The sequence below is a fragment of the Acanthochromis polyacanthus genome, chromosome 22 (genome assembly GCF_021347895.1).
Source record: "Acanthochromis polyacanthus isolate Apoly-LR-REF ecotype Palm Island chromosome 22, KAUST_Apoly_ChrSc, whole genome shotgun sequence".
Lineage (NCBI taxonomy): Eukaryota > Metazoa > Chordata > Actinopteri > Pomacentridae > Acanthochromis > Acanthochromis polyacanthus.
The window spans coordinates 21727896-22016253 of record NC_067134.1 but is presented as its reverse complement, the minus strand read 5'-3'; the positions used below and the strand labels follow the sequence as shown (position 1 = coordinate 22016253).

At 40.0% G+C, this 288358-nt stretch overlaps 5 protein-coding genes across 9 annotated transcripts; 3 read left to right on the top strand and 2 right to left on the bottom strand.

The window, feature by feature from the left end:
- The first annotated feature begins 902 nt into the window (after window positions 1-902).
- On the top strand, window positions 903-6022 carry spry2 (sprouty RTK signaling antagonist 2). Its single transcript, XM_022192417.2, has 2 exons — window positions 903-1456; window positions 3934-6022. Exon 2 carries the CDS (start codon window positions 3982-3984, stop codon window positions 5041-5043), a length of 1062 nt encoding a protein of 353 aa, XP_022048109.1. The 5' UTR covers window positions 903-1456; window positions 3934-3981; the 3' UTR covers window positions 5044-6022.
- Window positions 6023-44041: 38019 nt separating this feature from the next.
- Window positions 44042-54940, bottom strand: ndfip2 (Nedd4 family interacting protein 2). The gene is made up of 8 exons (XM_022192415.2): window positions 54686-54940; window positions 50453-50699; window positions 50088-50218; window positions 49498-49585; window positions 49065-49189; window positions 47504-47570; window positions 47288-47393; window positions 44042-47110 (listed from the first exon to the last, which is right to left on the bottom strand). The coding sequence occupies exons 1-7, from the start codon at window positions 54710-54712 to the stop codon at window positions 47290-47292; spliced, it is 789 nt and encodes a 262-aa protein (XP_022048107.1). The 5' UTR covers window positions 54713-54940; the 3' UTR covers window positions 44042-47110; window positions 47288-47289.
- Window positions 54941-72570: 17630 nt separating this feature from the next.
- Window positions 72571-161532, bottom strand: LOC110950031 (gamma-aminobutyric acid receptor subunit beta-3-like). 5 transcript variants are annotated; one of them, XM_051943559.1, is made up of 11 exons: window positions 161381-161532; window positions 134037-134084; window positions 131750-131841; window positions 131561-131628; window positions 113219-113439; window positions 109418-109500; window positions 107299-107436; window positions 100085-100237; window positions 82934-83181; window positions 82735-82803; window positions 72571-76114 (listed from the first exon to the last, which is right to left on the bottom strand). In XM_051943559.1, the coding sequence occupies exons 1-11, from the start codon at window positions 161530-161532 to the stop codon at window positions 75743-75745; spliced, it is 1644 nt and encodes a 547-aa protein (XP_051799519.1). In that variant the 3' UTR covers window positions 72571-75742. The 5 variants fall into 5 exon arrangements, with proteins under 5 accessions (XP_051799519.1, XP_051799518.1, XP_051799520.1 ...); XM_051943558.1 differs by lacking the exon at window positions 161381-161532 and adding an exon at window positions 134269-134297; XM_051943560.1 differs by lacking the exons at window positions 82735-82803; window positions 161381-161532 and adding an exon at window positions 134269-134297.
- LOC110950032 (gamma-aminobutyric acid receptor subunit alpha-5-like) lies at window positions 137120-171260 on the top strand. The gene is made up of 10 exons (XM_022192414.2): window positions 137120-137685; window positions 138237-138318; window positions 139125-139249; window positions 140798-140865; window positions 142133-142353; window positions 148849-148931; window positions 155800-155943; window positions 163181-163333; window positions 163582-163793; window positions 164845-171260. The coding sequence occupies exons 1-10, from the start codon at window positions 137667-137669 to the stop codon at window positions 165142-165144; spliced, it is 1407 nt and encodes a 468-aa protein (XP_022048106.1). The 5' UTR covers window positions 137120-137666; the 3' UTR covers window positions 165145-171260.
- Window positions 171261-173302: 2042 nt separating this feature from the next.
- On the top strand, window positions 173303-286951 carry LOC110950029 (gamma-aminobutyric acid receptor subunit gamma-3-like). The gene is made up of 10 exons (XM_051943561.1): window positions 173303-173540; window positions 173865-174019; window positions 213715-213782; window positions 238423-238514; window positions 238952-239083; window positions 243443-243525; window positions 251597-251734; window positions 262280-262432; window positions 279188-279384; window positions 282423-286951. The coding sequence occupies exons 1-10, from the start codon at window positions 173356-173358 to the stop codon at window positions 282702-282704; spliced, it is 1485 nt and encodes a 494-aa protein (XP_051799521.1). The 5' UTR covers window positions 173303-173355; the 3' UTR covers window positions 282705-286951.
- The last annotated feature ends 1407 nt before the right edge of the window (window positions 286952-288358 follow it).

The following is a 288358-nucleotide window of genomic DNA, read 5'->3' as shown; positions in this document are numbered from 1 at the left end:
GTGAGGGTGGTTTTTTCTTGCAAATGTCCATGAGGTTCCTGAACTTTATAGCTGCTCTGTATTTTGTCTTCACTGCAGACAAGAAGAGAAAGAGAGCAAATTGTGGCAACGTCATTGGTTTAAATAGTTAAAGCACACAGCTGCTCCTTAAATACAATTTTGCGGTTTGCATTAAATCCTGACCACTGTATGAGTTGCCTGATATCATGGATATCTGTCATAGATACATCAGTATTGCTATATATGTTGTCTGCTATATGATGATATGGAAACTGTCTTTTATAGAACATAATGCAGAAAAGATGCTTGGGGTTTTATAGAAACTGTCGCCACATAGTTCATCCGACAGAACAGGTCAGACTCGATGATTTATATCACTCTCACAGATCTCCAAACGGTGACCAAAAGACCAAAATGGTCGCATTTGCAACATTTTTTCAATGTGCGAGCTGAAATTTCAGGTGATTACATTGTGCGAGTGAATGATAATTGTTAGACTGATCTGGTCTTTCTTGATTACCAATAATCATCATTGATAACACTGAAAATGCCGTATCGGTCGATTCCTAATATGAACGGTGCTAGTTACACCTGTATTAGTCTATGCAATTTAGTTTGTATGTGATTTGACAGTTTTCAACTCAACTCTGCCACAACAGCATACTTCTGGAACTCATTTGTGGCTTTTGGTTTTGTTGTAATGCTATTACAGAAAGTTTTTATTTATTTTTATGGGTAGGAAGATGGGGAAAATGCAGAATTAGCCCCTGATATGATGTGAAAGTATCCCAGCTCACTAACAGGGCAGTGCTATGTGAAAGTGCTGCTTTAAGAGGGGAAAAAAGGGGGTCAGCAGCGATAAGAAATAGAAGACTTTGGGAGGGCAGCACTCATATTTCCAGAGCAGTTGAGCAGCAGCAGTGTAATTGATCAGACTGGGTGTGAATGGCTGCTCTCCTGCAGCCAATGGCAGCGCACCGGATGCAAGATATCCGCTGCAACAACAAGCGCTCTGTTCCCCCTTCAGCTTGACGCCATTTACAGCCCAAATCCCGACCTCCTCTGCGGAAAGAGAGAAAGAGAGAGAGAGAGAGAGAGAGAAAACACTCACACACGAGAAAAAGTACTTGCAACCCCTCGAAGCTCTTGCGGCTAAAACCCAACCGAATGAAAACTAGCCCGAGCCGGAGTTTCGTCGCTCTTCTCCTTTTCTTGCTGAGTTTATCTGCACTGATTGAAGTTTTTTTAACCCCTCCTGCTCTTGCGCAAAACATGGGATTTACGTCTTAGCGCTACTTTTCCTGAAAATGCGCTCCGGTTGGAAACTTTCTCAATGGATTTTACCGACGGCTTCCCCGACTAAACTGCTGCCTCCGCTGCTGCTGCTGTGTGGAATAAACTCGCCCTCAACTTGGATTTATTTCACCTAAACGGGAGCGAAAGTGTCGAAAGCACGGTAAGTGGAAGCTTTTGTAACTCACTTTTGCGTATTTCTGGGTTCAAGTTGTGTCGTAAACGCAACTTTTCTGACAGTTTTGCTGAGTTTTTGCAACTTTAACGCCGCGCATAGCGAAGGAGTTGTCTTAATTTTGACAAAGCAAACTTCTTAACCACTGCAAAATTATTTAAAAGTGCATTTCTCAGCTATTAGGACAGGTGTATTTCACTATATCTATAAGTAGCTTCGGCTAATGAGTCATTTAATTGTTAACATTCTTGCTCGTGTCTGTTTTATTCGGAAGTTTGCACGTTTGCTCATATGTGTACTCAAACACACTATATCCACTGACACTTGTGTACATTTGCAATATGTGTCCAGAGTTTCTGTTAAAAACAGCTGAACTTGACTTTTTCTTGTGTTGCTCTTCATCCAAGAGGCTTCTAAAGAAACAAAAAAGAGAAGTTGCTTTTAAGTGATGACTAAAATGACAGACTCTGTGCAGACATGTCGCAAAATAAGTCTAGATGAGTTATCAGCTGTCAGATACAATATGACTCAGTGGATTTCTAAGTTTAACCTTTGAAGAGTTTCCTGCTGCTGCCCAACAACTTGTCAGTTGTTAAATCCCCAACCTGTCATTTTTAAGAGCTGATGCCATCCACTTCTTCTCCCGGCCTCCCACCCACTGTGGCCAACATGGCTTGCACACAGGCCCTCTTAGTAGATGAGGGGCCTACATTCCCCCCTGTAATAGGCTAAAGTCCGAGTGTGCCTGCGAGCCCCTTTATCTGAAGCAAAAGAAGCTCATAAATCTAAAAGAACCCTCATGGATGCTCACAGAGATGCCCACTGCCCCTCCACCCTTCTTACGCATCACTCACACTTTATACAGCCCTCTTTCATGCGCCAAACTTTTATCTTGTCACTCATCTTCTTTTCAGCGGTTCAACAATGTAAAATGTGTTAGAATGGGGAAGGTTGTTGCGGGCCATTTGTCATGCAACAAACAAAAGGCCTTCCTGTATTGTCATTGAAAAGGAGGGGGCTCACGCTCCCCGAAAAGATACCATTTGAAAGCCAATTAGCGCAAAGAATGAGAATTAAGGCCACTACTAAGTTTCTTTGCTGTGGTGTGATATGTTGATGGAAAACAAGGCTGTGCATTTGAATATGTTAGTTTAATTCATAGTGACCGTGCAATATGGTAATTCTTTAACTGTCCGTATGATGAAACAGTGAGATTATAACCGATCTAGAGTATACGAGAAGTCGGAATTGGAGAAGCCGACCCAAAACTACCGTCATTTTGCTCTCTTGCAGTGTGCGAGTTGTCAGTTTTACTAATATCAGTCTTCAGTGAAGTACTCTTCAAAAAGCCCACTCAAAAAAACTTCAGCTTTGATCATGAGCTTGTCCAACTTTTTGAGAGTGGAAATATTGACCCTGCTAAGATATTTGATGTAGAAAATAGCAATTTGATATCTGACACATGTAATTACCTAAGTTTATGAATATGTCTCATGCTGCGGTTACTATTGATTGTATCTGATTTCAGACCACTCCTCGTAATTATTTTTATTATAAATTAATTCGAAGTCAAAATATATACATTTTCCCCAGCACAAAGTGATGTCATGATATCCTCGGTTTTTCTGAGATCTGTAATTGGTTATTATAAAGAATGAAACAGAAAAGCATACAATTCTCACATTGTAGAAGCTACATGCAGTAAATGTTAAACTTTTAGGGTTATGAAATGAATTTTCCAACTACAGATTAGCTGCCAAATAATTACCTGATGATTTGGTTAATATGAATGACAGAGCCCATGCTGACGTAATCAGGTAGCTTTTTTTTGTCCAACAGCAGGCCTAAAACCTGCAATTATTACAGTTCAAAATGACAACGTTTGTTTTAAATTTGATAGTGTCATTTTCAGCCTGAATTGGAGACAGGGGAGAAATGACAGGCAGAGAAGTAGAAGGCAGCAGCAGAGGCCTCTGACAGGACACTATGCTTCACATTCAACAATCCGGTCTTCAACTTTTAACTTTGTAGCCCAAGCAAATTTGCAAATGAATTTTTCTTTTCTGCCTCTTTGGTTATGGTTCGTCATTATGTCATCGGCACAGAGAAATGGGAAATTTTCACAAACAGCCAGCATTACAGTGTCTAAATTTGGTTTTAAAAAAGGAAGTTCTTAAACATAAAGCCTAAGTGTGGAACTTCTTACATATTTGAGCAAACAAACTTTGTGCTTTCTTTCTTTTTTTTTTTTTTTAAAAGCAGACAATGACTTTCTGTAGCTCACTTGTGGCTCAAAATGTTCCATCAGCTGTGTAATCAAACATGTCCATCTGTCTTCCCGACACTGATGTGTTTGTTGAACCTTATTTCCATAGCGGTGCTTGTACAGATATCAGTTATGATTTGCATGCCATCATTTGCATGGCTTGACACATATGGATGTAAACGGTGTGTTTCTTTTCCAGGACTTCAGATGTGTCCCCTGCTAGCCACAGTGGCCCTTCAGTCCCGAGATGGATTCCAGAAGTCAGAACGACAGCGATGGGGGAGGAGGGCGCCATGGGATGTCGCCGTCTTTATCTGGCTCGTCGGGCACGCTGCATGACGAAGGGAGACCACAATCACGGCCTCCACACACCAACGATGGTCCACCAGATCCTGGGCTGAACAACGGGCAGCCGCCCCGTGCTTCACCAGTGCTATCTCTGGATCAGATCAGGACAACTGGGAGTAGCAATGAGTATACAGAAGGGCCCACAGTTGCCCAAAGGTCTCCGGCCGCACAGCAGAGGCAACAGAAGAGTGACCTGGTTGCATCACCAGGCTCAAGGACCAGTGGGCAGCAGGAGACTCGGGAAGAGAGGCCTAATAATCTCCGCAACCTGCATTCATTGACTCACCATGGGAACACAAGTACTTCCATTTCTTTCAGGGAGGTTGTACTGTGGTCCTCCAGTGCAGAGGACTCCCAGAGCAGCATCAGGACCAGCGTGGGCAGCACTTCTTCAGGCCAGAGGCTTCTCAGCAGCCCGGCGAGCGGCGACCAGATAATCAGAACCCAGCCGAAACGCTCGGAGCTGAATTCAGAACAGCTGAAACCCCTGAACGATGAGTCCAGGGCGGTGGTTGCCGTGCCGGGCAGCGGAGCCTATAAAAATCAAGGAAAACATTTCAGCCCATGCGAGGACTGTGGCCGGTGTCAGTGTTCAGAGTGTCGTCGCCCACGGGTGCTGCCCTCCTGCTGGATGTGTGGCCGGCGGTGCGTTTGTTCAGTGCAGAATGCGGTGGAGTACGGGACGTGTGTCTGCTGCATCAAGGGGCTTTTCTACCACTGCTCCAGCGACGACGAGGACACGTGCGCAGACAAGCCCTTCTCGTGCACGCAGTCGCACTGTTGTGTCCGCTGGACCACGGTGTCGCTCCTGTCCTTGCTCTTCCCCTGTCTCCTGTGCTACCTCCCAGCTAAAGGATGTGTGGCGGTGTGCCAGAGCTGCTATGACCGAATCGCACGACCCGGCTGTCGGTGCAAGAACTCAAACCCAATCCACTGTGAGGATGTTGGCAAGTCAACGTAGACAACGCGGTTGTGCGTGTCGAAGTGCAAACTGATGGAGAGACTCCTTACTGACTGAACTGATAGATGTGTAGTTTTGTAGCTGAAAGGTTTGATTAGAGAGATCTAATAATGCTGTTGTGCTTGAGTTTTTGTATTTTCCATCTAAATCTTTATGCCTACAAGATCTGTCAAAAGGAGCCTTGAATTGTCAACTCTTTTAGGCTGGTTGACAAGAAAATGTTACTAGTAAAGGCACTGGAGGTGCATTCACTCACCCTAGCATTATGAGTTTCACTTGAAAGGTAAACCAAAATAAGCACTCCACATTATAAAGTATGAAGACACATTCAACTACTGTTTTCTCCTGAAAAAAAATCCTTCACTCAAGTGCCCTGATATTATAAGAGTCCAAATGGATAGCTTTGTTTTTTTTAACATTTAATACAACTTATATGCTAAGAACAGAGTCCTGTTACTAACTGTATGTAAAGTAGTAAATGCAAAGGGTACATTAGAAAATGAGTTTGACAGATGTTTTATTTTTGTACATATAATAATACTTCAACTGTGAAAGTTTTCTGCCATACCAGAGGCACCTTGTTAAATCCACGTTTATATGAATCAGTAAACTTCATTCATACAATGTTTTTACATTCACTGGAATGTATATCAATCATTTTTATGTAATTTACAAAGGAAAGATCTTATCCCTTTTACTTGTAAATTGTACAGTGACCTTATATGAAAAGTTTATTTTCTAATTCCAACATTGCTTAGTGTAAAGTTAAAAATATATATTTATTTGAAGGTTTATTATTTTATAATGAAAAATATTTATTTTGAGAAAGCATTGTTAATGTGGCACCTCTTTTGGGGCTCTTCTGTCGTCACTGCAGATGTGAGATGACCTGTAGGAGTGTCAAAGCTGGATGAATAGTTCACTATGGAGTAGAAGACAAATATATTAACGTTTGAAATTAAACAACCTTGAAGTCTGACAGTATTTTTTCCTGTTTTCTTCTGCTTTGCTATTGTCTTTCATTGCTTTCTAAGACTTGCTTCTTTCGGCATATACTGGATTTAAATGTTAAAATCAAACTTACAACAAGCTTGTTGTCGGTTTGATTGACTCGTCTAAGATTTTTAACTAGTGCTGCATTTGTAAAAGTATCTTTTGTTGAAGTTTTCACAAATTGGATTTTAGTAGCATTTTCAAGAAACGTTCTCAACATTCTTAATTGAATCTCGCCGTTAAATCTGAAGCTTTGCTCAGGCAGTTTCTCTCTGCATCGCAGTCGCTCCATGTTTACAGAGATCAAAAGAGGAAACAAGGACGTGTCAATGTTCACCTCTGGCACTCTTTAAGAAAAACATCTGGCTCTGGAGAAGCCATGTGTATAGGAATGTTATCATAGCTTCTTTTTCATCATATAAATCAAGCGCTCCACCTGTGTTTTTGCAAACCTGCATTCATGTAAGCCTACTATTACACTCTGGCCTGTCTTCAGGTTCATTTCAAACACAGGATCCTGCTGATACTAGGCCCTTTTTTTCCCATTTTTTTTTTTTTTTTTTTTAATCAAAGGTTTGTTCAGGAATTCCTTGGTTTTGAATGTCCCTGCAGGCGAAACATAAGCCTGAAACATAAAACCCCTGACACTTGTTGACAGCATACGGACGTGTTTGCAGCACGGTATGCATTCAGGGCTGTGATTGACACGCCGAGGCCCAACCTGCACTCACTTGTTTGTTATTCATCCCCGGCCTTTGACTGACGAGGGAGGTTGCTTTACATAATTATCAACTTTCACCTATTTTGCAAAGGTGAGAGAGGCGTTGGAAACCTAACGGGCAGAATCCTATTAGAGACAGAAAAGGGACAGTTGATCTGTTGATTAGTCTTTATCTTTCTAGTCGCAGGCCTCCTCTCCCCCTCCATTGTCTCAGCTGTGAATGAAGAGGGGAAGGATGGGTGAGGAGGGAAGAGGAGGGGTGTTAGGAAGAGGGACCGCAAAGGGTTAAAAGCATCACTTTGAATGACAAAGACCTAACAGTTTACCCCCGTATTCAGCCCGGCATGCATTCATCCTGTTTTCAATAGTCGGGGGGTTATTTTGGCTCCCCAACGCTCCTCTCTGCTACCTGCTCCTACTTGGTATTCCCATAGGGAGATGGTTGTCTTGTTGGGGGGTGGGGGAGGGCAGTCAGTTGGTTGCACTGAAAAAAAAAGTTGTTTCTGTTGGGGTGTGCAATTAAAAAGCAAAAAAGGGGGTATGTTTTTCAGTGCTAATGAGAAATAGGTCATATTTTCAGCTCAAACTCATGCAGCTCCCATTGTTTCTGCTTTTTTAGCTAGAAGTTTGGTTAGAGGAAGTAAAAGTACTTAGTGGCAGAAGTGACACACTTGTAATCCATTTTCAAAAGCATATCTCACTTGAATCTCTTTGCAAGTGAAGTTCTTTGGATCTAAAAAGATTTGTTGATAAAATGCTGCGTGACTTTTTCAGGACGAGCCGATTTTCATGGTGTTCCGAGGGACTTATTTGGCCAATAAACCAAAGAAAAAAAAAGCAGATAAGAACTTGAAATTCTGACACAAGTAAAAGTTGGTGTATAAAAGGATAAACACAAGAGCAAGAGAAAGATTGTTTATCCACCCGGCAGTCGCGGTGATTTGGCAGTTGAGAGTAGCAGGAGGAGGAGGGGATGTGAATGGGAGGAAGAAAAAAAAAGGCCCCAGAACGGCTCTCTTTGTTGGTTTTAGCCGCCGTGGCCCCTGCGGTTCATGGCGGCTGTGGGGCAGAGCAGCCTATTCACCCTGCTCACCAAGGCAGAACGCAGCACAGGAAGACAGGAAGGAAGCGAGGCTATTCTTCATGGATGCATTGTCTGTCTGTCTGACGGCCAGGCTTAAGCAATCAAACAGCACTGTGAGAGAGAGAGAGACAGAGAGACTGCAGGGCGGTGAGGGAGATGTAAAGCACCCTATGAACACTTACGTTTATTTTCATGTATGTTGCTTCTAGTGCAACAATGTAAATCCAAAATTTTAAAGTACACAGAGAGGTTCACAAGCAACAGAAATACTGGCTACAAGGAAGTGCTTCACTTTCATTCCACCTGTTGCTTCATACCTGTTTGAAGGAGAAAGTTGCCACTAGTCTACCGACCTGATGTTCTTTACACAGTGACAATGCAGCAGCATAGGCTGTCAAATGAAAACGCTCATAAATTTGGAAAATATAGTAATGGTTTTGTGCATGCAGTGACTTTAAAGTCAAACGAGAAATAAAAATAATAACAGTAGATTTATTTTTGACTTATGTTGTAATTTGAGTACTGGTTTAATGATTGTGATTAGTATTAGCATAGATTCTGGAGAAATAGTGTCCCATTCATTAGAGCGTTCAAAAGGCCTGAATTTTTAACATTGACGGATGTCAGTGGATACTGTACTTTGACTGGTACGATACTGGTGTGGCCAATCTCAAAAACATGATATGAAATCAAGTTTAAGTTCCTACCTCTAATACCTTTTAATCCCAGTTATTATTTCAGTGTCTCATCCATCACCCATGGTCTCCATCTGTAATGTCAGGGTTCCAGTCGTAACACCAACTGATGTGCAAAATGCTGTAGCTTAAACAAGTATCAGCACTGTTGAGACTGGAAGATTCGAATTAGCGTGGTTTGTTAATTTCCCACTTCAGAAGTGAAAACAGTTAGCTTAGTTGTCCAATTTCTACTTCATGTGTGGAAACAGTGTACCTTGTTACTGTTCACCTTTATAAGAGGAAGCAGTTAGCCTGGCTATTCATTTTTCACTTCATGAGTTGAAGCAGTTAGCTTAGATTGCTAATTTATTCTTTTTGTGTTAAAGAAGTTTGTGAACTTTGTTACTTCCTGCCTTTATGAGTGGAAACACTTAACCTAGCTTGCTAGTTTCCACTTCATGTGTGGAAACAGCTTGTTACTTTCCACCTTTGAGTGGAAGCAATTAGCCTAGCTTCTTAGTTTCTACTTTTTTGAGAGGAAGCAGTTAGCCTAGCTGTTTAGTTTCCACTTTGCAAGTGAAAGCAGTTGACCTGGCATCTTACTTTCCACTTTAGTGAGTCCATGAGTCCTCTAAGAAGTGTAATGTTTTTGCGACGTATGTTTTTTTTTTTTCTACCTGCGGGAGTTGTATTGCAAAATCAGAAAAACATGTAGCAAAGTACAAAAGCTGAGACTAGAAGATAAGAACTGTTATCGGTAATATGTGCAAAAACTGTTGTCGCCAAGTTGATAGTTGCAGAATTGTAGTTCAGATTTCCTTGCACAAAATGTGAAAAGAACTCAAATTTTTTATTTGTTTGAAAATCTGTGTTTTAAACATGGTGGGATTTAGTTGCTGTTTGGGTACAGTTGCATACTGGTATTTTTGAGTTGCAAAAGTAATAAATGCATTAAGAAACAGGGCTGTCTTTTTACTTTGTTACCACAGATCCTGGTGGTAACAAAGGAAGCTGACCATTTTCATTCTTGAAATAAACAGTGACTTAGGTTTTTTTTGGTTGTGTTTTGCATGCCAATGCCAACTTCAACAAATGAAAAGTAAGCTTTGTCTACATCTACAACAGCTGTGATTCACTGGTATTAGTTCTACACATGGCTGAAAGTGAGATCAATACATTCACTGTGGTTGTAGAGCAGGTTGTGGTGCTCAAACCCCTCCAGATCGTAGGTGTAGAGCAGAAAAGTTACCACACCTTTCTCTCTGTGAAAATGTTTTCTCAGAAGCTGAACTTTTCTTTTGTGTTTTCCGATGTGGGCGGCAGTGAGACGCACACATCTCGAGCTCAGAGCTGAAGCGCATCCCCCCACCTGACTGTGGTTTTACTTTCCACTGAGTTTGTCCGCTGCTACTGTCACACTTCACTGTGTAGTCAGATGAGGTACAGAAAGAAACCTGCCGAGTTTTTGGCCTGAATATGGATTAAGTAATGCCTGCTGAGCAAAATTTGTCGTTTTGTTTTTTGTTAGACTGCTAGGTGACTAATCCCAAGTGCTAAAATTTCCAAAATTGCTCCTTCTGCATGACAGCTTTAACTCTTTTTTTTTTTTTAAAGTTCCATATTCACTTTTGACAGAGGAGAAAGGAGACACATTCACCTCTGCAGCTCTGGGAAAGCATTCTGCTTTGCAAGGTGAATTACGGGGCGCGCCTGCAGTTAAAAATCTAAATCTTATGCAACTCAGTTCTATCTCAGTGACAGCTGAACTACTGTTATGCCTTAAGGAGGAAAATTACAGAAGCCAAGAACGCAAATGGAGGGAGCAAGAGAGACACTGGAGTGCATCTGTCATAAAAGTTTAGTGGGTGTGAAGGACATGCAGGGTGTGTGTGCAAAAGAAGACACTCCAAGCTGCAAGCAAGTCTTTGCACATGTTGAAAATGGTAAAATCTGGACCTGCAGGTGTGCGTGTGTGCTGATGTTCATATATGCATGTGTATTCTTGCACACGTGTGCGTGTATCTGTCAGCATAATCAAGTCTTTTGCCCAGACAATGAAGCCCGACTGGAGGCCTAAGTCTAATAGCAGCACTTAACTTCAATCCGCCACAGGAAGTTGGCTCATCTGCACGCGTACACACACACACAGAGTCGGTCCGTTGCTGACAGCCAGTGGATATTTGTTGGCGACACCGTGGCTGCAAGGCTCTTTACAGCTTAGCGGCCAATTGTTGTTCACCCAGATACACACACGCACACACACACTAAGAGCTTAGAGCTTCAGTTGTTATCCTGAAAGGCAATCCTGATCCCTCTGCTACACAGTAGGACAGACACACATAAAAAGAGGAATTAGTGCGGTCTGACAGCTCACTATACCACATCGCATTTAGTGTGTGGATGTGTGTGATGGTGGCAATTATGTGTGTGTTTTGGGAAGGTGCATGCACATGTGGATGCATGTGTGTAATCACTAACAGACTTTGAATTATACTGTAATGGTTTACACTCGATGCAGAGAATAGCAGACATTTAGCATATAGCTTCAGACAAACAGTGTTTGCACACATCCAAGGAGAGAAGTAGGTCAGTCACATCGGTGGGAGACCAATTTGTTATTTCTGTTTCTAGTGATGATGCACAGTGGGGTATTTGGTGAAAGTGCATTTCATAAAAGCTCATTGGAAGACAAAAAACAATTAGAAATGTCCTGTTCAGTCTGTCAGTCATTCATTTCGCAGTTTTTCCCCCTGCTATGTACCTGGAATTTATTTATAACTTTAGATATCGTTGGTATCAAAATACCTTGGAACATGCTAATCTGTTGAAAATTCACTCTGTGAATTTTTTTCTTTTTGTTTTCAAGTTTTACCAGCAAATGCTCCAATGCTACCATTCTATTCCGAAAATGCATGAAATAGAAAAGTCAATTATTTTGACATTTATACTAAATTTTTCCCAAGAAAAGATTGATTGAGAGCATTAAACGTGCACAACAAGCTAACATAGCAATAATATATATTTTTACCTCATTAATGCTGATATGGTAAGTGTTTTTGTCAACATAATCTGTTGACACATTTTTTTTTTTAGCATGCAGCAACATTAGAATGAAGTAGTATTGGCATGAATAGTTGCCATTTTTAGCTCTATTTTGGTCTCCACCTTCTTAAATGGTAAATGGTTGTATTTATATAGCGCTTTTATCCAAAGCGCTTTATACGATACGTCACATTCACCCATTCACACACTGATGCCAGGCACTAACCATGACCCATCAGGAGCAATTAGGGGTTAGGCGTCTTGCTCAGGGACACCTCGACATGAGCTCGACGGGCCGAGGATCAAACCGGCAACCTTCCAGTTACAAGACAGCCACTCTACCCACTGAGCCATGCCGCCCCCCCAATTTAAGTGCTTTGCTAGGGAGTTGCTACTTCTATCTTTCTGCAGTTATAGGTATATCACTGAACGCTGATTAGAGAAAACTGAAATGCCAAAACTAAACAATGAACTAAAGACACAAAAACGTTGGGTGATAATTATGTGTGTCATTATCACTACATACAATGCATTTCACATTCAACAGCGTCATCTCATCCACTGTTTATAAGAAAATATTGATAAGTACAACTTTAAAATTACCATAGGAGGGATCTGAGGGATGCTGTGGGAGGATTTCCAGTGAAGAAGAAAAGGAATATTTCTACAACAGATTGGTTTATCTTTTCTACCTCTTTATGACTCTAAAAGCTCTTCCGATGAAGCAAGCAGTTGAGATTAAATAATCTGCTCTGATGGCTCTGCGGAGTTGTTTTTTCATGCGAGTGAAGGTTCGTTTGATTTTGCAAAGGATACAAAACCGTGTCTTTCTCCAGAAGCACGCCACTGTAACGTACAGTAGGTTTTAGGCGAATATATTTCCATGTTAAGTATTTTTTCAGCTTGTTCTGGTCACAATTTGCAAGCCAACGTCTGCCTTTTCAGGTGCCCCATTCACCTCATGGACATTGTGTAAACTTCTACCTGAATAGTGTCATTGAGACCCGGATCGAATTATTGAAATTGCAGCACGAGGAGGGAATGCAAGGACATTTGCAAGTAAAATCTTCAGACATTACTGTCATTATTAAAATCTTTCTCACACTACAATATACACAATGAATTCCCCTCAGCCCTGAATAAGAGTAGAGATGTAAAAGCTTATGTCCTTCCTCCTAACTGGAACTGACCATCGTGTCAGTGAAGGGTTCAGAGAAATTCCACTGCTATATTACTATATATGTCTTCACTGTCAGCCTTCTGCTGTAAGCTGGAGATTTTTGGTGAGGGGAGAGAGAGAGTGTGAGATCATGTGGAACAAAGCTGTGGAAGGAAAAGATATGATCAAAACGTGCGCCATTCAGCTCCATTAAAAATAGATTTCCACTTTCTATGGCTCAGACTCAATGATGCGATGAGTCTGTCTCCGAGGTTAAAAGACTGTAACTAAAATGGGCTGCACAGAGCTGGAATGTGCCATTATGTGTACAACAATGAAATACACTTGAGACTTTAGGGCATGTGTTTGTATTTAATAGTTGTATTTTTAAATTTTTTTTGTTCAAAATGGAGCTTTTCAAAGTCCCTGCTCTTTGACAGTAAAGTCAAGAGAAAAGCCAGATGCTTCTTTTCGCTTTAGTGAGCAGCTTATATTTTCATTTCCCGCTAATATTACCTGCTACCCACACAAATTAAAGAACACACTTACTGGAAGTGAATGAATTCTGGCCAAAAACAATGTATTTTTTCAAGGAGAAACACCTGTGGGAACCTGAGATTTTTAGCACTGAGGTCAGTTGTATGCATGAAAACAAAGGCCTTTTCCAAACCAGATTAATGCTGCAATGCAACCGTGATAGCTAAGCACAAAGTGAGACTGTAACGACTAAAAAGTTGCAGTCATAAGAAACAAAACACACTCTTCCTTAATTCAGTATATGTAGCCATTTTGTCTCGTACAAGAGTACATTGTCAGGTGTGCCCAGGCTACTTTTAGCTTTAGCTTTGTGCTCACTGATGCCTTAGCATTTCTTTTGTTGTGGTTTTGTGACTAGGAGTCTACGTGGACCATCATGGACAAATGACAAAATTTACATCACATGGACGTGAAAAATAATCCTTAAATTGAATGTTAGTGTTGCCATATGTCAGCATGTGGACATTAGCATTTAGCGTCAAGCAGCACTGCCCTTTGATACAGTTCAGCCGAGTTTCTAGTAAATAAATAAAAAATGCAACTGAGTCAGTTTTCAGTGTAGTTAAACTACCATACATGAAAGAATAACATTAGGTAGTTAGAATAAACACCACTCAATCATTTTTTTGTCAAAATGCCATTTTTTCCAGGAAAAAAAATCTACTTTCAAATTTTGTTGGACTGAAGGATAGATGGTCGGGATGGTGCTCAAACATTGTTTCTGGCCCAGAGTTCTGTTTTATATCCAGAAACCCCCAACTTGCCTCTTAAATTTCCACTTTTCGAGTGCATCAGTGTTAGAAAGAGAATTTAGGTGAACTCCAACCAATTACGGCATTAACGTGTGCTGTGGCTTTGTACTGTTGTTTTCAACCACTTTAAATGACTCATTATTTGGAAGTGTTAACCACAAAGTGCGTGCTTGTACACGTTGCAGAGGAAATGGCGCAATGCTTCACAAAGAGGCAACCTATGTCCTGTTTTAGACGGACTGGGTATCACCTATGAGTGTGTTTATCACTATGTGCACTGATGCCATTTTTTTCACATATCTTAAAGGTGATTGTGGTTGTCATGATAGGGTGTGTTATGGTGTGCTTCTTGGTAAAAATCTGAGGCAAAACCTCCTTCGTTCCTGAGGCTCTCTCTGCTGGAGGAAATTGATCTCTTGAGTCTGTCAGGCAGCTATGAGAGCGCTGCAAGCCACAGGGTCTTGTTACCATTCACAGGTGCGGCACGCTGACAAGCTGATGATGACAGCCGAGCCAAGGTGTGTATGTGTGCGTCCATTATGCGCACTCGAGAGCGGGTATGTATGTGTGCTTCCCCGGCCCGAAGACAGAAATTTGTCAATGGTTGCAGAGATTGTCAGCATACCTGAGATTCCTCCAGATTCCAACCAATCAGTGACAAGACGAGAGAGAGTGAGAGAGAGAGACAGAGAGAGAAAGAGAGAGAGAGAGTGAGAGAGAGAGAGAGAGAGAGAGAGTGAGAGAGAGAGAGACAAAGCTATCCACTCTGCAATGAGCACAGGTGCAATATTTCACAAGATAAAGGCTCCTCTGTTTAGAGAAACATGCAGCTTTACAGCAATGATATATGGAATAGTTTAGAAGCAGCTGGTTTAGAATTCCAATGTGTATAAAGGACAGAATTAGCATGGTACACTGCTCATGATCACATTTGGTTGCAGTGGTGTAAATCATTGCTGGATGTCAGAAATTCATCAGTTCACAGGGTGAATTATGTGGCTCATTTGAGAGGCCACGATCAGAAGAAATCTGGAGAATGTGTAGAAGGAGGCTCATGTAAGATTTAGTACAGTTCTCAGGCTGCATGTATGTCTTCTTTTGTACTTTGATTGGTTTAATGTCTGTGTGGACAGGAAACTAAAACAGTTGTTCATGATATCATTTTGATTTAAACAGCCTGATAAGTTTATAACCAGCTGAGAAACTGGCAACATTAATTGTACACAAAATTATTGCTGCTAATTTCAGCACACATAAACAGACAAACTGACAAACAGTATTTCAACATAAATTCTATTAAAAAAAAAGAAGCAAAAAACAAAAACTTGATGACAACTTCTTTGTTTTGTTAACTTCTGTGGCAGTTAATGGCACTATCCTCATCATATGGAATAATGTCCGCTGTGCTACATTTGCTGTAACCATTATTCAATTGTTGATTGATAACCCTGCCAACTTTACGTTGAAAATGTTGTTAATAATTTGCATCCCTATTTGTTATGTTTAAAGTCTTCTTTTTTAAATGAAGACTAGCTATAAAATTATTCATTTAAATAAAACTACCTGACTTTAAAGGTAACCCAGATTAACCAACGTACCACAAGGTGCATAACGATTGAAAAAGTTTATTGCTGTTGATAGTTTTATTTACAGATATAAAGTACTACGTGTATAATGCTATGTCTATTTTGATTGATGTACACACGTGGACAAAATTGTTGGTACCCCTCAGTTAAAGAAGGAAAAACCCACAATTCTCACTGAAATCACTTGAAACTCACAAAAGTAACAATAAATAAAAATTTATTGAAAATTAAATAATCAAAAACAGCCATTACTTTTGAATTGTTGATTAACATAATTATTTAAAAAAACAAACTAATGAAACAGGCCTGGACAAAAATGATGGTACCTCTATAAAAGATTGAAAACTATTTGACCAGAGTGACATGATTAACTCAGGTGTGTCATTTCATTGACATCACAGGTGTTTCCAAACTCATAATCAGTCAGTCTGCCTATTTAAAGGGAGACAAGTAGTCACCCTGCTGTTTGGTGAAAAGGTGTGTACCACACTGAACATGGACAACAGAAAGCGAAGGAGAGAATTGTCCCAGGACATCCGAAAAAAAGTTATAGACAAACATCTTAAAGGTAAAGGCTATAAGACCATCTCTAAACAGCTTGAAGTTCCTGTGACAACAGTGGCTCATATTATTCAGAAGTTCAAGACCCACGGGACAGTAGCCAACCTCCCTGGACGTGGCCGCAAGAGGAAAATTGATGACAAATTGAAGAGACGGATCGTTGGAATTGTATCCAAAGAGCCCAGAGCAACCTCCAAAGAAATTAAAGGTGAACTCCAAGGCCAAGGTACATCAGTGTCAGATCGCACCATTCGTCGTTGTTTGAGCCAAAGTGGACTTCATGGGAGACGACCAAGGAGGACACCACTGCTGAAAAAAACTCATAAAAAAGCCAGACTGGAATTTGCAAAACTGCATGTTGACAAGCCACAAAGCTTCTGGGAGAATGTCCTTTGGACAGATGAGACCAAACTGGAGCTTTTTGGTAAGGCACATCAACTCTATGTTCATAGACTCAAAAACCAAGCATACGAAGAAAAGAACACTGTCCCTACGGTTAAACATGGAGGAGGCTCAGTAATGTTTTGGGGCTGCTTTGCTGCATCTGGCACAGGGTGTCTTGAAAGTGTGCAAGGTACGATGAAATCTGAAGACTATCAAGGCATTCTGGAGAGAAATGTGCTGCCTAGTGTCAGAAAGCTTGGTCTCAGTCGCAGGTCATGGGTCTTCCAACAGGACAACGATCCAAAACACACAGCCAAAAACACCCAAGAATGGCTGAGAGAAAAGCGTTGGACTATTCTAAAGTGGCCTTCTATGAGCCCAGATCTGAATCCCATTGAACATATGTGGAAGGAGCTGAAACATGCCATTTGGAGAAGACATCCATCAAACCTGAGACAACTGGAGCTGTTTGCTCATGAGGAGTGGGCCAAAATACCTGTTGACAGCTGCAGAACGCTCATTGACAAATACAGAAATCGTTTAATTGCAGTGATTGCCTCAAAAGGTTGTGCAACAAAATATTAAGTTATGGGTACCATCATTTTTGTCCAGCCCTATTTCATTAGTTTGTTTTTTTAAATAATTATGTTAATCAACAATTCAAAAGTGATGGCTGATTTTGATTATTTAATTTTCAATAAATTTTTATTTATTGTTACTTTTGTGAGTTTCAAGTGATTTCAGTGAGAATTGTGGGTTTTTCCTTCTTTAACTGAGGGGTACCAACAATTTTGTCCACGTGTGTAGGTTCCCGTGACATGATCTATTGCTGAGGGCCAATTCATGCTTTCCACATTCTTGGTGCACAGGCTGATAAATGGATGCGTTTTCAGCTCTGTTGTTCCTACAATAGGATCACAAAGGGCTGTTTTTTTTTGTTGTTGTTGTTGTTTTTACAGGATATAGCATCTACTTAAAGAATTAGCTCTAATGTGTCAGTGATTATACCTCGGATGTGCAGCACAGTGGGCAGACATCACACGAGATTACAGGAAAATTTTGAACTTCTCACTGTGTCCGTCTATAGACAAAAACTGTGTATGAAGAAAAGCACCTGCAAACACCTACTATGGCCACTACTGCTCTGTTAATGATGAATTCTAAAGGTGTGGATTGTTGGGCATCTCATACATTTTCTTCTCATTGTTTTAATGTATATATTTTTATTAATACTGTATGTGTAATTTTTTGTAAACTTTTGTAGACTGTATTTTCTGTAGTTTGTATGTGTGAGGGACCAGGTCTGCGAATTAGCTGTCAGCTATTGACCTATGAACATGACATCGGTTAATGTAACAGTGTTTGTTGTTCTGTCCCTATCAAATAAACAAACAAACAAACATACCAAACATTTCTTTTAAGCGCCACTTTTTTTCCTGGCACAGTCACAAATTTTGGGCTGTATGTGGATGTTTTGGGTGCACGACAATTTATGCCACGTACACCCTTGTGGATGCAGAAAAGCATGAACTGGACCTTAGTTCCATCTTGGTCATCCTTGCATGGGCAGGAGCATCAAAACAAAGTAACATCTAGTGGGAATCATGACCAACATCAGCAAATTGGACTAATCAGCTTGGATATTCATATAAATGCTCATTAGCCTAGCTTGCTAGCTTTGAATGTTTGAGTAAAATAAAAACCTAAATTATTATAATTAGATTTTATGTAAAAAGAAAAAAAAATCTGGTACAGGAACATTACAATATACAGTAAGTAGCAGAAGTTGACCCTCACTTATCAGTCAGCTCAGGAAGTGAAGATTCCTGTCCAGATGCTTTTAGCTTCGGCGCTATATGTCCAGTAAAAGGATTCAACAAATCTGAATAACTAGCTATAAATTGACATTGTTATAATTCTGCAATAAATGCATTTAATGAAGCTCCTTATTTATAGATAAGGGTATTTTAAACATGATGTACAATTTGCAAACTCTTTCTAGAATTTACTGTAGATGTTCCGTGTCTGTAGGGCGCTATAGGCCACTAGACAGAGATTGCCTCATTGCTGGGACTCCAAAGTCATAGAAAACAAGACGCATACTTAACATGTCATTTCACAACGAGGCGTCTTAAGAAGTAGCTCTGCTGCTGGCCCAGGGCCAAAAGCAACAGAATTCCTTCGGCTTGGAATGCCTGCTTGATTAATACAGAAAACAGAGTCTTGCTTGAGCTCATTTGGTGCAGAAGTGTGGCACTTTCCTGCTAGTTAAGTTCCCTATCAAAATAACGAGGCATGTATGCCATGGTGGGGGAAGGACTGAGCACTCAACCTAATGAATTACCACCATCAGCCTTAAGGTTTTTCAGTGTCTTAAGAACCAAAACACAGGATGTTGTTTTTCTTAGCATCAACCTCTCATAAAACCCGACAACAAGCGCAATATACTCCCTGTGATGTCTCAGCCGAACACATTAGATTGACTTTGAGGCACATAATAGCCAAAGCAAAAGTCAAAATCAATGCTAAAGTCTCCAAGGTTTCATGAGCGCACTGCCATTAACATTGATTTCCCTCTGTGCATGCTGACACCATCGCTGGATGAAAAACACACGTGGGAGTGCTAGTCCTTCAGGAATTCAGTGTGTATACAGGTGATGCGTGTATGTGGGAATCTTTGTGTTTGTGTGTGTGTGTTTACCCAAAGAGGAAGTTCCTGTGGTGAGACAGTCCTAAGCTGAACACACACACACACCAGTGGAAAAGCTCTGGAAAACAACTTCCTGTGGTTACCTGCGCTCAATGACCCTGAAGAAAGAGCCTCTTACAAACCAAAACTCTCTGTCTGTCTCTCATATTCGCACTGTACTGCTCAGGCTGCCACTATGCTTATAGGCAGGCCTTGGCTGTGACATACAGAGAAACCTGGATGAATGGGAGCTTCAGATAAACCTCAATGTGACCTGCAAAAAAAAAAAAAGATTCAACCTTGCAATCCTTTAAATCTCACTGACATCTTAAAATAAGCGTTTATTTTTCACTTACTTCTTCCTAAAACTACAAGAAAAACATTCATGCAAAAATGGAAGTAATTCATGATACACAACAGTAGCCGTATTCTATTAAGTAAAATCTGCATGACATTACAAACAGTCGATCTCTGAGTCAGATTACATAAGTTTCCCTTTTCGGCACTGGGGACAGCCAATGAAATCATCATGCCTGCTTGAGCTTTGCTTATTTAACACTGTTGGGCGGACTATTAGTTGTCCACGCCTGTGGGCAAGTTGAGTGGCTGCATTCAAGACAGAAAGCCGGAGTGGTTGTGTGATGAATTCAGTATTTTATAAGAGGGAGTCTGGAAATGTTCACATTCACTGAGAAAATATGTGCTTGTAAGCTAAAGACTTTCTGAATTTGCTTTAATCAGCTCAAACTGACGGCCAAGCTTGATTATTCGTGCAGGCGTTTGATTTAAAATGAACGTTATTTAACACTACAAGTCATATTAAATTAAATATTGTTACAATTGATATTGTTTTATGTGTTCATTGCTTTTAGCTGATTGTACAATAAGATGAGGAAAGAAGCAAAACTTTGGCCGTCTACAAGAGAACAATGAAGAGAAGACTTTAGGAATTCAGTCGGGAAAGTTGTCATTATTCTTTCATGCCAGCTGGTATTGGCCAAGAAGCACAAACAACTGATCATTCATTCATTTCCTTTCACTTGTCATTGACTTTCTAGTTCCTCCTGAGGGATCTTGAGGTGTTTCCAGGCCAGATGGGATACATATAATCCATCCAGTAAGTTCTGGTTTTACCCCAGTGTCTCCTTCTAGCTCCTGGAAAACCTCCAAAAGAAGTTGCCAAGCAAGCATCCTAATCAGCTGCGTGATCCACCTCAACTGTTCAGGGTGAGTTAAATTTTCCCTACATTAGAACTTGATCAAAAAATGTATTTTCATTTTGCATTTATGTGTGTATTATTTTTGCAAAAAAGTCCAAACCACCTTGAAGTCAGCTGAAAAGCATTTTTTGAAAATCACTTCCATTAACTTCTTCTCAGATGATGCAAAATGCAAGTTAAAAATGTATGATAAGGCAACTCATTTAAACAGTTTTTCCATCATTTTTAACTGATCATTTCAACAGCCAGCCTATTATGTGTAAAACATTTTAGCAGTGCTCTATAGCTAAATAATTAAATATTTAACCTTATTTTTAGCTAACATTTTCCAACAATTATCCATTCAGTATTCAAAATTTTATTTTCAATTATTTATCCATGGCTTGTTAATCATGTTGCAATTTCAGAGTCAATTGATTTTCAACCCTGTAGTTTTTATATTTACAAAAAATAAAATAAAAAATTAAGTACTTTTTTTGCTTTAGCTAGGGCTGGACCCGAATACACACACACACACACACACACACACACACACACACACACACACACACACACACACCACCCCCTCGGACGTTACCGGGCGGAAAGAATATGCAGCGCTACCGTCTTCCTTCCACCTTCGGCTCACGTCGGCTCATGTCGGCTCATCTCGTCCTGTGAGCATATAAAAATATGCACACATGTCTATGACACATACACGTATGTCTAGGTGAACACCCCTTCCTCCCTCCAGATGAAAATATTCGGAGCTCGTCTCTTCCCTTCGCCTTCGGCCCACTTCGGCTCATCCCGTCGTGTTCGGCTCATCTCGGCTCCTCCGTTCATGTTTGTAAACACCACCCGAATGGCCAGGTTGCTGCCGACTCTGACATCACGCTTCACTTCGTTGCATAAACACAAGACAAGATGCTGAAGACCTCCACTGTTTGGGAATTCTTCAGTTTAACTGAAGACAAAACGAAGGCAAAATTTGGACCCGAGACCAGACGAATATTCCGAATATTCGGGCTGTCTCCGCCACAAGCATCAGCTGCCGCCGCCCCCCCCGGCCCCCCGGGGCCGTCTCTGCTACAAGCAGCTGCCGCCGCCTCTGCCGTGGCCCTCCCAGGCCTGCTCCGCCATGGCCCACGCGGGCCGTCTCCGTTATGGGGCGGAGCGAATATTCGGATATTCGTCCTTAATAGGGCCCGAATACTCGTAGCCCAGAAACCACTATTTGGGCCAGCCCTATTCTCAACTATGTATTTTATGTATTTCAACTATGGATTTCAACTGGTAACAGATACTTGGTATTTCAAGACAGTATTGTGCTGGAAAAGAGTGGCATTTTTACTGCAAATATACATGTCCATTTAACATATCTGTTCTCAGTCCTCTTGACTGCTAATAATCTATAATCTGTATTAGTATAGACATCATCTCATTTGAAGTATCTTGAGCAGTGTTGTAGTTGGTGCTTTTCTTGTTATTGAAGTAACACATTTACTAAATTGCAGCTTTATGTATGCCTTTTTTAAGAACTGTGTGTCAAATTTTTAGACAATATATAAATTTGTGCATTATTTGTGGATATATTCTTAAATAGATCTATGTCTATCTGTGTGCCACCTCAGGTCGAATCACCCCTCAACAGACTGTGATATGTACAGAAATACATCAAGCTACAGTTTGTGTCATTTGACGACAAGCTGATGTTAAAAATAGTTATTGGAGAGTAGTTGAGCAATAAGCAGCTTGGTGGTGGTAGTGTTTTTTTTTGGAAGACTAAAATGTCAGAAAAAAGACTGAATAGTGTGAATTAGATTTTGGCTTGACTGAAAAAGACATTTTTTTTTTTAGTTCTCAGGCACATGTTGGATGAGATATGTCTTTCATTTACTTGATGAAGCATTGATGTACCAAACTGGAGGCTTACTGTTGTTGTCGTGACTGAAATCTTCACATTTCTCCACAATTATCAACCAGATTTGGCCTTGTATATATACAGTGATGCCTCGTTTGAATCTGCTCCACTTGGACGTTCACCTGAGGACACTCGAGAGAGCTGGAGGGTTGACACTAGCTTCCCCTTGTACGTGCTCCTCACACAGCCAGACACTATCCATTCCAATGTTACTTGCCTGTTACAGTACAAGATGCAAAAAAAAAGGGCTTCAAGAGCAACTTGGCCGTTACACACTGTCCACAATGATGAGGCTTGTTTGGGGATGTTCTGCCAAGCGATGTTCCTGCCAAGAGTGGGTCAAGCACTCGCCACTGTGTGGGTGTGTGGGCTTGTCATTGTAACATCTGGAGGTTGTGGTTGTAAAAGGTGACCGGGGCTGGAACATGCTTCAAATAACCCACAAGCAAGTTCATGTAAAAGATCTCCAATTTGAGCATCATCCCCATAACCGCACAAAGCAGGATAAACAATACTATAAGGAGTATTAGAAATAAAGTTCTATAAAGTCATAACCTTGATGTTATCGGAGCAGCAGCAGCTTTTGAAAAAATTTTTTAAATGTTTTTTCTTCGTTGTCTGAAAGTTCAAACACTGCCGCTGACATAAAAGCAGTCGAGCCCTATTTGTTTTCCAGTCCCTCCAGGGAGCAGCAGTGTCATTTTCCAGCCAGAAAGACGAGCGAAGACAACCTTTGCTGTTCTTAAAAACAAACAACAGCCATAAAGACTGCAGGGTGCTGTTATACAAGAAAAGCCATCAGGCCTTTTTGATGTATGACAGACCTGCACTCCTTGGCTAACATGTAGTGTCAGGGTTAGGAACAGGGTTCTGCAAGTTCAGAGAGTGACATCAGTTTTTCATTGCAAGCTGTAGTTGCCATGACAACTGAGTATATCCACCTTGAATTAAACACTTTGATTCACCATCTATCATAAGATTTTTAAGATTTACGTAAACTTATCGCAAACCAGTAGGCTGGACTGTGAAAGATGAGTGCATTTAAGCAGAAGATGATGGGAAATGTATTTTCCAGGTGGCTCATACAAGGGCTAAACCTTAGCATATGATGGGCTCTGCTGCTGACTTTATTGATTAATTGCTGTTAATACTTTAACTGATAAGGGAGAAGATGAAGGTGTGTTGGTTACTTTGTTGCTTTTGCTATTTAATACTGTAAAAGTCACATGGACAACTGTTAGCTCTGTACTGTCCAGCAGAAAGCTTCGTGGAAGTTTGTCCTGTGAAGTGCTCCCATGAAGAAGTCTCCTGTGAGACTTCATGCCTACCTGAGTGCTTTAAGATACCATTACTGTTAGCTAGTGGTTAATTGTCTATGCTTTTAGAATGGCCCACGTCATATAACATGCGCCTTTCGATCAGCTGGTGTCACTGTAGTTAATTTCATGTTGTTGATTAATCATCTATTAATTGATAAGGCTGCTGGTTGTCGGTTAAAAATATTGTGTAGAATTTGCATTTCTAACTTTGACAAATAACCAGCATCTCCCAAACTTCTGAATCTTGCCAGCTGTCCCTTTATTTGAAACACACACTGCTAATTAATCAAAACAGACTGTACACCAGAGGTAGGGCTGAGTTTGTTTACCAGTTTATTCTGTATGAACAACGCTGCTTGAGACGAGGTGGACTCAAACAGACAGACCCTCGATGCGGGCTGAACTGATGTCACTGTTTCACTCTGAATGGAGTGTTTGAGTGACGTGTACACGAATTGCAGATCAAGATATGTAAACATTAGTCATTTGGCGCAGTAATGTGTCTTCTAAATGTTACCTGTAAATAGTGGAAGTTGGCCAAAGAATCGTTTCATGTTTTTTTGTTTTTTTTTTAACTGGAGAAATATTGTCTATAATCATATTTTCATTGGCCTCGCCATAATCCCCTCTGTGCTAAAGAGGAAGTAACTTATCAAGGATCTGGTCTACCTGTGCCAAGCTAAGCTTCATGTTACTGCCTCTTTAACCAACCTAATATCCTCTATGCGTGCATGTGTGTGTGTGTGTGTGTGTGTGTGTGTGTGTGTGTGTGTGTGTGTGTGTGTGTGAATGGGTGTGTATTCCATGTATGTTTCTTGGAAGGGGGCAGCATACGACTCCTTCATGTTTATACTTACATGCTGTCGTAGACACACTCCGGCACATATTTGCACACAGACACACACTTCAGGCTGCCGGTCTTTGAGGCTGAGCAGCAAATGATCGCCGTAAAGTTTGCTGTTGCTATCGACAAAGCAGCCTCTGTTCTTCATTTTGTGCCCCCACCACCTCCTCCTCCATCCTTCCCTGCCTCCCCCTTCTCCTCCCACACATTTCATGCCTCCCCTCTTCTATATCCCACTCTTCGCTTCTCTGTTCCCCCCTGCCTCTCTCTTTTCTGTCTATGTCAACTCCCTCCACCACCCCTCTCTCTCCTTTTCCCTCCACCTCCATCCTCTTCATTCAGCTCACTTCTCTCCTCGCATTTCGGATGTAGGACAGGAAAAAGGAAACAGCGCCAAGCTCTGTTTAACAGGGGGAGAGCAGGGGCTGAAACTGCAGCAAAGGGACTATTTTGAAGGTGTATGTGTGTGTGTTGCTGCATGGTGAGTACAGCGAGGTGTTGAGACAGGAGCAAGAAGAGGAGGGGGGACGGGACATTCACACATATAAATTTCTTCTACACACACGCTCTGTTCCCTTAATCAAACGGCTATTAAATGGGTCGGTTGCATGTGTGAATCTGCAACTCAGTCACTTATCTGTAAAAGTCATGCCAGGAATCTCACTAGGTCGGATCTAGTAGCATTTCCATACACTTTGAACAAGGAACAATTGTCAAAGGAGCTGTCGCATTCACAGATACTTGGGATACACCGATTATTGGCCTGACTGAATATTGTGGCAGATATTTTGCATTTTCCCTGATTATCAGTATCTGTATTTTTGTCGACTGATTATTGCTATACCTCTCTCTGTGTGTGTAGAAATGTTTCCCAAGCTGAGACACATTGGCACAAACCAGGAAATCAACTACTCTCTCAATGGGTAAGGCTATGCAGCTGCTAGCTATGCTAATAGCTAGCAGCTAAGTTAGCTATTGCTCTGAAACAGAATCTGGAAAACAGTACTCAATGCTGCTTTAAGATCTAGACCTTAGTGGGCAATAAAAGTACCAACGTTATTAAGAAAATAGAAAACAGCAGCATACATAGCTGCAGGAGAACTGATCAATACCAGTTGATCCCACATAAACTATTTCTATTTTACATTTTCAGTTGTAGTCATCGGTATTAATGAAGATGTCTTGTTATGAATGACTGGTAAAGCATCTCATTGAATATACACTGGCTAAAAATATCGATCTTTCTCAATTATCAATAATCAGCATATCGGTCAATCTCCAATACATACGCACAAGCAGTGATATTTTGGGTTGTGTGAAGTGGTTTGAAGGGTTTTTCCACATTTTAACATCAACAGAGACACTAAATACACAGTTCTTGCGCCAAAATCACAGCACACCTTTTTCAGCACTTTCCTCTATAATTTCAAATCTTTTAGGAAACCGAGTGAAACGTCCATAATAATAACACCTTACTGGGATGAAAATGGACACAAAAAGATAAATGGTACTCACCAATAATGAATGTAAGCTGAGTGTTTTTCCTCAGAAGATGTTAAGATCGGCTGAAGTACGTTTGGAACTATTGACTGAGTTTGTTTAATACCCGCAGCATCAGACAGCAGGAGAATCCATGTGTGCGTCAAACAGAGACAGTTGTGCACATTTGCACACTGAAAAACAACAGCGGTGGTAATTAATTAGATTCTTATAATCATAAATTATCACAAAGAGCAGATCAGTGTAGACCAGGATCGGATGGCAGGTCACACTGTGTAGATCTACACGTCTTCACATGCAGAATAGTAGTTTAGCTTCCCTCTCTTTCGGGCCATTTCTTCATAGTTTATTCCAAACTTGAAGCATCAGACAGCAGTAGGATCCACAAATGTCTCCAAAGAGAGAGGAAGCTGTGAATTTTTATGCTCGGAGCAAGAGAAGTAACTTCATTAATTAGATTTAACTATAAATTATGTGGACATGCACAGGGATCTAATGGCAGCTGTGAATATTTTTCATCTCAGACAGGTGAGCTGTCATACAGAGTTATAGTTCATCAGCTGCAGTTTAATATTTTGTCACATCACAGCCATCACTGTTTAAGAAATCTGAAGTTGATTGTGCTGTTAATTATTTGGACACTTGATCTGCTGATATCAGTTTAGTTTTAGTCTGTTACTGCAATATTGACTAGTCTCGCATGACTGACAAGTATTACATGCGTGAGCATCAATGGAAAAGTGAGGAGTTTGTGAATGGCTTGAATCACAGAGCGTCCTCACTTTAATGGTTAGAATAACTCAGCAATCCCCTATGTTGCATATCTGAAAGGGACTATACAGACAAAAATGGGGAAGATGTCCTTCACAGAGCCATGTGGGCTTAACAGGTTCCTATAGCTCTGTCAGTTGTAAAGACATTAGGCGAATCTGTTTTAATTGTCGTCTTTACTCAAAACAACAGCAGCCAAATGGAAACCTGCGTGTGCTGTCTCAAGCAGTTTCATCGAAACTGGTATAATGTGACATGTAGCCATTTAATCATGTGGAAAAAATGCTTCATCAGATCAAGATATGCACTGAGTAAAACAGAAAATGCAATTATTAATCACCAAATACTCTTATACGGAACAAACATGCCTTCATTATTTCATGGTGGCATATCCTGTAGCTGTAGGCGATCGATACCTAAAATATGTATACTGGCGATAAAGATCATGTTTTCAGTATGAATACAAGCATCAACCACCTTCACCCTGTCGTATAATAAAAATGTATCCAAAAATAGGTCATTCATCATGTGTTCACCCCATAAATCAGCATACAACAGCAAGCATCTTAGACACTTCTCATAATAACAAGTATCATGTCTGTCCTGATACTGGTGATAGAGGCGTATGTAGGTTTATATCAGATTGCAGTTTTGTGGCAGCACCCAGTGCTGTCTCTCAGTGTAGAAACAACGGAGGGCAGCTAAGATGTCAAGTAGGAGTTTGTATATCATGATTTTGTAGTTTTCAGTCAATGTAGCTGTACCTCTGAGCCCTGTATCGATTTTCTGATAAGTTTCAGAATCTTTACACCTCTAATGTCAGGAAATTAATTTGTGTGGCATATTGGAAACTATAGCCACCAACACACCAAAGATAAATTCCATTGATTATATATAATTTAAGCTACAATTTTGGGTTTTATGAAGAGAGGGTGTCATAGAAGAGGAGGTTTATTTTGCCATATATGTAGAATATAGTCGATTCATGTGCATATGGATGGCAAAGATTTAAAATCTAATTTAGATTTAGACTGAGTTGTTTTTATTCAGCACTGTTTCATTATTTAATATTTTGAGGGAACATTGTTGTAGGTGTAGAGCTTTCAACAAATTCTCTTTCTGTGATCTGCAAAATAAACTGTAAATGTCAGCCTCTGATGGCAGTCTCTCAGAACCAAAGAAGCACAGGCCTTTATTCTAGCTTGCTTTTTTACTCCAGCATTTAAAACTATCAAATAAAAGACAAATCTGTTTTGAAGTAAGAGGGAGGTCGACTGCGTGTTCACCTCTGAACGGAGAATACTGCAATCAAGTCGTGCTTTCAAGGACGAAAAGCGAGAATTTATGTAACTGATTGACATAAATAGTTACATTTTCCAGTAGCCTGCATAAGACTAAAATAACACGCTGCGTCCACCTCCACTTATTACCCACAATTGAGTACAACAGTTTAATTCTCTCAGGGATGATGTCGGAGGAGGAATTCACCTACTGAAGTAGAAAGAAAACGAGGCAGGTTGGTGGATAGTGGGCTGGAACATGTCCTCCAACATACAAGTTTCCTGACTTAAAGCTGCACGATTCAATATTGTCATGTTGGCAGTTTCCGCCGTGACTTTCTGCATTAAGAAAGGGATCAATCCAAATGAATAATCTTCAGAAAATAATCGCCAATTTCATGATTCTGCAGTTACACTTAATGTTTTTGCCTCTTTTGGCTCAGTATTTTTTTCAGGCCTGCAACTTTAAAGTTTCGTTGCTGTCAAAGCACTCATTAGCTTTGTTTCCGGTCATAGGAGACAGCTGTGAAAATCCAGTACACAGTCCTTGTGTTGTATAGGACTAAGATAGCAAATAGAAGGTGAACAACACAACATATTTAGCAGTTTAAAAAGCCACATATTTTTCTCAGGAGGCTGGTGGAGGCCAAAACAGAGTTAAAATTGCACGCATAAATTTACAAATGCATAAATTGTTTCCTCGCACATGCATGTCGGTGATCTTCACAACTTGCTTGTCAGAAAACAAGACTTTCTGTACAGCTTTAGGTGATGTATTCACTTTTAAAGATGTAAAATAAATCTAGAAGATATTTTGCAAAACAGTTTAATTTAGCTCAGCTGTGCGGAGGGAAACTAGCATTTTTTTTTTTACATAAGAGGAAAGTGAAGGAGATAAAAACCCAGGGTGAAGTCATCTGGCTGTATGGATTAATTGATGGATCCGGGGGAAAACTGGATGAGCAGGGGGGGAGATTGTAGGTCAGAATGTAAAGTTGGAATTAATTAGGGCCCATCGCGAGGCAAATGAATGGCTCATTGTTATCATGGACAGACAGCGAGAGGGAACAATCTGGGCTTTGTGCTCCGATTTCACCTCTCCGTCCCCCTCTTTCTCTCATTCGCTCACTTTCTCTCTTAGCGTATAGATGAATGGTAATGTCCCAACACGGAGAACGTTCGAAAACAAGATGATACTACCGGTAATCTGAGAAAGTAGCAGCAGGTGGCCATAATTTATCTAAGTGTGGCATATAAAAAAAAACAAACAAACTGTGTTTATGGAACTTTTTAGTTGAAAACAGGTGAAAGTAACCTCCTTTATAAAAATGACTTGAACAAATTGTATTTATGTAACAATTAATATGCTCACCCCAACAGATTTGTACTGCTGAGACATCTACACATGCTTCATTTGTTTACTAAAGTATACAAGTTGTAGTGAGACTGAGGGCTCTGTTTGAACTCAACAGAGGGAAGAATGGGACAGGCAGGTGGCTCTTATCTCTGGCAGACAACAGCATGGAGACACTCACTGCATTGTATTCTCATTCACACACACACTCTCACTCTCACGAACACACACTCAGGCGCAGGCCGGCTGGCTCGGTACCAACCATCTGCTTTGGACGACAGGAGCCTTCCACTCTTCAGCGGTGATGTATGGTGTCTGGCTGCTACTTGCCACCTCACCCTGCAGTCACAAGTTCAGCACTTCATCATATAGAGGAACATGTGGGTCAGACTCCAGTACTAATTGCTCTGAATGGTTCAAGTGTTGCACAACATAGTCGGCTCGTCGGGATTGAATCTCCGCACATTAAATGCTACATCTTGTGATGTGTTTGTAGGTTGTTTTCTGTTGATTTCTGGTTTCTGATAGCAGTGAGTGTTAATTTGATAGAATGTCTATTGCAGCGTGAGCATAATTCTGTGGGTGGCAGTGATGGCTAAATATATTGGTGTGGTTGTTACAAACCCTCCTGGTCCCCAGAGGACTTAGTTTAGTGAAATGGCTGTAAAAGATTCCCATTAGATATTTTGTTGGCATTCATGGTCCCTAAAAGATGAATCGAACAGACTTGGTAAACCCTTAGCCTTTTTCTCTAGTGATATCATCTGGTGAAATTTGCAGTTTGTCAATTCATTTTGTGTGTGACCAAATACTGGCTAAATTTGACATCAGCTTCAACTGGACAATGCATTTTCTGAGTATTATTAGCTCGATATTGCCTTGTCACATATACATTAGTATCAGCAATCAGATTTTTTAATTATTTGTTTTTTTTTTTTTTATTCAGTGAAGAAATAGATCCTTTGTTTAATTTAGGAATGGTGTCATCACACAGGTCATATCTTCAAGCTGTATTTCCTTGGCTTTCTCCTTGGCCACTAGTCTGTCACTTCAAATTAATGACTAAAATAATTTTAAATTTAAAAACACATCGCATTTACCCCCAGAAAGCACCAGCTACAGGCCTGACAGCAAGCCTTTGTGGTAGCAAGTACTTGATTCTGAAGCTGGTCCAGGTTTATTACAAGACGACCCTGATGTTAGCACCCAGTCATCCCAACGAATCTGCTCTGTTTAAATGACTAAGAGGGCTGCACTTTATCATGCAGGACTCAAGTTGGTCTGAACACGACTTTAATCTTCCTGCACTTCAGCTGCAAAGCAGTCATGTCAGGAGGAAATACTCACCTTAGCACTCCGATCCTGAGAACTCTGAAGATTTACCGCTCTCCTAATTCTGATGCAACTGGCTTTATTTTGTCTTGGCCTTTCAAGATTAGTCTTATTGACTTCAGGCCGGCATTCAATCTCAGCCATCTGCTGGGGAATCAGGGAGCATTTGCCAGTGAGTGCTGTTTATTCCTTCCACCTAATGGGGATCTATGCATCAGAAAGACTGTTAGACAACCTCTCCTCCCCACTGACATCTTGATAAGTGGAAAATTGGGCCTGGAAATGGAGCTGGAGAAGGTTTACGGAGTCTCTCCACCCTGCATAATTGCCGCCTCGAAGCTGGCTGTAATTAATCTTTGAGAAAACTTGTCAAATTATTAATAGGGCCCTTAAGTGATGGCCCTGAAAGGAGGCCACTGTTTGGAGACGGAGGAGAGGGAGCGAGTGCCTTTGGAGGGGCTGTTTACTGTGAAAATATGAAGAGGTCGCTCTCCAGGAGTTCCACGACTCCACGTGTCAAGGCTCTCCACACATGAAGGAGTTAAAGGGAATGTAGGTTTCTCCGGAAACCAGAGAGCTCACACCGAAGACTTGAAATGTCATCAGGTATAAAGTGAGCTGCTCAGTAGACACTAAATGGAAGGTCGAGTTTCGTCAACACACGAAGCCATCTATGGTTTCTTGGAGATGTTAGTACTCAGACGTACATAGGAATTCTTCACATCTGTGTTTTCCAGCGCATAGGCTACACTCTTTACCCTCTGTGCCTCTCACCCCACCCCCTCCTCCTGGTGAACACGACTATTGTGTTCACCAGCTGGCCATCTCTCTCCATCCCATTTTCACTTTTGTATCTTTACAAGCCTTGCTATGTTGCTGCAGCCAGTAGAGATAACTCTATCCATATAATTTTTTTTTTTTTTTTTTTTTTTTGCACAAAGATCTATGTGGACCACATGGTGAACTGACTGACCTGAAATATGACTGTGACACATGCCTTTCTGTTTCATTGACGTCAAACCGTCCATACAGCTTAGAATTAGAATTAGTGACTCCAGCAGAGACAGGAGTTGATCACACTACTGTTGACTAGAGTTAGCTGTTAATATGCTTCTGCAGTCAGTTTCACACTTTATCGTTTGGCAGCATAGAAAGCTAATTACATGCATGAGCACAGTTGACTACTTCTTCTGTTTTCATAAAGAAGCTAAACAGAAGCTGCACGCTGAAAATAATAAACACAATTACATTTTATGTAATGCAGAAGGCCCTAATGATAATTCCTAATCCTCAGGGCAAAATGGGTTTTATTTTTTCCCATTTGTATAAAGTGAAGTAGCAATTTGAGCTTCTAGGCTACAATTGGTGGGTGTTTGTGGATTCTTGGTGATGGTCTTTGTCTTTTTCAGTCAATCTGCTAAGGAGACATAAAATGGGCATTTATTGATTTGATGATGATGATTTTAGATTAGTGGCTGAAATCTTCCTCCTCCTGCCTGTTTAATGTGAGTCCTGCAAAGCAATGATCAGTTGTGTTGCTGGTATATTATTCCTCAACTGGCAGACCAGGTGGCATCCGCAGTACAATGTCAATATTTGCTGACGTTGAGCTTGTGCCGGTGCATGCACGTGTGTTCAAGTGGTGTTCTAGAAACAACGGTGCTGCTTGTGGGAACAGCGGATAAATGATGCAGAAGTCAAACAAGGTTTTTTGACAAAATATTCTGGGGCTAACTGCTGTCTTGAAGCAGTGAGATGTGACATTGGGTGAGGTTAGCTGGGTTAGCATTATTAGCTGCTGAAGAGGGATTTTGTTGCACTTAGATCTCAACCATATGTGAACTTAAGGACCCAAACACACATCACCTACTGTGCTAATGCTCTGCTAGCTACCAGGACCCACAAGCAAGTGATCAAATATGATTAAGAGCAGGGTTAGCAAGTAGCTTAAGATTGTGTTTAATTGGATTAATGCTCAACTTTAAAGGTCCCATGTGTTTGTTGGGATTTTATCTTTTCTTTTAGTGTTTTATAGATGTTTTTTGTGCATGTAAAAGGTCTGCAAACTTACAAAGTCCTTGCCAAGAGAGTTATCCCCTCCTACAGAACCTGCTGCTCCTTACCTACCTGAAATGCTGCATTTGTAGTCCAGGCTTCTCCTCTGTTACTAATCGACGACATTTAGCAAAGAAAGTCAACCAAATTCATTTTCATTTTAGAGCTGCTTCTGTTAACTCTAAAATGTCTCAGCCATTAGCAAAGCACACCAAATGTTCTGTTGTTGGATGCAGGAGACTTCATGCACTCGCAGCATCTGAGGAATCAGCCCGATCTCACGAGGATTCGTGAAACTGTCACGTAAATTTTTGTTTCGGCTTCGTGCGCACCAACACGATTTCGTCATGTTTTTCGTGCCGCTCACCACGAAATGCGCACCAATGTATTTTAAACGGCGGACTTTTCGTGCCACTCAGAACGTATTTCAAAAGAATGTGTATATTATATTTTTAATGTAAAACCGCGGCGAATCCAACGCTATATTTTGCATGACATCGTCCCTAAACATAACCCTAACCATAATCCTAACCATAACCTAACCATAACCTAACCATAAGCCGGTGGTACACTTACCAATTTGCATAGGAATTTCAAGAATGTCCGGCGGCCGGCGGCCGCAAACGCGATCACACAAGCAGTATACGCCGATGGACAGCTTAGATCGTCATGAATCCGCCGGTATAAACCACTTTCAGATGTGATTACCACAGCGAAAAACATTTCGTGGTGAGCGGCACGAAAAACATGACGAAATCGTGTTGGTGCGCACGAAACCGAAACTAAAACTTACGTGACAGTTTCACGAATCCCCGTGAGACCGAATCGAAGATTCAGTGGATTTCGTTTATTTTTCATGTTAATGTCCTTTCTATGACATTGTGCAGATAAAGTGGGTAATCTTACCATTAGCTTTGATCATGTGGTCATAGGTCAGAAAGTTGTGACACTGAGGGACATTCAAATGTGGAAAGTTTCGGAATGATGTAAAGCGAGTAAACAAGGACTGTATGGGTGACTGTTTTGGTGTCACCTGTTGTGCTTCAGTGCGAGCTCAACGCAGTCGCTGTTGACAAATTTGCCTCTCTCCTGCTTTCTGGGCTACATTTTAATATAGCCAAATTCCCAACATAGCTGTTCTCATTAACATATTTCCTTGTTTCTGTTGTGAGACAATGGAACAAATATGAAACAGTGATTGAAACACAGCCCATTAAGACTGCATGTTTACCACCAGTCACTGCAGAGCCTTTTTCAGGCTGTCACCCTGCACTGCTATACTATAGATTTTGTAACTGAAACGGTGTCTGACAAATTCACCACACAGTTGAATTATAATCAACATCTGTGCTGTGAATTCAACCATGTAAAATGATCACTCAGAGACAGTCTGAAGCTATAGAAATCCTGTATTAGCTGGTCAACTGTTCTTCATGCTGTCATTCACAGTCACAGAGAGAATTTTCTTCCTGAAGGGGGCAGGAACAGCAGCAGCTCATCAGAGGACATTTAATATTTAAATTCATTTGAGAATATGAGACATTTAAAGCATGTATACAGTTTAGTACAGCCCAAAAATGAAATCATTAACCTGTAAATATGCATAATATCGGTATAAATGTACTTTACTGACATGTATTCCCCATGTAAGTAGAGGTAACATGACTCAGCATTTGAGCTTTCACTGTGTCGAAAGACATATTTGTCACATGCTTTTTTAGTCACTTTTCAAACCTATTTTGAGCATGAGTCGCCACACAGAACAATACAAAAAGTTTACACAATTCCAGGAAAGGATTCAAGTAAACTTTCTTTTTCCTGCCTCTGCAGTACTCCCACCCATAAAGAACTACCCCACACTTTGATTATACAATGTCTGCTCAAAAACTTAGAAAGGATCTTCATATGCCATTGATACATTCTTTGGGTTAACCTGTAGGCCACATTGAAAGTGGTGCATAATTCCTCCCAGGTTTCACGTTTGTGTGAAAACAAATCCCTGAGTGTGTGCATGTGGCGTGTACATGCAGCCTTGTGAAATGTCACAGATCCACGTTTGACATTCGACAACAGACAGGTATGTGTCCTGGAAGCCGTCCCAAACCCATTCTTCCTGTGCGTACGAAAGACGCCTCAAGGCCCTGCTGTTTGCAAGCAACTCCTCAATGAAGGAGGCGTGTGCGTACATGTGAACACCGAAAGCAGAATACACAGCTATTCTGTTCTTCCGCAACACCGTGTTTCATGCCCACTTGAAAGCCGCAGTGCCTTGTGCCAAAGAGATTACATATTTCCTCACCTACTGCCACAGGGTTAAGAAGCTTTGCTCTTGTGGGGGTGACTGCTGTTGTGAGTCAACGCAGGGTTAAGTACTGTAAATGTAACACACACACAAAAGAACTGGCTGTTTAAGTAGGTATGCTCACCATAAACCCTCTGAGTCTTTAAAACAAATAAATAACGATTAGGATCATGCTTTAAAAGATTATTTAGTTGTTTAAGTTCAATACTTGCTCAGTAAAAACACTCCACCTGCCAAGGAAATCTGTCAGAAGTAACTGAAAGCTACCATATGCACCTCTCGTCATATTAACTTTACTATTCACTAGTGAGAAGATTTTGCTATTTGGTGTCAGCTCTATTCAAATTGGATAACTAGATAAATTCAAGAGTTAACATCTGTGAAGTTTCTAATTAAGACAAATTATTGTTATGTTTTGTGTGGATTAGACACAAACTGAAAAATGAGCCTCTAACGATGAATAGAATAGAGAAAAGCTGTCAATTCCATTGCATTTTCTCCCCCCGAAACTCTCAGACATGTCTTGGTGCATAGTTATATTTATTGCATGTTTGACGAGTTAAAGCTCAATCACAAAGCCATCTCTATATGGAAAGTTAATATTGGAAAGTGAAAAGTTTGTGGTCTGATAGCGCTGATGCACTCACCCTTGTTAAACTTCTCTAATCAGATCACTGATTCAGTGGTTATCTGTGTTTAGATGCCGTTTATTTCCATCATAAGTGTGACAGAACAGCTATCAGGCCACAAACATTTTCTTTCCACTACGTCACGATTACCAGCAAAACTTTCCACTGTGTATCTCCACATAACAAAGACAGTTGATAGAATAAACAAGCAAGAAATCAAGACAGGTTAGTGAGTCTGCTTTCTATTTCCTTGTTTGCCATCTTTATGCGCTAAGCTAAGCAAATGATGGTACTACCACCATGCTTATGTCAATAATGGGATTAATCACATAAAACTATTCAATGTAGCTCCATGTAAGGACAAAGTATTGCAAATTTTGGCTAAGGTAAGCTTTTGGCGATCAGCAGAGCACCCACACACCGGAAAGCAGCTGGGTGAACTAGATACACACTTTACCACACGCCCTCGCACACACTCTGCAGTAGCCAGGCAGCCGAGGCCTTCAGATATGCTGCTGACAGAGATTGTCAGCACAGTTCTCCGGCCGCCTTTCTCTCTCTGCATGTGACAGAGTTTACTTTGGGATCAGGCTGGACCCTGACGAGGCTCCACCTGGTTAGAACGAGGGCGAGAGGCATTCAGATGGAGCGGCAGAGAGCAAGAAAGGATGAAGAGAATGAGTTCAGAGGGAGGAGAGGGCCTCATAAAGGGAAACATTTGCAAACCGGAAGGGAGTTATGTAAATGGGTTAGTCATTAAGGCCTTCCAAAAGAGAGGAGGCCAGATTGGGGCCAGGGGCAGGCGAGTAGGGAACATAAACCCATTATGTGAATAGGCTTCTCTGTTCAACGTAAGCTCCTCTTTCTTTTTCTTTTTTTAGTAAGATCAAATTTTGTTTTCAGCATACAGTTTTCACTCTGTAAGTCTGATATCAGAATACCCAAAATATCTTTGAAAGGGTTCAATCTGTCATTATTTCCTGCAGCAGTGAGATTTTTACTTGACTCATCTTTTCAGAGTAGCTTCCCTCGGTGGACGCTGATTATTATTCAAAGTGTAATTCTGTGTTACTGTGGTTTCTGGCTGCATCGATGCTGCAGGTCTTCAGTTAATTCAGAAAAACCTATGCAGAAGAGCTGTTTAAAAATCATCATTTACATCTCTAAGGGAAGTAAATGAACAGAACTTGCCTATTTCTGTGAAAATAACTAAATTGAAGCATCTTTTTAGCACAGGATTTTGGATTCTTTCTCTATGTTTACACTGTTCTAGGTGTATTATACAGGATTAAGGATTTATTATTCTTTCATACCAAATTCATAATTGGTATTGAACATTATAGCATCATTTGTGACTGAGCAAAAGAAATTCAGTCTAACTTGTTTGAGAAAGCATTTGGGCTATAGGGAGAGTTATCATCTGAAAAGAAACATTTTGTTTTCTATGAATAATTACATATTGGTCTGGTGTTTTTGTCTTTCGATGGAAAGAGGAAATCTCTTTCTCTTGAAATGACATGAACAAAATGTAAAAGTTTGCCAGAATCACCGCTAATGTTGACAAGCAGCTAGCTACCATCCAACAATATTTGTAACTTTATAAACAGTGAACAATCACGCTGACTTTTATGTATTTTAGCTTTACAAAACAGCCAGCAATCACACCTCCTGAAAGTATTTGTAACTTTGTGAAAGCTTCGGCAATCACGCCTACTTAACACATTATAACTTTCTGAAACAATCAACAATCACACCTACTTACTATATTCATAATTTTATGGAACATTCAACAATCATGCCAACTTGTTGTATTTGTAAGTTCACAAAACACTCATTTCGCCCATTAAATAAATGTGTAACTTTCAGAAACAGTCAGCAATCAGGCCTCCTTAATGTATTTTTAACTTTGTGAAACCTCCGGCAATCACTCCTACTTAATTTTTGAGCAATTTTCCGAAACAGTCTTCAGCCACACTGCAACATGTTTCTTAAATTACTGAAACAGTTAGGAATAATACTTACTTAATGTCTTTCATTTCTTTGCAATTGCTTTGTCTGTACAGTTATAAACACACACAAAATCATCACTGATTGCTTCTTTATGATTCAAAGTAAAGCTTAAGCAGCGCAGCCCTAGAAAAGACAAACATGTCTATCGTACATGTGGTTTTGTAGAATTGCAAGCTACTGTCATAGAGTAAGGTCTGGCAGCTGTAGCTCACATAGCTGTTGTCAGCGACATGAAAAAGACAGAGGAAGAGAGACACTGAGGGGGAACAACATCCTGTGTCTAATGTGACACCTATCAAAACCCGTGTATAATTTACACAGGAAGTGAAGAGCAACACCTGAGCCCCGTCTGTCAGGAGGCAGGAGACAGCTTGTAGCTTCAAGGACTTCACAGCTCAGAGAAAAATGTGCTCTGGCTTACACTTCTCACAGCAAGGACAGCACTCATGTCTAGTCTTGGTTTTGAGTAAGGTCATTTTTTTGAAACTCATTTTCTACCCAAAATGAATGAATGTTTACTGGTGAAAAATGATATACATTTTAGTAAGTCTGCCACAAGATGTCACTGTTTTCAGTGACTCTTAAGTTCAGAGGGCAATGATGGGAATCTCGTTCCTTGAATATTTTCCCTATCAATATAGCATGCACCAGGAGCTTACAAAAACCTACTGCAAGGCTCTTACTTGCTGGCTTCCATAGGTGGTGGGAATGTGTGTAGATGGTGCCTCCTTGTGGTGAAAGAGGAAATGACAAACCCCCACATTAGTCAGCATCTCTTCTGCTGTTTCTTAGGCTTTTTTATATTAGGTTTTTTTGGCCTTTTCAAGGCTTTATTTGATAGGAGAGATAGAGAGATAGGAAAAGGGGAGAAGAGTTGGGGGAAGACATGCAGCAAAGGGCCACAAGCGGGAATCAAATCCGGACCGCTGCATCGGAGACCAGCCCCTATACATGGTTCGTCTGCTTAACCCCTTGAGCTATACAGGCGCCCCTGTTTCTTAGGCTTTAGCGAACATAACAGTGCTTTATAGTGACATCTAGCTCAGAATTTGTTCATTTAACATAGTATTTAAATTAACAATTGATGTCTATAGAAAATATAATGGATGAATTAAGAGAATACTCTTAAGAGAGTGTTTTATTCCTTTAAAAGCAACATGTTGGTATTGTGTGGCTCTCGAGGTCTGTCAGTCAATGCAGCACTTTGATAAACACTTAAACACTTCAATAACTTTTAAATGGACTGACATTGAAGGACCCATGTAATGCTTGATGGGTTTTCCATTTCTTTCAGTGTGTTGTATAGCTGAGGTTTTTTGAGCATGTAAAAGGTCTGCAAACTTACAACACTCAAAATCTAAAGCTAAGGAAATAGTTTTCTTCCGTAGAAAACACTGCTCCTTACCAGCACGAAATACCTAGTTTCAAATCCAGGCTTTTCTTTTGATGTTAATCTATGCCACTATGTAACATATTTGCATAATGCCGAACTACTACCTAGACTGACACACTCAAACAATAACCAAGCAACTGTTTTGCCATTATTTCCATGCTAGAGTCATTTTTGCTAGGGGTACGGTCTTAAGCTGAAAGATACGGCATTGTTGCCAGGCAAGCTGGCCAGTCAGATCAGACTCTTCTGAAAAGGGGCTAAAATGACGAGGAAAAACATGCTGCAGCAATGTACATTATGAGAAGAAAAAATATGTTTTTTTGTACAATAAACATCATGAACATTATGTAGTAGAACCGGCAATCATAAATGTTGATTTGCCAAATATGGGTTTTTAAAATTATGTCCAGATTCTGATGTTCCCCAGAGGATGAACCCTGATGATATTGGTGACTGAGTGACAGTCAGCAGGTCAAAGTTGTGACTTATGAAGAAAAATATCTATAAAATGGATTGGTCCCAGCTTTGGTGGTTCCAAATGATATATCATAATATAACTCAGTCATCAAGTGACTCTTTCTCTGGTTTTCTACCAAAATGTCTCAACTACTGTGTGAATGCCACAAAAGTTGGTACTGATGTTCATGTTGACGAAGATGAACTTTTGAAAAACTTTATCAGACATTCTTTTTCAGAGTTTTTTCACCTAGTAGCATTCACAGGGCAAACTTGCAGTACTTTGATGTGTGATCAAAGTGTCTAGTGCTAATTAGTAACTGTTAGCAAGCTTGCATGCTAAAATCAGTTGATGAGCGTGGTAACCGTTCTTACCTAACAGCATGATAATGTGGGAACTTAAGAATTTCGCTCATTTTGCTTAGTGCAGCCTCACAGAGCTCCCACACTTGTAGATTTGTATTTACACATATAACGAGCTATTGTCCTTTAAATATTAGCAAATACTGACACTATTTTGACCAGAAATGGAGAATATTGCCTCAGGGCTTGAGGTATGGTGAAGACAAATGGATGATACCTGTGTCATACTCTACTAAAACTCCACATTTGACAAAGATTACATCTGAAGAAAGGCCCGAAACCTGCTGCTGCTTAGTTTCAGAGCAGATCAGATCATCAGTTTGGGCTCCAACCTAAATGTTACAGTGAGCACAGTTTATCTAGCTTGGTGTGATCTCAAGCTGACAGTGAACCACTTAATGATCTACAGATTTTTCTGCCTCCTGACCAGTGGTGTCTTCTCACATAAAACCAAGCTTTTAGATGTTAACACGGGCAGCAGTGTAAGGAGAAAGGGCCTAGTTAATAGCCCGAGGCACTGGGGTGTGAGAACACATTGATCTCACAGAGAGTGAAAAGCACTCCCAGAGCAGTCCTAAAGAGCCTCTGGCTTATATTTATCAAGCCTCTTCAAGTGGGACCGCTGAACTCGGATCAGTGGTTGGGTCACACCGCCATTTTAACTTCAATAAAACTACAACAGTAAAATGGGTCACAAATCATATATAGCATAGTTGACTTTTTGAGAAAGTAGACCATAAAAATAAAATATCTGAACATCAATGAAACAGAAGCTATTTCATAAAATGGAAAATCAATACTGTAGAATATTTTAGATTTTATAGATAATAAAGATGTTGCTCATCAATGACACAACTTAAATGGCCCTGCACCCCCATACTTTACCAATAATAGTGGTGCATTGAGGAGACCTTAGCCTCCAACTCAGGGAGTTTCAAATTAAATAATATATCTAATGAAAAGAGAAAACTCACCTTTTATCTCAGCTGAAAAGATGGTCTCTTTTTCCTGGTAAGAGAGAGGCCAGACATGACCCGTGAGTGTCCCTCACAGATATGCAATGATGTTAACAGAAACTCATAAAGGAGGATGTTTGAATTGGAATGAGTTTTTCAAGATATGTGACACTAATAAGAACTTTGAACCAAATAAGAGAAGTGTTTGAACTGCTAAATTAAGCACGACATTATTAGAAGAAATCTTTGGCTCCATCTAGTGGATATTCTGAAAACAAACCCTTACTGCTCGTTTTGCTCCCAATAGAAATGCAATTGAAGGCACTGAGTCTCACAATGACTAAAAAGCTCCATATTAAAGGATGACTGTTCCGAGATTAAAGCTACTTCAATGTACATTTTTAAATCACTGACGGATGAATTTTAATTTTTCAAAGTCATGAACCCAAGATAATTAACAAGTCTGCAGTTTCAGCCTCTTTAAATTCATTGTTTTGGTTTTCTGGCCTGCAAATTCACTCTTTTGGTTGACCCCTTACATGCAGTTTCCAGCAGCTGTTTTCAGCAACAAAATCTCTGGCAAATCCACCTTAATGTATGCTACCAAACAGTATTGAAATAATTAATAGTGAAACATGCACTGTATGTATCATTCTTTTTAATATTCAGGGCAGTTTATACAGTTAAACCAGGAGATGGACTTAAAATATACAACATAATTAAACAGTAAGTCAAATTTGCATTAGATTGAGTAATATCAGGAAATGTAGCCACCACATGGTGAAGTTCAATGACTCGGAGGTGTTTGGTAATCCAAAAAGGATGTTGCAATATGGCCAAACTTGCATAAAAACATTGTAAATGTTGTGTGTAACTTTGTAAGATAGAAGTGACCCTTACTGTATGTCGTTTCCAATATTTTGGAGATCTGTTTTTGGGCTCTACACACAGTAGTAATAATAGATTATTATACAACTTTGGAGACAATTTGACATCAGAGTCTGCAACTATGCTAGCAGCTCAGTTAGCAGTTTGAGTTAAATTCTGTTCAGTTTGCTAACATGCTAACAATGCTAAAATGCTAATGTTAGCAGATTTATCTTCACCACTGTAATTTTGCACATCAGCATGCAACAGCTAAAAGTATAAGAGGGACTGATAGAAAGACACTACTTCTGTAGGTATTAAAAGAGAAAACATTAGAGAGTCACCAGGAACATCTGTATCACATTTCATGGCAAATTATTCAAGAGTTGTTGAGATACTTCAGTCTGGACAAAACCAGATGATGGCCAACACGCTGACACTGCCAGGCCTGAATCTATAACACCTGTGTATGCATTTTCTCCATTACAAATCTATAAATAATTATATGAATAAGACAATTATTCCATGCTCTCTAAATTATAGTGACGCGTTACTGACAGAAGATATTTGCAGTTGCAGTTCTCCACCTACAGTCTCGTGAAACAAATCAGCACATTTTATTGAAATTGTTTTTGACCTATCTGGACAAGCAAACAATCAGTTCTCTCTGAAATGGTTCCAACACACAACGGTGATATTCTTGAATTCTGCAAGGAAAGTTGTTGTTCTTCTGTGGCCCTACAAGCTAGGTTTTCCCCCCTTTAGCTTAACTTCTTGTACATGTTTTGCATAATTGTCTGTTGCACAACCCTCCATTTCTCCTAGCCATTCTTTGGTGGATCTGCAACTATGTTTAAGATAATTATGCTGTTGAAAGGTCCTACTCTTAGAAAGATGACCTCACATTATCTACAAGTACTCAGATATAAAGTAGAATTCAAAGTTGAATCAGCATTGTATGCAGCAGCCCAGTCTGTAAAGCTGTGAAACAGGCCCAAGCTATAGGATTTCCACCATCATGCTTCACATTTGGTGTGAGGTTCTTCTCCTGAAAAGCCGTCTTTGATCCTTGTAAACAAGATTACAATTTCTGTGGTTTCTTTACATCATCTGTCTGAAGTATAGTATTCCAAAATGCCCTTTTTTTTGTGAAAATGTGAATGTACTCTCATGTTCTTTTGGAGCATCCTCCTTGTCAGCCTCCCATGCAGGTTAATTGTACGTAATCTCTATGCGATTGTGGACACGGTACTTCGATGAAACTCCAGGGTTCTTGAGCAATTCTTTTTGCGTCATCATTCTGTTGTTGAACTCACTTTGTTGGGTCCTGAAAATATATGCCACGTTGAGACGACATTCCTAGTGCACATGCTCAGCATTAGTGCTCATGCATGCAATATGTAGATATGATTATCTGCACAACTATAGAACAGAGTCCCCCCATGAAAACTCCAAACAGACTATAAAGTCCTTCATTACCGACAGCTCTGTGCTTGCAGTGTTTGCAACTGTTGGAAAAAAATAAACCAATTTGTAAATGTGCTCATTTGGCTCTGATACAGCCACCTCTCCATCCTTAGTCAGCACTTTGCAAACAGATTGCTTACAAGTAATAGCCTATCAGCACTGCAGGATAAATGTGGATAAGTTCTCTTGCAATCACTAGAGTTTGTGTTTTTAAATTTGACGTGAGGAATTTCATTTTTAGGTATACAAATGTAAATCAGTTTTAAATATTGGTATCGACCCTGACAAAAAACCCGTATATGTTAACTTCTAGCTCAGATGTGTTGAAAAGGTCAGCTGTTACCGTAGGATGCACTTCCCATTCTTTCATTCCAGGTAAACTTTCTTTGCCCTTTGTGGCAAATGTGTGCTTATATGCTATAAAAATGAAAAAAAGGCTTACTTCAAATAGAAACTGTTGGAACACTACATTTTCAGGTAATTTCTTCTTCATTAAATTGAAAAGTGAAGGCCCGGGGAGATAATGCAACACAGAATTGCAAATGAAAGGTGGTTGAAGGACAGTTTGGCTCTGAGGGTATAACAGTAACAGCAGGGAAGGAGCCCGATGATTGACTGGACGATGTGGGCACCGATGATTAAACCCACGATGCTCCATCATAAATACTAGCTGAATTGAGAGTATAAAACAAGTCAACTCTTTTTCATACATCTTTATTTATATCCCTACTCAAGTAATTTATTTTAACGCAACAGTCTTAAATGTGTGCAAACAGAATCCAACGTGAAGTGTAAGTGGCAGGCTTTTGAACTTTATTGGCATTTTTTGCAAGACATCATCTGTCATTTGAATTCCAGTTACAATAAATGCATAACAACTGCCTTAGAGGATGTTACAAGGAGTATTGTGGACAAAAAATAGTCTGGCTGCCGTCTTGGTTTTTTTTTTTTTCTCTTCTCCTTACGTATTTACAAAGAAAGAAAAATGTATTGGTACTAGATTAATCCTAACATTACCCCACTCGTTCAGGTGGATAAATCATGCAGCAGAGCTTTAATTCACTAAAAGATCTTGATATTGCTGAAAGAGGCTGTAGTTGGATATGACCAGTCAAAAAGATTTTTAAAAAGAATTTTGGCAATACTCAAACTGTCACAGTTTAGGCTAAAAGCGATGAAACAAGACACACAATAACAATATTATCATTTTGAAAAATAAAAAGTGCAAAAGGCAAATTATCCATTTGGGATGATTTAAGAATTCCAGTTGAAAAACTTGGATGGCTAAGATAACTTTTGTCTTTTTCTACCCCCACATCAAGTTTAGCAGATTCACAAATCATACTGTACAAGTTCTTCAAAGTGCAAATATCATGAATTGGCATAAGCTGGTATATACATTTCATTTTCTGGATGACAAAAATAATCAAAAAAAGCACATTGTTTGTTTGTTTGTTTTTTTATGCTTTTTTTGTTTTGTTTACTTTGTCCAGTCAGGCTCCATTTTCATGACGCACAAGCTCGTAGGCTTCTCATGCTCCATTCACACTGGACTGTAACCCCTGACTTCATCACCGTCACACTCACCAGAAACCACAACATCTGCTCATATTATTCTTATAATAATAATAATAATAATTAATCAAAATAATAGGATCTATGTCACATCACCGAAACTCCATTTCACTCCATGAAAAGAAAAGGAAAGAAGTTTTTTTTGTAAATTAATCTAATCATAAAAGCTGAAATCCCAGAGAGAGATCCATGTGTTTGGGTTTGTCTAAGTCATGCAGAACATGCGGAACCAGTCACCATTTACTTGGTTTTATTGCGCTTTCCTCCGATTTTCTGGTAGCTCAAATCATTTTGTTGGCAAATGTGTATAATCAGCACCTTGGCTTCTGTTTTAACAGCCGCCTCACGTCACGACTGGATCTCAATCTGTGATTGACAAACTGTTCAACTACGTCTATTTCATTATCACAGGACATTACATCCACAATAATTGCAGGTCATTACAATTAAGTAAATTGCATAAGACTCTTGTACTCTGAGGAGTTTTTACTCAAGCCTGGCATGTTACTGCACCGAGTGTAAAATGCTTATGATGGATTCAAACTTCCACAGCACCGAAGCAGGAGATGCATATGAGGCCTGCTGTTGGGCCACTTTGTAGTGATCTAGCTCATGTGGCCTAAAAACACTGTTATATCTACAGGGCTTTCTCAAGTGAGCTCCTCGCTAGCTTACAGATACTGTTTTGCCAGACGTATGTGGCAGTCGGTGTTTTAGAGCTGAGTAAGTTGAGATGAACTTAGTGTACATTGTGAAATATGGTTGGAACGAATGATAAAGTTTTGGTTAAATGCAAAAAAAAAAACATTTTTTGTTTTGTTTTTTAGCAGGTGTGTTGGAAACATTTTTTCTTCTTCATTTTTCTTTGATTCAAACTGTGAAAATGGCAACAAGTATAGTCATTAATGTAGTCCTCCCCTTATAAAAATGTCAGGATGGATAAAAATCCTTTCTGCATAGCATGACAATTAGTATTAAAGGGCAGAGGAAGAAAAAGAAAGGCAAAAAGTGTTGGTGCACATATGTCCATCTCAGACAAGCTGTTTCCTTTCCCTGATTATTATAAAAGCTTCTAGTTTGGCATTTTAAACACTTGTTCAAATGCTAAGAGATGATGTTTCAGTTGGTGCATAAAAGGCCGATGATTAGGGCTTAGGTTAACTGATTGACTGTCGCAAAAAAAAAAAAAAAATCATACGAAGCTGGTGTCTGTCCTTTGACATATTCTGAGCCACATCTTGTGACTGCAAACAAAAGATAGAGGCAAAATGAAAATGTGTTTGATTTTAAAACAATGAAAGCATCAGGGTATGTGATATGTAAACTTATCGATCTTAAGTGCATTTATGTGCTCTTAAGATGAAAATCCATCCACCAATCTCAGCTCTCTGCTGCTAATTTTCAGATTTCTTTGTAGAAGAGAGGCTGAGATGCAAATAAGGATTCATGCAGTAAAACTGTAAAAATGCTACATCACAGATAATGTAAGACTTATTCAAAACAACCTGAACTTAAAGAGGTGGAATGGCAAAACTAGTACTTGAAACTGCTTAAGATATAGTGTAAAATGTGCAATAGGTCAAACTGAAATGTATGAAATTATGAACGAACTTGGTTTGAATCCTTACTTCTACTTTGTCACTAATGTTGGAGACAAATGAGAAAAAGTTGGAGGGGAAATTTGAAGGTTCAGAATAGGTCTCCACCTCCTACGCAGTTTCTATTTTAAAATTCCAAATGTTAGGGTTTTTTTTCATTTCGTTGTAATACTGCTGTCACTGTTGACAGAGGACACGCAATGTGTTAAAACAAGGTAACTTAGAACGACCAAAATATATATTTTTTGTCATATATCGCCTACCTTGTGTGAGCGACATGGTTTTATTGTGCTTGTGTAACTCCTAAATTAATTTTCCTCCGTTCATGTATCTCAACAGCCTTCCTGCTCTTGAGACACATGACACGCAAGCTGGACTAGTGTTTGTTTCACACGATCCAGGAGACCGTGTGGAGCTTTGAATCAAAGGAAAATGAAAAACAACCACAAGAAAAAAAAGCCAGGGTAAAGATCTGATCATCAAAGACGCGTTTTTCAGCTCGGCTCAGAAGTGGAGACTTCAGAGTGAGTCGCGTTATGCTTTTAATGAGACTGGTAACACTTTCTCCCTACTTCTTTCCTTCAGTCCTTCCCCGTCTCCTCTTTTCGCTGCAAGGCTCCTCGGTCAGGTCATTCGAGGGGGAGGGAAGGAACTTCACATTGAAAAGGAATGGCGATGGTGTGGGAACCTGAGGGAAATGACACCCATTTCTTAGGGCAAGCAGCAATTAGCAGGCTGTCACTTCTTATTTGAAACTTGAAGGCGAAGAAAAACAAAATCTTAAAAGTGTACTAACGTGCTCAATTTCAAATTTTAATAATTCTATGAGTGTATCTGAGAGTTGGATGTAAGTTGTCAGCTATACCTTTAGTAGAGGAAGAAGAGGCGTGTTCTATGGGAGGTGGCCATGTTCTCTGACATGTTGCGGACTTTAAGGTAGTTCACGAAACCCCTGAAGAACAGCAGGAGGCCTGTGGAGGGAGGATTATTTACTGACTTAACAACAAACACCTCGTTATTTGGGCTAAAGTGAACTGAGTCAGCAAAAACAGTTAAAGATTAACAACTGCAATGTACTCACCGAGCAACAGGAAGATCCACCAGAGCCAGTATTGGCCATTGAAGTAGCCTGTAAAGTAGTCGGAGAACTGGACATGGAGGAAAAGATATTTCAGTGTTATCAGAGAGAAGCTTTGACTTATACAGCCATGAAACTCTATTATAAGATAACCCTGATTATAAGATGAGCCCACAGTTTTCCTCCTGTATGTGGATATAAGTGAAGTGATAGATTAGAGAAGTCTTCATCGTTGAAGCTTTCTCATTAAGCAGAAAGAAAATCACAAATTGTACATATATACATAGCATCTCTCACTCTGCCCTGTCAAACTGCTGGAACACCCTTGAGTGATGTTCTCAGATTGTCTTTCTATCTTTCAGTGCTTATGATTATGACACTCTGTGACACCGAGGACTGTTAAATGTAGAGCTGCACGTTTAATCGAATATTAATCAAAAATGTGTTTTGGCAAATTAAATTAACATGATGGAGTGAGAAAACTAACGTTTAAAATACGTGCTCTGCTCGTACATGACTCTGCTAGTAGAAGACAGTCAGTGCAGATAATATGAACTGGTGACAACTGGAGTAAATCTGACATTAAAACACCTTATTCACTATTTTTTAAATTAGTATTTGTTATTCTTGTGTCTGAATTGCATGCACAGTAATAACTGAGTGGGGAGACTAGAGGCTCAAGACAACGAGAGGTGTGAGGGACCACTGGTAAAATGTAGTGTACTGATGAGCAGATGTTCAGCTCATGAGGAGTTTTGCGTGCAGTTTGATTCATTTTTGGCCTCTAGGAGATGCACTGAATTCGAGAGAGGAAGAACCTTTTTTAAGGCTTCTTTTGATGACAAGTTTTGTACATTAGCAGGAATGTAGAAGTGAAAGCAGTGCCAATATTACTTAAAAGTTAAAATGTTTTTGTCCCTCAAATTTATCATTAACTGTGATCTCAATATTGATAAGAAGAATAAAGATTAGGACTTTAGCCATAATTGTGCTGCCCTAGTAAGATGGTTTAGTTCTGGGTCTGACCTCAAGAGATGCTTTCAATGTGCTTTCACTCGTCAGAAGTTTATTTCGGCCTCAAAAGAAAAAAAAAAAACTCTTCACATAATGAGTCAAAAATTGTTCTGCACACAAAATACAGTTGCATGATCAAGCTTTGAGTTTGATACCAGTAAGAACAATATGGCTGCCAATTATTTATCATTATATAATTTCTTTTATACCCAAATAAGTGGCAGAAAGTGGGTGGAAGGATTAGCTAATGGAAAAAAAAATACTAATTTGAGTTCATGCATGTTGTTGCTAATACTATGAAGAAATTCTTAGCTACTGCAGTTTGTTGTTGCCTGTGTTTGCAGTGCTACATCCCTATGGTGCTGACTGACTGCTTTTGTTTTGAGGTGGTTGAGTATCTGCAGTAAATGTTTGACAGAAATTTAAAACTTTGAATGCCTTTTAGCATTTTATGACTCCTAGTGCGGACATTTTGTTCAGTCTAGCTTAACCCCTGCTCTCAAATATAATACTAACCTCACCCATTAACACATATGATGAAAATACATACCCTCACAATCAGAATCCACTTGATCAGAGAAAGGCCAAAGCCACAGATTGCTCCGTAGCGTCCTGCAATAGTATTGGTCAGACAGAAGGACAGGCAGAACCCGATCCAGTTGAAGAGGAAGGCCACTAAAGTGACAAACATAAAGACAAATTGTCATCATTTACTCAGGAATACATCTGTCATCTTTTATGTATCACAGAATTTTTTTTAATACTCAAAATTAGCCAAGATATTATAACTTGAATTGCAGTCTTGTCAAATACGATCTCTCGGATTCTTGGTTAGAGTTTATTCAACTCTGTCATCAAAGACTCACATGTAGTGGAAGAGTGTGTCACAATCTTGTCAAAGCAAACTGTGCCTCTGACCCTGTTGTGTTTGCAGTTGAGGGCTTTTTTTTTGGTTAAAATAATAAAACATGAGACAGACTTACTGAAAAAGGCCAACATGAATATTCCATCATTTCCAACTCGCAGCTGATCAGCATCACTGAAATCATCTCTTGGAGGGAATTCATCATCCTTATGTAGACACAAGAAATAAAAGTAAATACAGCGATGACACAAAATCAACAGATGAGTTGCACAACATGTTCGCCTTCAGTCACTCCTTGATTGCCATTCACGAAAAATGCCAGGTCATGTCTGTATGCTGCCGCTAAGATTTTGAAACAGTACAATAGCTGTTGTAAAGTAGTTGGTAGCTGCTTGACTTTTATGTCCTTTAGCATGTAGGAGAGGTTTAATATGAGAAATACCAAAGCTGGTAAAACAAAGGGACCAGAACGAACAGCCAGCTAAAGCCTGAAAGCATTTGTTGTGGTCTGACGTCAGAGAAGGGTGGAGTATTTTACGTGTAAACATTTTCTGGCACGCTTTGAAGTGAACCTTACCCAACTGACACACAATCGAACAATGCAAACCAGACAATTAGCTTGCAAATGTATCAACTGCAGAATATTTCAAATATGCCCACAAGAGAGATTCAGGAAGCTATCTGTTATTACTGAGTGTGTCTTCTTACCCTTGGCATCACCTCCACCGTGGATGCAGCCATGGCGGCCGCTTTGGCCTTCTCAGCTTCGTCATATGTGGGCAGTGAGGTGGCAACACTGTAGGGCGGAGGCACTGGGAAGTCACCTTGGAAACTAGTCTCTGTGGAAACAACCGAGAAGGATATAAAGAGGACTGGACGGCGTATCAAAGTAGAGCTAAGATAGTTGCCAATAATGCGGCGATGCCGTTATGGAAATCAGTATGACTCATGGATACAGACACTCCCAATAGCTGCTACAGACTTCCATGAGATGATGTCTTGTTGCTGTTTCTGGAAGCAGGCAGCCACAAGAAGAGGAATTAGGAATTAGAAGGCAAAATTAAAAGTAATACCAGGCGCAGCAGCGGTTGCTCCCAGGTCAATGGATGCGTAGGGAGGTGGTGGTGCGTCCAACTCCCCCTGAGTCCTTGAGCCCGATGCTTCGCCTGCTGTGGGCTCAGGGGTCAGGCTGGCCTGGGCCTGGGCTTGGGTTTGGGTTTGGCTCTGGTTCTGGCCGGATGCACTGGCCTGGGCTGTGGCAGAAGTGCACGGCTGCTGCTCGCTGGTGGAGGCCTCCGAAGAGTCGTCCTCATTGTGCAACTAGAGGAGAGGACGAGAGGAGGGGGGTTTAGTGGAGTCGGCTCAAGCAGATCAGCTGATCAGGCAGCCAAAAAGTGTGGCTGCTCGAGGGGAAAGCTCACACTGTCCCACATTTCGGACACTGGCACCAATCTTGTACTTTCTTTAAGGCAGAATTAGCAGCTTTCTCAAGTCTGAAGGGAACTAAGATTGTGCCAGAGTAGCCGCCATATGAACAGATATTAACAAGCGGGAAGCTAAACAGGAAAGTCTGTAATTAAGTTATTAGCATTTGCATTTTCTGGATGTCAGTGTTGTATTGTCAGACATTTGCTGAATGCAGCAGCATCATCCAGTTTTTATTATGTAACAAGATAAACAGTTTTTTTTTGTCAGTAACTTCAGTTTTATATTTTAAAGCTGAATGAGTGGGTTGACGTGGGCACATCTACAGAATATTATACTTTTTTCCTCAGTATGTTACATATTGTTTATAACTTTGTTTTAATTTTACTTTCTCTGAACGGAAAACATTCAGTCACTATTTTTAACTTTTAAGTTGCCAAATATTGTGTTCCCTCTTCCCTGAACTCTGGCCTGAGCCTTGAGTTGGTAGTCTTGTTTTCTCATGTATCCTTGGAATTGTCTTCAGAACTTGTGCTTAATTAAACAGCCATTTGTCATACTTGTGTATTTATGACAACCTAAAACACTGGAAAATCACTTTAATAACAATCTACTACTCTTTAATTCATCTTATATATACACATTTTTTAAAGTTAGTGTCATGAAATCAAACCTTATTTTCAATTCCATTTTTAATACGTGATTTTTTTTTAACAATATATTTATCGTGCCTTTATCTTCAGTAATTACCCCTCGATAGCAGTTTTTATTAGTGACAGGGTTCACCATTCCCGCCTTGGATTTACATGACTTACATAAGCGATTCACAAGCAGTGACACATGCATTTGATGCAGCGCAATTTTATCTCAATGATAGCAGCTTCGTCTTAGAGTCGTGTTACATTACTGCCAATGCACACAGAACAATTCCTCAAGCATCTAACTGTCAAAACACGAGGGGGCTTTTATTGTTGAGCTGCCACTGGAGATGGAGGGTTACAGTGTTATCTCAGCCAGTACGCAGTATGTGCAGGAGTAAAATTACTGGTGGTGTTTGTCTGCAGTGGAGGGTAGGAGCATTTGCCCTCAATAGAATGTTTGACACTGTACGCGCAGACATGGGAGGCTACATCGGTATGTCAACACAGGAAGGTCTTTGGAAAAGCGATCTACATGTAAACAGTTAACGATGATCCCTGATACATCTGAGAGAGTCATGTACGCTCTGAAGTGGAATGATTTTTGTCAGAGCCAAGAGCCAAACACCTTCTGTAATTACAGAGGAGCGATGGGGACACGGCGGCTACAAAATGGCTTGCAGGGAATCTAGAAGGGCAAAGTGAGGAAGTGATTCCTTCTCACCACCTCTGTGACTAACATCAAAGTGCCCTTGAGAAAGTTAACTTCACCCAGACAGCTCCAGGTCAATTTTCTATCAAGAAAGCTACACTGACCTTGATAAAAAAAATAAAAAACAAACCAACAAAAAAACAACATTTTTGTTTTTTAATCCTGTAACAGGTGTAAGATTATGGCTTTATTTATCAACTTGCATCTCACTGTATCAACACTATGTCACTCAGTGTTAGCAGAAAAAAAAAAAAACACAGACTAACCATTTGTCCCACTGCAGATGTAAACTAAAAATCAACATAAGCTGCTGTCTCAAGGTGGTTAAGCAAGTTAAGCTTGTCCGCAGCCTTAAAGCAAATTCCTCAGCAGCACAGAAAAGGATAAGTGTCTGAGAGTTGTTAGCACACAGGCACAAAAATGGAAAACAAGATATCAGATGAATCAGTGTACTGTTCTGCTGGCTTGTGTTGATACAGAAAACATCAAAACCATTCTACCTCTAACTTTCTCCTGCCTTCACTGAGCTGCAAGATACAGACAGGGTCTTAAAACAAATATTTATTAGCATGAAATACTGAAACCAATTATAGTTTTATTTTTAAACTTGCGGTTGTGGGAGCTCCCTGGATTGTTTGTCAAATCTGATGAACTGCAATAACGTTCTGTTGGAAAGGTTAAATCTTTCTTTGAAAGAAACAGATATTTTCCAGTACGTAACATCAATTATCTGGCTGTGGTCAAACATAACAACCAGGGGAATCACCTTTTATGATAGCATCTTCATGACACTAAAAATTAAGTCACAGGTGACGTGTATCAGAGGAGTCAGAATTATAGCGAAATTTGCTTGTCGACACGCAGATAAACCTCTCCAGAAATCACCCTTTAAACCTCCACCAGCCCAGGGTCGACGCACAAGGCACTGAATGAGGCTGACGACTGGCTCAGAATCAAGGACAAAGCATAACACACCCCCGCGCACAGGGGATTACATAAGATCTTAACAACATAGCCACAAGCCTCCTCGTGTGTCCAAATATACCCAAAACTCATGCAGGCCTGCTCAGAAGCAGCAGTGCCTTGTATGTGCAGAAATCAGAGATTTATTAAGGAAAAAAACAATCACAGGGAATGCAAAGCGTAGGCATAATGAAATGTAGATTGGCCTGACTGCAAACCACAGCACCAGATAACTCCTCGGTTTGGGCTGAATGTGTTGTCCTGGGCAGCCAGTATCTACATAATCCTTGAGAATCCACTATACATAATACAGATCAACCTGTACTGTGCTGTTCTTAAAAAACAAACAAACAAAAAAAAAAAACTGCTGTGTTCTGCTTCTTTGTTCAGGGTTGAAAAGTGAGACACTGATTTGCTTTGGCTCATGCTGAACCCTGCGGGATTATCAGTAATAAAACCAGAATCACAAGTGTCTGAGCACAAAGCGGACTTTATCTTGCGAGCCACTATTGTTACTTTACAAGCCTGTTATTTGTACCTGTCATAATACATTCATAACAGAAAAGAATGCACATTTTAAGCAAGTTAACAAAAACAGTAAGCACATTCAGATGCTGGCAATGCGTTTAATATCCAATTTGTTTATAGCAACTCAGGATAGCACAAGTTTTGTCCTGATTAACTCATGAAAGAAGTGTATAATTTCTGCCAAAACAAATATGATACTGTAATTAAGTCAAGTAGTTACTGTGTTATTATTAACTTATTATTACCCTTATTGCCTTTTTAGACTTCATTTTAAGTTACAATTTGTTCTATATATCTGTTATACATACGTCTGTTATGTATATGTGTTACAATATATTCATAACAGAACTAAACTGCACATTTTAAGCAGGTTAACACAAACAGTCACCACATTCAGAGGCTGACATTGTGTTTAACATATTAGCACAAGTTTTGTCCTGATTAACTCACTAAAGAATTGTCGAATTTTTGCCAAGACTAATTCAAGTCTTATTTTATTTTAGTAAAGTGTGTCATTATCAAATTATTATTACTGTTGTTGCTTTTAGGTCGCCATTTTAACCAGGATGAAGTTAGAATTTGACTTTTAAGATCTCCCTTACAACGCATTAGTTATTAGCTAGTTAATTAATTTCCCTGCTAACACCAGCTAACAGCTAAGCCAGTCAACACTTTTGTTAACAGCCGTGTTATTTAACCTACTTTTACTGTAAGGATGTAAATACAGCTAAGAAAGAGTGTTTTACGCTTGAAACTATGTTTAAAGGATGTTAACCTGAAAGGCCTACGTGACTAATGTTGGCTAACAGGCTAAAGTTAGCTGGTTGGCTAAAGGCTAGCTGCCAAAACAAACCGATTGGAGGGGAAATCTAAAGAATTACAACAGAGGAACGCATTCACGGGTGATTTATCAGGCTTTGCTTTGCCATTTACAATTTTTAATGAAGAAGTGAAACATTTAGTGTTGTATTTTTTGTCAGCCAGGCCTTGTTTCCTGATACTGGCAGGCCGAGCTAGCAGACGCTGTTTTGGTCACTCACCACTTGGTATCGGCTTGCTGGGTCCATCCCGACGACGTTCAGCTGGCAGGGAAGCCAGCCGAGGAGACAAAGGGGCGAATCTGAGTTGTGTTTAGTCCGATGTTTGTGTCCCGGACTGGAGACGGTTCTGTCAAACCAGGCTGAAAACACGTAGTCGGAGAAATGGCTGCAGTGTTCAGTCGCTGAGAAAGCTTCAGTTTGTGGAGAGAAACGGAGAACAGCGGAACCAAAGTGCTGTTCACAGGCCGCACCTCCTACCAGACTCTTCAAAATCAAACTAATGCGGCACTTTAGTTTCTTTATTCATTTATTAAAAAAAAAAAAAAAAAAAAAAAAAAAATCCAAGATAAGAAACCATGAATTAGTCGTTGGTAATAACTATACTAATTTGGTAATAACTAATTAATAGCGCCTTTGTAGTAGTAATACTAGGAAGAAGAAGAGCAAGAACAACTGCAATAACAATAATAATAAAAAAATGAAACAAACAAAACACCCGAACTGAAGTTACAAGAAAGTATACAAAAATCACAATAAATAAATTTTAAAAATACTACAATAATACTAAAGACAAGAACGTTTAAAAGGACACTCGTACGACATTTTAAAAATTGTCATTGTTGTTTGTTTTATCATTCAGGAACAATGAAATATTACAGAAATACCAAACAATACCGTGATTCCTGCTGTCCTTACTGCTGTCATGGTTCTTCCCTCTCTTCAAACAACAATTTAAAGAGACTAAAATATTGTAAAAATCAATAAAACATCAACATATTTATATAGAAATTATAAAATATTGTACAAATATGAAGCAATATAATACTGTTGTTGAGGACTAATTACTGATTACCTAGGAAAAAACCTTTTTTGTTGTCCATCCATCCATTCTCTATACACCGCTTTATCCTCACTAGGGTCGCAGGGGGTGTTGGAGCCTATCCCAGCTGACCTGGGTGAAGACAGGGGACACCCTGGACAGGTCGCCAGTCTGTCACAGGGCTACAAATACAGACAATCATACTCACATTCACATCTACGGACAATTTAGAGTTATCAATTAACCTCAGCATATTTTTGGACTGTGGGAGGAAGCTGGAGTGCCCGGAGAAAACCCACGCATGCACAGGGAGAACATGTAAACTCCATGCAGAAAGATCCCAGTCCCAGGCCGGGATTTGAACCTGGGATCTTCTTGCTGCAAGGTGAAAGTGCTAACCACTACGACACTGTGCAGCCCACATTTTTTATTGTTGTTGTTTAAAATAAGAGATATACAAAAATACTTAAATATTGAAAGTATGCAGCATTATAAAGGGCAGGCATTAGAAAAGACACGGTACATTGATAAGAGACTGAAAAGAAATATTTTTAAAATGAGAACATTTAAAAGAGGGCAGTAATAAAGCATAAGAGAAAACATTATTAAATATCCTACACTTGTCAAACAATATCATTGTCATTATTTAACATCTTACTGTTATTATTATGGAGTAATCAGTGAGTCTATATCAATGTACTATCACAATGTTTGCTGCTTTAGAATACAATAATAAAAATGAACTCCATTTCTGTAGCTTCTTTCAAAACTGGAATATCAACATGCTTTACGACAAACGGCAAGGATATAATGTTAAAAAGAGACTAAAAGATTAGAAAAGACAACAATACATTTAAAAGTGGCAACAATGAAACATTAGAAAAGACTTGATTAATAAGTTATAGTAGGAGGAAAGAGGAGACAATTATTTCCCATCTAAAATCATCAACTACCTTAACCATTTCAGTTTTCCTGCTCATGAATTATCAATAAAATCTTCTTTGAACATCAGAAGCAATGTACCATATGACACTGAATCTGGTTTCCTAAGATAATCCTCAGGTTTTATTCAATGTTCCAATAAATAGAACAAGGATATTTACTTTGAAGGCAGCGTCTCCTTGTTTCTAAATGCAGTCTGACTCTAGCTGACTTGATGATCACGGATTTCCACAGATTGAGAAAGCCCGATGACGCAAATACACACAGAAAACAATGAATTACTGAAACCACTAGGCGGCGCCAACACCTTCTTTTGTCAGCTCCTCCGGGTCTACATGAGGCTTCAAGTCTGAAATACTGCTGCAGAAATATACAGCATTTCAAAATCCCCTGAAGTGGTTTAATTTTCCGAGCTTTCATTTTCTTCTTTAAATGTAAATTATTAAAGGAATCGACCAAGGTGAAGAGATTCATCTCGAGCAAAACTCCCAACTCAGAGCCATAATTCATGTTGTGAAACGTGGACCTTGAGTAGAGCACGAGTGCACTCTGTATACATAGACTATACAGACAAGAAAATTCCACACATGACAAAACAACCTCAGCTCAAGGTCCACTCATGAGCTTTTAAGCACCCTTGAGGTTTGAAGCCAACAGCGGCATCCACAGTGCACATTTTCAACTCACACTCTGTGAAGTAGCCTTTGGCGATCCAAGTTATTATTCATAGATTTCCATTGAAAACCTTGTGAACTTTATCACTGTAGCTTATAAGAGGTGAGGTCTCTCCCACAAAAAAACATGCAGGGCCCCGGGGCTCTTAAAAAACACCCCACTCCTGCAGAGAATAACCTCAGATAGATTTCATGGTCTCTGCTTTTGGCTGAGAGTGTTTTTGGGGGATTTTACACTCTGCAATATCTGGCCAACATTAACAGCTCAGTGTAAAAAAAAAAACCAAACAGAAATAACACCAAGATGTTTCACAATCAGTTGTTTGGAAAAAGCAGTTGTGTTCTTGGGCAACAGCAGGCTGAGCCAAAAGTCAAAATAAAATTAGAAAAATGTATTTCTTTGTGTATACACAAAAGGGAGGCAGGTCTGTGTCTTTACCTCATTGTGAAGTTTACCTTGTCATGTGTTCTTGCCTCCGGGCTAATCCTGGATCAGCATTGCAGTGGATCAGAGCATAATAGGCTCTTGGTACCTTTATGAATGCGAGCACTGGGGTTTCAAGGATAAAGTACAAAGCGATTCAGAAACCATTACAGGTTAAAGAGAAATGTTGGGAGTTTTTAGAAGCTAGTCTGTGTATACATAAAAACAGAAGAAGCAAGGGACTATTTGAAGGCTAATGCTCCTTTTGATGCATTGCTAATCAATTTTTTTGGGGAAACTGCAAAGCGTTAGATGCATTTATAAACAGATTGAGTTGTTCTGATGCGTTGCTGATAAATTCTCCCTCTGAAAAACTTTTCTACACTCCTGTCTGCCCCATCTATCACATTAATACACTTACCCTTTGTGCTGTTTGCCAAGAGCCGACTAAGGCCAGCCTAAACAGAGTGAACAATGAATGCATGAGGTATTGATAAAAGGCTCTTCTTGAATTAAATATTAATCCCATTCGCTAAGAAGGGGATTACTGCAGTACATGTATCAGTTAAGCAGTTCATGCTTAGAGGGAAGTGGATGGAGTGAGTGGAAGAGGTTAGAAAAAGATGTGCAAAAAAAAAAAGGGAGGTTAGGTGAAAAACAAAACAGTAACAGTATCCTTCATTGTAAAGTCTTTTGCCCTGTGCCAGGCAGCAGGCATTAGCAGCATTAAGGATTAATGTGCAGTAGTGATAGATGAGTTCCTGCCTGCACCTCTCTAAAGCAGCAGACCTGCATGAGAGTAAAAAGGAGTTGAAGTCATTTGCCCAGCTGCTGTGAGAACCCCACTTTTACAGCCAATAATGGCACTTTAGAACATCCATCACTGACACACACACACACCCACTCACGCACACGCTTGCCTACACACACCACACAATTGGAATGTTGTTACTTGGCAACATCATTTCAAGGTAAATAGGTGCTATAAAAAGGTGTTATATAAAGAAACAGTGGGTGTCTCTGTCAGATGCCGCAGCTTTTCAGCGAGGCAGACTCATTCTTATGCGGTGAAAGCTTTGCTATTTGACTGGAGGTGAGTGTTTTGTTAGAGGCTGATGGAATCGTGTATTACAGGAGAAGACATCTGTTAGTTTTGCAAGGATACAAGCTGCAATTTAATTGCCTAGCTGCAGTCCATTTTGGGCGGATTTATATTTTATGTGCGGAGAAATGGCATTCGGCTGTGTGGAAGACTTCCATATATTTACCAAATGCTACACATCCACTGTGACGGGAGTGATGATAATTCAGTCTCTACAGCATCACCAGTGAAACACTATGTAAGGGACGATGTGGAGATTCATTTAGGGTGTAGATGGGGAGCTACAGTGGATCTTTATGCATATCAGTGATTATAAAACTCAATCAGCCAGCTTAGCAAGAATGAAAATGTGTCATATACGGCTGCAAGGTAGAAGGAAGAGCTGTTGCATTTTTCTCATAGATGATGTTAAAAGATCAAAAGCTGTGTCAGAAAATATCTGGGAACTTAGTCAAGAGTCAGAGGTAAAAACTTGTGTGCACAAAAAAACATCAGGAGATGAGACAACTTCAACTCCCAAGATGCACTTTTGTAACTCTACACTGTTGTTTCGTTTAGAATTCACGCTCCCCTCCTCATATGCTGCAGCCTGAGCACACCGGCTCGCCTACAAATCTGCTCAAACACTGTAAAACTGAACAGAAGTAGTGCATTAAAAATGCAGATACAGTAATCTGAAAAATTCTAACTATCGGCCACGTTAATTGCCCAGGCTGATAATCGGTCTGTCCCTAATTATGAGACTTTGGTTTGTATACTGGATTTTAAAAACACTCTGTCATGGTGCTGAGTGTTTTATTTCACCCATGCTGTGTTTTCTAGCACATAAACACACATCATATGTTAACAAAGTAAAGAATTTTCAACCTAGTAGGTCTTTAACTTCTACAATGTCCAACGCTAACACTGGCTTAAATTAAAGATTGCAGCGTTGAGAAAATTGACAATACATAATGCAATTTATTTACTTGTTTACTTTCAATTTAAAGAGTCTTCTGAGTTTCAACCCCCCAAAGGTCCATGGGTCTTGCAGTATTTAAACCTCTCAAGATGTAAAACTGATTTGTAAAGCATACGGTCTGAGAAACAAATGAAAAAATTGATAACTGATAGCTATAACATGAACCTGAATGATGGTTGCATTAACTGGCAAGTTGTTTCCTATGTACTAGCGTTAAGGTCATTGTTTAAAGAGCATACATTATGCTTTTTGGGGTTCTCCCTCTTCTTTAATGTGTTATACAGCTGCTATTTTGATAAATTTGAAAAATATGAGAAATAACATTTCAGTTCTTAGGCTTTTTAATTAATGATGAAAAGACCCTTCCCTATTCCTTACAACTATAGCTTTCTTAAAGTGTCTAAGTGAAAGGTCATTTGTCCACATAACTGACTTTTTAGCACAGACGGTTTGCACCTTATCATATTGATTTGTTATATGTTTTAACAGTAACTAAAGAGCTGATTTTTTTTGGAAACATGGCACAAATAAAGCAACGGTAACAAAAAACTTGCACACAGTTGCTGCCGTTATAGACTGGAATGTATAAAACTTCCCTTTATCAACAGGAAATTATGACACCACTGGGTGAAGTAAGCCAAGTGCTTCGTGCTGATGAAAAAACAAGTTTAAAAACCACATGAGCACGGTTGCAGTTTAGCAAAATTCTCCCCTAAATGACCCGCCTGTTCTTCCCTTTATAATTACAACTGCTGCATGCAGCTGAGGGTCAGAACCATTATCATTATTGTTAGCTTTTGAGCGAACTTTCTGAACTCATTTAATTCACTTGCCAAAACACATGGCTCGTATTCGACTCATATACAGTCAGCGAAAATCGTTTGACCACTCTTGTTTTCTTCAATTTCTTGTTCATTTTATTGCCAAGTACAACTGAAGGTACATTTGTTTGGACAAACATAATGACAACAACAAAAATAGCTCGGAAGAATTCAATTTATGAGCTGACATCTAGCCATTTTACATGATTTTCGTGATAACTAAAATCACTAAAGTTCTTCCATCAATAGCTATGGCATTGTACTGCCAAAAACAGTGCTTCCATGTTTTCTTTTCTGTCTGTTTTAGTCACATGAGCCACACAGGAGTTCGTACTTAATTGCATAAACATTGTTTTTGGTAAATGCAGCCATGCGTCTTGGCATGCTCTCCACCAGCTTCTGACATTGTTCTGCTGTCACAGCAGCCCATTCCTGTTGCACAAATTCAAACACATTTGTTTTGTTTTTGTACTTGTGGTTCTCCATTTTGCGTTTGATGGTTTTCCGTACATTTTCTATTGGATTTAGATCTGGTGATTGAGCAGGCCAAGGTTCTCCATCCAGGCTTTAACTGATCTTGCCATCTGCCAAGGGGCATTGTCTTGTTGGAAAATCATTGGAGGCAGGAAAGAGTTTTCCAGCTGATGGAAGAAGACTGTTTTCAAGAGCAGCCCTGTACATGACCTGGTTCACTGGCCCTGTTCCACCCAATATGAAACAGCCCCATATTGTCACCGATCTACCCCCATGTTTTACTTTAAGGGGAAAGTCTGGTTTGTAGCTTCTCCAGGCTTCCTCCTAAACAGCAAGTTGGCTGGAGTGGGCATCAACTGACAATTGGATTCATCACCGAAGAGAACCTTAGCCCAATCATCAACAGTCCAATCCTTGTGGTCCTCAGCAAAGAGTAACCAGGCTTTCTTTGGGTTTCCAACTGTCCTTGCCAAACAAGTCACATTTCTCCACAGTGCCCACTCATTTTTAAGGTCTCTGGAGGTCTGACGAAGATTCCTGACACAGGAACAGATGAGTGACGGTCATCTCGTGGGGTAGAAAGATTGTTTCCTGCCGCGACCAGCTAGCAATTTGGTAGAACCATGTTGACCTTATTTTTCTTGGTGTAACGAACGGCTGTCTTGGAAATCTTCCATTTTTTCGCTACCTGTCTCTCACTGATGCCAGTTTCCAGCAGTGTTAAAGATGGCTGCTTTTGTGGCTTCACATAATTCTTTTATTTTAGGCATTATGTGAGAGCTGGTAACTTCTGAGTTGTGCTACGGCTTGAATGTCAGCAGGAAACCACTCTTGGCCTTTGCAAGTGCAGTGCTGCTTATGACATGAAATGACCTCTTATCAAGAGTCAAATAGGACATAAAGTATGATGTAATCAGCTACATTTTTTTTTCATGTTCATCGTGTTTTTCAGGTAATATACCTTTAGTTGTACCAGGCATTAAAATGAACAAGAAATAGACAAAAACGAGGGTGGTCTAATAATTTTTTTTCCATGACTATATGTTAAATTGTCTACTTGGCTGCATGCTCAGTTCGGCTGCAGTAAAAGACTCCTTCAGTAATACTATCCATTCACTTCAAATACTATTGAGCACTACTCATTTCCCCTGTAAATAATAGCAAATTACATTTTCTTTCCAGGAAACTTTCAGGAAATTATGAGGAAAAACTGATTCTCACAACAACAGGATATTAAATGTTTAGCTTCACAAAAGGTTTTTGAGCTGTCATGACTTGATTCCCTTTTGAGGTCAAGACATGTCGCTGATATCTACTAATGTGAGCTATTTATCCAATGATATACACAATGCAATATTGAGATTAGAAAGGATTTGAACCCAGCTGCCATCCAGCCGACCTTTCCAACTCAGACTGTGTGTGAGGCATCAAGCTGTAATAGAAAAGTGTGAACAGGTAGAAAGTCTGTCCATGAAATTGGCCCCTGTGCAGTTTAAACTGCAAACATGGAGTAATTAAACGTGTAATGATGGTGTCTATGGCTCTATCGACACCGTCTCAATAAAATGCCTTTTAAAAAAACCATCAGTACGAACTACAAGCAGCTGCTAATTAGCAAGAAATGTGAAAACGGAGAGCATTAATCACATGTACACGCCTCTCTCTGTGTCTGCAGATGAGTGTGTGGGCGTGTGAATGTGTGTTTGGCAAATGGGGGTGTAAATGAGTACAGGTTGCAGCTCATGCTTGGATATCGTATGTACTGCAAGTGTCCAGCAGAGTGCACAAAAGACAAGGTTATTCTTTGAGGCACCAGGTTTTACCACACCATCCTGTGAAAAGACACTGTGTGGTGAAATATCACCAATTTCATGTTTAAAAGCTGATCAGTCCGAGTCAAAAATGTGCCTTAAATTTGTCAGAAAACCCTAACATTCTGCCAAAGGTTTTGCTGCTTTGGTCTCAGCTTTACTGTGCCGTTTTCTCTGTTTGAATATTGTTCTCCGTAAAATGCAGAGCAAAGCATGCTGACAGTCGCTGTGTGAAAGAGGCTTATATAAGTTTGATCAGCTGTCTGTTTCTCATTCAGAGAGACTCCAACTAAACCAGGGTGATAAAACAGACTTGTAAAGCTTTTAGGAGATGTATGGTGACATTTAAAATAAACATTGTCAGTCTGTGTCAGTTCAGATAGAATTCAGGAAGTATGTTGTTGCACCAGCTCTGATTTTGTTCTTACTTGGGATGTGGGACCTAAAACCAAGTTCTGTAGAGTTGATGTTCAGTATCTCCGCAAATATTTCTTGGTAAGGACAGAGAGAAAATAATTTCTTGGCTCCAGCAGAGACAACTTTGCACATATAAAAACAATATAGACATCAATGTACACAATTTTTTATGGCATACCACCATTATGATCACCAAAAAGTGGATATCTGGCTTGACATACTTGATGTTAGAGGCCTCAAAAATAGATGAAATGACAACCAAGCACTGTATTTTAAGCAGGAAAATATATATCTATCTTAAAGGGCCAATAATTAAAAGTTTGGCCCCATTCAACCATTTGGATTTCTTGAAAACTATTTCGTCTGTGTCCTGACCCATTTTCACAACAGTGGGAGTTATATTTCTTAAGATATCGAACCCTTAAAATGGCCTCCCAGCTAGCATGTTTTTTTTTTTTTTGAGGGTGAAAACAGAAATCTGAACGTTGCAGAAACACAACTGAAATAACACAAACTGACCCAACATGCACTTTACCCTCAGCTACTGCTCTCTTTGGCAAAAAAAAAACAAAACAAAAACAAACCTGTCCACATAACAGGTAGTTTTGTGTGGTACTCTGCCTTAAAATCAAGAAGAAATTTTTCATGAAACGTGTCAAATAATTTTGAAGCAGGATGTACCACTGGACACTGATGAATGGAGGGAAAGTGTAGTGAGAAGCCTTAAATTATTCCACTGCATCTGGTAGGACTGAATAAGCTTTTTAGAAGTGTGAGAAGTTTGTCTAATGAGTGAAACTTGTGCGTTGGACTGCACTAATTACATTTAGTGTGAGGGAACTTCACTTGGACTTGAATATTTGGACTAAATGAAGCTTTCAGAATCACAGCGAATCAAGTGGTTTTCTGGCAGAAAGTATCCAAACTGAAGGACTGCAGCATCTGAATTTTTAAGTTTCTTAAAGTCCTGCTGCACAATGTTCTCATATAAAATTTATTTTCTTGACTTTCCTGATGTTTTTTCTTTTTGCTTGTTTATTTTGGCTTCAACCTGCCCTTTTCAGCCTTAGTTACGTTTTGACAAATTTTGGCATTTTTTGCCCCAAACTACTCCATTAGTTTTCATTTTGAAACTGCAACTTTGTAATTTTTTGTAAATAAATAACCAGGCCAAACCATAGTTGAATTAAAAAGCAGCTTTGAATGTCATGTAATACAGGTTAACTTAAGAACAATATTTTTCTTTAAGCTATATTATAATATATACGCTACTGTTCAAATATTTGGGGTCACACAGCAATTTGAGTTAAACTCACATTTTTATTCATGTACTAACATAAATTGTAGAAGGGTTTTCTATTCATCAATGAGCCTTTCAACACCATTAGCTAACACAATGTAGCATTAGAACACAGGTGTGATGGTTCTGGAAATGGGCCTCTGTTCCCCATGGAGATATTCCATTAAAAATTTCCAGCTAGAATAGTTATTTACCACATTAACAATGTCTAGACTGGATTTCTGATTGATTTAATGTAATCTTCATTGAAAAAAAAAACTGATTTTCTTTCAAAATTATAAGTGACGTAGTGCTTATTGAGTAGAAAATGGAATTGTGTTTTTGTCAGTGCTTTACCATATCAAACAGAAAACTCTCAATCCTGCACTATGCAAACAAAAATACAACCAGGAAAAATGCACTTCCTTGTGACAACAGTTTTCAGCTTATCACATCCATTTAGATCATTGCTAAAAGACAGCAGCCGTAGTGCTGCAATGTATTATTGTGCAAGATATGTTTAATTCAATTAGCCGAACAATTAGCCGAACAACTCCTGATGCAGAGATGCAGTCATGTTCAATTAAACCTCACATTAATCTGGCTTACTTCATTGCCACTAATGTGTTGTCTGCGCAGAAACCTTCCTCTGCATTTTGACAAAGCAAAACAGCAGCGTGATCAGAACACGTCGGTATTCTCTTTAATCTGCCTCCAAAGAGCCTGTTTTTTCTCTTAATAATTATTGCAATGAGCAGATGTGACTCAAGATATGAGTGAGTTGTTTCTGGGTCATGTATAATAGGACGTGTTATTCTCTGTGGTATTGAACACTTGGGGAATAGCCCTTTAAATGTTTAATGACTTGGCGATGTGCATTAGTGTCTTCGAGAAAAGTTTAGCGTCGGAAAGATTCACTGTCGGAAGGATGAGCCATCACAATATTGTCTTGTACAGTTGCCTGCCAGCTGATGCCAGCGAGTATGTTTTACCAAATAAAAGACAGGTTATAATGAGAGACAAGAGAGATGGTAAGATGCATGCGAGAGAGGAAATAATGAGCAACAGTGTGTATTAAGATGAGCTAAAGCGAGACAGAGGGCGAGAACAGTAAAGAGAGAAGTAGGCTAATACAGTGCTGCTGCTGTTGTGTATCATTGAGTTCATAAAACAGAAAGGCATCATCAAAAAGCACACTGAAGAGTCAATGTATTCCCCCAAGTCTCTGAGACAGTCTTTTGATGCTGAAACAGACTTTCTTTCTCTCTCCATCCATCCCTTCTCCCTCCTGCTTTCTCCCACGCTCCCTCCATCGCTCGCCATGCTGCTGATGAATTAAAAGAAAGTATGTCAGTTGGCAGGCAGGGAGGGGAGAAAAGAAAGAAGGAAGACATAAGAAAGAATTCATTCAGCGAGTTACTTTCTCAACAAGAAGCACGAGGCCCGATCTTCACCGCCTCATGAGTTTTCAGGGCTCCAAGGCGCCTATTTGGGTCAGGGTTGAGAATCCACCTGGATCTGTACACTCAGCACTTTCAGCGCGGAGAAACAAAAACAAAACACTACATTGGGACAAATATATCGAAAGCGGCGTAGCATTCAGTTAGAACGAGTCGGCCTCTGTGTCGGGGGGGGGGGGGGGGGGGTCATCTTTAACAAGCAGCTCTAAACACATCTGCTGTATGCAGGCTGGGGAAAGCTGCTGTTGCTATGCGACTGTTGAGGGTCTGTATGGAGTACAGTACAACAGCACTGTGCTAAAAGTTGAAATGTTTTTTTATGAGTGCAGCAACACAGCAGTCTCTCCATGCCGTGTGGTGTCAGCGAGCCTGCTAAAATCCCATTCTGAAAGATGTGAACTATTTTAATGTTCCCAGCATAAATGCAGCCAGTGGAGGGTTTCTAAAGCAGATTCTGGTCCTGAAAGTTCAGTCTTTGTAAAACGTCTGCTAAACTCGTTTAGAACTTCTGCTGAGCTGTAAAACAAGTTACAGTTATGTCATGATAAATGTAACATACAGGTTGTATGTTTGTTTTCTGTGAACTCACAGTGGATACCATGTATGGGAAGCCTATAAATATTGATTAGATAAATATTAAGATGATTGAATTTGATTCCAGATATCTATGAAACTATTTTTATAGTATGTTTATTTTTTTTAGGGGGAAACAACAGCATACAAAAACTGTAAAACTACCTCTTCTGTGTTCTGACTAGTTAAAACTAGCCTGCGAGAGAACTTTAAGCTAATATATCTTCATTAGCAGATTCAACCTGAAATGTTTCAGTTTAATTTATCTTTTGACATTAATTCTGTTACAGACACTCATGTTTCCAAAGTGTTGCAAAACAGCCACATTTTTATTGACCTTTCGTGTTGTAAGTAGCATTTAGTGCTAGTTAATCAATGTTGCATACTAATACGGTAATTTAAGACGGTAAATGTTATATATTGTCATTTACTGAAATGGTTTGTAACTGTCTTTTTTTTAAACAATTTACTAACAACTAGTAAAATCACAGGAAATAAAAAGCACATAATATGTTAACCTTTAAAAAAGCAATAAAACAAGACTAATCTGTAAATATTGCCCATACCAAATACATTTTTTTTACATGAGACTTTTTTTTCAGCTCAGCAAAAAATAAAAATAAAAAAATAAATTGTAGAAGTATTTGACTTTTCTTGAATTATATTTTCACCAGATCCCCCCTATTTTATTTTCCTAATTACAGATAGTATCTCCAAAAATTACTGGAAATGCATTAATAAAAAATTGGACTGGTAAAAAAGGTGAATACTGTCCACATCAAAAATCTGTATTTTTATTGTTTTATATTGTGTAACATTTGTTTCAGCATTATTTAAATCCACAAAAAATATGAAGGCACTTACAATCTTTTGATAAATATAAATATTTTGTAGATATTTGCAGTTATTTTCTCCAGCATTTTTTTTTTTAGCATTCTGCTATTTCACCGTTATTTAACATATTGTTTCTGTGGCTCTTTTAGCCAGGTAGTATTTTTACTGCTTGCTGGAAGAATATCCCGACAACTGTGTCCTGCAAGTTCTTTTTGTGCGCTTTTTCTTGACTTATTCGCTGCTGTTGTGGCCCCATTTCCCCACCGGAGTGATTAAAATTGTATCTAATCGCTAATTGTAGTTCCATTCTTGGCAAGAAATAAAATAATAATCATCATAATAATTAAATATTCATCTTCTTTTCACTGCTCCTTTATTAAAGTAATGCCTCATCCTCAGAGCCCCACTCTGCTTCAGGTTAGAACCCTCTTCAAAATCTGCACACCTTCAGAGGCTTGTTGCCTAAATAAAGGATTCTAGTTTCTGTAGAGTTTTGACAATGTTCTCCTCAACATCTGAGCCTCGTCATGTTTCTTTGAGCAGGTCTACGCTTCCACATCCTTTGTGTTTGATGCCTGATGATGCTTCGGGCCATTTTTATTTCACAGATGAACAGCTTGTTCATTTATAAAGCATCGGGATACAGACCAATCAAAGTGATTGATGGCAAGGCAGAGGGAGAAGATGCTGCTTGTAATGGTGAAAACAGTTTCCTTTTCTTCCAGTAACCTTTGGTTGACTTTTTGCTTCATGGTCCTCTTGAGTGCTTTTTATTAGCGACTTGGCATCTTGTTTGCCAGAGGTCATCAGTCTCTGTCAGCCTCTCAACCACCACCTCGCTCCAGAGAAACGCCAACTCGAGACTGTAAGCTCTGATATGAACTGAAATCCTTTATTTATCTGTTTGGATGTCTTAAGATAAGAACTTGGGAACCGTTGTTTCCAACGCAGCAAAAGAAACTGACAAAGTTGAGGAGTATGAGTGGTTTTTATGGGTGTTTTTTTTTTCAGCTAAAAAGTGAGAGCAGCGATGATCAGGGGACCTGATGTGCTAGAAACAGTTTGACAGCAGCAGAAGTCTCTTTGCAAATTTGTGCTTTTCTTTCTTTGAGGTAATAACTGCATGTACTGTGAGTAGGAAGTTAGTCAGGTAGGTGCAGCGGAATAAACAAACATATTGACTAAATTTTCTATATTAAACCTTCCAGAAGTTTGCTGCAATCCACTTTTTTCCTGGCAAGAATGTCTGAACCATCATTGTGATTTCACCTGATTATCCTCTTTGGCCTCATGTTCCCCTTGAACCGTCGTATTTTTATTATAGCATATAAAAGAGCCGCTTCTCTATGAGGCTAAATATGTGCCTTGCTATCAACAACAGCCCCCTTCTAAACTGCTGAACAATGATATTCTTTAATGATTAGTTTAATGATAAACTGTGCAATATACCTTGGGGTTAGAACCCTTATATACATTATAAAGGAAAAAGATTTTAAAATCTATCACGCCTACCCCAAGGGACTCATATACTGTAGAGAGACAAGGGGGAACTGGAAGGCCATGCTCAGCATTTTCTTAAGTCAGTATGCATAAATAGTGTGCAATAGAGCCGACATGTACTTTCTCCACCTGAGATGGAGGAGAGATGATCACAATTCACTAAAGACTTCTTGTTTTCAGGCTCAAAGTGTGATTGAACTGCATTCATTTCTGTTACAAAACAGAATACTTTACATAAGCCATTGTATGGCGCGTTAATGGAGCTAACGTCCCATAGGTGTATGGAAGTGCATTTGTTTTTGCCAGGAATGTGTTTTTTAGGTGATTCATCCAGACGGAATTACTTGGGGAATGGTTTAAATTAAATGCAGCAGAGGCCAAAACAGAGAGAAAAGACTCTGTTCCTGTAACGATGGCGTTCATTTAATCATATTGTTCAATGATGAGCATCTTAGAGGTAAAATGTGACCGTAAGAACCACGTCTGAAATTGATACAGACGTTATCTGCACATTAATTGACCTGTTGTCGGTGCACATCATTCCAATACGTAGAGACCTCCCCCTCTGCATGGCTCAGTAGGCTGTTATCATCCGTTCAGGTCAAAGTTACTCTGATAGTGTCGGTGACCTCTTGTGATCATGTGAATTAAATGGAACTTCCATAAACATAGCAGTAGATTGTATTTTAACCTAACCAAGTAGTTTTGGGGCCTAAAATTCACCAAACAGACTTCTGCAAGTAAAAAAAAATAAGACTATATTGTTTCTATTTTTGTATAATCACTCAAAATTGGACTGAAACTCAAGTCTTCTGAGTGAAAGTGAAAGACGTAGGCCTCATTTGTAAGCTGCACCGCCATTTAATGTATTGACTGCATTGGCAAAGGTTTTCTAGTATTCTACTGATTTTTGTGACAACATACAAATCATCGAACCAGTACCACTCTGACCTTCCAGGCATATGCTTAAACACAATACTATGACCTTGGAAATAGGAGTAAAATGTACCTGTGTGGCTTTGAAAACAAAATGTGGCCGGTTCTCAGTGAGACTTTCCTGTTTACTTTTGGATTCCTCCTGTTCAGTTACTGTTGATTTGCTTAAAAATTTCAGATATGCTTTGCTGCAAATTTGAAGGCAGAACCTGCCACTGCTGCTCCCAGTTGCGTCTCTTTACAACGCGTTCCGTAGAGACACTATGATGAGAAATGAACTCTTCTGTGATGACTTGCATTGCTTGGATTACCTACATATACCCAGCTGGTACATAAAAGTTAATTAAATGCAATGAATTAATTATAGATTGTATCTCAGCCAGGTTTGGGTCTGGGTAGACACTCTGTATCAGCAGGTCTGTCTGAGCTGTGATATATGATGTTTACATTTGATCTTTCTTGGATATTTATTTGGCAAAACTTCCTTTGGAATTTGGAAGCAAGACAAGCTGATGCTGAAGAACTATCACCCCAAATTGTATGAGAACACCTTGTTTTGTTCCACATTCTCCAAAAATGTGCTGTTGTGTGTTCGTGAAGTCAAAAATAGCTGTGTGTGGGTCCCTTTGGTGGCCCTGACCTCCTTCTAATGGCCTAATTATAATCATTAGCTTTAAAGCAGGAGACGGCCTTTTGTAAATACACATTACCCTCTGCAGTGTTTGGCTGCCAGCGGATCTTCAACTCATCCTCCCTCTCAGCATCGAGGCCAAACAGGCTCTCAGCAGTCACTGGTTTAAACAACTTTTACCAGGGAGAAGAAGGTTTCAGTAAAATGAAGATACCTGCTTCTCCCTGAATGTACTCGACTCAGAGATTCATCATCTGGAGGGAACTTAAAGAAGATATGTGATTTTTTTTTTTAGCACATTTCAAACCAGACGAGCACAGTACTCCCCCATTGTCAGAAATGCAGCTTTTTATTTATTTATTTATTTTGTTTAGAAATGTGGCATTTGTTTATTGATTTTTGATGATCAGATGTAACAGCAACATTGAATGTGGCCATTTAATATAGATGTACCCACAAACAGAACGATCTTGCGCTGAACACAGGCGTGTGCTATGCACGTGCACGTTATGTACGGACACGGGCGGGAATTGATGGGTCAGAAACACCCCCCAACTTTAATCAATTTTTCCTTGTATCATATCCAATGGATAAGTCCCGATGAGTCTGCAGCGGTTGATTTGTAGGAGGATCACAAGCATGTGATCATCAGCAGGCTCCTGACATAGTGTTCACTTACTGTCATAGTCACAGTGATGCTGTGCTGCTGTCTCACAATACAGAAATCTTTAACAAATCTGTGGATCCAGACTAGGAGGTGCATCATTGCAAAATCTACGCACTTGGTCTTTGTGTTATTTTTGACCTTCCCTGAAAATGTCATCCAAAACCATTAATCTGTTTTTGATCAAGATGATGTTAATGTCCACTTTCTCAATCTTCCCATGGCTGTTTCATCAATAAGGTATTGCATGGCGATGTTAATAGTTCATAACTATTAGGAAGCAGGGCGTTTTGAACCCAGGTAGCAGGCAACAGGCAGGCGGGTGAATTGGTAATGAATTTATTATGCAGAAATTAAACAGAAAGGCACTCCATACGGGAGGCACGGGGGAATAAACAGAACAGGGAACTGAACTGGAACTAAAAGGGGATTAACGGAACAGAGGACGACGGTCCAGACTGGCCGTGGTGAGGGATAAACTAACTGCGCAGGGGGTGACTCACGATAAGCAGTCCGGGGGGGATGGGGAGACGAGGCAGGGGCTGAGCAGATGAAGCCGGTGGCTGGGCTGTGGCAGGCAGAATCCGGGCAGACGTGGGGAGTGCAGAGCGGAGGAGGGGAGACGAGCAGACGAGGGATCCAGGATGAGGGGAGGAAAGACGAAGCCGGCGAGGGAGTTCAAAGGCCGTGGGGGTGGGGGAGACAGAGCTTGGACAGAGGTATGCACACGACGTGGAACCGTAGGTAATGACCCAGCAAGGAGCAGTTGGCAGAGCCAGGCTTTATACGCAGCTGATTGCATATTGAAGCCAGCTGCGCTCCACCGCAGCCGTTCTTGAATACCCAGAGCGCAGAGCAGGAGAGGGAGGGGCCATGACAATAACAAACCAGATCCAAACACTTAGCATCATTTTACTGAGTAAGGTGATATGATTTTTCTACAAATGCTCTGATAATGATTTAACACTTGCAGCCAAACCAGAGATAAAATATCTGACAAAATTAGTTTAATATTTTACTGTTAAAGCTAGACTGAAATGTCAGTTTTACCTGTGAAGAACTGCTGGACTAAAGGGTTTTGGAGAAAGATAGAACTCTTGATTTAAAGTGGAAAACTTAGCGTGAACAAAAACAAAAGCTTCTGCACTTTTTTGCCAAAGGGGGTTTGTGAACTTAACTGCAATTATGTAGGACTGAACAGTGACAGCTTCTAATACCCAGTAATAACCTCTACTGACTTTGTGTTTTTCTCAGCCTTTATTTGTCAAGGGAGCTACTGTTCTCAGATACACCATCACTCAGGCACACATTCATAAAGTCCACCTCGTACACAGAAGATACTTATTCAGGTGGGAGGAGGCAAGAACAATATCGAGTCTTAAACTGTTACTGAGTAGCTGGATAGGATCAGACAGGGATTTAGCACCATGCTCATATTTATTTATTAACATGTGTCCTGTGATAATTTCTTAAGCGTTAGATGTCTTTTCATTGTATTATGTTGCTGTATAGTGAATGCAGATCCTTAAGTGTCATGCATGCTAGCAATACCAATACACAGGTACAATGTATATCATTTATTCGATGGTTTAACATGGTAATCTATTGAAAAAGGAAGAGAAACATACAGATATACAGTATAAATCTAAGCCTAAATACATTTTGTGGCAGCACAGAACATTTCACATTCCATTATGGGACCAAGGCCATACAACACCTGAAGTCTTTGATGACTTTTTTTTTCTTTTAGTCTTTTTAACGTAGGCTCACATGGCATAGTTTCATCTCTAAAATGAGCAGTTGGCTGCTCTCATAAATGAGTTTTCAAAACATCTTTATTAAACAAAAAACAAAAAATCCTCCCAAATTATGAATTGTAGTTGCATGCATGATAAACAAGTATCTAGAGTTTATAACAGTTGCCGTCTCTTCCACTTTTCAACCATGCTTTGTAGTTTGGTAGCTGGAAAAAAACTCACTCATACAATAATCAACTGTTTTTAAATCTCACCACATGACCCATAAGTGGAAATCGGTAAGCCAGGAAGATTTTTTTTCTTTGACTTGCACTGTAAAACAGTTATTATATATATATATAAATATATATATATATATATATATATATATATTTAGTTTCAAAGTTCAGCCTTATTTACACCACACTGAAGCTTCATCAACATTTCATATTGTCCTCTGAACTACACAAACATCTTTGGACGGACTGGTTTCATGACTTCATTGCACGAGATCAATAAACATTGCTTTGTGCCCAAGACCAAAGTCAAAACATCTTCTGATTGTGTGTTCAGACGGAAGGGCATTGGAGAGGCAGTGTGATTGCATACAAAGTGATTGGAAAGATCTTTTGCAGGCCAGTGTGATTCGACAAGCTAAAAGTTTTGCAGATCTCAGAGATTTAGCATCTATTTAATAACTATGGGCTGTAAGAGGGAGAACACACATCTGTTGGGTGGTCAATAATGACCTTCACATCTGGACACACTGTCAGCAAAATGTCTTGACTTTATATTTAAAGGTATTGTTTCATCTGTAGCTTTCTTCTGTCTTGGACCCTTGTCCTGGCCTTGGGGTGACTGAACGTGGAATCAAGCCCTATATAAATCAGGGTAGAGTTAAATCCTGTTTCCAGAAATCAATTTGTGCAGCAACAATCCAAGTACAATACATTCAGTTCTTAGTCACTGCACATCTTTACAAGTTACCGTCAATCACGACTCTGACCTATCAAGTAGCAAATCATTTTCTCTACATGTGTTCTTGTACATGCACAGATAGTGGACTGCGTGTCCACGGTTGAACAAGAATGCTTCAAATGTACATCATCGAGTTGGAACTAGTTGTCTGCGACCTTCGGTGGAGCGGCACACAGTTTGTCAGAAAAGTCAGAGGGGGAGAGCTATTTTTATCCACAAAACTATTATATGTTGACATGTGTCCGTAGTGTAGCGAGCAGCACAGAAAATAAATGGTCTAGCGATGCCTTTCCTTCCTCTCTCGAAGGCTTCTTTATCCATTTCCCATCACACACATGCACATGCACACACTGGTAAAACGCCATCCCGTCTCTCTCTGTGTGTTTCTGTTTGGCGTAGGAATGAGTGCGTTACATTCTGATGGAGAAATGATGATGACCATGGCTCATTATCCTCTCCCTGAAGAATGGATCTGATACATTCAATGCTAGTGTGTGCTTATAATTACTCGACAGACGGGTTTATCGCGGTCCATCTGCAGGAATCTATGAAATCCATTTGCATCACTTTGCCTCTGTACGGCGGCGCTGTTAAAATGCAGAGCTGAACACACATGCAGTGCTCAGAGTGGACATGGTCGGCTGTTTGCGAAGGAATGTATTCAGAGTGCCCCACAAATGCTCAAAAACTAAACGGATGCTTTACCTGTTGGTTTAATCCTTGTCTTGTTTTTGTATTTTTTCCACTAAGTAATCTGACAGTTTATAGCCAGCATGACAATCACAAAATGATCATTTTTGGGTTGTACACACAGTATATATATATATACATTTATGTATATACACACCTATGTACTTATGTACAAAACAATGGGTTTCATTTCTCCATTCTATCACCACAACGGAGTTGGTGTTGAACAAAAGAAAAAAAAAAAAAGAACAGGATAGGAAATCAAATGAATACCTGAAGACACTGAGTACAAAAATATCAGAATATTTCATGGGTTAAGTAGTAACTGTGTCGCCCAAAAGGCCCTTGGCAGTTGTTCTAAATGAAAGTAAAGAGTTTTTTTCGAGGAGGTTTGTTAAATTTGAGTGCAATTCTGTCATGCTATCACTTGAAGCGTTGTTGCTTGAAGGAAGAAGTGAAAAAATGGCAGCTTTGTTTATAGTTGTGCTTATTTTATATATTTTTTTTCTCTTCTCCGATATCAAATGAGCAGAACTGATATTTCAGTGACACTTTTACTTTGTTAAGAAAAAGATGCCGAAAAAAAATTCAGAACCTGAGTCACAATCATCCTGAATGGAGGACAGAATCCTCGGCGTTAAATTCTTGTGTATGGGTAAAGGTTTACCAGATTGATGCATCATTTTCTGTATCAGTAGCAAGTATATTATCAACGCTATAAACAAATACACATCAGTCTGCAAAGTTGTGCCGTAAACCAAGGCAAAAAGTAGTCATTATTTGTCCACTACAGCTGATCATTACATGCATTAATAGTGCATAGGGTACCAGAGTTGAATGGATTTTTAGGAATTGCCTGCACTTATCTGATCATCTGTGTAGTATAAAGTTTTCTTTATTATTATTATTATTATTATTTGATTACAAAAATCTTTGTGTTAACTGCTATTATGTTTCCTTTTTTTTTTTTTTTTGCAAACACTGTATCATTTATTCAATTGCTGGCTTTGTATCTCGCTATTTACATATTACTGAGAGGGCAAACGTTGGGAAATGACCGACACAAGTCCCAATTACAGTACATACTCTCAAAAATAAAAAGAGCTAGGTACTAAGGATTCAAAGACTGCAAATACAAAAACTATTTTGATGAGAACTTGGTCCAAAACTCAGAAGTCTTTTCTCAGTCTATGTGTTTCTCTTTTGTCTCGTATTGTTGCAGTCTTCACCTGGACAGATTCCATCATGTATAAAAGCAACAGAAAAAAGGAAGAAAAACAAGTGAGATGAAAAAAAAAACAGTCAAACAAACAACAACAAAACAGTCCAATCAGACATAGTAGAGCCAGTAGATGAGGTTGAACAGTGAGAAAACGGAGGGGAAGATGATCCGTGACCAGCGGTCAATGGCGTTCACATCCGTCAGGTCAGGGATTTTGATTTTGAGCTGCGAGGACCGCCTCCGCAGGCGGCTGCGTTTCATCTGGGCAGAACGGTCCAGGGAGTGGCGGCTGACGGATCGCGGCCCGATCCCGCCGCTCTGCTTGCGGTACTGGATGTGCTGTGAGGCCGTGCTGTCCAACTGAACCATGGACTGAGAGTTCCTAATGTCCGCCACGCTGGTGGTGATCTCGCCTCCCGCCACTTCATTATGGATCTCCAGGGTGGTCAGCAGGATGTTCCCGTGGCCGTGCGGTTCCGCCTGAATACAGAAAAAACATGGACATTATGATCACATCAATGGATCAGAGAACTTTAATCTTTCAAACATTATACCTCGATGTACAGTGCAGTCGACAACATGAAACATGCAGGTCATTGAAGCTTTATTGTAGCCTGTTTCCTCCGAGTTGCCAGGAGAGGTGTTGTTACGATTCTGAAGTCTTTGCATTTTAAGCCGATAGCTGCACCATTTTAAAGTTAAAAAAAAGTGAGAAAGTATCCCAGGTTTCATATAAATAATGTGTGCAGGTTTTTCTCTAACTTTACCTTTGAATTGTCACGTTCATGGCGGTTTGTATGCCTTGTGACAAACACGCTACATCAAAGTTGCCAGTATTACCATCCAGAAGGATCAGCAATCTTCACTTTCATTCATAATAATAAGTTTGGTTTATATTATTTTGGGTAAGGGATGCTTTAAATAGTCCAGGAGGGGAGATGCACCCAGAAAGCCCCATAATACAAGAACTAAAAAAAAGTATTAATGGTCTGACAGTCCAGACAACTCAACTTTGTCCATGTTTGGCTTATTGAAAAGCTGAGGACCCAAAACTTGCATTTTGATCAGTGACATCTGCTGTTTTTCCTTCATTGATCCTATGTTTTAGATCCTATTGATACGATGTATGGGGATATTATTTGTAAAAAAAAATGTATTTGTTGACTGAACGTTTTTTTTTCCCTACAAAACCCATGAACAGATGTCTCACTGTACAGAGTAAATAGAGCATCAGTAAGTTGACGTCCTCTTCCGTCCATCAGGTGGCAGAAAGTCATCACCAACTTCCGCTGAACCTCCTGAGACGCTTCAGAATACGCATGTGCAACATCACTCCGATTCCTCCGTTGATGCGTCGAACGTCTGTCGGAAAAGTTGCTGTAGTTCGTTGTAGGAGTGACAGACGGTGAGTATGTAAATACACGCGTTGTTTTGGTGGATTTTAAGTTAGCGACAGGTGACGTGTTGTGTTTTGTCATGTTTGAGTAATTTTGGAGACGCGGCTGAGTTAGCTTGTTGGCTACATTAGCCGCCGAACACCTGTGTTAATTCGCGCCGCAGCTGTGAGGGTTCATGAGCGGCTCAGCCTGTGTCTCTGTTGTTTGGCGTTGTAGCTTTACTCCCATGTTTTTGCTTGTTCTTTCAAAAAGAGATTTGACTTAACGGTTAATTGGAAAGCAGTCTCGACTGTTTTTTAACTGTCTGAAATTCCATAATTTGCTCACATCCCTCCTCTCTTCACCTGCTTTAGTACGGTATATGAAGTGACATAAACTAACAGCCAGCCATTGCATTTGTGTATTTATAGTACAACATGTTGATATTTAATGACGTGTTCAAGTCGTTTTAAGAAAATATGTTTAACTGCCCCGATTCACATTTTAACATTTAACATAGAATTAAACGTCTAACTCATCAAAATTTAATAGTGTTTCCTCAAGTATAAACTTTCAACAAGTCCTGCTTTAATAATGTTGGTCCTAACATTTTTGCGGTCTATTGTTCAATTCTGATTTCTATTTATTATCTTGTTTTTGATCAGTTATAGCTGTTTTTTTGTCAACATTTCTTTAATTTGAGCTGATATGTGAAAGGCTAATTTTTTAGATTTTCTCGTGTTTTAAAACTACATATTAGGGTCCTGCAATGTTGTGCTTTTACTGTATCATGACTTTCATTGTTGCCAGAGTTAATTTATAAAAATAGTTTTACTGAGACACGAAGTAACTAACAAGAAAAAAAAATGGATTTTTTTTTTTTTTTTTTTTTAGATAATGTCTCTCACAGTGGACATGCACCTACGATGAAACGTGAATCCAATAGAACACCTTTGGAACATTATGTTTTGTTCCATCCGACCCGATGGGGTTACTCCTCAGACTGTCCAGGAGCTCAGCGATGCCCTGGTCCAGTTCTGGGAGGAGATACCCCAGGACACCATCTGTCGTCTCATTCCAGCCCGGTCTCACGGGGATTCGCGAAACTGTCACGTCAGTTTTTGTTTCGGTTTCGTGCGCACCAACACGATGTCGTCATGTTTTTCGTGCCGCTCACCACGAACGAAACCCGCTGTGGTAATCACATCTGAAAGTGGTTTATACCGGCGGATTCATGACGATCTAAGCTGTCCATCGGCGTTTGCGGCCGCCGGACATTCTTTAAATTCCTATGCAAATTCGGCGGATTCGTGACGATTTAAGCTGTCCATCGGCGTTTGCGGCCGCCAGACATCCAGCCGCAGCGGCCGCAAACGCCGATGGACAGCTTAGATCGTCATGAATCCGCCGGTATAAACCACTTTCAGATGTGATTACCACAGCGGGTTTCGCTCGTGGTGAGCGGCACGAAAAACATGACGACATCGTGTTGGTGCGCACGAAACCGAAACAAAAACTGATGTGACAGTTTCACGAATCCCCGTGAGACCGTGTTGCTCATTCAGAGCTTGTCCCGGCATCGTCAGTCATGCGTACAAGCACACGGAGGCCATACAAACTACTGAATACCATTTTGAGTTGCTGCCAAGGAATTTCAGCAAGATGGACCAGCCTGCTACATCAGTTTTTTCACTTTGATTTTGGGGTGTCTTGAATTTAGCCCTCCTGGGGGTTTATGATTTTCATTCCCATCAATCAATGTGGCACTTTTAATTCCCAACACATTATCCAGTCCGTATCAATGCTAATATCCAGTTTGTTTTTTTTCCCGTATTGAAACATGATGTATTTTCAAAGTGTTCCTATAATTTTTTTGAGCAGTGTATTTGTCTTTACTTTTTTTTCCACAGAATCAGAATTGGTTTTATTGCCAAGTAGGTTTGTACGCTTACAAGGAGTTTTCTCTGGTGCTCTTGGTGCAAGTACAGATGAAATAAAATAAAATAATAAGTAAAGAGATGTAGGAAATATGGATAAAATAGACAAGGTATATACAGTTACTATGCAGTAGTAATTAATATAGTCAACAGAGCTGATTTGCAGTGGCACGGGCAGTGTTTATCAGCGATGCAGCAGAGGGGAAGAAGCTGTTCTTGTGACGAGAGGTTTTAGTCCTGACGGACCGCAGCCTCCTCCCTGAGGGGAGGGGTTCAAAAAGTTTGTGTCCAGGGTGAGAGGGGTCGGCCAAGATCTCGGTTGCACGCCTTAAAAGCCTAGAGGAGTGCAGAACCCGGAGAGACGGCAGGTTACATCGGATCACCTTCTCAGCAGAGCGGATGATGAGCGGCGGCTGCAGGGTAACCAGACGGTGACGGAGGAGGAGAGGATGGACTCTACGATGGCCGTGTAAAAGTGCACCATTATAGTGTTTGGCAGGTTGAACTTGTTCAGCTGCCTCAGGAAGTACATCCTCTACTGTGCCTCTTTGGTTATGGAGGTGATGTTCATCTCCCACTTCAGGTCCCTTTAACTGCCTTTTAGTGACAAAATGTGTTGAAATGGGAAATTGAGTGAATAACAGTTTTAATATGATATCTATGCTTTTTTGGATCCCAAAAAAGCGGAAAGACTCCACGGTGAGCACTGTGGAGTGAGAGAGCTTGACGGGAGCGGGGGGGGGGCCGTGTTCCTCCTTAAGTCCACCACCATCTCCACTGTCTTCTGGGCGTTGAGATAGAGGTTGTTCCTGCTGCACCAGGTCACCAGGTTGTCTACCTCCAGTCTGTAAGCAGACTCATCCCCATCAGAGATGAGTCCGACGAGGGCGGCGTCATCCGCAAACTTGAGGAGTTTGACGGACCGGTGCCTGGACGTGCAGCTGTTGGTGTACAGGGAGAACAGCAGCGGGGAAAGAACACAGCCTCGGGGGGAGCCAGCGCTTACGGTCCTGGTCTCGGAGACTTGCTTCACATGCTGCTTCCTGTCAGACAGAAAGTCTGCGATCCATCTGCAGGCGGAGGCAGGCACACTCAGCTGGAGGAGCTTGTCCTGGAGCAGGGCAGGGGTGACCGTGTTAAAAGCAGAACTGAAATCTACAAACAGGATCCTGGCGTAGGTTCCTGCTGAGTCCAGGTGCCACAGAATGAAGTGGAGAGCCAGGTCGACGGCGTCGTCTACAGACCTGTCGGCTCCGTAGGTGAACCGTAGGGGGTCCAGAAGAGGGTCTGCGATGGCTTTTAGATGGGGAAGCACAAGGCGCTCAAAAGACTCCATCACCGCAGAGGTCAGAGCGACAAGTCTGTAATCATGAAGTCCAGTGGGTCTTGACTTGTTTGGGACAGGGATGATGGTGGAGGTCTTGAAACAGGCTGGAATGTGGCATGTCTCCAGTGATTCAGTGAAGACTGGAGACAGTTGATCAGCACAGTGTTTCAGGGTGGAGGGGGAGACAGAGTCAGGTTGTGCTGCTTTGCGGGGGCTCTGCCTCTTGAATAGCCTATTAATGTGTCTCTCCTGTATAGTGAGCTGGGTCTCTGGGCAGGGGGGGTCTTGAGTGTTGAACTGTGTGGGGCTCTGAGCCCCTGCAGGGGTGTGGGGTATGGGGCCAGCTGACCATTGCCTTTCAAAGCGACAGTAGAACTCGTTCAACCGGTTTGCTCGGTAGAGTGGGGGGGGGGACAATGGCTTGTAGTTGGTTATTTTTTGCAAGCCTTTCCAGACGGAAGCGGAGTCGTTAGTAGAGAACTATTGTTGGAGTGTCTCTGCATACTGCATCTGCAAACAATCATTACCTCTCCAACCGGACAGTCCTTGTTCAAAGATGGAGTTGCAAGAATAACATATTCCCAGTGTTGTTTGGAAGTCAATATTATTTTTAGGAAGTAAAGCTGTTACATTTAAACACAATGCAGGAAATGGCTACAGTTTGTCATTTATTCTGTGTTCTGTCAGCAATGTAAATGAGCAGCAAATCAGGGCCAAACATAAAAATCCTATTTATGGGGGTTCTTCATCACCAACCGATACAAGTTGGGTTCCCCTAGAAATGCGATACGTACAGCGTGCGATATTGTAACTACACGGCTCCATTCAGTGGTTTTAGTAAGGTACAGCTCAGCTTGTTTGCAGATCAAACATATTTCTGCATCTGACAGAATTGTGTGGAAACAAAGGCTGTGGTTTAACCCGACTACATGTCCACGGTAATTCATGCTGTGGAGCTAACCAATCAGTAGCAACAAACTCTGCCTTTGACCAAAATATGTTTGATCTGTAATCATGTTGAGGTGTATAATACGAAAACCACCGAACGAAGCATTCCCCAGTTTCTAAATGAAGACATTTGTCCTCCTTATTAATGTGGACATTGTAACTGACTGATACTGTAGCTTATATCTGTATGACAAGTGACAGGTCAATGCATATATGTGTACCTGTACTTTGTGCAATGCCATCCATAAACTGCCAATAAACTACACCAAAGTGTAGTATATCTAAGAAGTAGTTTACTGTATGTTGATTAACCCAAAAAAAGGACACCATCTGTTGTTGGTAGTGTTGATAATTACTATGTCTAATTGTACTAGTCATTTTCATCATTTGCAGAGTTTTATTAATTGTAGGGCTGGTGAAGTAAAGATTATGATGATGAGTACAGCAGCTTCGGTCCAGACTCTTTTCAGATTGTTGTTCCCTTCCTCTCTCATATTTCATTCATATTCCTCAAGGATTAATTGTCATAAGAACTGACATGACTGAAGAGAAATTTTTGTGACTTTTGTCTTTTCTTCTGTCCTTTTAGATGACCAATTTTTAAACAAACAGGTGGGCAGAAAAATGTAGAAGCTGGAGAGTTTAGTCGTGTTGAACTGTGGCCAGCTTGTTATATTTAGTCTTCCCAGTCGGTTCATTATGACATGAAACAATTCACACAGCAGATACAGTTTATCATAATCCATGCTTATGGTGTGCCACAAAACAAATCAACAGGAATGACAAGTGGCCATCATTCATGCAGATGTAGCAACTGTCGAAGTCCCACATGTCCTCGTTTACGTTGCCGATTTGTTCAAATCGAGCGAACTTACCAACATAGTTGTCAAATTAGGGAAGTATGCGGTTTAAGGTAACCAACCAGTCATCGCTATTCTCGAGGGGATGATGGTGTCTGGTGAATTTTTGTAAGAAGCAGAAATGATAGTTACCATGGATACATGAATGCCAATGTATTTGCTGACAACTACCATTCAACGAACTGGAATCATCTTTGTGTTAGTACATGCAGACAGTGGCTTACAGTGTACACTGCATGATTTGTATCCAAACTTCAGCAGGACAGAAGCTGTCATTTTCAGTTGTTGAAACAAACAGTCGTAGTAATCCACTGTAACACAATGCACTTGTTCCCTGTATTGTCTAGATGGGGGGACCTCTGCAGTGACCACCAACTGAGAAAGTGTCTCGTCACATCCTGACATGCGCTATGAGAGAAATGGCTTTATTGATGACTTCAATGAGAATACATATACAGACAGCATGCATTCAAGGTGAGCTATAAACATTTTATGTGACAAGCAAAAAGTGTAATGTCGTGAAGATGTCTGTAGCTACTGAAGTCATGGATGAATTGTCTTGCACTAGGGAAGAAGACCATTAAAGACATCCATGGTGGCTGATGGCGATGGCAGAGTTGGTTTGAAGAGTCTCACGGAACAAACAACCTACCGAGCGGGAGTGGCGAAGACCTCTAACCTGATTGGACCGCTTTAGGGATGCGGTCCTACTACCTGCCTCCTGAGGAGATGAAAACATTCAGGCAAATGTATGCAAAGGCCTAAAAATATGTGTCCACCTGTGCCCGTGTGTTAACAGTGTCTTGACCGTTACGCAAACAATTGGAGACGTAACAAAGGAACTGACTTACCCTTGCAGCGTCATACTTGGCTGCCCTCTCATTGTTGGCCTTCTCCGCCTTCTCTGCCAGCTTCTTTTGCATCTGAGGGCCCCTTCCAAAGAAGATGTAGTTGACAAAGGCATATTCCAGCAGGGCCAGGAAGACCATGACGAAGCAGCCCATGAGATACATGTCAATAGCCTTGACATATGGGATTTTGGGCAATGTCTCTCGCAGGTGGGTGTTGATGGTGGTCATAGTTAGCACCGTGGTGATCCCTGACAATAAAAAGAAGACATTCAAACAACAACAACAGTAATTGTTGAACCTGAGCAGTAAACGAGCTAGTACTTGAGACAAGGACTTTTCTGTTCATCCTGATGTGCTGCATGTGTGTATCAAATTTGGCAGTTGTAGCTGAAACATGCTGCCTGTGGGAAAGTGTAGGGGGCGCTATGGATCCATTTTGGAGTCTGATAAGGCTGGCAAAAATGTGCGTCCAAAGTGTGGAAGAGAACAATAATAGTAGTATGTAGTAGTGTTTCAATAGGGTCCAAGGCCCACAAGATTGTATGATTGAGGGGGATGAGAGGAGAGGTTTCAGTGTGTCTGTGCACCAATAGGTGAGGGCAGCTGACGCGGGTCACGCCCTCTGTTGATTGATTGGCAAAGTGAAAGCAGACGGGGATGTTGTAGTGAAGTTGGAAACAGCTGTGTGTGTGGGCGGGCGGGCGGGCTACTTAATGGCGCAGAGTGCGCTGGAGCGTCAGCGGAAGCGTCAGCCCCCACGTGGGGAAGACCACACGGGGTAAAGACCTGCGAGTCGACCTGCGCGAGTCCACCTAGCGGGGACACCTCACAAGGTCAGTCAGCTCTTTTGCTCACGTCACCCCACTGCTCAAGAAGCCTCATCTCAGACCGCACTCAATATTTAACCAAGTCTCTGAACATCTGCGGAACTACAACAACCAACTTGACTCGTCTGCTAGCTTTGACAGCCAGATCCTTCACAGTGTCATGCTGAGGGAGGGAAGGGGTTAAGGTTACACGGCCTATCAACAGGGGTCCCTCAGGAACTTCAACTTGATGGCAACACTGTTGACCGACCAATCACACTTTTTGCACTTTTTGCACTTACTACACGTTGGTTATGATGTCTGAATTCTTGCTTGTGTTGTACATCACTTTGGACAAAAGCGTCTGCTACATGAAATTGTACCATAGTAAGGCATTTTATTTTCACTGCAATTCATGATGATGATTTCTTTTGTGCAAACACATCCTTACCATACTGTTTTTCACAGCCTAACTAAGGTCTGAGCACCAAGGGTGCCGAGGACAGGCGGTGCAAGGGCACCGACTCTCCAAGGCACCAGAGGTGCCTAGGACCCTACCCTCCTCGGGGGTAACTCCACGAGACTTTACATTTTGTCAGTCCACACAGTAGGACTTGGTGATGAAACATCAGCTGCTGTATAATTATCCTCTGCATGCTTCAATCTGCCTCAGACTTCCCCTGTGTGATCACAGTCACGGACAAGAAACACTGTATAACTAGCCTGTACATGTTTAAATCAGCCTGAAACTTTACATGACTTATCACATTCATTCACTGTTTGAAATACACTCTGAGTCACCTGGTGAATGGCCAAGAATTGCTGTATAACTAGTCTGATCAGACGCCAGCCCTCGTCACAGCGCCACCTGGTAGACACACTACATATATATTGTCATCCTTCCTGATGCGATCCAATTATCGATATGCTGGCGCCACATATCAATACTTAAATTCATATAAGGCCTGCCACATTCCCCTAACGTTAGTACTTAATGTCTCCACAGGGTGGCATTAATCACATGAATGGGGGAGACTTGAGCGAGAAGAACAATTCATACAGGTATAATGGCTGAAAGCAATGTCAACATAAGCAACGCTCCATCTTGCAATTTGCAACAACTGCCTCGCAAAAGTAAAATACACAGTAGGCTTGGGCAGTATTCCGGTAATACTATATATTTCCAGTGTTTACAAATAACAGCAGCATCACTTCCAATACCGTCATGAAAACAATGCAATGCTTTTATATAAGAGAGAAGTGTTATGAGAGAGAGCAGCGTGTGTGTGACATGTCCAAGCGACCCTGAATGCAGCACGCGCGAACAAGGAGGACAACACGACAGTCGGTTCAGGGAGGAAAACAGAAGAGGTGTGTAGCTGCTGAGTTAGCGCAACTGTATGGTTCAGCCGCAGCATACTTCAATAAGGCCAGGCTCCTGTGTCTTTGCCTTCTACGACTGCTGAGGAAGTGAAGGGGGTTAACCCCAAAGTAACAACACTAACTTCAGCCCTGGAGAACTGTCCTCCCCTGGGCTTCCTGACCACGGTCAGGAGCTGAGCAGGAAAGGTTAACATAAGGATTAAATATTAAATAAAAGTCATTTCATGCCGGAAATTGATTCTCTGTCCAGTAGCACTTAAACAGTCATGTTTTAGCCTACTTTTGGACACTTTCCATAAAGTCTATGAACGTGACGTTGTCACATGACAGCACGGAGGGGAGGGAGGGAGGGAGGGAGAGAGTGGGGTGGGGTGGGGGGGGATGGCAGATCCCGCACAGAGTGACTTGGTATCAAAAAATAACACAGCTTCTGCAGTTTGGGAGTATTTTGGGTTCCAGGCAAACAAGACAGGAGAGCTGGTAAATACTGATAAAGCAATTTGTACATTCTGCAATCAAAAGGTGATCGCAACAGCTAGAAACACCTCTCCTAATCAACCAACCACTCACTCACTCACTCACTCACTGCTGCGAGTATTCCATTTCCAAACATGAAGGCACAAGCCAGTAACGGTAATCCGTTTCACTGCATTCAGTGTTTTGTGAACCAAACAGCGTTGCAACATGTCAATTCACACTGAACACGGGAAAAGGAATTTAGTTTAACATCACAACTGGTCATAAGCTGAGCGCTGAGGAAGTACCGAGCTGTGACAGCCAACCGGCCAGCTGGCAGCCTTTGCTCCAATGCATGTTGAGATGGAACCCAACCTCCTACAACCCTGACCAGGTACCCAAATGTAAACTGCCATCGGACTATTGAACGAGGTGAGTGTTACTGGCTTTCACCGCTACAAGCCCTGTGATGTTTACCGAGCCGCCCGACTACGCGGCACCCAGGTGTTAGCAGCTACCAGTGCCCGAGGCTGTCACCTCATTGCGGTAACACCTCGCTGAGAGCTGGGCACTGACAACGCGGAGAGTAAACTGAACAGTGACTCGCTCCGAGCTAACACAGTAGTAGCGTCAGTGCTAACCATTCAGTTAGCAAGCAGTCTGTGGATGTAAGGTCATCTGGAGCATAATGCCTCCAAAAAAGTCTATGCTTACGGGAGGAGGAGGTGGTGGTGGAAAACATAAAGCAGTCACTAAACTCCATGTCTGAAGACACTTCCAACATTGCCAAAGACCAAAAACTGCTGTTGGACATGATGATACAGATCAAAGACCTACAAATACTAAATGCTGAAAAAGATAAAAACACAGCAATATTGGAGTCCCGGGTGGCAGATCTCAAACAGCACACTGAGGCTGACTTGGACTCAACTGAGCAACAGGTCATCACCTTCCTTGACAGTAAAGGAATAACTGTAAACAGTTGTGACATCGAACCCGTCATCCTCTCCCTAGGAAAACCACAAGTGATAAACCGCCTCTAGTAATTTGCTTTGTCAACAGGAAACAGACAATGGCATTGCTCCGTCAGGGGAGAAAGTTGAGGGGAACCAATGTGTACATCTGACAAAGAAATAATCAGATATCGCAAGACAGGCCCGCTTGCTGAGGAAACTACACAAAATCCAATCAACATGGACAGCTAACTGTAAGATTTTTTGAAAACTCAAATGAACACCAGAGGAGGCAAAAGTGCTAGTTATTAGACACCTCGCTGAACTGGACAAATACCACCGATGACACTGTCTTGGGAGTGCAGACATTTTAAGTCCATCACTCTCTGTAAACAGTTGAATATTGTGTTAAGTCATATCATTCATCGTGATGTTTAACATGTTTGCAAAGGGCCTCGTGATGTCCCATCTAAATGTCTGTCGTGTAAAAAATAAGGTACGCGAGCTTAACAATCTGACTCGAAAACACACCGTTCGCATCTTGGCTGTGTCAGAGACCCGCCTGGATGCTACTGTCCGTGATGCTGAGGTATCCATTGACGGCAACAATATTTTTAGGAGAGACACAAATATACATGGAGGGGGCATAGCAATATACACTCTGTGCTGAGTTCATGCCAAATTATCTGGAACTGCTATGGGTCAGATTACATCTTCCTCACCTAAAGCCAATTTTAATAGGTTGCTGTTATAGGCCTCCTGGAACCAACAGTCAGTATTTGGATGACATTTTGATTTATTTATTAAATGGTTTAACCTTTGTTATAATAACTTACTATTGTGGTCTATTCATCTTGGGAAGGATGTTATTTTCATTTTGAGTGATGTCACTCGATCAAACCTTTTCTTTTACATTACACTACAAAATCAGTACAAAAAAAGTGAACCTAATGGTCAAAACAGAGAGACAAACATATGCGCTGGTATCGGATCGGAATTAAAATAGTAGGATCGCAGCATCCCTAATTACAACGTCCATCGCTGGCTTCGTTTGCAAGGAAGGGGATTCGCGCTACATGTCCCTATCCAGCGCGGCTCAGAATGACTACAGATTCAGGAGACAAGGTGTTTGAAACTTTTGGAATTAATGTCCAGGCATGTCATTGGGAAATTACAAAATAAGTGAATCCTTGGAAGCGAGGGAGCGGAGCGACCGAGCTGGGGGGGCCTCCCAAACACATATTTCCACATATAGAAATATGTGTTCATTAGTCAGTATTTTCTTTATATATGTATTTATAGCGTAATCATATTGACTTTACTGTCATTATCTGCTTCTCTAACATATATTAGTGTGTGTGTGTTTACAGTGTTTGCAAAATACCTGTCTACAGTCGAGCTGAATATCAGAATATTCTATTACTGTTAATCCCGCTATGAATATTAAAATACGCCAAACCATTTGTCCTGTATCATAGCTACATGTATGACATTTGCAGCAAAAAATAAAAATAAAAACGCGTGAAAATCAGTTTTATTCAGAGTTAAGATGGTCTGGTCACCCACTCCACTCAGCGCTGTCAAACGGCGCTGAGTGGAGCGGGTGACCGGACCGAGAGGGCGGCCGTATTTCTCGCTGCGCAGCAGCCCGAGCGGTGTCTACTCTTTATTATGTCTATGGTTGCAAGTACACACTACTGATCCCGTATGTTTGGTCCTGTTGTCGCGTCTCTTCCCTCCGCCGGGTGAAAAAAATTGCTGGGCATTTGGTGGTTAGAGCGCTTTTCGTACAATTTCCTGGCATGATTTTTCGTTTTCATGTGGTCTATCAGCGCTTGGCATCCTCTGTCGCTGTATTTTGTCTCATCGTCGCACACCGTGCGCCTCGTTTTCCCAGCTACATCTAACTTTCGATAATGCTCTCCAATCGTTGTTGACAACTACGTGCGATCCAACCCTATACCCTTTACACCCTATATTTTTTTTTTCTCGTCGAATTTGGGCGATTCACGTTGGGTGTCAAAACTGATACCTCGATACGCAAATTTTCGCGGGTCCGCGACCAAATAACATGCCTGAATGTCCAAATCGACGAGACAGAGACTACAGAGGGAGCTGACAAGAGACCGATGGCAAGTGCAAGGAAATGGCCGTGACCGGCAAAGAAAACAAAACATGATGTCGCTATCCAGCGCCCACATTAAAACACTCATGAATGAAGATGATGTGTAAACCACACAGGTACTGGACATGAGAAATGGCTGCTAAGCTGCTGAATGTATATTATATTATTTTATTTGAAGAAATATATTGACTTGTTGGTAAATCGATATGTTCTGATTCTTATTTTATAATAAAGGGGTTTAGTGAGAGGAGGTCAGGACATACGTGCATCACACATAGCCTGTTATAAGGCAAAGGCTTACCACCAGGGTGTTCACACTTTTGTGGTTAGCTCTACTAGCACTCGGTGCAATCCTCCCAGAGAGTGACAGCTGCACCTCTCTGCCCTTAAAACACCGGGAGCAGGCTGCAATGGCTATTCTCTTTAGACAGCCTGCTGGAGAATTGGAAGTCTTATGTTCTCCCTTACAAATGAATAGGGAACTGTTCAAGTTTGTTTTGTTAGGCTTTGTATATTCATGTTTTGTGTAATTTTAGGACAAACGATGCCCACAAGGTACCAAAAGGACACCGTGAGAAGTATATCAGTTACAATATAGATGGACTCAATAACCCAATTAAGAGAAAACAAAACTTCTTAGTCAATTAAAGAAAATGCAAGTCTCCATAGCATTCGTTCAGGAAACCCATCTATCAATAACTGAACATAGGAAACTGAAAAGGGAATGGGTGGATCAGGTGTACAGTGCTTCTTGTCAAAAAGGGAAGGAAGAGAGGAGTGGCCATACTATTGAACAAATCTGTTTATTTTGCTAAAGAAAAAGACATTGCAGATATGTCATGGTTGTGGGGTCAATTACGGGAATAGATTTCACTTTTCTAAATATATATGCACCAAATGAGGATTGTCCAAACTTTTTGAATGATATAGCCTCACTTCTGGCCGGTAATGCTAAAGGAACTGTTATTTTGGGTGGAGATTTTAACTGTGTACTAAATTCGAAAATAGATAGTCTTTCCCCAGACAGTGGACACACTACTAAAAAAATCTACATCGCTGATTGCGATGATAAAAGAATTTGGACTTACTTATAGATGCGTGGCGTCACCATCACCCGAGACAGAGGGACTTTACCTTTAGGTCAGGGGTCCACGGTAGTTATTCTCGGATAGATTTCTCTTGTATATCCAAGCAAGATATTGGAAAGGTGGAATCCTGTAATATTGAACCAGCCTACCATATCAGATCATGGACCCGTAACCCTTCAATTCAACCTGGTGACTAATATTACTTTTAAATATTGGCAACTTAATGTATCCTTGCTGTTAGATCCTCTCATGAGGAAGAGGATAAGTCAACAATTTAAGATCTATTTTGAAATAAATAATAATGCAAGTGTTCCGGCTTCACTTTTATGGGACGCAGCAAAGGCTGTAATTAGAGGAAAAATTATTTCAATGTCGACTGCCCTTAAGAAACAGCGTTTGGAAAAACAGGTTAATCTTGAAAAGGAGATAAAAATATTAGAAAGAAAACATAAACAGTTTAGAGATGAGAAGGATCTAAAGGCTCTGCAAAATTGTAAACAGAAATCAGATGAACTCTTGACATACAAAGCGGAAGGGGCACTCCGATTTACCGGTCGAACTTATGAGATGGGAAACAGGGCAAGCAAGCTGCTGGCATTCCAGCTTTGCAAAGTGCAATCAAGTCGGATAGTCTCAAAGATTAAGCGCCCAATCGCAAGAAATTATAAATGCCTTTGCCACATATTATAAAGACCTCTATAATAAAACAAGGAAGAAAAGATTGAAACATTTCGGAATAATCCTCAACTTTCCAAAGTAACAACTAATGAAGCAGAGGAACTAACCTCTCCGATCACTGAGAAAGACATTTCGGAAGCTATTCGGCTGCTTAAAAATAATAAATCACCGGGTACAGATGGGTTTCCGGGTGAATTTTAGAAGTGTTTCACTGACCAGATAACCCCAGTACTATGCGAGGTTTACAACCACGCCCTGTCTGAAAATGACCCACCAGGAAGTTGGTCACAAAGAGGGCAAAGACCCCACTCGATGTTGTTCTTATAGACCTATAAGTCTACTGTGCAATGATTTGAAAATATCGACATCTGTACTTAATAAACGATTACAGAACTACTGTATATTGCAACACTTATTAACCCAGATCAGACAGGATTTATTCCCGGACGCCAGGGTACAAACAACATTAGAAGGACTTTAAATCTACAGACACTGGCTGGATCCAGAGAAGCATCTTCAAAGCTCCTCGGCCTAGATGCCGAGAAAGCATTTGATAGAGTTGACTGGCAGTTTCTGGAATTCACATTGAAATACACGGGATTTAACAATACATTTATTAATTGGATAAAAACTTTACACAAAAACCCCAAATCTAGAGTTAGGGTCAATGGCCAATGCTCACAGTCTTTTGAGCTACAGAGAGGAACACGTCAAGGGGATGTTTTATCTCCTCTTTTATTTGCAATTAGTATAGAGCCACTCGCAGAAATGATTAGATCAAACCCAGGAATACAAGGAATAGTTGAGTTGACCAAAAGGGTACTACGCATAAAATTGTGTTATTTGCAGATGATATTTTACTTTACATCACAAACCATGAAAACTCAATGAACAGTTTAAAAAGGTATGGAGAGTTGTCAGGCCACAAGATAAATGAGACCAAATCAGAAGCTATGATGATAACGGGAAGCTGGCCATCTCATTTGAACGGTATAGCACCCTTCCACTGGGCTAGTGAAGGACTTAGATATCTAGGAATCATTTTAACCCCAAAGACCAATCAGCTATATAAGGCTAATTATGGGGAACTAATCTCACGGGTCAAACCAGTAATTGCTAGATGGGAAATTTTGCCTCTCTCTGTCTTGGGACGAGTAGAATCGGTTCGAATAAATGTTCTACCGAGATTTCTCTGTCTTTTTCAATCTCTACCCATACAAGTACCTGCAACTACGTACTTTCAAGATGCTAGATAAACTTCGATCCAAATTCATTTGGCAGAAGAAAAGACCCAGAGTTAGGCTAAAAACACTCCTTTTCCCAAAGCTCAAGGGTGGTCTGGGAATGCCAAATCTTAAAAACTATTACTGGGCAGCCCAACTACGGACAGTAGTGAATTGGATCAATAAAGACTGGGACAAAATTCAACCCAAGAGACTCCTCTTCGAACAATAATATTTTTGGGGAAATCACACTGGAGAAAAAAAAAAAAAAAAAAAAAAAAAGATTAAAAACATCTGGGTACAAAATACACTTAATGTGTGGGAGAATGTAAGGAAAAGGATGAGAGGACCAAATACAATATCAAGGGCTATGCCTATAGCGGGTAATATGGATTTTTGCCCATCTCTGTTTGATGGGAGCTTTAGAAGATGGGCTGACTTAGGTCTGATCACAATTAATCAATTAATGGAAGGTGATAAGTTGAAATCATTTGCACAGCTACAGCAAAGATTTGGATTGCCTGCGAAGGACCTGTTTCGTTACTTTCGAATAAGGCATTATCTAACGACTCACAGTGAGTGGGAAGCAATAAAGGGACAACCAACAGGTATTGAACAGTATTTCATTGACATGATTGATAACAAAAAAGTGTATATCAAGTATTTATAAAATTTTGCAATTGGAGGAGTCAGGAGATACTTCATATATTAAGGAAAAGTGAGAGTTGGAAGCCAACATAATAATTAATGTTGAAGAATGGGAGGAAAGTAACTTAACAAGTCATAAGATCACAAACAGTCCTATGTGGAGGGAGTTTGACTGGAAAGTTAAGGTTAGGTACTTTAGTACCCCTAAAGTATTCTCTGAGTTTATTAAAGGAACTTCACCACTATGTTGGAGAGGATGTGGAATGGTTGGTGATCATACATGTCTTTTGGGACTGTCCGAAATTACAGAGGTTTTGGAAGAGTATTCAAAATGAGATTACAGTTATTCTAAATGTTTTTTGTTTTTTTTTTTTACCCTTGAACCCTTTGTACTATGTTCTGGGATGTATACCAAAAGGCCTACTCTATAGAGACAATTTGTATATTTTAAGGGTGTTATTGTTAATTGCAAGAAAAATGAAAACTGTTTCATGGCAGCGAATTCAACTCCCTACAGTGGAACAATGGGCCGGGAGACTGAGACAGGTATACATAATGGAAGAACTTACTGCACAACTGCAAATGAAAAAAGACAATTTTGCACGAAAATGGACACTTGTAACTCGGTATCTGGATGAACAGTTTATCATAATGATGATAGTTGTCCCTTTACAGATAATTTTTTTATTGATTGATTTTTTTCTTTCCTCACTTACAGTGATACCCCTTAAGTTCTTTATGCCCTTCTGAAGAACTGTAAGTGTTAACCAGAAATGTTAAGGAGCTTTGTTGTCAAGGCGTGTTCTAGATTACGTGTGATCAATGTACTATCTTCATACTCAATAAAATGAGTTAAAAAAAGAAAAAGAAAAGAAAATGAGTTGATGTGAACATGTTTTTAGATAAATATGCAAATGCGTGCTACTGTTTTCTACAGGAGGATGCAGATTTGGAAGTTGAGAATAATGCTCAAGGGGGAACTTCTGTAGATGAGAGAAGACACAATGAGCAGAGGGCGGCTGAATTGCCTGGCACCAGTGAGAATAGGGACCGTCCTTCCGCTTTCCAGTGCCACACAAAAAAGAAGATGAAATCGGCACTTGTTGACCTTCTGGGGCAGACATTCAAGATCACCAGGGCCCCCTTGGTGTCAGCTACTTCCATAGTTGAAAAGGAGATCAAACTGTACCAAGACACTCCATCGCTACCACTGACAGATGATCCACTGGTATGGTGAAAATCTAAGGGATCGTCCTTCCCACTCCTTTCTGAGCTAGCACAAAGGTATTCGAGTGTTCCAGGGACTAGTGTAGCTGCAGAAAAGAATCTTTTCCACTGCTGGTGACCTAATCACCCCTGAGAGAAGTGTGCTGACCTCTGAGCATGCTGATCAGTTGCTGTTCCTGAAGAAGAACATGCTTATTTAACAAATTATTGAAATGTGCTCAGGTTGCTATAGTAGTTGCTGCAAAGCACTGAAATGTTCCCAGGTGTATGTAAAACAACACCATGTGTATAGGTTTACATACACATATTGGTTTTGCACTAGGCCACTTTTTTTTGTTTACATTTTATACAGAAATATGAACAGTAGTCAGAGTGTGTTTATAAAAGAAGCCTATGCCAAGACCATAGGCAGTTTTTGTTAAGTGATTTATCCAAATTTGTGTCAAATCTAAATGCATTTTTTTTTTTTTTTGCAGCAAATAAAAAAGTACTCTACTTAATCTTTCTACATGCATTTTGTATTTTCACTTGCAGGTCTTGTTATGTGATTGTCCTGCAATATATCGATGTATCGTATCGTGAGGTACCCTGTGATTCCCACCCCTAGTGGATATGCGTGGATTCGCCGACAAGCAAGGATGCGAGGACCCGTCCATTGCTGCTTGCAGCTTGAATTTTACTTGCATCAACACACACACGTGGTGGCAGGGGGTGTGCTTCATTGAAATTCAAAGGTCTGCCACCAAACATCCAACTGCCCCTTGGTCATCAAGTAGAAATAACTCATTAGAATAGTGCTGCACGTATTTTGCCCCCAGCGCTTGGTAACCTTAACCGCTGAGAGTAAAGAACAGCGTGGTTATTTGCTCTCCCACCAAATTCACCTTCACATACTGTGTGTTTCAGCACGACAGAAAGAGCTGCCAAGAGACTTGAAATTCCATTCAAATACTGAATTAGCAAAGGGGTAATATGTATCTACAGTGCCCAAAGAACTCAACTCATTACAACATAAGAAAACACAAGAGATTCCTCAAACTGACAACACATGGGATGCAGTAAGGCAAGAAAACAAGTGCTTTGCCACCATCTATAAATACAGCAGACATATCTCAACTACTTTATCCACCTGCGTTGGAAATAAATGGAGCCTATCGATAGCCGGGCCGCTCATATAACACACACGGACAACGCTTTTGGTGTGAAGAGACAAGGAGCAGTCAGGACGCAGCAGGATTGCTAAGGTCAATGTAGAGCTGGGCGATATATCAAATTAATACGATTAATTTTTAATTTTATTTTTTCAATCGATGTGTAAAAAATTAAATCTCAACATCGAGTTTAATGTTAATGTCCCTCCGCTATTTTTACCCGACACGTGTAATACACACAGTTGCCATACCAGGAGGACTGGCACTGTAGCACAGTCTACAGTCAACATTCTCTTACAATTGAGCAATAGACGAAGAACACACAAACAGATACGACAGGGATACGCATGAGAGATGGAGGTGGAAAAAGGAGAAGAAAATGAGGACGATATTGTGCAAAAAAAGGGTACAGTGACTTCAGTAGTATGAACTTGGTTTGGATATGCGAGGTCGGACACGGAACAGACCGAGGTGTTGTGCAGAGTTTGTAAAAAGACGGTGAAAACGAAGGGAAGTAGCACAACAAATCTCTTTCAGCACCTGGCAGAGTGGGAGCAATGTGTCAGGCGTATAATAACTATATTGCCTATACAGTTAAATGCTGACATTTTGGCATTCAATAAAAGAGCCTATTTTTGAATAATGTTTAATTGTCTTTCTTCACACAGAAAAAAAAAATCGATTAAAATCGTTTATCGGATTTCAAGGTCAATGTAGTAGGCTTGGGCGGTATTACGGTAATACCGTATACTGCCGGTGTTTAAAAATAGCGGCGGCATCAGTTCCAATACCGTCATCAAAAAAAATGCAATGCTCTTTTACAGGAGATAAGGATTAAATATTAACTAAAAGTCATTTAATGCCTAAAATTGATTCTATGTCCAGTAGCACTTTTGTGTGGTTGAATTTTCAGTTTTACTTAAACAGTTATGTTTTAGCCTACTTTTGGAGACTTTCCATAAAGTTTGTGAACGTGACGTCGTCATGTGACAGCGCGGAAGAGAGAGAGAGGGGGGAAGATGGCAGATCCCGCACGGAGTGACTTGGTGTCAAAAAAGAACACAACTTCTGCAGTTTGGGAGTATTTCGGGTTCCAGACAAACGAGAAAGGAGAGCCGGTAAATACCAAGGAAGCAATTTGTAAATTGTGCAATCAAAAGGTGATCGCGAGAGGTGGAAACACCTCTAACCTAAGGACGCATCTCCGAATCAACCACCCACTTACTGCTGCGAGGATGAATTTGGCTCCGAGTTCACTCAGTGCAACAGTTTCAAAGCCTCCCACTGACACCGATGCAGGACCGGCAACAACAAAGTCGACCGCCAGTTACACGCAGTCGACAATAATGGGGGCCTTCGCCAAGGCAACAAAGTACAAGACGGACAGTCTCCGTTGGAAAACCTGCACTGATTGCTGTGACAAAATACCTGGCGAAGGAAATGGTCTCTTTCCACACGGTGGAAAAAAAGTCCTTTAAGGACATGGTAAAGGTCCGAGATGCGCAGTACGAGCTGCCTGGACGGAAACATTTCTCACAAACGGCAATGCCAAGTTTGTATATAAGTTAGAGATGAGGTTCAGGCGTTGCTGTCAGGGGCAGATACAGTAGTTATTCCCCAACAACTGGCATGCGGTCGTCAGTTAACATGACACCATATATGTCCCTAACTGTCCACATAATTACACCTGAGTGGAAACTTGAATCCAAATGCCTCCAAACAACGCATTTCCTGAGAGTCACACGGCGAAGAATCTTGCTGCTGCGCTCTTCTTCTCCATCACTTACTGAAACCGGCTGGACATCTCCTGAATATGCTCAGTAGCAACTGCTAGTGACAGCTTATTATAACTACAAAACACAACAGTATTCAATTTCCGAACGTGCAGGCACAAGCCAGTCACGGTAATACCGTATACCCCGGTAAAATGTGAAGGAAGTTTGACGGTATCAAAATTTGGATACCGCCCAAGCCTACAATGTAGCCCTTAGTGTGATTTATAGGCACATTACGAGGCTTACACCACTCGTGTGTGCACGCCATATGTGCAGCTCCGTGTCTTTGTCCCTACTGGATGCTGCAATCTATGTTTCTTTATAGGTGTTCTCTCAGCTGTACCATTACTCTCTGTCCTTCACTGTGTCCCTCTATTCCTCTTCTTCTCTTTTGCTCCCTCCCTCTCTCCTTGTTCAGACAATTTAATCAAGGGGCCGTGGACCTCCCTCCTGTTTCATCACGCCGTTACACTCTCTGGGGAGAAATATAGTTTCTCTCGCTCTCTGTCTTTTCCCGTCTCCCTCACGCCCACTCTCTGTCTTGTTCCATTGTTCTCTGCTTCTTCCTCTTACCTTTCCCTTTGCCTCAGTCTGTCTCCCTCTCCCTCTTCATTTATCCACCTGATCTGACCATCATTTAGCGGCGGTTTCCCTCCTTGCTCACACTGCACCTCTCGTCTGTCCCCTCCCCCTACTTTCTCTTGTTATGTGTCCCTGAGTCGCTTTTGCACCTTCACAGCCGGAACAAAGGCTCACAGCAATCAAATGTCCTCTAATCAAGAGCGAGTGGGCCATTAGCTGCACAGCTCAACATGATAAAAAGGAAAGGTATCATGTAGATGTAATAAAATAAGGTGAAATGGCTGCGAATGTTAACTGCAAGACCAGAGGCATCGGAGGTAAATCCAAGCAATGTTAATTGACCATTTCAATCCATCACCTACAGACTGCAAAAAACCCCTGTCACATATCGAGTTAGCATTCAGTGTTTCAAGACTTGCTATTTTAGGAGTCTGGGTTAGTCTGCCATGACACTAAAAGTATTCCAGTACTGGCTCATGCCCACACCTCGACTGTTCATATAATATGATTATGAACGAAGGGCATGACTGTGGGAAACGGCTTGCAACCAGAATAGGGTGCGAGCAGGTAATTTGTAACTTTGCAATCCTTTGAAATTGCTTAGGAAAATTAGATTCTCCTTCAAACAATTCAATTGTTTGCCTGCTGCCTCCTTGAATTGATTTCCCCCTGATCATTACACTGCTCTTACTGGCAGGTTTGCGCACACACACGCACACACACACACACACACACACCCGCACACACACACTTCCACCACAATCAAGGTACCTGCTGAAAGCTAAAAATGGTCCATCAGGAAAAGTGAATGGACCTCTGGCTGCCGGATATTGCAGCTCACAAAGACACACAAAAGCAGACGTGCACACTGAAGCACACAGTAATGACCGGATATCGCATGCATGTCTTAACGAAAGAGACCAAGTGGTAAAACAGATAAATGCATGTGCTCAGGCATGCAACACACACACACACACACACACACACACACACACACACACACACACACACACACACACACACACAGACACCACTCTCCAGCATAACACAGGAAGAGATGGATGCTACAGTAATATAATGGATCAAAGCATGTTTTCCAAAAAGCATCATGATGTGTTAAGGTCAATACTGCTCCATTATCTATCCATATAAAGACGACTGAAGCACCAAAGCAGCAATCAATTGACATAGCTAGATTGAACTGTTTGGCCTTAGGGTTCAGATTTACTGCTGGGCCACGACTGGCCACCTATCTGCAGACCTGAAAGATTCCCTCAAGTACATCCCACACATCAGACTATACATATTAGGTAGTTTATCGACTGATAACTGCTGATGTCAAGCTTCTCAAATGTGGCTTGCATAACGATCAATCAAACAAGATAATGGGTCGACATCTTCCAATCAAAGTTATAATTCAATAAATCTTTAAAAAGATAAAGATTGATTTTTGGTCATTTGTTTGCTCTGCGTGCTACAGATGTTTCACTTTTACAGTTTTACCAGCTCTGCAAACTATCTGGTTCTTACACTGCTCTACACATCAGCTCCAGGAAGATATTTTATCATGATGAATGTATTTTCTAAAAACTTGCTGACATCTTTCTCCTCTGTATATAGTTTTTGAGCCATGCTACATTTATTTTATTTGTGTTTTATTTTCCTCTCAGTCTCTCTTACTGTGTGCTTTCTGCTCTGTGTCTGCCGTTCAGCTGAGTCAGAATTTTTGTCGTGACTGTAGGTCAAACATAGCTACTTTTCTGTTCTGACTAGTGCACAAATTTGGTTAGATTTTTTTTGAATGAGACACATAGAAAAATGTGGTTTTGATGAAATATCAAACATGGTAGTCCACGGATAGACTTTTACAGGCCTGGATTAAAAATGTCAGTTTGGCAATTTTACAAAAATCGGAGGGAAAGGTTGTTACGACCGGCTCTGGATGGCGCAACAAAAGATCATTTATTTATAAAGAAACATAACAGTGGGATGTGGTAGTTAGAATCAGTAGTGGGTGAGGGTGTGTGGTGGTAGTGGAGAATGCGTAGTGTGTGTTGTCAGTATAAAACAAAACCAAATTCTACCAAAGACCCATAGCTGGCTAGAGATGAGGAGTAGATAGGGGAGGCAGCAAACAGTGGCAAGGCAGAGCAGAGCCAGAGAATGGCAGAGCAGCAGTGCAGCAGAGCCACCTCTGGCTCAGTCAGCTGGCTTATATAGCCCGATGCATTCCCCAGGTGTGGCTGGTTAATTGATGAAAGCTCCGCCCAGCTGGAGACCTGCAAGCAGAGCAGCAAAAGACCAAGGCCCTGGGGCCGTAACAGAGGTTTACGCTTACTCTAGTTTTTGCAAAGACACTCCTTCACCTCAGCTCAGGGGAACTTAGCAAATGCTTAATGTCCAATTTAGGATACAGTTACGACTGCTTGCTGTATTGTGTGTAATTGTATTTTTAGTTACGACACTAACAGCCTTGATATTACTACTGCTACTCCTGTCTGCGATATCACTGATTCAACATTCCACCAAGACAAACTCGTGACTGCCGCCTCCTGCGAGGAGTCAATGATTACTAACCGGTGACCTGTTACTTCAATCTCTTGTTTACTGCTCACAGGGCCTCGTGGCGAGTGGGCCTTTGCACCCACACATGCACTCCTCAATAAGAAGTGAAATTATGCTCATTAGAGATGTGATGTATTTTTAGCGCCCGAAGGCCTCTCAGTGACCACGGCAAATACAGATGCAAGGTATGACCTAGTTTGTTCCTGTTATCACACTTTTGCCCCACAGAAAAGAACAATGGACAAAAAAACATTCCAACAGCAGTGTTCTTCAACCCTAATTCCACTTAACCTACCACTTTACAAGCCATTCCCCAAGCTCACACAGGACAGCAGACAGGTTTAGTCTCTTACAGTGTTCATGGAAACACATCGCTTTTGGGAATACACTGGGGAGGAAGGAAGCCTGTGGTTTCTATTGGTCCCTGACCTCATCTGAGAAAGCCAAATACCTGCTTTTGTGCCTGCGTTGTAACAGCTACTGCTTCTTACCTAAAGCCACTCTGGCTGCCGACGCGTCATAGTTTATCCAGAAGGAGACCCAGGAGAGGATGGTAATCAGGATCGATGGCATGTACGTCTGCAAGATGAAGTAGCCGATGTTCCTCTTCAATCTGAAGCTCAGAGACAGTCGAGGGTAGGCACCTAAGGAAAGAGGTGACGGAAAAAGGGCATTTGAAAAAAAAACACATAAGATACAGTCTGAGGTGCACAAAATATAACTACTGAAATGCATTGTGTTGAACTCAGAAACAAACTGTAAAAACTACATTCAACTTTGTTATTCTGAGGAGCACACAGGGACACCTTGTGTTTTTGTTTCAGTTTCCATGACAACCCCGACAGCATGGGTTGGATTTATCACCATGGTAACAAGTATTCCCTTCATGAGCACAAACACACACCAACTCTCTCTCAAACAAAAAAAAAACTGTAGCCCTCTTTCCTGATGACGTGACACAACACTCTCAATTTTACCACATCTCATTCACCTACATAATCACAATCTAAAGCATCCGGCATTACATCAACAGCACCAGCTTTAGAACTGCATGCAGAAGGGGGAAATTAAAAATTATATTCTCCCATGATCTGCTATGAGAAACCATTTTTCTCCATTTGTCCATGAAGTGGAATATAAACGGCATCTGAGTGTGCCTGTGCATAAACCTGATTGAAAGGCAAAGTATGATTTCTCATCAATCTCCCAGCGTTACGTCTTTATATGGACTGTATCTATGGCTCATTACTCCCACTATTTTTAGCCGTTTTCTTCCATTTTCGTTTCATATTGGAGGAGAAGTGGGGCCCATTATGTTGTAATTTCCAATCTGTGGGTTTCAGCCAAAGCCACTTGTGGCGAGCGTGGGTCCAATCAACTCCAAACTCGTGTGCAGAGTTGGATAGAGAGTCACTCCAGAAAAACACCCAATCTCATTCGGATGCAACGACTGCTGCATGTTAGGATGCCATAAAAAATGGTAGCGTATTATTTAAAAACAGGCCCTCCATCAAATGCCATTATCCACTGTAATTGTTGTTGACTGATATGACATTAAAAGCACTCAAGTCGCAGGTTTTAACATGATGTGACTGCTGTTTGTCAGTTAGTGTGTCATACCCATACACATGAATTTACTAGACCCTCAAACCCCCCCTAAAATCTTTTAGCCATATTAGTTAGTGTAGTTGTCAATGTAATATTGGTTCATGGTACCCAAATGGTGAATCGTCTGTCGCTTAGCAAATATTACCATCACATTTGTCATTAACATTATGGCTGTCAAACGTCAATGTCCCACACAACATGTCATTGATGAGACAAAAATGGAGGTAGTCTTTAACCCTTTGATTTGCAACATGGGTCAAAAGCGACTCAAATCCAATAGAAAATGGGTATCGCCTGACCCACACTGTGCATCAAAGGGTTACAAGGGATGAAAACCATTCCTTGAGAAACTAAATTACTAAAAATCATTAATAATAAATATTTGCATCAAAGCCTTATTACAACTTATGCATGAATGCTTCACTGTCGTTGGCGTGAATTGCAAAATGGATAGAGGAAACTGTGGCAGGTTAAGAGAAGAGAGACGCTAGATAAAAACAACACACAGTGTCCAAAGATTGGATCATTTCATGGTGAAAAAGAAAACATTTAGTATGAATCTCCATGGCTGCCAGCTCAGATGAAGGCTAGAGCAGAGTTAAGTACAGGAGCCTTCAGATTCTCTCCACAACATATTAGAAACTCAAGGCAAATACAAAGTAGATTTGTCCGACACTGCTTAATAAGATTGCCTTGAATCTCATTCTCTCCGGTTAAGCGCTGTCAACTCGCTGTTTAATGAGTTAACTGCTAACATCTGATATTTTGATACAAGTGTAATGTGATTTTTTTGTATCCCCCACAGACTCTGATGGAGGCCCTCAAACTAACTGTGAAGAATATTTTGTCAGTCTGTCAGTCAGAATATGCTTCTCCAATTCCTCTGACTTTGTCCAGACAGCTGATATCTTATGTGAACTCTGTATATTAAATTGGTTTAAGTAAGGAGGTATGCAGTTAAAAGAATTTGTCCTATTTTCTCTTTTGACAGACTGATAGCTGCAGCCCTAGTCTCTTGTAGAAGAGACTCTTCTTTGTTTTTTCTATAGTCACCACTAATGTACCTCAAGGTGACAGCTGCTTTACATAAAGCGCTAGTCCGTAGTCAGTTTATAAGAATCCAACATGAATATTTATGAAAATATATGCATAACAAGAGTCTACACCAATCATCAACAGACCATCGTTCCTTATGCACAAAAAAATGTTTGCACTGTTTACCATCCATATCCCAGTCATATTTGTATAATGTATGATAAATGTATGTTGGTGCCATTTCCATAAATATTCTGTCTGTAGCTGGCCCAGCTATTTCATGTTCATACACCCAGTGGCGGCAAGGTCTAGAAAAATCTGCAAGCACCCGCCAATGTAAACACACAACAATGTGTTCTACATTTCCAGCAGGAGCACAATCGACATGTGGTTGAACAAAATCAAGGTTAAATAACAAAAACGTATTAAAGATTGGTGGTAAAACTCCTTGAGATGTACAAAGAGATTAAAAACAATGGAATGTCAAAGAGATGAGGCTCTTTTTCTGGGATATGGGAAGGTTTTAGTGGATAACATCACTACGGTAATTACAGTGATGTTAAAATAACAGCAAATCATCACACAGCTGGAAGGAGGGTTTACCATTTTTGCTGAATATCTTACTCTGATTAGTTGATCAGGTTTTTATCAAGCCAGGTAATTCATCAAGTTTCCATGTTTGATTTCATTAAAAATCAAGAGATGAGGACAGCTTGTAAAACTTCAAAGATCAACTCAGTGTCAGGCATAACGTGAAGCTCCTATAAATTCACAATCTGTGCCTTATCACATTACACGATCCTCCTATATTTGGCGTCAGATTAACAGTTCTTCTACTTGTGAACAAACTCGACACCCGCTGCACATACACTTCATTACAGTGTGAATACGGGAACAGACTGTGGCACGTCTTAAAATAGCCCATTCACTCCTTTCCGATGCATCCTTAATGGCAGCTCCTCCAGCCTAAAATCGGAACGGAGTATCTGCGCGGTAACAGATGCAGAAGTGGCTTAAAAAAAGAGGAGGCTGAGGTTCACTCGTGTGTGGGTGTCGAACTGTACTGGCTGTAACTGCTACACCAAACAACATCGATGAGTGGGAGGAACACCATGTGTGAGGCCGAGGAGGAGAAGGACGACGATCAGGAGCAAAAAACGAAAAAGGAGAAAAGTTGAGCCGATGATGACAGTGCAACAATGGAGTCTGGGAGGGCAGCCGGGTAAGTAGGAGCGCCGAAGAGTAGGAGGTCTGGTGTCTCTCTGTGCTCGTCTCTTTTGTCACACTGACAGCAGGGATGTTGCAGTTGAGGCATACAAGAAACCAGAGACTGTGCTGTAACCACTGGCAGTCTGGATGGGGCAGCAAAACAAACTATGACAGATCCACTGACCTCAAACATGCTAATTCCAGGCTGTGCCTTTTCAGTTAGTTTGATTTTTTCTTCTTAGCCTTTCCAAACAACAAAAAGCAAACAAACAAGGAAAAGCAAGAGGAACGGATTAAAAAGTGTGTCTGCACCAACAAAAGCTGCCACTGCCAGGACTCCAACTAACAAGTTCACTATCTGCAGTGGCAACCTAAGCTGCTGTTACAGAATAAGGATAGATCATCGGTAATTAGCCATATCTTGAGGAGTTAAAGGTTTAAAAGCCTCCTCTCACTGTAGTTGCTCCTGGATGCCACTGGGTCAAACTTTAGGCTAAGGTTAGCACTCGGTACTGCTTTTTTTTTTTTTTTTTTTTTTTTTTATTTGCATCTGAGAAGGTTCAAACCCCAGGAGTCCCAGTTGAAGTCATTATCTCATCAGACGTAATTGTGTAAAATGCATTTTTTGGCATGATAGCATGCATAGGGATTTTTCATGAAACAAGTAAGTAAGTAAGTAAGTAAAGTTTATTTCTTAAGTGCTTTTCACAGATAAAATCACAAAGTGCTTTACAATAAAATACTAGGAAACAATTTTAAATACATAAATAAAACAATAAAATACATATCCCAAATGTAATTTTTTTTTTTGCCGTTTTAAAATAAAGAGGACAATTTGAATGTAGCCTGAGAGAAAGCTACCAAAATGACCTACAGGAGCAATGGAGCTATGTTGCTTGTCTGTCAATGTGCTGCTAATGCTTCACTTTGTCTGTAGACACGTCTGTCAGTATCTTACCCCCAGTATCTTTGTCAAGTGCAAGAAACACAGCTGACAATTTGGACTCAGCAAATTGTCAGTTTGCATTTATTAAAGCCAAAAACACAAGTTACCTCATTACCTTTTAAATAAATATGACATTTTAACTAAAAAAAAACATTCCTTCAGAGTAAACAACTTCTTCAGTACAATATTGAACTTGGACGCATGAACGAAGAAGCTCAAGATGAAGACACTAGACCAAGTGTCCACCCATTTCATATTACTTACATTGATAACCACGCATTGATAATTCTAAATGATTAATTATTTAAAAAAATTCAAGATGTCTTGCTTAAATCATTCTTTTCATCATTTCTTGCTAAATGTGAGTGGTATCCCCTTTAGAAAGTATTTCTCTTTGTGTGTAATGCAGACAACAAGCTGTAGGCTTATTAATGAATCTCAGGGCTACATCAATTAAAAATCAGGACTTTCAGAGCCATTTTCAAAAACAGTTAACGAAGCATTTCATGTTTTTTTAAAAACACACAAACCTAAAGGAATACTAAAAGAATCTACCCTGTCAAATTACAGCTACATGATCAAATATAGATTTTGCTGAATATTTAAAGCTATTATTGCAGCTATCCTAATAGAATGAAAATAACAGTCAGCATGAAGACAATAAACCTGATTATTGTTGTGACACTGAGTAATGCACAAACACACACTTAAATGTCACCTAACTCACAAATGTCTGGTCACACGTGCATTAGCATATGGGCACGCAGACTGTATGTACACACAAACAGGCAGTGTTTATATGTGTGCCTAGAAGAGAATAATTGATGTTGTGGGCTTCATTCCACATGAATATATGATGCCCTGAATCCTGGGCTGTTTTTCTGTCAGAGAGCAGGATAATTGGCATCCAACCTCACCTTTAACAAGTGAGAGGAAAAGTTACACTGAAGGAGGTTTGAAAAGAAAAGAGGAGGAAGAACAAGAGCTGACAGTGGATGAGAGAGAGACAGCGATGAGACAGAAAAGCGGGAAAGGAAGATAGAAAGAGGGGAGGTAAATAAAGGCTGACTTGTGGCACATGTAACGGAGGAAACCTGGTCATTAGCCAGCCTCGTGGGGAGCCTTTGATGTGCTTCACACATCCTCCCAAGAGCACGGGAGCAGACCACTGGACACTAAACTTTAATAGTTACCACCCGCAGGGGACATGATGCTTCTCGCAAACAAGTGCACTCTGGAGAATTTGCGTCAACACATTGACATGAGATACACATGTAAAGGTAGAGGACGCCAGCGTACCGCACACAACTACGAAGGCAATGCGGCACATGGTAACATTGGCAGATAAAGGCACGCATATACAGCAGAAATGAGGGCAAAAGCAAAGGATGCGGAAGCTTAAACAGAGTGAGACACTTGTGGAAAGACTGACGGGAGAAAACACAGCGCTACCACAAAAGAAATGGTAAAAAAAATACCCAAAAAAGAAACAAAAGAGTGATTTAGTGTCCTTTTCAGACCAGTTTGGGCTTTTTCTCATGAGCATAACTTCCATCAGAAATAATGTTGTTACTAAATGTCACACAGCTTTTATTTCCCCACAACAGCTCTGGAGAAGCTGCTACTCTGAATGTGTCTCTGTAGACCAGATTATATAGTAGCTGGTTAGGGAGCGTCAATAAAGTTATGTATCTTGGCATAAATGTACACATAAAAATCTGATTAATTTAGATCCTTGGTGTACAACACATAAAAATCAAAGTTCACGGCATATATCAGAACACCCCCATGGGACATGAAGACTGCTGAATTACTCATCTGCACTGCGACATTACAAATTCATTACAACATGAAATGTGATACGGTAAATGTTTTTCACATACAGTAGGCTGACAAATTGCCTCGATGTGTCACCCTGTCTTCTAATTACTTGCCCTGTGTTTCACGACACCACTTAATGACGATGCAAATGTCAAAAGATTTACAGGCCGTGAACACCCCTTCCTTGTCTTTCTGATGGCCAGAAAAACAAGGAGAGGTTTGGGTAACTCGAATATCAAGTGCTTTATAACAACTGACTGTTTTTCTGTTCACTGTCACATGTATCATTAAAGTCTTTTAAACAAGGACGAAAAGCTTAGAAAATAAAAAGAAAAAAAGCTTACAAATATAATATTTTGACTTCTTTCTCTGCACCAGTCAGAATGGAGCAATGTTCAGCCTAAATCTGAGGACAGTTGTGTAGTTATTTATGCAGTAAATGCTTTGGTCAAATTGATTACACAGTCCTGATGGAGCAAATATGCAGAGTTGTTGTTTGCATTTTTATAAATAATAACTAACTGCTTTCTTGGATAACTGTTCAATTAATTCCGACTAACATCACAGATGAATGCCTCAGTTTTAAACTAAATTTTGAGATCAAGATTGTTGCTGTCACACTGTATTGACTGACTGAACTGATCGGTATCTTCAGCTGTATTTTGTTCCCGTCAGCACAATAACCAAACCAATACTTAAACGTCACCTCTTGAGGTCAACAACCACCTGAGTTGGACACCACTTGCTCCCTGATTGACTACATGTTTTGGTTAAGTACCATTCTAGCGTGCTTGCATCAGCCGCCGCTACTTGAGGGATACTTCAAAGGCAGTGCATTTCCTCATTTCAACCCAATTAGAAGCACTGAAAAACACAACTCTGGCTCGGAGGATTTAAGATCAACAGATCAAGCTTTGGCACAGATACATTTGCTACAGAAATTGATGAAATAATCAAGCTTAGAAAATAGGCCAACGCTTGATATGAACAATATCATATGAAGTGTAACATTCACTTGTCGACCTGTCAGAAAATTCAGCTTAAAGCCTAGAAACCACACAGAGCATGTCACGGCTCGGCATTTACCTGTGGAAAACACTACGTTCCTGGACACCAGCTTGTAATCGACAATGGAGAACTGAGGCAGCTCGATCCGTGTCACCCCCGTTACAGCCGACTCGCCTCCCTTCCAGTAGAACTCAATGTCATCTGTGGTGTAGCCATCTGTACAAGAGGAAACACATGAACATGCACCAAGGTGTAACCATCTGTCTAACCATCACTGGAGACCAAGATATGCAGCATTGCTGATCATCCAACTGGGCTGTCATTTGGGAGGCAAAAAAAGAAATAAATGTTTGAAGTCGTTTCCAAGAACCAGACGTTGCTTTGAAAAGCAAGTCATTTCATAGGAATATTTGGGTTCAGAAAAATGTCAGAATAATTTTTAAAAAACAGCTGACATTTCTATTTTATTATTCTAATGCAATAACACATTGGATATATCTCAGACAATCGTTGCAGCTCAACTTAAACTGCACATTTTTCATCCTATCCTATAGTTGGTGTATCCAGGCGTAAATGACAGTCGGATAAGAAGGCTGTAGTGCTCAAATTCATCGAAAAATGCTGGCTCATATTAAGACATTAAAGTAAATATGTAAAACCTTAAAGCCTCTCTAGTCAACAGGTTTTATTCCAATATTTTTTTTATCAACAATGGATCAAAGATCTGTGTGTAATAGGTGTGAGATCACTCAATGACAAATCCACAGAGAATTATTACTCAACAATGCAGTTTTTCTCAGCTCAACGTGGCCGCTTTCAAATCTTTGTTTCGGTTTTACAGCCCACACCTTTTCTGTTTGGGTTCACTCTTACTCATCAACCCTGCTTACAGCAACAGTAGGCAGCTATATTTCATGAAAATGCTCAGATAAAGAAACTGGCACCAACTTTCCAGCACCAAACAGCAGACAGTCAAAGGGAGAGGCTAGCTAGGTAACACTGTGGAGCATTTAGCAGCTAAAAAGCCACATATTTATTTCCATCTGTCGATAGTGGCGACCCAATAGAGACAGAGTGAATATTATACCAATCAGGTTAGAGCTGAACAAATACGCTTTTTCAAATGAAGACCGCAACATCAAACAACGAAAATAGCAAATCACAAAAGCTGCAATTTGGGACATACAAGGTGTGGATATTACCCAGACTAATGTTGTTATTCAGTTTTATTTAATTTCAAGCAGATCAAGATTTTAAGGGTTTTTTATGCTGTTGGAATGTTCCATTGCATCGTGCCTTAAATTTATTAGAACTGAATATTGAACTGAGGCTTGACTTCAAATAATAATAACAAAACATTGCAAATAAAAATATAATAGGTAAAAAAGAACATATTGTTCAGCCCTAAATCAGGTGGTCACTAACTCATTAACACAAGTCTAAATGAATACTCCTGTTGGTCAGTCCCTGCTGACTGTGTGAACCATTTGCCAACAAATTTGTCACACCAGTGATGAGTTTACTGTTTCTTTTTGGACAAAAATAAATTCATATCATATTAACATTTCTGGTGCATCCACAGTTTACTATTGGAACTGGAATGCAACTTTTACCCACACAAAATCTTTGGATGTAGGCCAGTACTATTTTTGCTTTCGCGCTGCTGCTGCGGCTGCTACACACTTACAAGAGACTGTTCTCCTCCTTAAGATTGTAGCTGCAACACTCTCAGCAAAGAGAACCAGATCCAGTGAGCAATGAGGGACACATGGAAGACTGATGTTGAATTTATGAATGAGCCAATCCATCATAAACTTGCACAGAGGGCAGTTGTATGAGGTCTTCTGTGGTTATAAAGTCTGACAAAAACAATCCTTGTGGTGCCACCACGGTTATCTCAACTTGCAGTTCAGGTTGACACATTTATAGCAGAGAACTTGAGTTAAAAAGCGAATAAATGTAACCCTTTTGGTCAATCTTTATAGATGCATGATATTAAAGGAATGAAATGAGCTGTGGATTTGTCATTGGTGAACACATCCTTTCTGGTACAGATTTTAAACAACTGCTATAAAACCAAAATGAAAAATGAAGAACCAAGTCTGACGCTGCTTCATTCAAACACTTCACAGGAGATGCTCAGCATGCGTGCCGCGTTGAATGGTCAGCCCTAAAGGCATTAGGCCTCTCTACTCACAGCTCTCTATCTCCAGAGTGCAGTTCTGTTCATCCAGGGGATACCTCCTGAGATCCATCATGCACGCTGCCGTGGTAGTAATCCTGAAAAAGATGACAAAGACAGAGAGGAGGCAGGAATGAGTAATAATGTATTGTAGATACTGCATATGATTTACACAAACTGTACTGAAAGAAAGAGAGGAAGGAAGAAAGAAATAGCCCTTTGAAAATGTTATAAAAACAGTAATGCAGGTAAACAGCTGCAGCATAAGGAGCTGTGGAGATACAATTAGATTAAAGCATTAAGGTGATAGCACTTGACTTCATCTTTCATCTTTTCAGGAAACTAAACGTCCATTTGTCTTTTCACCAAGTTCCTCGGTTGGCTTCAAGTTACCGGAGACTACTGGCATTGTCATCTTAAAATAAGATTATTGCGCCGCCTCCAAGTTAAAATGCTGACTGTAACTGTATACATAATGATGCTATAGATCACAGGCAGACAAGCAGTCCACACTCCTGTTTTCTTTAGTCAGTGAGTGTCCTCTTCACCAAAACGGGCTGCCCCCCATTCTGTGATGAAGGGAAAAATTTGTGAAAATAAAACCATATTCAGGCAACACAGAGTTTAGTGCCTGAACTGGGTCATGAGGAGGTATCCCTTTGTTTATCAGATGTGCAAGCTCAAACGGTTGATAATCAAGACAGTTAGAATAAGCAGCAAAGTGAAATGCAAATTCAAAATGATTTAGGCTAAGTCTGGCCTGATTAAAAGCCGGCTGCCTGGCAGTTAGCCACTGGATGTCTTCATTCAGTTAAGACTCAGATGAGGCTGTGGAAATCTATTAAGGGATATCATACAGCTAAAATTACAGCAACGTAACATGGAACACATCAACATACAGAAAACAGTGACACACTGTGCATTAAAGATTATGTAGATTATGTAGGTACATTTCTAATATTTGACAATCCTTTGAAATTGATAAAGTAGCTATGAACCTGGATGCCAATAATAAAACATCTGAAAACTGAGATTATCAGTCATTCATCAAAAACAAGACTGATAAAATCTTTGGGATAAGAGTTATGAAGTTAAGAAGTGTTCAGTATTACATCAATACATGATATGAAATAAAACTCAAGTCAATATTAAAGAGGTTGTTTCATAATTATAATCAAGTATAAAGTATAAATTAGAATGACATTAGATGACATTTTCCGTAATAAAACCTCTTGTAAATTTTAATAATCACTTTTCACAATGTGACGCTTACATCATAATCTCATGTTTTAACATTTGCTCACAAATTTAGCCAGTTTTCTCCCATTAGCTGTTGAAGTCATTCTGAACCAACCAAATGCTGCTCAAGCTATTTGTTTATTATTACACTGTGTGTGTTTAAAGGCTGCTGCTTCAAACCAAAAAGGAACTTTCAGAGGTTGTACATGTTAACAACTTGACTGGCTAACTGGCAAGGCTGAGCTGTGAAGCAGAACTGTTACTCAGAGACTGCATTAATGGCAGCAGTTAATGGAAGCTATTAATTCATTGCCTCATTCTTGAAAGGAGAACACACAACCCTGTGGTGAGTGAAATGACAGAATGTCTGTCTCTAATTCCTCTGGCCAACTGCAGCGAGCAGTTGGTGAGCTAACTAGCTGTTTATGTGCAGCTTTCAACTAGCCTAAAATTCCACAGCAAAAAAATAAACAAAAATGAAAAATGTCAAATCGAAAGTGATATGATGAAATAAAAAACAGACTTTTTAAAAGGGCCATTTTGTCACATAGATTTCTGGAGCAAAATAAAACCCATTACTGCATATATGAACAGTTTTAAGAGCTCATGTTGGGTATTTTTCCCTAATAAACAGCACACACACAAAAAGCATTCCATAATACCACGATAGAAATCTGTATTCAGCGCGATACTCCAGTTTACCTGACATTCATTTATGTAACGGCTCATATCACAAACACCACGTCACACATCTCCCTCTGCCTTTGATCTCCTGCAAGCATTGAGAGGTCTATAAGTAGCCCACAAGGCTAAATGCTATGAACTCCACTTGCATAATCAAGCATGACTGTTTGACTATAAAGTATGAACACTGACAGATGCAAACACAAGTATTCAAGTACACATCCTAACACACACATGCACACACACACATGCACACACACACACACATTTTCTGCTTTGCACTCTAATAATTCAAAGCTTGCATCCATATTCATGTGTCACATTAACTCCTCTGAACCTGCCTGTTGAAAAGATCAATGGAAATTCAAAACAAGGGCTTTATGAAACAAATATCAAACAACAGCTGGAAGGTGAACTTTGCATTCTGTATCATGTCTAACCTGTTCATATTTCTTGTCATGGATGATCTGACTGTAAACTTCCTCACTTTAAAATCAAATGCCAGCGTGCCCTTGAGCCTGACACATAATCCTCTGGCTGCTCAGCGGCCGGCAGCAGAGAGCTGCCAAGTTCTTAGCTTGGACGACTGTGGTGCCATAATAGGGCTTTAAACACATAGAATTAACTTGATACTGGGAAACATTTCGACCCTGACAATCACTTTGTTGCCTGTTGTGGGAATGGTTGCTTATTTGTATGCAATACAAATTACGCATACAAATTACACATTGCTGCTCTGACAATATAAATTCACATCTAGACTCAATTTAAAGGGCAGATATCTTATAGGATAATGCAGTAGTGTGTCCTTTATACTCTTACACTACCGTTTTACCCTAGCTTGTTGGTGAAATTCTGCCCCATCCATTTTCCATCCATTCTCTATACACCGCTTTATCCTCACTAGGGTCGCGGGGGGTGCTGGAGCCTATCCCAGCTGACTCGGGCGAAGGCAGGGGACACCCTGGACAGGTCACCAGTCTGTCGCAGGGCTACATATACAGACAGACAATCACACTCACATTCACACCTACGGGCAATTTAGCGTTATCAATTAACTTCAGCATATTTTTGGACTGTGGGAGGAAGCCGGAGTGCCTGGAGAAAACCCATGCATGCACAGGGAGAACATGCAAACACCATGCAGAAAGATCCCAGGCCCAGGCCGGGATTTGAACTGGGGATTTTCTTGCTGTAACGCGAAAGTGCTAACCACTACGCAACTGTGCAGCCGCCCTAATCTCCCAGGTGATGAAAAGTTGTCACGAAAGGATAATGAAGTTTGTCAAAATTAAAAGAAACTCTGATCTCATTCAAAAAGTGGAGCACTGCAAACATGGATGCATTTGTTGGGGACTATTTTTTTTGTGGTGGATAAAGGCACATTTGTTGTTCTTGTAAGTGCTGACAGCAGCAGTATGTGGCACACAATAAATCGCAACATCCATTTTGTGAGCAATGGAGGACGTCATGCAGTGCAACAGTGTGGCTCATTGAAGCATTTTTATATCATATTTGGGCAAGTTACATCAAGCTGAATCTAGATGGGATAGCTTGAATTCTTTGTAGGTTTGGTTTTTGCATGGGTTTAGATATTGTTGACAATTACAAAAGTTAGTCTGTTGTTCACTCATATTATGTTGCAGGAGGTAAAGACTAGATCTGGCCAAATGGGGGATGTGTGGGTGGTGCAGGAATCAAGTATGAAACAAAAGAAGGAATACAAGTTGCATTGCTTCTATGTTCTGTTGAGGAAAAATTTCCTCTTTTTTCCTGTGAATTCAGTAGCAAAAGGGAAGCTGCAGGACACAAAGACTCTGTCCTTGCCTCTTGGCTTATTAATGACAGTAAATTTGCCATAAGATCTTGGCTGCAGTATTAGAAATAACACACCTCAGTCCGTAGAGAACCGTTCCATCTGGATGCAGTCGGATCATGCGGTTTTTGACTGTGACTCCGTGGACGAATGACTTCTTGTCGTTGAGGAAGTAGGTGTCGGGGACCCAGAGCTGGTCGGCAACTCTGTTGTCCAGGGTCAAGTTGAGGGGGATTCCTACGTAGGCAAGACGCTTGTCCCTCCAGTACTGTTGGAAATACATGGTCAGTGTGTAGTCCTATGGATTCACAGAGAGAAAAAAAAGCAATGATGCATTTTTTATTCCTAAATTTTATGCAGGCAGTCACTTTGAGCTTTACTTCACCAAACAGGCTGCGGCAGACGTTTAAAAAATAACATTAACAGCTTTGAAATATTCCCTGCTGTTACTTCCACTAATATTTCTGTGACATGACACAGCATCTTACAAGCTGGGGAGAGTGTGGGCCAACTGGTTCACACACCGCAGCCAAATTCTCTGAAGTGCCTTTGCCCTACCTTTTGGAAAACAGTAACCCATACAGTTTGGTGCTATTGTACAATGAGTGGGAAGGCTGACTCATATAGTAGAAGCTTTAGTGAAACATTCTCATAGAAAATTTCACCTGATATTCTGCAAACTTCTCTCTCTGAAGACCATTCCCTGTATGGGCACATTGATTCACAAAACCTAAAAGCTGAACTGTAATTATGCTCAAAAGCTTTTTAAACAGACGTTGCCTTTCATTTAATTCAAATTGGCTGACACTTGGGCTTTTTTGTCAGCTCTGTTTCTCAGGCTGCTTTTAGTGTTTTTGGTTTTTTGCTTGTTTTGTTGTTTCTTTGTTGGTTTTGTTCAATGCCAAGCTTTCATTATTTGCTCTACACAGGGGATTGAGTTAGAAATTTGTGCTTTAAGTAACACTTTATTGTGCTATCCTCTGAGGTCATAGCTAATTTGTAAGTCTAATAGGTATTTTCCCATTACCCAAATGCAAAAATCAAAAGGACTCAATTTCAAAAAACTCTGCTGCAGAATGCAAGAGCCTTGGAGTTCTTTCACCTCTTCTTGTCAAGGCAGTCTTAGCTATATTAGTCAGTTAATCGTGTGGTTGAAGCAGGATTTTGTAACTTTTAAGAGAAGATATTTCATATTCTTCATCTAACACATGAAATGTTCAATCAAATACAGTCAAAGTTTGGTTGTTACAGCCTTACTTTATCTGGTATGGCGCTTATGGTACCTTGGGCATGGAAACTGTATAAAGATTTTATGGAGAAGCTGATGTTACTAAGTCAGTGCACTGAGTTTGTGGCTCTTTACTTGCATTTAAGTGGTTTTAATTGATGAAATATTTGCTATATAAGCCCTCCTGATTTTCTTTTCAGTCCAATTGCTGATTTACGGTACAAAGCACAAATAAACAAGTGTGTTCTGGGTTGTTAGAAATGAATACTTTTTAGTATGAAACCCCTAAAACACTAATGACATGCCTGAAGTGTATTTTGTGTCAATTTTTAAAAGTTACCATACAAACTAACTAAACTAAGACAATCGGTCCTGTCAGGATTTTTACCACTGTTAACATGTTAGCACACTGAAACCACAAGCTACCACAAGAAATGCTAACATGGGTGTAGATTATCTTGTCTGTTTATTCTATAAAAACAAATCAAAGTTAAATAATAACATTTTTTTTGTATCAAAGACTGCAAAATATCTGTACACAAGATAGTGACTTAAGATTATGACTCGAATCACTTCTATTGTCGAAACAATGAGAAATCCCAAAAGGAACTCAATGTAAACTGACAGAACATAGAAGAAACAGAATAAGAATCGACAATCAGATCTTAAAACTGTCTGCTGAACAATTATTCTTTTCATCATTGCCAATGATAGCCTGTATCAGAATAAAAAATGTGGCCATGTGAGTCACCTCAAAAAGCTCATAGCTGCCAGCTTAAACTATGTAGATTTTACAGATGGGCTTCATAACTGAGTGAATTGTTGGTTTTCTGTCAAATCATTGTGCTCATGTAAGATTCTAATTTTTCTTGTCCCTCTCTATGTAACAAGCCCTTGCCATCTGGCACCTAAGCCAAACAAATATTACCAAGAAGTGCTTATGGGCCAGCCACGAGGACACTTTAGGGCGGTTGTGTAATAAATGTTTTTGTTTTCCCTTAATGCGAGTAGTATTTGACCAGAGCAGAAGCAGCAGCGCCGATAGAGCAAAGAGCCCCTCCCTCCTTCCTTCCACATCACATAATCCACTTACCCAAGCTAACAGTCTCTCTCCTCTATTTCTGCTTTCCTCTGTCTGTCTGCACCTCTCTCTCCCTCCCTCTCTCTCTCTCTCTCTCTCTCTCTCTCGGGGCAATGCCATGATCTCCCCTCTGCCTGCTGTGGTGCTGAAATGAAACCAGCCTGCACCAAGCTGGCACTGGTAAAGGCACACATGTCCGTTTTCAGGTTCGTACCAAATGGTAACAAAACAAGATTTAAAAAATGCCATCGCAGTGAGCGTGTCTTCCCAAAATGTTCATGTGTGACAGAAGTGTTACATAACTAAAGTAGTTATTTGTCTCTATGCGAAGCCTGAAACACTGTGTTACTAAAGCTTACAAAACACTTGAGGTTTTGCATTTTCATGAGAAAAAAACACAAACAGAACTACATAAAATTATGCAAATTCTAGCCATTGACAGAATGTTAAATTATTCCTTTCTCTTTACTAATACTTCACATTCAGTGACTGTGTTTTCCAGGTTTAGTTAGCACACAGAGATGTGAAAGGGAAGATCTTAGTCAGCACAGGATACAGATTGGTCACACAGCATGACAAGGAAAGCTCACTGGCACTGAGCCATAAACATATAGTGGTGGAACCATGGCTTATTTGGTCGCCTGCAGCCCCCAAACACTGGCAAATTGTGGTAATTACAAATTATGTGGGAAGAAATGTCTGCTATTAAGGAGCAATTACCTTTTATGGTACAATTATCATGTGCCAGCACAAATCATCTTTTTTTTGCCCTCTTTAGAGCAAACCCTATTCAACCGCATTATTCAGTGATTCTGTTTGAAGCTAATACCTCTTCTGAGCAGCATGTATATCTTTAAAAATTGGAGCAATTAGTCTATAAGCAGTTCAATTAATCTGCAACAATTTGATTATTGTTTTAACTTAAATATCAGACAGAAATATCTGAATATTTGTGCCTATTAATCCTTATTATTCCATTCATAATGGGCATTATCACATCTTAACTCTCATATCGACAGACATCTCTACCCCAAACTAAATGTCAGCTCTTGTGGAGCTCTTTTGTGCATAAAGTTACAATGATGAGCTGTAAAAGAGACATTTAGCAAGTAAGTGTCCATTTACTCTTGACCATCTGGAATTTGGGCACCATGTTTTAAAAGTGCTACATTCTCCTCACACAGTTTTTTTTTTTTTTTTTTTTTTTAATTCAATATCGGTGTAAACTTGCTAAACAGAGAGCCTGAGCACCAAAGTGTGTAGGTTGCCAATTTTAAGATGAAATCTGGAACTTACGATTAGTGGTGGGGGAGAAAATCGATTCTTAGATGCATCTCGATTCAGGCATGGACGATTCTGAATCGATTCACAAACGTCCAAATTCCGATTATTTAAATGTTAAATAACGTGACATAGGCGGAACTCAGTAGTGCTGCGCGTTGTCACCCGGCGTACACTTTACGGGAGCACATAACAAAGATGGCTGAACGCGAGATCCACCCTGCGCCTTCCGGATTAAAAGCGAATGTATGGAAGAATTTTGGCTTCTACAAAGTTGAGGGTGGACTTGAACTGGACATATGTAAACTGTATCACATCAAGATAAAATACTTTGGTAACACCACTAACATGAGGAGCCACATCAGTCGTTTTCACCCGAACAAGGAGGGAAGATGCCCGGCTGCTGTTGAGGCTACCTCTGCCTCCACCAAACAGAGAACAATCGAACAAGTAATTACAAAGCTTCCCCCCTCATCGGAAAAGGCGAAACGAATCACAAAGTCCATCGCAACGTTTATTGCCAAGGATTTACGTCCGTATTCAGTAGTGGAGAACCAGGGCTTCCGAACACTACTGCACACGTTGGAGCCGAGAGACAACATTTCATCCCGACGGTACTTCACTGACACGGCCATCCCGACACTCTACAAAGAGACATTTTCACATTTCACAAATTGTGATTCAAGATATGTTAAAAGCCAAGGATGCTGCTACCTTTTGTTCTTTACAACAAAGTTGTAACTTTTCAGTTTACACATTTCCATTAGTTTAATAAAAGACAATGGAAATTAATTCATTTAATTGTTTCTCATTATTACTATTTTAAAAACACAAAGTGGTGACTGGTCACACACTGAGACAAAAAGAAATGTGTAATAGCTGGGAGGGAAAAAAGATAATCGTTTCAGAATCGAATCGTAGCACCTGAATCGTAATCGTAATCGAATCGTGATGGGCCTGAAGATTCCCACCCCTACTTATGATGCCCTTTGTTCACAAACCTCTGTTGTTTTTCTGCGGCCAATAGATCAAAAAAAATCTATACCCTGATCAATAATAGATAAATACTTTATACATATAAATACTTTGGGAAAATCACAAGTACTTCAAAATTAAAAAGGTAGGTAAAAGACATTAAATGGGTTTTGGAAAAATTCTCCCTGGTTTTACTTCTGTCGGTAATTGGAAAGGAAATCTGGTCTAAGATCTTGGTCTGAATCAGTCCACATTATGTAGTAATGGGAGCTGTCAACAGATCAAGCCCCAATAGTGCCAAACATCTTTGATATTTCCGAGTTAATATCAGGATGGCTATGATTATCGCCCTTAGCAGCGAACACTGTTATCAAGCAATATTAAACATGCTAGCTCTGAGCGCTAACGTTAGCACCACATATTAATACTGATAATTAAAATCTCATCACCAGTTCCCTCTGAAGACCAGACAAACCACAGTGACCACATGTCCTCAAACATTTTCTCATCCACACTCATTTATCCTTCTGCTTTTGTTTTTTTTTCCCTCATTGCAAAGTACTGTTAGTGTTAGAGCAAGTCGTTGGACCAGAACCTCTATTGTCTTTTTCATCTGCTTCGTACGAGATGGTGCACTGCTCGCTGAATGTTCTCTCTGGCACAAAAATCTTAATAGTATCCTGCAGTTTGTCATGTGCCACTATTCTCCAATAGAGGTTGAATGTCAACACCTATGTTAAGTTGTTTATATTTTAGCTAATATTGTACACATACAATAAAGGTGAATTTGTTCTAAAGCAAATTTAACTGCACTTCATTTGTTCTTGAATGTGACGCTGTAAATAGAGGAGGAGCAGATTAACCTCACCATGACATCTGGTAGCAGGGACAGCTTTCTTATATGCTGCAGTTAAACAGTCCTAGCCATATATATATATATATATATATATATATACACACTGTTAGTATCATGCTACTAGCAATAGAGTGGAGTTAAATCATCTTCATTTGCTTTAAGTGACTGGAAAATAAATCCTTGTCATCTTTCACAAATTTGTGACATTAAGAACAATAACGGTTATCAGTCATTGACCCATTAAAGTAGCCAATGTGGACTGATCCCAGCATGTGGTGGAAATTAAATTTGCTGTATGAATCCATTCCGTGGACTCGCCTTCCCCCTCTCTTCCATTACCACTGTAACTTTACCCTCCATCATTCCCTACAAATGACTAATGTCTTTCACACTGCCTTGTTTTGACCCATCTCCTCCTCCTCCTCCTCCTCCCTCTCCCCTAAAGCCCTACCTCCTGCCTGCCTCTCCTGAGCGCTATCATGCTCAAGGTTTCCATCTCCCGCCACAGTATCAGCAGGTGGGCAGCCCTGCGAGCGCCTCGTAAGACATAAATGATTCAAATCAACCATGCAGCCTGTGCAAACACGCGGCCAAGGATACCTCATCAATCTTGCATACAGACAATCAAAATGAATTTCAGATGAAAACAGCTTTGCATTACCTGCTCTGGAAGGAGGTGGGCTCTGATTTTCTATGAACTAGGACTATGGGTTATGAATTATTGAAAACTCTCTCATTCCCCACAACACATGAATTCCCACTAGACCTAGCTTAACCGCTGTTGTTCGGTTATTCACACGTTTTTCAGCAGAGGTAATGACAGTGACCAGTGGAAATGTTTTCCGACAAGCCTCAATTATTCAATTAACTCGACCGGATGATCACTTCCATTCAGGGTGTGTGACAATTCAGATAAGCAGAGTTTTGGCTGCGAACTGACCCATATTCAATTTAATCTCTCTCTCCCTCTGCAGTGCTAGCATACAGACTGCTATGTCGTGATACCGCCACCAGAATCTAGGAAATATCCCGTGTGTCACATGTCATATGTTCTCTGCCATTTGCATTTGCTCCAACTAATGCAGCACAATAGAAACAGAAGACAAAACGTGTTAATAAACTAAAAAAGAAAGATGAATCATTATTACATCCGACACCTATCAACAGCGCTCTGCATGAAAAATAGATGGACGCAGCGCTGCAAGTTTTCTCTGGCTTAACTTCACATTTTGGGACAACGATGAGATGATATGTAATCACCGTGTACTCCATATGAACCCAAGTTCAGTAAAGCAATTTGAGTCACTTCAATGTAATTTTCGGAGTTCTCCCTCGGGATGGCCCTGAAGCGGTATATCACCGCAGTGCGGGGGAATCCCTCAGCGAGTTCCTACCCTCCTCCTCCTGCCGCTATAGAATGGTAATAAAAATAGCACTGTCCCTTATTGAGCGCAAACATGGGGATGTGATTGAATTAGGCTTTTCCCTCTGAATGACAGTGCTGGCCTCCAATATACAGGATAACTTCCTCACTGTCTAATATTTTATGATGTATTGCCCCATAACAAGGAAGCGGGACAAACAAGGAATGAGAAAGGAAGACACGAGACACAGGAAAAATAATGTACAAAAGTTTTTCTCTTAAAAAAACAGCTATTCTGACTTTGCAGCACAAGTAATTATATTCAATCTGCACTTGCTGTATCAAATTCTTTCTCTTGAAATTCAAATTCTTTCTCTTAAATTGATGGATTCTTTCATGCCACCTGCTATTTTAGGTATTGTTTGAACCATTTTTGGGTTGGCCACGACTGTGAGGTTTGATCAAGATGGTTTTTTTTTTTTGCTTTTTTTTTAATGAAATGAGGTCCCAAAACTGTGTCATATGCTTAGGTAACAGATGCAGTGAGAGAAGACAGAACTTGAACACAAATAAGATTTTCATCAGCCAAAGATGAGGTATCACATAACCCAGGCCTGACAAGACAAAACATTAAGTGTGGATGATCACTTGCTGCTTTCGTCTTACCCATAAAAAGAAAGCGACAAAAAGGGCCACGTGGGAATCACTCATACGAACACGTGTTAGCACAATTCATTAGCTTCAATAGCACATATGAATAATGCAAGACAACTTTCACATTTTCTCATATTTTTGCAGAGGTGATCTAGATCATCACAAGATCCCTGCACAGGTTGTCAAGTCGAAATTTGAAATATGAACCACCAAAATGAAAATACATGTCATGATTTCCCAATTTTCTGAGATGTGCCTGACATATACTGTAATGGGAAATAATATAATTCAGAACACCCTCTGCCAATGACTGTCACCCATACAATATCTACATAAAATTCTGTAGCAAGACATTTTTAGCCTACAACTTCTCCAGTACACTAAACACAACCAGCTCACAAGCACAACATATTTAGATCCTGTGATCAGATCACATCAAACTGGGGATGCAAATTTAACACTATTTCCTGACTAACTGATAGTCAGCCATCAAAATCAATGACTAATTAATAACAATGCATCAAATACAAATGAAACGCGCTACAGCACCCAGTCCATGTTAGCAACGTTAGATGCCAGTGCAACCTTGATATGAAACTCAGATAGCTAATTAAACCACAGAGCTGCCAGACAACTCAGGAATTTTCACAACTTCATCATCAACTGCCCATGCAAGCAGAGGCAGGGAAGGAGAGACTTTTCCATCACTGAATGGACAAGAAATTGCACTAGTTTTACATTTTGTCTGCAGCCCATATGGCGGTCAGTCAACACACCGATAACTAATATCATTAAACTGCAGAAAGCTCCACCTGAGGAAAAGTCAGATAAAGTTTTCAAGTAAATCTCACACAATGACAAAGGTAAGGAAACCTCTTTAAAAACGAATTTGTGATGCAGAAATGTGAGGAGTTGTTTTTTTGTTTTTTATTTCTGGTATGTGGGCTGGAGTTTAACTGGCATGATCTATTATCATATGCAAAGCATATATGGGATGCTCTGAATATGATTACATATATACTTATTGCTTCTTTGATTAAGAGGGCATTGATGGTCAAGAAATTTTACATTTTGATGGATTTTCAATCACTTCACCTCAGACAGACAATGACATTTTTTGTATTCAAATCAATTAAAAAACCAAAGGTGCAGTGTTCTCCCATCTCGTTTCTGCTTTAACATCATATATGTTGTATCGACTACAGTCAGGAGAATCAGACTGTTGACTGATGGCCTTTGCAGTAAGCTTCATCATAAATCCAGTTTACAGTTGACCTGTCTCGTTTTATTCGCTGCAGCATAACTGCTGCTTGAGTGGCACAGAGAAAGGAAATGAGGCCGGCGCCTGTCAGTTTTACATTACCCCGGCCAATACATGTTAAAGATGTATGCAACTCTGAGTGAAGCTATTATCACGAAAGGACTGCAGCACTGGAACAGCAGGACAGGCAATCCCCACCTCAAATCATGCGTCCCTTCTGTGGGCTGGCACCGAAAAACCAGGAAGTGCCCCTCTGCTCGTTCTAAATCTTAGTGATCATCACTTCATCCTACAGCGTACTCTCTCCTGAGGCCAATTACATTCCATCAGGCAGGAAGCCGGATGCCGGATAAAAGACATGGGGGTATATTAAGCCACACTCCAAGCACAGAGAAAAGAAATGCTCTTTTTGCATAGCTGAAGACCTATATAAGATAATTAGGGTGACATAGTTAGTGCATTGGCAACATATGCTGCCAGAGATGTATTTTATGCACGAGGAAATAAAGCATATGCACTATATATATATATATATATTTATATATATAATATGTACTATTGGAAAATCAGCCTCAGACCAAACTGTGTATTTAACTTAATTAACCTTTTCACCTAACAGAATCCTCCTGATGCCCTTCAGAGGAAATTTAAACTCTATATGTATGCACACATTTAAACTACCTGGAAAATAAGAGAGCACTGGTCACGGCAAACAAATCAAAACAGGCTTTTTGTGTACTGGTGCTTTCTTTTGGAAGCTGCTGCAAAAATCTAAAAAACAAACGAGGCAGCGGGAACATTTGGAGAAACAGAGATGGAGATCTTTTCACCTCTCCATAATGACAGTTTTTTTTCTTTTCTTTTTGACGCCCACACACAGCCGTGGGTGTATGGATGACTAGCTTGTTCAGCCTGCAACTGCATCTACATTCACAGTGCAAACTCTGACCATTTCCCTGTGCGAGGGGTTCTACCTTTATTGTGCCATCATTTATTTACTTGAAATTATGCACAGATAATGGGATGGGATCGAGGCCCTGATAGCTCTTGCTGCAACCGAGAGTCACGCCTGTTTGTCCACTGCTGCTGGAGAAGGTCTTGATAATGAAAACACCCCGACACGCAGTGCTCTTATTTTGCAGATTTCTTACCAACGGTGTTTCAGATCATTTTAATGCAAAGCAAACACTATGCTTCTTTCATGTCCACCTCCAAATCTCACATTAAACCAGCTGTTCATTAGCAACATAAAAGGTAAAAACTCCCAAAGTAGCACTGACAAATGGTACATTTTCAAGTGATCTGTTTTTAAGCGTACAACTAGTTTCAAAGTAAGCACTGTCTCAGCACACACATAATCTATCTCGCCTTGCTCTGATCTTGTCCTAGTATGTGTTTCTCATCAGCCGAGGCCCTCGGCACACTACAAACAAACCTCAGAGGTAATTAGTGCGCCTTTCTTAGACGCTTTAGCATCTGCTAGTGCAGGAGCTCGAGCTCTGCAAAGGCGTCAGAGTAGCAGAGGCTGACTTAGTCGACCTGCCCTGCCAGGTGGATTTTGGGACAAGCCAGATGCTGTATTCACACTGGCTGTCTCGCAAGTTTGCAGGGTATTTCAATCAGCTACTACCTCTCTCTTCCTCACTCCTTTCTCTGTTTTTCTCACATCTTTGATCTCTCACTTCCTCTGCTCTTTTCTCTTTCACTCAGTCACTCAATAAATCTTTAGCTCTTCCAGCTCTCCAGTCTCCTTTATTTCTCTGGTCTCTTGATGTGCAGACTGCTTGTGTGTAGAATACGGCAAAATTCCCAGGCGAATAGCACTGCACAGACCGCCTTCGACCCTGGCATTGGTTGATGAAACGAACTCCCACTGCACATCAAATAAAACTAGAGTGGAGGTACATATACAAGTTAGGAGAATAAACAGTGTTTGGCAGCAAACACAGGTCCACTGTGGACGAAATTGGCAGTATTAATATTAAGATCCATTACACAAATCATTTGGAGCGAGAGGAGGGTTTAATCCTAAATTTCACTTTTTATAAAGCAGACACGCAAAGATCAATCAATTAATCTCTAGTCTGGGCTTTGGGAAATACTGACCCACATGTTGTAACATTTTAGAGACTAAACAACTCATCAGTTAATCAAGAAAATAATCAATAGATCAGTTAGTAATGAAGACAATCATTAGTTGCAGCCCTGTTAAGAAGCAAGCACCCCCCAGCATTATTAATGTTTTCTTTTGACCTTCTCTCTAAAATGTCAAAATACAGTACTAAGATGGTGCAGCTGGTTTCACCATAATTAAAAAAGAGGCAAAGCACTCAGAGATTAAAATGCTGTAATCTTGAATTGAATGTACTACCCCTTAATGTATCTTAAAATCAATGAATTAACCCTCAGAACCTCGAGCAATTTCTGGATGCTTGTTCTCCTGCCACATTTTAACTCACTGTAAGCTCAATTTTACCTGCATATAAAGTGCTGCACTTCTATGAGAACAGCGAAACCATAGTTAGAAGTACAGAGAACTCAAAACAGTCTTTTGTGCTGTATAATCAAACTTATAATGCCTTAAGTCATTGTAAAAAGTTTCTCTGATAATTTTTTTAACAAACAATGAAACAAATTCAACAAGTGTTCAAAATTGTTACCAATAATGTAAAAAGGTTTTAATATTTATCTACTTGCAATTTTGCTTTCAAGCCTGCCTCCAATCTACTCTGTTTTTAACCAAAAAGTCCCGGAGTTTTGGTTGTGGCTGAGTCACTAATAGCATCAGAGTTTCAGAGAGGAGTGAATATCCTATTTTATTTACAAAATCTGATTAGAGCAAACTGTCTATTTTGCTCAAATATTTAGATGAGACAAACACAATAAATGGACTTTGACAAAGAACATTTAAGTTTCCCAATGAAACGGCACAGTTAAGAATTCAAAGACTACTGGAAAATTGGAAAATTCTTTGTTTTTACAGTTTCTTGCTCTAATAAATGGTGTCACTACCAAATAAGTCTGCAGGCTTTGGGGTTCTGAGGATTAAAGGGAAATTCAAATTGTATACAGCACTCAGTGACTCTGGAAGGAGCTGTGCGAAATCCAATGAATTTGGCTCAGGTGAGTGAATGTCGGTTTGTTACTGTGAGTTTAAAATTTCAAAAAGGCTTTCTGGCTAGGTGCACAAGATAAAGTTACAAGAAAAATCATTGGTTTGCATTCTAGGTAACGTAGGCTGCACATTTTGACGAGGAGGGGAAGAAGAATGCTTCAAATCAGGAAGGAAATTGCTGTTTTCTGGAACAGGAGTACAGTTAGAGTAAATCAGTGAGGTTGTCTTTTAATGCAGTCATAATTTTCACAATAGTCACACATTAAAAGTGTAATTAGCCACTGTCAAACTTAAACATATAGCAAATTGATGAATTTCGCAGCTACTAATGTGTATTTTGAGTTCCTCTAAGCTGATAGCCAGTTGATAGCGATTGGAAAAATACAGCCCCAAAACAGAGACAGGATGGTTATGAAATATTAGAAACTTGATACTTAAATTTTCGTGTGGGATGGCTTAAATATTAAATTAGTATCACTCAACAGTTTTTGAACTCCTAGAAATAAAAAAAAAATAAATCTGACTGCATTACCTCATTTAAAAGAACATGGGTAGACCAATTATCATGAGATGCTAATTTATTTTTTCCAGCTCAATAAAAGGATCGGCTTTATCTCTTATTCAGATTTACACAATCACAACATTTGTGACAACTTTCTATTGACGCACACCCATTTGCTCTTCCTTCACTTCACCTAAATTTAACACTTTGCACTGATATATCTGCAACTTTGTTGACCTCTAACGCTCTTCGACTTTAACATTAACCCTTTGAAAATGATCCTTTTCTTAACAGGGCCTTAAGGAGATTCAATTTTGTTCTCATTTTGAGTAAGAGTGAAAAGATTCTGTGTCACAAACGCCCACATTCAGGCAGCATGCAGAGGACCTTTACTGTCAAGCTACAAAAACCTTGGGCACTTTTCATGTTTGAGTTGTATTTCACAGCATTCCCTTTTTATCTCTGCATGGGAGAGAACATGACACGTCTGAAATTCAGCAGTATTGTTTTTCTTGTTCATCTGCAACTCTGTGCTCTTTGCAGAACAAGCCGAGCAGAATCTAAGCCTCATTTCAGCATAGCAAGCAGTACTTGTCTCAATAAACCCTAAACTTTCAAGACTAGTTTCCCCAATTATGCCTGCGGGTCGTTCCACAAGCCTGCTGAAGTGGAATTAGTTGCTGAAATGTTATTGAAATTAATGCAGAATGGAGCTTTTAAAAACTTGGAATTTGTCTTTCCCCCCCCCTCACATAACAAAAGAGAAAGAACAGCATTTATCTGGGATGTGCTGTTTAGTGTTGATCAATGGCGAGGACAAAAGCGCTCATTATCCAGTTCTCTGCAGAGCAACCATCTCCATGCTGAAACAACAGACAGCCCCAGCATTGGATGAATATCATACACCAAATGTCAATTTCTGAAAATAACAAACAGCTTGACCAGACTTGTTTTTGTTTCAACACTGGATAACAGCCAGGGATTGTCCATTTAACAAGCGCAGATGCACAGATGCACATGTGCAGTCCCTCAGTGAGTTAGTGGCAATGAAACATGGACCTAATTAATTATCAGTTTAAGTGTGATCTCAGCTGTCTGACTCCCTGGTTGATCAGCCGCCTTGATCTGCTCCATGGAGGATAGCCTGCTTGGCTGACAAGGCCAATGCCAGAAGCTAAACCATTAGCAAACAAAGCTTTTACCATGGATCATCACGGCTTGGCTAAAATAACAGAGTTCTTGTAAAATAGGTCTTGTTATTTCCAACTCGCATAGAATTCTGCTTCACTTTTCATCTATTATCACTGCATGACATTAAAACCAAAAGCAATCTTTATCTGATACATTGAACTAAGGCTTCTAGTCACACAATATTACAACCCTTACGCTTGAAATTACGTTTATTATACTATTTATGTTCAACAACACACGCATGTATTATGTTTTGAACCAATACTATGTCTATTAGAAGTAACTAAAGCATAATTAATGTTTTTTTTTTCCTTGTTGAAGCTTTCAAAGCACTCAGTTATGGTTTATGCAAGGAAGCACAGAAGATACTATTCAGAAGATAATGATAAAGGATAAGTGCATCTTAAAGAGCAACTTGCAAGTTGAATTATAACTAAAGGTGAAGAGTCTTCACGGTGTCATCTATGAAGAAAAACACAGTCGTATGCAGCCCTCATTTTAGACAGGAGGATTAAGTTTCCAGGGATATGATGGAGTTTTGGATGGGATGTCTAAATCTGGACTGTGTGAGAGCGATAGCTGGTTCCTTTGGTGCACATAGGCGCCTCAGTTTCACTATCAGCAGCAGCTTCTGGTTCTCACAGAGGCAGCAGTAAAGGTTACGGATCTGTCAGAGATTCACCTCTCTCTTTATCACATGACACTGGAAAATGCAGTGTTGATTCAAGTTTAGACAAGCAAGATGTCCTATTTCTGTTATAGTCTTATATGTGATAACAAACGTTATGGTACTGAGATATAACACAACTTTAGCTATGGTTATTAAGTGTCAATTACTCACCAAGACACTGTTCCTCTTCTGGTTCTCATCAAACACATTCATTTCTCATGGAGACTGTAATATTTTTTACAATTTTTTTGTCTGTCTCTGGTCTCTTTGACCCCTAGTCTCTAAAAAAAAAAAAAAAAGAAGCTCTGGACCATCGTATGCATACAAATCTGCATTTATAGCCTCTTCAGTATCACAAAAACTGTTTTAAATGTTATTATAGTTCATAGCTCGATCCACATTTCTTAATGTTGACTGATCTTGTCCACTTAATCTCACTTTCCACTTAATCTCACTTTCTTTCTTGTGTTTTTTGTGGCAGGTTTAAAGGTTAGTGTAGCTCACATTTGTTAAAAATCTAGCCTCTGATTAATTTTTCTAAAAATTCATTTACTGGGGTCTCCAGCCTGCAAGTTGCTCTTAAAGTATTACAGAAATGTTACTGTTCCTATCAAGAGAAGGGACGTTTTTCTTCATTAAACTGAGTTCCCTGAACATTTGATACATATCTGGCAACTGTAATAAACATTTTAAAAAATGCTTTAATAAAATTTTAGCAAGTAGTCGTTATTCATGGACGGTCGTGATGTACATATCGGCACAAAATGGTGGCGGCGTCGATTAATTAATACAATTAATAGCCATATATGATGAAAAAAGTAGCACCAAAAATACGCAATATTGTGAAACATAATTCAGTGGATCAGTAGCTTTACGTACAGTAAACAGCAGAGTGAAACATTACCCAGAGAGTTACAGTAATCTGCACTGCTGCTGTTACTCACCTGTTTGGGGGATGCTCATCAGCTCGGACCACCACCTGGTCAACTCTGAACCCCTCTGTCCGTTCATTCGCACTGACAAATAGTTTGTGGCAGTCCTATAACCTTACAAACACAGAGCTAAATGAGAAATAAGTTGCGGTACGGCTCGTTAACGCTAGAAATTAGTCTAGAAAACAGCGCGCACCTGGCGGCTCAAGTCGCGCCGCATTTAAGCATTTAAACCTGTAAATACTTAACTCCGAATGAACTTCTTCTCTTTTAAAAACCTACAGCAATGTATCATGAAACATACTTATTACTGTTTAGTGAAGCAATATATAATTTTACAGTATTTTTCTGTTTCGCTTACAAACTGCTCAGTGTCTTGCAGGCGCCCCTCTGACGTAGGCGAAATGACCATTCGTCTTACGTCATGACGTTGCGACGTTCCCATCAACTGTACATAGCATCGAAATAATAAGGATTTATTCATAGCAACCGAGAAATAATCAATGAATACAATAAAACTGAATAAAAAAATTAAATGTATAAAACTATTTCTTTCAAGTTTCTTGAAGGCTAAAAAGTACAGGTTTAAGTCGATATAAGTTGGCTATGTTGTCATATGATGAGCATAGGCAATTCTTTTTAAAAACTATTATTTCCAGAAATGTATATTCATGAAATCAAGTTTATATTGTACATCTATATGTTATTTATTTATATACTGTTTTGGAAATAATTCTAAGAAGTCTAATAATTACAGTGTCTTTTGAAGGACAGGTAACAAAGTCTTAATAATAATAAATTAATATATACAATTGATTGTATTTTAAAATATGATGTATTTAAACTGTACAAAACATCAGAATTAACACTGGAACAGGAGCTCTGTGCTGTTGTAGTTACAGACAGCTTCTTCTCTGCTTCTTTGGTTGCTTTGTTATGTCCCTTTTCAATGTATTTATCACAGTTTTATCATGTAACTTATGTTTTTACTTCATACTCAAACCTACTTATCGGATCAAAAAATCGCAGAAAATTAGATTTGTTATTTTTTTCAGTAAAATTGACCACCACATTGAAAGTATTGCCTATTTTTTGATGTATTATATGAAAGCAAACTGCATATCTTGGGCATTAGGATTGCTGATGGACAAAACTAGCAAGCCCGGGGATGTAACTTTACATCGGTTGGTACGTTTTAATATTTTTGGACATGTAATAGTCAGATTAATAATCTAGTAATTGTCACAAATGGGAAACTGGAACTGGGTCAGATTTGGTATTTTTGCTTGACGAATGTCTGATGAATCAATTATGACAACAGCTGCACAGTTATTTATAAATGGCTTAATGAGCACTAATCAATAAAGATTTGTAGAATGAGACATTAAACTTCTAACCAAAACCAGGGATGCGGTTGAAAAGTCTGAGGAATGTCCCTAACGGAGTGAAATGACCCGTGACAGCCACAGTTAAAGCTGACGGACTTCTCTAAAAGTGCTTCAGTGCTTCCTTTCTTATCTCCTTTAGCACGGGATACACTGAAAAATGCCATCCCACAATTCCTCGCAGCAGCAACATTCAAACCGCTGCACCATCCATGTTAGACCCATGTCCACAACATACACAGTCACATGATTACATAGCCTGTAGTGTCAGTGCAGTCAGAGCATCTTAGAAACCGCAGCTGTCTTTTCCTGTCTCCTTATGAACTCCACTTCACAGATTTCTTTGACTGTTTTCCATCGAGGTCAAGGAAAAGTGTTTCAGAAAAGACATAATTTTTGTGACTACTCAGCCACAACCTAGATCCTCAGTTGTCTGAATCTAACCACTCACAGTGCTCAGGATTTTACCCATGTCATACACCCTCAACAGGAAGACTTCTGTGATAGGAAATGGTAGCACGACTGTCACGCTTAAAAATAAACAGATTGCACAGAAATTACATTTTTTGAATTATGTATTTACTATTCATATATGAAGAAGTGGTTCATTTTGAATTATAAAAGTGCATAGAGTATCAGAACACTGTCTGGAAAGTCGATTGTCAGGAATTAACTGGTAAAGTAATCATTGAGTCATTAGTATTGATCAACAACCACCCACACACAGAGAGAGAGAGAGAGAGAGAGAGAGAGAGAGAGAGTCTAATAATGCATGGTGCATTGTAAATCTAGCTTTTCTTCTTTGTAACAGACCAAGTCAGGATCATCTTTGTGTGTGGGAAATGATGTCCTGTGCACTTTCATGTCATCTGAGTTGATTGCGTTCACATATAGAGGGTCGAGGTGTGATCTACTGTATTTCTCTCTGACCTGGCCTTGACTGCAGAAATCATCTGTATTGTTGTGAAATCACGTGGGGCTCGGCAGTCACCATTTCTCATAAAAGTCATAGTAGTTGCACCCGCCCAGGCAGTGGCCCGTGAAACGTGTAGAGGTGCTAATCTGGACTCAGCGAGAAGGTAAACGTCACAAATCCAAACCAATTACAAGAGAGGTCCGGTATTCAGTCTGGTGCCAGAGTTTTAAATGAGATTTTTTTTTTTTTGTCTACAAATGATAAGAAAACATAGCCAGTGGCAGTCGACACTTTGCCACCCGATTCCCAGTGCAATTTGGGTCATCGTCAGCTGATATTTTAAGATACAATAGCCTGAAGTTAGTTTCCTGCATGTGGGTACACGTGTCAACAAAAAGAGCAGAAAAAAAATGTCATACAGCTCACAAATTAGCAAATCCAATCAGAGCTCTCTGATAGCTGTCTGCTCAGAGGGCCTCCCAGGAGGACACAGTTAACTGTGGCACCGGAGGTTAACAAGCAGAGCAAAGGGAGAGCAGTGATTTCTTCTAGCTGTCAATTTCAAAAAGATTTAAATGCAGAGCTCCAAGCATTACGCTTTCCTTTAGCGTGCGCTACACAATCATTGTATGTGGACTGTATTGATTGTAAAGTCATGGCTGCAGCTTTAATCTGTTCTCTAAGTGAGTCAATGCTGCTGGCTGAGCATCAGCATTGTTGGAAACAGAAGCAGGGAGCTGTATTGTGCGTTTTTGGTTTTGTTTTTACACCCAGGCTTCTGTGTATGTAAGGTGCTGGCAGAGTGTGAGATAAAGCAGTTTTATTGCTTACAGGAAACCCAGCCCATCCATCTGACCATCACATAATGGCCTGAGCAGCAGGGAAAAAGGCTTCCTACTACAAGTAAGCAAGGAAATCATGTTGCAGGAGTAAGACAGGGGCAGGACTGCATGCATTACATGGTCGAGTAAACATAGAAACAGGGCTTGTGTGATGTAAATCCACTCACCATGTTGACTTCTGACACCATGTCTATGCTGGCCACGTCTATGCTCATGCCCACCGCAACAGGGGCCCCTGGAAGAGGTTAAATAGCTGATTATGCATGCAGGCCTACACCTCTACACCTGACCACAACACTGTGAATGGCGCCAAAAATAAAGCTGAGGATTAATGGGGGGGTGAATGCGGCGCATACCTCCAAAGTCCGGCCTCAGTCGGATGTCATATCCCTTCAGTAGTTTATCCACCGTCTCCTTCACGAAAGACATGTTGCCAGGTTCATTGACGCTGAAATGACAGCAGAGAAAACACGAGAGAAAACGTCACCTTGACTCCTGTACCAATCAGTCAGGACGATAACCTTGACTCCTCAATCATGACAAGAGCACTCACCTTTTTGCGCAACACACAATCGAACCGACAACCAGTGCCGACAAGACGCGAAATTGACGAACCCTCTGCAAAGCAAACATCACCCCTTTCCTGTTTTTTTTTTTTTGTTAAGATGTTTTTTTTTCTCGCTGTTTACAACCACAACAACAACAGCGAAGAGCCCCCAATCAACAGACGGTTCCGGACGCTCCTCAAATCAAGAGTAAATCCATTGATTGAACCGAAAAGGAGAAAGTCGACTGAGGCGCGGAAAAGTCAGCAGCTCGCTGTGGATGGAGTCAGATGTGAAATACGGGCTGACATCGCCTCCCTGGAATGAATATTGGCTCCGCTTTTCTTTGCCGTCTCTGACTGTGCGAGAGACTCTTACATTCAGGAGCTGAAGCGCATATTGATGAGGAGGGAACATGCAGGGGATGCTGCTGCTGCTGGTGGTGGCGGTGAAGGCACTCGGCTCGTTCAAATGAGAGACGAAGCCCAACACTTAACACACTGTAAAAAATACCCACCAGTAGCTGCACCCTCCTCTGAGGTTTCAATCTTTTTATTTTCATTCTTTAATCAAGACATAGGGGGAAACTTCTGCTCCTTTTGAATACTTATTAACTTAATTTCCAAAATTTGAAATGTCATTAGATTATTTTAATTCCTCTTGAAAAGTCTGATGTGAGTGTTTAAAGGACCACTGATATAATCTCAGCAATACCTTTTGATAAAGTAGCAGGACTCACAAAGACATATTAAAACAGGCAAGGTCACAATTGGAGCAGCAGAGACAGAGATATATTGACTTTATGTCATAAACGCCTGATCCTACACTGTAAAAGAATCGTGCATCAAAAGTGCCAGAAAAAAAATGTGGCAAAATATGTCATGTAAAAAAGAGGTGGAATTCTGTAACACTCAAAAACTTCTGTTAAGGAACTTTGAAAAACACAACAAATATATATAAAACTGTGACATTCGAATTACTACAATATTTATTCTTAAATTACTATTTGTTAAAAAAAATGTTTTTTCATGTGGACATTATTTAGTGTTTGTTTTTTTTACATTTAATGTGTAATTTATTACTTTTCTCTTTGCTTTTGTTAGATAATATCTGTAATTTAACAAAAACAGAAAAAATATGTTAAAATAGTTAAAATAAATATTTTCCAAGTATTTCCAATCCTTAATTTATTTTTTTTATTTTTAAAAAAATGCATTTATTTATACAAATAAGGTAAAATATATGTAAATAAATAGATTTTTTGCTTATTTAAACTAAAAATGGTGCAATGTTAGTGAAACATGTAAAAGAACAAATTATAATTTCTAAAAATAGCCTACTAAATTTTGATGTGAGTGGTATTTAGAGTTTTGTCATGTGTTTGATAGCGAACATGGATTTTTTTCCCCCCTGTGATTTTACTCATTATTCAGTCATATTAATTTAACAATACACAGAATACAAAGTATGTAAATCAACAGTAAATTGTTAAAAATGAAAGTTATGAAGTATTACAATGCATGTTTCTCATAATCAAAAGCTTCTCTGATTGGTAAATGTCTTTCTAAACAAACAAACATGACTCTCAATGTGAACTCTGTTTAAAAATAAGCAAAGTGCACCTTTAAGCTTTGTTTCATTTAGGTAAGATCATTTTAATATCAGGAATCTATTTCATTCTTTACTTCATTTTAAACATCAAGTTACTGCCTCCTACCTTAGCAACACTCCTAAATTGACATTTTTTACAGTGCTCCCCACACCATCTGCGCCAATCCCCTTCCCCAGTGCTTCCTATAAAAATGGCGGGACCCGAACAGTACAGAGTGTGGACAGTCTGCATTCATCAACCTATTAATCGATGCTCGTGATTGATTAGTCTGTTAATCGTCTAAAATTGCCTCTTTTCCTGATCTCAAATGTGGAGCTACACCGTAAATTATTTAGTTCGGATAAAAATTGAAGCCCAGGCCAGAAATCCCGCGGATAATTGGGGGGAGCGAGCGTGTATGTGCGTGTGTATGCGCGGGCACAGCCGGGAAGCCTCATTAAGGGACAATGCGCGCCCCCGTGTGTGTGCTGCTGTGACATTTCATACCTGGTGTCATAGATGGCGAATAACTTCTTGTTTCCGTCAACAGCGTTCCTGAAAGAAAAGAAGACAAAAAAGGTGATTATATCATTAATTCTAAAATAGCTGGCAGCCAATGAAAATGCTTCTGTCACAACTGTGGAGACAAACATACGCCATATGGAGAGATTTAATTTAATCGTGATTTCTTGACTTTATTGTGCTTATTATGTATTATTATTATTGAAGTTTTGGAGACCTGCTGCATTTCATGTTGCAGTTAATTGACCTGTGCAGTCTCTGTTTCGGCACCGTGGTAAAGCTGGAACGTAAAACAGTAGGATGGAGGGGGGATACAGTTTTGAAAGGCAGTCGATTTCCTCCAGGAGCAGCCCCCTTTCTCCCCCTCTTCAACCCCCGTCCTCCCCTCCATCCATCCATCCATTCCCACACACACGCCTCTGGATCTTTTCCCTCCTTCCCTCACACACACACACACACACACACACACACACACACACACACACACTCCAAACAGTCATCACTCTGCAGGAGCTGTAAGCACCACGGTGGTGCTGCAAACCGGGGCTCCCGAGGGCTCACACGCTGCTGTCGCTTCCCTACTCCTCTCTGCCGGCTGCAGCTCCCCGTCACACGCCGCATCTCCACACGGATTAAAGAGCGTGGAGGGAGGTTCAACATCGCACACTAATTACTGTCTTCGAAACGTGGAGCTCGGCTACCCTCTTATGGCAACCGTCAGGATGATAACGACTTTGAGGACGACTTGTTTATTGGGTGATGACGGCACATTTATCCTCTATTCGCCGCTTTATCCTCACCCTGGACAGGTCGCCAGTCTGTTGCAGGGCTATATATACAGACACACAATCACTCTCGCTTTCACACCTGCGGTCAAGAGTAAGCATATTTTTGAACTGTGAGAGGAGAAAACCCACGCATGCACAGGGAGAACACGCAAACTCCATGCAGAACCGGGAAGCGAACCAGGGACCTTCTCGCTGCAAGGCGGAAGTGCTAACCACTATGCCTCTGATGATGGCACAGTGTTTGAAAAAGTAATGAGTTGACTGATGCAAATAAATGCAGTTTCTTGGCGATGGTGCTGTCTTGTCTTACTCACTTACTCGTTAGTATTCTCTCTTCAACATCTTGCAGACTCTCTACACCCCCCAAAATATGTCACATTCAATTTTGTCAACAACTCTAGCAAAAGAAGCAGAAGACTTTTATTTTGAAAAAGGGGCTGCAATGTTACTCAAAGATCACAATGCCACCAACATGGATTTGTTTTTACATTTTGTTTATTTTCATTAAAAAAAAGCAAACACATTCCAAAACACAAATGTGTGATTTGTTGTAAATGTGCAGGACGTTTTGGACATCTTGCAAAAACATATAGTAGTCCTTAAAAAATTATATGAACTGAATTCATTTATCATTGATGAGAAAAGGTGCCATACGCTAATTTAAAGAGGTTACACTCCCACACAAAAGACACAAAAGTGGAAAGAAAGCTGAATCATGCTTTTATGTGTGTTAGTGCAGCACAGATATCATTATGTGATCAACAGAACACATATTTAAAGGAACACAGACTATCAGACAGCCTTACTGCATTATATTTCATCATATTTCCACTGTTAAAAAAAAGACTAATGGCCTTGCTGCAGAGTAGCTCAGCTAATTCAAATAAAATATATTAACCTGACAGTTGGGAGTGTCTCGAGATAAAGAATTAAAAATATACTAAACAGGCGAGTTATCTAAAAGGTAGTTAATTCAAATAGTTTAGATCGTCAGCTAACAGTGTAAGCAGCTAACTGCTGAACAGTTGTTACTGTTTTAGTGACTCCATAGATAAAAAAGCTGACATAGTTTGTTCAAAGTAAATGGTTGAAACTGGTCAAATAGTTATGAGTAAAGGATACCTGGTTGAAACAATTAGTCTAAATGTGAGCTAGCTTATACATAACAACTGCTACGAAGCTAAATCGATTAGATAAATGATTGTTAAAGACAATTAGGTAAAGAGTTGAAAGAAGTTATTAGGTCAAAGCAATGGATAAATGATTGAAAATAGCTCTAGACAGCTAAATTAGTTAACAGTAAACAATAAGCAGTGACTTCATGGATACAAATTCTTAATTGTTTGATGAATGTTAAAAATAGTGAGCTAAAGTTAAAACTAATGAAGCAGTTCAAACAGTTGCAAGGCAAAAATAAACAGCTGAAAGAAATGACTGACAGATAGGTGAAGGAAAGAGTTAATAGAGACATTTAGCTTTGAAGAAATGGATAAATAATTGTAATAGCACTAGAGAGACAGAATAATCAACGTAAAAATAAACAATAAAAAGCTTAAGTAACTACAAATAACAGCGAGCATTTTTTTTCAGTTTTAGTGACTTTGTAGCTGAAGTGTTTAAATAGTAGGAATAACTAGCCTAACTATTGGCTAACCTTAAAGAAGGGAACAACTGGTTCAAAATTAGCTAAAACAAACCAATACAAACAAACAAACAAACAAAAACAGAAACAAAAAAACTGCTTTAATAGCTCATTGCATGTAACATTTAACATAATACTTCACCGTTTTAGTGACTTAATTGACTAAAAGTTGGTGACTAACAGTTCAGTGAAATAAATAGTTGAAACAGTTAACTAGCATTAAAAACAATGTCAGTGTTTAAATAGTTATGAGTTGAAATAATTAGCTTGTTAACTAACTTGAAAGGAACAACTGCTTGAAAGGCAACAGGTAGGTAGGTAGGTAGGTAGATAGAAACAGATAGCTGGATTAGCTAGAAGCAATGGGTTTAAGATTTATTTATTAGCCAATACATATTTCTGGAAGTCATGGTGGGAGAGATGCTAAAAGAAAAGGTTAATGCATGAAAACATTTGTGTTTCTGTCAGACTACTTTGTCCGTCAGAGTAGTTTGAATTCATCTGACAAAAGTTTAGCAAGCTCTGGTGGTTCATCAGCTTCTTTAATGGCTTCACTTGAGGATAAGGTGTCGTTGTAGCTGGAGTTCAATTGAGGAGCAGGGTTTGAAGCCCGCACCTGATTTTGTTCCCATCAGCTGCACCGTCGGCGCGCCTCCTCCTCCTCGCAGCCCACCAATGGGGAGCACCTATTTTAAAATTATTAGCCTCTGTTGCGGCACTTCATTCTCTCGCACCGGCAGTAGGCGGTGTAGCAAAAGACACGGGAAAAATGTGGAGCGAATCCAGTCTTGTGTCGGGAGGCTGGCGGACGACAGCGAGCAGGCAGCCCGTGTGATCTTGCTGCTGCTGCTGCTGCTGCAACACCTCTGGAGGCGATGCGGGAGACGCGGTGCAGCAGGCAGTAAAAGAAGCAAAGGAGGCGAAGCCGATAGGAGGAGAGCAGCAGGCAGACTACTACAACAGATGGGGAGCCGCTGACTGAGAGAGAGAGACATAGAGAAAGAGAGAGAGAGAGAGAAGGGGAAACAGCCCATGGTGAAGAAGCTACAGAGGAGGGGAGACAACCGAGAAGCCCGGAGATAAGGTGACTGAACCACTGATCGTCCAGTTCCAGCACCGCCGACGGAGACCCCCACATCCTCCTGTCGCTCTTGGAGGAGGGAGAAAACAAAACAAACCCCGGTGATGATAGATCTGCATTCAGGTAGCACCCCCCTTTTCTCCCTTTAGCTTTTATGATTAGACAGCGTGACAAATAGGAATAAGATTCATGTTTTTTTGTGTGTGTGATAGAGAGAGTGGGAAAAGGTGATGGTGAAGGAGAGGAGGGGGGTGGCCCGTATGAATTGTAATGCGCTGCTTTCAAACGCAGTGGAAGCTTTACACAATGGGAATCACACTGCAGAAAATAATTTGCCTATTTCCCCCCCCTTTTGTATTCATTTGTTTGCCTTCGTGATCTCCCAGCCTCTGTGGTGTTTCTGAAGCTTGTGAGGCAGATGTTTTGGAAGAGTTGCAGATTGCAGCCTCATTGAGCAAGAGATTGTCCCGTTGCTTGATTTAGTGATTCCTGTAATGGTCTGCCTGTGTATGCAGAGAGATAAAGAGTTTCCTCATGTTGGTCCTTTTTGGGAGTCAGTTTAAAAAAACAAAAACAAAACATTGTCTTGTGTTGTGGTGAAGGTATCTAGAGATTCTGTGATGCAGTATTCTTCTTTCTTTGTGTGTCTTTCTTCATGTGGATGTGTGTTACAGCTTCAAACAACAAAGTGAGCAGAATTCCAGCGATGGCACGGCTCATCCTTTCCCTCCTGCTTCTGTGCGGATGCCAAAATAGGTAAACTAATGGATAAAACACATGTAAAACTGTTGCTGAAATGTTTGAATGCTATTTTGTGGTGTTAATATGAAAGTATGCAGTCTTGAAGTGGGGAACACAGTCACAAAGTTTAATTTTCAGTGGTATTATCACAGATTTTGACCTACCGCCCACAATTTAGCAAATGAAACTCTTGGAATTTCATGCATCTTTTTGCTGAGGATTCCTGCCAGCTTTGCCCTCGCCTCTGTGATTGATTGCATATCCGAGCTGCACTCTGCTACAGTGCTGCTTAAGTGGCGGTCCTGCACTCAAGAAAAGCAAAAGAGATCTTTGGCAAAGCTGTCAGTAAATCACTGGGATAGTCCACTCTCATGTGAGTAGATCGATGGCTTTTAGATCACATGTTCAAATCCGGTGTATAACCTTTGTTCGTCTCTTCAATGCCTCTCCCTGGCTAATCTTTTTTGTGTGTATGAGCACATTGTTCTCTGCAAAAAAAAAGAATGTAATTTCCTCATTTTCCAGCCACAAAGAACCTGCTCCTACTGCAGACATAATGCCTCTCTTCTTGCCATATTTAGAGGGGGAACTCATTTGTTTGTATTTGGATCACATGTCAAAGCCTTAATTATCTGTGCTAGTAGTTGTAAGCAGCACTTATGTTCAATAATTAATCACAACAAGCCTGTCCTTAATGCGGCAAGCTAATTAATCATAGTAACCATGTCATGTTCGACATCCTGCAGTTTAAAGAATACCAGGATGATGTTTCTGAGTTTCCTTCTCGTTTCCTTCCTTCCTTCACATCTCTCCTTTCCTAGTCTCTGCCAGACATCCTCGGAGGCTCAGAAGGAGACGGGCGCCAACGACAACAGTACAGTTTTCACCAGGATCCTGGATGGGCTCCTCGATGGTTATGACAACAGGCTCCGGCCGGGTCTTGGAGGTGTGCTAAGGGCCACTTTTTGTCAGTTGTGTTCTGCTAATGCAACATTTAGAGCGCTCCAATTTGAAAAGAAGACAGTAATCTTACTAAAAAAAAAAAAAAAAAAGCCACATAAGACCCGCCTGCTAACCCAAACTTCTCAGTTTTCATGATCCGGGTAGGGGTCAAATGCTTGGGTGGAAACGGTGCAAGTTGATGTGAAATTTGCTTCCACGTCAGCTAAAGTGAAGGCACACGTGTGCTGTTGTCAGATGCCGTGTTCCTTCTGAGGATCATGAATGCTTGCGGCTTGAGTAAATCAATCAAGCCATCTTCAACACAGCCTGAATTCAGTGTGCTGTGGTGTTTTATTCACGCTCCTCACCCTGGCAACAGGAGGTAACCTTGAGAGCCAACAAATTGCCATTCAGAGAGGGAGATTTTTTTCTTTTTTTTTTTTGCAAGCAGACTTTTGAAATGAAAGCTTTTTATTTCCTCCTCCTTTAATAATGTGGCACTTACTGGAATGTTCCATTAAATTCCTACGAGCTCTTTATTTCGTTGTCATGACACAGGTCTGCGTACACGTTTTTTTGTTGTTGTTTTTTTTTGCAACGTACATACAGTACTTGCCATGTAATGGATGGGGAAACAAGGGCTTTTTCATGCTGATGTGTCATGGCAAAAGCCTGCTCTCACATCCTGGTAACGGTTGCTACCCTTGACAAGAGGGCCTATAAATATATACCAGAAAAAAAAACAAAAAAAAACATTTGGACCTTCATTCAGCATTCAACAAGCTGCTCTCCACACAGCGACCAATCCCGGCTTTCTAGGACCACATTTATATTCATAGAGATTTTGTGATTTCGCTGGTGCAAATGATAGAAATGAGGTGCTACCTTTTCACATCATGATCGGGAAATCATGAAGCTGAGTAGATTTGTAAAAGCACTGGTCTGCTGCGCTTTAGCTGATGGGGGTTCTCCAACTGCTCCTAATATTGATGCTACAAACTGATTTTATTGATCAATATCTTGACCATTTGCATGCACCAATATCAGAAGCAACTCATTTTTATGTTGTCAAAATGGGAACTAGAGCCGCAGTAGTAGTCCGTTTAGTGATTTGTGGATCAGCCGTGGATTGATTAAATATTTAGTTCCTTTTTTAAGCAGAGCATCGACCGTTTTGAAGATGCAAACCTGAGCTGTGGAAAACTGTGACCGACTCATTAATTCATTAGCTGATCTTCAGATTAATCGGATTTTTATTTTTTTTCTATTTACGCTCTAAAAGTCAGTGTCTTCACTCGTTATTTAAGATCGGACACCAGCGCATAAACTGTCTGTTTATGGCATTCGCTGCAAATATTGATCAGCCTTGAACAGTTAAAAGGCAATGGATTCATTACAAATGTCATTTTCAGTTTTATTACACAGCTTATGCCACTGTGCCCAAGGTCCAAAATACCAGAGGAAGGCACTGAAACTAAAATTATATTGCTTTTCATTGCTTTTCTTTGACCCTCTCACACCTCATACATTTTCAACTGTACTTTCTCCACAGAAAATGTCACAGAGATCAAGACAAACATTTTTGTCACCAGCTTCGGCCCCGTGTCTGACACTGAGATGGTGAGTTCATCGACAGCAAACACTACAGACACACAGAGAGAGATTGGCTGAGCTGGACAAACACACGCAGACATCCGAAGCCCATCTAGAAAACTCTGTTTCCAGATCGAAACCTATATTTACATTTCATGAGGCTGGTACCGCTGCTCCTGCTGTTCCCTGGAAGTACACCCATGTCCTAGTTGTGTCTTTGAAGATTGGCTCTTTTTTGGCTACTTGCAAATGAGACGAAATTAATGTGGATGACTTAAACTTTTAAGATTTAATGCAATGTGGCTGGCCCATTCCAACTTGTTCCAAATGATTCATCTCTTTATTAATCCGCTCTCTTATGAACTATAAAGTTCTACCTGGATGGCAAAATGCATTAAATCTCCTCTTTCATTAAACCTTCCATTACACCCTGCCATATCCCTGGCACACTCTGACACAGCAGTGATCAAACTTGCCACTTTGCTATAATCGACTCGAGAAAGGTATTGTCAGAGGAGCATGATTGATTAATGGAATGTGGCAAGAGATGTGAGCGTTTCTGTGCTCCATGAAAGCTTATATGTCAGTCCGCTAACAGCGTCATTATTCTGTGGGGTGGTGTATTGTATTTGTTTCTTGGTCATTTGTTTTTCTGAGCTTCAAGTGAGTCGATATTTCACACATGAGCAAATTCATGATGGATTCATATGCCACGATGTTTAATCACTATATCTGTAAAATCTAAGGTGATTCATGAGGACATAAAGGAGCTACTGGTTTGCCATTTTGCTCAATTAAAATAGCTTTTCTTTCTGTACAAATACATTTTCGATGTCACTCTAGATACATTTTGAAATGTGACAAAAAAAAACCCATTTATTTATTGAGGAATTCTTTGGAGGAAATACCCCAATCATATGAGTCTACATCAGTAGATGATGCTGTAACACTAAATAAAAACCACGCAAAGTGCTTTTCAGAAGCTTAAGAGTAAAACAGACAACCATCTCTGCAGTGAACATTCCAGCCAGAGGAAGCTCTTTCGCCCTTGGCATCCCTTCAGCATCTTTTGGGATCAAATGATCCCAGAGCAGACACAGCAGCATGCACTTTTCTGGCATCACATTTAAAAGGTTTCGCGGTCCAGAAAGTTCACATCTCACCAGTATTTTGAGCTAAATGTGCAAAGCTATTGCTCATTTTTGCATCTTTTTCTATTTATTTAACACAAACTGTGACTGTTCACAGAAAAAGAACCCATTTCACTTCCTTAAAACCTCTTCTTCTGTCTCAGGAATACACCATTGACGTGTTCTTCCGTCAGAGCTGGAAGGATGAGCGCCTGTGCTTCAAAGGGCCCATGGAGATGCTGCCGTTAAACAACCTGCTGGCCAGCAACATATGGACTCCCGATACTTTCTTCCTTAATGGCAAGAAGTCTATTGCTCATAACATGACCACGCCCAACAAGCTGCTGAGGCTGAAGGATGACGGCACTTTGCTTTACACTATGAGGTAGGGCAACCGTGAGCAGGAACTTTGCGCCACAACGAGCCTTATTATAAACCACTCGGTGTCCAAGGTCACATTTTTGCACTTGTTGCATTTTGAAATCCATTTCACATATCTAGCTCATCAGAGAAGTACAAAGGTTCAAGGTCCAGTGTTTCTGTAAGCCTCAGAATGCTTCAGTGAACTGAGGACGCTTCCGAATTATTTGTGCTTCGGCATTTATCGGAGGGCGGTGAAGAAAAGGCTTTTAAGAATACAGAAAAATGAGGAGAAGAGGCAGCTGAGTCAATGTGGAACAATACAGCTTTGAGTAAACAGAGAAATTGTCAGATTGTGACTCAGACTGCAGGAGAACAGTGACACCCAGTGGCCATCAGAGACATTTCATTAATCAGGGAAAAGTCCATATTAATGTAAGAGTGAGGGAGATACCCCACATAAGTTTTTTCTTTCAAGTCTTGAGTTCCTTCTGTTTATTTTTTTGTTGTTTATTTGTTTTTTAAATTAATATTAGCAAATTATTTCACATAAAAAAAGAATGAAGTGTCTCTTTAAAAAAAAAAAAAGCTACAGAGGGAGATCATTTATTATGAAAAGCAACCTCATTGTGAACTATAGCTTTTGGCAGCAACTTAGTGGTAAATTAAAGCCAAAAAACAAAAGAAATAGGCCAACAAAAACTCCAGATGGTGATCACTTTAAACTAAACCACCATGTTTTACACACACAAGTATAGCACATTATTACACAGAATTACTTTAAAAAAAAAGCAAAATATAAAATGAGTCGTTCCAGTACTCCTCTGATTGTGAAATTATTGTACAGTTAGTATATCTGAAGTGTAACCACCAGGTTTCCAAGTGACCTTTTGACCAGAGAATTAGAATAATTCTGTCCTTATCCTCAGGAGTTACAGTAGCTGTAGGACTTAAGAGTGACTGCATCACGGATGAGAGCACTATCTGATAGCAGTGCCACCCGCAGGGAGAATAATACTGGATGGAGGGCAGATTATCCATATGCAAGCACCCTGACATATATACATATCCAAACAAGGGCGTATTTATAGGCACCTCTTGTCACATGCATCAGACATGAACACAAAAATCACACACACGTTGTGGGTGTCAAGCATGTTTCCAGCAATAATCAGTCATAGTGACACTAACCTTTGACCTGGAGGCTTAACCAGTGGGGGATTGTGTGTGTGTGTGTGTGTGCGTGTGTGCGTGTGTGTGCGTGCGTGTGTGTGTGCATGCGTGCGTGCGTGCGTGCGTGTGTGCATGTGTGCATGTGTGCGTGCGTGCGTGCGTGCGTGCGTGCGTGCGTGCGTGCATGTGTTCATTTCCATCTGAGTAATCTCATGGAAATCTATGCGTACATGTACTAATGTATGTCAGAATGAAAAAAACACATATAGTGTTCATTTGTGTGTGTGTGAGTGAGAGAGTGAGAAAGAACGAGAGAGAGGCAGTGCTTCCACAATCTAAAAATGGCATCAGATTCCCTGCCACAGTAGAAATGAAGCAGCAGTAGGTTGCCTTTAATCGTTTGATTGTTACAGTACTGTGCTTGTCATTACCAGCAGAGCTTAACCACAGGCAGCAGCACTGATGTTGTTTCTTGCACACACACACGCACACACGTACACAGTCTATCTGGGTACTTTTAGGTTACAGCTAACATCAGTGGTCTTCTCTTTGTCCACTTGCGCTATACATTTGTATAGTTTACTGTCATGAAAATAAGGCAAATATGTACACTCGAGATGATTTTTTTTGTTTGTTTCTTTTTAGCCTTCTTCGCAATGATGCTGTTAGATTTAACTCTGTTTGGGGGTATTTTTTGCCTTTATTTCATAGTAGAGGAGAAGAAAGGAATTGTGGGGATCGACATGCAGAAAATGGCCTCTAGCTGTGAATCGAACCAGACACTCGCTGCTCTTCTGACCTTTTTAAAAGCCAGCATGTAAATAAGGAGTAACCTTTACATATATACACAAACACAGTGAAATCCCTTAACACTTAACACATAATAGAATTCCAAATAGCCTCATTTAGTGCTGCTTCGGAAACATTTCACAATTTGAACATCCTGCTTAGAAGAAATTCTGATAAAATTGGGTTGATTGTAAAGGGTTAGGGTTGACACTATTTTCAGCATGTTAGCTCTGTACACCACCACAGTGAATCTGGAATGAAACAATCAAGATGTGCTTTAAGTGTAGAATTTCAGCTTTAATTTGAAGGTATTTACATCCAAATCAGATGAGCGGTGTAGGAATTACAGCACATTTTCTATGTGTCTTTCACCTTTTTAAGGGACCAAAAGTAATTGGAAAATTACTGTCACTACCAGTTAAGCAAGCCATCATTTGGCTGAAAAATCAAAACAAAGCCATCAGAGAGAAAGAAAAAACATTAGGTGTGGCCAAATCAACTGTTTGGTACATTTTTAAAAAGAAAGGATGCACTGGTGAGTTCAACAATGCCAAAAGACTCAGAAGATCACGGAAATGACAAAAGCAACCGAAGAGTTTTTTGAAGGCAAAGAAGTGGAATGTTCTGCATTGGTCAAGTCAGTTGCCTGACCTGTATCCCAGTGAGCATGCATATTTCTTGCTGAAGACAAAACTGAGGGGAAAATGCGCCAAAAACAAGCAGGAAGTGAGGACAGCAGCAGTGAAGGCCTGGCAGGGCATCACTGGGGACGAAGCCCAGTGTCTGGTGATGTCTGTTAGCTCCAGACTTCAGGCTGTCACTGACTGCAAAGGATTTGCAACCAAATATTCAAAGTGACATTTGATTTATGGTTATGTTAAGTTTGTCCAATTACTTTTGGTCCATTAAAGGGTGGAGGGGACATATAAAATGTGTAATTCCTCCACTGTTCACCTGATTTGGATGTAAATACCTTCAAATTAAAGCTGCACTTGAAGCATATCTTGATTGTTGTGGTTGTGCTCAGAGCCGACATGCTGAAAATGGTGTCAATGTCCAAATGTTTATGGACATGAAAGTATGTGTATGAGCAGTTAAAGAGGATTGTGAGTCTCCAGCAATCCAAAGAACACTGACAAAAAATGAACAAAAAGCTGATTATATGAAAGTGTTATGTACGAAATTCACAACCACTGGGTATCTGCAGAGCACCAACATCTCAGACTAAAACAAACAGTAATGTCAGCTATGCTTCACCTTTCCATTTACTTTCAATTACAACCAGAAAGGTTGTGAAAATAAGTGCAACAAAATCACAGACGTTAGCCCCGCTATCACTGTAAAATACACTGAATGGCTGTAATGAATTAGCATAAACTAAGAGTAGCGTTATCTTCAGCTGACGTGTCTCTCTTTTGCTCTGCTCCAGTTTGGTGTGTCTGTGTCTGTTTCACCATAAGTCCACTGTTCAGGTAAAACAGAAAACATGGAGTGGAGCAGAGCATGAAGTGGAGTGAAGGAAAAGCAGAAGTAAATCGCAAAATAGCAGCAAAAAGAGGCTCATGCGGAGCTGAAAATAAAACTCTTAACCTAAATTTGGCAAATAACAAAAATAAAATACTTGTTTTTAAATTATTTGGCTATTAGGGGCATCACTGAATTTTCCTCACTTTTGATTTTGCAGTCCGCATCCGTTATGTAAATAAATCCTGGGAGGGCTTACAGTTTCAAAGGGAGGGACTTACGTGCATCTAAAACATAGAACAAAGAAGCTCAGATTAAGTTCGACGTCATTCTCTGCTTTAGGACACAATTACTTTACCATACCTTTATACATACAATGGTCATTTGCTGCTATATTCATTTTCAAAATCTTGTATACGGAACATTTGAAGAAAAAAATCCTTATTGCTTAATATAACTGTAGCTTATATCGGCTTCACATGATTTACAGTGATGTACAAGAAAGATTTATTTTAGCCTATACAGGCAAAAAAATGACCTGACATAAAGGCGGTGGGTTCATGCACACGGTCAACAGAAAACTCACTGAGGTGGACGTATTTTATAGCACACTATTTGGCATCTATTGGCCGGCTATTCATATCTCCATGTACCCTCGATGTTCTAGAGATGTTCATGTACAAACAGCACATGAACACACCCAGGAAACAGAAGCACATACATACTGTCATATAAGTGCACATTACAGTCATTACAGTCTCTCTTTCATACATGCATTTCTACACCGTGTATGGGTGTCAATGAAAGCTCATCCCTTTTTTCCCCTAAATGCAACTGCGGCGCCGCCTCATTTGAAAACCATTACTCAGAGGAGAAGCAGCTGGTTTTATGGAGCAAATTTCTATGCATTTGTTTCCATGGATAATTCATAAAATGCCACTTTTCACAACACACCGCAAGCTTAATGTATACAGGCTTGATGGCAGCCATAATAGCCGGATACCAGATAGGCTGCAACATATGCAGCTTCATCAGCTGGTGGAAACCGCTATATTACTCACTCAGTGAGTGCCTTGCACACCATTATCATTGGGTACAGCTGAGTTCTCATTCATGCTCCCACTGTTGCCTGTAGACTTATAGCTTCCATTTGAAAATGTCACCTTATTTTTTTATCAATTTTCGCACTTCTAACACTTCTTCTTTTTGTTATTTTTCACACATTAGATACATTATATAACCCCATGAAACCAACTGTATATAATACAAAGTGGGAGATTGAAAAAAAAAAGTGTTCTAGTGTGAAAAGTCAGATGCAGCATGGTGGGTCAGTGGATAATACAGCATGAAGCACCTCGACTCAGACTGTTTTGTCATGTTGTCCAAGTTCTCAACTTTTCTGCAAGGTCAGACGTATTAGAAACTTTAGATTTCCCACCGGTGTGAAGGCCTGTTCGCTGGTGTGTTTCTGGGGTTTTAGCACTGTGATGTATGGCTTTCCGCTCTGTCCATACCAGCTATAGGCTGACAGAATTGCAGGACTAAATCTAATCTGCTAGTTTGCTCTAATATTTAAATTATACCTGCAATGAGATGCACAGATTTTGACTTTAAAGGGATTATTTTAGGTTTCTGTTCTCTTCACAACCATCCCTGCTAATGGGGCAAGGCAACGGGAATAATTAGAACATGGTATAATAGCCGACAGCCATGTTCTCATTTATTTATCCCAAAGACACTCTTGCCTCTCCTTCACAGAAAATCCTTGAGCTGTTTCGACACAGTAAGGCAATTGGATAATACTGCGCTGATGTGGAAAGCAAGCTGAGCCCCAAAACAGTCGTCTCTGTAGGGACGAGAAATGGCCTCTTATCCCACTTTGTTATGCTTCACGCACCTTTATGATAATTGGGAAACCTCCTGCAGTAGATATGTACAGTACACACAGGAGGTACTGGAGCATAAAAGCATGTCTCAAGTGGATTGGACGACATCCCCGGCGACACATTTGTCATTAAGATTACAGTACAGTTCAGTAAAGGAGGAAACATCGGCTAATCTGTAACTAATGTTGAGGGATGCCTGAATAGTTCAAGCAGAAAACAAAACCAAGCAAACCTTTGATATCATGAGAATGTACTTTTTGTGCTCTGGTATCAACACTGCTTAATTTTCCTTCATCCAGCCCATTAACTTCAGTGAATCTACATCATAATATCACTGTATTACTATTTATCATCATGCAAACAGCAAAAATACCCGGAGGGATTTGATTCAATCTAGGGCAGATAGTGAGAAAAAAAGAGCAATTATGATGTGTGTGCGGTTGATTTGTATGCTTGATTTTGTTCATCTATGTGGTAGCGTCATGGCAGCAAAAATGATAATGCCTCGCTTTGAACAACAAACAGCAAACAAGATTTATCAAGCTATTATTGTGTTTTGTGAGTGAATTAAACATGTCCACATAAAGTCCTTAGCAATTCAGACTCTGTCTACTATAAGACAGAGTGTTAGATATGCTTAATATGACATGAAAAATAGCTTGCATGAGAGAGTGTTAAAGTTCATTATCAAAATGATTTATGGTGACTGAATGTACCGCACAGAAACTTTCTGGCCACCAGGTGGTAGTGTTGTCACTTCAGTACTGATAGAGTGAAGTACAGCGCTTGTGAGTAACCCTGCATGAAACTAAAGCATTATTTCCTAGTTACAAGAGGAAAAATGTCATGAATCATCTGGCAAATTTACCTACTGATGCTGGCACTAATTAAAATGTACATCAAATCATTTCCCCTCCTAAATATCTCTGTCCTTTATAAGCTGACGTCTTAAAGGTGAATATAAGGATGGTAAAACGACCACCTTCCTTGTAATTGTGCTTTTCACCCTGTAATTACTGTGATTTAGCACTTGTAGTTGTTCCTGTAGTTGTACGGCGCACTGTTCAAGCTCACTAGAGCGGCAGAGATTCAAATTAAGACACTAAGTAACTAATTTCGATGCTGCTCATCGATGTCACAATGTGTTAAATAATACATGCATGCTACACGGTTAATAAACACACTGTTCTGCATGTGTTTCGCCTTAGACTGACCATATCAGCAGAGTGCCCCATGCAGCTGGAGGATTTCCCCATGGACGCACACGCCTGCCCTCTCAAGTTTGGCAGCTGTGAGTAAATTCCCTGTCCACTTCTATATTCATATATTTGCCTCGACTACAACAGTATATACTAATCCCAGCTGTTATTCTGTATTAAGCTATATTGGTGTGCTTTAATCCAAACTTTTTATCTAAATTCAGAGAACAATAAGATATTATTTTGGGTAATTAATGCATCACTACTTTGGAAGGGAGTCAGTTGAAAAGTCATTATCAAGATTGCTGAGTTGGCTTTCATATTTAAAGCAAGACTGTACGTTTTACTGAACAGCAGCAACTACAGCTACAGCAAGAAGTATTGTAAAATGGACATGCAACAACTGTATTCACATTTAGCTAAAAAGGTTAACAGCAGCAAGCAGGGAAGAATCATATAGTCAGCAAAGTGACACAGCAATATGCAGTGCCTTTAAAAAGTTTTCACCTAATTGCAAGTTTTCCCCTTTTATTACTTTTCAATATATATATTTACACACACATATATTGCTAATATAATTTGACCTTTAGGAAAATAATTTACAAAAGTGTCCAAGTGAAAACAAATTTGTATTGCAGAAGTTATGATTGATTATCATTGCATAAATATTCACCCCCTTCACGTCAATATTTATTACATAGATCTTTGGCTGTATTTACAGCATTGAGCCTATGTGTCCACTACAGGTCTTAATCAGAGTTGCACATCTGGACACTCCAATTTTATCCCATTTTTCTGTGCAAAATGGCTCAACCTCTGTCAAGTTGCACAGGAATCAGGGGTGACAGGAGTCTTTTCAGGTCCAGCCACAAATTCTCAATTGGATTGAGGTCTGGGCTCTGACTTTTAAGCATTCCAAAACATTCGGCTTTTTGTCTTTAAACATTTCTGCAGGGCTTTGGCTCTATATTTTGGACCATTGTCTTGCTAGAGAACAACATTTCAAATCTCAAAGTCACAGCTCTCTGGCAGACTGCCACTGAGAAGCATCCTCACATCATAATGCTGCCACCACCGTGCTGCACAGTGGGGATGATGTGTTTGTGATGATGAGCAGTGGTTGCCAAACACAGTGTCTAGACTGATGGCCAAAAAGCTACATTTTGCCTTCATTAGACCAAAGAACCTTCTTCCAGTTGATTTAAGAATATTTTATATGCCATCTGGCAAACTCTATGTGGGATTTAAAATCAGTGGCTTTCTCCTTCCCACTCGCCTGTAAAGCTTTGACTACTGAAGAACCCAGGTTACAGCAGTTCAGGTGTTGAAGCTTGTAATTTCTTCAGAGGATTCATAGATGGTTTTTAAGGCATTTGTTGCACATTAAAGAAAGTTTTGACAATGTCCTGCTACAGGTAGATTTACTTGCGTGTCATATTGCTTCCATTGATGGAATTAACTGGAATCCCAAGGATATTCAGTGATGTGGAAATTTTCTTGTATTCTTTCTCTGACATATGTGTTTAATAACCTTTTCACTAAGTTGCTTAGAGTTTTCTTTTGCCTTTATGGTGTAGATAGAACAAGAAGTACAGATTCATCAGTAACTGGACCCTCTAGATTCTGGTGTCTTTATACTGGAAGCACTTGAGCCACATTCACTGCAGAGATACTAACACTAGTTTTACATTTTGCATTTTTAATCAATTGACATTACTTTTGTGTAAATTCCGATCAAAAAAAGTTACATTGACCATGGTTTGGTGTTGAAAAGTGGGAAATCGCCCAAGGTGAGTGAATGCTTTTTATTGAAACTGTATATAACCACTATGAGCTCAGCATTTACAGTACATTCTCATTGGAAAGGTTCATGAACAGACTTTGTTTAAATAATTGGCATATTTTACAGTATCGGTTGAAGTGACGTTATTCAAACTTGTTGCAAATCGTATCATGTAATACCACCAGTATGAGCAACTTCCTTAATGAATATTTATGGTCCTTCCTCACAATAACTACTAAAAACCTGAGAAGAGATTACAGCAGGTTCTCCCACGCATAATTAGGCTAATGATCGGAAGGGCTTCCCCCGATGCCTCCGTCACGTAGCTGGCCTGGGTGTCCTACCAATGACGACATGTTTAGAAACTTGAGTGACCCAGGGGATATTTAAAGACAGAGCTGGCCAAATGCCACACCTAGGGAGTCTGTCGGGCTAACAGGATGAGCCTCTTATCCTCAGATTTTAGCGAGACAGGGTCCGCACACACTCACTCTGTAAGAGAATCGCATTTGACTGCAATCCAATTACAGTGTAAGGAGCTGCTGGGCCTTCCCACTCTAACCTAATCACTGGGCTGTTATGCCCTGCATGTGAAAGGTGAAAGAATGTAACAGGAGTGATGTGTTGATGGAAACACTAAATGACAGCTATTATTGAGGAAAGTGTAGAAGATTGTCTGTGGCCGCTGTGTTTGACTTGATCACCTCCCAGAGATCTCCACAATCATCACTACAACATGAAGCTGGATTGCATTTCCACTGCAAAAAGAAATCAAAAAGAATCCAACCTCCTCGTCTGGAGCAACCATGCAGATACGTTATTTTAGTCTAGCAATCTGTGACAAAACCAGACAGCATTTTGACTGTGGCCACTGTTTATTATTGTCGTCAGAGGGGATGAAAGGAGACGACGCCCTGTGTAAGGAAAAATCTGCAAATTTAATCCCCCATGCAAAAAAAAGAGAAGCACTAAATCTGTCCACACATTTTCAGAATGTCATGATAGAGTTCAGTAACTACAAGCAGTGAAGACACATTACTTTATTTATGATCTCCCTTCCTTTGTTTCTCTCTCCAATATAATACGTGAATTTAGACTTTAATAGAACTGAGATGGCAGTTCTGTTAGCCGAACACTGGTTGCCTCACCAGGATAGGTTTTACTACATACAAGTTTTGCAGAATAAGAAACTGAGGGAATATGATTCATACCCATCTCTCAGAAATCCCTGTATCCACTCCTCTGTGACAGAGTGCTGATTTATTGTGCAATTAAAGCATGAAGGTCTGCCCCAGGTAAAGGGCAACTAATCTCGTCTTCTGGTTTGCTAATTTAGCTGCTGGCCTCCAGCCCTACATTTCTCAAATGTACACTGAAATCATACACTAAGGAGATTAGTACTACTGTACATGATAATCAGTGAGTCAAATCTAATGTGAAAATAGTTACTGCACACATGCAACATCTGTAATATTGTAAGACTTCAAAACAATGTGCAGCCAACCACTAACAAATCTGCAGAGGCACAACAGTAAAAGTTAGAATTGTTGGTGCACCAGCCACAAAAACAAAAACTCTGCAAACTGTGTAATGAACTGTGTGAAAAAGCCCTGACAGACCCAGCAGTCACATAACATCTGCATCAGTAAAAGGCCACAGGTTGCAAGCAGCTCACAGAGACAGAAGAACAGTTGCCAAAGAAAACTACTTCCGTGGAAATTGCCATATGATTACCATAATTGACGGCTCTGTGACAAGAAAAGACTAGTCATTTGGAACTTTGCGAAGCTGGTGTTTATGGCGAGGCGGCTGTTTAGAAATTGCTTGTTCCCTGAATAAGTGCATACAGATGCAGATGATGGTGTGAGGTGCACAAAACCTGGCAGGAGAGAAACAATCAAGCATCAGTCCAATGAGTCATCTTTCAGCCTATCTTGCCTTGAGCCCACAGTAATCCTGCTGAACATACGTAGCACTGAATTGTTTTGTGATTGTTCTCATTCCTGCAGCGTTTTAAATTTTGAAGTACGAATGTTTAAATAACTTATTTGATCCCAGTAACCAACACGAACATCAATGAACCTCCAGAATAAAGACGTTTCCTCTTTAATGACAGTCTAACAAATATAACGGATGTACTGATTTGTCTCTGACTTGTGAACGACCGTCTCAAGAAACAATAAATTTTATCATCAAAATTCTTCATAATTTTTGAAACAGTGGCTACTTCATTTCAGACAGACATAGACAAAAGCTTCTAATCATTTCTAGTTGGTAAGTGACAACTTTAAAGGCACAGACAATTGTTGCTAGCTGATAGCTAGCTTGGCAGCTTAGCTAACATAGCCCCATGAGTTGTTTGGAAACAGTGTCTGATTTACTTCTTCATGTTTCAACAATAAAAATAGATTTTTAGCATTGCCCTGGTGGCTCCATGCAGGATGTATCATCAAGACAGAGCTGCTAATATCAGCCTAAACCCTGATAGTATAAACCCTATGCCTTCTGCCTCAAGCTTCCATGCACTGGTTGCTTGATAAATACAAAATTGATGTTAAAGTTCTTTTATTCTGTTATGAAGAAAAGGGTAAATGTTTCTGAATCGGGGCTCGTGCGTACCAGAGATTGTGCCTTAGCAGTGGCAGCTCCAAAGCTTTTGAATAGCGTTCCTCCTTCAATCTAATGTTCCTCCTTCACTGACAGGAAGGGTTCAAATATTTTAGCATTCTATTTTTGTTTATTTTTAGAAACTGATCTAACAAGTAATAATCCTGTTCATCTTGTATTTGGAGTATTAATTGATTTTACACTGAGACTGACTCTTGAAACTGGACATGACGAGGGTGGGGTTGATCTCTGAGGTAGTGACTTGTCAATCACAAGGTAGCCCTACCCTAAAACAAGCCCTGCTTTGTCATGCAATGTCTTGTAAAGTGGATGATAATTTATAAAATAAATATCATGCTGCATTGAAGTAGACTTGATACTAGTGACTGAGACCATGAACTCATTCAGGATATGTTTACTGAGGTAGCAGATCAATGAGAAGTCGTGTTATTTTCTCATGAACTTAAAAACAGACTTATCTCCAAAGGAGTCGCCCGCTGCTGGCTGTTAGAAAGAATGCAGGTTCACTTCCACATTAGCTTCACTGGTCAGATATGGAGTATATGTCCGTCTTTTAATATAGTTTATGGAAAAGGAAGCTACTACAGAAAAGATGCACTGGTTGGAGTGTTGGCGTTGGAACCTCGCTCTTTAATGTGCTAACTGACCTTAGACTACTCAATTACAAGGGAGTAAGCTTGTTAGCCTGACATGCTGGCATTCGTGACTTGTTTAATTCAGGTAATTAATTGATTTTGTCATATGTGACAGTTCAGTCTCTCCATGTAGAGAAAACCAGAGTTGACCCCTGTGGTACTGTTGGCATGTGCAACACACTGGATATTAATTTGTGTCAAACTTGTTTTTTGTGAAATCTTCTGCATTTACTTCCTTTAATACTTCACAGAGCTGTAGCCAGAGTGTGCTAAGCTATAGTAAGTGATGAGTTTGGCTGTCGCTCCCATTGCCTCACACACAAGGCAGGAGCAGCAAAGCATTAAGCGTGAAGTGTTGGAAAGTTGGCACTGGTGCACTGCCTCGCCTGCCAAAGTCTTTAGCTCCTTCGTCTGCATAATGAAATTCACCAATAATCCCTTATTGCAATCTTACTACTCTACAATTAAGGTCCTGAACTTTGGCCTGACAGTGCCTAAATTTAAACACTACATAGTGTATACGAGGATCCAGCTGCCAAGTGAGCACCCAGAATGGAAATATTGAGGTCAAGATGCTATCTGCTAGCTAGAAATAAACAATGCCAGCCCTGTTATACAAGAACAAGTCAAGCTTTAAGTAGTGTTTGTCCCAGTCAGCAAAATTACTTGCAAATGCTTTAATGCAATTTCAGCTTGTCTCGTATTGTATTCATAGATTTTAATATGCATAATTGTCTATTTCACGCCTCCAGAAATCACCAGATGAGGAAACAACACTTGGCTGCACAAATCTTTATTGCGCACGTACTCTTAAAAGTTTGTCATTCCAAAAAAAAGTTCTCACTACTTTCTATCCCCAGTATTAAATCTGTTGCCTTTAGAGAGTATCCAAAATAAAAAATAAATGCTGAATGAAATTGAGCAGCTACTGTAAGTGGGCTGACGCAGCTCATTATATTTCTTCTCAGCACATAATTTATTTTACCAATTCCCCCCTGAGCTTGTCTGTTTTTCAAATATGGCTTTACAATATCAATCAGTAGTTTTCCAGATCTTGCAACGTAATTTGACATTGTCACAAACAGTGTTTTTTAAGTGGCAGTTTTTGCCATGTTCTCATCCTTCTTTTTATTCCCTGGGCCTGTTCTTGGAAACAGGTGGCAATATGTACAATCAGGAGTAAATTGCATCAATAATCCTCTTTTCCAATAAATAGTGCAGCTGAATTGAATCCAGAGATGACAAACACGCAATCGGAGATCTAAAACAAATTCAGAGATGAATCCGTCACCCTCGTGCCAGTTACAATTTTTGTCTTTCAATATTTTTGCACTCACAAGAGAGCGGATGATAGATCAATGTCCAGTGTCTGTGCAATAGTCGGCATGAATAAATGAAGCAGCAGGCGAGGCTTCAGAGTTTGCTTGGTGTTTTTTATCACAAGTGTGATGCAACGCATTTTGGTTAATCTGACTCAGTCTGGTTGCTGCTGACAGGGGAGCTCACCTCTGACCTAGAGGTGTGGTTTAAACAAAAATGCACTCAAATATCCACCCACTCCCCCTCCACACACACACACACACACACACACACACACACACGCACGCACGCACACGCACACGCACACGCACACACACACATTCAGGCCTGCAAGCAAAATTCTGTTTTTGGCCTTAAGCCTGCAGTCTAATCAAAATGTGCTACAAAGACTCGCATCAGCACTCAGTCAGATACAAGCAGACAGGCAACTGCACATAATATGAGTGATGGCAGGGCTGCGACTTCCGCTGATGTGTTAATCAACTGTGGCAAAAACAAAAGCACGTTTTGGAACATTTTACTGACATTTTGAACATCTGTGTATTAAAATATAAAATTCAAAGTCTGATTAATCTGTCTTTTTCTGTTTCTCAGATGCCTATCCGGTGTCAGAGGTGGTCTACACTTGGACTCAGGGAGCTGCTAAGTCCGTGGTGGTGGCAGAGGACGGCTCCAGGCTAAACCAGTACCATCTTATTGGACAAACTGCTGGCACAGAGGACATACACACAAGCAGAGGTGCGTGCATTTGCGTTTTACCTATTTTAATAACGGCATTGTAATAGAAATGTCATACTTGTTGTGCTACTAGCAGTAAAATACGCAGAAATTTGGTGCTGGAATTAAAGCAGCAGAAGCAGTACAACCTAATCCCAAAGGACGCAATCTGTCGATGAATGCAAAAGCAATGATGCAAGAAAAATAAAGAAAAGGTAACATGTTGCAGTGAAAGAATCTCAGCCTGAGCAGACAGCTATTGTTTAACAAGAAGTGTAGCATACACAGTAGAGTAGAATGAGACAGAATTACTAAGATTATAGCATGTAAAATGCTAAAAAGGTACATAGTGTGAAAGCAAGTTTTTGGTAGTGTAATCAGGAATATCAGTGTATGGATAACTGCAATGTATAGTTACATTTGAGGAAGGGAACAAGTTGTGGACAGAATGCCCGCAACAACAGCCGTTATTATTGATGGAAACGTTGAATATTTGTCTAATTCTAATCCAAATTTCAAACACACCCTCAACTCAACACCAATTAAAACTCTGTGTGGCTGATTTGTTTGTTTGAAGCAAATACTTTCAAATTACTATTATAATTAACTGCTGCCTTTCACATATATCAGTTGCTACACTGAGTAGCAGTAGTGAGTGCTTTCTTTAAGCATCCAGCAGGGGGCGACTCATCTGGAGTCAGGTTGTATAGAGGTCTGTGGTTTTATTTTCCAAAGTAAACTATTTCCTAATAAGTATAAGGTCTCAGAATTTAGATTCAAGACTTTCTGACTGCGTTTTGCAAATTGTGGTCCCATTCAGAGGAAGTTATACGATACACAGAGCTTATTTTAAGGCATGGCTATCTTGTTATTGACCGATTGCTACGGGTCCTCAGGTTCTCCAGTGAGCTTTCAAGGCCAAATTACAAACTCAAAGCTTCAAAACAGTCATCAGCTACCCTATAGATAATGCCACAGTCGCAATGTCAGTCTTTTATATATCGGCATACAACTCAACTGACAACTTCACTTACATTTGCATACAAGAATTTACACTTGTAAAGATCATGAGCAAATGTTTGCGTACACCTGTAAAGAGCGTACGCAGTTTGATGACATCAGAAAGATATAAAGTAATGCCTTGCCATTTAAGCTTCTTTTGTTTATATATATACAAAAAGAAACACAATGATATAGCATGATGTAAAATTAACATTTAATTTAAAGTAAATATATTTCTAAAGCACTGGGATTACATCATTTCATTTCATCCCCGAGCCATCTCAATAACATCCCCAACAACATTTTCTATCAAATTCTTCCCAGCAAGCAAAGTTTTTACAAGGTAAAGATGGAACCGTGGGAGTTTCTTGTTAACTGAAAAAAGGCTGACTCAGCTGCTGCTCAACCGGGCCCTATCTGTCATTTAAAAATCTTTTATGACCAATCAATTTATAATTAACTGAAGAAAGAATCAGCAGGAAGACCCAGACTCTGCCAAAAGGATAAAACCTACACTGTGCAATTTCACCGTCATTTTACTCTTTTTCTTCACTTTTCTTGTGCACCTTTTTTTTATTAGTGAAATCAGACTGGATGTGGGTGCATGTAAAGTGTAATACCAAATAACGTGATGTAACTAATTCTAGATTAGAAAAGATAAATGCTGCGATGAGAGATGGGCGTGGAAGGCGGAGAGTAAATGTGGGAAACATTATCAGGAGATCAGAGTCAATGAGTGGAGGCTCGTGGAGGAGAGTAGCCTATCCCTCACACAACCAGCTGTCTACAGGGCCGGACAGCCCTGTCAAACAACACTTATCCCCGCATGAGCCCATGCGCACGCGCACACACAGACACACACATCATAGAGCTGCAGAGAGACCTGAGACCTCGGGTTAATCCTCCATTCCAACCACCCATCAGCTTTTGCATAAGAAGATGACATCACAGATCAGCGAGGGATTGGTTGGGTGGCTGTCGCTGAGTGTATCTGTGTGTTTGCGGGCACTTGCACATTTATCTTAGCACTAAATGTCCTCACAATTACAAACATACACAGTGAGGTCATTTGTAAGGTAAGCACATCGATGTGTACTTATTTCTGGGATGCGGGTTCGGTGTAGGGATTGTATCACGGTGAAACAGTAGATCATACAGATTTAAATGGGCATGATGGTAAACTCAGTTCTTAGGTTTCACATAGAGGAAGGAGTTTGATTTGAAATTAAGTTCGGTCCCCACAAAGCTAGAGCAAGAAATGTGTTTGTGTCTGCATGTTGCGATTGGACAGCCTCATCTGACACGTGGGGGTTGGGGGGGCTGAAAGGCATCTGCTTAATACTCTTATGTAAAACGGATCTGTAATACACGTCCCTCTAGTTTCTAGTAGAATCATTATTAAAAGTGTGGATTTCCCCTGTTTTTTTTTTTCCTTTTTTGTGTACCACAGTTGAATCCCTGTGTTTACTGGCTGACTCAGTAGTTCAGCCGAGTGACTGCATGGCTGCCCTGCTGGAGGGCTGATTGTGTGATTGATTGGTTTGTCACGTTGACTGCTGATCAAAGAATGACTAAATGTTTAATAGCTGGGTGACAAATGTTTTCTTCCCTGGTGACGGTGAATAAAATGAACGGTGAGGCAATCAAACTGGAGATACCAAATGTCTATCTGATTATTTGCACGTGCAACACATCTATCATCCAAAAAGTCACAAGTGAAAGGGAAAGTCAAAAGAAGCCCTAAAACTATTTAATAATAAAGACTTGTTTGGTTAGTTGAAGAGTATGACCCAGCGACAGTGATAAAATGTAAAATATTAAACAAAAATGTGGTCTTTGTTAATCCTGACTGAAAACACAAAACTGTAAAAAAGCACTTTTAATGAGGTAATACTAAGTAAGGGGAGCTTTAAGTATATTAAAGGTTCTATATAGTTAAAAAAAAACATTGTTATTGTGCTTTGTGATTAAAATAAACGCTCTTAAGATTTGAACTTTTCCACCCCTAAGATGTCAGTCCTTAAACTCCCCACATCTAGTTAGCCTCTTTACCATCCAACCAAGAATTTGACCCAGGTGTGACCTCACACCTCACTAACCAATAATCATTCAGCTCAAACAACCACAGCGGTCAATCAAAGATGCAGAGGGTGTATTCTTTCTGAAGAGGGCGGGGACAGCCCTAGAACTCGGGGTTAAACGGTCATGGTGAATTTAACCACGTTTGCAGTATTTCAAGATGAAAAACTAAAAGACACATTCTGGAGACGTGAGATTTTGATTAATTCATCAGCAGGGGCGCAATATGGGATCTTTGTGAACAAAGTTATGCTAGCATTTGGTGGGCAAGTACCAACACCTGACACGCGAGCTGAATAGATTTCCTCCACATATGACATCTGAGAGCTGGTTTTAGTATTATATCAGTCATGTATTGTTTACATCGATGTTTACCAGCTAGCACTCTTGTTCTCTGACATCTTTGTATATTACAGTCACCAACTGTCTATCTGAAGAATAACAGACACATGCATTGTGCATTGTTGTGCACAATGCAAACAAATCAAGTTCCCATTTGTAAAAACATTACTCCATAGCACCATTAGTTCCCACAGGGTACCTTGAAATGTGCTCAGGGTATTCCCATCATTTTTCATTAGCATTAGCATCTTTCCCAAATACCGAAAAACTTTTCCAGCCATATTCCGTTCATCAAATCAGCTTGCAAATCATAACTTGCAAATCCAAATAACACTGCCGTAGTGTGACAAGCTAAAAATCAGCAATTTATTTTTAATTTATACTGTCAAACTGGACAACATCATTCCACCAGGTCTAGACTTCACTGACGTTGTTTAATGACACCAACTTCTCCTTATTTCACATATGGGTAAACAAACAAAGACCAGACATAAACACTATGTTATCCCCTGTGGATTATTCCTGCATATTTATGTGTATAAATAAATAATGCTGTTTGATTGAATGCTTTATCAGTTTTCAAGGTCAGCGTGTATGTACTTCTGTGTTTACTGGACATTGCCCTGTTTGCCCTAAATCATCGAACCATCTGCTGTCGTGACTGTTTGGACAAAAAGCGAAACATTATCTGAGAACTCCATTTAGCCGTAGGCCTACGGGCAGTAAATCATCATTCATGCAGCTCAAAGCTTCTGTCTGGAAAGCATCCAAATCAGTGGTGGAGATTGCTGATGAGTTTGCGCTCTGGGGTCACAGTCAGTCCAGTAGGCTAATTTACTGGGTGTATGTCTTTGACTCTCTTGCTGATAACTTTCTCAGACCAAATATGACATTTTTAGTTGTGTCAGAACAGTTTTTCCACAATAACAAGCTTTAAATGGAATATTACTCTCCTTGGATGCTATCGACAAATGTTACTCCACTTGAGTGTTTTCCTAGTTGCATATCATCACAACCTGGAAGTCTTTTTTTTACAGTTTTTAGCAGTCCCTTGTGTTGGCTGGTGCAACGTGGCAATATTTGAATCTTTAATATGTACAAGTTTGCCGAGCAAGCGATCTAACTAGAAAATCTTTTGGGCAATTGTTGGACTACTTTGGTCCAACATGGCAGCACATAATCAAAAACAAAGTTGTATATGAAGGGTAATAAATGACCCCATAAAAGTGTATTTGCAGTGAAGACCAGTCGATGGTCTTTGCTCTGGTAAAAGGTTGGACTTAACTGTGGTTTCTCTGCTTGATTCAAAGACGCCTGCTGTTTTATTGGGTCTAGACAAAGCAATGAAGCACTTGCAAAGCTGAAACAGTCAAAACAACAGTCAGTTAATAGTCGTCTGGCCTTCTTCTGCTCTTACTCTTTGCAGTAGCCATTTGTCTCCTGGCCCTAACTGCAAGGCCTCAAGGAAAACAGTGGAGCACTTTGCCTCAATGGGCAACTCTTTAACTGTCTTTGTTATCTGTCTTAACACTTTTAACTTTATGTTTTCCTCTGATTCAAATTCCTTAAATTCCAAAAGACCAAGTTTTAAGCTTTAATGTTATTTGTTTGATTTGTTACAGGTTGTCAATGAACATAGATCTTGAAACCTCAGTCCAAACCTTAAAATACTCTGTGGTTGTCGGTGTTAGTCTTTAATTAGCACATCTAATCTTAGACCACACTCCCAACTGGGTACATGAAAGAGAAGCTAAGTCCATGAGTTTTTCAGGACAGCTTTAAGGATCTCAGACAGCAATATCTTTCCTTAAATAACTCCCCGACTCTAAAAGCAGATAAGACTTAATATAGCAACAGTTCCATCTACACTTTGCAGGAATTTGTAGGGCCATATCCTTTGGAATACTATTATGCCAAAACGTGATCCTAAATAATCTTAAGAGATTCTTAAATTTCCAGAGGATAATCACTAGCTTGAACCTCTTTGTGGACCCTTCAGGCCAAGCAAAGCAAAAACTTTTCCTCCTTTACTCACCAGTTGACCAGCATGGCAGCATTGTTCCCCGAAATGAAAGGAAGTTCCCCTCGGACGTGGCGAAATACAAATCCTTGGGAGAAAAGTAGTAAGATCCACCAGAGGAACATGTTCCTCTTCATTCCTCTGCCCCCAGTCCTGTCGGGATCCATGCATTAAAGGCCAAGGTGAGCCTGGGGTGTCCCAGGGTGGCAGTGCCTGGATGTGCCTGGATGTTTCAGACAGCGGTAGAAGTCAACGGGGTAGATGTGAGCCGGGCGGCCTGGAGTCATGAGGGCGTCAGAGGGCCCAGGTGATGGGGTCGCAGTGAGAACTAACAGTGCTGGGGGTCTCCTAATCGAGACATGGCAGTGGTGGAGATGAATGTTGGACATACAAATTTCCCTCACTTTGAGCCTGCTGTCACTTACGCCCGCAGTTTACCTCCTGATTTTCTTCTTCTTTCCTTCGCACGCCTGCCAGTCCCATCAAGAACGTTTGATCATTACTCCACAAACAGCTGCCAAATAACAAAAAAAGAAAAATCCAACATGAAAAAAGAAAAAGGTAGGAGATGTCCACTCGGCTAGCCCCCCTCCATCCCACCAGTGATCAGCAGCAGTGAATGTCTCTCTCCGTGGCTTAGACTGTGTGCTGAGGTGTGTGTCAACAGTTAGAAATCATGCTTCATGTGTGTTTCACTGTGTGTGTCGGAGCCTCGACTGGCAGCCTGCGATGGGCGGGGCTTCGAGATCTGTGAGGATCCTAGGACAGGAAGCTTCAACACCCCCTCCCTTTCACTCCCTCTTTCTCTCACTGATGGCAGGATGCAGATTGTAACCAGGGATTAGGGACGTTCAAAAATCCGATTTTGCCTGGAGAAAGCCTTGTGTATTACTCTGCCTGTGTGTGTGTGTGTGTGTGTGTGTGTGTGTGTGTGTGTGTGTGTGTGTGTGTGTGTGTGCGTGCGTGCGTGCGTGCGTGCGTGTGTGTGTGCGTGCGTGTGCGTGTGTGTGTGCGTGCGTGTGTGTGCGTGTGTGTGCGAGGGGAAGAGAGAGAGCTGCTTGCGTACATGTGCCTTAGTGTGTGGAATATAGTCATTGGATTTCATAGTATACCAGCGCCTGCAGTCGTAAACTGCTGCTGGGAGAGGATTTTTTTAAAGCCTCAAATGCAATCTTTGCTTGTTTAACTGGATAGTATCCCCTCTCTATCTGTCTGTCGCTCTCTCTCTGTCCACGTTCTCTATCTCTGGATTTACCTCCCACTTTCGTCGGCCATTGTTGAATCCCAGACATTAACTGCATAATAATCTATTGTTGTATTCGGCAGTAATTAACGCTGCTTGCGCTCGTTTTTCAATTTAATAATGGATTTGAAGTCAGGTTCATTTTGCTGTTATGTTCGGCTGAATATGAAATGTTCTCTTTATCCTGGCTTCATTTTTAACTGTTCCACTTCTGTCACTTTCTATTCTTCAGTTGCAACACCTCTGATTATTTCATTACTGCAAACAGGTGGAAGGTGTAGAGATACATTAGCCAGGGGAAGAGTTTATGACCTGTTTTATCCAGTGACTGAGCATCATCTGAGCAGTTTTAGGTATTTTGCTTCCACTACTGACTGTTTACAGTCATAAAAAGTCTTCTCCTATGTGGCAATCTAAATATCTTTTGCACCACTTTAATATTTTCCTCTGTGGACAAACAATATTCACCCCAGTGTGCTTCAACTTAAAGTGGATATCGCTGTCATTAGGATATTGTTGTTTACTGTCCCTGTCTAACTTTATGCCCTTTTTATTCCCGTCTTGTCCCTCAGGACAGTATACAGTGATGATGGCCCACTTCTACCTGAAAAGGAAGATTGGATATTTTGTCATCCAGACGTATATGCCGTGTTTCATGACTGTAATCCTGTCCCAGGTGTCATTTTGGCTAAACAGAGAGTCAGTCCCTGCTAGGACTGTCTTTGGTGAGTGAAGCTGCTTATTTACTCTATTTTTATTTTTTTATTTATCTGGGTAATATTCCTGTCATGTACATTCACACAGGGGAGAATAATAACAGTTGCCCACTGAGCAGCAGCACTGCAGTAGCTGGCAGTTAGAAGTTATTAAAGTGCCCACCTTTGAGTTGAGTGAGCACAGACTGTTGCTTGTTTCCAGCCAACTTGTTAAAACTCAATTTAAACTTGTCACGTTTAACTTTGCTTGCACTCAGGGGTGACCACCGTACTGACCATGACCACCCTCAGCATCAGCGCCAGGAACTCGCTCCCCAAAGTGGCCTATGCTACAGCCATGGACTGGTTCATTGCTGTCTGCTACGCTTTCGTCTTCTCTGCCCTCATTGAGTTTGCTACAGTGAACTATTTCACCAAGAGGAGCTGGGCCTGGGATGGCAAGAAAGCTCTGGAAGCGCAGCACCCAAAGGTACAGGTTGTGTACACCACACTACAAATTTAGGAACAAAACACCTTAAAATACCACACATGTAAACGTGGCAGTGTCTGTGCTGTCTACTTTAAAGAATCATATTCAGTTTCACACAGCTTACATCACTGTTAATCATCTTCTAAAACACACTTTTAAACAGGTTTGCTCCCACGTGTGGAAATGAACTTGCAAAGAAATTAAACTGCTTAAAATAGGTCATCATTTACAGTAATGATTTCATCACCTTTGCAGTCTCATTGCAGGGTAGTGCAGGTGTCTGTTGGGACCATTTTTTGACTGCAATAGTGTGTTTGAGACATACTGTACATGATTTATGAATGAGCCAATGTCAAAAAGCACTACTTTAATGAGCAGTTCCACTAGAATATTTAACCTACAAGAAAACCAAAGTGTGGAAGATGAAGGATGTGTGAATTCAGTCATTTCTTGAAATTTATTCAAGAATAATATGTCAGGTGATGTACACCCATGGACACAACAAGGTGAGGAGGTTGAGTAAATCATGCAAAACCAACACATTAGACAAATAATTTGTCATTACTTCAAATATGGCTATTTGCTTTCTCAAACAAATACCAGTCCAATAAGAGCCAGGAAGCAGCTAGCATACATTAGCATAGAGACTTGAGGACAAGAGAAAATAACTAGCCTGGTCCTATTTAAAACTTAAAAGCAAAAACATGTACCACTTCAGAGCACAGCTTAGCATAAGGACTAGAGGAGGGAGAAAACAGCTAGCTTGGCTATGCTAAAAGGTTAAAAACAAAACAACAAATTCCTACCAACACCTAGCTTACCTTAACATAAAGACACAGAGAAACACAGATTTGCTTTCGCAATCAGATGAGTCACCCCCATATGACTATCAAAAAGAATGCAGGTTCAAGGCATGTTTTGCCTCTGTAAAATCTGTAACCATTCCAGACAGAACGAAACACATTGATTATCTCAGACAAAAAAAACAACACTGGTAATAGCAGAGCAAATGGCTAATTCACTGCTCACTGATCTGTCCCTTCCACCGCAGAAACGAGACCCCATGGTGCTGTCGAAGAAGCCCAACAATGTTTGCTCAGCAGGCGTCAACTACACCCCCAACCTCACTAAGGATGTGTCCATTTCCACGATCTCCAACACCACGTCGGTGCAGCTGCGAGCCTCCGAGACCAAGATGGCAGATCCCAAGAAAACCTACAACAGCGTCAGCAAGATCGACAAGATGTCTCGGATAGTGTTCCCCGTCCTGTTTGGAACCTTCAACCTCGTCTACTGGGCAACGTACCTTAACAGAGAACCGGTGGTGAAAGGAGTTGTCACTTCAACGTAATTACTCTTTTTTTTTTTTTTCCTTTTTTTTGAGACAGAGTTCGTGCAAGAGAGGAGGGAGGTTTGAGCCTAATTGGAGAGTGGGTGGACTAAAAAGAAGACGGGTCAGTGCCCTGGACTAAAAAATAAAATAATAATTAAAAAGTAAAAACAAATATCTGCGCTTGAAGAGGAAAACAGAACTATACTCAGCTATCTAATTCAAGCACTTTGAATGGATGCAAGCCTGCAACAGAATCCCTTTCCTGTTTTTCATGGCCTAAAAAAACTGCTTGATCATGAAGAAACTGCTTCTAAGACTATGTCGACGGGAGAGCAGGTGCTTTGCTTCTTTCTCATCTATCCTGCTGCAGTTTGCATGACGCTCTCCTCAAAAGGAAACAACAGACTCCTCTTTGTCTTGAATACCGACCATGTATATGTCAATCATCGCTTAAAGGATGGGAGCACACTTCATCACTACTACTCGAGGAATTGTTTTAAACTTAAACGCTTCATTTTCGTACCGGGAAGGCTTGAAATGCACTGAGCTCATGCTACAAAAAACAAACTCTGCAATCTAAAATGCATTTGAATTTGAAAGAAATGGATTTAAAAATGTAATTCCACACCATGTGGATGAAACATCACTTGAGATTAGTGCTGCAACTGCATTGATATTTTAGTTTTATGTCTCTGTTTTGAACAACTTTGCTATTTTTTCCCCTCTCTTATTGCAGCGGGTGCTTGTGTCTCTAGTTGGACATCTTTACTTGAAGATTCAAAGCCTACTGCTGCAGGCCTGGTTTCCCAAAATTTCTGACAGTCAGAGTCTCAAAGACAAATGATGAGAAAAAAAAGAAAAAAAACCACAGAATGCTACTTGAAAGCGGCCAAAAAAGTGAGATTATCATTGCAGGGGCTTATGAATTTTAAATTAAGAAATTAAAAAGTCGCCATTTCAGACAGCATGCCAACAGGAATATTCTAAAATCCTCTTTGGCCCACTTACGTAGGGTGACTGGACGGCTGTGACTGATGTGTTAGCACAAATATGGCATTGGATGTATGTGGTTTAACTGAATTTTGAGCCCTGATCGCTCATCTGAGAAACTAATATACACAGTTGAGGGACCAGTGCTTGAAATGCAGAGTGTGTCACATACAAATCAGCAGAGTGAAGTGGAGAGTTTAGAGACTGTCATTCAGCGAAGTGACCACTCTATTTAGGCAAAAGTTTACTCCACTCATGTGTCCTCAGGCAAGGTGGTGATTTCATAATGACAAACCTCTGTTTTAACCAAACTTAAGCTAGACTACTTAGTTTGTCCAATGCACAAGGACGGCAAAGCCTTGACTACCTTAAAAGGATTAATTTGCCCTAAATTGTGGAGAAATTATGCCTGGCTGTTTACAAATGTTTACAAATGTTTAGTCTCACACGTGTTTCTGAAACTGGCTGCCAGTCTGCTAGGACAAAGGAAAAGAAAACTAAACTAATCATTATCTTATCGTCATTCTACTGCTCTACTGGAAAACCTGTTCAGCTATGTGTCAGAAAAAAACAGGAAAATTTCCCCCAAAAGAGAGAGAGAGAGAGAGAGAGAGAGACCACTACAAACTATACTATAAATGCCTGACTAACTTGTAACACGCTAATGCCAGTCAGACACCTTGAAAGAGAATAACCATGTATTTCTCCATGGTGTATTTCTCATTAATGTGTCACGCTAACACCTCAGTTGTAGAGATTCAGGAAAACAGCATTTAGTCAGCACAATTAGCCGGTGATTTTTACATGAAACATTTTAATGTTTTTTCTCGTGTTTGACTTAAAGTGAACATGTCTTTAATTTGGCACTTCAGACAGCATTATTCCCAGATATAGATCCCTAATGCAGTCAGTACAATGCCTGTTGCAGGTGGCTTTAAAATGATTCATGTAAAAATTGTCTTTCTCTTGAGCTAATTCTAATTTCCCTTGCTAATTCCTGGGATTAAAACTTGCTAGCTCACTGGCATATAAGTAAATAAAATCACAGTGTCTTTAACGGGGTTCTTCGAAACATCAGCTCCTGTCCATGGCCTTTTTTTCTATACTCTGACAGAGGAGGGTAAAAGTGGGGAACGAATAATACGCTACGATAGCTTCCCCCAGCTTGGACTCACTGGGGTGCTTTTCATTAAGCTATCTTGTGTTTTCTTGCACCCTCTCTCTCTCTACCGGTAACTGTCCCCCCTCCACCATCATGGAGGATGATCCAATTATTGAAATGCATGTTGAGGAGATGAGGAAGCTTGAGGAGGAGCTTGAGCCTGAGGGGGAGACAGGTGTGACCAAAGTGGAAGTCTTTTATCAAGTGGTACAATCCAGCTGTGCAGCACCCTATAAGTATCTCAACTTAAGACAGACACTATGGAGCGAAGAGGTTTTTACATTTTGCAGCTTCAGCTCGTCTGTCCTTACATCTCTTCCTCACATATGTCGCCGAACATCTTTGCTGAGAGGAGATAAAATGTAAGGAGACACATTTGTATAATGAAAAGCAACTATGGTTTTCTGGAGCTTTAGAACTCAAGTCTTCTCAAGGTGGCTTGCAAATGAGCATTCAGCGCAAATTTGTTTGGTACCAAAATTGACCTCATGCACTCAATTTGCATGAATGTACTTTCACTTTCGCTGATTTTTTCCAGAAATTTCCCCCCTTTTGAATGCTGATGGGACGAGGCCTTTAAACTGCAAAGAATTTGGGAAATTAGGCCGAGGGTCATAAGGGAATCATGTAAATAGCCGTTTTATTTTTAACTTAACTCTTTGCTTTGACACAAAAAAGATAGCGTTGAGATTCTCATGTTTGTGTTTTTCAGCCCTTAGAAGTGAAAAAAAAGCTAAAGTCTAATTCTGACTTTTAACTTATTAAGAGTATGTTACTGTCTCTGATGTCTTTTTCTTAATGTTTATGTGTACATGTGTTTTGTTCTTGTTGCTTGTAGAGGAGCTTACGTCCGATCAAACTTTAATCTTTGGACTGGATCTGATTCCTATGTGTTTTCTTTCTACACTGACTTAATTAAACTGGAAGCAATGAGCACATGTTGAGGCATTATGGCTCGAGCCCACCATAGCACAGCATGCGGGACTTTGTTGGTCTATGATGAGACATACTCAGGAACCAAAGGACTCATGCTCCCAGCAGAAGACTTGCCTCTGAGTCACTGCTTCTTTAATCACATGGATTGTGAACGGTGTAGTTCCCTCTCACCTGCTGCTGGGAGCATTGTCCTAGATAACTTTAGAGCGCTGAACAGATGCTGAAACCACTGGCTTGGTGGAAAACCATGTAAATAAAGATGACATGAGCTGCTGCTGTATCTTTGCTTTGTGAACTTAAAGTGGACCTAGAGGAAATCACTTTAAGATATCTGCTTTTATTTTCACTGCTTCTGCCATGATATTCTGTAGTATTTTTGTGCCGGTTTGATTGATGTTGAAGGTGCCATGTATGGAAATGTAAGGTACTGCTGTCTGTCGGCTAAGACAATGTTTCAGTGCTTGTTAAAATGTGGCAGCGGCGTAAAAGTAAGTCCAATGAAGCGCAGGAGAAAGACGATCTATAGATCCGTCTGTCTGGGGTCGGCAAGGCAGCCGAGTGCAGATTACCAGACCAGACATCCCTTCCCCTGGTAACAACCTCCAACCTCTCTGTCTGTTCCTCTACTCCCTGTTTGTTTCTGACTCTGCTGCTTATATACATTATCAAGCAAAAGGGCACACGTTCCCTCTTGTTTCTGATTGGGTCTGCAGTAGTTGAGTCTTTCAGCAAAATTGAGATCACGTGTTTGTTGAGCTGAAGTGTACCAGTGCTGCTTTAATAGCGCTTTATTGTTTTGTGTTATGTTACCAAAGGAAACGATACTGTAATAAGGATTTTGCTCCCTGCTCATGTAAGTGCATACTCTGTAGCCTTCATTATTTATCTCTGTGAATGACAGCGTCAGTCATGCTGAACTACCTTCAGGATGGATTGAAGAGAAATTTGGTCTAGACATTCAATTTCCCACTCATGGGTGCAATATAGTAACTTTGGTTATCCTCTGACTTCTCTTCAATCCTCCTGTTGTCCTCATTTACAGGCACCAAAAAATATTGCTTCCTTGTCTGGAAAAAATCCAAAAATTCAGCAAAAAAATTCCCCAAATTTCTGAAAATTTGCAAAAATCTTCCAAAAATAATCCTAAAAATATCTAAAGTGATTACATATATATCAGTAAAACTTCTATTTTCTTTAAGAACATTCACCCAAAAAAAAATCAATGTTCATGTTTATGTGAATGTTCTTAAAGAAACATTTTTATCATTTCTCATTTCTACCAAAAAAATGTTCAAAGATTCCACAAAAATGTTGAAAATGTGGACATCAGAAGTTCCACTGTTAAAATATGTTTAACACAGGTCAATTTTGACCCGCAGGATGACACGAGGGTTAAGCACTGTCATGACTTGAAGTTCTGACTAAGAACCTGTACAGCTAATTAAGATGAATTGAGTTAAACTGTGAGGCTGAAGCAAGCAGCAAGCTAGAATGCGAAGACAAAAATTAAAACTAAATTTGCAAATTTGGCCATGTTATACCACTCAATGCCCAACAATATCTCAAACCATCAGGACATCCATTAGTATGGTAAATGAAGTAAATACAGTTAGCAGGATAAACATTATCCTCACTTGATTTGGATGTTCTAAGCCCCAGAAATGGACTTTATCAGTTGCTTTCATGACATTTTCAGCTACCATCATGACATCATAAGTTGGTATTATGACGATATTAGTTATTGTGACTTTCTCAGTTGTTTTCACAAAATTATTGGTTGTTATCACAATGCTATTGGTAACTATCAGTTGTTATCACGGCATTAGCATTTACCTGTTAGCATTACTGTAGAACAGTGGTAGGCAAATTGTGAAATCCTCTAAAAACAACAACAAACCAAAATTCCCTCAATTACAGCTCCAGTTTAGTTTACATCAAAAGTTTTGAAGTTTACTCATAAATCCTCTCAAGAAAACAATGCAAGTAAATGGCTCCTGTAACTTTTACCAACTATAACATCATGGCATCTGATAATAGTCAGTGTCTCCACATGTTTTAACAGCTGGAGTGAAATGTAATTCTGTCACCTCCAAGCCGTTTCATAAATCAGCTTTATTCCTAAATGAATCACTCCTCTGCAGTCTTGGCCCTCAAACTTTCTTTGTTAAAGACAAAAAAAAAGACTATGTTTATATGCTAGAACAGCCACGGAAAAGACATGAAGGCATGTTGTGAAAGCTGGAGTACATCACTTCATTCACAACAGCTGTCACTTCCCCACAGGTCAGAGGATCTCCGTACTGCTAGAAGTTGATAGACTACATCCAGTCCACATATATCTTTTCTTGACATCCAAGAAATAAGCATCCCTATCTATCCATCCATCCATTTAACGATCTCTCTCTATTGCCAGTCAAGAAACGACTGCCCACGCCTCCCTCGTTCCTTCAGCCACTGTGACAGACTCATCTGCCATACATCTGTTAGAAAAGGGATTTAGTTCCGCTTAAGTTGCTTTCACCCGTTCAGGGGGGCCCTTACAGCACGGCGCTTCTGTCCAATTTAAGCCCCGACTGGCGTAGCCCAATGACAAGCACTTGTTTTTCTCAGTGTGTTGTCTGGACAGCTGTGGCTGGTGCGTGTGAGGGACGAATTTAGGATTGATTATATGTTCTTTATCCACAGCTAGCTCATGGGCAGTGAAGCTGACTAAAGTTTTGAACTCGGGCCTCTCAGCTGTGAATGTAATGCACATCCAGCGGTCGGCTTAAAGAGACTTGTGAGGCAACACTTGTCCGTCCCAGCGAGGCGACAGACAAATGCATGAGGCTTCTCTTGTTTTTCACCGAAGAACTTTTTTTTTTTTTTTTTGGAGGAAACATTAAACTGAGACTTTTGTTTCAATCTTGCAAAAATGCTGCGAAGCCATTGTAGCTATAGCTGGGCTTACCAATGTACTTGTGTCACTCATTCTTTGTTTTATGTACTGTATTTGTTTTGTGTATTATACTTCAAATGATGAAATAAAAAGGAGCAACAAAGATAATATGGGCCACACTGTGTATGTTATAGTTTCAGTACAGCTGGAGCTTCATTAAAGCAGAGCAAAATCTAACACTGGCACTCCTTAGTCAGACCAGTTTGATTCCCAGATGATATTAAGTGCTTCAGACACACATCTGCCATTGCTTTCACCAGAGAAGACTCATTCAATGCTGGGCTGCCTATCCTAATTCCTTGTGTCATTCAGAGGGGAATTTTCCAAAGCTATGATTAGCTTCATCACTGCATTTGATGAAAGTACTTCCACTTAAGAACATGTAACATTTTGTCATTCATAAAAGAGGAAAGTGCTTCATTCTGTTCGACTTCACAGCATTTCAGAGAGAAATAATGGACTTTTTACTGCACTCCACTTATCTGGGGGCTTCGCTTTTCAAGTTAAAGGCCTCTCTGGTAAAAATGAAGGTTTTGCCTTGCCCATATGGTATCCTATAACTTATCATGAGCAAAATAAGCAGTCGAGACTCAACATTCCCACCTTGAAACTGAAGTGCACCAATGGCAGTTTCTCAAATATAGATTTAGACTTTCAGAGTTTCATGTAACAAACATAAGGAACCAATCAAGCTTGCAGGGTGAGACTTCCTGTCTCACTACTCTTCTTTTTAAAGCAGTCATTTTATGGCAGGAATAGATTATTTTCATAGGGAAACAACCTCTAAATATGTAAATCTGATACACAGAGATGAGACTTTGGAGTTAAATCAATGTACATGTAGTTCACAAACTCTCTAAACTTGTATTTTTAAGGTCTAACATAGTCCAATATGTCAATTTTTTTCTTGTAAAAATACAAAAAAAATATTCAGAAATGGACACAGATTTGTTGATCTCAGTTTTTTCCTGCCATATACATAATCTCACAACTCTTTAAAGACCGTGCAACAGAATATGTAGTACAGAAAAAAGTGCCGATCACTAATAACAATCCTATAACAGAATATATAAGACGTCATAAAAAGAGGACTTTTTCTGCAAAACTTGCACTCTAACATTTTAGACATTAAGTATATTTGACTGACTTTAAAAAAAAAAAAGTCACCACAGCTGGTGTTTTCTTTTTCTTTTTCTAGTTAAATGTCAGCATTACTAATCAGTTATTCCCGCAGATCAGCGCTGGTCAAGAGGAGGTTAATCCTCTGGCTGCAGCAGCATCCTGAAAAAACAGAAAATCTTCCCTTTTCTGCTTGTTTTTTTTGTTGTTTTCACATCCCTCCACCATCCACCAGGGGGCAGCGAAGCCTCTCCGCTCTGCTTCTGCTGCTGGATCTAAAAGCTGGCAGGTTTTGGAGGCTAAGCGCCGAGCTGCCCTACTGAGCTTATTCAGAAATGACTTATTCTGAGTGCGGAGGAGAGGCTTGCTGCGACTCTGTGGTACGTAAACGGGTGTGTAAAGCCTGAATGCGGCTTCCAGCGGCGATCATCATCAGGAGAATATCAATATGTACAAAAACCCAGTCAACTCACACTGTTTATTTGTGAGTTTAAGCTTGAAACTTGGCACTTTTTTTAATACGGTGCAGCACAGTGGGGACTTTCGGGACTGTTCAGCCCAAAAAAGACAAATAAATTAGTTTGTGCATATTTCGTTCAGTTAATGTCATGCAGTTTTGATCCAGGTAGTCTGCTCGGTGCATGAGTCACGAAAGATGCTCATCTCCTCAGGTTCGGCACCTCCGGCAGCAGCAGACGGCGTCACCCAGCAGCCACTCTGGTGCCCACACAGGCGTTAGAGAGTAAGGGAGGGAGGGAGAAAGAGAGGGAGGGGAGGCGCCGCTGGATCCCGTCGATTCGACTCCCCCACCTCTTCCTCCTCCTCCTCTTCTCCCACCCCTCATCCCGCTGGACTGATCACACTGATTGATCGTCGGGTGCCTTCCCGGAGGAAAGCCCTCCTGCGAGGAGCGAGGAAGGACCAGAGGTGGTGGTTGGTGGTTGGTGGTGGTGGTGGCTGGAGGTTGGAGAGGAGGGGGTGAGTAAAAGGGGGGAAAAAAAGAGGGGGAGAGGAGAGGGGGGGGGAAAGCAGCCACTGTTGTGTTGGTCGCACATGACGCGCGGCACAAAGTGTGTGTGGGCGGATGAGGAAGTTCAGAGCTCGGATTGATGGTTACACACCTACTGTACTGGCACTTGATCGCAGCAGCGGCAGCAGCACGCGCCGGGGTCTCCATCCAGCAGCTCCTGTCCTCAGATCGCATGGGAAAATGACAATCAAGTTTGTGGTCATCCTCTTCATACTTGCGCTCGCTGAAGAAGGTGCTCGGTGAGTGTCAATGGGCGCCCGTTTTTTTTTATTGTTATTTGCATGATCAACAGCTGGGAAAGTTGCACATACGGTGACAGTTTTACATGAATGAGGCTGCTTCATAATGCATGCAGTGTTTTTTTTTTTTTTTCTGAGGGTTTTCCCCACACAAATACACACACTCGCACACACACTCATACAGACACACGCAAATGACAGCAACCTTTTTCTGCTGCGCCCAAATCCGCACAAACAGGGGCATGTTTTGCTGCTGCGACAAAGTTTTTTTTTTCTAAAAAATAGGGGTTTATTAAAACATCCTCCTCTTGTTTCCTCCTCCAGTTCTGATCTACTGGAATATGGCGACGACGAGGAAGATCACCACGATACCACTGTCAATCAAATGCTGGTCCCCAGGTCGCACCAGGAGGATGCCACACTGATCCTGAACAATCTGCTGAAAGAATACGACAAGACGCTGCGGCCAGACATCGGAGGTAAGACGATCCGGATTGGAGGCTCAGAGTTGGTGAACAGCAGACAAACTTAGCGGCGCTGTCCAGGTTGCTGATTGGCGCCGGAGCTGTTCGCGGTTCTGAAACTGGTGACGCCGCAACATTTGGATGCTGTAACGAGGAGGAAGAAAACCCCTCCTCCTCCTCCTCCCTCACACACACACGCGCGCGCGCGCACACACACACACACACACACACACACACACACACACACACACACACACACACACACACACACACACACACACTGCATGTTCTTCATTGAAGCTTTCATGCTTTTTTAGATTCTAACCACACAGTCTTGGGCATATTCGGTGCTTTTGGATTGAAGTTCTGCACGTTTGAGCAATTTGTTCAGGGTTAATTGTCTGGAATCTACAGCAGGATCTAGCTGCTCATGTTTTTACCATTAATTGATTGTTTCATCTGTAAAGAAGACTAGCTTCTTTGTTTGATCCTCTAAACCGAACAGAAATATAAATGTGGCATGCAAGTGGTGCTCTTCTCTGGAACCCTTGTTGCACAAATGGTTTCCAGACGACAGAAGCAAAGTCAAAATGCAGAGCACAGTTGAACGACATGTCAGTGAATTATATGAGTCAAGGACATGGTTGCATAACAAAGTGACACCAGAGAAGCTCATTTTTTGGCACAACTTGCAGTCAGAAATGTTCGTTTCCCATCTGTAGCTCCTGATTTTGAAGCTGGATTCAATATTTTAATCCCAACACAGCATGCAAAAGAGAAAAAGTTAAACATCTCATTTCTATTGTTCTGGATAGAAAAAGGTGAGATTTAGTCAATTGTGCACAAAAAGTTTTTTGAGCTGTTAATCCGCAGCCTCATCAGGTACGGCTTTAAAGAACAATGATCGGATGGTGTGAGCAGACACTCCTCTGACTATACAACCAGCTTCAAATGCAGCTTTATCCAAATGACACGATGCCACAGATGACAAGAGAAAGAACAGAACAGGCTGTTGGCGTGTTGGATGCTGGAACGTCAGCTTAAAAAAATCCTTTTAGACAGCACGGTGTGACATACAATCTGCCACATGATGCTCTTGATTAACACGTCTGACAATGTGACTCTGTCGCCCACAATGTCCTTCAACTTCACCGACACAACATTCTGCAGGCGGCATTGACAACTTCTTTAACTCTCTGTACAACTCCACTCTAGATCTGACCTTTAACATCTCCAATGCAATACACGGTATGCTAAGAAACAATGGATAGAATTTTATGAAATAGGACATGCTACGTTTACATTTTTGTTTAATTTAGAGGTAAAAATGGGATTCATTTGATACAGATTCTGCAGTTGAATCTGTGTAGTTTGTATTGAATCTAACAGCAAAAGCAGCCCAATCACTAACAAAAAATACACATTTGGTTAAAGTAATTATCACTCAAATGAGAAAATGCCACATAGCACTCTATAATGTGTTCCAAAACTGCAGTATTATTAATGCAAAAAAAATTAAACTCCTTCTATGGCCAAAAAATTCAAATTTTTTTTAGTTATTTTATATTTTCACATCTCCGAGGCTATTTTTTACTTTTGCTTTGACAGCTTTAGTTACTAGTTACTTGTTAATGATACAGAAAGCTCCATCCTGCAGGCTGACAGAACTGGTTCCTTAGTGTGAAAGAACCTTGGAAGTTTGAATCCATTCTAAAAAACTGTCACTGGCACACAAGATGTAATTGCTTCTTTCGCTCATAATATGTCTTCCAGCAAAAAATAAACACCGATATGGATGCATTAACAGGCAAAAACAAATAGATTTTCTCCAGAGCAACGTTTTAAAAGCTAAACAAGACTGTGGTCTTCTTTTTACTGCAGACTTTTAAAGTATATGCCATAAACATATTTAGCTATTTTCACTTAAAAAAAAAAAACAAACAGGCGGGTTTACAGTATTTATATTGCTCTAATTAGTGCCTACAAGTGTTCATCCATGGCTATGCTTAAAATCACCATTGAGAGGGTAGAACAGTAGGTGCTATTTAGACTAGCAAAAAGTCTGTACCAAAGAAAAGCCACAATGGACATGTAGAAATGTAAATAACAAAGGCTGAGTTACCTACAGCTGGACTGAATTGGAAGTGCTGCGTGAGACAGATTCAGATTGAGTCCAAATCCTTTCCTGATTGCACCCTGCACATTTTCTTTTTCTTTTCTTTCATTTTTTTGCTATGCTTATGGTGCAATCAAAGCTTCCAGAGCTTCTCGGAGGAAAATATTCCTTTTCAGTGAGGCCTCTAATCAAATGGTTACTGGTTTGATCCCCAGAGTGTTCTCAGTGGTGGGCTGCTGACTGGAAAAGTTTCCTGTGATGAGTGAACAGTAATTACACAAGTCCCAGTTATTGTTACTGTTGCGTTTCAAGAGTCATTTGGAGAAATCAAGGCGGTGTCTCTTTGTAGACATCTGACTGTGGAGTGTGCAGTGTGGTAACTAGTGAGGCTGGTGGCAGCTAGATGGATGTATTATGGCTCCATCTGCACACTGACTGCCTTTCCCCTCATAGTGAACATGAGGGCATACATGCCTTCACTTGTTCCTGTCTATTTTTACTTCTCTTACTTTCCAATTTACCTCTGTGCTGGTAACATTTCTGCTGTATCCCCCCCCCCCGATTCAGATTTTGCATTTGCAATCAGCAATACAATCTAATACATGGAAACCATTTGGGAACTGCTCTGCTCTATTTTTTATGTTGTTTTGTTTCCTGCAGTTCGCTGTGATATTTTCTTTCCCCTTTCCTACACTTAAATATTGAAGCTTGTGCAAGGCTAATTTCCCCCGAAAATAGTCCATGTTTCCTTAAAAGTTTGGGATACAGGAGGGAAAAAGATATTTTATAGCAACAGGAGTGGAAGAAATATGGAGATCCTGGATTTAAAATGCAACTTGAGTAAAACTAGAGGAGTATTATCAACAAAATGCACTGAAAAGATCAAACATAAAGAACTCAGTCACATTAAAATGTTGCTTGTTGTTGAGCCATTATTGCATCAGCAATTTGGCAACAATTACATTTGACAATGTAATAATGTGTAGCTGCATTTTACCTATGAAGCTGGCTGAGGTGGAGATTCTGAATTGTGACTTAAAGCAAAGCTGTAGTTTCGATGCTGACTGTTGACTGATTGATCAAAATGCTGTCATCACTGGTCAGACAGTCTCTGGTGTTACTTTCATAAGAAGAAAAGCTTCACATCTATAGCATTCCTGGGTGAACACCCCCACGTTTTTACAACTTTAAGCTCACCCACCGCACAGGAACGTTACGTCTGGATTATTTAACGTGCTGAATGTTTACTGAGACTCGACTCAAACCTAATTAGCACAGTGTCAAAGAAGTGGTGTGTGTGGCTGCATTTTGTTCAAACAGATGGCCAAAAACCTCAGTGTAAACAGCACTTAGTATATCACAGCTCAACAGCCAACATGACAGATCATCTAAAAACAGCAGCTAACTTGTCTGTGCTTTATTCCTCAACACTTCTTGTGCTGCAGTCACCAGCTGATCTATTCTCATAAATCACATGAATATGAGCAGAAGCATGCTGGTCTGCTCCGAGTCTGTTTTCATTTCGGTACAAACTACAAGGTTCGAGTGATTTAATAAGCTGCAGAAATAGGTCTTTATGCTGATTTATAATTCATTTAGGCATATAGGGCTAGCAGTGCATTCAGTTCATGCTGGAACATTTAGTTAATTTAGAGATAATGTGCAGATGTTTTTGTTTTGCTTGTTTTTTCCTGCACCCAATCAACAGCTTGAAGATTTCCAAGATTTTCTTTTTTTTTTTTTTTTTTTGCAATTCAAAGTTTGGTCATTTACTAAAGGATACATCTTAGGAAGGGTCAAGAGATGATAAATGGCAGTGAAAAGGAAAAACAAGAGGAATAGGTTTGATTTCATGTTAGTCTTTCGGGACTTTTTCCTAATCTGTTGTTAACTTATCAGAATGGTTGGAAACTACTGACTTAATCTGTGGCAATGCATTGGGTTTTGTGATCTTTTTTATGAGAAATCTTACAAAATCTCAGTCTTAACAGTCAAATAATGTAGTGGAGTAAAAAAGTGCATCGTTTCCCTTTGAAATATAGCGAGGGGTAAAATAATATGACATGGAAATTCTGAAGTCAAGTCCAGAATTTGAGTGTACCTCCACTGAACAAAACCATAAAAGCATGAATTAATAATTGTTCAGAAGATGGATGATGCAGCAATGCTTCCTCTGAATGGACAATGACCCAAATACCTTGTTGATATCTGGGTAAAAAGTATTAGTAAGTAGCCAGCTATATACAGCTACTTTCATCTCCTAGATCGCTTGTGCTCTCAGCTTCCTGGTTAGAGTTTTAATCATTAAATTGACTCAGTGAAAAACTCCAAAATGGGGCTGAATTTGAAGCCAAAAAACAAACAAGTCTTATTACAATCATTCTGATAGATATTCAAAAGGTATTTTCCCTTTTCCTCGGAACAAAAATCTAAAATGATGATGGGATTTTTGCTGCAGTCTGAACCAAACAAATGGGTTCTGTTACATCTAGAGGAAGTGATTTGTAAGCCGAGGCCTCTCTGCAGCACTGCAATGCTTCATTTACAATGCTATGTTGTGACACATTTTACTTTTATCAGAAAATTGCAGCTCAGAATAGTTTACAGCAACTCATTTGGAGGTGTGAAACAGGCAAAATATCTCACAGTTAAGGACGAGAACTGTGTGACTACTTCCTTCACAGCAGCTGTCAGTCAGGATGATTGACATTCTTGTTATTGAACCAAACAACTGATCAAAAACCAAAAAAAAAAAGACACTTGAACAAGCCTCAGCGTTCAGTACTTAATATGACAGAAGCCATATTTTAGAAAATGAATTTGATGTGTGTAGTTGATGTTTTTTGTCTCATCTGCTAAGATGGAGGCAGTCGTGTGAATGACATGTACTGCAACCAGCCACTAGGGGGCGATCAAGACGTTTTGGCTTCAATTTTAATTGGGTGTCATGACATCCATGTTTATAAACAGTCGATGAAAAAAGCCCTTTCATGAATTTCTATATTGTGTGTCAGTGGGGTTTTGCTAGTGCAGCTGCTCATATAAATACTGTTAGGAAGTTTATTGCAGTGAATTGGTTCCCAACCGAGGGGTCAGGATCAAATGGAGGGGTCATGAGAGTTCTGCTGATATGTATTCACTTCTGGAAGTGTTCTGTAATCTTCGCAGTTACGTGAGTTGTTTCACGGGGAAATGTGTGTTTGTTAGAACTGCTAGCAACATATGTCCTCAGCTGTTACCTGGATGTGTTTAGCTCTGGGTAAAAAGCCAAAAAGGTTGGTGACTAGATCTTTAATTGTAATCAATGTATTGTTTTTATAAGCGATTTAAATGCCTTTTGTTGTGAAATCTTAGCCTCAAAATGGATATCAATATCACTTTTCAGACAATTCCTGCAGCTACATAGTTACAATATTTCCATGTTGACCGGTAAAGATAATAAAATAAAACTCTTCTAATTAGGAATGCATTTCTAAACGGTGTGTTTGCTGCTGCTGTACAGTATTATCCGTCTCTCAGATGCAGGACTCCTGGGTTTTTAGTAATTTTAAGGTTTGTTAAGACTCAGTCAGACTCTGGACTCGGTAACCTTGAAGTTTCCACCACCAATCCTGGAATGAATTTTCAGACTTTGTGGTCGGACTCTGGTGGGGACCCTTATCTCCAGGTCATTAATAGTGAATTTTTGTGTTTGCTGGGATAGTTAAAATGACCAAGCACCCAGCTTTCACAAGTAATAACCTGGAGGGAATTTGATTTTCCTTTTCTTCTTGTCTCTGCTGGCGGCTCGATTCTGTCTGGCGGTTCACCTCACACAGAGTGGGGAATCTCCCTCCAGTTCTGCTTCCGTAATTAAGGATGAAATTTTGATAAGATCCAGTTGACAAACCTCAGTGTCGTCCATGAAATGTTAATGCTGTGGCAGCGGAAACACACGGCCATGTGTGTGTGTATGGGGGAAACGCACACAGACGAACACACTCGGAGATGACGCTGAGTCAAAGACAGATCTGGGACATTTAAGTCGTTGTAAGAAAGAGTGGGTTCAGTCGAGAACTGCTGCAATGAATCTCAAAGAAACACACACTCACACTATCACCATAACAAGTACACTCGCATCGGCAGCCAGCTACTGAAGTCTGAACAACGTGGCTCATTTCCCAGCTACACCTGGATTTTGTCTAAATCAAAGTCATCCTCTTTCCATGCACACACAAACGCACACATACAGCACCAAACAATGCTTTCCATTTGGATATTTTTTAAATGTGAGCAACTTCTCTTCTGTAGTTCTGTCTGTTTTTACACTTATGGCTCTGGAACCAAAGTACAAGCTGCTGTTTTAAGCAGATTTGAGTTTTCTGTATTAATTGGCCATTAATTCAGAATTTGTGCTTTTGTATCACCCAGTGAAGCACACTTCTTTAGTACAAACAATCTCTTTAGGCTAAAATCAAGTAGGGGAGGTGGGGGATGGCTGTGCCACTGAATTAAACAATGAATGTCGCATTTAAACCAACACAGCTTAGGAGCGCTCAATAGTTTGGAGAAATAATCTTATTTGCTTTCTTGTCCACAGTTAAATGAGAGGATCCATAATACTCTCACATCTGTATGTCTATATCCTCGGGTCTTCGCTGTTGCCTGGCAACCTCATGAAGACAACAAGACTCTGGAAGCTCCAACAAAGCAGCAACATATTTTTAATTTTGCTTTTTATACATATAAAGCAAATGAGCTTTAGAGGTGCTTTAGTTGGAGCTTGGCTTACTGGTTCCCTCTTTTCCAGTCTTCACGCTAAGCTAACAACATGCTGGCTTTAGCTTCTAATAGTGAGAGCGGTTTTAACACAAAATTTTGACACAAATAATTCCTGTATAAGCTACAAACAAAAAGCATAGAGATGCTTCTGTTCTTTTGTAATTAATCAAAATGTATTTCATGCCTCCTCAGTAGTATTTTACTTTGAAGGCCAAACAAACCTATTTGGGGCTTTGAAACATTCTCTTTCTTAGAGTATCAATTGCAAAACTAATAAATAATTGAAAATATATCCTCTAGGTAGAGGTTTGTAAAACGACTTATAACTATTAAAACCCAAAACAGTTCGACAGAAAAGACTTAAAAATAGATGCTAAAGAGGGAAGTGTTTACCTCCACTGATCCTCCATGTTTGTGTACAAAACCCAATTATTTCAAATTTAATTGATCTATGAGAATTGTGACAGTAAAACAAACTCATGAGTTGCTTGAGATGTTTCAACTTTTTTAAAGACATAAACATTGCCAGTTTAGCTGTGAAATTCTCTCTGTTTCTACATTGTCAGACATCCAACTAATGAAGGTTGCATTTTTGTTGGCTCTTATCATTCATTGTTGCCTCACACTTTTTAGATTTACTGTGATCTATTGTTTGTACATTCACTCTGCCAACAGAAAGCATCAGTGCGACCTTGCTGTCTAAATTTAATCTGTGTCTTTCTAATTACTGAGTGATTTTAATTAGGACTCCATACAATGGGTATAAAGTCCAGTTCAGTTCTACAGCAGTGAAGCAAATTCCAACATACTACAGCATAACAGGGTTATTATCTTCGTGGCCCTGTTTGTTTTCCTCCTGTCCCTTCCAGTCTTGTGAAGTCAGCAGCGAGCCTAATCTTTATATAAAGTGGGTGACTAGTCCACTTGCAAGGAAAAGCGACCCGCATTTCCCCTGAGCAGAACAAGTGTTGAGCCTCACCTTCCCCGATACCAAGCAGTTCGCCTCAGATGAAGATGAGATGCTTTTGTGTCCCTATTGTGTCACCTTCCTTTTGGATTCAGAGGGTGATCACTGTGCGAGATCTGGGTGATCCTTGTGTACTGTGCGAGGACGTACATGGGTGTAAGTGTCAGTGTTTATGTACGTGCTCACCAGGGAATCGAGGACAAAGCATGCTGGAGTGGAAGGCTTTGTACGCTGCGAGTGCGCCGCAGCCACGCACATTTCGAGTTTGTGAGCCTGGATGATTCAAAGAGTTCAATTAAAGTTGGGTCTAAGCTGCTCTCTAAAAATACGCCCGTCCTCAGACAAATCAAAAGATGCATTTAAGGCTGATTCAAGTCTTTTGTGCTGATGAGAACTGAGCCCACAGAGAAGCATCTAAAGGAGGTTTTGAAAGCCTATGGTCGAAAACTATTCAACACACAGTTTATTTTAACTTCTACATACACCGTCCTGCTACCATTAATACTCACTAGAGCACCGTACATGTAGTCCCCATCTGAAGATCCCTCCAAATGTAAGCTGTCTCACAGGTCTTGTAAATATGAATATGTGTTGAAGTAAATGCAGCATTATCTATCAATAATTGATTATCTGTCCTGCTTAGTTAATAATTGATTACCTGAGCAGACTGGTAACGTGTCCAATGTTGATACCACTATTGCAAGCCGCAGACATCATACATGGCTATTACATATGTCACAGAGATTCTGAAGCACAAACCAAGTCAGTCCTATTATGATATAATGCATGTGTGTTGACTAGAGGTCATTACATGTCACAGGAGTCTCGGTCATGGTCAGCGAAATTTGCTGGATTTTGGTTGCTTTTTTTGCGAATGTTCTTAAAGAAAATATTTAAAGTTTTATTGATATATACATACTCACGATAGATATTTTTAGGATTTTTTTGGAAGATTTTTGGAAGATTTTTCTTGCCACATTTGGGGGATTTTTTTTTTTTAAATAAAAATTTTAAGGTAAACTTTTAGGGAATTATTGTAATTTTCTTCCAAAAGATTTTGTACATTTTCAGAAATTTGGGGGAATTTTTTGCTGAATTTTTTTTATTTTTTCAGACAAGGAAACAATATTTTTGGTGCCCGTAAATGAGGACAACAGGAGGGTTAAAGGTTGTTGGCTTCAGCTGCAGACAATGGATTTAGAAGTGTCACTGACGGAACAGGGAACAATGAATACTTGCAATCTTTTTTAAGAGTTGTCTGAACATGTTGATGGATCTGATATGATTTGAATAAGGGTATAAATAATGATTTCATTTTTTCCTTAGGTTGTATAAAATATCACATCATCCAAACAGGCAGCCTTAGCCTCACTGATGAAACTTACTGCTTGAATGGAAACTCCATCCTAAACTAAATAAGCCCAGTTGCTTCTGAGTACAGCCACATTATGCTTCCATCTTATAAATATTTCTCCTAGTTTTCATGCACTTCTGTTGAGACTGGACAAATTTATGCACGCCGTTGCTGTTGCAGTGTGATTGCAGTTCTTCGGTGTGCAATGTTCACTGGAAATGGACAAAAAACTTTTCTAGCGTGTTTAATTATTATGTTAATACAATATCTCACCTCCACCATCATCAGACTTCAAAGAACATCAGCCTCTTCATTACGTTGCGTAATTCATGAGAGAGTTATGCCGTGGAGTACAGCATTATCTAAGTTTTAGCCCTTAGTTTTTCATGTGGAAAATGGCACCAATGAAAATATTATTATCTATCAGTGTTTCCTGTTTGTCATGTATCCATGGACAATTATGACTAGATTGCTTTGATACTGAAGGAAACTTAGAACATAATAATTGTTGATGAAGTTTTGGAGCTACAGTGAATGACAGATTCATCAGCATTTATTCACAAATAGTACATTCAAGCACGTTTACATTTGTAGGTATGACATATTTTTTGGTGCAAATCGCAGCAGTCCGGTTTCAAAGTACATGAACTGCCTCTCAGTGAGTCACTGCTGACTATAACTGGATCAAAAAAGTGATCGAACTGCAATAACTTACTTTCTTTTGTCTGATCAGAACCATAGTCATTGCATGCAGCTGATGGTGGAAACAAGTGTGGGGAAATTTCAAAGACTTTCAGGAAACAGGATTCTTGGAGATCCATTTCCAGTGTAGGTCCCATTTTTCAGACAATATAATAGGAAATTACAACATTTGTTAAATTTTAAGTGTAAAAAACAACTGCCTGAAATATGCTAAATATATGTATAGCAACTGAAATACTTAACTCCTTTGCACAAAACCTTTATGTCCTCCCATATTGATGGAGTCAGCAGTGGACGGGCACTGATTCATAACTCAGTTACAACTGAGGCACACAATGATGCATTTACTAAAAAGATGCTTTATGAACAAGTGACAGAATGTTCTGGAGATTCAACAAGCGGCTCGCAGTGACTCCACACAGAAAGGCTTCAGCTGACCTGGAGATTCAAACTCTGGACCTTTCAGTTGTGAGGCAACAGTGCTAATCACTTCATCACTGAGACAACCTTTAAAATGCATCCCTACGCTAAGTGCTGGCAGAGATGGCAGCATATCAAAGATTCATGATAAGTGAGAGCTTTCAAGAAAAAGAAAGATGGCAGAGAATGTCCAATACTTGGTGCCACAACACCCTAAAATAATTCAGGCTGGAAACCTGCAGGTTTATACATTTTTTTCTGCTTGTTGCATTTTGTTTTGTTGAATTATGACCAATGTGAGATGAGATGAGATGAGATTAACTTTATTATCCCCGAGGGGAAATTAAGACGTTCCAGCAGCACAATGCAATAGTATAAATAGCAATAAAGACATAAAACATAAAAAAAAAAACATAAAAACTGAGCTAAAACCAACAAGGACACAAGAGACACAGCGGACATCACACAGAAGACCAGGGCCAAAAAACAAAGACAACATTGCATTCCGGGAGAGAGTTCTTACAAGTTGTACAGTTTTATGGCGGTGGGTAAAAAGGCAAGTCTGTAGCGCTCCGTTTTAATGATCGGAAGGGTGAGCCTCTGGCTAAAGGTGCTCACTCTATCCCGCTGGTCATCATAGAGTGGATGAGAGGAGTTGGCAAGAATAGAGTCAATCTTGACCCTCATCCTCCATGACCGACTGCAGCTCTTCCATTTCTAAACCCACCACTGAACTAGCCTTATCGATGGTCTTATTGAGCCTGCTGCGCTCCCTGGCTTTAATATCCCCACCCCAGCAAACCACTGCATAAAACAGGATGCTGGCTACCACCGACTGATAAAACATCTGTAACAGCCTAGTGCAGACATTAAATGACCTGAGTCTCCGCAGAAGGTACAGTCTACTTTGAGCCCGCTTATGGACTGCCGCCGTGTTGTCTCTCCAGTCCAAGTCCTTGTTTAAGTGGACACCTAGAAATTTGTAGCTGTCCACTACCTCCACTGCTTCCCCACGGATGGCGATGGGTACTGGGGTCCTCTTTCTGCCCCGCCTGGGATCAATCACAAGTTCTTTGGACTTTTTTGGGTTCAGGAGCAGATAGCTCTGCTCAGCCCAGCCGACGAATCTCTCCACTGCACCCCTGTATTCCTCGTCCCTGTCCCCGGTGATGCACCCCACAATGGAGGAGTCATCCGAGAACTTCTGGAGATGACAAGATCCGGATCTGAGGCTAAAGTCAGAGGTGTAGATGGTGAATAGGAACGGAGACAGCACGGTTCCCTGGGGTACTCCAGTACTTCCCAACAGTACATCAGCGTTACAGCCCTGCAGCCACACGTACTGCGGACTCAGGGTGAGGTAGTTGGTGATCCAGTCAACTGTGTTGTGATCCACATGCATTGCTGAGAGCTTCTCAGCAAGCCGGGAGGGGCGGATGGTATTAAACGCACTGGAGAAGTCGAAGAACATGATTCTCACCATACTCCCCTTCTTCTCCAAGTGTGAGTAGGCCCTCTCCAACATGTAGATGATGGCATCCTCCACGCCAATTTTGGGTCGGTACGCAAACTGCAGGGGATCCAGGAAATCACTCACCAGGGGCCGCAGGTGCTGAAGGATCAGCCTCTCTGGGGTCTTCATGACGTGGGAGGTTAATACCACTGGTCTGTAGTCATTCAGCGAGGTGGGGTGCGCTCCTTTGGGCACTGGAACGATACATGATGTTTTCCACTCCTCCGGCACCCTCTTTAGTCTCAGTGAGGCATTGAAAAGATGTTTGAGCACATCTGCCAGCTGTTCCGCACACATCTTCAGCAACCTAGGGCTGATGCCATCCGGGCCAGCAGACTTGCCCTGGTTCAGCCTCCGTAATTCCATCTTCACCTGGTTGGAGGTCACAATCAACCCCTCACTGTGGGGTGATGATGATGTGTTTTCCTGTGACAGGGTGCTTGTGCTCCCAGGACAGGAAAGGTCTAATTTTTTGGGAAAAAATATGAACCCCTCGTGTCCATTAGCTTGAGGACTGAGAATCCTCACTGATATATTTCCACATACTTTTCAATTCAAGAGCCACAGTCACAGTGGCTGAAAAGACAACATTAACCCCGGTGACAGAGACGCCCCAGAGAGTCCAATAAGGAAGAAGTCCCTGAATTGATCTCAAAAGAAATTACTGCTTAAAACGCAGACAAAAAATCCGATTAGGTCATCACCACCAAACATTCCTTATTTTAGATCTCTTAGCTTTTTGCAGAAACAACTAAAATTGAAGAGCAACTCAACTATATCCAATTAAACTCATGAAAAATCCTGTTTTCCTATCAAAAAGTTCATCCAGAACAAGTTTTTTTGCTGCCTTTTTTCATACTTGCAATAGGTGCGCTGTTCTGTTTGAGGCTGCATGCAAATTCAGCCAACCTGACAGCTTTTCAATATACCCAGGTAGCTAATCCAGTTGTAGGTTGTGTGCGATCTCAGGCTGTGACTGAGACTGAAGGCTGTAATTGTTCATAGCTAACAAGCTATTGATCTCCACTCATTGACCAGGTCGCTGCAATCATATCCGCCATTATTGCCTCCTCGAATATGTCTGGCACATACAATTAAGTCTGTAGGTGGGAGTGAAAAGAGAAAGACTGTGTGTGCATATAAATAGGAGGTTACTGTGTGTGTGTGTTTGTGTGTGTGACTGCAACCAGCAGCAGCTACTGTCTGTAGTTATACTACACTTTTGTCTGTTTGTATTTGTTCATTTACGGTCATTGATATGGTTTTCTTTATATATAAATTACATGTGCACGAGTTAAATGGATGTGTGTGTTTGTGTGTGTGTCACCAAAGAGGAGGACTTCAGAAGATCTCAGATAAAAGCCAGGTGCATGTCAGAAATAGAATCCAAAGCTGCTTAAACATTGTTGGTTCGCAGCTGTTTCCTGTCTCTCTCTCTCGCGGTTTCCATCTGTTTCTCTCATTCAATCACCTCCCTCTTCTGTTGCCTCCCTTCCTTCGTTCTTCCATCATCATCCCTTCTTCCCGCACTTCAACTCACTATCAATTGCTGTGTGTCGCTCCATAATTTAAGTCATTTTTTGGGGGAGTTTTTGAAATCTGAAAGTTTGATTCACGTTTGATTGCAAATTAAAATGTGATTTCAGAAGTCATGTCAGATTCAATCACTCATGAGCAAAGCATGCAACACTGGATGTAGGCACTGCAACATTTGGTGAATTCTACTCATAGATTGTACATCACTTGTAGACAACTATATATTTCACCTCAGTTTGAATAATATTTTATTCCTTGTCTTAATAAAGCATAAAATCAGTAAAAAATCTGATTCATAGACTGAACATTATTTGCTAAGAAAGTTGAGGTTAATATTCAGCTCAGCACTCCAGAGCCTGAAATAGCAAATAAGTGCTAGTCTTGTTGTCAGCTGCTGTTATTTCACACTGACATGTGACTTTACTGGGGGAAAAAAATAAAGTAGAAGAAAGAAGATGAAGGTGATGTTGCCGTACTCTTCTCTATCTGAGATGAAAAGGGCACAAAGTCAGAAGTGATCAAGTGAGTTAATACCATTCCACTAGTCAGCTAAGTAGTCAAGTAACAAAAAAAACACCTTAAATGTCAAGAAGTCTATAGGAACTCTAAGCTATTATGTGAGATTATTGTCCACTGCCTCTGTTGGGACTAGGGCTGGCCCGAATAGTGGTTTCTGACCTCCGAATATTCGGGCCCTATTAAACCAATTGCACTCATTTTGTACCAGGAGGAGAATGCCGTGTCAAATGTGCAGAAGAAATGACAAACTTGTAGCCGAAGCATACACCCAGTGAGACAGACCACCACTTAGAATTGACCTGAAGTGAAGAGTGTAATTGTGGTGCAGTTGAACAGAGCTGTCATTAGTGACTGCAAAAGCACTGTTACTTTAATAAATGCACACTGGATATAAAAGGAGCTACACTTACATCAAACATGGATTTGTGGACTATTGTTTTGAAAATTGGCTGTTGCTGTATTGCTCTTTTTAACCAAGATGTAACAAGCAAGCAGTGGATCTGACTGAGGACACTACGTACCCCCATATAAACATATCCTACTTTATCGGCCATTTTACTCCAAGTAGGACCATAATTGACAAAATTAGCATCTTGCTGTACTGTAGGAAACTTGAAACTAGCAGTTGAGCCCATAAACACATTAGGGAAATGGCCAGTGAGGTAACAAATCACGTAAGAAGTTGTGTGATTTTTTTTTGAGACTTTTATAGAAGTTGTTAGAAAGAATGCAGACTTGAGGAACTTGACTTAAATCAGATCTCTTTTCAGACCCAGAGGTGTATGAACAAATATAAGTGTCCCTGTAAACCTGACTATGAACACGTGAATGACAGAAAATGCTACGCAGAAAAACATGTAAAGATAAACAGCATTTAAACTAGCCTGACTTGGCCTCAAGACAAAACCCAGGCCTGCTTCTTCACCTCTCATCTTTTGGATATTGTGACCTTCATCAATTTCTATTCGCTCTTTATTCTGCTATTTCCTATCATAAATAATATCTAGCCTTTGGCCAGCACAACAGACATGAATGTGGGTCGCAGTAGAAAGACTGAACCAGTGGTCCTTTACGTGGGAGGCTAAAGCTTTTACCAGCAAGCACTATGCCGTCTCGTTTCGGGCTTTGTGACTAACAGACATTCAAAAATAGTTATTTGCAGCCTATTTGCTCTACCAGTAGATGGCAATGTACACTATGCGACACATTGGCATGATACCAGCAAACACGCATTAAGACACAGACATTTTAGAGTAAAAGTAACAAAATATTCAAAACAAACTGTCACAGCTACCAACTAGTTTTTGGACCTGAGTGCTTATTACAAAGCAGTGAAATTAGCAGTCATGTTTTGTACAAGATTATGAGATTAGGAGCAAGCTAATATCACCCCATCTCAGTCAAAGATTCATCATTTGAATACCAAAGAGTGCCTGCATTCTTGGGTACTGAACACACGTTTTACTAATATGAAGCAGATACCTTGCATGGACCACTAACCAAACAAATCATACCTTTATCCTTTTCCATTGACTGGATAATTAAACTTTTGTGTGTGTGTGTTTTATGTAAATGCTGTGGGATCCCTTTTGTTGACTCCTTATTGAATAACTGACGACATCTAAGGACTGCAAAGGGTGACCCACCACCACTGCCAATGAAAGTAAATTCACATGAATTCACAGACTGGTAATTAAAAATACTTTTTTGGTAGAGGAAAAGCTATCTCTCCAAACTCAGTGCAGTTTGTTGGTTTTACATACTTTCAATATAAGTGACTATAACTAATGAAGTTTGATGCAAACATTTATTTTTTTTTAAGTCCCATTATTTTTCCATAAAATGTGCATGAAAAAACAGAACTGTATCACAAACAGAGGTGGAAAGTTTAGTTCAGTTGTCATGCACTAGCTTCCTCAGAATCCACAACATCGGTGGTCTTATTAAGACAAAATCCAGTATGGATTTTTGAAACAGTGACATTAGCAGCAAACCACAGAGGGCAAATCCAAACAACCACAAGAAGTAGCCAAAAACTCATTAAAAATGTCAAAGCATCCACACTCATTCTGAAAAATGCATGTGGTACTCATCGTTAATTGCCAATTTTCCAACTGAAATGCCTTTCAGCAGGATTACTATCGAATGATTAGACACAGTTAATGAAGTGGTTTAACATTTTTTTAAAAGGGTATCATTTTTATCATTGTGACTACCCAGATGGATCAAAATCAGCCAGAAAATATGGTGAAGAAATTTAAAATAAGCTAATAGCTGTAATGATTAGAATTTAAAAAAAAAAACTGGATGACTTTTGGCTGGAAAGATGGCTGTTAAAAATGTTGCTGATTAACCTTAACCTAAGACATCTAACTAACCATCTTGCCTCCATGCCCACGTAAATAGTAGCATGCTGTAGTTCTGATTGTGCTGCTGCTAGATTTGGTGAAAGAAAAGCTCCCTGAGGCTGTCTTTATATACAATATTGACTGTCGGCATACGGTCACTACCTGTACTCACTTATAAACCACGGCTGGTAATTAAGTGAGAAATGTTTGCATTAATTGTGTGAGAGCATACAGAATATGTTTAAAACAAAACTAATTTCCACTACATATGACAGCATAATTAACTTCTTCTTTTTCTAAACTTCTCTGTTTGGTCCACACTGAAATACCTCAACAACTACCAAATGGATTCACATTCATTGTCTTCAGAGAATGAAATCAGGTGGCAACTATAGTGGTTTGAGAGTGTACCCAAAGCATCTTAAAGCATAGTATTACTAATGGTATCCCACTTAGTAAATTCTTTAGATAAATGTTTACTGAAGGAGCAAAGTGAGAAGTTATATAGGTCAACATCTATTCAATAGTTGTAACAATTAGTCCATGTTAGCAATGTAAGCTAAGACAACATTAATGGTCTGTATACTTACTAAATATCAGCTTCACTGTGAGCTGGTGATATGACGATGTGAGGATTTAGCTCAAAGCACACCCAAGCACAGGGCAGCTAGCATGGCTTAGCGTGCTAGCAGCTAATCAAAAGCCGGTAGAGGTAAAAAAGTACAGTATCTCTAATATCCCCTTTACAACAAATGCAGGAAAAGGGGGAAAGCATGTCATGTAAACGGTCATGAAAGTTGGTAACAGTTTGTAATTCACTCGTCAGTGCTAACTCATGAAAGAAGAGAAGAGTTAGCACTCACACCTTTGGGCACATTGACTGTTAGCCCACTGGACATTCTGTCATCCTGCTTAGTCTGCAACGTGATTTGACGTTACATTCAACAGCTGCATTACGGAATAATTGCAAAATTGCAGCACTTCTGGCAAAGTGAAATAGTTGCTCTTTGCACCTTTTGCTCAGATCTTTGGTCTTTGAGGCCAGCTTGGTGCTGGCAGGCCTCCTCTCCTTGATCTTCACAGAGCTGACATTTGGCACAGCGGTGACACCTCACCAGCTGAAAGGACAATTCTCAGATGAGCCTCCTCAATATTTCAAGTCCAGTGACATTTCATTAGATGAAGAGGAGTTTAGAGTCCTGGCAAATGCTTCTCCTCACATCTTGGGTGGCCAGGTTAGTCGAGCCGACAGACACCTGCGGGAAGGAGATGCGGCGGCTTCACGCACTCCAACGTGCTCACAAGGTGCATGAGAATAGACACAGCAGATGTGAATGGCTGCACTCTTGCAGAGACACACAAGCTGGCAGATGTTGTAACCTTTTACGAGCTCTATGATGCAAATGTCTCTTCCGGGGTGTGTGTGTGTGTGTGTGTGTGTGTGTGTGTGTGTGTGTGTGTGTGTGTGTGTGTGGGTGTGTGTGTGTGTGTGTGTGTGTGTGTGTGTGTGTGTGTGTGTGTGTGTGTGTGTGTGTGTGTGTGCGCGCGCGCGTGCGTGCGTGTTTGTTAGAGGGGCTTAATGTCTCAGAATTAATCACGCTTGTCTTGACTTCTTCTCTCCAGCTTGTTTACTAAAAATCTCAAAAGAGTACTCCACTAATTTAGCATTTTATTTTTGAAATATTGTCAATGGAGGGTGGATAGTTAAAACAAACAAACAAACAAAAAAAAGAGGCCAGAATCAATCTTTTCTGTTTCACACATTTTTCATAAAGCCTATTGACGACATTACCCACAGTGCAACTTGAATGCCGACAGCTCAGTGAGGAAGGTGATGCTAAATCAAAATCTTTGTTTTCTTGTAGGGGAACAGGACAGCAACAGCTGGTCTGCAACCTGGCAAACAGAGATTAATAATGCAGAACATGTGTTTCAATAATCACTGAAGTTAGTTTGAATATACAGGTGACATTAAGATCTGTGCTAGTAGGAGTAGCGACTTAATTTTGTGCTTAAATGGACAGCTTGACAGAAAGTTGGATTTTTACGTAATTAAAGGTCAGACGTTATATTCTCAACTGTCACTTTTTCAGCTTCTGATTGAGGAGAAAAATGAAATATAAAAATGCTCTTTGATTATATGGAAAGGAGGAGGAAGAAAAATGGCAGATGCATAAAAGCTAATGTATTGTGATCACGATATTTAAATATATAAAATAAGCAGAAGCAGCAGCAACACAAGAACTGGTCTCTGCCATGCTGAGGCAGCTTAACGCAAGTCGTAAATATCTGCATCTTTCCCATCATTGTATTTCCTCCGTCAAAACTTGAATGCAACATAAATGCCACAGCTCTGCAGAGGACATGTATGTATATATGTATGAAAACGTAAGTTGTTTTTAGATATTTATAGACTGTAGACCTTGCTACAGAGCACTGGTGAGTTTAATGGATACATATGACACAACTGGGCGTAAAATTATTTCAATCCTGAGTAGCTGCAGTGCCACTAACAAACACCAGGTGGCACATGTGAGCGGGCAATACAAAACCATGTAGGTGTGCAGACAACAGGGAGCTTTCAAAGAAATGCCACTAAACTCTTTGTGCAAAACTCTTTAAATCTCTCATTTCAAAAGCATAGTTGTATATTTGTGTTCTGATTTTATTTTAACAAAAATCGAAAGAAATGACTGGCTGCATGGAGTGATAGAAGCTAGTGAAACAGAGGCCAGCCCAGAACAAGAGTAGAAATCATCAGACATAAACATAAAGTAAAATTCACTTTACAACAGCCTATTAAATGGACAATATTTGGCCCAACACTGCCGTAAAATGTGGCCTTTTTAGTGAAGTCCACATGAAACATTGCGGTTTGTAAAAACACTGGAAATGAAAGTTGAACCGAGATCGTATGCGTTTGACAGTTTAAGTTCCTGTAACTGAAAACAGTGGTTGATTATTTAAAAAAAAATGTTCTCATAAGATGAGACCAAATTTTCTTCCTAGTTTCTGCATTTCAGCCAATCGTACGTATTTTAGCTCTGTCTTCTCCCGCCAATGACTGAGCTTCTTTTTTGTCTTTTTGACTGAGCTGCGAATCAAATGCTGGGTACATTTTTGTCGTTGATACCCATATCATGTCATGCATTGTCATCTGCCACCACAATACACTGCATGTGGGACACTACGTCGCCATGGTGATGCCCGCCTGTGTGTTGACAGGCATTGTGATTATAATATCTTGTACTTACAGATAAGATGATCTCATTATATTTTGGAGAACCTTACTGCATAAATCTGCAAATTAATGAGGTGCTTCTTTTTTTTTCAAACTTCTATACCTCTTTAATGCTTAAAATAGGGAGCTACCTGCCAAGTGAACACAAGTCGACTGACAGAAATATTTGCAAATTAATGCAGCTTCCTGTGCTATTATTAATAAACACACACACAGACACACTGTCTGAGGCAAGCAGTAGGGCTTGACGAGGAATTTGGCTTCTCGTAAAATGTTTAATTCATCTCCAAAGAGAGGTTGAGGAGCTTGGTAAACCCTCGCCTTTCATTCCTTCAGCGTCCCCAAGTTAATGAGAAACCACAAAGGAATGACCAGGCAATCACGTAGCGCTTTAGAGCAGCGGGCTGATACCAAAGTGAAGTGCATTAGGTGGTAATAAGACCAAGCTGGGTTTGGATCATGGCTGACACATTTCCCATCCCTGTGAGCTCTAACCATTAAATCGATTGCCATCTGTGTCTCCCATGTCCACTCCAACCCGGCCAAAGCACCAGTGGTTAGCCAGGGATTTGAGAGATAAGGATAGACTTTGGAAACTCAGAAAGAGACAGGAGGGATGGCTCGGACCTGTGTGGTTTGTATTTTCAGTTAAGCCGAGTTACTTAGTGGGGCCGCCGTAGAGACCAAATGAGACGGATCATTTTATCAGAGCAATTTTTGCTTCTAAAGCTTCTCTGGTGATACTGTAATTTTCTGACTGCACTGGATTTTACAGAAGATTTAAAAAGCCTACTTGAAAAAAACAGATGAAGAGTAGACCTTGTTTTCTAACTGTATGATCTTGTGCACTCAGAGAAATAATACTGAAAGAGAAACATGAGAGACCAACATATGGCTCAAACAAAATGGTCCCATTTATTGGTTCTCTACAGAAGAGCCACGAAATGACTTTGAGGGCTCTCAAATGTCGAAATAAAAAGCAAATCAAAGAAATGTATTACCAATACAGAAAAATGCACTGTTCCGCAATTATATCAAAAATACCAAAAAGGATATGCATTTTGCATCTCTAGAAATGAACAACACAACAAATCAAATGTTGCATGTCTTTATAGCATGGCCACTGAAGATTCTGGATTCTGATTGGCTTGACAGCATGGATTAATCCTGAAACACAGTTTCTCTCAGTAAATACAACTCCATAAATATAATTTCAAATGTTTTACAGATTTACGAGAATCTGAATGTCAAAATGACTTTGCTTCTCACTTCTTGCTCATTCATTGCAATCGTGGAGCCTTGTAGGATATTATCATCTGCATGTTGCACAGCAAATGGCACCATAGATGTAATAAATGTAAAGTTCTGTCAAGAGTTTTCACGAGAGAGTGTTTTCATTTTTGAGATTAAGATGCACTGTATGAATGGAACATTTAAAAACAACACAGCTCTGGAGGTGGGGACATGTGCTGTATATATAAATCTGCTGAGATGGTGGAAAGTTGGATTGACTTCATATAATAGTTGTTGTGTTTGACTAGCAATGGGCTGCCATGACAAAGACTTCTGTGACTCTTTATGACTTCCGGCCAACTCAGACATCATTCATAGACCACCAACATCTGTAATAGAGTTGTCTCTGTGACCCACATCAAGTGGTCTAGACTAGAACAGTAATTCCAGCATACAGCAAATGTCCACTCTGCTTTATTTAGTTTATCAACAAATCATTTACTGATCAGTAATCGAACTGATTGTTGATTAGTAAAGTTATTCAAAACTTGAATTTGTAACATTCTGCCACAACTGGTGCTCTACTTGTACAAAAACTGCAAGACAGTGGACACAAACAAGACATCAGGTAGAGGTTTGTGCCAATTTGATAGTGCCTTGGTAAGCGGCGATCTTTAAAATCAGACTGGGAGAATCCGACAACAGACCAAAGTTGCGATATCTACAATCAGTTTATGATGTTAAATTTGGATTCATCCTCTTTGGCTGATAAATATCACCAATCACACATTTACTCTGGCAACTGAATAAACCTTCAAGATCAGACAAATAAAATAATAAATCCAATTCAACTAAAATGAAGTTTCTATTGAACATCATATTATTGAGTCCACATAAAAACCAATCAACTGTTAGATCAGGCAGCCCTCAGCTGTAGCCTCACATCTCACAATGTTGTTGTTATCTACATCATAATTACATCATAACCAACGTGGAAGTCTAGCTCATCTTGAAATAAACCCTAACATGGACACAGGACTGTTTATTTACTGACTGTACATTTAAAGTTATTGTATTTCACTTTATTGCTCTAATTTGCTTGTTAAAAAAAGTATTTCAAGCCATCCTCATGAGTTGAGTTAACCTCAAGCAATCACAAAAACAGGGAGTAGCTGCATGTTTCCATCACTCTGGGAAACCGAACTCCAGAGACTGAAAGTGTGAAACTGCTAAAATCTCATCCTCCACATGAGCTTGTTTGGTATCAGGCAGTTTCCATTGTTTTGATTGCACCAGGGGAGAAAAATAATGCATAATTCATTGTTTACCTGATGGACACAAAGTCTAATTAAATCTGCAGAATGTCTCCAACTGTGACGGGTGTCTCAGGTTTTTGCTTCTCTGTGTTAAAGTGACAAAGTTGCTTGTGGAAAAGTCAAGCTGCTGCTCACAATGGACTTAACTCTCCCACCAATCTCACATCAGTTTGGCAATACAGTGGAGCGTGTGTGACTACATCTAATATTCTGTCTTCCCCTGCATCAAAGAGATTATAGCATTAACCTCTGTTGTGGCAGACGTCCAAGCCCTGTTAGCATAATTATAAATTTATTCTGTTTGGATTCTTAGCACAGTATCCTGGGATTAGCCTGAGTGGGGCCAGAAAACCCTCCATTTGCACAATAATCTTCAACAGTGTGAGAACATACTTGTAACAAAGTAGTCTCTTTCTACTGAGTCAGTTCGTAAAATAATTCATACATTTAATGATATACTTCTCATTTACCAATGATTGCAGGTGTAAAAGCCTGTTGCGATTATTTTATTATTCTTTAAATGTTTATAGCAGTTGAATTCAAAGACAACTCATATAATGCTCTTCTCGTAGTGTGCATAAATGTGTGTGTAGGAAGCGTCCCTTGCCCCTATTTTGCAGAGTTATTGCCTGGTGATTCATAAAAAGTAAGATCTTTCCCTTTCCCTGGTTCTCATTTAACTTCTGACAGAAGAGAAATACCTTCCCTTTCCAGATCTATTATTTGTGGTTCAGGGAGCTGAATACAATCGGTACAGTACAGTATGTGCTCACTGAGTCCCCCACACACCCACATGCACTAACCACAAAATACACTATGCAATCTTTTCATTAAGACTTAAATTAGTTTTTCGTTCATTTATGCACGAGTGTGAGTTTTTAACAAATCTGCACAACGCCTGATGTCATCTTTTTCTCTGTCTGTTGAAATAAACTTTAAATGTGTGTTTCTGTGACATTTTTGCTGGCAAGGTTTCATAAAACACACACTGAATGGGTCGCCTGGTGGAGCTGCACTTTTAAATTTAAATTACATTTGGTTATGAATTAAAGATCTGTAACAGCAATACCCTGCTCTGAATTTGTTAAAGTACAGTGCTTATGAAAGGCCATCTTCTAAACATAGGTGACTGTGAGAGAAAGAGACAGTGAGGGAGGCCACAGGACACCTATGACTCAAGCACTACAAGCTTTAACAGTTAGAACAGGAGGGACTGTCCATACAACAACTGTTGCCTGCTCTTCACCAGTCAAAGCTATGGAGGAGAGTGGCAAAGAGAAAGCTACTGTTCATCAGAAGGCATGTGAAGGATGGTCAACTGGAAGACCAAAATGTATCTTTTTGGCCATCAGACTAGACAATATATTTCGTGAACACCAAACACTGCACTTCATCGCAAACACACCATCCCCACTGTGAAGCATGGCAGCGGCAGCATCATGATGTGGGGGTGCTTCTTGGCAGCAGGCCCTGGAAGACTTGTGACGGTCGAGGGTAAAATAAATGCACCAAAGTATGGGGAAATACTGAAGGACAACCTGAAGCAGTCTACAATTTGGAAGAAGACTTCTTTTCAAGCAAGACAATGACAAGAAGCATACAGCCAAAGCTACATAGAAACAGCTAATAAACAACCAGGTGAATGTCCTGAAGTGGCTAAGCCAGGGCCAAGAACTGCAAACCAATTTAGAATTTGTTGCAGACCTGAAAAAGAGCTGTTCATCCACAATCCCTGTGAAGAATGGGTTAAAAATACAGCTTCCCAGTGTGCATGGGTGTTTCAGACCTATCCACACAGGCTCAGTGTTGTAGTTGCAGCCAAAACTGCATATATTCAACTCCTACTTGAAATACTTGTTCAATGAATTTGAATTAATTGACATTTCTTTGTAGAAATCTGTTTTCACTTTAACTTGAAAGACTTTTTTTTTTTTTTGTAAATCCTTCTCAAAATTGTAAAATACAGATACTTAGAATGATTTGATGCTGAAAAGCTACAAAAGGTCAAAACTTAGCACACAGACTTCTGTGACTTCAGACTGCCAGACTGGCTCTTTCCAGTAACTAAACCTGCCAACCAGCACCCCAAAAGCTCAGTAATTATTATGGAGAAGAATAGATTAAAACCCCAAAGTGTAAAAACAACATAATAAAGTTCTGTTGCAGGTAATGTGCTGTTATATTTCATGGTTGGGCCTTCGGGGCCATTCACTTCCTGATTTTGTTATTCAGATAGAGTACGCTATTATGCTAAGCTATTTATGCTAAGCTAAGCTAACCAGCTGCCAGCTTCATTTTTGCATACAGAGTTATTCTCTTCTCATCTAACTCTCAGCAAAAAAAAAAACAAAAAAAAAAACAAAAAACAAATAGGATTGCTTTAAAAATGTTACTCTATTGCTTTAAGCCCTTTCAAAACCTCAGTCTGAATTGTTCCCCCTGCACCGTTTTGCCACTTTACAGTACTTTTCCTGTCATGCAGTATAATGAAAATCAAGGGGAAAAAAACTATGAGTGTGAATGAGCACCGAGGCTTCATTTTAAATTGGACATCGCAATGATGTGTCAAGCTATGTGTGTGCACTCGATTTGTAAAAATGGTTCTAACTTAATAGAATTGTTAGGATGCTTAAATCGGTGAGTTACAGGTTCAGACACAGACAATGGAGCCCTGCTCAAGACCTTTTAGTCTTGGCTGCTGAGCATCAAATTTGTCAAATTAGGCAGCACTCAAAACCCATTTGTGTTCCAGAATATAACATCTTTGACACCTTAGCAGCTCTGAATCTACTACTGAACCTGTACTGTCTGCCAGTGGTGAGGCTGTCAAATGATTCCAGTAGAATTCAGTGGTAAACATGATCAGCCTATGAAGGACAACAGCCTCCCAGTAGTTGGGTGATTGCAGCTGATGTCCCTCTCAGCAGTGCAGATGGCTCGCTGCAGCTTGTCCTTGGAATGACAAGCTGCTGAAATGTTACAGATGTGGGTCAAATGGCATTTGCAAATAATTTTTAGCCTCTGCTTCTTCCTGCTTAGGAGAACCAGATGGCTGCTGTTCATCACACGCAGTGTGGCGTTTTAGTTATTTAAAATTTCTTAGAGGCAGAAATAGGCTCACTGGTTGAGTTAAACCCCGGTGGGATGAACCAATTAGACCACATCTGTCTCCAGACTCTGTCGCTAAAACTCAAGTTTTAGTTGTCAACTTCTCATTATCTAAGCTATAAGGGCGATCCATTTGGTAATAAAAGAAAAAAAAGTGCTCATTTAACTTCAGATCTTGGCTCATATTATTAAGACTCTTGTTTTTTTGTTTTTCCTTCAGAATCATAGTAATCCAGGTGTCTGCTGTCTGTTTCCATGGTTACAGTGTGAGCAGGAACAGCTAGTAGTAGAGGAAGCATCATGATGCAGATTTGTGAAATGGGCTACAGGCTTTAAACCGTCCATTGTAGTGTAGTACTTTTCATCACTTTTCCTCACATTACCCCACAACAAGTGCAAAGTGAGACAAATGTTGACTGATGTTCACAGGTGTACTGAAGCCTGGCATCTTTGTTTCTTGCTTCACTTGACAGTGGATGGGAAACTAAGCAGCTGAAACCAGCTCCAAGCATAGTCTCCTCTGACCGGTGAGGCGGCAGACGTGCTACATAGTGATGTAGTGAAGTAATGGAAGAAAAACATGAACTTCTAATAAGGCATTTCAGACAGGCAATAAGTGCCTTCGGTAGAAGAGAATAACTCCCTTTGGTGTGAAGACGGTAAAATAAAGGGAAAACCCAATAAGCATCTTATGGACTTTTGAACTTTTACCCAGATCATAAGTTACAGTCAGACAGCTTTAATTAAACTACATTTAGATGGGACTTTTTCTTGGGTGTCCATGCCACAGTATCGCAGACAGTCTTTGATTAACTCCAAACCTACAAATACATTAGAAAATTAAACCGAGGGAGTATCGACACCTATTTTTCTACTTCTGTGATTTTCTAATGGTTCTCATTCAGTTGTGAAAAACAGAGAGCTGAGGTATGATCTGACATTTGGCTCAAATGTTAAGTAAATAAATCCATTATCCAACAAATTCATTGGATCAATTCCATTAAGACTTAGTTTAAAGAGCTTTTTATCGAAATCAGTCCTTTAGCTCTGTTTGTGTTTTCTGGCGGTCCTCAACAGCTTTGACATTTTTCAAAAATCAACATTTTGTGTGTGTATTTCTAGGAAATTTGCCGTTGTGCCAATGTGTGCGGCAGCGCAATGTGGGCCGAGAATGTGCTGAAAAAGACAGCAGAGAGAAGTTTCTTCCAAGTGGGGCTACTGCAGTCACATACATAAAGATTAGGTGGCACTGTGCAACCCCTTCACCACATCTACACCCACAACACTAATGACAGCTCAGCTTTACTGCAGGCTTTTTTCTTGTTTTTTAATGCTGGGATTCCTTGGGACTCCCCTGGACACTTCTCCTTATGGAATTTAATTTTGTAATCAACTAGTAATGTTTTCTTCAATTTAAATATCTTTGAGAAGAAAGAAAACCAACATCAATCACCTCTCTGCCAAGTTTGCACTTGTGTTTGACGCGCTTTCAATCAATCTGTAATGCCAAAAGGGAGTGTGGGGACCTACAAAAAAGGACTACGTGCCTAGTTGTGATTACCTCCAAGGGGCTGACACCAGAGGGCTGACACAAATATTCCTGTTGTCAGCTCTTATTTACAAGAGTTCTGTTATGACGAATGTGGCTATAAATCACAATACTAACTAAAGACTGCAAGCATCAAAGCAGAAATATGGAAACAGTGCATTTTGTTTTGAAAAAGTTAAAGAAAATATTTCCTTGTGATATTAGATTTTTAACCATATCTGTCTAAACTGAAGATTACTGACTGAAATCAGTTAAGGCAGAGGACATAAAATGCCAGTGGCTTGCCAGGTCTGCTGAAGTTCGATCCAGATTGGCCCAATCAAACACAATAGACAGTGATCAGTGTGGGAAGCCAGTGAGGGAAACAGATTCAAATTCTCAGGACTACTGGTTGTGTCAACATCACTCATTTCTGTAACTTTCTAAAGCCAACAATGATTTCTGTGCTGTAATGCCACAGACCGGAAACCACTCTCATATCTGTACATTCACAGATGAAGCCACAGCCCAAAAGATGGATAGCTAAGTTTAGCTGAACAAAATTATAAGCAACCAGTGGGGCTTAGGCAGCTCACTGTGCCTGACCAATGAATACACCAATCTCTAACCCCATAAAACCACAAATTAGTATTTTTATACATTACTGTTTTTCCAAAGATTAAACAAAACATATATTGCATGCTAATTAGGGAATTTTGGAGGTGCTTTTCTCCAATCTTCTCATCAAGCACTCCTCAAAAAAGTGAACCAACAGTACTTTTGAAATGGTAGGAGTACAATAACTAACTTGAAACTGTATCTGTACATGGCTCTGGTGACAAGTGTAATTCCATTAGAAAAGTATTCGGTTCAAGTTATCAACATTAAACAGTCATGACTAAGACTATACGTTTACTCAGTGTTGGATTATAGTCATAGCAGTAACAGTCTTCTCAAGCAAACCAAACGAAAGGCAAATGAGAGCTGTAGTTCTTTACACATACTAACAAGGGAATAAAGAGGTCATGCATGACAAGAAGTGTGATCACAGTGGGTGACATGGCTGTACCAGTGCAGCAGAGTATGGAGTGATGGATTACAGTGTGCCGGCTACACTCTTGAACTATTTGACCCATAACTGCTGATGTGAAGGGATAAAATTAACAGAGACTGTGTTTATGTGGAGATTATATTTGCTCCACTGGAATAAGTCAAATTAATTGTTGATCTGAAAAGGTGTCTGGGGTGTTTTCTTTTGAATTTACTTGCAATGTTTAAGAAAATGAACTAGAGAAAGATCGAGGTTTGGGTTAAAGTAGAAGCCCTTTGCCATCATGGGCTGCAACACATTTGGTCTGAAATGGGAATGTTTTGTTGACCCATTCATCCACCCTGACCTCTTCTCTACATGGGACTTTGTGGCTCTTTAACTATGTCACTTCATGACCCCATAATAATCTATCATGAGAGAACACTGTCATAATAAAATGTACACTTTCATACACACAATTATAGACTTATGACAGAATCTTTTCGACCGGAGTCACCTGTAGAAAATAGCTAGGAGGCACTGTAGTAGACATGAGTCTTAGCTGACCGAATGTGATGAATTATTTTACAGCACATTTATTTTCAAAGCGAGACTGAAGATGTGAGGCTTACCCTTGGGAGTACATTTGACAGCCCACTGAGGCCTGCAGTATTCCCAGTACAGTGCAACTTGAAAAACTGAACATATGGGAGTCCATTGGTCAGCTGGGATACGTGTCTGCATGTACACATGAGAGTGTTTGCCAGAGCTGACAATGCGTAATGCATTTGTCATGCCAGCCAGGCCAAGCAGGCATAAAAGCCCTTCTTCTTAATCGAGGCCTACAGGGTAATTTGGTAATACAGATGGGGCCTGTCATGCTTTTTTCTGAAAAGACGAGGAGGTGGAGGATGAGCAACATAAAGTGGAGGAAGAAGAAATCATCTGGCCTCTGTGGATCATGTTTTCTCCATTAAGAGTTAAAAAAAAATAGGTTGAAACATAGATGGATAGATTGTTGGGTGTTTTAGTTTCTTTCCATATTTATGAGGAGTTCTTTTGAATTTAGTTTCTCTTTGAGACATAGCAGACAGCAAAAAACAAGCTCTCAGACTAGAAGTATTAAAAGAGAAAATAAACAACAGCGTCATGATATACCCATGCACCATCCACACGTGAATCTGCCGTGCGCTATTTAGACATATGTCAGGTCGGCTCAGCTTTTGCGAGGCTATGTTTGCTCAAAGACTCACTCTCACTTTGAAAGGGAGTAAAAATAAAAGATTGAAGGCAGGATGGGGAACTGTGGATTGGAGCTCTTTGCTTCTTGGCAGAATTAAAGGAAAGCTAATGTCTATGTAAAACGCATCTCATGGTGTCATAGTCTACCTTAATCAGCCACTGTGGTTGCAAATTAAGGACAATTCCCTTCAGGTTGTCCCAGTTTCCAAATGCCTGCAGACCTGCTTAGCTGTTAACAGATCTGCTTTCCACCCCATGCTTTCACTTTTGCGGTCTTTCCTTTTTTTTTTTTTCTCACTCCACGATGCACGGTCCTCACGGAGGGACAGCGGTGCTATCACCTTGGTTTCCTCCAGGTGTTGCTGCCTTACAGTTCAAACACATATAGATCATTTGGACTACAGTCTATGCTGCCTAAATGTGTGAATATGTTTATCTGCCTCCGTCTTTGTCTGACAGTGAGAGACTGGCAGTGTGTCCTGGGGTTTCCCAGTGCATCCTTGAATATGTCCCTGTTACCCTGAATGAACAATTAATGCAAGCTATGTATTTTTCTAGGATTCTTACATTGTGATTTTGCATTGTCTTGTATGCTTTCAATGCCAGGCTTCTCCAAATGGACAAAAGATTTAATTCTTGAGCCTGAACTTGGGCTTTGATGCCCAGTAACGACGCCAGACAGTTCTCAAAAGAAGGTTTAGAGTGCTAGCAAGTGAGAAGGATGGCCAGCAGTAAACCCTGCTGGGACGTAAAAGCAAAAAGCAACAAGTACTCCTCTTTCAGACACAAGTATTAAGGAGGTCAAAATGCTGTCCTTCACCAAAGGCACTTGGTTTTGGTTTCAAGCCACAGTCCTTCTGATTTGGTCATATATAAAACCTGCTAGAAGTATTTTGGATGGGAAGCTGGTGAAGGATGATGCCTTACTGACAGCTTTAATGTGTGCAGAGATTGGTGCAAGAACCCCAAACTCAATAGCAGGTGGAAGAAAGCAGGTGGAATGACATATGGCTTTTTTTTTTTTTTTTTTTGCCATTGAGGACAGTGACAATGACCAGGACCTGGCCATACTCAACATGAGAACACAAGACTGAAATCAACGTTGTAGAATCAGTAGTTAAGGCACATACCACATAAATGCAACGCCCATCCTTGTTGGATCACATACCCAGCCACTCCATCCTCTTTCTTATCAGTATCTCCACTCATGCTACTCATTAAAGGCAAAAATAAATATAACAATAATATGAGTTGATCATAAAGTTACAAGGCCATACCTTGTGCGGGAGACAGTAGAACTCTGCCTTGACAGTCCGACTCTGAAGGATTAATTCAAGATACATGACCTTGTGACTGTCAAAGAAAATAACAAACACGTTCCTGGGGCTCCATAAGTTACGCATTTTAAAAAATCAGCTCTTCCGCTGTGAAAACTGTTTTCTTCTCTCGGTGGTAGCTACAGACCCATATCTTGTCACCAGTGATGGTTCTTGACCTGAAGGTTAGACTATCCAGATTGCTGACTGACAGAATGTTGTGTTTTCTTCTCTGTTCCAGTTTGCGGTTCATGAAGAAAATGCAAGTGGGAACTTATCGGTTGTCACAAAACATAGCTCCTGATGTTGATGGCACAGTGTCATGTGACATCCCAATTCACAACAGTCACTGCTCACACAAACAGTACGTGCATAGCTGTGATGTGCTCGGGGTCAGTCTGGTAACTTTTTGAACAGCTGCTTACTAATCTGTACGAAAGACTCCATTTAATCCATAGTAGGTTAGCATCTATGTATTCTGTGCATACATATTTTGGCCTGCACTTGGACTTTTACAAACTTCTATAGATGACAAAATTTAATTTACAAGGACCTTCATGTACTCGAGGACACAGAAATTAGGCATAGCAGTGCTTCAAACTAAAGGCTAATGTCAGCATGCTAATATGCTCACAATGGTGATGCTAACATGCTAATTTTTAGCAGCAATAACACTTATGATGGTCACTGTCTTAAATTCATTTGAGTGCATCCTTAGGCAACCATGAATGAAAGTATTTATGTTTCATACTATCAGTACATGGCTGAAAATGGTACTACAGTTTTGAATGAATAAAAACATTTCAATTCAAAGACCACAAACAGCATATCTGTGGGAGCAGCACAAGCTGAATTACAGATCCCCCCTCCAAAAAAAAAATACTACTTTCAAATTTGCAATTGCATTGTTGTCTCTCATTGTCCACTTGGTGGAGCAGAACATGCTGCTGGAAGTGAATCATGCCTCCCAGCAGGCCTTCGCCGACTGGAAGTGTTTGCGTCAGTGGCCCAGTGCAGCAGGTCCCTGAGGACATGACATGCAGTTGTGCACACATGAACACACCCTTATGTGCTCTGTGGCTCATGTCACCATCACTGAGCGCACAACAATCACATGACTGCAACGATGCTCATAATCGAACAATACAGAGTCTTCAGCATCAGTGAGTTATAAAGAACAATTGAGATTAATTTAATGCAGGTCATGGATTCATTAAGTAGCTTGTCCCGCGACATGTGACAAATGACATTATTAGATGACATGCAAACCGCCATCTGTTTAGTGCTCTTAATTGATCGCGCTGCTGTCAGTAGACATAAGAGTGAGACTAAACGCTACCAATTAAAGACTTCTTTAACTGCAGTGAACTCTTCTCTCTGTTCACCTCTCTTTTAATCAGCTGGGAGATCTATCTAAGAATATTTGTTCTTTCTCAGCATCAGCCTGCTTCATATTCATTTTTGGCTCCGACATTCCCACCTGGAAGCTGCTCAGTAAAACAACAGACTCTTCTTCTCTTCTTGTATGATACCAAAGCAGCGTGTCTGATCAAGGTAGGGGGTTAAGATGCAGCTCAAAGGCACCTTTTCTTCAGGACAGAGCGAACACGTTGAACATATTTTGTGGGAGCTTAAAGATTATTGCAATATGTGCAACACCAAGGCTGAGAGCAAATAAGGACAACATCACTGTAACTTTATGGAAACCTTTGTACTCATACATTCTTGCTTTAAAGATGATTTACTCAAGCAAAAGTCGAATTTCTTGTGTGTGTTAATCTGAGTAAATGTTACAATGTAGCATCATAAAAAGGGTACAAGACACAGTTCATGAAAGCTTCATAATATTCTTGACAAAATCTTTACACCGTTGTGGGTGTGTCAGACCAAGCTGCTCTGTCTTAACCAGTGGTGAAGGAAGTATTCAGTTTCTTCACTCTAGCACAGAATTTAAAATATTTCAATGCAGGAATCCTGCACTTCAAATCCTACCCACAGAAAATTACAGAAGTGTTATGTGCTGCATTTGATCAACACGCTGAACAACAAAAGCCTGGTAGATGGTTTTAAAAGTATGTTAGCTTCAAACAAATCACCAGACTAAAAGCCAGAAATGGTAAAAACTGAAAGATTCATCATTCTTACATTTTGACAGCCCATAGACTGCTCATCTGTGATGTTCCAGTCAATCAGGAAAATGCAAAAAGTCTAAACTTAAAATTGTGATACATCATCAAAATCACTCAATTGTCTCATTCAAATTTTTGCCATGACTACATTCAGAAAAAAAATAAAAAAATCTGCATTCCTTGGCACAACTTCAAAGCCATTAGTGACTCAGTTCTAATGAACAGCCAAGTGAGAAAAATTCCAGGACTTCTCAGCTGAACTGCAGACTGTGTTCACATATAAATAGAAATATTTCATTTGTAAAATATCTGTAGTGTGCGGAGTCACTATATTTTTTCAGTTTTGTGCACACTTGCAGAAATACTGTACTTCCTGATACATAGTTTTTTTTTTTTGCATTTTTTCTAAATTAATCAACTAATTTTGCTTTCTTTGTTATGCATTTATGATTTTATGTATTACAACCATCACACCTCACAAAAGACATGTTTGAGTTCTCTCTACTTCTAGTCATTGTTGTGCTGTTACAATAAAGGTGCAAGACTTACTGCAAGAGGAGCTCATGGACTGTCCTATGAGAACACCTACCTGTTGCTCAAAGCGAGTTTTATCTCTTGACTTCTGAAGAGTTGTTTAAATGAAGCTACCTCAGACATTTAGCAGGTAAATGCTGGGGATCTAAAACATTCGTAAAAAGTCAATCATTTTTGCCACTTTGCTCTGTTTCTAAAGCTCCTGCTGTAGCTTCAGTGATTTTTCTGCCAGACACAGAGTCATGAAGGGACTCAGATAACAGAGCACCAGCCGACCTGTGATCTGCACCTCAGGAAATTAACAAATGTCTGAAATAATAATAAACAGGACCAAATGAAAGAAATGTGATGAATGTATCCAGTGTAATGGTGACTGATGTTTTGTGGACAGTTACAGTGGTCAGTGATTGTTGTACTTACTTGTCTGGACGTCAGTCTGTGAGCTCTGTGCTCCATGAAGTCCTCAACAGTCTGTTCTGGGTTTAGCTTCACTGCTGGTTCCTTCTCGGTGCAAAATGTCCTCAGCCTCTCTGTGTCACTGCACTCCTGAAAGCAGAACAGAAAAGCTCAATAGGCACTCCGCAGTCACAGCATCACTAAAGTTAGAAGATACAGTAGACTGTGCAGTCACAGCTGTTAGCATTTAACTTGAACTACCAAGCACATGTTGACACCGTGGGTGTGTTTGATTTGGGTCATGACTCACTGGGTGGTGCATTAAATCAGTGATTGATGAAGATGGATGCAGCCTTTTTTTAATTAACCAAGCTAAGCTATTACTAATCTTAACTATGGCCCTATAATGATGCCACACTTAATTTTACTGCATTGTTGTTTATGTCTTGTTTCAACAAACTGCTACCCCCACCTCATTGGCCAAATTAGCTTGCTCGGGAGCCCTGGGGCAAAAGGTTATTGATGGGCCTTTTGTGGCTCTCACAAAACAATGTCGGTTTCATTACTTCTTCCCACACCTACACCCAGAGCCGAAAGGATTAGTGGATTGGTTGATTAATGATTTGACATTCACAGCTAAATATGAATATTTTCTAGCCTCCTGGTTTTCTGTGATAGTGAGATCAAATTGTGGGAGTTTTGTGATAGTTGGCCAGTCAAAGGCAGACTGTGAATGTGTTTACTTGAGCTGGAGGGCATATTTTAAATTGTCAGGTGTATTGATGATGAATATGATTATTGGTTGCGGCCTCAAAGTACTTCTATGACTGATTTAGGGTTCCTTGCCTGAGGATTATTTTTGTGTGTGCTAATTACTTGGAGCACAGACAAAATGGGAGAAATTTGACAAGTTTGCTCAATACAAACTAAAGTGTGGGCCCCTCAAACAGATAAGGCCATGAAGTGGATGATGAAGAACTCCTCAAAGTTTATGTTTTATATTGTAGTGCAATTTTACAACAAATAAGCTAAATTGTGTAGCCTTGAATGACATGGAGTAAACCTGGGACTTTGGCACATTTTTAAATGTCAATATAAACAGTTACATTCACTAAAATAAATCACTTTTAGAAAGACTCTAGAAAGTACAATTATGCATAAAAATGACCGAACTGTAACGAGAGTTAATGCAATTTGTTGTAACAAACCACTTGGCAGAGGGTCGTACATTTGGCACCCAAACTGACGAGCTGATTTTCCGGTCAGGCTGCGGGGTCCAAACACATCTGACATGCCGGTCACAGTCCTGAAAAATAATACGAACCAGCTATTACACCATCACAGTGCCAGAAGTACAAGAGCTCTCACACATGCTCTGTGCTTAACCTCATAATGCACATCACATCCAAAACAGCTCAAACTGCATTTTCACCATTGTCTGAAAGAGGCTACGCAGCCGTCGCATTCAATGGCACTCAAAAGGGAGAAAATTGTGTTTGTGAGTGAGGGAGACAGAACGTGTATGTGTGTCCCCTTTATGTGCCATCACAGAGGTGAATGGCAGCCGTGAGGCAGAGAGAAATGGAGCATGGGAAATATTTAGAAGCTTGTTTCAATGGATTGAATGAAACCATGAAAGAGTTTAGCCTTTGCTTGGATGTCAGGTCTTTAAACCTATTAACCGGTGGGTTGACATTTGCTGACGCTTGTCTTAAAAACTACATTTTGCACAAAATAAGAAGAGCATATTCTGTTTTCTATCCCTTACACTGGAATTAGAGTGGACAAAAGGAATGTTTTGACCAAAAGCTGCTTCATTGTTAAGCTATAAGAGGAATATGTAAACCAACAGTTAGTCAGTGTGTTATTTAGGTATTTAAATTAGTACAACAATATTAGAATTGCGAAAGTTAGCATTCTGGTTTGGGAAAGTCAGAGTCGTGTCAGTGCTGTTTATGGATGTTGTGGTTGTGTTGGCTTCATCAGGCCCAATCAGCGCTTCCAAGTCTGTCACAGTGATGCAAAGCTCTAGATTCACAAGTCTACTTGCATTTAAACCCTCAATTATGGTCATGAACTCTGGGTAGCGACAGAAAAAATGGTTGTCTAGGTGTCTGGACTCAGTCTCAGAGATAAGTTAAGGAGCTCAGACATCCAGAGTAAATCCGAGGTGGTGTGGGCATCTGATTAGGATGACTCATAGGTGCTTTACTTTGAAGGTGTTCTGGGCACGTCCAACTGCAAGGACACTCTGAGTTATACCTAAAACTCACTGGAGAGATTACATACATCATCTAGTCTGGGAAGGCCTTGGGAATCCCCTGTTTTGGTCAATTTAGTGCTTGTGGGGCTGCAATGTAGACTGAGTTTAAGCCCCATCTTGGCCTGTTATTATAGTTTGATGCAAGTCTCCTTTTAATTTTGATTTTTATTTGGAGTTATTCACTTGCTGTTTACTTCCATTTTCTGTCAGTCTTTGGTTTAATTGAGCCACCATGAATTAGAGTTAGAAAAAAATCATGGTTTGGATTAAAATACATTCTGTCGTTACATTCACCACATGTTACAAAACTCCATTTTGTACATCCACGAGGGTGATGATTCAACTTGAGACTTTACATGCATTTATTCACACAATTGCCCTAATATCATCTACAATATCAGCATTACTTTCTGTTTATCAGTGATCAGAAGTGGTGATAAAATGCCAACTCAGCCTACTAGAAGATGGCTCATATGTATGGGAATGACAGACTGAAAATGAATGATATAATGTGTTGATGATGTTCGATTCGGGTGCCCTGTCAGAGTGGAGGAGCAGTTTACAAAACTGCAATACTACTAATATTCTACCGCAACCAATACTGCTTTAGATGACAACTACCCCTTTTCAACCAAAAAGAACCAGGTGCTAGTTTGGTGCTGGTGCTCAGTTGGTTCAAATCTTTGCCTCCTAAGAGCCGGTTTGCTTTTCCATTGGCAAGGAGCCAAGTTAGAGCCACGTCACTGTGTCACCGTAACACATCAGTACGTCACTGAATATGTAGCCGTTCAACAATATTCGTGCACTGTAACCATGCAAGTGCTGTTTCTGACTTTTACAAGCCTAAAATGTGATCCAGACACAAATAATCAAACTGTTTGTAGCTACCAGCCTTCATTGTAGTCACAGGCAACGACGAATACATTTGAGAAGACAGGTAATTGTCAGAGATGTTTTGATTCTTAACAATGGACATGTTAGCTACGTTTGCATCGATTACGTAGCGGTTAAACAAACTACTCACTCGGCTGTTTAAAATGGCGACTGTGTTTCCGCCGTTGATCGTCGGTCACAGTGATCCCGTTTCCAGCCTGTGACGTACTCGGTTCTTAACTCTGGCCCAGCAACGAGTTGGTGCCTGAAAAGCACCAGTTTTTGGAGCCTGGTGCCGGTACTTAGGTGGTAGAAACACAAAGAACTGGTGCTAAGTCAAGCACTTGCTCCGAACTAGCACTAGAACCAGCTTGGTTGAAAAATAACCAACATGGATTCCATATGAAACATCACACAGTACCCCCTGGAGACACAAATGACTTTCTATACATTATTTCCAATACAATTGCAGTACTGTTTCCTGTAAACAGAGTGATGTGAAAAATCAGTAGACTTCCACTTCCATGCTACAGCTGTAAACCTCATAGTGTTGCGAGATTAAATGTCAGGGGATCGTCAAAGTCAGGAGGATTCATCACCTTTGGATTATAAATGTTTGTACAAAATTGCATCACAATCCCTGCAATAGGTGCAACGCTGCTATCCATTACCACAATATAACACTACACATCTTGCTAAACACCATCTAGCACGCTTTTGTGTGTGTTTGTGAGTGGGTGTGTTCCTCAGAGATTTACACACGTGGACAAAATTGTTGGTACCCCTCAGTTAAAGAAGGAAAACCCACAATTCTCACTGAAATCACTTGAAACTCACAAAAGTAACAATAAATAAAAATTTATTGAAAATTAAATAATCAAAATCAGCCATCACTTTGAATTGTTGATTAACATAATTATTTAAAAAAACAAACTAATGAAATAGGGCTGGACAAAATGATGGTACCCATAACTTAATATTTTGTTGCACAACCTTTTGAGGCAATCACTGCAATTAAACGATTTCTGTATTTGTCAATGAGCGTTCTGCAGCTGTCAACAGGTATTTTGGCCCACTCCTCATGAGCAAACAGCTCCAGTTGTCTCAGGTTTGATGGGTGTCTTCTCCAAATGGCATGTTTCAGCTCCTTCCACATATGTTCAATGGGATTCAGATCTGGGCTCATAGAAGGCCACTTTAGAATAGTCCAACGCTTTTCTCTCAGCCATTCTTGGGTGTTTTTGGCTGTGTGTTTTGGATCGTTGTCCTGTTGGAAGACCCATGACCTGCGACTGAGACCAAGCTTTCTGACACTGGGCAGCACATTTCTCTCCAGAATGCCTTGATAGTCTTCAGATTTCATCGTACCTTGCACATTTTCAAGACACCCTGTGCCAGATGCAGCAAAGCAGCCCCAAAACATTACTGAGCCTCCTCCATGTTTCACCGTAGGGACAGTGTTCTTTTCTTCGTATGCTTGGTTTTTGAGTCTATGAACATAGAGTTGATGTGCCTTACCAAAAAGCTCCAGTTTGGTCTCATCTGTCCAAAGGACATTCTCCCAGAAGCTTTGTGGCTTGTCAACATGCATTTTTGCAAATTCCAGTCTGGCTTTTTTATGAGTTTTTTTCAGCAGTGGTGTCCTCCTTGGTCGTCTCCCATGAAGTCCACTTTGGCTCAAACAACGACGAATGGTGCGATCTGACACTGATGTACCTTGGCCTTGGAGTTCACCTTTAATTTCTTTGGAGGTTGCTCTGGGCTCTTTGGATACAATTCGAACGATCCGTCTCTTCAATTTGTCATCAATTTTCCTCTTGCGGCCACGTCCAGGGAGGTTGGCTTACTGTCCCGTGGGTCTTGAACTTCTGAATAATATGAGCCACTGTTGTCACAGGAACTTCAAGCTGTTTAGAGATGGTCTTATAGCCTTTACCTTTAAGATGTTTGTCTATAATTTTTTTTCGGATGTCCTGGGACAATTCTCTCCTTCGCTTTCTGTTGTCCATGTTCAGTGTGGTACACACCTTTTCACCAAACAGCAGGGTGACTACTTGTCTCCCTTTAAATAGGCAGACTGACTGATTATGAGTTTGGAAACACCTGTGATGTCAATTAAATGACACACCTGAGTTAATCATGTCACTCTGGTCAAATAGGTTTCAATCTTTTATAGAGGTACCATCATTTTTGTCCAGGCCTGTTTCATTAGTTTGTTTTTTTAAATAATTATGTTAATCAACAATTCAAAAGTAATGGCTGTTTTTGATTATTTAATTTTCAATAAATTTTTATTTATTGTTACTTTTGTGAGTTTCAAGTGATTTCAGTGAGAATTGTGGGTTTTTCCTTCTTTAACTGAGGGGTACCAACAATTTTGTCCACGTGTGTAGGAGAGAAAACGTATCCACTAGCTTGCTATGTGGCAGCAACTACAACTAAAAGCAAAACTGAGCATTCTTGAGTCAAATCAACCTGGTCAGCACCAGATAAGGGTCATTCAGTCTTTAGTTTCTCAGTGTCCTAAGAAAATATTTGTGTTATGTGTGTTTTACTGGAAAGAATCTATTCCATAGACTGTCTTTTGTAAAAGTTGAAACCAGGTCACCACATGTGGGTTAAATGCAAACACATACAAAACCCATGCAGCCAGAATGATGCATAAAACACATGAATTTTTGATGGATGTTTGTTCACTAACATGAACCATTTTCTGTGTTTTCCCAGAAGCATCCTCAGACTGGCGAGGTTGTCAGACATTATTTACCTTGTTTCTGTTTTACTGTAACTAAAAAAAAGTCTTAGCTGCAGCAGTTAGGTCTGGTGCTCTCCCACATTTCTGACGCTCCAGTTTTCACTTTGTAGAACCAACTCAAATGTTACTGCCAAGCAAAATTAGCCAACATCCTACATACTGACTGGAAATGCTATTAATTGCCATGGTAACATCGGAACTGCTCCAGGAAGCCACAGTGCAGCTTTTCTGATTCCAAAAGTATAAATCTTTCTTCTCTGGGTGGATGGATGGCTCTGCCTTCATCGGAAAGGAAATAAATTTGTTCTATTTGCCAAGGTGACACTGTGAATAATGACAACCATTGTTTTTAACTTGATTATTTATTTGATTTTGGGCTCTGGACACGCTACAGGTTCAGTCACATGTAGCTGCAGGATGAAAACCCTGACAAATAGCAAATAAATCTCACGTCTTCCACCTACAATATGTGCAATATGTGCTCACTTTTCTTCCTTCTGGCTCCTGCAGTGAAACCAACTGTCATCGATGTGGGCATATACGTCAACAGCATCGGGCCTGTGTCATCCATCGATATGGTGAGTAAAAGCATTATCTTTTGTTTATCCTCGCCTTATACACACACACACACACACACACACACACACACAACACACACACACACACACACACACACACACACCACACACACACACACACACACACACACACACACACACACGTTTGTACTTCTATCTTAGTGAGGACATCCATAGGCGTAATGCATTTCCTAGAGCCTTACCCTAACCTTAAACCATCACAACTGATTGCCTAAACTTATCCTTACCCTAACCCTAACCAAACCTCAATTCATACCTGTTCTCTGAAAACAAGTCTTCACCCTCAAACAGAAAATGGTTCTCACAATGTAGCAAGTACAAGTACACACACACACACACACACACACACACACACACACACACACACACACACAACACACCACACACACGCGCGCGCGGCGCAAACACACACAATTGTCTGACATTAGCATCATCAAACATGAATGCTGTCATTTCTCATGCTGCATTTGGAGGTCATGTGGATCGCCACAGCTGTTTTTGTTGCAGCGGAAGCCAAAGAAAGACAGGTGTGGACGCTTTTGTTCATGTCCCGTGGATCAGCTCGGATTAAGCAAATGTGAGTTTAAAAAACCCAGAAAAGCTATAGAAATTCTGCTATGAAAGCTCTCTGCTATCGAGTTGACAGCAGTTTGTGTCTCTGTGGAGAGGAGACTTATTCTCTTCCACTTTTTCTTTATTAGTAACTGGAGCTTTTGCATCAGCATGGAAATTACAAAAAAACCAAAGGAAAAAATGGTTTTGGAAAAAGACCAGGATGTGGATCGATGCATATTTAATTATGGAGGAGTGGATAAGATGAAATAAAACATATGAGGAGCTGAAAACTGAAAGCTTGATGAGCGGTAAGGAGAAAACAGCTCCTTTTCAGACAACTCAAAGCCTAAACAGTCTGTTGTCTGGCCTTGATTGAAGTGCGTTCGTCTAAATGGAAGCAGCCTTTCTTTATTTATAATGCAGTGGGTCTGTTCGGTTGCTGTCAATACAGTCGAATACAATATTTAGTTTTCTGCTTGAAATTCACCCTCACAACATAATAAATGCATTGCTCTGCAAATATTAACTGAGCTAGACATGATAATGAAAGTGTTTCATCTCTGAACTTTCCAGATCACCAGATGTTGAGTTGCAGCTGTTGCCTGGCAACATTAAATATTTCCAGATATAAAAGCAACTCAGCCCATTTTAAAGCCTGCATTAGCTTAATAACTTGTATTATATCAGATTAGATCTGCACACTCGCAATTAAATTACAATATATTGCATAGGCCAATGTAATGCACTGAATATCATGTGCACATTACTGGATGTGCAATTCTGTGCATGTCTTGGCCATGTGATGACAGATGTTAATAATGTAATTTACTGAAATTCAAGCTACTATGCATTAGCAGCTAAAAACATGCCAGTTAGATAAAGGTTTGGCATACTGGACTATATTTTGAATGACCGCACAAAGCTGTCCCAAATTCACCCTATTAATTTGATGCCAGAGCTTTACTATGTAGTCGTTCTGCAGAGGACATTTAGGACTCCTCCTGGAGTGAAACTTGGTAAATTCAATTTAGGATACAAAATGGTGTAGTTGAACTCACAGTTCATTAAGTTGATTTTCTACTCTGGACTCCAGGGAGCCGGCAGGAGATGCAAAGTCACTTTGACACTATGAACTTTGCAATCCCAGTAGACGGTGTGATTGGAAAAAAAAAAATCTGGAACTATTACTGAGATTACGAAAGTGTGACCAAACCGAACACCAGCTACGGCCACTGTCTGACACTGAAAGCTGCCGGCCTTAATATTTCTGCCCTGGTTGAACTGGCAACAATCGTGATTGCTGTGGTAAGACAAAGTGCAGTAAGAAAAATACAGGGCCCAGAACACAAGCAGCTACTGGTGAGAAATACAATAGGAGAACAACCGGTGTATCTCTTTAGAGTATATCAGAACAAACTCACGTTGTTTTAATAAAGATGTTGCTCTATAATCGGCCATCATCATCTCTGGAACTACTTCTTCTGCTTGCATGTTGCATAAAGCAGCAAAAGTGCATTGCATTTTCCTGTGACTTCTTCATAATAATAGTCACCCTACGCGCCAGTAAATGAATACTTTTAATTTAAAGCAGCCACACAAGGAAAGGTTGTGAATGTGGAGTAACTTACCACAGCTGTGACATGATGTTCAGAGCGAAACATAAACACCCAGTTATGTTATGCTGGGTAAAAGGATAAATTATTGAGTTCCCTCCTGCATTGAATGCAATTTAAATCAAGAATGAAAATGATGGACCCCGTCATGAAAGAAAAACATAATAAAGAAAAGTCAATATTGAATATATTTGCATGCCACCTGTATGAGAACTACGGGAAACTGTCTAGTGAAATTCTTCTGCTAAAGCTGTCTGTATTGGCTGCTGCTTAAAAACATGCCAACCATAAATTAGGCTGCGTTATACAGTGAAAAAGATTGACAGGAATAAATGTGTAATATATCCAGAAAAAAAATATTGAGAAAGATTTGGATTGTATTTGTACTACACTGTTGCTTTTATTGTATCCACCCCTGTATATGTAGTGATTCGCACAATAAACGGATAACATACAGCAAAGTGGCCAAGACTCCATCTGAAGCTCCTGCAGGGTGATTCAGCAGCTAAATCAGAGGCCCTTGATGATACCGAAGGAGTGTTTTTTCTCTTTTTTTTCATACCATGACGTTTTTCTTCCCACAGGATCTTCCTTATTACATGACTGCTTAGAAAATACATCAATCAACTGACAGTACTGATGGAACCACTAGAACGCTTTGTGCAGGAATGAGCAACATCTCTCTGGTGAAGTGAATCCACCAAACAGACCAGATGCTTGTGGCTAAATGTGAAAAGAAACCTCAGTTTACCTCAGTCACAACGGAACACTCAACAATCTGAATAATAAAAATGTGAAATCCAGTTTTCACTTTCATGTAAGACAGTTGTTTTCAGTAACATCAAGTAAAAAAGCCTTTGGTTTTGTTGTTTGGTTCTCAGCCTTGCTATATATAAAATATTCTTTCTGCAACATTTAAGAGTGTTCAGGAACGGCATGTATATAAAAGCTGTCCTCATTTGACATGGTGCTTTATTCTGAAATCTATTTATACGGCGTTTATTGAGAGAATCAGGGTATTCAGCATCCTTTGTTGGCATGGTAATGTGCACGCATCTTAGAAGAACTTCAGCAACAAGACTGTGGCAGAATGTAAGCAAAATGAGAGGTATCAAGCAACACAGTCACAACAGGCTTTTGTTCAGTGAGCATCATGCTCTGCCATCAGAGTCACATCTCCAGGCTTTATTCAATAAAGCACTCAGTAATCTTCAAACTACGCTTTAACAATAGTCAAATAATCTTTCTCACATTTGCAAGATGCAAGTGATAGCAGGTGATGTTGTCTTTCCTTTTAGTCCTCATGACAGAGCTCAGGGTAAATACAGAAACACAGATAAAGAAGTTTGTTTATAGGAGTTTATAGGAGTTTACTAATGCAGTAAGGTTATGGTGCAGCACCAAGGTTACAGGTTCAGTGCAGAACAGCATTTTCTTTCATACTGAAGGTTTTGATGGCAACAGAAATAGAAATCAAGTCAAGACAAGCTTTGCTTTTCCCCAAAGACGCAATTTGTTCCGCAGCCGTAGCAACACATGATCTAAATAAGACAATAAAATGCAACAATTCGCTAAAAGCACAATGTACTACGTTACTACATGCATATACACTTGAAGATGCACCAAGGGCAACTGATAAGGAAATAGTATTTGTACCTTTCATGAATCGCATCGTTTAAAAGCAGAATTGTTGCATTAGAATGACAAAGTTCGCTCAATCTACGTAAGCTGGTAATTAAACAGCAGACAAGATGGCATTAGAGTAGCAATATCAAGTTATCTAAACTTGACTACACCTGGTGTGCAATGTGGTCAACAAAAATGTCTCGCAAACTCTCCTGGAAAAGTTGTCATGACCGCAGATGAATAAAAAAAAAGAGGTTCCACTGCTTTTAAAAGCTGACAGCAGCTCTAACAGTTGAGTTTACCCAGAAACAGAGCTGTTTCAACTGCCACAAAACAGTGGAGACGGCACATTAGTCCTTGTTACGTTACTATGACCACAAGCATATGAGTGTAATCACTGAGCACTGTGATGACTAATGTGGGTTTGGTAGGTGCCGGTCTGTGAGAAAATACAGCGGGCTGTGTAAATGACAGTACTGTACAACATGAAATATATCAGGTTACACTGAGAAATCTATCAAAAAAATCTGACATCTGTTGATGATTGTGAAATTTGGCAAAGTCACACAGTCTGTAGGAATATGTTTATTACACTTTGTCTTTATTATTTGCACCTTTAGCAGTTTTAAATGTCATGTGCATACAATTTGTCAACAATAAATTTAGAGCAGCTTTTAGGTAGAACATGAGTATCTTCAGGCACAACATAAAACAACCCATTTTAACTATTTAACTCGGAAACAATAGCATAGCAGAGACAAAAACCGAGTTTATTTTGATCCATTTACTTAAAAACTGTATCTTACATCCTTAATGAAATCTGGTAAAGAAGTTCTAAGTTCAAATCCTTGAGAGAGTTGACCCTTTTGTTGAACATCAATTGTGTTTTCTTTTTTCTGACTGAAAATAACATTGCAAACATCAATCTCTCTAAATATTATATTAAGATATATGTGCTTTACATTTAAATATAAGAGAAACAGTGTAGCTTCTGCAAAAAACTTTTTTTTATCCTCATAGGGACATGATGCATCCTATAGCCATCATAGCAGAATGTCTAACGCTAATCATAAATCCTTGATCCTCAAAAAGCAGTCCGGACCTGTAGAGACCTTAATGTGGTCTCCACAGGAACAGGATGTCCCCATGGGTTGGTATGTAATCAGTTTACAGTCTCCACTGGGATATAAAAACAAAAACACAGGCACACAAACTCAGTCACTCAGGATTAATATAGTTGTTGTGAATTTAAAAAAAAACTCCTGCAGCCTGCAGTGGGTCAGTGGGGCATGGCTGGGCTCGGCTCGCTGTGGGAGCCCAAACTTTGTTTCAGTGGAGAGCAGCATCCCACTGTGACATTCCAGTGATTTTCCTCTGTGTAAGCGCTGATTGCTTTCACCCTGTCAGGGCCGATGGATGCTGGTCAGTCGGATGTGAATCCCTAGCTGCCCCCAGGGTTGACTGGACTGGAATTAGTGCAAAGCCACAACTATTTTATCTCGCTCTGTCCACCTCTGTGTCTCACTCCTTTTTCTTTTTTATCCGTTTCTCTCTGAAAATATTCTGATGCCAAGCAAGGAGAGAAAACAACAGATTTTTTCAGCTTGACCTGGCCTTGATTTTTTTTCTTCAAAGCTTCACATTCACACTGCACTGCACTCTTCCTCTTGCTTGAGTCCAGTCCATCATGCGTCCTGAGACCTCCATTTACTAGTTCCTTCACTGGCTCTTTGTGTGTGTGTTTGTGTGACTTCCACATGAAAAACCAGGTCAAATCCGCAGGGTGTGTTAGATTCATGATCCATATTGATCACAAACCCGACTGTCTCCAGTGCTGGAGGTAGTCAGTGGCCAAACTCCAGGAAGCTTCTCATCTGCCTTTGAACAAAACACATTATCTTCCCTTATTTTCTCCGATGGTAATGGGCACTGGCTGTGATGATGCAACACCAAATGAAGCTGATAGTAATTTAGGACACACTGTGATGAATGGTTGAGTGATTAAATGGCATTAGCAGCATTAAAGTCAAGCGAAAGTGCTGGGCTTTTATAGCTGGTGCTGGGAGAGTCAGATAACACAGCCGGTAAATTAACTGACAAAGATGGACGCACTTTGACATCAACACTATGTTCTTGTCGTCTATGCTCGAGCCAGTGAGTGGGTGGCATCTTGAATTTGCCACTGTGCAGCTGAGCAAAGCCGGTATGTGTCAACGAGGCATATAAATTATTAGAACTATCTGTTCTGTCCATAAAATAGACAGTAATAAAGTAGAAGCTATCATTCAATTATGATCACTACTATAAGAAAAGACTTTATCCTCACACACTGTCAAATATCAAAGTTTAAAATCTAAGAAATACCAGGATCAGCCCTAAAAATACTATACCATATGCTTTTTGTTTTTTTAATTAATCAATTATCAACAATGTCAGAAATCCACTGATCAGCCACAATATTAAAACCAATCCATTACAATAGCATCTGTCACAAGGTGGGATATATTTGGTATCAACTAAACAGTCAGTTTATGAAGTTTATGTTTTGACATCAGAATAAATAGGCTATGTGATCGGCAATGACTGTGATGGTAAAATCACTGCATCTCCAAAACGACAGGTCTTCCTGGTACTAAGTGCTTGGTCTCCACGAAAAGCGGTCCAAGGAAGGGCAACCACTGAAAGGGTGACAGGATCATGGGGACCCATAGCTCACCATTAATGACAAAAAGGCTGTACCTTGTGATTCAACCCCATGAAAGAGCATAGGCAGCATGAATAGCTGAAAGCCTTAACGTTGGCTAAGAGAGAAAGGTCACAGTGCATTGCGGCTTGCTATCTGTGGGTCTAAATCGCTGCAGATCAGTCAGAGTGCACATGCTGACCCCTGTCCAAGACGAAGGTGCCTTTAATGGACATGTGAATGTGAAAATTGGACCATGGAGCAACACGAGAAGGAGACCTGGTCTGATATCAAATACCTGGGGAAGGCAGGATGTTACTTTGACACCACCTACCTAAACATTGTTGCAGAACACATACACACCTTCATAGCAAGTCTGACCCATGGAGGCCTCACATTGCACTTTCCAGCTTCTACTAATGTCTTGGTGTCTGATACTACAGGACACCTTCTTATAGAACTTTTCTGTCAGCACAATGGGAACCTCCACAATATGAGGCAGGTGGTTTCAATGCTGTGGCTGATCAAGTGTGTGTCTCAACACAGTAAAAAAATGACCCTCTCCCAAACCCCAAGTGGACATTTTCTAATGTTAAAAATGCAAAGATATTCTGCTAGTAAATTCCTAGTGAAGTCTTAAAATCAGCACGTCCTCTGAAACAATACTGTGAACACAACCTCCAAGTCATGAACAGTTAAATTTCATTCCAAATGTGATTCAAGCTATATTGTTAACCACATATCCAGAAAATCAGCAAAAGAAGCCGTTATGGGAATAACAAGACCAAGAACATTGAAATATAAACAGATGGTGCCTTTAAACTTGCAGGTAGGAGTTAAAAAATGAGCTTCATAATCTTAGTAAAACACATTTTTGTGGACTGGCCTCTCTCTGACCTTTTACAACGTCTGTCTTAACCTGTGTTTTATGTGTTCATTGTGTTACGTTGTATATTTCTGTTTCTCTACATCCGTTGCTCTTACTTGTTTTACTACTTTCTTTGTTGGAAGTCATTAATTTTTCTTTACTCTCTGTCAAACACTCTGTAACCTTGTTCTAGTAAGGTGCTATAAATAAAGTTCATTATTCTGTGCTTTCGCAGTCAATAAGCCTGACACTGCATATCTTATTCCACTGTCCCAAAGAGCGTATGGATGTGCTCAAAACTGCTGGACACACTGCTGCACTCAGTAATCGGAAACCCACACAAATGCACACTGTAGTTCAGTTCGAGTAGCTTGATGATTTTGCTGCTGTAAGGATGCACTAAAGCAAAAAATACGTATTCATCCGCAAATAAAAACAGTCCCTCATGTAACAATTCCTTCTGTTTGAGTAGCATACAGTATGTGTAAAAAACAAAAGCTACAATGCCCATTTTAAGATTAAAGACTATAAATACAAGATTAATATTTACTGAAGGACCCAACTGATGTAAGGTTGTGCACCACATACAGTAAAAAAGTCTTGAGACAAGCAAGTGCACTGAACTTGTCTTTTAACCAAATGTAATTCCCTAAATAAAACCATGAAATATGCACACATTATAACAAATAAGAAGCAAACACTTTACAGATACAGTCAATATAAAGGTTTCCCCATTGTGTTATGCAAATCATTTTTAAATTAACAACTATTAGACAAGAGCATTGCACAAGCACATCTTCATCTACATTTCCATCTGTTCTGCAGCCGCTGGACCTCAGCGACTGCAGTCAGCGACAGAGGAAGTCCTTTCTTTAAATATCAGCAGAAGCTCTTCATCACGCGCATCTGGCTGAAGTGTCAAAGCAGATATTTTTCACTTACATGGAAGTGCTGGGCTGCTATTTGTGACTGCGTGACAGTTACAGCTCAGTTTCGTGTCACGTTCACCTCAAAAAAAAACTATACAGGATTTGAAGGATGCTTTCAATCCCTTTCTTATAAGTTTGTACTCCTCATATACAGATCATAGTATGTGAAATGTACACAGGTCAATTGAAAACTAAAGGCCAAACATAAAAATTGTAATCCAACAGTTTCATAATCATAATTGTGAAACTAGTAAACTTTTGCAATGTTGGCCAATGTTGCTATTTAACATTTTCACGAAACCAAAGATGTGGAAAAAGGCACATAAAAGGTTTCTAATTCTTGACTTTCCTGTTGTAATTTGTACATTTTTTGTTTTTCTCTTGAGACGTCAGTTCAAATTTGTCCCTGGTGAATGAACAGAATTGATACATCCACTACAGACAGCCGTCTACATAAGTCCAGATAAATCTGTTTACATGAATAATCTTTGAAGAGATGTCATTCTAAGCCAAGAGAAAATGTCACAGTTTGACAGATACAATATTTCAAAGCAGCATTGTGTGTGTGTGTGTGTGTGTGTGTGTGTGTGTGTGTGTGTGTGTGTGTGTGTGTGTGTGTGTGTGTGTGTACAGTGTGCGACTGGGATGCAGGGTTTCACTAAGTCTGAAACAAACAAAAAAAAAAAAGCAGAGTGCACATGTACACTCTGCACATGTGCACTCTGTGGAAGCGTCTATGCATTTGTGCAGCACACAGCGCGCAGGAACATCTTTCCTTTGTGTTTTTCATTATTTGGACCAATAAACCCACTGAAGTGCAAGTTCTTCATGAGTGATTCCACACTTCTTTCTGCTTCTTTTCCGTCCGCTTTGATCACTTCTGCTTATTGAGATCCTTTTCTTTTTTTGCTCCACTTCCATTTGATGGAGGCTCAGAACTCATTTTCACTTTTTTTTTTTGTTTTCACAAATCCTTCCTCATCCAGGTTTGAGATCAAGGTCGTCCTTTGGGAAAATGTGCGAACCAAATTAGCCGACACTTGAGTGCCCGACACTTGAGTGCCCGACATATCGGCGATGAACACATTTATCATTACACAATTAAAAGAAAAAAGAGAGACAAAGAGAAGGACGGTGAGTCAGAGATGAGAGGACAGATTATTATCCTCATTGGCACGCCATCAATCCAGCACAGCCCTCAGTCTTCTTGGCACAGAGATCCTGCATCTATTAGTCAGCTTGCACGTTTCCAAAATGTTATTACTGACCCACAACACAAAGCGGGTCACGGCAATAAAGCGCACGCGTTTTTATTTGTTGTGATCAGGCACTGTCGAATCACGATGCATTTTTATTTTGTGAAACAGCTAGTGAGCAATCAACACACTAATTATTTCAACAGTCTAGTTAGAGGTTGGGGCTGAGTTGGGGATTAGGACGGAAAGGGTACAGGTTATTCTTATCTTAGTTATTAGATTTTTATTTCATTGTCTCCTTTAAATATTCCTGATTAACTCTGCTTTTTCCTCCCAGTAATTGAAAAAACTACAGGGATGCATGAATAAATATTGACAGAAATTACATTTATATTTTACAAAGACCAGCAGTGAACAAAAGAAGAGAATTATTACATCACTAGTGCATCTACAGTATACAACACCTGTGCACTATTACTTAAATGTCAAATGACTCAATACTGCACCACCTTACATTAAATGCACTATTTCTAAACTGAACAATAGGTATTTGCTTTTATGTAAAATTTAAAACAGTCTTCACTTTTGCAGTCTCTATTGTAGGGCCTCTTTTTTCAATATATTCTGTCAAAAGTCATTGTTTTTGATCAGTCATACAAGGATATCCTCAACTTACAAGCACAGAAACAATGCAGTTATTGAGTGGCATGATGTTGAATCATTTGACATGTAAATGATTTTGCACAGGGTTGTTATCAAACTAAATAAAATCATATGGGTAAAAACAGTGGATATTTGAAGCTACATGGGGTTTCAGGTAAAAGTAGGCATGGAGACGCATGGGCGGAGCATCATCGAAAGCCTTTGTAGAATTTTAATTCATTGCGCCAGTAAAGTAATTACAAAAAAAAAACAGTCTCTCTTATTTCTTTCCAATCCAAAAAACAGAGAAGCTGTTTAACTTGTTGTATCACATTTCACTCTTGAATTTAAACCATCCACCGAATGGAGATGTTTCCTGGATCTAATTTTCCAGATCGCTTGAAACCCTGACATCTCAATCAGTTGTGATGGGATGCTCTATATCCTGCTGCTCCACTTATCTGATCAAGGCTGATAAAACAGGTGTGCATAGAAGCGTCCTTCGTGCATGCTAATGGTAAATCAGCTGAGGAACCTGAATGTCTCTTCTGAATCATGGATGTAACTATGAATGGGTGAGCAAGGGATGAAAATAAGTGCATGCTGGAACCTTGACTCAGGGATTGATATGTTTTTCTTGTTTGATTCATCCCTTGTAACTTTTTTTGTTTCCCAACAAACTGACCCAACCTGTGCACTTAAAACTCGTCAGAATGGGAAGAAAGCGTGCACCCTCGGCGGGCAGCGGCAGCCAGGGACAGACTCACTGAATAATTGAGCCCGTAGAGATTGAAGCGCTGCCTGACCCTCCACTCAGAAAAGACAGAGGAAGCTATTTTTGTGGCAGGGACACTCGTGAGGAACACAAACAATCACAAACACAGCCGCGCATGCACACTTACATATCTAGTTATTCATCTGTCTATGATAAACACACACGTAGGGAATATATTGTACATCAAAGGCTCTCTCCTCTTCTGAAGAGACTCTTAAGGCTTTAAAAGAAACATTGTGTTTCCCTCACTCCGCCTCTCCTTTCATTTCTGCTAAACATCCTTTGCTTGCCCTTATGCACTCTTGAAAATGTGCAACAGGTTACTTAGCAGTATCTCTAGTATTACTGTCATTAAACCTGATTTTTAAATCAAATCTCCAGCTTTCAAAACCGACTTACATCTTTTTAAATTAAGTTACTTCAGGGCGTCCAAAAGGCCACCGGATGACATACAGCATGTTATCATTAAATTATTAAGAGCATACATTGTTTGAATACTGAAATGTCCCTGTGTGGTCAGACTTTATGGGAATGAAAAGCTACAAAACTTCTTATACTGGATGCTTATGCACAGCAGTATTTTAGTACCTACGTGCTTACATCATCTATATTTTTTTTAGCACCTTAAGTCTGCACAGTGGACCTGATGCAGTGAGGTATTTTTTGATGAATTAGCCAGGTTACAGGGAAAATCTAAATATAATAGCTCCCACTTAGACCATGCTGTTGGATTTTTCCTCCTTCCTTCCTTAATTGCATCAGTACTAGTGCGGAACTGGAGGCAGTTCGAGCAATAACATGAATTAAAACAACACCAACGTATCCCCGTTAAGGCATTACCTGAAGTGTGATAAACAAATTGCTATGTGATTTTCTTTATTTTGCTGCTATTTCCTCAATTCTCCAGGTTATTCGCTCAAATTATGAGCCCAACAGCCACGATAACCTTCCCTACAATGGAATCCCCGTGGTGAATTGCTCCACTCACTTAAAGATCCCCTATGTGGAAGGTGGGTGGAGTTTAGGGTTTTACCTTGTTAGCATGCCCTTATGTTGTTTTTATATAAGGCACAGCAAAAATAGGCAGTTTTTGAGCATTTTTACCTTGAAAATAGAGTGTCCTAATGACAAAAACTGTAGTATTTTCCTTCTTCAGTATCAATTTCTAGCTCTAATGTGTGGCTTAATTACATTACAACCTGTGGTTGTGTAGCATAGAGTAGTTTTACAGTGTTTGAGCAGAGTTGTAGATGTACTGGTCAGATTCCTGGCAACCTCGGGGATTTTGGGTTGCATTGTTGTCAACTGTTCTTAAGGAATTAATTGTTTATTATTATTATTATAACTGATCAAAAATATCTGCTGATTAGGCAAAAGACACCGGCTATGCACATACTTCAAAACCGCATAAAGGGTCAAGCCAAAAGTCAACATTTCCTTGTGGCTTCACACGGGGAAAAACTCTGCCCTCCTGTGTGAAAGTCCTCTATTTTTTTCATTGGACAACTGCATTCTATTCCTTATTATTTTTTCCTATTTATACACTCTCACATGATCTGGGTGGAAAGTCCTTTTGAGGCAAACTTTCCCGTCACATGCTACATTTTCTAAAGACCAAAAACAGACCCTAGGAGGAGGTGCAGAAGTGTAGTTTCCTCTCAAACAACATGAATTACAACATGCTATGAGATTGGTATGCAATTTTTGCCCAGTGGCATTAAAAAATACCGCCTACTCCAGCTTTTAGTTAAATTTTACCAATGCCAACATGCTGACCTTTAGCTTTGTGGCATGTTAATATTTTCTAATTAGCACTACAACCACAAGCCCACTGCCATCCTTGCATTGATGCTATAAAAAAGGCTAACAATGCATCATTTCAGTGTTAACTGACCTTGGCCATCAGACAGAAGAGAAACTGGCACAAAGCCATGACAAAGTATCCAGAGCTGGCTCGACAACTGCCACTAAAAATGCAGCTTTTTGAAAGCATTTCCAATAGTGTCTTTACTGTTGCTTGTTTGTTAAGATCCCTCTGTTATTCCACTGTAATTTTCATATCCCTTTTCAGAGCCTTCTAAAGTTGACTGTCTATTTCTGCACCTGTCTGCCTTCTGCCTGAACTTGGGTGCTATATCAGTTCCTATCAAAGTCACAGTGATCACGATCAACGCAGATATGAGGACCAAAGTGCAGACAAAAACCAGGCACGCAGGAACAGAGCTTGTCTTAAACTGATGGTTAAAATGCTGACTAGCAAGCAGGCTGGCTTGGAGAACGGTCAAGATGGAAGATGGACAGCCTCTGGAGCGGAATGGAAGAAGAATCTGTTCAGAATGGCAACCAGAAGGCAAGCTAGACGGGCAAAGACGCTTTGGTCGAGGATGGAGGTGAAAGCGGAGCTCACAGCCAACTGGGAAGCTGGCTGGTGGGTAGTCGGTCCAATATTAGGCATGGCTAGAAGGATAGCAGGAAAGAAGCCAGAAGGCTCAACTCGAAATCTTCCGATTCAGTCACAACTTATGAAACGCCAGGAACCTTCATCAGCCAGAACAGAAAACAATGTCTTTTCATTTAGACCAAAGGCAGCAACTTCATGTTTAAAGTCGGTGGTGTTCTTTCTGATGGCATGCACACTTTCCATCACCTCAGAAGGTTCCTTCAAGAGAAACGCTGTATCCACTGGGTCCATTGTCAGATTACATTGACACGGTGAGCACCCGAGGAGGACCCAAGTGTAGGCACAAACAGCTCATGCTGGCTCACAGGAAGGCAATTATAGGCAGCAAATCATAAAGCCACATCGCAAAATACCATCAAAAACAAGAATGGGATGACAAATGATCTGACGAACAACAAGGGAAAGATGGCTGGTGTGTATCTGTGACTCAGTGAGTAATGAGAAACAGGTGAGGTAGGTGTGGGTGATTAGGGGATGACACACAGGTGAGCAGGAGGATCAGGAAGGAAGGTCCAGGACAGGGTCAGATGACAAATCTAAACTGGGATGAAAATTACGAGGTGTTTGTAGGAGGGATGTGACACTTTTGTGCCTCGCTTTATTTGTATATTGAAATTCAACCCACATCAACAAATAATCAAGCCTAGCAAATCATGGTTGTGCATTTAATCTGACAAAATAAAATGTACAAGTGAGAATCATCGCCACAGACTGTCAGAAACAGCAGCTCTGAATGGTTTCTTAATCAGTGCGTCTCAAGATCCCTGAAAATGTAATCATTTTTACATCGCTCAGAGAGTAAATCAATTCCGGACACAATGACAAGGAGTCTCAAGATGAGTATGAGGCCTCTGTATTTGTTTGATGATACTCAACACCCACAACAACTATAATGGAGCTCACTTGAGGGTCTCTGAATTCTTTTCTCATCAATCTTTCCGGAGCTGAACCTGTTGTTGTTCATGGCAAATAAAGAACTTATTTATATAAACCTGGATATTATTTTGTAATTTTACGGTACAGTCACGACTGTTTTCCTTCAGTTGACAACACAACACATGAGTAATGTTAAGCAATCTTGATTCAGACAAAAGAGAAGCTCAGGATGACAATTCTCTGTATGTGTGTACAGCAGAAAAGGTGTGCTTTCTCAAGATGTCAAACATCACTTTAAAGTGCCTTTTAACATAGCCGCAGTGCGTGGGTGTGCATGTGAAATGCTGTGTGTGCTTTCTGCTGCTTGACCCGCAATAAAGTCACTGAAGGTACTGGGAGAGTGAGGTTGAAAATTCATAAGAAAAGGTTATCTGATTGCCGTGCAGAAGGTCATCGCCTTTTGCAACAAGACAGCATGAAGACAGCTTTGTAAGTTAATTCAGAAAAATGAAATGGCATTCACTGTGCTTAATTACATTCTCTAAGGTGGATGAGAAACCTTCATGGCTTGGCAAGGCCAGTAATGAAAGGAAAAATGATTTTTGTCTTACATAACTTCATATGTGACCTTTTCAAATGGACAACACCTGCTGAAAAGAGTGGACACATTTGGCAAACAATCGCCAATCTCCCTGTGCTTGTTTTGCCTGTTTTTGAGCTTGCAAACATAATAATCACATTTAAAACTCTAGGCCAGATGTATTTCTCTGAGACTGCCGAGTCAGAACATAAATGTTAACTACTTGAACGCAAAGCGCTCAAGAGAAATGACACGGAGCAGCTCAAAGTGCAGTAGGTGGTGGTGCAAATGGGATGTTACAGCTCATCAGTGATGGCTGCTTAATGCTGTGCAATTCCTTCCAATTAACCAGAGAAGAAAGGCTACTTAAACAATTAATCATACTGCAAATTAATTATGAAATGCAAATTGTTTACTTGTATTTCTCATCTGGTAGGGATGTCAAGTGACATGTTATGTCTTGCTTTAACAGTGCTCAAGTGATCTAAGCAGCTTGACAATGTATTCAGGTGTAAACCTAAAGACTGTGAGGAATGAGGGTCAAAGTTCAAGATGCACTGCTATAAGGGAATAGTCTCAATTGTATGAAATAGAATGTACTTTTTAAGGGCAGGTGAATTATGTGCTAAAAGGGAGAAGAACAAGTATACAATTTGGAATACATTGTAAGTTATTTGTTCCTGCATTATACTTGGAGCTATGTTCAATTGGCTTTTTTTTTAGCCAATTTTTCAGTAAATTACCAGACAGCATTTTTGTACTTTCATGGCTCAGTTGAAATTCTGGTGTCATGAACAGAAATCACTATTCCCAGCCAGCCTTTTCATTTGCTGTTGCAATATAATTAATACTCTGACTTTTCTGAAGAACTGAAAAAAGTAAAGTTTATTTTTTATTCATTTTTTATTTATTTTTCGATAACTATAGCACACTCTTCCAGTTGTTTTTACCCTTTGACTTTCCGTACCATAAAAGTAAGAATTCTTTCCCACCAAAGTTTCCCTGAAAAGGGAACTCCGCTGATTTTACACTTCAAACTGTGTTTTCATGTGTGGTGGAGAACTGTTGGATATTTTAAAAAGTGAGCTGCACCAAGTCTGTTCAGTTGTCTTAAGTGGTGCCACTTTAGTCAGTGTTAGCCGGGGCTGAGTATTTGTAGCGAATCAAGTGGAATTGCATTAGGGGTAATGTACAACACATTTTAAAGCCAGTCCTTCTAGTTAATTGTCAATTTAAGTCATGTTTAAACGTATACAGTTAAAAATCAGTTGTGGAAAATAAATAACCAATATGGGACTTCCATGGCAAAAGGTTAGGGAAAAGTCTGGTGGTTATAGTAAGAAATGTGGTTAAAAGAATCCCAAACAGTGGTCTTAACGTGCAAACAGTGGTCTTAACGTGTCAATTTTGTCGTCCCATCTATCCACTTCAACCTTCTCCTTGACTACATCCACTAGAGGGTTTTGTCACAGAAGCATATAATTTCACAGACTTTCGTGAAACAACTGATGCAAGTGGACAGGAAGTAAAATGTGAGGAATAAGAAAGAGCTGCATTATTGTAAATGCAATCATTACAAAAGGTGCACCAAACTTGACATATAAACTGTGTCTCCAGCCTGCAGTGACTGCTTTGTAAACACACTGCATTGTGCTATGGGTGGAATGAGTTGTATCTGTATGTTTAAAATAATCACAAATCCCAGAAACAAATCAACTTAGTAAATCTGACATTCAGTGTCTAATTGTGGAAACCAATGAACCAAAAAAAATCCTGTTTAAAATAAACACACCCCAGACTGCTTTGTTTTTAAGTACGTTACTTGGAGTGATTAAATGGTTACACACATTTGGCGGTAATTGTTGGTTTAATCCAGGGTTTTAGAGAATCGCCCAAAATTGGCATTCGTGTCTGGCAGTGGAGTTGTAGAATATGTGTTCTCTTTGGGATGCTTCCTCATGAATCCAAGCAGGAGTGAGCAGTGAAAGTACAAAAAGGCTTTAAAGCTGAAATGTATGTCACAAAGAGTTGCCAAGTACAATTATAAGTGAACAGAACAGGTGGATCTCTGTGCTGGTTGTAAATCAAATACGTAGTTTTTTTTTTGCTGTGGGTCTTGATTAAATGGAACTGTGGTGATTTTTATGAATATGACTGGCAATTTTGAGTCAGCAGAACGTCAGAACTACTAAATCATCTCTTGTTTGTTTGCCTTCTTCCCTAGACATGTCCTTCTTTCCTCCTAAATTTTTCAATATACATTACTGTCCCTCACTTTCCTGACCCTTACTAGATTTCATTACCTTCTGCTATTTCTCCTTATTTTTCCTTCTTGTCCTCCGCTTGTTTTCCTCCTCAGAATCAATGCATACAGAAATTTGGCGTTTGAAGCGAAACTCTTTAATCGGTATATAAATTAATTATGAGCTACTTGTGCCTGTAAGACCACTCTTATAGCCTGGAAAAAAGGATCACCCTTTCAAACACACTGAAAAAGGCTGGAGGTATCAACATAGGTTTATGGGCGTGTTAGTTATTTAAGAAAGATAAACAAGAAACTGTGGATTTTCTTCATTAAGGCAAAGGGCTTTAAAAGCCTGCTGTTTTGTAACTAATTAATTTTACCTCTGTTCGAGGACACGAGTTTGATTTTAAGATGGCACACATACATTTGCATCCACATGCTTAGATATGTATAGAAATTATTTTTGAAAAATGGTGAAAAAAGGCCTCAGAACCACCTGGGTCTTTATAGAGATGGGTACAGCTATGAAAATGGGACAATGGCATATGGCTACAATGGCAGAACACTGGCGGAACAATCACAGTTGCTACATTTGTGATGAGTTGCATGAAAGGTAGGGTATATGTAAAGGATACACATTCATCACAAGAGTCTAAAACACGATTTAGCCACTATAGGTACACATGTACCAACACAGCGGGTATTAAATATTAAACTTGAATAGTTCATGACAGCAGTAATTGCAGTCAATTCTTTCAGCAGAAGCTTCAATAGTCTGAGTACAGATGGGCTCAACAGGTGGGGAAAGCATCAGAGAAGCCCATCTTCGATCATCGGACACAAGACAGCCATGAAAGGTTTTCACAAGCCTTCAAAACTTATTAACACAGTAATAATTTCCAAAGCTACAATGGGCACGCTTATTGGAGAGCGTAATTTTGCAATTGAGACTGTAATGAGTCATAGAAAAAAATATTAACTGAGATTTCTAGAGAGAAATTGATGTTTTTTTATTAAAGCCAGCATCTAGGGGCTGCTGTGCTGTGAAGTACTCAGTCGTGAATGGGAGTACTTGCTGCTTGGAAATCCTATAAAACTTTAGGACTTCTTAGTCTAACAGTGATTTTCAATTCATGTTTGCCCTAAGAGTAGGCCATTATTAAATTTCCTGTTACGAACAAGTTTGTCAATTGGGAGAAATGGATGTGTCCATGTTTATTGCTGTATCTCTGTGTATTGACACGTTTCACTTCACATTCACAGACAGACCTGTCAACCAATCACTGTAAACATGACAAACTTCATTCATGAAAGATGAAATCAACCACACAAGGTCACCTGAATGAACACTACTCCTGCCTCTGCCACTACATTTAATACCCCATTAATACTAACACTATTAACAGGCCAAACACAAGTAAATCATTAGTCTCAGACAAAGAAACACAGGTGTTGATTGGACCTGAGGCGAGATGTTCAGCGAAGCACAGCTGACAGTCTGCATCATTTTTCATTTCGCCTCCTACAGCCTTCCAGTAAACAGCCAGGTATGCAAATGACTTTCTTTTGTTTCTTTCAAAGGTCTTTCTATTTGATTCTTAGGAGTGAGCAAGACAAAAGCATGCTTATGAAATTAGCTCGACACACACTCGCACACACACACAAACAATCTTCAAAATGCCACTCATATCCGCAGGTACACCGCAGTTTTGTTTATTACACATGTGACAGAAGTTCACCGTCACCCCTAAGCGGTGGTTGAATGGTCGTGTTTACCGTTATTTTCTGCCCGTCACACACAAGGAGCATCACTGGGAGGCTGCCTCCGGGACAAAGCGACAGTGAGGCATTCTGGGTGTATATTTGGGGAGAAGGGGAGTGGTGGTGGTGTGGGTGAAGAGAATCAGAGAATAAAACAGAATATTTAAAGATGATGAAGTACCATCAGAACCAGCAGAGAAAAGGACACATGACTTGGAGAAATTGAAAGCTCCTCCATGTTTATCTTTTTTTCTTCTTCTTCTTCTTGAGGGACTGGAAATGTAGTCCAGCGACCAATTTCCCAAGGTCTGGGAGATATAAATATTTCACTTATAAATATTTATACCAACTATGCAGCATTAGTTTTGCCTGTGGAAATACATTACCCAGTGATCTGTGCTTAAGTTTAAGATTCCTTCTCTGTAAAGTATAAGATAATAAAGTGCAAGAGGTTGTTTTAGAACCCACTAGAATCTACTTGATCAGCAATAAAGCAGAGTCCATTACGAGTGAGCTGTAACGGTGAAATATTTATGGCAAGCTGAACTCACTTTTTTGGGAGGTTCACTTAGAAAACCCGTAAAAGAGAAGCAGGCAGATCGCTGGAGGTGGAAGACTTAAGAAAAAGTAGACACTGAAAAAATAGTCCATTATAAACAAAACACCTTCATTCAATAATCTAAAAAAAAAAAATCTGCTACATTTATTTGAAAACTCAAAAAAGCAAGAGTTGTATAACATCTAACAGCAGATGGCCATGTCATAGCTACAATGTATACAAATATTGTAGAAAGTGAGAAAAAAACTAACCTGAATCATCTAATATAAATGATTTTATTGGTGACACAGATGCCACTGAACAACTGGCTGTTTATTTGGACTAACTATTCCATATAAGAAGTGTTGTGTTTCACCGATGTTAGCTTAAAGCAGGGGAAAGTCAATCTACTACAGCCTGTCAATAATAATATTAATGCTCATCAAACTCTCTTGGAGGCTCGGAATTGTATCAAAAGTAGAAACGGGACACCATCCCTTGACAATTCTGTTTTCTTGAAAGCAGCATATCAGCAATTGATTTCATTTGCAGTCTGATCAGCTGCTTAGTAATGCCCATCCAACCTACCAACATAGACTGTGCAGCTCTTCCTGTCAGCCTGACAATAAGTTTCTTTCAAAATGTAACTGAGAGGGCAGTTTAGGGGTGTAATATTAGTTTTAAATATTTAATTCTACAATAAGTTTGGTACAGCGATCACAAATGGTAAAACAGAAGTGACTGGAGACAATGTCTGAATGAAAATATCATCTCCTTTATTCTGGTGGTAGTAGTAGTGGAATGAAGTAAGCATCGCGTCAAATTCTACGTACACAAGTAAAAATTAACAAAAGGGAATTATTTGTCATTTAAATTTTATGTCCTTTCTTACTGTTTATTTTGTTTCTAATTTTTACTCTCACCACAACCTCACATCAGGTAATGACTGAAGGAGCAAGTGGCAAACAATAGATGACTCACTCTAACCGTTGATTTGAGAAATGTTAATCTGGGAACCCTGTCACTGCCAATCTAGACACTTTTTTATTGACAGTTTGCAGTCACAAACTTTCAGGCCAAAATATTTCTGGCTCAGGGAGCTTTCAATCAAGCTCTGACTGAACACACAGTCATAAAGTTAGTATATCTGCCCTCTCGGGAGGCATATTTGGGTAAATAAATGTGGAAACTGTGGCTGAAAGACATCTGTAATTGGTGAAGAGCGAGCTGCCTCTCTGCAAAGAGGAGGAAGTTATTTGTTTTGACGCCGTTAAAGTCAAGCTAATTAATTTCAGTAAGACGTGCTTTGCTGTCAACATCCTTTGGCTTTAATAATGGATTTCATATTATCCAATTCCGACTGCTATTTGCATTCCTGAAGCCAGATTTTAAGTTTTTCTCTCAAGTTTATCTGCTGATATCCTTTGTGTGCAAAGTAAACAACATATTTTAGGGGGTGTTGCTTCTATTTGATGTGCCAAGTGCATTCTGAGTGGTATCATAAATAGAAAGGAATTTTATGTGGAGAAGTTTTGCAAGGAGTATTGTCATCTTTCTCAATGATTGTTAATTCAACTCACAGATCACACGAGAAACAATACATTTTTAATTATATGAATGCTTTTTAGCAGTTCCTGTATCTGTTGCCTGCTGTGCAAAACTTGGTCAGGGGCAGGAGGGAAATCGTTTATCACATTTTGAATATTTTACAACCTAAAATAAAATATTTACACCCTAAATAATGAACTTCTAGTCTCTGACTTTACACCGGCTTCTTCCAGCAGACAATATACAATACAAGTCACCTTTGATTAGCTCACCTACAGGTCTCTGCTTCATTCATTTGTTTTTTGTCAATGGCCATAAATAATAGACTCCCGTGACAGCTTTGTTTTCTGTCTCTGAAATGGATCCCCAGGGGAATAATGCAAGCCTTCGTAGTTAATTTCAGTCAGATATCTCCCCACACTCAGCTTCATTGTTTTGCATAATGTCTATGAATAATGCACCTGCTTCAGTGCCTTGTCTTGTAGATATAGTCCCCTAAAGGGCCAAAGTCAGAGCAGAAAAATCCCATTTGGGGATTGCCTGAAGAGTTCATCTGCACCAGTCATAACATGTAACACTTGGAGGTTTGCTGTAGCCGTCTGAATTATGAGTGCGGTGTTTCCCTGTCGTTACCCACCAAAGGTCACGCATGGCGACAGGAACAAAAGGGATTCTGGCAACAGATGTAGTCAGAAGGTCAGGTCTCATTTGCCTGTTTTTGGAAAAGGTCGGAAAAGTTCCAAAAAGAGTGACACTGCATGAAGTTTGGGGAGCGATTCAAACACCACAAGATATCAAAGTCTGTGCATCTTTCTGTGGGTCACCTTACAAATTTTTGGATGACAAATATGACTAAAATGTAAAAATAAAACCGTCCTGTATAGAAAATCCTCCTGTAATTGCACAACATCACCGTAAACCCGGATCAGCTCTTCGCCACACACATCCCAAGGACACAGCCTCAAAACAGGGAGTATATAGTAGTAATACTGTATTTTTCTCGTACATTTCATATCAGCCAAAGATTGTGAATGAGTTCCCACTGTCTGACCTTATCACTGAGGTGTCCGCCTTGTTTACATTCTATAGCGGACTTCCAGCTGATGTACTGACCTTCTGCTGGCCATGCTGGTGGTCCTCAGCCCCTATGAGATAGGAAGCTGTGAATAGCTGCTACCGTTTCTCCACTGTCTGACTCCAGGGTGTTAAAATGTGTTAAATCCTCGACTGCTCCTGCTCGATCCTGCAGTATTTTTTCAATTATGTCCTATTTTAGATGAATGAGATTTTAATTGCGGAGGAACTTACTTGATTAAATAAATGTTATATAGTCTCAGCAATTAAAATGTAACTTTACCCCAAGTTCTGAGCCCACCTCCACCCACTGCATCGTTTTGGAAAATGTTAAAATGTAGGAAAGAGGCTGAGATGGGGGAAAGGGAGGGTATGTGTGAGGCGGTAGTTGCAGCACAGAATCTAATGCATCTATGCCTCAGAGGGTTCTTTTGAGATGTAGAACTTTTCCTTCAGGATCCCTTGAAGCAAACATTAGTGGTCCTGAGCAGCCAGTGGCTCCTGCTGGAGCCACTGGCTGCTGCTGGAGCCGAGGAGCTCTTGGAGCTCTTTGAGCCGAGGCTGATAGACCAAATTCAAAGTGACATGTTTTTGTCAGTCGGGGTATCATTTACTGCATTTACTAAAATCCACTATAATTTGTTTTTCCTGTCGATGCAAGCAAAGATTATTTAAAACATAACAGCATATTTGCCATTCATTCTGTGTATTGTAAAGCAACAATAAATAGCCTGACTGAACCTGGTCATGAGAATATATTGTTATTTCACTTCACAGCCACAGAATGCCTTTTATAGCGCATCTCTAATTGGATCTGGGCTGCTCTCTCCTTTTTATCCTGTCTCTGTCTTGTTCACAGCTGTGTTCACCTGTTTATTTAGACTGTACAGTATTGAACAAATCATTCTGACTGCTGGGCTGCAGCAAATTTAGTCTGACAGTTAAACCTTGGAAATTGTCTCATTTGTGGTGGGACTGGTGCATTGAAAAAAAATGAGCACCAAGTTCTTGTTTTTTGTTTATTTGTTTCTTTTTTTGCCACAGCGTCTCTGCCCTGACAGCCACGTTTTTCTCTTACATTCATGTTTCAGCAATGAGTGCTGGATACATGCACTGTAGTGTTAAATACTTTCAGCTGTGATGGCAACTTGTACCCGTTATGACAGATTTCATCAGCCATGTTGCTACAGCTAAGGCAACCTGTTGTAATCTGTGTATGGGGTATTAACACTGAGGATGGGACAAAAAGACCGGCCCTCACAGGACCAGTCCGTCGACAGAAGTCACACCTGCTCTAGCTAGAAAGATGGTAGAAAAGAAGGGAAGTATCTTAATGTAGAATATGTGCAGTGTTGATATTTTGTATTTACGTTATGATATTGTCGCTCCCCACTCATTTTTCCCACTTTCGTGTTGGGTGGGACATGTTTAAAGCCCACACTCACTCCCCCAGTCTGTCACCCTCCTAAAAGGACATGAGGACAATGAGTGGGAAGTGATAGCGTGACAGCCTACAGGCAGATGATGGGGTGGAGGAGGGACTTATGAAATGATACATAACAGCAGCAGGTGACAGCATGTCAGTGTGTAGTGAGGATGCAGGAAAGGGTGTGCTGGATGCATTTTTCAGATACAAAAGTATGAGGAATCTTTCCACTTCTTGTATAAAAAGTCTCATAATTAGATGTATAAGCATAAGACTTGAATGCTAAGTGCAAAATTTCATTGTGGCAACGTGACAACAACAGCAGCCATTAAACTGTTTGGAGCCGACTGCCAGCAGAAGCCACATGTATCCAAATGCTATAATTTGCAGCTTCAAAGACAGAGAGGATCAATGAATGACAGAGTTTGTCAGCTATTTTTGTTTGGTTATATTTAGCCATTATTTACAAGTTGTGCAGGCGCCATGGTAGAGTTAAAGTGTTTGCTGAAATCATTGAGATGGGTGGATATTTTAATAACTATCTGGTTCCTGCTTGTTGGATTTTTGCTGTTTTATACGTTTTTAGTGCAACACTTCTGTCTGACAAAAGCAGCAGCTGCAATATCACCAGAAAACCCACCAAGGAAAAAAGCTTTTCAGAAAACTTGAAATCGATGTTTTGAGGCGCCTGGACTATGAAAATAAATTCACCTTTAACACTTTGGGGAAATAAAAGCACATTCATACTCACTTTTTCAAGGATTTAAGTTACTGTGTGCTGCAAAAAAAAGGCATAAACAGGGACTGTTCAGCACTAGACATACAGAGGAGTTCTAACAATGAAAGCAGGGCAAATTCTTTGACTTATTTTACCTGCTAAGTAACTCTGAGTCGATGTTCTCACGCTACATCTCACAATTAGAAGACGGGTCAATACTGAGGTGAAGCAAATATGCTGAAGTAAACAGTTTGGGAGATGGTGTGCTTTAATTTCCATATCAAAAGCATAAAATGTAATTGAATGTTTCCAGTGAGCGCCGTGCTGCTTTAGTATTTTCTTTGATGTGGACACGTTTGTGCTCAAACAAACAGCGGCTCCTCCAGAAGGACTCGACCGAGGCTGCTTAGTGCTCAGACTTCACTGTGCACATCTTTCTATGTCTCTACGCTTCTCTGAAAAGGATGGTCAGATCAGTATATTGACTCTACTCTTCTTTCACCAGGAGTACCAGATCGATATTATCTTCGCCCAGACCTGGGTGGACACCCGTCTGCGGTACAACAGCAGCAGCATGCGGCTTCTCACCCTCAACAGGTAGACTGGATTTACTGAGAACACTCTGCACATACACAGGCAGCTATATAAACTCCTAAATATGTCACCTATGTGGCTGTATTGATACATATCTTCTAGCATTTGCAGCATTTACTTTGTTTTTTAAACTCTCTGCATCTCCAAGATGCTGCTGAGAGTCTTTCTTTCCACTGTAGCAACTATTGTCTTTGAACATTTTCATACTGTGAATATCTCATTTGAGAACAATATTCTCCTCTCTCTCGGGAAGAGGCCTGTAATTAATGGAACACATTGATTGATGTGCTTTGTTTTCCCCGAGTCACCCGAGTATTTTATTATCCTCTTATTGGGAAGGAGAGCTGCGTCATGCATTTCAGGGAAATCTGAAGGAATTCGGCAGCAGTCATTTCTTACCTTCTGTTCTCCCTTTTTTGTCTGCCTCTTTATTCCACCAGCAATATGGTCGGCCTGATCTGGCTGCCCGACACCATCTTTAGGAATTCCAAGAATGCTGATTCTCACTGGATAACGACGCCCAATCAGCTGCTCCGGATCTGGAACAATGGAAAAATACTTTACACACTGAGGTAAAGGCCTTCCAAATGCATGAAAATGCACAGTACAGCCACATGAAGAATATAAATCCCTGAATAGAGCAACCACGGGGAATAAATGACAGGTGGCTCTCCTTTTAAATGTAAATAACTTCCTCTTTGGTGACCCTCAATGTCAACTGCTGACAGTGTATAAACCCACATTCGCTGAAATCAAAATGAAATTGTAAGTGACTTAATACAGACACCCAAGACTTTTGAGGACATTGTTACATCACCCATAATTTTTCAAGAGTTAGCAGTGAGCATGGATTTCCCTTTATAGCTTGTTTTTGTGCAGAGCCAGGCAGCAATGTATCACCGTACTGGATGTGCTTTTAGATGTATGGCTTCAAAACTGCAGTGAGTAGAGGTCAGTGGATTTCAATGAACGTCACAGCGGTATAAAAGAGTTACAAATACAGTCAATTTATTAGGTATACCTAGCTAAAACAATGCAACTTAACAGTCTTGTGAGCATTCCCCACTTAATAAGGGTTATATTTTCAACTTCTGCTATGACCTTTTAGGAATTGTGGATCAAGGCATGCCATATATAGACTTCCAAAGATACACCAGGAAGAAGCCCCAGCCAGACCTACCATCAGCAGCAGTAACATCCAAAACTCCACAGATTTTGCCAACAAACGGTCCCAAATGTAACCACGGTTTCATCTGATGTCACCATTATAATTGTGTACCTAGATCTGAGGCAGTGGGGGCCATCAGAAAATGACTTCAGCAGTCCTTTAAACACCAGAACCGACTTCTCCCCCACTCAGATATATGTGCCCTGCTGGTCCTCTGTCTAACCACCACTTATTTCAAGTACAATGACAGTTTCTACAGACAAAAGCACAGCTGTGCCATTGGCGGTTCAGTGCCACCCATTGTGGTCAGTCTATACAGGGAGGAAGTGGGAAAATAAGAGCACTGAGCCCTTTCTACAGAACAGCTCCCAGCCACTGATTCAGACATGTGGACGAATCAAATTCAAACCCCAAGAAGTAGAAGCCTTCACAGAATGTACAGTATCAACTGGAGGTGATGTGTGAGTTCACAAGGGAGGGTGTCAGGAAAAAAAAAAAACTGTCCAGGGCAATACAGAGTGTTTGACCCAGAGAAACATATGTCTGGGTTATTGGAACCGTTCAGTACTGGGTTACGCAAAATAAAATTAGTACTCACATTTTAAGAAATCATTTACAAAGCTATTCCAACTGGGCTCTCGTGAAGATAGCAACAAGATCTGGAAAAAAAATGTGACAAAATGAAACAGAGAAGACGAGAATAGTAGGCAGGCCGACAACATTCAGGTTCACTTTAGACCCAGCAAAACTCTGAGACACTAACCGGTTCACTTTAAAGACAAAACAACTACACACAAGCTGAGCAATGAGCACTGAAGCTGTACTCCTCAAGCATATTTCATGACAGAAAGCTGATCAGGACAACAGCCAGGAGTCTAACTGATATAAACAGTCTTTTAAAGACAGCAATGGTAACAATCTGGACAGAGATAACGTATGCCATCTGTTTTTGTAAATAGACTGCAACAGAACTATGACTTGACTTAGTTTAGATTGTAAGTATCATCATTGTTTTTGCTTTTTTTCATTGGAATTTGCTAATCAGCTTTGCTACAAAGCCTTGATATACCTTTGAGACAATCAGATAAAAAGCCTTCTTCCAACATGTCATGCGGTTCTGTTCATCTTGTTCTTTTCTTTCTGACAGCTACTCAGTGGTAAAAACAACACACAGCGGAGGGTTGTGTGTTTGCGTGTGCGCTTGCTCGTGGCCTTATGGCAAAATAACTCTCTCTGTGTCTCAGCCTACAGAAAAAAAACACTCAGGATTTGAGTGGACCAATTCTTTTTAAATTTGAGTGGCATCTAGGCGTATGAACCCTCAAGCTCCAACATGAGCTTTTTCTGTCTTGAGGATCCAATTTCACCTGTGTATGAAGGATTTCAAGCTAGACCTCGGTCAAATATCAAAAAACCACCATGAGTGCTTGTTTTCAGGCCCCTTGGAGGACCACATGCACAGATCCAGCTGCGTCCCAACAGTTCAGATGCTGTCATGAAGAAGCAAATAAAACAAACAAAAACGTACTGAATGACTCTAAGGTTCTTCTGTAGGACTCTAGCATTTCAACGTATTTGTCTTGACTGGTAAGGTGAAGTTAGCTTTCAGTATATTGTGATGCCGGCCTGTACAAATACTCAGAAGGGCGAAATGTGGCTTTTTAGGCAGCCATCTATAAACGGACTGGAGAAAGCTTACTTCTAGCTGTCGTAATTATTAGCTAAAATCTAACCCATAATTGTAGGGGGATGATTTGGGGTGCTGTAGAGGTTAATAACACTGCGACCATGAGCTTCCAAACTGAGCCATAAATACGCAAATTATCAGGAGGAGTCCACTGGTTCAAGACTAAAATGCTCTGCTATAAAACAGCCCCAAGTGTAATGCTGTAGTAATCAATATTTTTACATTAGCAAAGGACCTAATGATTATGTGTAAAATGAAAAGGGTCACTCATAATGACAAAACCACAGAATTATCCACCAGTGCAGCTGTTCCCTCTCAGTTCTATGGAGTGTTTCAGTGTCTGTTCGGCTGAGTGTTTTGGTTTTCCTTCCACAAACTCGTATCAACGTCGCTTTCTGCAGCTATTTTGGGTGAAATCTGATCAACCAGCTGCACAATACCTGCCAAGGACCAAACAGCAGACAGACAAATGGAGCTAGCTTGTAAACATAGGATAGCAATTAGCAAGCCAAAGACCTGGAAGGAATATAATTACTTAAATTATGGTTGGGGTGAGGTTAATTATTTGTTGTTTTCCTTAATTAATAAGAGGGAACAAAGAAAACTAAGATGAAAGATGACATTAATGTTTCATTCGATTGTGAGAAGCGTAACTCCAGATGTTTGCTAATTTTGCTCAGTGTGCAAAAGCAAACATTATTACAAGAGTGGTAACATTCTTAGTTTTCTGCAGATAACATACAAATATGTTCAGCTTTTAAAAAGGCAGTTAAGAAGATGTTTTCTTTTTTTTTTCTTGCTTAGTGAGTTTGGCTCTTTCATGCACGCACATTGGTTTAGATAGAAATTCTAGTTTAATTTTGTATTACAAGCCTATATTTTTTATCAATAGCTTTATAAGCAAAGCATCTGTGCATAACAGGTGTTGACTTGTGTCTGCCAAAACAGGCATTTTTAATGATGACAAAGAATAATTTACCTGCATCTGCACCCCACACAGCTGTGTGTAGACACTAACAGGGAAGTGACTTCTAAAGACCGCTGCATGTTGGCTCCCAGGAAGACTGATTCTACTCACAAATGTGAAAAAAGAAATTTGAGAAATTCCTCTTCGCAATCACTAACTTGCCCCAAAATGTTTGGGTTTTAATAGCTAATTTCACTTCTGCTAATGCGTGTCTCTGTGATGAATTTGAAAATTATTGTTTCATTAAAAGGATATTAAGTCTTAAAGAGGCGTATGTTTGGGGGCATATTTGCCTCGACTGACACATCTCTCACACTCAAGCCTCCGCTGTGTTCGCTGCTGCTTGTTCTTTTCACCTCAGCTCCGCTCTCTTGCCCAAATTGGGCTTTCTTTGGCTCCTGACAGGCTGGGAAGCGAGGAAGTATGCAAATTAGAATTGTACATCATCTGCACTTTGTTCACCTACAAACAAGAGAGCGAGGCAGCCCTCTTCCTGTTTTGACTGAGGCTCCTCTTTTGTGCTCTCAGTCAGTCAATTAATGAGAAATTTTTACCAGGGACAAAAACACAACAACACATAACCAGCTGAAGAAAAATCTCCTGTTAGTCCCATTTTTACAGCCCATACTTCATCTCCTAAAAATGTAATTTTGGATGATATATTAAAGTAACACACAGTGGAAATAAACTGAGTTGGATTTAGGTTAATATTTGGCATGTTAAACTAATCCCCTGTGTCTTTGTGATCACTGTTGCTTCCCCAAAACAGCTGGTGTACTGACTTGTCCAGCGATCATTGCTAAGTATTCCTGATACTCGAAAGCTCACAAATCTTTGGGCCCTGACCTGACTGAGAAAACATGTCGGTGCTGATGATGAAACACTTCTGTCATTTTGAGGGATTTCATACATCGACAAAGCAACCGAGTGTGAACCTGCACCATCCGGTTTGAAGCCAGCACTTCATATGTGATATAAGCAGTGATGAATACTGTGCATTAACACTATGTGCTTCATGGCCCGAGAAATGAAGGATCTGAAGTACTTTTAGTGCCTCGACTGTCTTTGTCTAAGTGTGTCTGTCTCTCTGTGTCTCTCTCCCGCTACAGGATGACCATCAACGCAGAATGCCAGCTGCAACTCCACAATTTCCCAATGGACGAACACTCCTGTCCTCTCGTCTTCTCCAGCTGTGAATATTGGCAATAGCACACACACACGCATACATGAAAAACACACATAAATATGCAGATATTCATGCATGGTTATGTTTATATACGTGCTAAAGTAAACCAGTAGAAGCAGATGGGGAACTTCATGAACACAAATGGAGGGAAAAGATTGTATTGACAGATTTAACAGCAGGGAAGTGTTATGCTGCAGATAAAAAGACAAAAACAATCTTTAAGTTGGTATGAGCAGGTGGGAATAAAAGCATGATTTTAATGCCAAAATGGGGAACAAAACTGCACCTAATTAGCATAAACTCAACCTCAGCTACTGAGCCACCTCAGCAAAAGGAGGGCCCTAAACTGCTTTTAATATGCTGGGAGATGCAGACTTTTAGAGTCTGTTGGGAATACCCTAAGTAGGGGTGTTCCAGTTTCAGAGGGAATCACTGATCAGGGGATTGGGGATCCACTGCGTATACTATATAGAGGGATATTTAATAAGCCTGGCTCATATTACTGTCAGCGGTGCAACATTTTTAGTCGGGTATTTACTCAGACTACATTTAGAGGTCTCAGCTGAAGTTCAAGTGATTGTTGCTGGAGCTTTAAATATCAGCCAAAGAGAAGACATTGTATGAAGAGGGGAATAGAAATTACATTAGTTAAATCAACCAAGATCGTCAGTTCAACAAAAAGATGAGTGATTAAATCAATTCTGGAAAATGAATGGGCATTTGGGTGAACGTTTAAAACTAATGTAAACAGAATATATAACAGCCTGCCTAATAATTACTGCTGGCAGCTTCAGTGACATGACACTGAACTGGAGCTGCTGCAGAACTGAAAAGCTAAAGTTTTGTGAAAACACTGTGTTCCTCTATAATTTCTCTCCGATAAAACAGACTTTAATTTTCACATGGAATGGAGTCTACTGCAGTGGTCAGTCTGCGGTGATAAAACAGCGATCAAATTTTACTCCTCTAAACAGGAACACATTAAAGTACAATTGCATCTGCAGTGCAGGTTTTCTTTCATTTCACAGCCACAAAATCTCCATGCAGTTCCTTATAAAATAAGCACAAATGCAATTTGATTGTTTGGCGCCTGTAAAGAGGAGCTGAGGATCCTTCACAAATGCTGCAGTGAAAACAGCTCAAGTCCTGAAGTTAGTCACTACTGAGCTATCTCTCAAAGACATCTTATGTCAAAAATATTGCTGTTCTATAATATGAATGTCGGTTTTTACTAATTTTTAATCACATTTTACACTATAATATACTATTTTACTGATGGTTTCGCTTCTAAAATTAATTAAATTCAAAGTTTAATTGTAAGTCAGTTACAAATAATAGATGTAGAGCTGTGCAGACAGTAGTTCTGTCTCCCAGTGGGTCATTAGATTCAGAAAAATTACCAAATGAAAAAGATGGCAAGGACCTCAGTGGAGCTGCTGCTGAGTCTGAGGGTAAATCAGAACATGGAGCACCCAAAAGCAGGACATGGGGTACAGGTGTACCAGCAGGAAGGACAGAAACAAAAATGCTAATTTGTAATCCACATTGAGGCTTAGTACAGTCACTAAACACAACTGCCTTTCAAACCTGGCTTAGCAGAGAAGTTCCCATTATTTATAGTATATCCATAGAAACAATCAAGATATAGTAATCTTTAGGAGCAGTATGTGTTAGATCAGTGTTTCCATGGATGTTAGAGACCAATGTTATGTTTCAGTGATGTTGTTCTTAACCCTAAACTGGCAACATATTCCAGAAAATACAGACTGGAAAGGGAAAAATAACAGTCGTGCTGTAAGGAAACTCGTGATATCAGGTTATTTAAGCCCGAATCAGTTAAAAAATATATATCTTCTAACTGTCTGTGTAGATTCTAGGTCTTGGTAAACCTGAGTGATTCAATAAAAAACAACTGGACTTTTCTTTTTGATAACTGAAAACATTTCACCTCTCATCCAAATGGTTACCTCAGTTCAGACTGAGTCAGTCAGAAGCACTCAGGGGTTCTAATGACTTTTTTTTTTCTCTCTTTATGCTTAAACTAAGCTAGCTGACTGCTGATTGCAGTCTTAGGCTAGGGTGATACTTTCATCACTTGTGAGTCCACAGGAGCCCACACGTACATCTCCACAAACATCCATGTGGAGCCCAAAATTTGTGTCCGCATGGGCAGGCTACATTGTGACTTTGCTACAAGGGCAACAATGCACATGCTCAGCAGTAGTGCGCGTGTGTAAAAATATATGGAAGCGACCTATAGCACATGTATGGAATACAGTCCTCCAAGTGGACTCATGCGGATTAGATGAGTCGTATAATAACAATAACCTCATGTCTGTGGTGCCACCACTGTCTGTCTGCAAGAGACTATATGAAGACTTTTAGGGCCAATTCAGCCCAATTTCATCTTCTGTCCAAGTCTGCATTGTAAGTTCCATGAATGCAAACAGTGCTAAAAGCAAATAGTTGTTTTGAGGAGAGACTGTACAGAGATTGTCAGTCACCCACAACATTAGAACTCATTATTTCAAGTGTTGCAGGTGAAGTAGTCACTGCTGGACTTGGAAGGTGCACTGATTTGTACATGCATTCATCAAACACAGTTAAGGTTCCAAATTTTGAAAAAATCCTGTAGCGACATGGCACTGCAGCCTGATCTGTAACCTAGCCAGCTCCTATATCGTATAAAACTACACACTTCCTGTCAACCACTGAGAAAAATCCACGGAAACCCTGTGTGTTCTACTGCGTTAGAAATGATCTGACACATACTTGCTGTAGTAGTAATAAAACTGCACATGTACTTTTTACTGCTATATTCTTAGCCATCTGTTTACAAGAAAGCAAAAAACAAAACATTTTGCGATATATGAATATATATATAAACATATATAAAGTGGATGGAAATGGCAGTATGGCTGTTATATTACAAATGTCTTATTGCTGGCAAGAAATTAGTCTCCTTTGCACCTTATTAACCCACCTGTCACATAAAAAGCATCAAAATCACATTTGATTTTGTATGGCAGGCCATTCTGTTGGCTAAGACATTTTCCTCTGTGAGATATGATTCAATTTCGGCAATAATCATTACCTGATGCGACTACAGATGGCAGTATTCATCAGAGGCCTTTACTGAACCTCCGCTCAGCATTGAGCTCGGATAATCTATTGACTATTTTCAAACATATATACGATTTGTTCACAGTGTGATGAGAGTGGATGTTACAGCGCTGTAGTTAGTAAAAGAGCAATTGACCACAAATAGACTTCCATTGTGCCTCTTGCCTTGGTGAAAGGATTTGCAGCAGCCCATGTGGGTGCATTTTTCCTGTCTGCATCTGGAATGGATGAGCAGTTAGTGTGTTCAATAACAATGAATTAGAGCCTTACAGTCCTGTATTTGCTGAAGCAGAATGCTGCCAGCGCACCAACATGGTGATAGCTAATCATAATTGCTCAAACATATTTTGATTTAAAAAAAACAACACTGCATAATTTCATGGTGTATTTTTAGATTTGGCCTCTCAGCAAAATGATTACAAATGCAAGCTCGGATTCTTGTTTGTGAGGCTGTCTTTGGAATACATTTTAAAGTGCGATCACAACATTTCTCCCCATTAAAAATAAATGTAGCAGTGACTCAGGTTTTTTCGATCTGTGTGAGATCCTAACACTTAAGGAACAAGGGCAACTATACTACAAAGTCAAAACGGCCAGTGAGCTGGAGATTTCTAACCACACCTAATAATGAAACAGTTCCTGTGTATTATGTCTTATTTCAAGACAGCAGCATAGATGTCTATATCTGTACATGTGGGTCAACTGATTTCTAGGTATTCAAACATCTCTGATAAGCCATTCATCCATTCAGAGGCTCCGTAACCGTACAACACGATATAAACTAACTGAGCAGCAAGTGTTTCTCTCAGGTCGCTGCCGTCTGTTTTGCTTGAACGTGCTGCCAGCCTGCGAATGGCATATTCGGCAGCAGATGGTTTGCGAGATGAGGATCTGCTGTAGACGCTGTAGAGAGCGAGGCAGAGAGGACCAGTCGTTGTACCCGAGGGACATCTGACAATGAAGTCACAGTTGGTCCTCACTTTTCTCTACAGTCCAAATATGTAAGGCACTGTAACATCCACCTCTTCTTAGTCTCTCTTACCACTCCAGGCATGTGGCTGTTAATGTATTATGATATCGAAGGAGCTTAATGCACAAGGCTTTTAAAAGGTTCTGCCTCTTTGTAATGAAGCAAATTAGAAGTCTCCCCATTATGGCTGCAATCAATTACATTTATTGAGGAAGAACATTATAAACTTGATGGATGCGTTCATGGCCTCGCTAATCTTTTTTATTAATTCAGAATGTTTGTTTTTGACAGCAGATGTATTCCTGACAGACATTATGCTGGCAGTCTGACACCTTGCAAACATGCTTAGAATTAGTGGTTTGAGTCTTGTGACAAAGAAGCTTTTAAGCTACTGTATTTTTATCGGGACTGTGGCCATAAAAAGCCACAACTATGATTACAAGCACTTTGCCCTCATACAGTTATTAGCGTCGGAAGCAGGCTGCAATCATTTCCTAAAGACCACCATTTGTGAGGCTGCATTGGGAGGATATAACTGCACATACCCATTAAATATTTATATATATCTGCATTACAGAATGCCAGCTGTGATTGAGGGTCATTTGGTAACTGGATGTGTGCAAGAAAGTCTTTAAGTAGTTGTAGTTCTCTCCTGTCAATCACCTGACAGCTACAGAACAAAATGGAAGCTTCCGCCATTAAATTGTTCCCCAGGCACTGAAAATTCATGAAAATAATATTAGTCTAATCTGATGCCACAATATACTGTATACTGTAAACTAAAACACGAGCTTAGTGTATTACTATTCTAACATGAGCACTAAACAAAAAGTACAGCTGAGGCTGATGGTGAAGTGTCTAATATGTAGGTGTTTAGTCATGAACATCACCAGTTGATAGGGAAACCTGAATGTCTGTGATACACTTTGTCACAAGCCACCAAAATGCTTTTCAAGACATTTACCTCAAAACCACAAATGTGAGCCTCATAGTGGAACGAGAGTCAAAGTCAGTGAAGTCATTAGAGTTCAACTTCTGGGGACAACAGATATGTTTCTACAGTGTTGTCCAAATCCAACGGGGAGATCCTGTTGATATGATGCTATTAAATGATGTTGAACTTCCAGTGGCATTGCAGGAAACTTTAGAATTCACCAAAGCCGATAAGGTTCAACCTTTGAAGTCCACTACATTCTACATCAATCCGGCCAATATTGGTTTATATTTTTCAGAAAATGTTAGTCTGCTGGTGCTACAGGATAAGTCAAGGGTTTACACTGTGGGGTCCATGAATATGTGCAACATTTCACCTAATCTGTCTAGTAGTACCGTTAACCAAAGTGATAACCTCAAATGGCCGAAAGAAAGGCACTGCCAACTCCAAAGACATGCTGCTCCCTCTACTAATAGTTCTAAAATGCAAGAAACATCAGCACAGCTCAGTGAAACAGGCCAGTCATACATATAAAGATGTAATCAGTGGTTTTCACTCCCTCCTAGCAAAGAAGGAGGACCTCCATCATGCACTTGTTAAATTATTTGAAACCCCTCAGCAGGGACTCATGAATGGTCAATCATCAGAAGTTGTTGCTCTGATTTGATTTTTTTTCCCCACAACTTTCTTGTTTTCATATTGAAGACCTAATCTAAAAATGGACAGGTGTCAAACCTTTCAGTGTCAGTATGAAAACAAGGTGAAAAAAGCCACAAAAAAAGCCTAAATGCTTGCAGTTTAAACATATCCCCAAAGCAGCTGATGCTGAAAATAAAATGATATTGACCTTCTATAGAGGTGACTCCTAGGTATTGGCCGAAAAAAAATGTGTATACAGTCAGTTGTTTTTCTTTTCTTTTGCTTTGTGATAACTTACATTTGCAACATGTGTTCAGACCACAGGAGAAGTTCTATTTTAAACAGAGTTCTGTTACATCCATACTGTAGTCAGATAAGCATGAGTTGCATTTAAAACGTTAAAAACAAGTCAGACCTTAAAATAGTAGGCTTGGAGAGAAAGTTAGGAAAGTCACTGAACTCTATTCAAAACTGTGAGTTCCTCTTAAATACTAAATATAGTCAAATGTTTGAATAGCTAATGGCGCTAATGTGTATTGCGAATAATTGCAAACTCAACAGCAAATTGAGTACTAAATGTTGAATGATGGAACACTTAAAGAAGCTAAGGGTGCCTTTAGCCATCTTGTTATGATTTTTTTTTTCCATGTAAAATTTGAAAAGAAAACTGAGTCGCCCTTGATGATTAATATCGGAACATTTTAGATAGCTATTCGTGCAGTTAGCCTAGCTTACTTTACCAGTTTTTAAGGTGGAATAGATACTGAAGAGCTAAATAACTCCTCCTAAATAATGGCTGTGTGAACATTTTAAAGAGCTAATAGTGCTAAAATGTTAATGCATGAAAGTTTAAAAAAAAAAAAACAGTGCTTTTAACATCTTTTTTCCCCTATGTAGAATAAAAAAAGTAAAATAAGTTCTTTTAAATGTGGAATGTGAGGCTGTTTAATTAGTTGATGGTGCAGTTAGCTTAGCTTGCTATTTTCCTATGTTAGTCATTAATACAAACTGAGCGGCTCATTCTAAATGTTGAATATTAAAACATTTTAACGAGCTAATGGTGCTGTTACACATTTCTGCTTTCCAATTTTCTATGCGTAATACAAACAGCAAAATTGACTCTTCTAAATGTTGAATATTGTAAAGGAATGTTTAAAATAATGATGGTATATGACTCTTTCTGTATGGGCTTGTTAAAAAGGGGGAATAATTCATAATATGAAAAATATGTATGAAAAATGTTGATTTCAGCTGGCAGGGATCTTCACATATAACTGGCCTTTAATATTGCAGAAATAGACATCTCTTGTTTTTTCATGTGAAGGATAGACAGGAAGAATATTAGAGATGAGACTACAGAAGGGTGTAATTTCTAACATTATGAAAGAACATGTTGCTTCAGGGGGTTCTTAAAGGCATGAAACATTTTGTAGCTATGAAGATACACAGCTAACACAATGGTAGACCCATCTGCAGTAAAGATAATTGTACAAACATACCAAGAGAAATATGATCGCAATAAAGTTTGCCAACTATATTAATGTTCGACGAAACACACACCCCTCTTGTATCATGGTGATTGCTCCTCTTGGTTATAGATGGCTATCCTCTAAATGAGACAATTTACATAATTAGTCTGGTTTCCACTACAGGGCACAACAAGACTTGCCACTCGCTCATTATTGCTGTCATTCATTTTTCTATGGTAAATTGCTTCAACTTTTCAAATGATCTCAGCTTCAGTTGTACATGGAGACACTGCTGTTGTTGATGTATTAGCTTTCACCAAAATTCAATTTCCATGGCCCAATTTTTGGGCTTGTGTTTAACTGCTGCCCGCAGCAAGGATCTGCATGTAAAATCCTGCAGTTTTAATGCTAAATATGTCCAGAAACAGTAAACTACAAAGTGGCTCCAGCTTTCAAGCCTTTCATGTAGTCTGTTGTGACTTGAAGCACTCCATGGGAAAGTTTCACAGGTCAGTGAAGTGTAGCAATTAGCTTGTCACAGAACTATGGAAAATAAACAACTTTGCCTTGTCACACATAACGCCCCATTTTTGCCAATAAAACATCATTTCACTCAGCAGTAGACTCTAGATCAGATGAGTTGTACTATAAACAGGGGAAGTTACCCCACAAATACATGACACAGTGAATACCTGTTAACTACAGGAGGGTCCAACACTGTAAATCTTTAGTTGGTGTGCAATCCACTGACTTGCCAGTGAAAACTTACTGTTTAAATTTGTATGAATCATGCATTACTTGGTTATAAATCATGCATACAATAAAACTGCATTGCTGCATTAATCCTTCCTGTATTTCTTCACTTCAACTTTTATTTCTGCCTTTCGTTCCCTCCCCCTTCTTTCTTTCACCTAACAAACTCACTCTCTGTGTGGTTTCTAGATGGCTACCCACGAGATGAGATTGTGTACAAGTGGAAGCGAAACTCAGTGGAGACTTCGGACCAGAAATACTGGAGGCTTTACCAGTTTGACTTCATGGGGCTCAGAAACACCACAGACGTCCTCTCAACCACAGCAGGTAAACAGAACGCCAAACTAAGGTCAAGGGAGGTCAACACTGAACATGTCGAACTGATTCATTTCATGGCGTTATGACAAATAATCGTATAAAACTTTAATAATTTTGGCAGGGAAAGTTTTTTTTTTTAACCTCCTGTTTATCCGACGAGGAGGTGGAAGGTCAGCTGGAGCCCACTCCAGAGTCTAGATCAAGAACTGATCTCTCTCGAGCTGCTTCACTAGCTTGGCACCTCAGGCTCTGCACAGGTTAACATTAGCGCCATGCCCATAAATGTAATCATATAACTACAAGCTCATAAGTACTCCCCTCGGGTGGAAGGGCAAATAGGTTTTTCCACTGACATTAATCACCAAGATTAAAGATTGAAAAGGAAGTTTAATTATTCACTCCTTTTCCTTCTCTCTCCACGTGCTATCAGCATGGTTGTTAGGCCTTGTGTATTTTGACAATTTAATGTAAATTTGTAGTTTAGGAGGTGGCAGCAGCCATAGGAATATTGTTTCTCCAACAGATTCCAGTAATTAAATCCACAGCTTGCACAAGGTAGTCGAGTTCCTTATAAATTTGTAATGCTTTCACGTGACATTTGTTGATGAAAACAGATTGTAATGGCTTAAATGGTGAAGCATAATGAATGAGGGAGGGAGAGGAGGAGCGGGACGCAGTGATTGTTAACCCCTCTTAACCTTGCTTGTGAGTTGCATATTCCTTTCGTGCCATACGGTCTTTTGTCTTTGGAGAAACACGCTCAGATCTGCATAATGTGACCTGATTCAGCTTTCTAAGAGCTGAACCTCCGTTCATGAATATTCGAGGAACAGGAGGATGATTAGAGGAGGGATAACAGGGAGTGGCATCAAATTATTAGGGAGCTTAGTGGAAATTAGTTGTACAGCTTCATTTGTTAAAGCATTCTAGTGTTTTGTGTCCTTTTCTCCTAGTCAGCATCACATATGGTATCTCTCCTTTCAATTGAAGACAACTCAACATGCTGTGCAACAAACAGCATTTTTTGATTGTTTAATGTATCACTCATGGGGAATACTGATCAAGCATCCTGTTTATATCTAATGAGAAACTGTCACTGCATCTCTGTGTTTCTGATCACCAAAAAAAAAAGAAAAAAAAAGTGACTGATGAGTACTCTCATTCCGAGACACATTGATAGCCTTATAAATTATATGCTTTCCTGGACTCCCGCTGCATCGTCAAAACACAGCCAAACTAATTTTCTGCTGAGATGCTCAAAAGCAACGACAAACCTACACATCTACCTCATGCTGTTCAAGAAAATTAGCCGTTTTCTCATTTATTACCTCGTTTCTTTTTCCTGTTTCACTTTGCCGGAGCTCCATCTCCACACGCATGATGATTAGATCCCCGGCTAAAAATACCATATCATTAATTTACATCATGACAAACTTCGAAAGTGCTGCGTTTCTCTTCCTCTCTCCCTTATTTCCCTCTCCCTCTGCTCACTTTATGCTTCATTCCTCATAAATACATGAGGTATGGGGCTGTTTTAATGAGGACAGAGTGGACAGATCCCTGGCCACAACACCACCGGGGACCCCCGCTGCAAATCCACCGTCGTTATCAATTCAGCAGCGTCCTCTTCAAAAGGCCCCAAAGCGGAATTCCAGACACTTCAGCTCTTTGTTCTACCATCCCATCGCAAATTCCCCAAAAGCTTCCATTATGCCCTTTTCTGCAGTTACACAGGAGAAATACTGATGTTCTTCCTTTTGTGTCTTTACATGTGCATTTTTTTCTAATGCCTTTTTAAAGGAATCTTCAGCCTCCAGTGAAATAGCTGGAAATGCCCGGCTTCCAATCGCATACCGTTTTTTCTACTTGATGTTCTTCTCTTTACTAATACATGAGATCCTCCACACAACCTTTGGCTGGCTTCATTAACCTGGCACTGACCACTATCACATTAGAATCCCAGCTGGAAATCAGGAAACTGTATCGCACTACCCCTGCATGTACAGGAGACACAAGTAGGCATGTCGCATTAAAAAAGTTTCCACTGACCCCTAACTGCCCCTTCACTCCCTTAAAATGTCCGATCATACCATAGTAATCACAACCAGGCACAGCAGGCTTGGAGATCGGATTGTAACATCTTTCCTGAATTAAAACACAAGTGAAAAACTGTATGAAACAGATTCGCGTGAAGCTCCAGTGTAAGACACAAATGTTAGCTAGTTGTGCTAATTAACTAACAGCTTAGCATTAGTTTGTGGTGTTACATGTTCCGTTACAAAAAGTATTTCATGCAAATTTCAGTGTGAGAATGATGGACCTGGATGCTATCAGTGTTGGCATCTCTGTCCTGTCCTGTCCAGAGGCAGCATTACAGATCCCAAACACGGCTTAATCCTCAATTTAATCCTAAATTTCAGCTTCAAGAAGGACAGTTTCCAGCAGCTTCCAGTCTTAAAATGAGTTACAGAAACACCCTGATTTAATAAAATGTTATAAGACACATCTATCAGTTTGTACCAAGTCCCTCAGTAGTTATGGTAATGACAGGGCATCTTTATTTAAAGTGCTGTACAGGCCATCTGTGATCTCTGTTCATGATTCAAACTCCATTTTACATGAATTATGTAAATCATCATCATACCAGTTTTCTGCTGTCGATAAATAACCTGAACAGACCTCTCACACTACACACTGCAAAGAAATTGAAAATATAAATTGAATACTCAAACCCAGTGGCATGAGATACAACAAAACAGCTATCATTACCACTTTGTCAGCTGTTCACACTGTCAGCCTGAAGCATCTGTACAGTTATTTCAAGAATCCTCACATCCTTTCCAGAAGTCGTGGTGTTGTTAACTATTTCAAATATTAAATCAGTCTAGTGTTATTACACAATAGACACCAATATGTTTTATGTATATTGTGTGCTGTTTCCGATCTGTAATCTCAATGCGGTCAGACTGGTAAATGTCACCTTTAATCACAGAGCATGTATTCTGGTTTCTGGCTCCAAAACCTACAGCCATTTTAATCTCACAATGTCACTGTGACATCTGAGCAAGTCACGATCAATTTAAACAGAAATCTAGCCGCCGTGTGTCATGCTGCGATCACCAGTGATTGTTTCTGTAGGTTTGTTTCATCTGGACGGAGCCTAATATGATCATGTAGTCTGAGTATTAAACTGACAACCTTCAGATCAGGGTAAATCTAGGCTGGCAAAGTCAAAGAGCAGCGCTTCCTGGCACTCCTTATCACCCCTGAGGTCCTCTCGTCAAGGCCACTGATTCCCCCCAACTATGGCAGAGGCCAGAGGATCCTGTAAGTGTGTTAAAGTCAGCACCTGATTTAGCTTCTGATAAGTTGGAGGGTGGTAATGACTGAACAGATTGCTGATTGCTAGCCTAGAGATGCTTATTACTAGCCAAGTCAGTTACAAATTCATGGGCATATGAACTGCTCGGCTCGCCAAATGAATAGCTGAGCTCGGGGAACGGGCGGCTCATCTTGTACAGTAATAGAGAAGAAAACCTGCCGGCCTTTTGTTTCCACCTCTGCTCTCTCATTTACCACCATTGGTCAACTGCCGCCTTCGATGTAGACACTATTTTGGTTCACCCCCTGTGCTTCACCCAGCTGCTCCAATGGAACTGCTCAGAAACCAACAGATCAGAGTGTTAGTGAGAAAAAGCCCCAATTAGAGGCATATTTAAAGATTACAAAATAAAAACATTTATATCAACTATACTCTAAAAAGTAATTCAAGAGACCTCTTTCCAGCATTTGATTAAATGCATAATTGCAAGATAAAAGTTCCAATGCACTAATTTAGTTTGCAAACATTATTTCGATTGGTTTGGGTGATAAAACAACGCTTGGTATTGTATCAAATTAACATTGGGTGGAACATAAACTCAAATATCTGTGTTAGCTAATTTAAAATTAAATCAAGCTGCAGTAACTAAATTGAATTAGCTTGAAAATTTATTTTTTTCTTCATTTTGAATTCAGGATTTTATATACCTCAGATTGCAGAGATGGAAAAACTGTTTATGATTAAAAAGACCTGTGATTGAATTGCCCTAATTCAATGTCATTTTCTTGCTGAACAAAATTTCATTAAAAGTTGTCTTAACTCAAAAACACTGATGCAAACTATTGCATTACTTTTGTTGTTGTTGTTGTTGAGCATAGACATAATTAAAAAGCACAGATTCAGGTTCCCAAACATAACCCTTAGGCATCGAAAATGCCTCCTAAACTGACCTTTCTACAGCAAACACCGGAAAATGGTTCATTGTGAGCAAGAAGCGCAGCAAATGAGGATTTTTTTAAGCATTTCTTAAATAAAAAATTGATAACTTTCTCACTATGAGGATTCAGTTTACACAAATTATATTTACAAAAGTGCAGAAAAACTTTACAAACTTAGCACAGAAAGAGAAATGTACTCTTATACATATTTGAAGCAGGCACAATAACAGCATCTAAGCCAACGTGTCTCGAAGTCATTATTGAAACGGTTTTCCCAAGAATTTTTCATGCGTCTTCCGAACAGAAAGAAGAGCCGACAGTACGAGATGAGTTTCTCGACAAGTGTAGAGCAGGCAAGTCGGACTAATAAGTGTTCTGCAGAAGTGTGTAAACAGAGGGGTTGTTACTGTCCCAACAAAAATGTAAACAGAGGGGTTGTTTGCTGTATTGTACATCGAGACGACAGAAGTCAGCGTGATGCGGCGGTAGATAGTCCATGGAGGATTGTACATATCTGCAGCCTCCATATCGTCAATCATATAGTATTTATTAATGTTATGTAACTGAATCTGTCTTATACTGCAATATTTTAAGAATAATTGAATCTCCCGTGCATTGAACTGTCAAATTAATCATTCTATCAACAAATGAGTGTGGATGGTCAGCTTCTACAGCATTGCAGTGTTGTACTGGACACAAATGTTGTTCTATTTACCCCTGTTGTTCTAATTCTAATAAGCCTTTGGATTGCTTTAGCAGAACATAGGCTGCATCTCAGGCATAAAAGGGAACCTAAAATATAATGAGACAGTTTTATTTAGGTGACATAGCAAAAAAACAACAAACACAGATGTTATGCTGGGCCTGCTGTGTTGTGATTAGGGTTTTCTTTGTTGGGAGCATCGCTCAGGAGAAAATGAACCAGAATCCCTTTTTTATTAATGAGATCTGATTGCATGCATCCTTTCTTAATATACCATTTGTTTGCATAGACAACCATGGGATTTACAGGACTGACAAACAGGGATGTAATTAGGGGGTATATGAATAAAAAGTGATTAACTGTGCCATGCATTTTATCTCCTTTTCTAACACTCTTTTCAACCTCAGTCTGAACAAAGAACTGGGTTCTTTTTTAACCAGCAGCAGCACAGCAGAAGTGTGGTTCACCTGTTCGAACGGTGAAACGTGCTGTCATTCAACTTTTCAACAAAACTCCTGACTGCTGTTTCGAGATTGTGTGGCGTAGCGGTGCGCTCTCTGTGATGTCGGTGAATTTTCACATTTTCACAGCTGTCATTACAGAGCAGAGAGCTGAATTGGCAGCCAATGTTTGTTTAAAAAACACCCTTTATCAGCCCCAGTGTTGATTTCTTTTAATTAAGTGTGTAGGTCATTCATAATTCCATCTTTTGTTTGACTGATTAACACATTTTCACATATGTTCACAGTACTCATATTATGATTATGCTAAATGGAACATAAGTAAGCTCCATATCGCTGTATATATGATTCATAATATGTGCAAATGGGCTTCCAACGAAAGTAGGAGTTCACTCTTTTAATTAATAAAATCATCCCACACTCTAGAGCTGAGGTGCAAATGAACACTGAGAATCCCACTCACGCTTATGGAAGCCATGTTTACAGTCTTGCTTTAATGCTGCTATCTCCAGATCAACCATTAATTATTTCGTTATCTCAAGAAAACAAAAGGCGGAATGCTGAAGATAACAAGATAATTTACCACAGGAAAAAGGGACTATTGTTCTATTGAGATCACGGGATAATTAGGGAGAAGTGGAAAACAAGTGTCTGGTTCATTTGATCACACCTGATTTCAACCTCTGAGATCGCTGTCACGACTGTCAACAGTCTCAGCAGGATCGCTGAAGTGCACTCGCCTGTGAAGTTGGAGTCAGGCTAGCCTTCTCCAAAAATGATGAGGAGTGTTTTGAATATTATCTCAAACAGAAAGACACAATGCGACGCCTGTGGTGAAGTTTGACTGAAGTACAGTCAGATGAGTTGCTTAAAAATGGGGAGCTACTCCTTGATCTGACGTTTCCAACTTAAATCACTTCCTGCAGTTGACAGTGTGAGAACGGGGAAATGTACTTTTTTTTAACTTTTTAATGTCAGAAACAAAAGCTATATTTACGAAGCACTTGATTTTACTTTAAATTTATCATGAATAACATGATTAGGAATGCAAAAAGAACAAAAAAAAAAAACAGATGAAAAGAAACCACTGCTGTGTGTGGAGACAAATGGTGCTCATTTCAGTAATAACAGTGATGCACTTCATTGTTGGTAGAGAAGGAAAGAGTATTGTACGAATCTATCAACCTGCTTGGAATAAGCACACTTTGGTATTCTTGAGTGCTATTCTTCATAATTTTAACTATTTTATGTTTTAAAAAGGCAGGAAAGAAAATCAGGCTGTTTGGCGAGAGCAGGATGCATGCTGGTGCCTTTATTAAAGTAAATTAGTGATTAGTCACCCTCGTGTATGAATCATACATCAACAATAAATCATTTTATGCATGAAGCATGAAGACACAGAAAAACTGTATCTTTTTGATCCTTAGAGACCCTCCAAAATCTCACAAAACAGTGTTTTTAGGGGAACTCATGTTCTATTTCGAGAGGCTCCCCTGTAGTTTGCACCCTGCTGGCGTAGCACTACTTAAGATATCTGACAAACAAAGCGGAAATGACTTTTTGTTTTCTCATGATAACAGCAGAAAGTGATCACAAGAAATTCACTAGGCATTGAAAAATAATTGCAAGCGTGACAGTTTTTGGCTACATGTGGAACAAGGGTAGTAACTAAACACTGTGCAGGAACAGAATTTTCCTCAACTCTGGAAGGACGGCAGTTTTTTTTTTAGTGGCCTCAAACAAACACTATTTCCATCTGCCCAAGACGTTTAAGAGCAAAACGTCACATACATACACCCGTGGATTTAAAATTTTCTAAATCTGGATGAAACCCAGTTACAATCATATACCACTGTGGTCCAGACAACTTAAACTTTCTACTTACTACACAAAAAAGTAGGAAGACAATGAAAAAAGTCAAGTGAATTTCTATTCAATTGGACTTGACATAACAATCATACTCAATATGGATGCATCTAAAGAAGTGAACATTTGGCTACTTGGCTATTTCAGGAGGTGAAAATGACACAGGTCGTCTAAAACATACTGCAGCAGGCTACTGTATGGACTAATTGGGTTAAACTGATGTAAAATCCTGTGGTAGCCGCTTTAATTCCATATACCCTCCTCTGTTTCATTGATAATTTCAATTCAGGTAAGCTGACATTGCGGAAAAAAAAAATCTGAGGCTTTGTGCTCACAAATACGGATATTTCCCTAAACCAACATTTTCTGTTTTGGCCTCTCATCTGTATGCAAACAGGGCATCAACACATTTATTTGTTTACATGCGGGAATTGGAGAAACAATGATTTCAGATATGGATGGATGGACGGATGGATGGATGGATGGATAGATAGATGTAATGTTGATGCATTTTTATAAAATGCATCAACAAACATATCCGTATTGGTCTAAACAAGGCCAGAACATTTCATATCTTTATGAATGCTCCATGTTCAGAATTTTCAACTTGGAAATTTTTATCTCTAACTTGAATTGAATTGCTGCATGGTCTTTTTTTGTGTGTGTGGGTTTTAGATAATAAATTTCAACAGGACAGCTATCTCACAGAAATATTGTTTGTATGCAACTAAATTGCATTGCGTTTTCAGAGAGATGCATTTTCTGCCAGAATATGTTTGTTTATGACACACTACAAAAGCTGCGACTCTTCAGGCAAACAAGCATACATTAGATGGGGTGTGACTCATCACCATTGTAACCCTGAAAATAAAGGAGAAGCTTCAAACATGCTTTAACACAAACTGTGATATTCCCCCAAACCAAACCACATAGCTTTGGTGCCTAATCGAAATCAAACAGCAAGTGAAATCTGAAATTAAATGAGCAAATAGCACTGGAGTTTCAGAAAAATGGCTCAACTCAAGACGCAAAATAAAGCTGAGGAAATCTACTTGGAGACGACTGAAATGCTCATTGAAGGACAGACAACTTAGTAGTATCTGAATTATAAATGAAGAAACCTCTGGTGCACCTTCAGTCTAGCTCTTAAATGCCTGAAAGAATCCCTGGACATAATGACAAAAAAGTGAAAACTTGGAGGCACCGTGCAGATAATTGTTGTTGCACTTGTACCCATCTGCAACTGTCTGAGCGATAAACACTCCTCTGCACAGTGTCATCACACTCTTTATTCACTGCACCTGCGATTAAAATGATTATTTCACTGCTATGGGAAGGATGGCGTAAGGTTCAGCTGCAAGCTAACAACAAAAAGCCTTCTACAGATGTTTTATTCTATCTGACATCGTTTTCATGGAGACGAATGAATGGCAGCAGATTATCAAAAGGAAAGAAATGCTCTTCTGATTCGTTGAACTTTGTCAAGGTTACAGAACAATGGCTTTTGTTATCCAAGTATTGTAGCTCAAAATCTCCCTGCTCCTGTCAATTAACTCCTAAAAAAACAAGCATCCTACTGTAGTCAGACCATTAAAGTAGCAGCAGAATAAACTCTGTCACTCTCCTCGTTTTTCTTCCCCTCACACTGACAATGCCATTGTACACTTGCACAAGGTAGAGAGAAGTTTCCGTTTCTACATTCTAGTTTTTCTCATTTCTTCTCCTCTCTGTCAGTCCTTTGCTGTCCATAAATCAAATTGAGCTCACTTTTTTCCAGTTATCTCCTCTCTTTATTGTCTCATCCTGTCCTTGTCTTCTTCCCCTCTGTCTGCCTGCCTCCCCATTTGATGAGGATTCTAACCAATTATACTCAATTATACCCAATTCCAGACCATCAGAGCAGAAGCTTAGCTCTTTTCTGATGCCTTGTATGACCAATAATAACAACTCTGACAAATTTCAATGAAGTTTATCGTCTCTTTGCAGTGCAGAAATGGTCTTAATTAAAGCCGCTGAAGACCTTAGGTCTTCACACAACTTTAGACACTTCTGACAATCTCATTAGAAAACCGTAAAAGTCTCCTTTTTGTGGTTGGCGTTCCCCAGAGCTCATTTACTAGCCCCTCGCTGCTTCACCTACATTATTTCAGCTCAAATATAAATGTGTCTTTGTATCAAATCAACTGGCTATCATTGCTTCTGTGATGACATGCAGAATAAAGTATGTGGAGCCTGCTGCTAACAGCCTCTCATTAGAATCTGGTTCTGTCCCCTGTTTTGATGGAGATGATTAAGCTAAGAGGACAGCATGATGTAGCCTCCAGCTACACATCAGACCTTTTTAATTACTCATGAGCCAGTGTGCTGCTTGGGATCCTCAGGGATGATGATCTGTAGTTTATGAGTGGATAGCAACATGTAACATAAAATAGCAGGGTCACCTTACAATACAATAAAACTTGAAGAGCTATTTTACAGCTAGAAAAGTGACCATTTGTTAAAACTACATTCTGGAAAGATGCTGTTTTGGCATTGGTACCAGAAAAACTAAGAAGACGGCAAACGCAATCCTACAGCAACCACGAAATACTGCACATGCCTTCCAAAGCCGCTCCATTCCTACTCCTTTTATAGGCACTTTAATGGACATCACACATAGACTGTGCATAAAAGATGGACATTGCAGCATAGCAATCATCAGTTCATTTGGACTCCTATTGTGAAGCCTGGAATCTGACATTTGGCCATTGCTATGTTGGTCTTTTACAATCAAACATAACGGACAAACAGTGAAGACTCAAAGGACATAGCGCATGGTGATAAAACAGCAACCTGTCAATTACAAGGAAGCTGGACTATAAAACATACCCTTCTTTTTTACTGATAATGGGACCATAAATTACAAAATGAACATCATGATGTACTCAGAAAGTATTGAAACTAGCGACTGAGACCATAAACTGATCAGAAAAATGTTTACTGAGGTAATACATCAAGTGAGAAGTAGAATTACAGACTGTTCAACCAAAATATCTCAACAACTATAGTACTAGAGAGGGAGTATTCAGCATTCAGCACTCTGAAGAAAAAAAAAAGATCAACATTTTGTGACAACCTACATTGGCATTATTTATAGTTTGGAACATGTACATCACACTCAATCTAAAAATGTGTATCATGTCTGTATGTTCAGATTTGACTGACTGCTGATTTTAATAGTGGCTTTGATAAAGGAGTTCTAATCTCCATTTTCTCTCTCAACAGGTGACTACGTGTTGATGACGGTTTACTTTGACCTCAGCAGAAGGATGGGCTACTTCACTATTCAGACCTACATTCCCTGTATCCTGACCGTGGTTCTCTCCTGGGTCTCCTTCTGGATAAAGAGCGACGCCACGCCTGCAAGGACAGCATTAGGTACGCAACTGAGTAGAAAGTGTGGTGGTCATGAGACTCCAAAAAAGTTATGCATTCCTCATCCTCAAAAATTTGTTGCCTGTGACTGTCAGCAGTAGTGTCAGTGTCCAATATTTGGTTACCCGTTTGCTATAAATGAAGTGATGGGAATGTTTGTTGGCAGGTTTTAGAGCATTTATAATTCCTATCAACTCTGGTGGTTAGATGGCTTGATAGAAGCAGATATCGACCATTTTCACTGGTGATTACTACATTATATCTGAGACTTTGGCTGCTAAAAACTATCACATGACCGGAATAATTGCACATTACTTAATTTGGTTGTAGAGTGAAAGAAGACAAGAATAGAAGAAAATCCCTTTGTGTATCTTTAATTGTGCATGTTAGTCATATATCTGTCTTTCACTAATGAGTATGTTTCATCATAATGTCAAATGTGCATTAAGCCATGAAGAAAGTTAATGCTCCATCAGCGTTGTTTGTTTTCTTTTCATATTTGTGCATGTTTTCTTTGCATGACTTGACAACTGTTTTGAATTATTTTCCTCTCCACTGCATGCCTACCATTAGTTCATTTACTTTCCTGTGGATGATGTTGTGCAAGGTGCTGATGGTTTAAGGTGGAATTCGAGGTGAGTGTTCAACAAGTTCATGATCATGCTATCCACTCATAGCTTCATATTTTCATACCTGTGGGTTTGGACCTTCTTTCTTTAAGCTATGTTCAAAAATCAGTGCTGCCAGCCTAAACATTGTTCAGATCCATAAAACTTTCATTTATATTTTAACATTTCAAGACACCAAATACGGCAAGCTGAATTTTGTGGGCACACAGTGATTGCAAAGTGTTGTACAAGACTAATGCCCTGTATTTCTGTCAAAGTGTTTTGCTTCATCTTATCACTTGGAACCCAAGTGCAGGGTTAGACACGAGACAGGCAAGGACTGATTCTGAATGGAAGTTTGTTGTGGCAAACCAAACTTAATGATGCAAATGATTAACTATCACACTAAAACTTACACACAACCTCAAAAAATCAGTTTTATCTAAACTGTTAAAAAGGCAGATTCATATAAGTAAGTGGGTAAATAGAAACACAAGCTGGATAATTGCACAAGGGGGAAGACTGAACTGAGACTAAGCAAACTTCATTCACAAAGATACAAAACTACCAAAACCCAGAATCAACTCTCACCAACAAACAAAATAGATAACTATGGACATTAGATATGAATAAATCTAGACAAATCGGGGAATCATGGTTGGCACAACAAAGCTGGACATGGTGCCTGAGCCAAAAATCAAAAATGTTCAAAACGAGCTGAGTGAGTGGATGGAGTCCAGAGAAGGGACAAAACAGAACAGTCTAGGGGGGCAGCCTTGAGGCGAGTCAAAACCAAAGAGTCCAACAACAAGACATGCTCTAGAGGGTGGCCTGGGAAGTGGGGCCAAAAACAAAACTGCATAGTTCAAAAAATAGTAAGACGGACTACAGAGCACTCCAGGGACTGGTCACAAGACAAAACTACACAGTCCAAGTGCAGGCGGGACCACAACAGAGGGCGGCCAAGAGGCTGGTCAGGCAGGCAGGGCAGCTCTGGAGGACAGCAACAGAGTTGGAGCCCTTCAAAGGGCCAGGCAACAGGCCGAGGGCAGCGGAGGCAGAAATCTGCTGAGTGTCAGGCAGGAGGCCATTGACAAAGAAGGTGGGCATGGGGCAGGAAGGCTGGGAGGCCTGGTGTTAGTAAAATCCAAAATAAAGTCAAGTAATGCTGCTCTCAGCCATGACTTTTGAGCTGCTTCTCTGTGTGCCCCAGCCAGATATGATTATTTCTTGAAAGTCTGTGGCCCTTTTCCATAACCCATAGAGATGAATACTTAAAACAGTCATTTTCCTAAAAAAGCAGATTTGCTGGGTCGTTGTCTGGCCTTACCATACTATTATGGGGGGATCTTGACTGAAATAACTAGATTAAACTTATAAGTTGTCAGCGAAGTGATACTGTACTTTGGCGTAGTAGTGTTGTTAGCTGAAGGCTAATGCTAGCATGCAGGTGTAATGTTTACTATGTCCACCATCTTAGCCTTGCATGCTAGCATTTGCTAATTAAGGTGACAAAGAAAGTACAGTGATACTTGTTGAAAGCCGATAGATGCTAACTAATTAACCTCTTCCACTCAGATTTTCTCAGTTGAGCCATAAACTCAACCCAAACCAACTTCTCCAGCCTTCTGCCACCTTTGCCCCAGCTGTCAGTTGCATAAAGACATCACACACAACTCCACATCACTCTATTTCCATTCAGTCCTTCTTCACCACCCTGCCAGTCAGGGTATGTCACAGAAGGTCATCTGGACTGTCTCTGCTGTAATAAAGAAGTTATATTGGAGTCTGTCTGTCCCTATTCGTTATAAGTCCCAAAGAATAAACTTCACTGCGAGTCGAATAATGAAGTTGTCTCATGTTCTACTGAATTCAATAATCAGCTCATGTTACTATCCAAGCCTTCCCTCTGGTGCGGTTAATGAAAGCTGATCATAACGACAGATTGTATTTGTCTCAGTGTACTTTTTGCTCTTATGTTGATGAAAGTTGACACGATGACAGTTGAATATCAAAACAGTGTGACTCAGATGGCATCAAGAGAAACACAACACAAAGGTTTAATTTCAGTATGTTTGCAGGAGCTGCAGATATGTTCTGAACTACCATTGATTTCATCGTCTTCAGCTCATTTCTTTTATTTTTATCTAACAAAAGTTTCAGATCTGCTTAACTGGGATACATTGTAGAGTTTTCACTTCATGCTAATTTGACTTGGCAGAAACAGCTTTCTTGAGAGTGGAGGAAAGATTTGAGAACACTACATCACAGCTAAAGCTGCTCCTACTTCCTCCAGCTTTCACTTTGCAGCTGCTATTTAATGCGTATCACACAGCTTGAACTATATGTATGCTGGTCTATCGCCATCACTGTGCCAACCTGTCTGTCTGCCTGGCGTAGGAAACAACCAAAGGCAGTTAAGGCTTACAGTATGTGGGTGGCGGTGTGATACATGACCAAAGGCAGAGAAAAGCTTGTGATCTCCCTCTCACAACAGGTAGAAGCAAGCTGCCCCAGTCCTGATAAGCATCCACATTCAGCTCAACAACAGAAAATCATTTAGCCTTTATTCTCAAGTACATTGCCCTCGTTTCAAAGTCAGCCTGCGACCTGATCCCAAGGCTGAAAGGGGAGGGCAGAGATAAGAGGAGGAAAACCTGTGCACGAGAGCGGGACAAAACAAGAGTGTAGCAGCAGGGAGAAGTGTCAGGATGAAGCACGAGGAGAACAACAAGTCAGATTGCAGAGAGGTTGGAGTCCAAGAAAAAAGCAGGTGATGCCGCTGCCACCCAGCCCTCCACCCAAGCCCTCAAGGCACTGTGCCTTGACAAGCTGCTAACATGTTCCAGGTGGCATTTCCAAAGAACTGTCACTCATCTGCTAGTCCTTCAGCAGCAGGACGTTTGGATAGCAGCGGGATGGAAGTAAGAGAGCTCAGCTCAGGTTGATTCCCATTAGACCTCAATCTCTGCAGCTCAGATGGATCTTGACAGAGATACGGAGGGTTGCTGATGCGAAATAAAACTACCCCAAGGCAGAGGATGAGGATATAGAGCTTGAGAGTACAAAAGAGAAGGGTGGGACTGGAATTAATTGAACCTGGTGGTAACATCCATCATCATGCTACACAGCATTATCCAGGGTAATATAGAATCACGTGGCATCACACAAGTTCACTTCTAGGCTAGTCACAAAAGATATTTATCCAAAACCGAGCAATGCACATAGTTATTATAGCTGTTCAATTTCTGCTGTTACAATACTAAAAATGGAGCTGGCCAGTGGAAAACAGTGTTGCTGCTGAGAGCATCAGACAAGACAGACTCAACAGCAGCACATCTGTGAAGAGCAGCTCCACCACAAAGTGTGTTTACAGGTTTTGTTGTGTTCTACATATGTGAAAAATAAGCTGGATAAAGCTCTTTGTGTCTCCAGAGGGAGCTGTGCAAAATCGTGTAAATTGCCTCAAGCATCAGTTGTGACTGAAGAAGTCCTAAAATGAGAAAAAAAATAATAATCCAGAGGCAGTTAGAGAGAAGACCTTTGCAGCCCGCTCCTCCTCAGCTTGAAGCTAGCAGCTTGAGGCCACATTAGCTCTTCTAGCATTACAAATCTCTAAACTGTTGATGGCTTCATAGCAACTGCAAATGCATGTTACTTTTTTTAAACCAAAAGTCTGACAGCCTTGATAGAATTCAAGACTGAATTACTTGCATGCTCTTTCAATAAAATAATACACTTTGTATCCTTAAGTGGAAAATCAAACTTTTGTCTGAAAGAGCAGCTGGATGACAGCATCTCTACATGTAGGTGGTAAAGTGGCAGCCATTTGTTGTGGCTAGTTTGTTCAGGTGAAAATTGATAGTAAGGAGAAAACAATATTGCCATTGCTTCTGTTTCACCGGAGTTAGATTAGATTAGACTAGCCTTTATTATCTCCCTGAGGACACATTCGGGCATTTGAAAGAACTCAGACAACTGAGCAGCAACATGTACAATCAAACTACAGGTAACTTGTATTATCATCATTGTATTGATCTATTCAAGTGTTTCCTGCTGACAACATGGTGTGCAGTTGGTTAAGGGTACAAATCTTTGTGTCAAAGCTCACAAAAGTTGAGCTCTACAAATGCACAGATTGCCATGTACTCAGTCAGATAAACAACTGATTAAGGTGATTCCATTTCAGTAACAATTTGGCATGAAGTCTGGCTTTTATAAATGATGGTATAATCAGCTCGCTCTCTAGACGATCCCAGTAAGCCCTCAAAATTTGAAGACAAAGCATGCCACTTGTAACTGCTGTCCAGAGTGACATATCTGATGCCTCAATGGCAAAAGTGTGACATTTGTTTGGTTATGGCAAGGCACAGAAATGACTTGTTCACAGCTAAAGACAGACCACTTTGGTTAAAATAACTAAAATTAAGGGTTATTGTGGCAGTGATTAACAGAAACCAATACTGACTGTTAGTAGGAACCTGGAAGCATACAACCCTCTAGTGTGCTCATGATTTTGTTGGCCCATCCATCCACCACGACCTCCTCCCTCTGCAGACTTCATGACTCATCTCAATGTCACACTATTTCCTCCGTTGCTCCCATTGGAAAAGAGTCATAATTCATACAGTCACTAGAGAATCTGTCACTACAGCATGAGCATTTGTCATTTTGAGGCTTTCGCTAAACCAGCTGATACAGACGTTTTTCTTGGGTGGACATTCTCAATTACTAACAGACCCACTCTGGACAGTTTTCATTTTTTACCAAAGAAATATCCTCCAAACCCCAAGCAACACACTGTTTTGTTAGGATTTATTTGTCTCAAATATTGGGCCCTGGCTAGCGGCAAGCATTGGTAGCAACAAAAGCTTATTTCTCATGATATGGGTGTGGTGGTGGGGGTGGGCGTGGGAGAGATAACTTTTAAAAACCCAGCGTTTCTCCAGTGAGAGGCGTCATTCACACAAGCACTTGTCAACGGTGATATGTTTGCTTGGGTGTAAGAGCTGACAATGTGCCTTATGGGAACTCGACCAAGAAAGCAGTGAGTTAAAGATAGTTGGTAGTAGAGAGACATCACTTCCTCCAACTGTGCTGAGAAAAGATTGAGGAATCTAAATCAAGTGCTCTGCTCACGACAGGAACAAAGTTGCTATGTGATTGGCTATGTTTTTTCTGCCAGAGCAGTTTCTCTCTCACACTCTATGACAGGCTTCCAAGAAAACAAAACAAAGTCTGGTACAAGGCCATGGGTGTGTTCAAATGTGTTACAGCAACATGAAGTTCATTTAGGGCAATTACAGCACAAATTAAGTGAAGTTCTTTACTCCTAAAGTTGCTACAAGTATCAGCTGATTATCAGGAAATACACGGCTGATTAAAGAAGAGAGGAGACTAGCTTGCAGACTGTTGAGTCTAAAGTGTCTCCCTGGTCAGAGGGGACTAATGTAGGGCCTTCTGACTGATTGCATGCAGGGGATGTGGTTAAAAGTCAAAGCCTCTGCAGAATGCATGAAACACCTTTAATCAGATTAGATTGGAGTTGCCATGTGTAGCATTTTAACCTCAATCACCAGCACATTAATTTGAAAACATCAGCATAATTACCATAAACAAACAAGGCTCTTGTCGAGGAGACTGTCAGCTCCTATGTATGCAGCATTTTACTTTGTGTTGTGTTGATATGGTAGAAAATGTGCCAGAGAGCTCCGCAACTCAAAACAGGAACGCCTTCACTTCAGTAAATAACACAGACTTTTATTCCACTTCAAATATACATCTGCATAATTTCAGTTTAACTTGTCAGAATTTATGTATTCAAATGTAGAGCTACTGTGATCTCTAATCTTTCTTTTATTCTTTCTTGGTACAAAACAAAAGTACTGATACAGTGGCAATGACAGGGTGCAATTGGGTTTATGAGAAATGTGGTCATAAGGCGAAAATGTACTAACATTTAGTTTATTTATTCATAATCATATCGCAACAGTGGCTAGTGGCAGCTAACGTAAAGCTGTGCTGTTGAATTTCACGTAAACAAATAAAAGTTGTCTTCATTCAGCATCATGTATCATACTGCACTTTGTTTACCCTTACAGCTTAACAAACACGCATTTCCTACCTAATAAGCTGCTAAGTTTCATTTTGAAAGCGTTTAAAATTGAGCATTCTTTCCCTGTTTTTGTTGGCTGATTGCTATATTTCATGTAGTATTATCACCACCAAATATGGATCAGGGTAACAGCATGAAACCAAAGGCAGGAGGTTGCATCCTTACGTCCATGCACGATACAAAGGTAACAGAAACTCACTTATAAAAACATTGCTCCATAGTGCTGCTAGTGGAAAGAAATTTTACAACCTTTCCTTTAAGGTTTCTCACAACTTTGAAGAGTTGTTATTTCTATAAATCACTGTCCAAAAAATCTCTACACAATGTTGTACTCACGTGGCCATTTTTTGTCAATATTATTTTGGTCAAGTTTGAGGTCGAGAGTTTCAACTAATGTTTCGTCTTCATAATTGACAAATAAACTGATTATTTTCTGAGGTAATTCGTTCATCACTGGTCCTTGAAAAATGATGTTGCAAGCTTCCCTGTTTGAATATTTTGCTTTGTCCAACAGCCCAAAACCCACAGATGACCCTCACCCTAAGTAATGACTCAAGAAATCAAATATATTCACATCTGAGAAGAGTGTTTTGCATAAAAATGAATAACAAATGAATTAATTATTGCAGAAAACCTCGTTGATGAATTACCAAATCCATAACAGACAAGTCATTGAAATTAACTTCTTAAATCAGAAGCTAGATATCTAAGGACACATCTCAATTCTTAATCTAGCCGACCGAAAGATCCATCACTGGGCACACCACCAGATCATATGAACAGCTGAACAAATCACATATGTTGTGTAGCTCAGAGGACTGAAATCAGCCAAAAAGAGGTAAAACACCTTAACAACATGACACTACAAGTTTAGTCTGGATAAAGACAAAATTTAATAGCCTTCACCCTTTCGGTTTAAGTAGAGAAAGAAGCAGTCTCACAAAAGATTAAGTCTATAGTCAGAATGAAACTCTTGCAGTCCTGTGACCTGGCCACAGATCCTTGACTGGTACTACTCAGTACTATTTATAGGAACTCCATGAACACAAGCTGTTTTCTGTTCCACCTGGTTTTATCCATTGGACACACAGCAAAGGTCAGTATCTGACATTCGTAAACATCTTGAGCAAACAACCGTATTTTGAAAGTCTCATGTACAAAAACAGAAAATATGTTCTTTCCTGATGCTGTGATCACACAACATGTTGCCATTCCAAGATGTGTGGAGCGTATTTGTTTCGTACGAACATGTACACTGATGTTTTTCTCGCTTTTTTTGCAACAGCTCTTGTTGTCTGGCTGTATATGTGAGACTTTGTGTGGTTCAGATCGCTGGCAGTGACAGGAATCATTCGGTTGCCATGGCATCGTGTAACGACAATTTCCAAGGAATGAATTAAACTGTGAAAAAGAAAACTCGTGACCTTGATTCGAAATAGCAGCCAGTGGGTAGCTTGTGAAAGAAAACAGAAAAAAAAAGAACAAAGGAAAAACAGTGCTGCCAGGCCACTTGCTGTTTTATTGAGAGCACACTGTTTGCAGTACACTTGGATTGGACAGTAAGATCTCAGGTATTAGAGGCATATAGTTGTTCATTTACCTAGTTGGGCGCTTAAATCTAATGAGCGGGGAAAGAGAGAAAGTCTAGACGAGCACTAGACCAGAAGAGGTAGCTTGAAATAGATGGGAGCAACTCGTCTCTATGGAAACCACAGGCGAAAACAGTGGCACACACTGCCATGAAAGACATGTAGGAGATGAGGATGAAAGAGACCGAGAAGAGAGAGAGGGGGGGGAGGGGATGGAGAGAGGGAGAGGAAGGGTGAGGCACAGCATGAAAAGAAAGAAGGGAGGATGAGAGGGGAAGATGGTGAGTTTACGAGAATGATGTGTGTGTGTCACAGCAGTAGATATCGATGCCCCCAGTGGGCATTACCGTCACTGGGTTCATCTCTCTTTGAAAGAATTGATTTCATTTCACCAAGCGAACACAGTGTTCCTCCTTAAGACACCATAGGGAGTAATTTCTCCAAAAAGTGCACTGATGACACAACGATAAACAATTAAAAGTTGTTTACCACTGTGACAGGCAATTATTGGTAATGATAACAGCCACTTTCACAGTTTTACAACTATTCTAGAAAAGGTTAGGTGTCTCCCAAACTGACTAACTCACTCATCACACTGATCCTGTGTGAGCAGCGAGCAGGTAATTGGCAGTTGTTTCCCAATCTGGCCATTACACATTTTCAATTCAATGTGAGTTTTAACTGTAGAGGTCAAGCTAACACAGGAGTTCCAGGCTCATTTCCATCATTTATCACTGTCATTAATAGACAACGGGACTGATAAGAGCTTTCTCTCTCCAGAGACTGACTAATGACCACAGTCTGTAGATCAGTCAGCGTCGTGTGGATTTTCACTTCGGAAATAAATCTCAGTGGAGAGTGCCACTGTCACATGTCACTATCACTAAATTACAGAGGCCAGATTTTGTCAGGAAAAAAGAGAGCTATTATGCATAACTATTATTATTAGATATGACTAAACCAGTATGAGACTATACTTTTTGTTGTTGTTGCAGAGGTCGCAAATATGGCAATTGGTTCAGCAAGTCCAATTTTTTGTGTACCTGTCCAGACATTTGGCTTCGTGGGTTAAAATTTTGAGCTATCATAGCACAAATTGGGTTCCATACAAAGGCTGTTAATGAGTATTTTGGTAACCTACAGAAGATATTGTGGGGAATTATATATGTTTTGGCAATGATACCTTCATAATACCTTATAATTCAATTTCAACATATTCAGCATTTGTATCAAGCCACCAACATCATCCATCAATTCGCATCTGTACATGCACACTTGTCCCTGTTATCCAAAGTCCTCATTTTGATTATGTTTAAGATATGATCTAGAACACAACCTGATGAATTATCCAAGTTACTGGCAATCTGTACATGTGTATCTTGATGTCTCAATGTGACAGTCTCCAATATTTCTTTTAATCCACTCTTGTTCCTTCAATGGAGAACTTACAGTGCACACCTTAGGCCTACACCAAATTCAGTAAATATTTTATTTCTATGTTTTACAGCTGACTAGCTTAAGCCTCGGAAAAAAAACAGTTAGTGCCTGCAGTAGTTCCAATAACATTCAGACAGAGGGATGTCGGTGTGAATATGTTGTAGCAGAAACATCTGGACAGAATTTAGATTTAGTAACTTCAGCATTACAGGCTGAAGTTCAACCAACAGCAGTACTATAGAAGAGCTTTCACCTGCACACATGCCACTGAAGCAGACGGAAAATGGCTGCAGCAGTCAGCAGGGGATATGACAATAAGAGTCACTCAGCCACCAGCAGAGCATCCTTAAACAGTCTGTCTGTCGCGATGACTGAGCGACAGCAGAAGAGAACTCGACATTAGTAACAGGCTTTTAATAGCAGATCAATCTTCTAGAAATATACATATCAAAAAATATTTCTTCCCCCTTTTTAGCACCCCTCTAGTAGGTGGCACCCAAATCAACTACCAAGTTCACACATGCCTTAAAATTGTCTTGTTGACGTGAATGATATTAAATGTTTTATGCATAATGTTAAACAAAGAGGACTCCCTCAAGTCAAAACTTCTTTTACATCGGAAAATAAGTTTGAATGACTAAGAGTCCGTCCAAATTCTGACACTTATATTGTTATGAAGAGAAAAAGATTGAAATTGGCCAGCTATTTGATTGAACAGGTTCACGATGTTCAACCAAACAGTGGAAAGTTTATCCCCAGACATGCTGAGAAGCCTGCCTATCGCCACCGTCCCAGATTTCAGCCAGCAACTGAACAGTATTACACTGGATACACTGAAGAGCCTGTCTGTCACCAGAGTCAAACTGCTAAAGAAAACACTGACCAGATGGAAGAGGGCCACAGTGACGCTCAGCATGAAGAAATTCACAAGCACAAATCTGAGCAAAGTGGCACAAATGCTTTAGAAACACAAGTGGCAGTAGTCATCACTGCCACAGAAGAGGAGTCGGAGATCCATCGATCCATCCAACACGAGCTTGATGAGCAGCAGCTCCTTAAACCTCACAGACCTTATAGAACAGGCTGCTAAACATAAGGAAGAAGTGGATGAACCCTGCAAAGAAATGATGCAACGACGACAAGACTAATGTCACAAGTGCAGAGCCAAGAGAGGAAGAGGAGACCGTGTCATCTCAGCAGACTGTTGACGGAACAGAAGAGAAAGAATCCATCCCCGACACCAAGATGGACAAAGCAGAAACCGAAGAGAAAAAAAATAAAAAACTAAGCAGAAGAAGAAGAGGTGTTTCTGTTGAGGTTGTTCAGAAAAACTGGATGATTTATGTCGTTAATGTCCAAAGCTCTTGTATGAGGTTTGACATTCAGTGAAACTAGTGAGCATCTGCTGTCAGTGGTTAAATCTGCTGTTTCCAGACAAACACACACAAAGTCTGCACACTGGAAGGTCTTCTCATTTCTCTATCTTAAGCCTCATCGTCTCCTCTGACCTCCAACCTTTGACCTCCGTCATCCTGTCTGTCACGCAGAAAATGATTTTAGTGTTTCATCTTGAAGGATGTCTCAGCAGTTTCTAAATGCATCTTGAGGAGATATGAGTGAAGATGTTCAGGTGTATCTGCCTGCATCCTGTGCATAAGTCTGGTCCACTCCATTGTCACAGAGAACATGTAATACTACAATAAAATATGTGACTATAAAATGCCACAAATTTGACTGGATTTCAGTTATTTTACATGTGCAGTATTTGTAATTATTTTCACTGATTTTTACACTTTTTGAATGTTACAGCAGAGGTTAGAGTAGAATGCTGCTTTGGACTTTTAGAATCATACATTTGCATTTGATGATGTTGCCTAGCAACAGGGACTACACCTACAAGTCCAGGTTGAGAATCACAAAATCCTTTTTACTGGAAGGCATTTTGGTGCAGCAGCTGTTGTGCAATATAAAAATGTGTTGTTGTTTATGTGGCATGGTTGCTGATTTATTTATTTGTGAAATTTGCTTTCATTATTTAGTGTAATTTGAAATTAGTTTTGTTTCATCTGCCAGAGATCATAAAATACGTATGCAATGCATGCGTTTCAACAGTTCTAACCTGTATTTTTTTGTAAACAATTTACTGAAACTTCATAGATTTTCTGTGTTTTGTTAAACTACAGGGAATAAACAGTAAAATTACAATATAATGTACACGAACTGTAACCAGAAAAGAGTGCAGATGCTTTAAAATAAATGATTTTACAAATCACACTGGAAAGATATTTGCCATTATTTAGGGGGGAAAAAATCTGATTTTTAATTGATTTAGTAGTGATTATTTTTCAACCCCTTATATATATTACAGATTTTAAGACACGACAAAACAAAGTAAGCATACATATTTCTATTTATTTAGATTTGCATTTAATGATGTTGCTAGCATCAACCCACAAGTCCAGACTGAGTACCGTAAGAACACCCGAAAAACTTTTACAGTATATTTGTTGAAATGATGAAATTAGTATGTATAATACTGTCAGGATTTGTAGAACAAAGTCTAAACTTATGACAATAATAATTGTGGATATTGACCACTTCAGCTGATCACTGTGGAAAGTGCCAGTTCTGCTCAGAAGGTGTATCGGTATGGAATAAGATTACTGTCAAAAGTATTCATCCACGATTCTAACCATTCGTATTCGTAATGTTAAACATTTGTATGTTAATAAAAAATTTGTACACAAAATTCTGCTGTCATATGCATGAGTTTGATAAATTAAGGGTTAGGATTGTTTTTACGAGTATGAACCTAAAAGTTGTGAGTGCAACTCTAATTTCTACGACTACGAAGTCTTCCCTGTGAGGACGAATTCAAGTTTATGGGTACGAGTAGAAAAATACTGGAATGACGTCACATAGGTCACAGGGGAACGTAATCGAACACCGATTGCTCCAAACGCGCATGCGCCATTTATAAAGAGTAGACGCCGGGTGGACCCGGTGGACCCATAGATATATACAAATGTTTGTATATATCTATGGGTGGACCTACCGGGGCAGGTGACGCCTCACAGGTCAAATAAATAACACATCCAACTTCTTGTAATTTATTTATTTCATGAAACTGTACTGTTTTAATTGATATACAGTTTATGGACGAAAGACGGTACTGCTTAGCTTGCACGCTAACGAGCCGGGCCGGTGACACATTAGCCTTCTAATGCAAGGAGGCTTAATAACAAAACAAACATAATTTGAGATTATGAATCGTGGCAATTGGCGTATGAATCAGCCCATTGTACAGCCTAAATTGATGTACATTAAGTCCAGTTTTAGTTCTTTGCAAACTCAGACACGTGCATTAGGTTAGTTTGCAATGAATCTGGCGGAGTTCGGTAAAGTTGGAAAGATATTCACAGATTCGGACTTCCGGCATCAATAACTCATGAGATATATGTTGTCAAAACATGAACGATGCCTCTTTCAAATCGTTGTAAGGTAGACAATGTGCTACAAGGCCAATTTTATCAAAAGTCGCTGTATTTCAAGCTACAGAAATAACATTGGCGTCTATGAGCAGCCGGCGGTGCAACGAGTGAACAGGGACCGTCTGCAAATAGTAAAACCGCTGCAACAGCGAAAAGAGACACTACACATATATTCAATAACTTCACTGTAGAGCCACCAAAATCACTGGAGCCATGAATGGGCTCTTGCTGGTCAAACTACAACTCTTGCTTTGGCGCTAAATGAAAAATCTGAATTTTAAGGAATTTGTATTTTTTATAATTATCATTTTATTAGTAATAAAATTCAATAACTTCACTCTTACACACTGTACAATCACCAAAATCACTGGAGCCATCAATTGTCTCCTGCTGGTCATACTACAACTCTTTATTTGGTGCTAAATTAAAAATCTGAATTTTAAGGAATTTTTATGTTTTGTATGATTATTTTATGAGTATTAAAATGGCACTTTTCTTGATGTATGTGGTATATTTTATATAACACACAGGAAAAATGGCATAAGGGCATAATGTTCTTGTTTGTCCAAACACATAATTCTGTATAGTAATGGAATTTACCATCCTTACCAAAGAGAGTATCAGATAACACCAATATACCAAACAAACTGTTTAGACTGTCACCTCAAGTACTGATGATTGAGAAGAAAGACGATAAGACACTTTATTGCAAAGTTTCAGTGTCAATTGATTCATTTATACCATAATGTTAAACTGAGAGTAATATTTTTCTAGTTAAGGACTGTACAGACAATACTTGGAGGTAATAAACCTGACGGTCTGACCAGCACAGGTCACAGCAAGTACACTATGCCCTTATGCCATTTTCCCTGTGTGTTATATAAAATATACCACATACATGAAGAAAAGTGCCATTTTAATACTCATAAAATAATCATACAAAACATAAAAATTCCTTAAAATTCAGATTTTTGATTTAGCGCCAAAGCAAGAGTTGTAGTTTGACCAGCAAGAGCCCATTCATGGCTCCAGTGATTTTGGTGGCTCTACGGTGAAGTTATTGAATATATGTGTAGTGTCTCTTTTCGCTGTTGCAGCGGTTTTGCTATTTGCAGACGGTCCCTGTTCACTCGTTGCACCGCCGGCTGCTCATAGACGCCAATGTTATTTCTGTAGCTTGAAATACAGCGACTTTTGATAAAATTGGCCTTGTAGCACATTGTCTACCTTACAACGATTTGAAAGAGGCATCGTTCATGTTTTGACAACATATATCTCATGAGTTATTGATGCCGGAAGTCCGAATCTGTGAATATCTTTCCAACTTTACCGAACTCCGCCAGATTCATTGTAAACTAAACTAATGCACGTGTCTGAGTTTGCAAAGAACTAAAACTGGACTTAATTTACAGCAATTTAGGCTGTACAATGGGCTGATTCATACGCCAATTGCCACGATTCATAATCTCAAATTATGTTTGTTTTGTTATTAAGCCTCCTTGCATTAGAAGGCTAATGTGTCACCGGCCCGGCTCGTTAGCGTGCAAGCTAAGCAGTACCGTCTTTCGTCCATAAACTGTATATCAATTAAAACAGTACAGTTTCATGAAATAAATAAATTACAAGAAGTTGGATGTGTTATTTATTTGACCTGTGAGGCGTCACCTGCCCCGGTAGGTCCACCGGGTCCACCCGGCGTCTACTCTTTATAAATGGCGCATGCGCATTTGGAGCGATCGGTGTTCGATTACGTTCCCCTGTGACCTATGTGACGTCATTCCAGTATTTTTCTACTCGTACCCATAAACTTGAATTCGTCCTCACAGGGAAGACTTCGTAGTCGTAGAAATTAGAGTTGCACTCACAACTTTTAGGTTCATACTCGTAAAAACAATCCTAACCCTTAATTTATCAAACTCATGCATATGACAGCAGAATTTTGTGTACAAGTTTTTTATTAACATACAAATGTTTAACATTACGAATACGAATGGTTAGAATTGTGGATGAATACTTTTGACAGTAATCTTATTCCATATATCGGCTGCAATATTTCATTTCCTGGTACAATATTTAATTATAATGTGCAAAATTACGTTTCTGCTTGAGTGTCATTTTCAGTATTGCTTCTCACTTTTCTAATTTAGTTTTTTTTTTTTCAATTTTTAATTTTATTTTTAATGGGGTCATTTCATCTTATATCATCAATATTTTTTTGTTCAAATATCACTGATGGGCTTGAGATTTTTCTAGCACAAAATATGGATGTTCAAGAACATATATATTTTTTGTAAGTTTTAGCTTGAATTAAATACTTTCTGAGACAAGCTGACTTTCAGGAGGTTGTTTTGCGCCTTGAAGTTTGATGCTTAAATGCTATCTTGGATAGTTTTTGACATGTAAAGGTGAAGTTTTCACAGATATGACTTTAAATATCCATAATTTATGATAAAACTGTTTCAAATGACAGATTATCAACCACAAGGCCCCTGATGAATTCCGATTGAATCACACAGTAATGTGTCTTAGTCACATCTTTTCCATTAGACACTGCATTTATCCTCATATTATTGTACTTTTTTCTGAGCAATAAGTGGAAAAATAAGTTTCCTCTGGGATTAATAAAGTTTGATCTTATCTTACTCAAGTTGAAGTGAACAGGAAGTAATTTTACTCATATTTGAATACATATAAGTAATGGTTTGAAGAAAACTGTCCAAAAACACCACTGAGCTTGAACCATATCTCAGATGAGTATAATGAAGACATTATATTATTGCATATTATAAAAACATTTTTTAACAAGACCTTTAGTTCTTTTGTTGTCACAGCTATTCAACTTGTGAATGTTTCTTGGGTTTTACTCAGGGCTCTTGCTCATAAAAAGAAATGAATACAAAACATTTATTGTACTTAGCTCTAATGGAGGCAAATTAAATCATTTCATTTCAGTTCATGGGTGGAGTTTCTTCTGTGGCGGTGATTTGAAACTCTATGAAATTAATAACTCCCAAATGAATCCAGGAATAACGTGCCTACTTTGTGCTACATGCTTGCTGAATCATGACAGCACTGCTTGAGCAACTTCAGAGACTCTCATGTTTCAGTCATGAGGAGCTCTCAGAATTTTCCTCTTAATTCAGACGTGGCTCCACGGTATAACAGAAGGGCCTAACCCAAAAATCAATTTCTATCTAACACATCATTTTTGATCATAGGGGATAAGAAAAAGAGCATTAAACTCAATCATCTGATCATTTTAGGTTTTCTGCTGCACCGCACTAAAAACATATCCCCACTGTGGGAGGACAGGATTGATGCAAGAACGGGGACATCTACCCAGAATACCCCATATGAATTATTAATGGTGATTAATAAATCTCTGCCCTCATGTTACATAATCACTGACATCCACATGGGTCACCCTGCTGCTGACCAGCGATTAATCATGCAGTCACTGCGGATTCACTTTGCAAAGTATTTCTCTTTCCCTCCTCACACATTTATTACTTCCCCAGGCATCACTACAGTGCTGACCATGACCACCCTGAGCACAGTGGCCAGAAACTCACTGCCCAGAGTGTCCTACGTGACCGCCATGGACCTGTTTGTCACCGTCTGCTTCCTGTTTGTCTTCGCTGCCATGATTGAGTATGCCATGCTCAACTACTATTCCTACAGTATACGCAGACCTCCTCCCAAGACACAGAGAATGGTAAGCATGGGGTCAATGTTCCTGACAGGCCGACGTATTATTGCTCCTAATATATGTTTCATCACAGTCAAGGTTCTTCTTCAAAGTGACTGCACAGTGATGTAATACCACCAACTAAAACAACTCCAAAAAATGCAAATGACCACAATCAGACACAAATTGACTAGAAAGAGACAGAAAAGAAGGAAAAAGAGATGCAAGACAACCACAAACATATGAGCTACGAAGAGACAAAACACAACCAAAAAAGAAGACAAAAGAATGTCAAAAGACACAAAACAACCACAGTTGCATAGAAATACACTACAGAGAGATATAAAACAACTGCAAAGAGACTTAAAACAACCACAATCAGACACAAATTGACTAAAGAGATGCAAAACAACCACCATCACAAATATACATATATAGACACAAAACAGCTACAGAAATCTGCAAAACAAACACAATGAAACATAACTTTACTATAAAAGATGCAAATAACCACAAAGAGATTCACAACTCAATGACAGTCAACAGCTGTGTTGTGTTTACATGCGTGTGTGTGTGTGTTTACATGCGTGTGTGTGTGTCTGTGTGTGTGTGTGTGTGTGTGTGTGTGTGTGTGTGTCATTCAGTCTAAAGAGTGGGGGATTAAATGTCTGTGCCTTAAGGCTCGTAATCTGTTCATGTGTATCACTACTGCATTATCAAAGATAATTAAAACCTGACAGGCCAAAAATGACACAATCCTGTCACTGACATGACTCCTTGAGCTCACCACCACCTTGCTTTAGACACTTGTCTCATTAGCCTCAGTTCAAGGGTGCTATTGTTACCTCGGGAGGCTATCAAGACTCCCAGATATATGTGGGATCAGTATCTAAGGTCCATTATTATATAAAAACAAACAAAAAAAGGCTAAAGGGAGATAAATGGCTCAACACATGGACATAGCCACCTTTATACCACCTTGTGTGTAAATCATAAATGCTTGTATGTTTGTACAAAACAACGTGCTTCACTGCATTCATGACTGCTTCACGTTGGAGTCTTTGTGTCATATTATGACCTACAGTAAGTGATGCATAAGATTTTCTGAATGACCAGAGAAAAGCTACTTCATGTTTGCTATCAAGATCTTTAGACCAGCATCAGCCTTTAGATGGTGGTATTGATTGAATCCACAGAATGTCAACATATATACTATATATACACACAGGGCACAATGTCTTCCCAGGAGCCTGGCATGTCTTTGTGAGCACATGTGCAGTCGAGAAACATTTCTTTTACAGCCGTTGCTCCTGTTCGAGAGCCTAATGCTCTGTGTAGGCGTTCTCAAGGCTGCACCTGCCGCAAATGCTTTAATGGTGTCGGCACACATCTACTAAAACTGAGTCAGCCGCTGCTGCTGTCATTTCTCACTCTCCACATCCCCTCCCTATTCATTATTTCCTCCCAGAGTACAAGAGTTCTGCTGAATGTGTCTCAGGGCTAAAAAGACTGTCAGCTCTGGATGAACAATTAAGTTGTGTTCCACACAGTCCCCCTCTTCTGCATTTCTGACTCTCTACTGTATTTTGGCCCAGTCTGTCTGTGGGGAAGCCTCACATCTCTCCTCTACCCGCCACCCATGTAGCTCCTTTGTGCCGCCCACTCAGTCAATTCTCTTAGTCCACATCACACATCTAACTCTCCCTCTCTCGCCTACCACTCTTCTCTAATAGAAGACAGGAAGAATTGCAAAAAAATTGCCCAATTAGGATGTCCCATATGATTTTATAAAGATCAGAGAAAAAGTCATGTAAGGAATTTTCTCAGGAGGTACTTATTCAGCAATCTGGACTGAAAATTCAAGCTTCAGCAGCATTATGTGAAATAATGTTGCTATGAACTAATCGGTAATATGAAAACCATTTAAAAGTTCAAGGTCACCCAAACATTTTCATATTTTCTATGAAAACTCTTATTCATGTATACATAATTGCACAAAGGTTTTTAAATCATCAATTAACCTTTCAACACGATTAGTTAACACAGGAGTGATGGTGGTTGGAAATGTTCCTCTGCACACTTATATCGATATTTCACTAAAAAATCAGCCGTTTCCAGCTAGAATGGTTATTTATCACACTAACAATGTCTAGGCTGTATTTGTGATTCATTCAGTGTTACCTTCATTGAAAAAAATGCCTGATTTCTCAAATGAACATGAGCATTATAGTTAATTTATGAAAATCTATTTCCAAAAGAGAATTGAACTTTTTAAAGTCCCTCAGGAAAAAAAAAACACATTTTGAAAATGTGTTGTCAGTGCTGTTGTAATTCATGGCAGGAGAAACATAGGGGATGTTCATCACTTTGAGATCTATTCAGCACATCAATAGCTGAATCTGATGGAGTTTTCTTTCTCATCTAAAACATCAATAAATACATACCAGCACTTTGTGTCCTTATAGACTCGCCATTTTGCTGTAATGATCAGTTCTAGTGCTGTTATCTACAAGAGGCACAATTTCTACTTTATCACTTTATTGTAACAATGCAGTGCAGCAAAAAGGACTGCTGCATTTATGAAAATGATGAACAACCTGTAATTTTCAAAAAAGTAGTGTTGGTTTTTACTTGTTTTTAGACATTTTTAACAAAGCAATAGAGCAGCTTATTCTCTACACAGGAGTCACATCTGTTCACTTAGTTCAACACTCTTATTGTTTCAGCTTTCCAGTCTTGCACTGCATGTAATCAGATTTACCACTCAACATCTTCAGTACTATTTAACAGTGTATCCTTGATTTCAGACTAAGGTGGGCAAATAGAGTTTACCATTTCTAATAAGCAACTGATGACTTTGATGTTTAAAATGACAACTGCCGATTTTAGGAGCTACAGTTCTACATTTTGATTTAGCAGGCGCTTTTATTCAAAGCTATGTACATCTGAGAGCAGATGCAACACAAGCAAGAACTCCAAATTTCAGACTTGACAAAACCGCAATGTTCTGGGCAAACTGTTAATTACTTCACCATAACTCCTTTCCTGTATGCTTTATCTTGCAGGCCTACTCATCTTTCAACATGGCTCGCAGCCCTCGGACCATGATGCCCATGGGCAACTCCTTATTCTGGCATGACTACGATGATAACTGCCTGTATGAGTGTCTGGACGGGAAAGACTGCAAGAGCTTCTTCTGCTGCTACGAGGAGTGTAAAGAAGGTGGCTGGAGGAGAGGACGGATCCACGTCAACATCCGCGAACTGGATTCCTACTCCAGGGTTTTCTTCCCCACGTCCTTCCTACTCTTCAACATCGTCTACTGGGTCAGCTACCTCTACCTCTAGTGTGTCTCGGGCCGTGGGCCCTGTTGAAGCAGGCCCTGCCATTTTGCACCGCGGCTCGTGGTTTGAGGTCAAAGCTAAACGTAGAGGAGGAAATGAGGTGGATTTACTGTGTTGGAAGTGTGAAGGACATGCTGCCTCTGGAGTGATAAGACATGAAGAACTACATCTGTGCTGTGGTGCACAGTGTAAAGGTCATGATACTTGGAGCAGCAGTGGCACTGTAAGGTGAATAAAACGCTCAGCAGTAGAACAACAAGCCGCCAGCATTAACTTGAATGGATAGGTCCCATTTATGACTCTCTCAGAAACCAAACAACAGCTGTGACTTCAGAGACGTTCGGGGATGGGGTTGCATAGCTGAATCTTGGTCGTCGAGATGGCGAAGCACCCATAGTGCCTTCTTTAGAAAGGGTGCGGCACTGAGAGACGCAGCTTCAGAGTTCCCTCCATTATCTTTATTACCTCATCCATCACACCGCTGCATGCTGAGCTGTTTATTCTTTGATGAAACAAACCCAGAACACACTTCTCACCACTGGAGATGTTAAAAACTAACACTCACCATTCATTTTGTAGCACATTAGTTTTAGTTGTACACTAGAATTAGTTCTCTTTTCTAAAAATAGAAATGTTTTCTTGTTCTTCTTCTTCTTCTTAGAATTAGTTGTTCTTTCACAGCAGGTCTTCTCGCTCACACATCAGTTGTTAATTGTTAAATATGGGTTAGTCAGGGCCAGTGGTTGTCAGTGAGTCAGTGAGTTTTTGTTCCTGATGCTTTATGACCAAGTGATGCAGTTTACAGTAGATGCCAAGAAGATATGGGTGTTTTTAATGACTGCTGGGTTACACTCTTACGCAACAAATGCATAACAACCGCATAAATACATACCAATCTAATACTGAACATGCAAATCATATCCCCAGGCATATTATGTATGTTACAATCTGTGACTAAACAGATTAGGGTTCAGGTATTGGTAGTTTCTGTCTGAGAACAGATATATGTAGGCAGAGTTCCGTTCTGTTGAGCACACTTTAATTCTTGAAATTATACAACAGACATACAATTTTTAAACTGAATTACCAAGATTGAAAGAAAAGTTTGACAACTTGTGAAATCTACCTAACACACATTCTTAAACACTAGCCAGAGCCTTTATTTAACTCAGTGACAGTGGACTTTATTTGGAGACTATAGGTTTTATTTTTTATTTACTGTATTCCACAGTTAATGCAAACTCAATGCATCCTTCATGTTCACCCTTTGTCACTGTGAAATTAGACTAAAATAATACAGCAACAATCAAACCAGGTATTCCAGTAAGACCTTTCCCCTTTCAATAATGTTAATCCACCTGAAATGAAGCAAGTTTTTTTTTCAGATTAAGGTTCTTTGACACTTTGTTTCAACGTGCGGACTTTTAATTTAAAAAGTTGAAATGAACTAAATAGTAATGAGAATGTGGCAAATCATGGCATTCAAATTAAATAAGAGAAACTCCAGCCACACTGCTGTAGTCTGCTGCAGATAATTTCAGTCTGTTCAGTGTTTTTTTCTAAGCCATTTTAAGGGGTGCACCTATTTATTTGCGCTGCTGATTTAGACCAGTTTTTATAAAAGAATTAACAACTTTCTTTGGCAAGAGTTAGTCAAGCAGATTGACGCCACTTTCATGTTGGTCTGAACATGATACTGGCAGGCAGGAGCTTTCAAGCGTAGCACTGAGACTGGAAAGAGGAGGACGCAAAGGAAGTCTAACTCCAATGCCTCCCTATTTTATTGGGGTTGTGGGCCAAGAATCAGCAAAGTGTTAGGAAACTCGTAAAACAAGTTATTTTCACATGGGCAGATCTAAAAATAAATAAATAAATAAGGTATCACATGTTCATCAGTGAGCTTTGGAGGATCTATGAGGACAGCTTCATAACATATGATCTTAGCCAGGCTAGCTGTTTCTCCATTTCCAGTCTTTATAAAAGGCAAGTAACCTTACACATATATGAAAGTTGCATTTTCTCATCTAACTCTTTTGAAAAAAACACAATTTCCTTAAAGTGTCAAACTATTGCTCCAAAGTGGTAGTAACTCCAAAGAAATTATGAGCTGCACATAGAGACTGGATGTAAGGAATGGACGAAGCTACACGTCACCCATTAGTTTGTGGACCACTGTCGTGTTGGAATTTGCCATCTTGATCTTTTCAAACTAGACATTATGAGCAACAGGTGGATCTGACTGGTAATTTGAAGACACCAAACACAGACAAAACAGGAGCAACCAGTTAATCACAAAGTAGTCCTGCACTAAAACATACCCTATGTTATCATCTACTGCACTCTAAATGAGACCATAATTTAAAAAAAAAAAAAAAATAGCATCATGCTGAATTAATTGGACCTGAAATTACCATTTGAGACCATAAACTCAATGGGATAGTGTTTACTGAGATAAAACATTCAGTGAGAATTAGGGTTATTGTATTTTTTTTTTTCTTCTTACAACCAGAGGAATCACGCCTTACTGGCTGTTAGAAAGAATATAGGTTTAAAGTAGACCTAGTGGCTACGGCCATCTTTTCTATACAGTCTGTTGCTGTGTGGCTGATGTTATTCTCGGTAAAAGCAAAACCATTGCTTTGGTATGGAAATGTTTAAAAATTAAATATGTTGTATATTGGCACAAAATGACAAAGTAAGCTGCAAATATATTAGTTCTGGCTATAATCCATTTGAACCCTACAGCACGTTCAAACACACATGCACTACACATGGCCTATTTATTTTGCATTAGAGTTCTGCCATCCTGTTTCAGAAGTACAGCTCAAGTACGTTAAACTGGAGCCTTGATGAAAGCTTCAGTTTTGTTTCCTATTTTGGCTGCTGAAAAATGAAAGGAATTTCTGATGCCCTGCCATATGCAGGACCTTAAGGCACATCCTTCTGTGCCCAGCTGGCAATGATCACAGGTGCTGTAAAGGAGGTTCTATATATCGTGAAAGTCCACACACATGCAGTACGCACAGCAGTGCTGAAAAATGAATGACAGAGGATCCTTGTTGACCCTTGATGGAGTTCCACATCCTCTCCTCAAATGTAAAATTGATGCCATATATGGAGGCGTACAGACACACTCATTTGAGAAAAACAAGGACGGGACGGTACCGATGGCATTTGGAACATTTCGGTTTTGTTCACTGTTATATGGTGTTTTTTGCAGTTGTTTGGCTTTGTAGAACAATCAGCCCCCTTTTTCTGTCCTCCTCCCCCAACACAAACACACACACTTTTTTCCCCCCAGTATTTGTATGTTCAGAGAAAAGCTTTTATGTAAGATGTATCTAATTAATGTTTCTATTTTCATACAGTTATATATGGAATGTATGTTAGGCCAGTAGCGAGGCTCAAGTCAATCTGGTTCCAGTTCAGTCAGTTCAAGCAGATGTGTTTAGATTTAGGGGTCCTACATATTCATAAGGCCTCCAGACCCACTTGTGTCCTGTCCAGAGGTTTGTAATTGCAAATCAAATTGCCTCAAGTGATGCTAGGCAAACAGCAGAGCAGCCATTACCCTGTGGGTCATTACGTACTCTGTTGATTTACCATATTAGAGCATATAAAACAATTACATTTCATTCGTACTGGCTCTATCTATCTATGTATCTATCTATCAACCTATCTATCTATCTATCTAAGAACTGACTGAATTGACCAGAGCTTGGCCAACACCGCAGTAAACTCTCCTCACCTCTGATATTTCTACTACACTTTATAAGTGTCTTAGTCTGTTGAGATACTTCAATAAAACAAAATCACTTTTTTCTACGTCTTAATGAAAATCACCTGCGTGTTTCAACTGACTGGGACCTGTATTTATAAAGCCTCTGTGAAATCAGAGTACTGACCCAGGATCAGCGCTGGTGAGCATAATGAAGTCGCTCAAGAGCCTCTTCCGGAGACCTCATCACCCCTATTAAAGTTTCCCAGCTTGTGTGAAAAGCAGAGAGTTAGTCGCACAGAGGTGTCAGAAATTCATGTATTGCTCCTATTTTACGCTGCAAACCAATTTTGTTGTGATTGTCAGCGAAATCTCTTGAGAGCGGGGCTGTACACAGAAAAAGCCACTGATCATGGATCAGCACTCCGAGAGGAAATATTTTATGAAAACAGGATCTGGAGTGAAAATAGATATCTTTTTTCTAGTGCGTGGTACATTGCTTATATTAATAAATAATGTTTTGGTCAAGTAATGCTGTGAAGTCTTTTTGTGTGAGAAAACGCTGATTCATGCCTACAGCACAAAAACTGTGTGTTTGGTTGAGCCTCTGGTAAATTGCTTCAGTGCTCCGCTATGTCATGTTGAGCAAAAGATCGGAAAGGATTTAGGACTCAGGGGGGAAAACAACACTGTTATTTCACAGGAAATTCTATCATTTTGGTTCTGTCTCCACCGTGTATCTAGCTGATACTGTTCATACCATCCTTTCTTTAGACTTCAGTGCCTTCTCAGCTCTGATCCTTTCCTAACTCGAACACGATTTAACGGTGACCCAAGACCAAGAGCGACCCGAACCGGCTGTCACTTAAAGCCACTTCAAATGCTGTATGTGACTGCAATGCAAGAACGAAAGAAGTAAGTTCCAAAGAAGTGCCACTACCTCTTGGTGGTTAGTTTTTGACAGCTCCATTCTTATTGTGTCCATCAAAGTGTTATTTGCCAGCTGAAAAATATCAGGTGCTCTGCTGAAAACACAGGGGTTGGAGCACTTCAGAGGTGCTGGATTGATTTAATCAGAAAAGCTTTGGTTGCTATGCCTAAGTTCTTCAGTCGAAGGCAACTAGACTTTTCTTGTGAGTCTTCAAGACATTTCACTTCCAATAGGCTTCCACAGATCTTAGTGAGTGATTTGGAGTTTCAGATATACATCGTCACCCCCAATGTCACATGGCTGATGGCCCATACTCACATGCATCGAGATCCCAAGACTGTTGCCTGATAAGTGGTATCATAAACCCTTCCTCTGTTTAGATCTGACTGTTCCAGTGTAACAATGATGGGTTCCATCACTTTTCCCAGTCCAGAATGTGAACCTTGCTGTCCTCAAAGGTGTGACTCTTATCCTTTAGATGCAAATGGACTGTTGAGTGTTATCTTAAAGGAGCTGGCTCTCCTGTGTGAACACTTGTACATTGGTTGTTTAGTCTCCCCTATATATAGGTCTGTGCTCTCCTTGCTTCATTAGACCGCACATAAAGCATTGCTCGGCTTGTTTTTGGGTGTTTTTCTTCCTTAGGGAGAACCACTTTTTGAGTGTTGTTGGGTCTGAAGAGCTCCAGGAAGTCACGTTGGAAGAAATTCTTTTAAGTTTCTGATCATAACGTTGTTCCGTCTGTTCTTCTTCTCTGCGGTGTTTGGTATTGTCATGTGTTTTTCCAAATATTTTTGCAGATTTAATAAAGGCCCAATAGGGAAGTCCACAGATTTTAACAGCTCTCGTATGTGTGTGTACATTTTCTTTTCCTTTTGTCTTGGTGTGGATATTCTCAGCCTGTTTATATAACGATCTGAAGAAGTCTCCCGAGATGAAAGATGAAACATCTTCGAGAATTAAAAGGAGAAGTCTGATTGCCTTAGACTGAAGCTGTGTAGATTACCA

Bases quoted from the DNA above. Each gene is read 5' to 3' on its own strand.
- ndfip2 (XM_022192415.2), bottom strand. From the start codon at position 54,712: ATGGACCCAGCAAGCCGATACCAAGTG. The intron at 50,219-50,452 runs GTATTACTTTTA...TTGTTTCCACAG, and splicing joins AGCAACCGCTGCTGCGCCTG to AGACTAGTTTCCAAGGTGAC. The intron at 47,394-47,503 runs GTGAGTACATTG...CTCCCTCCACAG, and splicing joins GTGGATCTTCCTGTTGCTCG to GCCTCCTGCTGTTCTTCAGG.
- LOC110950032 (XM_022192414.2), top strand. The intron at 148,932-155,799 runs GTGAGTAAATTC...TCTGTTTCTCAG, and splicing joins CCCTCTCAAGTTTGGCAGCT to ATGCCTATCCGGTGTCAGAG. The intron at 155,944-163,180 runs GTGCGTGCATTT...CTTGTCCCTCAG, and splicing joins GGACATACACACAAGCAGAG to GACAGTATACAGTGATGATG.
- spry2 (XM_022192417.2), top strand. From the start codon at position 3,982: ATGGATTCCAGAAGTCAGAACGACAGCGATGGGGGAGGAGGGCGCCAT.
- LOC110950031 (XM_051943559.1), bottom strand. From the start codon at position 161,532: ATGGATCCCGACAGGACTGGGGGCAGAGGAATGAAGAGGAACATGTTC. The intron at 134,085-161,380 runs GTGAGTAAAGGA...CTTTTCTTTCAG, and splicing joins GCTGCCATGCTGGTCAACTG to GAACGCTGTTGACGGAAACA. The intron at 109,501-113,218 runs GTGTGTTATTTC...CATCTTTTTCAG, and splicing joins ACGGTTCTCTACGGACTGAG to GATTACTACCACGGCAGCGT.
- LOC110950029 (XM_051943561.1), top strand. From the start codon at position 173,356: ATGAGGAAGTTCAGAGCTCGGATTGATGGTTACACACCTACTGTACTG. The intron at 173,541-173,864 runs GTGAGTGTCAAT...TTCCTCCTCCAG, and splicing joins CTCGCTGAAGAAGGTGCTCG to TTCTGATCTACTGGAATATG. The intron at 238,515-238,951 runs GTAGACTGGATT...TTATTCCACCAG, and splicing joins CGGCTTCTCACCCTCAACAG to CAATATGGTCGGCCTGATCT.